This window comes from Cryptomeria japonica, chromosome 4, assembly GCF_030272615.1.
Source record: "Cryptomeria japonica chromosome 4, Sugi_1.0, whole genome shotgun sequence".
Lineage (NCBI taxonomy): Eukaryota > Viridiplantae > Streptophyta > Pinopsida > Cupressales > Cupressaceae > Cryptomeria > Cryptomeria japonica.
In genome coordinates, this window is record NC_081408.1 from 83,336,304 (window position 1) to 83,624,661 (window position 288,358).

The following is a 288,358-nucleotide window of genomic DNA, read 5'->3' on the forward strand; positions in this document are numbered from 1 at the left end:
CTTAGTTTATGTCAGTTGTAGATCATTTGAGATTTATAAGTTTTTTAATGACTGTCTTCATGGTCAAGCATTTGCTATATCAGTTTTAAAACAGCCTTTTTTTAAGTGCTAGTAGCATTTAACAACATAAAAAGCATCCCTGTAATGTAATGGCATTCTTCATTTTTCAGTATGTTGACTGGTGATATTCTTTATCATGCGCAGACATTAATATATTTTTTTTTGTTTTCCATTTCTTGGGATTAAAGATATTCCTTGAAAATGGTCTAGCAAAACTTGGTTAAAGCATTTCCTTGTTTGCATGGAAGTTGTACATTCCAGCCTCATGGCATCATTTCCAAATTGTAAGGTTACATAAATCTGATCATTGTTTAATGAGATATGGGAAAATAGATAGCGATGTAATAGTTGAATTGTGGTTGTTCTTGTTATCAAGGTGCAAATTCTATTGGTGTAATCTTGTTGAATGTTTAAATGGAGATAAGGCCTCCATTTGTAACCTCATTGATTCATAGCTCTGGATCAATAGCATTTACCGAAAAAAAAATCTATAAAAAGTACCAATCTCATGTTTATTTTTCTTTTATATAGGGGAAAGGACCCAGTAGTTGTGCACCCTAACTTCACGCTTCTCAAAATCCTACTTGAAAATTTCATATCATTCCGATTTTTTTACAGCAGCTTACTTGGCAAGTCCCCTACTTATAACTAAGGTTTCAGGGCCACATCATCAAAAATGATGCCACATCAGCATGCTTTTTGCCAAGGTGTCCAAAACAGCCCCAAAAAATAGTGAGACCAATAGGTGTGCAAAAGAGACCCCAATAGTTGTGCAGCTGATATGGCATCACCTGATTGGTTACTTTTTACAATATTAGTACATTTCTTAACAACTATTGGTACATTTCCAAACAACTGTTGGTACATTTCGTAACAAAAATTGATATTTTTTGTTTCAAACAATAGTCTTTATTTGTTCAATTTTTGGAACAAAAGGTATCAGCAACTCTCACAACAATTGGTACATGCTCAACTACTGGGTCCTTTCCCCTAATGCATCACTTTTGGCTTCAAGTCTTTAATGCTACATTGATGATGTACTTCATAATACACAACTGCCCCATAAAAAATATCATGATCGTTTTTCTTTTGTAGTCAATTGTCCCTAGCATTGAGTTGATTAGCGTTTACATCTAATTGTTTCCAAGTGGCGATCAAAGTTACAATTAATGATAGGCACGCCTTCATTTATGGGTCACATCAGTATTATGCTAACACCATCTAAATATGTACTTGGTTGCTTCCTATGCCATTGATTATAAACATAGCATTCAATTTGATTGAATTTAATGGTCTTATATGCATTAAATTTTAGCTTCAATGCGCACAATCAGCCACTGAGGGTACAATGCACATGCATTGCTTCGTAGGCATTTTGATCTTCATCCATAGAAGATAATTATCTGGAGGGGCCATTTGGCTTGGGAGTTAGCTTAGTTTGGTCACTTCATTTAATGTTGCCTTCTGCTCTTTCTATATTATTGCACGCACACTCCACTACCCCATCATGTTTTGGGGGTTACTTCACCTCATTCTCGTCACATCCAATGTGCCAATGAACAGCCCACTAAGCTTGATTTAGTCTTGAATATTCGAGTTCTCATTTTACTATAGGGCTGCTACACATAAAAAGGACCTAAGATGGCAGATGTTGTACAGTGGACTGGCTTGACTTTCTACCACCATATCATTATTTTTTTCTTTCTACCACCAGATTATTTGTTATTAATGTTAGTGTTGGTTTTTTGAAATACCCTTTTGCACGGGTTAAAACAAATAGATTAATGAAACTCTCTAGAGTAATTAAGATACAACAATGAAAACAAGCAGCACTAAGATAGCAAAGGGCCAGCAGAACTCACACAATGACACTACCACTAAATCAAAACTTCAAGTACCCAACTGAAAGATTAGTCAAGCAATTTAAACTCAAAGAATTCAATGGAGGTTTGAGTGCTTTCCAATTCATTTCACTGAATTATTGAATCAAAGATCTGATCTCCCTTTTTTAATTGTTGAACTGCTATCTTTAGACTTTGAAGTAACACTTGAAGTTTTCATGTCCAAGTGAGGCTCATTTTTTCTAATTATGGTTTCTCCTATTGGCAAGGCAAGTAGTGGTCAAGTAGCCTACCATATGGCAGAATTAAAAAACATTAGCATCCACCTCAAACTTGATCCTCTACTTCCAAACACCAAACTTTGAAGATAAGAGATAAAAGATAATAGCTCCTTGCCCACATTGGTGTTCACACAAAACATAGAAAACTGTACAATATCCTAGAACGAGTCATAGGGTTAATGGAAATGGGTTACCTTAAAGAGTTAGTAATATCTATCACAATCTCATCATCCCACTATTCCAAAGGAAGACCAAGCAACTTGACCCAAATAGGTACCCTACTAAAATCCCCCTTCGTAGGATTGAAGCCTAGTTTTCATATTTGGAGGAAGATCCCTGAATGCCCAATGGACCAAGTGCCATTCGTGAGAATTATGATACAATCCCCATGCAACAAAGAGGAAATGGGTAGGAAGTCATAAGGCAAGGCTAAGATCTCCATATTGCCTAATTGTCTCCATTTCCTCAAAGCCCAGTGTCTCACCACATCAATATTAGGCCTCACATTAGTAAACTTGCCAATGAGGGCATTCTAAAACCTAGAAGAAGATCTCACCACAACAAAGTCATAGATTTTGATCTAAATGCTATTGTTGAACACAACTAGTTCAAGAGGGTACAATTGAACAAGGATCAAACAAGACCTACCATTGGCCATATCTATTCAAGATCTCCCCCCCATGCCCACAAAATTGTCTCTTCAAATAAAAACAATAGTTTAAGGCATTGCTAAGCCCAAATCAATAAAAGCCTCTACCAGAAACAAGCCACTCACACAACCATTATAATTACTAAAAGAAGGAGCCCATCCTCTATCTCGCATGGTAGAAGCCTAGAAATAATACCTAAAGAAATAGCATTTCACCTTCACCTAATTTTCTATTGCATACACCTGCTTGTTAGTAAAACTCACAAAATTGGAAGGAAGAAGAAAGTATTTATGCATACCCTACCTCAAAACATCAACATTGGAGACCCTACCATTCCTCCCATTGGCAAGAACAAATAACATACCAAAACAATCAATATTCCCTTCAACAAACTTGGAGATCAAACAAGTATGCTCAAACTATTGAGCCTCCAACAATAGATTCAAGAGATGTTCTTCCACTCCCTTATCAAGACTACCAGACTATTCATCAACAATTCTCTACAATCACCAACACCAATCTTTGTCATCATCCTCCTTGCCATCCCCATCCTCTACTAACATGAAACTCACACTCCTAGATTCAAAACATCTCTTCTTGCTCATTTCCCTACACCTCACTTTCACATTCCTTGCCATTATTTGGACTCTCAACCCTATATGAATTTTTTGGGTGACTTAAAAATTATTTCTAATGTCTCCTACTAGATTTTGGCCTATTTTAACCGTAATTAATCTCTCAATATACTTGTGAGTTATGTATACACCCAAAAATGGTCTGAAGATAATTAATTAAATGAGCAATTATTTAATTAATCCCCCTTCCTAATTTAATAGAACATTAGCAATTTGATTAAATTCCCCCATTCACCTACTTATTAATAAACCTAAGGATTTATTTAATAAGTTCATCTCAATAGTCCCCTTTGATTAATTAATCTGAATTAATTAATCCTCCCCCCCATTTAATTCATTTCTTCTAATCCTCTAATTAATTAAAACATATCTTTTTATGAGTTGTTGAAAGTTAATTAGCCTTTTTCTATTATTTGAATTTTTAAATTCAAATTACCCACATGCCTCCTAACTTCTAACCACCTAACCTAACCCATTCCACCTAACCTTGGGTTTAACTAACCCTATTCTATCTTACACATCCTAACCTCCTATGGTTTGGATATCCTCTCCTTGAGACACATGGCACTTTGGCCACATGTCTCCTCCCTTGGACATTTGCCCTCTTATGAGCAAGGCTCCTTGACACTTGTCACCACAGAGATGACAAGTGTCCCTCCCTCCAACCTCTTTTCCAACCTCCTCCAATTTGACCCTTGATATCTTTAGACTCAATCTTGACCATTGATTCCTGCCACCTCATTTTTGGCCTTGGAAATCCTATAAATATCCCCCCATCTTGGAGCACAAAGGATCCCATCTCATATCATTTTAGGCATTGCTACTATAGGCATGTCCATTTTAGCATATCATTTAAGCCTTGTTATTATAGGCAATTGCATCTTAGATCTAGCTTAATTTGATCATTTTCTAGCATAATCGTTGAATCATTTAGCTTAATCAATCTCTATTCTAGCTTAATTGCATCATCATCATAGCTTAATCATGCATATCATTATCTTAATTAGACTCTTGGATCAATCTAGAATAATCAATCTCATCTAGCTTGCATATCATATCATTTTAAATCCTCCGTCTAGGTGCAGTCAAGTCACTGGGATTGATTATCTAGATCTAAGAGAAAATCCACACTTGCATCTCTTAGGAGGCAATAGGTCACTTTGTCATGGTTTATCTTTCATTTGATTTCAATTTGCTAACCATTCTTGTAATGATCTATTGAGTGTTTGTGTTGCAGCTGTAGGTACCCTACTTCACACACACAACATTTTGGCACCCACTGTGGGGCAGTAAATCTAATTTCTTGGCCTCTCTCATCATCAAATCTTCAATCTCACGGGTTTCTGGTCGAGCCTATTTCAGAATCTCGTACGAGTACCTTTATAGTACCATATGAGTTTCTTTGTGCACTCGTATGGGTATGCGAGAATACTCGTATGAGTTTTTTCTTTTGTGTTTTCAAAACAGATTGCATTTTAGGGTTTTTATGCTTCAATTTGGCTATTACTAATGCTAACCTTGGTCTATTTGTGATTTTTCTAGCAGCCTAACTAGTTTTTGCAAGATGACTATCGAAGATTATGCTTGCTAAAGCTTCATTTCATCAAAACAGCATGACTACTAACGCATCTATTTTGCAGGTTGCCTAAGGAACTCAACCAAACTTTGTGTATTCTTAAGTTTTCTAGGCACACTTATTTTGCTAATGGTAAATGAACATCTTGTTTTCTATGCTTGAGAAGTTGTCTAAAAGGTAGGAGAGTATGCTATTGTCCATTTGGACAATCATAAATCCCGACCCTTGAAGCGCTTCTATGTTTGAGATTTGAATACCTTTAGCAGGTCTGTCACAATGGGAAAAAGTAATCACCCTGTGAAAATGACCCAAGTTAGTACAGCTTGACCTAAGCTTTCCGACTCACTCTAAAAACTAGGCCTCTCAGGATTAAAGTCTCGGAGGATGGGATTGTTTGAGATCTCAGGATTAAAGTCTTGTTTCGATACCTTGTTGGGCTATAGGCCTCAATCGCACTTGCGCGACTACAAGGGGTAATTTTAAATGGAAACCCTTACTACAAACTTTAAGAGAGAAGCTACCTGATTCATTTTTGAAAGGGGGATAATCTTTATGCAAGAGAGATAGTAACTCTCCCAAGACACTTGCCATATCGTGCCCCCATTAGCGTTTGGAATCGGATAATACGGCATTGAGAATCCATTGTGTGAGACTCAGCAGCCAAATTTTGATTAGCTATTGTGTGTGTACCTAAGTTTGCAAGCAAAGGTTTTCTCTCTCAGCCAACTTCCTTAGGATTTAGCATGTTGTGCCTGAGGTCACTTATCATATCACGTCTTTATTGTGTTTTCATCCCTGAAACAGAAAATCAGACATCTAAAACTGGAAAACAGAATCAAAACATCAAACTTCATTGATAAAAAATCTGTCCAAATAAAAAATTTGTCTTTGTTTTGTCCTCAGTCGTACGAGCTTTCTAGTTTGTCATACAGTAAATCTAGTTTATCATTTGGTTTTGTGGGAATTCTCGTATGAGTGAATTTAGCATAAGCTTTTTTGTTATCTTTTGTTGTCTGGTTCTGTGGTAAGTGTTGTACGAGTTTAGGCCTTTGTCGTGTAAGATTTCTGGTTTATCGTATGGTTTTGTCTAAATTTTTGTCTGGGACTGTCTAAACTGTCTTACGAATTTCTATCTCTGTCAATCTAGAGATGTCTTCTTTCATGTCTTTTTCAGATCTGTCATGTTTGCTTGGTCAATTTATAGTGAGCTTAAGCACCTGATATATGTCATTTTGTGCTTAGTTTGTCTTCTTGGTTCGCTTAGTCAAGTTATCTTCTGTCAAATCGGATTCTAGAACTAGACACCTCAAGATTTTCAAGTATTCACCTTCAACAAGTTCAAGATCTAACATCTCGAAGTGCATTATCACCCTCTTTGATAAACTGGTCACTCAAAACATAGTTTCTCATTAGGATCTATCATCATCTATCACGAAACTATAACGTTTGGTCAGGATAACCTTGTCCCACATCGTAGGATATATCATTCCTATTGGACTTGGTTTTATCAAAATCATCATCATTGCAATCCAAAACCGAAGATCGAAAAAACTTGCAAACTTTCAAACACTTGAATTATCTTTGTGTGTCATATCACTCTATCATATCTACATTGGCAGTTGGTCACTTATTGAAACACCTTTTAGACAATTGAATACTTGCACAATATTCAACACACGTCTATGCCCGTTTTAACTAGAGCGCAGAGCCAAAAGATTACTGAAATGGAAACAGAAGCATTTGAAATGACTGAAGATTATAGGAACATGGAATACCAAAATGAAATACAAGAAGAAGAGGAAATAACAAAACATCTTAGAGAAATCAAACAATATACTAAATTCGATAAATTTATGGAGAAAATATTGGAGGGAGAAAAGAAAAATACTTCCTAATGTTAGCAAAATTTGGTGCTACACTCTCCCAAGATTTTGATGTGAGCAAATTAGGACAAAAGAGAGGTGACCCTTCCCATGATAACGAACGACATGAAGAGATTTCCAGTCACAAAAAGGATGACGCATCAATACCTGATAACACAAGAACTAACAAGGAAACTTTTGTTCCCAAAAGGGATGACGTAGAAATTCTCAAGAAAGTTAAATCTAATGAGGACCCAAGAAAGGTTCAAGATGATACAAGAAGATATCAAGATCATACTAGAACGCAAACTCATAGTTATACAAGAATAAATAATGTTGATAATCCTATCACAACTCTTACACAACAAATGCAAACACTACAAACATGGATTCAAGATATGCAGAGAGGAAATGTTAGAAGATACTCACTTCAAGTAAATTTGTCCTTACCCATTCGACAGAAATCTAAACATGATACAATTTCCTACAGGTTGTGAAACTCCTAGATACGATAAATATGATGGAAGCACTGATCCTCAAAATCATATACGAGAATTTTGCACAATGAGTATGGAGTTTGCACATGAGGATATATACCTAATGAGATTATTTCCTAAGAGCTTAAGTGGACTAGCTATGGAATGGATCTTCAAACTTCCACCTGGAATTAGATCATTCTCAGAATTGGTGGAAAATTTTATTTCACAATACTCTTAAAACATACAACATGAGGTTACAATGCTAGACCTATGTAATGTTAAACAAAAGAGTGGAGAACCTTTCATGACGTTTCTACAGAGATGGAAGCGGTTAGCTTCACGATATCCTCGTACGGTGCCAAAACACGAGAAAATGGACATATTCATCGACAACCTAAATGATCAAATGAGTTATCATCTAAAAATGCAAGGCCATCAAATTTTTGGAAAGATGATTGATAATGAAATCAGAATGGAGGAAGCTATGGTAAAGAAGGGTGAGTTGAAGATATACAAAGAAGGAGTTCATCCTCCTAACAACAATAACAGCAACAACAATGATAAGCCAAAATTTTGGAATAGAAATCAAAATATCGTCAATGATGGAATAGTGGATAACAACAGTGTAAAACCAGAACAACCAATTTTCAATTTATCCACTCACTCAACAGCAACTCAACAAAACAACAATCACCAAAAATCAACTTTCAATAATTCCTTTCGAATAAAATTTACAAACATTGATGAACCACTGGGGTCAGCATTAAAGACGCTTCTTGTAAACAAATTGATTACTTTGCCAAAAGGAAGAAACTTCGAACCTCAAGTGAAAGCCTCTTGGTGGAACGACGACCATTATTGCAATTTCCATCAAAACAAGGGATACCACATAGATAATTGTCAATGATTGAAACATGCCATCCAAGATTTGATTGATAATGGAGTGATAATTGTTGGCCATTTGGTGGAATTTATTATGTGTTGCAATGATGTTTTGTCATTGATGCCAACACTTGTTGCTTTAGATGCTTTGTGGGCACCCTTCTGGTCCCAGTAGGTTGAGTGGTTCCTGGTTAACTTAGATCCGGCATGATCCGGTAGGCTCCGGTATAGTTTGATGATGGAATTGGCTTGTTAATGATACTTATACTCATATTTGGTCAGTTGGTTTTGGTCTAGAGATCGGATTCTATCATGCTTGCTTAGAAGATTGGTTTCTAGTTCCAGCGAAGGTTTCACCGACAGAGCTTTTGATGGAGATCTTTATTGAATTGCATAAGTGGTGTTGGTGATCATGTTCAAGACTTAGCCATTGGAGATCATTGTTGAAGCGTGTGGACCTATACTGGGTCCCAATTTATCTAGGTTATGGACCGGCTTTAATGTAACATGTGGATAGAACCTATTGATGTATTTATAGGATGTTTTATGTGTTGATATTATTTGTTTGGTCTAATACCGACATGGTTTGTAATTATGTAATCAGTTTATTATCTAGTGGTCGACCTTATTGTTTATGGTCGAGGGTTTGTATAAATAGATGTAAGATCTCATTGTAGATCATCATGGTTAATGTAAGAGGTCATGGTCAAGGAATGTAATGTGTGAATAATGTAATATCATTCAGGCAAAGGAGTTGATCGATCATTGGAGATCGAATTGGGTTTATGTAAGAGGATTTAGTCCTCTGGTATTGAGCTTAACTGAAATTGTACTCAGGCATAGGAGATGATGTCTTTTGCAGTTCAACACTTCTCCGGATTGTAGTCTAGATTTATATGTAGTCAATGAGGCTCCTTTTGTGATGAGCAATGCGCTCTAGGTTGTTGGCCTTCCTGCAAGTGCAAGCCCCTTCATTTTAATTCACATATTTACTGCAGAAGTATTATCTGACTATGGGTAAGCTTCCCACCATGGTTGTTTTCTTTACCAGTTTTTCCACGTACAAATCTTGGTGTTCTGTGGATGGCTTTTATTCTGTGATTATTGTTTATGCTTAATTGGTTTATCTTCTATTCCAGTATTAATGTTTTGGTTTCTGGTATTAAAGTTTAAATTGCTAATGGTTCCAAAAATCTGAGAGAACTGATTCACCCGCTCCCCCCCCCCCCCCCCCCCGCCCTTTCTCAGTTGTCTTATGGTTATCTGAATTGTCTAACAATTGGTATCAGAGCTTTGGTCCTCTCTGCAGAAAGCTTAACACCTTGAGGAAGATCCTATGGCAACTAACAGTTCAAGTTCATCATGTTCTTCTGGAGCTATCTTTCGAAGGGATATTCCAAGACTTGATGGAACAAATTACACAGTATGGAAGATTCTAATGGAGACTCATATGAGATGTCTTGGCAAGGAGATTTGGGAGATCACACAGAATGGTGTCACACCCTATAATCTGGGATCTAGCAATCCTCCTCCAGCAAACCTAGACAAGGATCTTGAGAATGATTGTAGAGCAAGAGAAGCCCTCTTGTGTGCACTTTTTGATCAGCAAATAATGGGATTAACAGACAAATCATCTGGAAAGGCTATATGGGATAAGTTGGAGACTCTTAATGAAGGTGACCCTACAGTGAAGATTTTTAAACTTGATGGTTACTGAGTGAGATATGCAAACCTGAATATGGGAGAAGATGAAAGGATTATTGCATTCATGGAAAGGGTAAATGAGATTGTTATGGGAATTCAATGTTGTGGTGGAACTTTGAGCAAAGTGTTTCTAAAGTCCTAAGAGCCCTACCACCGGCTTACAAAATGAAGGCTACTTCTATTAATGAGTTAAGAAATATGGCTAATACATATGTCAACTGAGATACTTTGGTTGGGAAACTATCTTCTTTTGAGATTGAGGAATTTGTACCTTCTGGAGCTATGAAGATTGAACCTGTTTTTCATGCATCTACATCTACAACTGGTAAGAAAGATTGGAAATTTTTATATGCAAAAGATTTGGAAGATATGAAGAGAGAAGATGATGAGTTTGAGCAACTCGAAGCACTATTTGTTGGAAGAGTACCTAAAGGACCGATAGGAATTAAGTATGAAGGAAAAGCACCTTTTAAATGTTTTGCATGTAATAAGATTGGTCATTTTGCATCTAGATGTCCTGAAAGGAATTCGAGATTTGAAGAAAGAGTTAAAAGATCATTTAAGCCTAACCCTGGATATCAGAACAATTATAAATACAAGAAAAACAGAGACAAATCATGCTACATAGTGGATGAGGAAGGCATTACTGATTCAGATGATGAACCGACCAAAGACTTTGCTAGTGGATCCGGCAATGGGAAGGAATGGGTATTCCTGGCTATCAAGGAAGATGATCCGGCACTGGAAGAGAATGTACTTGAAGAGAAGGCACTTGCTACTAAAATTGAAGACAAGGATGAATGGGTAATTGACAGTGGTTGTTCACATCATATGACTAGAGATAAAGGGAAGTTTTTATTTTTGCAAAAATTTGATGGTGGTCTAGTAAGCTTTGGAGATGACAAAGCATGTATAAGAAAAGGAAAAGGAACTATATCATTGGATGGTAAGAACAATACTGACAATGTTTATTATGTTGAAGGTTTGAGGCATAATCTTTTGAGTGTAGGACAATTGGTAGACAAGGGATTTCAATTACAGTTCAAGGATGGGAAATGCAAAATCATTAACAGATCTGGCTCGGAGATTGCAACCGGTACACAAACAAAAGGTAATATATTTCATTTCAACTATGGTGAGAAAACATGTTTGATTACACAGATTGATGAGAGTTGGCTATGGCATAAAAGGCTGTGTCATGTGAATTTGGATTGCATTGTGAAGATCATCGCAACTAAGGCAGTTAGGGATATACCTGAGATTATGAAGCCCTATAATCTGGTATGTAAAGAATGTCAAATGTGTAAATAGGTTAGAATCTCTTTTAGAATTATAGAAGATAAATCAAATGATGTTCTCGATCTTATTCATATTGATTTGTGTGGCCCTACTAGAGTTAAAAGTTTTCAAGGTGATAGATATTTTATGCTAATCATTGATGATTATTCTAGAATGACGTGGGTTACTTTTTTGAGAGAAAAATCTGAAGCATTTGAAAATTTTAAAATCTTTAAGGCTAAAGTGGAAACTAAGACAGGATTGAAGATTAAATGTTTGAGATCATATCATGGTGGAGAATTCACATCCAGTGAGTTTAATAACTTTTGTGACAAGCATGGTATAAGAAGACAATTTTCTGCTCCCTAGACACCTCAGCAGAATGGAGTTGTGGAAAGGAAGAACAAAACTATCTTGGATGTTGCTAGAACAATGATGATGGAAGATAGTCTACCTCATATCTACTGGAGAGAAGCAGTGATTATAGTGGTTTATACATTCAACAAAGTACATATCAAAGGAGAAACTGGTAAGACACCTTATGAATTAAGGTTTGGCAATACACCTACAGTTAAGTATTTCAAAAAAATTGGTAGTAAATGTTATATCAAGAGAGATGATATTATTAGAAAATTTGAACCTAGATGTGATGAAGGCATATTTCTTGGTTATTCCAATGAAAGCAAAGCATATAGATGTTATAACACGATATTGCAGAGAATTGTGGAGAGTGCTAATGTCAAAGTAGATGAGTTGAACAGAAATCAAATTAGAGTTTATGAGAAAGAATCAGTAGTGGAAATGATCATATCTGAACCAGTAGCACCTTTACTAGAACAAAGAGTTCAACCACTTATTCTGGAAACATCAGAGAATTCTACTATAATTGAAGAACAGGGAAGAGGAACAGAGAGTCAGAAGACTCCTAGGTATGTGAGATTGAATCATTCAGAAGATCAAATCATTGGGGATAAGAGCAATGGAGTGACGACAAGAAGAAGACTGGAAACTAATGAGGTATGTTTAATTGCACAAGTTGAACCGGTATCAGTAATTAAGGCATGTAAAGATGAAAATTGGTTAAAAGCTATGGAAAAAGAATTAGATCAGATTGAGAAAAACAACACATGGACCTTGGTTCCCCTACCTAAAAATAAAATTGTTATTGGAACTAAATGGGTTTTTAGGAATAAATTGAATGAGGATGGCCAAGTTATAAGGAATAAGGCTAGATTGGTTTGTAAAGGATATTCTCAGAAGAAAGAAATTGATTATGGAGAGACTTTTGCACATGTAGCTATGATTGAAGTTGTAAGATTATTTCTTGCCTATGCTCCTTATAAAAACTACAAGGTTTATCAGATGGATGTAAAATATGCATTTTTGAATGGGGATCTTGATGAGGAAGTTTATATTGAGCAACCTAATGGATTTTCACTATTAGATGATACAAATATGGTTTGTAGGTTAAGGAAAGCTTTATATGGATTGAAACAAGCACCTAGAGCTTGGTATCCAAGGTTGGATAAATATCATTTGAAGCTTGGTTTTACTAAGGGAAGTGCTGACAGTAATTTTTATTATAAAATCATTGATGATGATATACTAATTGTTTAAGTATTTGTTGATGACATTATTTTTGGAGGTGAAGATAAGTTATGCATAGAATTTTCTAAAAATATGGAGAAACAATTTGAGATGTCTATGATTGGTGAAATTGAATTTTTTTTTAAGGTTTGCAGACTACTCAGACTGACAAAGGTATTTTTATCTGTCAAGCTAAATATGCTAAGGAATTATTGAAGAAATTTGTAATGGGAGATTCTAAACCAGTAAGTACTATGGTTACAAGTGAGAAATTGACAAGAAAAGATGTTTCTACATCGGTAAATCCTACAAGATACAAATCTATGATTGGAGGTCTGCTTTATTTAACTCAGACTAGTCCTGACATTATGAATGTTGTTTGTAATGTTTCAAGATTTCAGAGTGATCCTAGAGAAAATCATGAGATGGTGGTGAAGAGGATTTTTAGATACTTGCAAGGTACATCAGAATATGGCTTACGCTACCCTAAGGATGATAACTTTACTTTATGTGCATATACAGATGCTGATTGGGCTGGAGATGTTGATGACTGGAAAAGTACTTCCAGTGGAGCTTTATTTCTTGCAAAGAAGTTGGTTTCATGCATCAAAAAGAAACAGTCATGTACTTCTTTATCTACTGCTGAAGCTAAGTATGTTGTTGCTGCTACTAACTATACACAAGTTTTATGGATGAAGCAAATGTTGAAGGATATAAAGGTGGATTGTGATGCACCGGTAGTTATTCACTGTGATAACTCTATTGCTATTGATATATCAAAGAATCTAATATTTCATTCTAAAACAAAGCACATATGTATCAAGTATAACTTTTTGAAGGAGAAGGTGGAAGCAAATGAAGTTAGACTGGTTTATGTGAACACTAAAGAGCAAATTGCAGATATTTTCACTAAACCTTTATCCAAGGAATCATTTGAGTACCTAAGAGACAGATTGGGAGTTTTTGTCCCTCTGGTAGAGACTTGATTGATGTAGTTTGGCATCAATCTGGCATGCATTATTAGAGATACTATTCAGTCCAGCACTGATGTGGGATGCTACTGCTCAGGGGGAGTAGTTAGCTTTGTGATTTAGAGGCTTATGTTTTTGTTTTGATATTTTTGTCAAATTTCTGGCAATTATGTCAAAGGGGGAGTGATACTAATGTGAAAAAGAAAAAGAAAGGGGGAGTGATATTCAGAGCTATATGTGGGAGTTTGTTGGTTGTCTTCCACAAGGGGAGACTTTTTTGGCATTTCTTGGTAATTAGATGTTTTTCATATCTAGTGTTGCCAGCAATGCCAAAGGGGGAGATTGTTGACCATTTGGTGTAATTTATTGTGTTGCATTGATGTTTTGTCATTGATGCCAATACTAGCTATTTTGGATGCTTTACCGACACCATTTTGGTCCCGATAGGTTGATTGGTTTCTAGTTAACTTGGATCCGGCCTGATCTGGTAGGCTCTGATATAGTCTAATGATGGAATTGGCTTGTTCATGATACTTATACTCATATTTGGTCAGTTGGTTTTGGTCTCAAGATCAGATGCTATCCTGCTTGCTTAGAAGATTGGTTTCTGGTTTCAGCGAGGGTTTCACCGACAGAGATTTTGATGGAGATCTTTGATGAATTGCATAAGTGGTGTTGGTGCATCTTCTGATGGAGTTTCGGGATTTTTGTGGGGATTGTGTTTGAGACTTGGTGGTTGGAGATCATTGTTAGAGCATGTGGACCTATATTGGGTCTCAGTTGATCTACGTTATGGACCGGCTTTAATGTAACGTGTGGATAGGACCTATTGATGTATTTCTAGGATGTCTTATGTGTTGATATTATTTGTTTGGTCTAAGGCCGACACAGTTTGTAATTATGTAATCGGTTTATTATCTGGTGGCCAACCTGATTGTTTATGGTCGAGGGTTTGTATAAATAGATGTAAGATCTCATTGTAGATCATCATGGTTAATGTAAGAGGTCATGGTCAAGGAATGTAATGTGCGAATAATGTAATATCATTCAGGCAGAGGAGTTGATTGATCATTGGAGATCAAATTGGTTTTATGTAAGAGGATTTAGTCCTCTGGTATTGAGCTTAACTGGAATTGTACTCAGGCATAGGAGATGCTATCTTTTGCAGTTCAACACTTCTTTGGATTGTAGTCTAGATTTACATGTAATTAGTGAGGCTCCTTTTGCGATGAGAAGTGCACTATAGGCTATTGGCCTTTCTGCAAGTGCAGGCCCCTTCATTGTAATTCACATACTTACTGCAAAAGTATTATCTGACTTTGGGTAGGCTTCCCATCGTGGTTTTTCCCTTTACCGGGTTTTCCACGTACAAATCTTGGTGTTGTGTGAATGGCTTTTATTCTGTGATTATTGTTTATGCTTAATTGGTTTATCTTCTATTCCGGTATTAATGTTTTGGGTTCCGATATTAAAGTTTAAATTGCTAATGGTTCCTATAATCTCAAACAACTGATTCACCCCCCTCTCTCAGTTGTCTTCCAGTTATCTAAACTGTCTAACAATAACCGTAGATGGACATACGACAAACGAATCTCATACAGCTTTTAAAACTCCACTTCCTAACTATGAGAAGGGTGAATCATCAACAAAACATAATGGTAAGGGTAAATCAAAGGTGAACTATGCTCATACATATGATAATGTGGTAAATGTGATTGTAGTTAAAGAAAAACAACATCAAGAACCTACACATGCTATCACAAGAAGCAAAGATAAAGTTGTTATGTGGGATCTTACCACTAACATGTCATCCACTGCAAAACAATGCAGTCTAGTGGATCAATTACAGAAAAATCTTGTGCAGATATCCATCTTAGAACTTTTAAAGCTTTCACCTACACACAAAGAAATTCTTGAAAAAGCATTAGTAGATACAACAGTGTCTAAATATCTTGGTATAGGTCAATTCCAAGACATGGTGGGACATCTCACCACCCCTCACTGCTTATCATCTAGCGAAGAAGATGACATGTCCTTACAGTATCCCTATAATGCTCCCTTGCATATATAAGTCTTCACTCATAAAACATGAGTTAAATGTGTCATAATAGATGGGGGACTTGGCTTAAACATTTGTTCATTGAGTCTTATCTGTGCTCTAGGTTATTCTAAAGAGGTAGTGGATCCCCAGAAAAAGATAACAATTAAAGCATACAATGAAGAAGAACGTTCCTCTAAGGGAATTGTGATATTACCCATCGGAGTGGGACCTTTGCAGAAACACAGAGCATGCCAAGTTCTAGACTTGGACTTATCATACAACATACTCTTGGGAAGACCCTGGATACATGACATACAAGTTGTTCCATCAACATATCATCAGTGCCTAAAATTTCTCTACAATGGGCAGGAAATCACGATCTCGGCAGATTCAAATCCATTTCAGTACTGTAGTAATCTAAAACCATCTCAAGAGGTCATTGTTCCTCATAATAGGGAGGCATTGTCTTCAAACACACAATCCAAAGAAAAATCATTTGCCTCAATTTTGTCAAGTATTGAAAAACAAATGTAGTTAAGAGATCGAGGGAATGGATAATACTCACTATCACAATTATCACTTTCTCCTAAATCCTATGGAAAGCCATCAAACTCTAAACAACAACCAATTGTGAAAAATCTTCCAATATTTGATGAAGCATTTCTTAGTGCTGGGACCTTATTAGAGGAAACAAAAGACAAAGATGTGCTACAATGGCTATACAAGGATGAAGAAGTCCAACAAAAGATCAACAATGTCAGAATACCCACTGAAAAATATGGAATATGATTTAACATTCTTCAAAAAATGGGATACACTGGAACAGGTCATGTAGGAAAATGAAAAGAGGGCATCTCAAAACCTATTCAACCTCATACTCAACAGGCTACAAACAAATCAGGCTTAGGGTATGGACATGTTGCTCTACCAAAAGACACATCTTCTAGCCAACAACAAGAGGAATATGAAAACAAACAAGAACAACTTACAATTGAAAGGGAAGAAACATCTGCCAAACAACAAGCACAAGAAAACATGAAATGACAAAAGAAGCAAGCTTCTAATCAACAAGAAAAACAAACTAAAGGCACTTCCCAAGGAGCATTAACTCCCAATCAAAACAACCACAAAGCTGGTATAAATCACAGAGAGCTGATAACAAGATTGACAGAACTCAATCTCAGCCCAAAAGAAGCTGAACATGAGAGAAGAAAAGATATAGCAAGAAAAATAGAAGAAACAAATCAAACACTGTATGAACAAATCTATAGATTGCAAGTTGCAATTGAGACAGATTCTAATGAATGGGAATTGGATTCCTATCATTCTGAAGAATCAACTGAAGAAAATTGCTTTGAAGAAGATGTAGGAGTCGTTGTAGTTCACAAGTATGCAGGGCAAACATTAGGAACTAGTCCACTTGAATTAGAATCACTTTCGACTGACTTGGACTTAATCGAGGACAATCGGAGGCTACTTGCAAGAGGTCATTCTAACGAGAGTATCGTTCTAGAAATTGAATTACATATCAAAAACTTTGACATCTCTATCATGACCCTTGATACCCTCGAAACATCTCAACCTAAGGACCCCTTACCTCTAATGGAACCTGAACTTATTGATTGTGGAAATGAAAGACATACTACCATTGATACATTTCGTAATGACCATGTCATATCCTTATATCTTAATGCAATCGAACCCGCAACAACTTTCACCCGGAGTTTCAACAACGCATCTTCCATTCAAGTGGGTGTCGAATCTCCCAATCGCAAAAAGGAAAATAAAGAAAACAATATTAGGTCTAATGTTGAAAACCATTTATTGGCAACATTAGATTAGGAAAAAGTAAAAAGAAAGGATGCATCTAATGGTGAAAACCTCTAAAGATGGGAGATTGGACACCTTACCTGAATACTATCAAGAAAGGTCATCCATATTGATCGAACCCATAGAGGCAGATAACATTGGGACAACAGAGTAACCAAAGATTCTACATCCAACATCTTCTCTATCAGAACAAGAAAGGCAACAATATATGGAATTCTTCAAATGATGACAAATCAATTTTGCCTGGTCATATGCTGACATGTCAAGGTTGGATCTAGAGCTTATTATGCATCACTTAAATGTCAATCCAGGAGCCAAACCAGTTAAACAAAAATTAAGGAAGATGCATCCTCATATCACTCTTCTAGTCAAAGCAAAACTAAAGAAATTACTGGATGTAGGATTCATTAGACCTGTAGCATATCCTCAATGGGTATCAACCATCATTCCTATTTCCAAACCAGATAAAAGTATCAGAGTATACATAGACTTCAGAGATCTTAATAATGCATGTCCTAAGGATGAATTTCCTTTCCCTAGCATTGACATCATTGTGCATTTAACTGCTAGAAACTCCATGTTTTCTCTAATGGATGGTTTCTCCAAATACAATCAGATTAAAATAGCACCTAAAGATCAAGAAGACAGCGTTCACATGTCCATGGGGTAATTTTTGCTAGAATGCCATGCCATTTGGACTCAAGAATGCAGGTGCTGCATATCAGAGAGATATGACAACTATATTCCATGACATGATGCATACATTCATGGAAGATTATGTGGATGAAATATTGACCAAATCCTACAACAAAGAAGAACATATAGGGATACTGGAAAAGATCTTTGACCGGTTAGAACAGTACAAGCTACGACTAAATCCCAAGAAATGTACCTTTGGTGTCACTTCAGGAAAGCTATTGGGATACATTGTTTCAGCTAGAAGTATCGAAGTAGATCCAACTAAGGTCAAAGAAATCATGGAAATGGCATCTCCCAGGAATATCAGTCAACTCAGATCACTCCAAGGAAGATTGTAGTCAATCAGAAGATTTGCTGCTCAACTAGTAGATAAATGTCAACCATTTACTCATCTATTGCACAAAAATGTTAATTTTAAGTGGGACCACCCATCTGAAGAAGCATTCAACAAGATCAAGGCCTATCTCATGCAACTACTCTTCCTAATGTCACCAATTCTAGGAAAGTTGTTGTTACTATATGTATCAACCACCAAAGTATCATTAGGAGTTATGCTCACACAACAAGATAATGAAGGAAAAGAACGAGTCCTCTACTACATCAGCAAAACACTAGTGGGATACGAGCTCAACTATTCACCAACATAAAAAGCATGCTTGGTGGTGGTGTTTGCTTCTCAAAAATTGAGACACTGTCTACTATCTCACTCCATCAAGTTGATTGCTAAAATCGATCCATTAAAGTATTTGCTCAGTAAGGTGACATTAGCAAGAAGATTAGCAAAATGGATCATGATCCTGAGCAAATTTTATATTGAGTATGTGGACATAAAACCTATCGAGGGGCAAGTCATTGCAGACCAACTAGCAGAGGCACCACTTCAAGATGATCGTCCTTTACATATTGAACTTCTTGATGCTAATATCCTAATGCTCACCACAAAAACATGGCAATTATACTTAGATGGTTCATATACACAACATGGATTGGGAGCAGGCATTCTATTCATCACACCACAAGGTCATACAATTCCAAAAGCGTACAAATTAAGCTTTCCATGCACCAACAACACAGCAGAATATGAAGCTTTGGTTACAGGTATCAAAATGGCTATAGAATGGAACATTACACAACTTCAAGTCTTTGGAGACTCTCATCTCGTCATCAATCAAATTAATGATGATTACCAAACAAAGGATGTCAAATTAATGCCTTATAAAAATATGGTAGATGATTTCCAAAAGTATTTTGTAGAAATAATTTTTCAGCAGATTCCAAGGAATGACAACAAAGGAGTAGATGCCATGGCAACACTTACTTCTCTACTTCAGACACAGGAAAATCAAGAGCGTTATGAATTCCTGGTGGAAGAGTTGTTTTACCCTGCACATAATTGTCCTAATTCCCAAACTATATGTCACCTTGTTGGGCATGATTCCTCCCGCTATGGCCAAACTTACACATACCTAAAAGATAACACCCTCCCTCCCGATTTGTCAAAAAACCAAAAGAGAAACTTTATTCGCCAATCCTCCCATTATACTTTTGTCATGGATACCCTTTTTAAACGAGGTCTGGACAGTACTCTTTTAAGATGTCTTGAGCAAGAAGAATCTGAGAAGGCCTTAAATGAAGTCCATAATGGCATTTGTGGCACTCATTCAAGTGGTCTTACCCTTTCAAAAAAACTCATATGCTTGGGCTATTATTGGCCAACTATGGAACGAGATTCTTTTCAGATAGCTAAAACATGCAAACAATGTCAGATCCATGGAAATTTAATTCATGAACCAGCACAACAACTTCATGCTTTGGCAACATCTTGGCTTTTCTACCAATGGGGTCTTGATCTAGTAGGAAAGTTAAATCCTTCTTCATCCAATGGTCACAAATTCATCCTTGTAGCTATAGAATATTTCACCAAATGAATTGAGACAATACCTCTCAACAATATCACAGGAAAACAAATTGTTGCATTTTATCTTGAACTACATCATCTGTCGTTATGGACAACCCATGACCATTATCACTAATAATGGGTGATCATTCAAGAATCAGGATGTACAAGAGCTATGTGAGAAATTCAAGATCCAACATAGATTTTCCACGCCCTACTATCCACAAGGGAATAGGCAAGCAGAAGCATCAAACAAAATTATTTTGAAAATCCTCAAAAAGATAGTGAATGATGCTGGCAGAGATTGGCATATTCAATTGAACCCTTCTCTATGGGCCTACTGTACTAGTATCCACACACCAACAAGTGCCACACATTTCTCTCTTGTCTATGGATCAGAAGCAATATTGTCAATCGAAGTAGAGATACCTTCTCTATGAGTATCATTAAAAGCCCTTATCCCAGATGAAGAACAATGAGTATCTAGATTGCAAGAGTTAGAATTGATCCATGAACGAAGACAAACTCCCTTTGATCATTTAAAGGTATATCAGTAAAGAATGTGTCGAAGTTATAATCACAAGGTCAAACCACAAGCTTTTTAAGTTGGAGAACTAGTACTAAAGGAAAATCCACGAAACCAATCAGATCGAGAAAAGAAAGGGAAGTTTGAACCAAACTGGTTAGGTCCATTTGTGGTCACAATAGTATTTGGGTCAGGAGCATATCAGCTATCAACACAAGACGGGGATCAACTCGAGGAAACCATCAATAGCATGAATATGAAGAAGTTTTATGTTTGAAAAAGCAGACAATCCAAAAGGTGGAAATAGCAAAAAATCAAAAAAAAAGTGGAAAAAGCAGGAAAATCCAAAAAATAGTGAAAAACAGAAAATCCAAAAACAATGGAAAAGCTATAAAAATCAAAAAAAAAAGTGAAAAAGCAGAAAATACAAAAATAGCAAAAACAGTGAAAAAGCAAAAAAAAAAAAAAAAAATCAAATATGAGAAAAAGTGCAATAAAAACATATGGTGAAAATCTGGCAAATAGGCATTATCTATCAACTAGCTCTTCCATCTATTGGTTCATACATCCTTCCACTTGCATTCATTTCCATCAGCGATGTTCATATCCATAATAAGCCTTTGTACATACACATGCATCGCAGCTGGTTTCTCATCATGGTTTGGATCGTTGGGTATATCATAATGAGTTTGTTTCTAGGCTTTGGGTGAAATCCTGCACCTAGCTGGGGGCAAAAAAATTTATCATTTTGAGCTTAATCAAACAGGTAGAACAATAGTTAGGCAGCTCTTGTCAAGTGAAACTGAGACACATTCAACGTTGAACATGAGATCAAATTGTCAACCATTAAAACTATCACATGTCAGTCTAAGCACATCACACACTTTTCAATGAATGATATCTTTTGGATAATGCTTTTAACACTTTGGTTCAACTTTTATATCTTGATTTTCACTATCATGATTTCTAAGTGACTCCAGGATGTCTTTGACTAGACGAACAAGTACGGAACATGATATTATTCTTGTCTGTTATCTGTGAATTAATCATTCATATGTGCAAATTTGTCTCAGGACATGATCATCGGAGTATCATCGAAGACATTTCTGATTTGCTTATAAAAATGATTAATATTGCTTGTTTTACGCAAGCAACACTCAGGTCACCTTGGTTTAATAATACCTCGATGCTTGCACTAACTTGCAAAATCAAAATCCAAGAAATAAATGCTCAGGTCATCATGGTTTAATTATGCCATTGATGTTTGCACTCACTTCCCACATTTTAAAAATCTCAATGATGACAAAACGCAATAACCTAATGACTAGTCTGATCGTAGCTTTGCATTTGCATTTAGCTTGCATTTCATGCTTGCATAGGATCACCAAAGCTCATCTTATCCAAGGCCAAATCTATCGCAAGAATCATCAATGTATCATGATAGGTATATACACAATCAGAACAATGACTCATCTCTCTCTAAATATTGTCGACCCAACGCAAATCTTATGCTACCCCCTCAAATAGACCCACATCATCATATTTGAATCTTCCTGAAAAATGATATCAACAAACTATCATTTCTTTATCCAATCAATCTTATCAATTATATCAATCGATCTCATCTGATCTATTCTATCATGTTCTATACATGATATATCTTTCTTGGAACCAGATATTCTGATCAAGACTTATACAGGATATATCATTCCTAAAACCAGACGCTTTGATCATCTTTGTCTTATACAAGAGGTGTCATTCCTAAAACCAGACTAGATCTCCATCTTATCAATCTAATCAATGTTATCGAATTCAATCAAGCTCTATCAATCATCACATCGAGAATCACATCATCGTGCTCAAAGAACTCGCACTTTCATCAATCAATGTTGCAAATATCAAATCATTTCTAATCGGGAAATCAATTTCACAATGATCCAACCACTCCAAAGGTCAATTTTCTCAATTGATCTCTCGAGGGGGCATCATCGTACCACAATTTATCAATCAATGTCTGGGGCACCCTATCAAACCAATATCACATCACCATCATCAAAAATGAGATTATTCTTTGAATCAACGTGTCATCACACCTCGCTTCAAAGAGGGACAAAATGTATACACCTAAAAATGGTCTGAACATAATTAATTAAATGAGCAATTATTTAATTAATCCCCCTTCCTAATTTAATTGAATTTATTAGCAATTTGATTAAATTTATCCATTCACCTACTTATTAATAAATCTAAGGATTTATTTAATAAGTTCATCTCAATAGTCCCCTTTGATTAATTAATCTGAATTAATTAATCCTCCCCCCATTTATTTCATTTCTTCTAATCCCCTAATTAATTAAACAAACCAGTTTATGAGTTGTTGAAAGTTGATTAGCCCTTTTCTATTATTTGAATTTTTAAATTCAAATTACCCACATACCTCCTAACTTCTAACCACCTAGCCTAACCCATTCCACCTAACCTTGGGTTTAACTAACTCTATCCTATCTTGCACATCCTAACCTCCTATGGGTTGGATATCCTCTCCTTGAGGCACATGGCACTTTGGCCACATGTCTCCTCCCTTGGACACTTGTCCTCTTATGAGCAAGGCTCCTTGACACTTGTCACCACAGAGATGACAAGTGTCCCTCCCTCCAACCTCTTTTCCAACCTCCTCCAATTTGACCCTTGATATCTTCAAACTCAATCTTGACCATTGATTCCTACCACCTCATTTTTGGCCTTGGAAATCCTATAAATATCCCCCATTTTGGAGCACAAAGGATCCCATCTCATATCATTTTAGGCATTGTTACTATAGGCATATCCATTTTAGTATATCATTTAAGCATTGTTATGATAGGCAATTGCATCTTAGATCTAGCTTAATTTGATCATTTTCTAGCATAATTGTTGAATCATGTAGCTTAATCAATCTCTATTCTAGCTTAATCATGCATATAATTAGTTTAATTAGACCCTTGGATCAATCTAGCATAATCAATCTCATCTAGCTTGAATATCATATCATTTTAAATCCTCTGTCTAGGTGTACTCAAGTCACTGGGATTGCTTATCTAGATCTGAGAGAAAATCTACACTCGCATCTCTTAGGAGGCGATAGGTCATTTTTTCATGGTTTATCTTTCATTTGATTTCAATTTTCTAACCATTCTTGTAATGATCTATTGAGTGTTTGTCTTGTAGCTGCAAGTACCCTACTTCACACACATGACAACTTAAACTAAATTGATTAGGGGACAAATCTATCTGTGGCATTCCATAGTTCAATCAATTTATCAATTATTAATAAGTAAATTGTTCATCTATCCTATTAGATAATTAATTCTATCATACTAGGTAAGTGACCTTCAACATCCATAATTCTTAATGCAAGTGTCACCCTTTGTTACTACTTCAGTTCTCAAAAAATTGTTGCAAGTGATATTTATTTTTATATATATCAATTCTCAAGTAAGTGATCTTTATCATCCATAATTCTTAATGGAAGTGATATATATATATATATATATATATATATATATATATATATATATATATATATATATATATATATATATATATATATATATATATATATATTCTTTATTTATTTATTACTGCAGAGCAGTTCTCAAAAAATATTGTAATAATTATAATTATTATATATGACTAGATTCCTCTGTCGGGCTTCTTCTTAAGCATATATATTAAGTTCATCCTCAGCATACCACCAAGAACAATGGTATTATTGCATGTAATTGATACTGTTCTGATTTGGTTTGTCTGCTATATCCTTCAAGTCCCATTCACATTCTACCATATTACTGCCTTCCACTTCCACTCCCCCCCCCACTATTTCATTTTGTTCTCCCTCTTCCATGACTTATGCTAGGTGAGGTCAAAGGTATTTTAAATCTCTAACCAGCCATGTCCTTTCTAAGAGGACATGATTCTTTGGATGGTACCCTTGGTTCATGTCCTTTCCAAAACCAACGTATTGGTAGGTATCAATGCCAATAATTAAATTGGTAAATTGATAACAAATTTAATTGATATATGTCATAGTAATTTGTGAATAATTCTATGAATGATATGTAATGCACCTATTAATAATTATTTAATAATAATATTTTTATTAATATGTAATTGGTTTACTCTATTTGAATATCTCAAAATATTATTATTAATGAATACAATAATAATATTTAATAAATAAACAAGTATTTAATAATTTCAATTAATCCTTCATTAATAAATATTATATTAATTAATAATTATTATTTCATTTAAGTTTTATATATAACGATGCGGGAGGGGACATGACAGTCTGCCCTTCTCGAAATTTCTTGTCCTTAAGCAATTGACAATTTTCTCAAACTGGGTCATCTCTCAATAAAAGCACAAGGTATACATATGTATATATATAAAGACATGAAACATGTATGAAGTATATGCACAATACATGTATGAATCATACAGAAGAATACACAAGGCATGAATCATTCATAAGATATGTAGGCAAGTAATTTTATGTTAAACACGAAGTAAGTGTGAAGCAAGTAGTACACTTCAAATACTCAAAGCATGAAGCAATTCGCTCAAATACATATCAAAAAGTTCTAAAGTATATGCACGAAGTATGAAATAACACACATGTAAACATGAAGTAATATACATAAGGCATGGAGCTTTAACTTAAAACACAAAGTAATAAACACTAAGCCATGAAATATGCACTTTAAGATATGTAAATCCTGAAACAGTATACCAATATATATAAGGTGCAAAATATATATAAGGAAGGCAGTCATGGAGTGGATACACATAAAGACACAAGGCATACTTGCTGAAAAATATATCAGACATGAGACAATCATGCAAATACATGTAGTATATAAGCAAAGAGTACATGAAGCATACATTAGGAAGGTGCAAGATGTAATCATGTCGAAAACATGACAACATTAAGCAATCTCATTATCATTAAGACATACATGTATATGGTGGAGCAATTAGGTTGAAGATACATCAGGCATATAGTAAACACATAAATATCTGCAAGCCATGAGTATACACTTGAGAGAAATACACATAAGGCACATGAATACACTTAAAGCATGAAATATACACTTAAGGCAATGAGTACACACATAAAACATAAAGTATACACATAAGGCATAGAGAATATGCATAAATATACTTAAGGCAAGAAGCATTCACATGGAAACACATTAAGTATCCATGTAAGGCACATAAAAATGAGCAAATCATTAGGCATATATGTAGGCACTCATACACATGTAGAACATGAGACATACATTGCAAGGAATGAATATACATATGGCCTAAGCCATATAGATGAAAGCTCTTACGACATAATCATAGATATGCTACACATAAGGTGTGAAACATCCATATGAATATGCATAAACCATATAGTACATGAAGAATACATACAAATATATGAGCATTCATTCAAGGCATGCAAATATTTTTAAAGCATATGAAACAAATGCATTAAATGGGTGCAAGTCATGAATCATAAATGCCCATAAGGAATGAAGTACATATTTCAATCATAAGGCAATGAATACACATCAAACAAGTCCCTTAATAAAATGGCCTTAAAATATCCTCTTTATGATGTTTCAGACTTCAGTGTAGGAACTAAGAGAAACTACCTCAACTTCTATTGTAGTTGACGCCCTCCTAAATGGCACAAGGTTAGTCTATGATAAAAGAACACAAAACACACAAAACATTAGTGTTAGTCAATCAAAAACTAATCTATGAAGGCATACCAAAAGAGACACTAAAAAGCATGCTAATATATCTAATAAATAAAGAAAAGATTATGAGGCATCTCCAACTGCCTCTTAGCATGGCTTTAGCTTCTTCTCCCTTGTTCCTCTCCTCTCCAAGTTCCAAAATAGTGTAGCTCTCAGTAGCTTTTTGTACTATGGATGCTTATGGAGGATTGAAATTGTAGTATAGCTCTAAATGTGAAATGAAATGCTAATACTAATCTATTGATGCTAAAATGATATATTTTAACCAAAATGATAAGATGTTAGATTGCTTATGCTAAATGCTCTCTAAAAATGTCTATAGCCTAAATGCATACAAGTTTTCAGGATCTGGATTATGAAGGAATGGGCTCTATTTATAGGAAAAATGGAGCAATGGATGGTTAAGATTGAAAGGTTTAATCAAGGGTCAAGCTTGAAAGTTGGGGATCCATGTGCACAATTTGTACCAATGAAATGGTGACAAGTGTCAACATAGGGTTGGGTCGAAAGAAAGGGGTTGGAGGCATTGAATGTCTGAGAAGACTTCATGGTTATCTAGAAGGTAAGGGTCAAGCCTAAATTAAGATTATCCACTGGATTAAGAGTTAATCCAAGGATAAACCTTTGTGCAAATGATTAAGAGATAATCATGGTCAAAGCATTAAAGGCTTGATGAGACCCTTGGGTTGGGTAGAGGTTGAGTCAAAACAAATGTTTTAACCATGTGGGAGAGTTTGAATTAACCATTAATCGTTATTGGAGACTTTGGGGATTTGGTGGTTGAAAGTTGGAAGCCTTCAATGGTTATCAAAGACTTTGAGGAATTTAGTGGTTGAAGGTTGAAAGCCTTTAATGGTTATCAAAGACTTTTAGGCTTTGAGAAGTGACCTCTCATTTGCTTAGGAATGTGACAAAGTTTAGAAGATGGTTTAGGCTAATTTAGGAAGGGGTTAGAAGAATCTAGAAGGGGATTAGATTTTTGCAAGTGGATTTGGTGGGTGAGGGAAAATAGGATTTTATAAATAAAAAAATTCATTTATTTCAATAAATGTGTGCAAGTTGCATTTGTAGGAAAATGCAAGTGGGGTGGGGATAATGATTTAAATAAATGTTTTATTTAATTTATTTAAAAGAGAAATAGGGGGATATAATTAAATAAATTGATTTTATTTATTTTAATTGAATGTAATTGGATTTTAATGAATTAATTAAAATAAATTGAATAATTTATTTAATTAATAGGAGAATGTTTGGAGATGAATTAATTAAATATTAATTTAATTAATTGATGGCTAGTTGATTTTTAATCAAATAAATAGCATATATTCATTTAATAAAAATGGACAGATTTATGTGACTACATTTGTCCCTCTTTGAGATGGTGCGGTTTATCGCGTCGTTTCAAAGAAAGAAAAATAGGTATGAAGAAATGCCCCATAAAATGTAAATTTAATGGGTGGTATGCCCCCTCGAGAGATGGGCCAAAAAAATGCGAAAAATCGGGCGATCTCTCGAAAAAGAATGAAAATTGGCAGGGTGATAGAAGAGAAGAAGTTAGGAATACTGGTGAAAAATAGAAGAAATCGGGGGAACATGGAGAAATGGGGGGCTCGGGAAGTTCACGGGGACCATGGCGATGAGCGGGGCGAAGTTACGGTGACGGCGAGGGGTATAAATGGGGTGAAAAGGGGGAAAATAGGATCATTTGTGACCGTGACCAGTTGAAAACAAGAGCTCTGATAGTGACATTTGGAGGAGCAAGGAGGAGCTACTATGCCGATTCTGATCACTGAGCATAGATTCGAGTGAATCCGACAGTTCCAACGGCCAGACGACTACGGACCAGCGGTACGCAAATTCGAAAACTTACTTTTTAGGCATTTTTGATAGGTTTTTAGCTGAGTCCAAGTCAAGTCAGAGCAAGAACACTGGAACTCTAGTTTTGGCGCTTTTGCTCCATAAACTAGCGCTATTATGCCACAATGGCGCTATTGTGCTGTTGTTTGAGTGCTTTTATGTTTAATAAGTGCTACTGTATGCAAGTTTTAGCACTTTGGACCAAGTAGTGCTATTGTACGGTGAATTGAGCGCTATTGACGTTAAAGAGCACTATTGTATAGCTTGTTTAGCGCGTTTGTAATTGTAGCGCTTTTGTATAGCTGTTTGAGCGTTTTTGCCAAGGTAGTAGCGCTATTGTGTAAAACTAGCACTTTTGTAGGTAAAATAGCGCTTTTGTCTTAGGATAAAGAGATGCCCCAGTGTTGGACAAAACAAATCTCCTGATGCCAATGATTGATGGAAGGCGAGGTGAAGTGGGAGTTGTTTTGAACCATAGCAGCCCGATGAGACTTAGGTCATTTGTTAGGATAAATGCCCGTTGAAGTCTAGGCGGCCATGATTGCTTACCTGTTGAGACCCGAAGATACTTGATCAAAGTATCTGATGATAGTCTAGGTTTAAACTTAAGAAAGTTTGAAAACAAAACAACTGATAGTGATGTGATGAATGTTTATGTGCAGGAGGATCTGCGCGTGTTGCAATTACGCGAGCGTCATCCTGCGACACAGGGGTTGCGGGACCGGTTGACGTAGGCAGAGATAGACTGTATTGCAGCTACTGGCCTCTACGAGGTGATGCACATGCCCGTGATTCGGATGAATCACGGCCTGATTACAGCATTGGCAGAGCGGTGGCACAGTGAGACGTGTACGTTTCATTTAGCCCAGGGAGAGATGACTGTGACCTTGGAGGACGTGTGGCGTATCCTTCGGATTCTGATTCGGGGGGAGCTGGTTACATACGATAGATCCTGGGGGACCATGTCATGTCAGAGGATTTTTGACGATGATGTATATATTGACGATGGCTCGATCACATGGGAGGATATAGCGGCACTATATGAGCCCCTTCCAGCAGTGTTGTCAGGGATTGTGGGAGGACTGTTGTGTTCAAACAGGCGGTCACATGGATTGGCAGTGGGATGGGGACAGGTGATAAAGATGATGATGACCGAGGGGACCCGATTTGCATGGGGGTCGTGCGTGCTGGCGCACATGTATCAGGAGCTCCACGAGGTAGTGTACCGAGGGAGGGGTTCTCTGGCAGTGGGCATGACGCTGCTACATGTTTGGGCATGGGAGCACCTACCAATTACTCGACCAGTGAGTCTCAGATTCTAAGCCGTGGACCAGCCATACATGTTTATGTACAGTGGCATGATGAGTCAGCCCCACTTGGGGAAGTCAGAGTGGTGGCGGCGAGCATTGGATGACCTGGATGCAGTGATATGGCGGCCATACTTGGAGTGTGAGCCATGGGATGATGACGCAGAGGCACTGCCATATGTATTCATGACCCGATTCCTCATTGGGAGGACCTCATATCATGTGGAGAGACAGGTGCCTGGACGAGTGATGAGACAGTTTGGACGGCAGCAGGGACTGCCTAGCGGATCAGGGGAGTATGCACGGGTGATTCGGGAGCGGTATACCTGGGGTCCAGTGCTACCGTATGATGAGGCACTGGCAGAGTTTCGGACATTGCAAGCGAGGCTATGGGACCTACAACCGAGGGTCATTGATGTAGGGGTGACAGTGGAGTATACACAGTACCGAGCGGCACACCCGATCCGACGGATATCAGACCCGGCAGAGCCGATCCCAGCTTTTGAGGATGAGAGGGGACGGGGACGAGGATGGAGAGCAGGAGGTCGAGGAGATGGAGGTGGAGGAGGAGGAGGTGGAGGAGGAGATGGAGGTGGAGGAGGAGGAGGAGGAGGAGGTGGCAGAGGAGGTGGAGGAGGAGGAGGTGGGTTGGGGATGCCGAGGCAGCGGAGAGGGAGAGGTGGACTACCTCTGTAGATATCACAGGGACCTTTGATGCAGGGAGGACTGCAGCTGAGTGGGAGGGGGATGGAGAGAGATCCCGATGGATACAAGGTAGGGGAGGGTGGTGTAGGGGAGGGACCTACTGGAGGGGGTGATACAGGTGAGGCAGCGATGGAGACGAGAGAGGGAGGTACTGGAGATCTGCGGGATCATATGATAGTTCATTTGCAGACCCGGATAAAGAGGTTAGAGGAGGAGGTAGCAGCTAGGGATGTGCAGCTTTTTGCACGTGAGTCAGAGCTGACGGTGGTGCTGCGGGAGAGAGATACTGCGGTGGAGAGATTGGCGGAGCTGCAGGAGAGGGTTCGGATTGGAGTAGGAGCACAGGGTCCTACAGGGGAGGTGATGAGGGAGATGCGGTGAGCGCAGGCAGAGATAGAGTACTGGCGAGGCTTATATGAGTAGGTTGTACCAGTTAGCCAGCGAGCTCTTAGCTATTCACAGATGTGGCAGGCCAGATCCGAGCGATCACAAAGGATGCAGAGCAGTGGGGGTGTGATGGGTCCTCTACGACAGGAGAGATCAGGGGATGCAGGAGGGAGTGGGGGTTCGATGAGGCCTCCACGGAGAGATGGATCAGGTGGTGCAGGCACCAGTGGTGGAGTAGGTAGAGGTGGTGGTGGTGGTACAACATCTGGCCAGAGCGGCATTTGAGAGAGCATTTTTGCATATATGTATTGTATCATTGTCTATTTATGGACTGTATCTTGGATGGCTCTTTTGGTAGCCGATTTTGTAGACTTCATTGTACTCTGATATATGAGAGGAGATATATATGAGGAGATCCCATATTGTGATGATATGCATTTGTTTATGTATGGATGTTTATGCATGATTATGATTTATGGCTTAGATGGATATGTGTACATGTATGCATTTGATGAGATGTTTCTTTTATGCATGTTTTTATGATGAGTTATGATGTTGGATACTAACATATGAATGCAGGTTTATATATGTATGATTTTTTTATTTTTTTTGATGTAATGCTTTATGTATGGAATGCTATGATGATGATGTATGCTTATGATAATAGATGAATAGGATTATGGTGTTTCCTATTTTGATATAATGATGAGATGCTTTATGTGACGATGTTAATGCAATGTTTGAATGAATGATTTTATGTATGAGTATGCATCTAGATGTGTTTTTAGATGAATGTAATATGGATAAACAAAATGTGAAGTACAAATGTTTATTTGATAATGCCTAAATGAATGCAATAGGTAAAATGGATATATGAAATGGTATGAACCAATGTTTGGAAACAAATGAATTTGATGAGTTTAAATGCTTAAATATGAGAGTGCGATGATACTATAACTAATATTTTTAATAACTGCACCTAAATGCAATTTAAAAATGGATAATGAAACGTAATGTGAAATGACTCCTAAAATGTGCCTAATAAGATACTAAATGAATGCACTTTTTCACTAATGAAAGGATGCAATAATAAATGATAAAGGATAATGAAATGATGATGAATAATTGACACTATATGAATGCTTTAGTAAAGGACTAAATATAATCGAAAGACAATTTAATCCTATGAATAAATCAACCGATTTATAATTAATGCAATGATGCAAAATGATTAATGAAAACTTAATGTCCAAAATGAACGATATGCAAAGTTAAAAATGACATGAATGTTTAATGCAAGATATAACTAAACGTTTAATGCAAGAGGCAACTAAATATTTAATGCAAGATGCAACTAAATGTGAGGATGATATGATCATGAGGTATGTAAGGTTGGTAAGACTTTGCGTGATGTATTGATGATGTATCAGAGTACTCGATCATGATTGTATCCAAGACTAGCTTTATTAGTCATTTTTGCATGTAAATCCTACATATGAATGAATGAATGGATGGGTGATATGCAACGGAATGCAAGATATAAATAGATGAGGTGAGATGACGATCCATAGTGCTCTATTTTCATCATTGAGCTTTAACATGTTGGAAGAGAATACAAGCATCTTGGCACAATGATTCAAGATGACCTGAGTATTTCTTTCATGGATTTTAATATAGCAAGTTAATACAAAGGACTTGATATAAGGGTCAAGTCGACCAGAGTATTGCTTGCGGAACAGACAAGGATTATCTCCTTTCGTGCATGACTTGGATCGTCCTCCTTGATCTTAGGCTGATCAAATCCTGAGACAAGTGCATACCGTACTAAGAAAATAAAACCTTTATCCAAATTGGATGAGGAGGAAGCAAAGAATGAGCATTGTACTTGCAAACAAACAGTATATACATAAAGAATAAAGAATAAGGATCCTTGGTAATGGTTCATGTCCATATGGTCGAGATATACGCTGTAGTCAGCAAGCCGTAGTGATCTATGACTGCATTTTGGCATAAGATCACGTAACTTAGTGAACTTCCCACGTAGACACCATTAGTACATGCCCCAGTACTTCATTGGAAACAATGTGCAAATGATACAAAACAATGTTGAAAGATGTTGATACAGATACACAAACGATTGTACTCACAAATCCACCAAGTATTTGATAGCCTAACAGAATTTTCTTGTCAAAGAAAATGTCACTTTGTCTTTGTTGTGATAAGGAAGGATGCATCCTTGTTGAAGACAGTTTGGATTGTTGATGTTGATTGTGTTGGTCGAGTGATAAGTGGTCATTTGTGTGAGTATTTTGTCAATGTTTATTTTGGTATCTGCATGGATGAGTATGTACAAGGTGTTGCCATGTTTTTGTTGGATTTTTCAATGGTTTTTCCGATGTTTTTGGATTTTGTGAAACATTTTTGAATGTTTTTGGTATTTTGTATTGTTTTTGAATGTTTTTGGTATTTTCTGGGACATTTTTGAATGTTTTTGATATTTTTGATGATTCCCTGAATGAAGAGCGTAATGACACATAAGACAATGTAGAATCCACTTCCATCAATAGGTTAAGGGTATTGCCCCCAATTTTTAGACCTGATTATGAAAAAGTGGGATGCTAGACGCATGGAGTACTTTCTTAATGACAGATGAATAACAAGCCATGGCTTTGGATGGATGGATGTATGTATGAAGTAAATGTGATAGCAACAAGTCTGAAAAAGACAATGGAGCCATAGCCTTTACAAGTGGCGCCTGTTTGCCAGGTTTTCACCATCGCACTTACCCAAGGTGCCACCGGACTGGTTGTTCACCGTTTGGATGGATGATTTTTCTTTACTTTTTTGAATGTTTTTGTAGTTTCTTTAGGACATTTTTCTAAATGTTTTTGATATTTTATGATATGTAGGGGAGCCTGATGCTCTGTATACCTGAGGTATAAAATCGTTTGAGGTGCATGCTATTGATTGGATCTGCAAGCAGTTCTCCTTTTGATGTAGCCAACTGATATGCCCCGGACCCGAATACAGCAGTGACAACATATGGGCCCAGCCAGTTTGATTCAAACTTGCCTTGATGTTCTCTGTTTGGTTGGTTGTGAGGATTCTCTCATAGAACAAGATCACCTACCTCAAATGTATGAGATCTAACTTGGTGATTGTAGCTTCTGCTCATGCGCTGCTGATAGGCTTTGAGGTGATTGTATGCAACTTGTCGCTTCTCATCAAGTAACTCTAAGTCCTGAAGATGGGATACTCTATATGCTTCATCATCGATGAGATTGTGCAATGAAACTCGTAAGGATGGTATCTCGACCTCAATAGGTAAGATAGCTTCAGCACCATAGACCAATGAATAAGGAGTTGCACCTGTAGGGGTCCGAATGCTAGTTCGATGTGCCCATAGCACTGGATTCAATTGAACATGCCAATCACGGCCAGCATCATTGACTGTCTTCTTTAGGATCCTCAATATGTTTTTATTGGATGCTTCAGCCTGACCATTGCCTTGTGGGTAATAGGGAGTGGAAAAGCAGTGTTGGATATGAAATTTCTCACAAAGCTCACGGACATCCTGATTTTTGAAAGGAAGACCGTTATCTGTGACAATGGACATGGGCACACCATACCGGCAGATGATGTAATTGAGGATGAATGAGGCGATCTGCTTGCCGGTGACTTGGGTAAGTGGAACAGCTTCGATCCACTTGGTGAAATATTCGGTGGCGGTAATAATAAATTTATGGCCGTTGGATGAAGATGGATGAATCTTACCCACAAGGTCAAGGCCCCATTGATAGAAAGGCCATGGTGTCATGATTGGTTGCAGTTCCTGGGCTGGTGCATGTATTAGGTCGCCATGAACTTGACATTTCTTGCATTTTCTGACAAAGTAGTAGGAATCCTTTTCCATAGATGGCCAATAATATCCAGCTTGCATGAGTTTCTTGGCTAGTGACGGACCACTTGAGTGAGTCCCGCAAATTCCTTCATGTACCTCTTCCAAAGCCTTTGTTATCTCATCTTGTTCCAGACATCGAAGGAGAGTACCATCAAGACCGCGTCGGTATAGGGTTTCGGCAATAATGGTATATCGAGCAGTTTGACGAATGAAGGTTTTACGTTGGTTATTTGATTGGTTGGGAGGAAGGGTATGATCATGGAGATAGGTGTAGAACTCACCGTACCATGGGGATTCAGAACCAACAAGGTGACATATCATCTCGGATTCAGGGGTATCATAAGCAGGGATCCAAAGCTGTTCTACCAAGAACTCGTAGCATGTTGAATTTTGTGGAAGATCTAGGAGAGATGCGATGGTAGCCATAGCGTCAGCAGCTCAATTCTGATCTCTTGGTATCTGCTCAAAAGTGATAGTAGTAAATGATGTCTTTAGATTGTCCACCATTTGCTTGTATGGCATGAGTTTATCATCTTTGGTCTGATATTCATCTGTTGCTTGTCGAATGACCAGTTGTGAGTCACCATATACTTGCAGTTCTTGTAATTTCCATTGTACGGCTAGCCTGAGTCCTGTGATCAAGGCCTCATACTCTGCTATGTTGTTTGTGCATGGAAATATGAGCCTATAAGACTTCAAGATGCTGTCACCTTGAGGTGTGATAAACAGAATGCCTGCCCTCGAACCGTGCCTAGTGTACGAGCCATCAAAATATAGTTTCCATGGTTGTGCTGTCGTGATCATGAATAGCTCTTCATCTGGAAAATTGGAAATGAGGGGATGATCGCCTATGAGTGGTGCATCGGCCAACTGATCTACAATAACTTGACCTTTGATAGCCTTACGGTCCACATACTCAATGTCAAATTCACTTAGAATCATCACCCATTTGGCCAAGCGGCCTATCAATGCTGCTTTGCTGAGTAAGTACTTGAGTGGATCAATCTTTGCGATGAGTTGTACCTTGTGCGTCAACAGATAGTGCCGCAATTTAGTGGCTGCTAAGATTACTACTAGGCAAGCTCGCTCAATAGGTGTGTAATTGAGTTCATAGCCAACCAGTGTGCGAGAGATGTAGTATACAGCACACTCTTTGCCTTTCGCATTATGTTGTGCCAGTAATACACCTAATGTTGTACTTGTCGCCGAGATATAAAGTAACAACGGTCTACTTGGATCTAGTGGGATCAGCAATGGTGGATTCATGAGATAGTCTTTAAGCACCTGAAATGCTTGTTGGCATTTGTCATCCCACTGAAAGCGGATGTTCTTGTGTAGCAGGTGTGTGAATGGGTGACACTTATCAGCTAATTGTGCAATGAATCTACGGATGGATTGAAGCCGTCCTTGTAGTGTTCTTAGCTGACTAATATTCTTTGGAGGTGGCATGTCCATGATAGCTTTTACCTTTGCTAGGTCAACCTCAATGTCTTTGCTTGAGACAATGTATCCTAGAAGCTTCCCGGAAGTCACTCTGAAGACACATTTCTTTGGGTTGAGTCGAACATGGTATTGTTCCAGTCTATCAAAGATTTGATCTAAGATGTGGAGATGCCCATCTCTAGTGAGTGATTTTGCTAGTAAGTCATCCACATAATCTTCCATCATTGTATGCATCATGTCATGGAAGATGGTGGTCATTGCTCTTTGATAGGTCGCTCCTGCATTCTTTAGACCAAAAGGCATTACATTCCAGCAGTATGTGCCCCATGGACATGTGAAGGCTGTCTTATGTTGGTCCTCTGGTGCGATATTTATTTGATTGTATCCTGAAAAGCCATCCATGAGTGAAAGCATGGCATGTCCTATTGTCAAATCCACTATGATGTCGATATTTGGTAGGGGGAAGTCATCCTTAGGACATGCCTTATTCAGATCTCTGAAGTCAGTACAAATGCGGATGCCCCCTTTTGGTTCGCCAACTGGCACAATTTTGGAGATCCATTCTACATAATCAATTGGTCTAATGAAACCAACATCCAAGAGTTTCTTGAGTTCTATTTTGACTAGCACTGCTATCTGAGGATGCATCTTACGAAACTTCTGCTTGACAGGTTTGGCTCCTTCTGCTACTGTGAGATGATGCATAACTAAATCAGGATCAAGCCCAGGCATGTCTGCATATGACCATGCAAAGTTGATCTGACGCTGCTGGAAGAACTCTATAAATTTAAGGTGTTCCTCTGGAGTGAGAAGAGATGCCAGATGTATGAGATGAGGATTTTCAAGAGTCCCCACATTGTATTCTTTGGTTTCCTCGATAAGAATCGTTGATCGTTCCTATTGTGTAATAGCAGGGAGAATGTCAAACCCTTCATCCTCAGGCGCCTCAAAGAGGTTTTCACCGTTGGATAAGCTCTTTCTTTTTACTTTTGTGGGATCAAATAGTGCCACAGTGTGGTTTTCAGTGGAAGATCTATGTTTCATTGTTATATTTTTGTAGCTGAAAGGTTTGGCATCTGCCCAGAAGTATGCTGCGCTATTAAGTTCAATGGCGAATCCAGCTTTGTGATCCCCGCTTGGTAGGTTATCCCTTATTTCCAAAAAGTCAATGATAGCCTCATCGTTTTGGAAGAGGTCAAGACATGGGGGATTTGATTGGGTCCATTCGATGAGTTCAGGGTGGATAATGGGCATTACATCATCGATTAGGTTAAGTTTGTTAGATGTATCAGTGAGGGTTAAGACAGTGTGGCGAAGGTCGTTGATGGTACTTTCCCTGTCAGAATCAGGCGTAGGATGAGACGTAGGGTCTATGGAAGATATTTCCAGCTCAAGTACCCAAGTGGTCTTTATCTGTGCTTCTCCGTAAACAGGGATGTCTTTGCGTGGTGGAGGTGGTGATGTGTCTTCCTCATCTGAAGTGTTAAGCTGTACAGAATCAAATTCCCACTCATGTGAGTCGGTCTCTGAATCACTTTCCAGCATCCAATTGCTATACCATACTGGGATGTCGCTGGAGTTGAATACTGCAGGCGTGATTGGTTTATGTACCTTTGTAGTGATTGGTGCTGCATGAATTTTGATGGGGATTAAAGGATTTGTTACTGGAAGTATCGGCAGTGTTGACTTAGTTGCTTCTGTTGGTACTGCTGGTGCCATAGATGCTATTGCGGGTTCGGATATAGTTATTGCTGCGAATGGTTTTGCTGATGGGATTACTGGTTCGTTTGATGGAATGAATGACATTGGTGACGGTTGTGGTGGGGTTGTGAGCCTCGATGGGGCAGTGGGGATAGTGCTTGATGGTGCTTTGATTATGAAAGGTGTCCTCTTTGCAGTAGGTGGGCAAAATGGTTTGCTGGGTTTTCCTTTGAATCTGAGTTTAAGAAGGATCTCTTTTTCAAAGCCTAGGCCTGTATTACCTTTGGGCTTGAATTCTGGTAGTAGAGGTTCATGTCATCCTTGTTTGCAGTATCCCAAAGCACTCTGACCATCATATCCCATTCTTTGCATAATGAGGAGGCCTTTGCCATACTGTTTTGTAGGAAGTGTAACTTGCAGTTTATCAGTGGTGATGGGATCTTTATAGATCCATTCCGATAGGTCCTCATCTTGTGTCTCTTCCTCTTGACTCTTTCCAAGGACGAAAGGCGTCAAGGCACATGCTGGCGTGATCAGTGGTTGCTGAAGTAACTGTTGTGGTTTACCATGTGTTCTAGGAGAAGTGGGCATTTGTCCCACACAAAAGAGCTGACCCAAGTTGTATTCTCCAGGACCTTCCTCTGCTACTTTCATCTTAAGCTTTTCTTGCTTGGGTATAGGGGTGTTCGAACTGGCAAGAGAGGCGGGACTTACATATGATGTGGAGGAAATGGCTTCCCTATTATTAGGAACAGTAATTTCTGGTTGATGGTTGATATTATGGCAATACGCAAAGGGATTTGCATCGCCCAGGATTGTGATCTCTGTACCGTTATGTGGGAACTTGATACATTGATGGTAGGTAGATGGAACAGCTCGCATGGCATGTATCCAAGGTCTCCCTAATAATAGATTATATGGCAGAGGAAGGTCCAGAACTTGACAGATGATGTGCTTTACCACAGGGCCTACTCGGATTGGTAGTACCATAGCTCCTTTGGATGAACGCTCTACATCATCATAGGCTTTGATTGTGATCTTCTTGCGAGGATCCACTAATTCTATTGCATATCCCAATGTTGTGACCAACTGTAGTGTGCAAATATTCAGGCCTGCTCCATTATCGATCAAGACTCGCTTGATCCGATGCTGGTTGATAAAGCCTTCAATATGTAGCGAAGCATTATGAGGTTGCTGGAAGGAAGAGTTGTCACTTTCGGAAAAAGTGAGACAAGGTGATGACTTTAGATTTCCAACCATGGCTTGAAATTGGTCCGTATTCAGGTTTGCAGGGACTGATGCCTCTTGGAGTGCTTGATCCAAGATAGTTTTATGAGATGGCGATAGGCGCAATAGCTCTAAAATGGATATAAGCGCAGGGGTTTTGTCTAATTGTTCCACAAGATTGTACTGCTTTGGGATGGAGGTGGTGCCTTGTGGAGCTGCCTCTATGGTGACTTTGCCACGACGTGTAACAACATTGCAATTTGAGGTGGGATTTTTTAAGGTTATAGTTGCAATTTGTTCACTGGCATCATACAGGTGATTTACAGTATAGCTATACGTAGCCTGTGTATAATCAGTGGTATCAGTGTCTCGCCGGGAAGTGGAAGGACCCCTTTGATCTTGTGATGGAAGTGGATTCTTGAACATCAGATGATCATTATTGGTCGTTTTTGGGTCATGTCCTTCAATCTCAATTTCTCCTCGGTCAATAAGATCCTGAATAAGATCTTTCAATCGGTGACAATTACTTGTCTTGTGTCCTCTTCCTTGATGGAATTCACAGTATTCAGTATCTCTCCACCATGCTGGTTTGACCTGAGGCTCGTAGTTGGATAGTTTAGGTAGAGTGACCAAATTCTGAGAAATGAGTTGTCGCAACACTGTTTCAATGGGTTCCCCTAAGGGAGTGTATGTGCATTTTTGTTTTTGTGGACGAGGTCTAGGTTCATCGTGAGATGTGATGCGACCTTGATTAGGAGGAACATTTGTGTTATTCTGAGGTGGAGGATTTTGTCGTGCAAACCGAACCACAGGTTGTGCATTTTGGATAGTTCGAGCATCCACAACCCCATCATTGACGATATTCTTATTCTTGTTCCAGAAGTTTGGTTTATCACTATTGAAGCGCGGGCGAGGACCATCTTTTGGTTCATTAAAGATTTTGATGAGTCCTTTCTTGATGAGTGCCCTTTCACATTTTAAACCCTTGGTGATCATATCGTTAAAAGAGTCTATGTCTTTGACATCCAGGTGAAATTCCATTTCTTTGTTTAAGTTGGAAATGAAAATTTCCACTAGTTCTCGTTCAGGTAACTGAAGAGAACGTCTGCTAGACATTTGGCGCCGTCGTTGCAGGAATACTGAGAATAGTTCACCTGGTTTTTGTTTGGTATTGCACAGATCAGCCATGGTGATGTCGCGTTCAATGTTATAAGAGTAATGAGATAGGAACTTCTGGATGAGTTCCTCAAATGTTCTAATGCCTCCTGGTAGTCGGGAAAACCATGATGTGGTTGTTCCTCCCAAGCTTTGGGGAAAAAGGCGCATTAGGTATGTGTCTTCATATGCCACTTCAAGACAAGCGGAATGAAATTCTCTGACATGATCACGAGGATCTCCCTTTCCTCTATATTTTTTGAATTTTGGTGTTTCGAACCCTCGTGGAAAGGGTGGCATATAAAGATTCCTATCAAATGGATAGGGACAGATGTCGTTAAGTGAGAATTGATTGGTCTTAACACCACTATGAAGTTGTTGGGCGAGATTCTTGACTTGTTGCCGCAACATCTCCATTTCATTTGGAGGAGGAGGTGGTGGGTTACCTCGAGGAATGTTATATCTGATGTGATTTCTACCTCTTTCCTCCTCGTGGTGACTTTGTCTTTCTGATGCTTGTCTTAATTGGGCAAGATCAAAGTCAGAGGGGAGTTTGGCTCCTTCTTGAGCGAGTTTTAAGAAGTGAGCATCTGCATTACTCCTGAGTATTTCATCAAACAATCTGTTAAAGTGAGGGTTATGCTGAACCCTTTCGATTGTTGAAGGAGTGGGAGTACTTGGGTTTTCGTCATTTATATTTCCTCCAAGTGCTTCTTGAAATTCATTGAGATTTTCGTCTTCTTCTTCCTCAATTTCTATTTCTCGTTGCCTTGACCATGATCGGGTTTGAGCCATTTTGCTTGCAAGTGTTTTTGTTGAAGTTGATTGAAGATGATAATGAGTTGTTGATGAAATGAAAGATGGATGTTTGGTGTTTTTTGTGTTGTATGGGGATCTCTAGCACTTTAAGGTAGATGTAACCAAAATTCCTTCTTTGAATTGCTTGTTTGTTTTGAGGAGTTTGGATGTGATAAGGTGTAGAGAAATCTGAGATGTGTTACAGATTTTGACTACCTAGTAATGAGAGGATTCACTCATGAACTAGTTTTAACCTGCGTAGATGTGTCTCTTAGGATGAGCTTATCCTAGATGTAGAAACAATCTAAAAAGTGATGTGTTGTGTTTGATTTCAAGCAATATCTAAAAAGGAATCTTGGGACAAGAACCTCTTAATGTTTTGAGAGTTGGGACGGATTGATGATGAAGTGATGATGAATGAGTAAGATGATGGATGTTTTGTTTTCAACTTTCAATAAAAACTTTGTGTTACAAATGGAACAAACTCTACTTCTTCCCTTTCAGGCGTTGGTGGCACTTCTCGAGCTGTGTTGTAGGTGATACAGATGTTTGGGAAGAAGTTGGGATTAATCTTTCCTCCTTGATTTTTGTGATAACTCAGAGCTCTATATTGCATAAAAGCTCTGTGGTTCAATGATTCTGAATCAAACTCGTTTGTTTTACCTTGAAGGTATAGACGCATGCGATGTAGAAAGACTCTATGTGAGACAAAAATTTGTCTATTGAGATAGAAGAATTTCCTCCTTTTGATCAAAGCCTTTGAGCTTAATGGTCTCCTTTTCAAGTTGATATTCTGATGACACTTCTTCTTTCGCAAGATGTGAAGAATGGTCATAAAATTTGTCTCTTTGTTGTTTGCACTTTCTTTTTGGTATTTTTGGTTGTTTTTGAGAAATGTTGGATGAATACATTGTTTTTGAAAGTGATTTTCTGATTTCTTCTTTGACAAGAAAACAAAGCAAGCACACAAACACAAGAATGTTGCCTCAAAGGCACAAATGAGTATGGGTCTTAGATCAACCCAATCCTTGGACTTGTATATGACCCTTCTTTTAGATTTATTTTAAGGTGTATTTCCAAAGCCTGAAGTCAGCTCAATTTGCACTAGGTCTGTAAAATGAACACACTTAAAACACTTTTTAAAGCACAAGGTTAGTCTATGATAAAAGAACACAAAACACACAAAACATTAGTGCTAGTCAATCAAAAACTAATCTATGAAGGCATACCAAAAGAGACACTAAAAAGCATGCTAATATATCTAATAAATAAAGAAAAGATTATGAGGCATCTCCAACTGCCTCTTAGCATGGCTTTAGCTTCTTCTCCCTTGTTCCTCTCCTCTCCAAGTTCCAAAATAGTGTAGCTCTCAGTAGCTTTTTGCACTATGGATGCTTATGGAGGATTGAGATTGTAGTATAGCTCTAAATGTGAAATGAAAAGCTAATACTAATCTATTGATGCTAAAATGATATATTTTAACCAAAATGATAAGATGTTAGATTGCTTATGCTAAATGCTCTCTAAAAATGTCTATAGCCTAAATGCATACAAGTTTTCAGGATCTGGATTATGAAGGAATGGGCTCTATTTATAGGAAAAATGGAGCAATGGATGGTTGAGATTGAAAGGTTTAATCAAGGGTCAAGCTTGAAAGTTGGGGATCCATGTGCACAATTTGTACCAATGAAATGGTGACAAGTGTCAACATAGGGTTGGGTTGAAAGAAAGGGGTTGGAGGCATTGAATGCCTGAGAAGACTTCATGGTTATCTAGAAGGTAAGGGTCAAGCCTAAATTAAGATTATCCACTGGATTAAGAGTTAATCCAAGGATAAACCTTTGTGCAAATGATTAAGAGATAATCATGGTCAAAGCATTAAAGGCTTGATGAGACCCTTGGGTTGGGTAGAGGTTGAGTCAAAACAAATGTTTTAACCATGTGGGAGAGTTTGAATTAACCATTAATGGTTATTGGAGACTTTGGGGATTTGGTGGTTGAAAGTTGGAAGCCTTCAATGGTTATCAAAGACTTTGAGGAATTTAGTGGTTGAAGGTTGAAAGCCTTTAATGGTTATCAAAGACTTTTAGGCTTTGAGAAGTGACCTCTCATTTGCTTAGGAATGTGACAAAGTTTAGAAGATGGTTTAGGCTAATTTAGGAAGGGGTTAGAAGAATCTAGAAGGGGATTAGATTTTTGCAAGTGGATTTGGTGGGTGAGGGAAAATAGGATTTTATAAAAAAAAAAATTAATTTATTTCAATAAATGTGTGCAAGTTGCATTTGTAGGAAAATGCAAGTGGGGTGGGGATAATGATTTAAATAAATGTTTTATTTAATTTATTTAAAAGAGGAATAGGGGGATATAATTAAATAAATTGATTTTATTTATTTTAATTGATTGTAATTGGATTTTAATGAATTAATTAAAATAAATTGAATAATTTATTTAATTAATAGGAGAATGTCTGGAGATGAATTAATTAAATATTAATTTAATTAATTGATGGCTAGTTGATTTTTAATCAAATAAATAGCATATATTCATTTAATAAAAATGGACAGATTTATGTGACTACAGTAGTCAAACCTGCAAAATAGAGTCAGAAAATACTACAATTTACACTAGGGAATGATTATATAAGCAACTATAACATAAAGAGAGACTCAAATAGAAATATTAGAAACAGAAACATGAATTGTGATAGTGGAGAAAATAATCATGTAGGGTGTTGTGTTCAACAGTTCTCCCTACTCAATATTATCATGTAGGGTGCCTTGTAGCAATTCTCCCTAATTTATATTTATTTACAAGGTTCCCTATCAGCAGTTCTCCCTAATTTATATTTATAGGGTGCCCTATCAACAGTTCCCCTAATTTATATTTATTTACAGGGTGCCCTATCAAAAGTTCTCCCTAATTTATATTTATTTAGAGGGTGCCTTATCAACAGTTCTCCCTTATTTATATTTATAGGGTGCTCTATCAATAGTTCTCCCTGATTTATATTTATTTATAAGGTGCCTTATCAACAGATCTCCCTGATTTATATGGTCATATAGGGTGTCTTATATAACAGTTCCCCTATTTATTATGATCACATAGGGTGTCTTATGTAACAGTTCTTCTATCCATTGTGATCATGTAGGGTGTCGTATGTAACAGTTCCCCTACCTCTTAGGAAATCAACATAGCTGTTCAGGTTATTTATGAATAGAACCATGTTATGCCTAAGTACTCTGGTTATTCATCAGTTAGTTTGTCAATTTCCAATTTTATTTGTCACTATCCAATTATTTTTAAATATACCATATCATTACTCAATTTACAGATTAGTCGTATGTAATAATGATTTTCAGATTGAATCACTTATCTTCAAAATTAATACGACTATTGCAAACTACACCTTTGTACAAAGAATTTATACTATCATGTAGAGTGTACATTAACTTATGAAAACAAAGTATATATAAATTATTGTTGTTATATTTAATACTAACTCAGGAAATTACTCCCCATATATACCTGTCACTGCTTGCTTCTTCTTTAATCCCAACTGCTAGCCTTTTTCCCCCAGGTGAGTAGGAACATTCTCTGATACCACTTGTAGTGTCCCCTCCTAGGTTTTGGCCTATTTCAACCGTAATTAATCTATCTCAATATACTTATGACTTAAACTAAACTGATTAGGGGACAAATCTATCTTAAAATGAACCAAATCTATGATATTTCATAGATCAATCAATTTATCAATTATTAATAAGTAAATTGTTCATCTATCCTACTAGATAATTAATTATATCATACTAGGTCAGTGATCTTTAGCATTCATAATTCTTAATGCAAGTGTCTCCCTTTGTTACTACTTAAATTCTCGGGAAGAAGAGGTTGCCTATATTACCAAAGTGCTTAGATACATGTCTCAATAGGATTCCCTCAAAGTTTATAGATCCAAGCCCTTACCCTATCTTGGGAAACAACCTATTGACTAGATTTAGACTGCCTCTCTTGGAAACAAGTCCATCATCTCTCCTTAATTATCGAAAGTAATAGCAAGAATGTATATGTATTAAAGTTTTATCTAATCTCTTCAATCTTAGATTGTTATTCCATTATAATACTAATTTATAAAGTGAATTCTCTCACTGTTACATAATTTACGGTTTCATTATTAGTAAACTTCCATTTCTATTTGTTAGGGTTTCAAGCAAATCGGAAGCAAATATGAACTAACAATTATATGCAAATTTAAATACAAAAGATAAAGGAATAAAACAGGACATAGATAACATAGAGATTTAACATGGTTCACCCCGAATGGGTTACGTCCACCATACACAGTCGTCCAATCTTTCTTATTATCCAACAAAAATAGTACATCAACATTACAATGCCTTAAGCATCCCAGCCGCTTATAACATGTGTTTTTAGGGAAACAAACAAAGTCAGCCTTTTTTAGGGTTTTATTACAATGTCGTTTTTCATCAACAAAAAAAATGGCAAAAAAAAATTTCTCGGGGGCTACCACCCCTGAACCCCTGTAGTGGGCTTTGCCCGCTTTCGAGGGTTGCCACCCCTGAACCCTCGTAGCGATACATGCTAAGTGTATAGTACTTTGCTGATCAGTCACCACATATCAACAATCTCCCATTTGGAGACTGATCAGGCTCCACACCAAACAATCTCCCACTTGGAGACTAATACTAGATGACACCACTATACTTGCAACATCCGCTAGATAAAACACTGGGACTCGACTGGTATAAATTCCACAATTATCAATCAAGAAGACCAACAAAAACTGATGAAAAAATCAGCTTCTCCTATGGAACTGCCTTCATGAACATATCGGCAAGATTCTCACTTGTGTGAATCTTCTCAAGCCGTAACTGACCCTCCTCCAAAACAGTCCAGATGAAGTGGTACCTGAGCTGAATGTGCTTTGTCCTTGAATGAAAAGCAAAGTTATTTGCAAGATGAATGGCACTCTGGCTATCCATATACAATGGGCTATCCTCTTGTGTCTGACCCAATTCCTTCATAAAATATTGTAACCAAATCATCTCCTTGCTGGTTTATGTAGCAGCAACATACTCAGCTTCAGTGGTTGAAAGTGCAACAACCTTTTGCACCATAGAAATCCAACTCACTGCAATTCCTCCTATAGTAAAAACATACCCTGTAGTACTCCTCCGTGAATCAATATCGCCTGTCAAATCAGAGTCAACAAATCCACTCAGAGAAGCATTAGATCCTTTGAAACATAATGTCTTCGTAGTAGTTCCTTTCAGATACCGAAGAATCCATTTCATAGCATTCCAATGTTCCATACCCGAATTACTCATAAACCTGCTCACAACTCCCACTGCATGTGCAATATTTGGCCTTGTGCATACCATTGCATACATCAGACTGCCAACAACTGATGAATACAGGATGTTAGACATTTTATTTACCTCTTCCTGTGCCTTTGGACACATCTCCTTAGTCAATTTGAAATGACTAGCCAAAGGTGTACCAATTGCTTTTCCATCCTGCATGTTAAATCTTTTCAACACCTTCTTTATATACTCACTTTGGGACAAATTCAAGGTTCTAATTTTTCTGTCCCGTGTAATCCTCATATCGAGAATTTACTTAGCTGCACCCAAATCCTTCATAGCAAATGACCTGGCTAATTTATGTTTAAGATCATTTATGTGTTGCATGTTAGACCCAGCAACAAGCATGTCATCAACATAAAGCAATAGGATAATATAACTGCCATTATCAAATCTCTTAAAATATACACAATGATCAGAATGACATCTATGATAACCGTGTTGAGCCATGAAACTATCAAATTTTAAATACCATTGTCGGGGTACTTGCTTTAGGCCATACAGACTTTTCTTCAACCTACACATCAAGTTCTCGTTACCTTTGACCTCATATCCCTGTGGTTGCAACATGTAAATTTCCTCCTCCAAATCTCCATGGAGAAAAGTTGTTTTGACATCTAATTGTTCAAGATGTAAATCATCTACAACCACAAGACTAAGTACAGTTCTGATTGAAGTCATTTTTACTACTGGAAAAAATATTTCATCATAATCTATACCCTTTTTCTGTGCAAAACCTTTTACCACAAGTCTAGCCTTATATCTTTTCTGACCTCTTTCCTCCTCCTTCAACCGATAAACCCATTTGTTAAGCAAGGCTCTTTTTTCTGCAGGTAAAGGGACTAAGTCCCAAGTCTTATTTTTCATCAAGGAGTCCATCTCCTCTTTCATGCCTATCTCCCACTGTTGTTTGGTATCCACCTACATTGCTTCTTCATATTCTTCTGGTTCACTAGAATCAGTTAATAAAATAGAATACAAAGAATGAGAAAATCTTTCAGGGGGTCTACTTGACCTCGTAGAACGTCTAACACTTACAGTAGTTTGTGGGACAACCTGTTGTCGCTGAGCATCAGGTACTTGTGGCATTTCATTTTCAGGAATCTCATCCACCACATATTCTTGTTTGTCCTGTTCATGCTTCTTTTCCTGCATCTATTCTTTATACATAACCTTCTCATTGAATATAACATCTCTACTTCTAATTATTTTCTTATTTTCAAAATCCCATAACCGATAGCCATATTCATCTATCCCATATCTAATGAAGGTACATTTCTGAGATTTAGCATCAAGCTTGGTTCTCTTCTCTTTATCAACATGGACAAAAGCTTCACAACCAAAGGTTTTCAAAAAAGAATAATTTACCTTTTTACCAGTCCATGCCTCCTCTGGAATACCACCATCCAAAGGGGTTGAAGGTCCTCTATTTATCAAATAGACAGCAGTATGTACAACATCTGCCCAAAAATGTAAGGGCAATCCAGCATGCAATCTCATGCTCCTTGCACGTTCCATGATAGTCCTATTCATTCTCTCTGACACACCATTTTCCTGTGGAGTTCCTAGAACTGTCTTCTGCTTTCGAATCTCATTTAAGGAGCAGTAATCTTCAAATTTTTTGTTGCAATACTCACCTCCATTATCCGATATAAGACACTTCAACTTTTTTCCTGTCTCATTCTCAACCAAAGCTTTCCATTTCTTAAAAGTTTCAAAAACATCTTATTTTTGTTTTACGAAATATACCCATGTTTTTTTGGTTGAGTCATCAATAAAAATAACATAATAACAAGAGCCACCAAGAGATGATACCCGAGCCGGTCCCCATACATCTGAATGTACAAGCTCTGACTTCTCACTCTTCCTCTCTTTCCCAACCTTGAGAAATCTGACTCTTTTCTGTTTACCATAAACACAGTTTTCACAGAACTCTAAATCAATCTTCTTTAGTCCTGGCAATAGATTTTTGGAGTGAAGGATTTTCATCCCTTTCTCACTCATGTGCCCAAGCCTATGGTGCCACATTATCGAATATGTTCTTGCAACATCTATTGTTGTTGTCCCTGCAGTAACTTTATCTATAGCAGCTAAGGTAGAGTAAGTGTTACCAATACACATATATAATGTGCCTACCTTCACACCTTTAGCTACTACTAATGATCCTTTAGTGACCTTCCAGATACTGTCTGAGAAGGTAACTATTCAACCTTCACTACCTAGTTGCCTTGAAGAAATTAAATTTCTTCTTAAATTAGGAACATGTCTTACCTTCTGCAGAAACCAATCATTTCCATTCTGCAACTTGATCTTTATCTTTCCTTTTCCAACAATTTGATAGGGCTCATCATCACCCAAATATACCTGTCCAAAATCACCTTGAACATAATCTAGAAAATATTTTCTATGGGGTGTAGCATGAAATGAAGCCCCAGAATCTATTACCCAGGAATCATTAACATTATCCAAACATAAGATTAAAGCATCTTGTAAAGTATTACTTGCAATATTAGCTTCCTTACTGTCATTTTCATTTTTGTCTCCTTCTTTGTTTTCCCGAGACCAACAGTCTTTCTTTAGATGACCAGGCTTTCCACAGTACCAGCAATCTTTCTTTCCTCTAGATTGAGAGCGTTCTTTCTTTGACTTCCCTCGTGACTTCTCATTCCAAGGGCCTTTTCCTCTTTCCTTTGATCTTCCTTTGTTCTCCACATTCAAAACACTACTTGATGATGTTGGAGTCTCACCTGTGTTTTTCCTTCGCATTTCCTCGCTTAGGATAACACCAACAATATCATCAAATACCAAAGTATTTTTTCTAGAGACAGAGTTGCTTATAGCCATAACCAAGCTATTCCAGCTTTCTGGCAAAGAACATAAAATCAAGAGAGCCCTAACCTCTTCTGCTAAAGTAATTTTTACCGAAGACAATTGACTGGTAATTGTATTAAATTCATTTAAGTGCTCCGCTACAGATCCTCCCTCACTCATTTTCAAATTAAACAAACGCTTCATAAGAAATACCTTATTTGAAGCCGAGGGTTTCTCATACAACTTAGCCAATGTCGCCATCAAATCTACACCCGTTTTTGCTTCTGTTATATTGAAAGCTACAGACGGTGCAAGGCACAATCGAATGGATCCCAGTGCCTTTCTATCTAAAATGTCCCATTCTTCATCTGACATTGTGGTTGCTTTCTTTGCTTTTCCTTCTAATGGCCGCCACAAATCTTTTTGATACAGGTAATCCTCCATCTACATTTTCCATAACTGATAATTCTGGCCGTTAAACTTTTCAACCTTGAATTTGGAATCCTCCATTGCTCCCACTCAAATCTGAAAGTCCTGCCAATTTACATAAACCTCGCTCTGATACCAATTGTTAGGGTTTCATGCAGATCCGAAGAAAATATGAACTAACAATTATATGCAGATTTAAATACAAAAGATAAAGGAATAAAACAGGACACAAATAACACAGAGATTTAACATGGTTCACCCAGAATGAGTTACGTCCACCATACACAGCCGTCTAATCTTTCTTATTATCTAGCGAAAATAGTACATCAACATTACAATACCTTAAGCATCTCAGCCGCTTATAACATGCGTTTTTCATGCTGAGTGTACAGTACTTTGCTGATCAGTCGCCACATATCAACACTATATATATATATATATATATATAATGACTAGATTCCTATGGCGGGCTTCTTCTTAAGCATATATATTAAGTTCATCCTCAACATACCACCAAGAACAATGTTATACCTGCCTGTAATTGATGTGAATGAAAGAATGAAAGAATGAAAGATTTTAATAATGTCCACGAGGCCCAAGCAGCATAGTGTTGTTAAGCAACTATAGCTTCTTTTCGAGATCAGTTCTTCGGTGGTGGATCTTGATCAACAAATTTGTAGTTTTTTCCAACCTAGCATCTTTAAATAATGTGCTTAATTTGTTAATTTTCAAGATGTTTTCATAATTCATGCAGATGTCGTTATACACTGAGCATTCCATAATAAAATGCCATTCTGTCTCAACTACTTCTACATTACAAAAAAGACATAACCTTTTTTCCCACTCTTCTTTAAGTATCATACATCTGCTTATTGCACATCTCAAGTGATGAGAACTTGTCCTTAACTACGCTATCAACATTTTTTCTTTCCATTTAATATTGGCTCATATGTAGCTTTTTTCCTTGTGGCATCCCATTGGGTTGAATTCTTTGATATAATGATCTTTTTTTTGCCTGTTTTCTTTATTCCATATACCATGTCTGAATTTTTCTCTCACATATTTTTTTATTTACTTATTAGTGATTGGGCATCCTATCATGCTAATGTCCCATTTCTTCATCCATTTGTCATTTTGTTTCATCGATGTCTTTGTCCTTCTAGTTAGCTTTTCTTCTACTACAATCTTGGGCCAGCGGTGCGCTTCCATATTTTGATTTTTTCTTAAATAACTTACTAATCGAATCATTGTGGATGCTTCCAAAGGGAAGAAGCCAATTTTTGCTAATAAGATATTATATGGTACCGCATTTTTAATTTTGAGCCTACTTATGATAAGATATTTTTGAATTCTTTCTACTTGCCTCCATTTCTGATTTGGCATGCTTCCGCCCCATATTTCACACCCATATGTTGGTGCCCCAAAATGGGGTTTACACTGCAAGAGGAAGAAACCAAGTTGATTCTTCATATTATCTATGGAGAAGCCAACTCCAATTATCGATATCTCCAAGAACTTGGACCAACATATGACAAGGATTCTGCTAATCCTTCTACACTTTGAGCTCTGCAAAACCCGGGAGGGTGATCCCTTGGTAAATCTATGATCTTTGCACCCTACTCACAAAGTTCACCAAAACAAAGCAAATAGTCTCATATGAATGCTCAACAAAGAGGGAGAATGCTCAAGAATGGCGATTTCTTTAGTGATCCTCAACCTGTTGGAGCATGAGATGGACAAAACATGAGAAAACGTACAGAAAACAAGCAATATTCTGATATTCAGCAATTTATAGCAAGTTATCGGTGAGTTTGAACACAAAACTGACATTAAAGACAGTTACAAGCTGTGATCAGTGCCTTATCCATTGGGCGCCTGAATTTGTACAATGTAAAATGAAAGTATGACAAAATTTTATTTAATAGCACAAAATTTGTGATAATATTGCCTTACAATACATATCATTTGCAGTCTTAACCCAAAATACTTATCAGAATCCATGCATAAGCCCTATCAATCTACATTTCCAGTCAAGCATTTAATCAACCCCTTAGACCAAAGCATGAACAAAAAATACATACACCACAACAGTGCAACGAATGAGAAAACCCTTGATTCTACTCATTCAAAATATGATAGAATTATACACTAGAGAAATGGATTAGAACTATATCTCTATTGAAAAATTTTGCTACTTGTGTCACAAAATAATTAACATATAACTCCTTCAAGAACCTGCATGAAATATGACACAAGACTCATTCTATTTTGCTCTGTAAATGACTTTACAGTTTGCTCACTTCACCTAGACTTGCTATACATGACCAAGAATTTGGAACAATTTTTTTTGCACCAAAATTTATGGACCCTATCTCATGGCCTTGAATTCCCTTTTATAGAAACAAGGGAGCAAACAAGCTTCAGGCCAGAGGAGACACCTATCACAAGCCCATAAGACCGCTTGTGATTTTATTACAAAATATTCTTTATGATTTCCCAAAAACTGTCCACACTGGCATTCTAATGCGATAGAACCGAAATTTCTAACTGCATTTGGGTAGAAACAAAAACTCCTTAAGTCATGCCACTATCACCTTTAATACCTTTAGATGGATCGTGAGATGCATTGTTCTGTCCTACAGAGTGTTTCACTTCTCAAAAGGGAAATTAGAACCCGTCAAGAAGTAAAGTCGCCCTTAAACTAGAGGAAGAGCTCCACACTTCATGTCCGGGATCATTGAAAGTGGAAAAAGGGGCTCCCAAAGGAATATAATAAGAGGGGAATGCATTGCAGCTTCCATGTCATTGCAGAGCTGACTAGTAGGTGCCCCGTACCCAAGCCTGCCCTGCTCCTATCCCTTTGTGAGACCCTTCACTTAACCCCTTGCCAACTAATGACAAAGGGAAAGTAGAGGATGTGTCATGAGAGGCTTCTTCATATGAGAAATGAATTTCAAGCCTCCATTGACTATCCTCCCAACTTTCAAGGCTCCACTGGCTATAAGCATAATCACTCATAAAAGAGGACTCACATCCGGTATCACAGAGTTCACTCTGTGATTGATATTGCTCAAACATGTTCCTTATCTCTAATGAAACCTCTCCAAAAAATAATAAGGTCTATGTTCTCTTCTACCCACTAAACCACCACCTTGTTGTATTTATAATCAAAAAATCAATCTATTTGGTGATGCTCATTCATGTGAAAAAACATCATTCCAATGCTTTCTATTCATCCTAGCTATGGACTCAGGAAATCATGCCTATCAAATCCAAAATACCATCATATTCAAGCTCTCAATCTGCTGCTTTCTGATGGGGCTCACCCTACATGAACAATTTTGTTCTCATTTTGTTGTTCCTTGACTGCAAAATTTCAGTTTTAGAACCCCTTTTAGGACACTGGGTCATTATCTTTGAATTATTCTCGAAGATAGTTCCTTGATCTACCTTACTGAGAATCCCTGACAATATGCATCCTTTGATCATGTTGACAGGCCCATGATCATTCTATTGCCAACTTAGAGATCATCCTTATCCTTATCCTCTGAGACTTCAACTTCTCATTATCGTGGCAATGAGATTTTTTGAGATGGCTCCCTAGGAACTACCAGCTCTGCTAGCTAATTCATCTCGACCCAACAAACAGCCTTTAGAACAAGTCTTTTGAAAATTAGTCGGCTTCCATGTATCTCAACTCATCTTCATTTATCCCATGTCAACAAGCTTACTTCTTTCTACCTTTATTTCTCACACGAGTGATAAGCAAATAGTCTTAATCACCCTTTTGAAATACACTCTGAATTTCTATTGTAGATCTTATCCAACTTCGTGCATCACGCAATCATCATCGGTCAATCTAATATTGACCTTCCAATGTGGCAAGTGGACCCATCAAAAGCACGACACGACATCTCCAACTCAACATCCTCTTCATTGTTGTCAACGACCCCCACCATTCGCCTTATATCTGTCTGTCTAGGACACGTGGCATCATCCTGTAATGCCACAATCCTTAACCCCCCTACATCTTCCTTCGCGGGACTGCGGAAGCCATCAGATTTGTTTGCCCTTTACGTGTCGGCCACACTGACTACCCAACAATTGCCACTAACTTTCGAGCACCTCTCTACTTGGGTTAAAACGTCACCGTCCACTTGATGGTCATGCAGATTCATGGAACTTTTAGTAGCTCGATAATTAATCATAGGGACACCGGCTGAAATATTAAGGCTAGACTTAAAAAATTTGCCCACGCTCGCTAAAATATTAAAGGGGCCCAACCAAAGAAGTAACGCCTAGGAGAAGAAACATGGTCCCTTCGATGATGAAAATGACCCTCACTTTTAAGTGAAAAAGGTAACGAAGAATCATAACAGCTTTGGGTTTTTAATAAAGGACTCAACCATAATCACATAAACCCTTAGGGTAGGAACAAAGAGCATCATTAATTCAAAATAACCAAAATTTTGACAGGGACATTAAATCTTTTGCATAGTCATTTTCAGGACTATCACCATATAAGATCACCGGGGTGACCAACAAACCAAAAAGCATTTTCTTGGTTCTCCAATCCCATAGTTCAACATTCCTACATCTATTCTATAGTGAATACAATGCTTTCCATCCCCCTTGGATTCTTTTAGCTCTACATGTTTCCCAATTAAGCTTGTTGTGGGAATCAAGCCCAACGTCTTGACAAAGGTTCTGAATGAATGCAAGTATCTTGGGCTTGATTCCCACAACAAGCTTAATTGGTATATCATCACTTTGGTTTTGGAAGTGTTTACTTGCATCCCAATGTCTTGACAAAGGTTTCAAGTGCTCTCAAGTGTTCCCTTAAGCCATGGGCAATCTTAGCACTTAGGATGAGATCATCAACATAGAGCAATAACTTTATTACATAGCTAGCCAACTAAATTCCTTCCTCATTGGTCTTATTTAACCATTCTTCTAATTTATCAATGTATAACCCAAACAAGGTTGGAGAGAGCGGGCAACCTTGTTTGACATCTATATCACTACCAAAACATTCTGACATTCCCTCTGCAGTTCTAATTTTAGCCTTTACCTACTCATATAGCCTATGCACTGCAGCTCTAAGCACATTTGGTACTCCCAATTCTTCCATTTTATTCCATACACGAGGTACTATGTCAAAAGTTTTTCCAAAGTCTACAAAACAACAAAAGGCTTCACCACCCTGGGTGTTCCATATTTTTTCAACTAAGAATCTAAGAGTAACACCGTGGTCAATAGTGGAGTGTTTTGGTGTGAACCCCACTTGCCCTTTAGCTCTCTTTCCTTCTCTTTCTACCCAACTACCAATCTTGCATTCAACCATGCTTCCAAAGAGTTTCCCCATTAGAGGATTAACCATTATGGTGTGGTAGTTTGATGGATTATTGATATCACCGCTCTTATGAAGAGGAATCACCACACTGGGTGTCCAATTTTCTAGAAAGCCTTCTTGAGTGACCTTATTAAATATGTTTTTTATATGAGGTGCAAGACCAACTCTACCCCATTTTTAGGTACTCAGCTTGCAGCCCATCAATATCCTGAACTTTTCCACCTGTCATCCTTTTTATTCCTTGATATCCTCAATGGTAAAAAGTTCAATATCTTCTTTGACTACTGGGGGCCTATGTTTATCCTGGTTACGCTCATATAACAACTTTGCATACTCAAGACACTGACAATTTGTGATGTTGTTTTCTACTTATCCTCTCTTTCTCTGTAACTCTTTCCAAAATCTCTTTGGATTCTGCTTTCTAAGAGCTATCAACTCCACTCTTCTAGTTTTTGCATATTTTTCTTTTTTACCCTTTATCAGTTTTTCATATGCTTTCTTTTTTTTGGGGGGGGGTTGTCCCTCCTTGTAGTTTTCTCTTTGCCATTTTGCATTCTTCATCAAACCAAGGATTTGCTAGAAAAGCATTTTTAACCTCTCTTCTAGGTTTGGACCTCTTTTCTTTGATACTATTCTGATCTGGCTGGTCTACTATATCCTTCGAGTCCCATTCACATTCTCTCGTATTACTGCCTTCCATCCTTTTGTTCTCCGTCTTCTGTGACTAATGTTGGGGGAGGTCAAAGGTATTTGAAATCTTTGACCAGCCACGTCCTTTCTAAGAGGACATGATTCTTTGGATGGTTCCCTTGGTTCATGTCCTTTCCAAAAACAACGTATTAGTAGGTATAGGTATCGATGCCAATAATTAAATCGGTGCATTGATAACAAATTTAATTGATATATGTAATAGTAATTTGTGAATAATTCTATGAATAATATGTCAAGCACCTATTAATAATTTTTTAATAATAATATTTTTATTAATATGTAATTGATTTACTCTTTGAATATTTCAGAATATTATTATTAATGAATAAATAATAATAATATTTAATAAATAAACAAGTATTTAATAATTTCAATTAACCCATCATTAATAAATATTATATTAATTAATTATTATTTCATTTAGATTTTTTATATATAACGATCACAAAGGGGACATGACATTATTATTCACCCTATCCTTATTATCAACATTTGGACAAATTTGTGAATTAGGAATTCAACCTAGCTAAAAAGGAAAAAACATTGTTCCGTCATGTTTCCCACTATTTTCATTGAATTCATAATTACTTCCAAATAGAAGTTGATAATGGCACCATTCACAACAGCCAAATAGACTAATAATTTGTTAGCTTTGACAAAAGCCTAACTCATATTGGTGCTTCTATATGCAGATCACGCTATGGGTGAACAACCATATTTGGTATTCGACAAACGAACACAAGATTGAAGTGTCACTAACAATGATCAACTGTATGGAGCACAACCAATAATAATGTGCTAGCTATTAAGATAGGGGATGATGCTAATGACCTTCTCATTGTTTGTATCCAAAACAATCATGTATGTAGAAGCAACTGGATCCTAACTGATTTTGAGTCCTTGTATCATCTATGATCTTGGTCTTCCCCAATTCTTAGTTGGATGCATTGACTGAAGCATATCGCTCAGGGTTAGTGTTTAATAAATCTACCATCTCGAGCATTCGTATATAAATAACCAATTTTCCTTCGCATTTTTATTGTATATTAGACAGTTCATTTGATAAAAGAAAAGTGCTCTGTTAAAAGCCAAAAAAATTGTTCTCAAAAGGTTGTAACTTCCAAGTATGTTAATAACTGGTGTATACTCAACTTCAACCTTAATGAGCATTAGACTGCAATGATAATCAATTTAGCCTAATTTAGACTTCAAGGCAAGAACTCGTTGATCAGCTCACCATTCCTAATTTGTTTTTTAAATAGAGGTTTTGTAGTACTTATTAACCATGGCTCAAATAATCTTATATTATAGAGAGGAAATATGCATGCTTTGGCATGTGGAGTTTCTCATATTAGATAAATTGTTGCATTGATATTTAACGCATAAATCTTATGTATACTTAATTTACAAGGCAAATGAATTGAATCTTCAACTTATTTTAACCTGCTATGTTACAAAATTTTGTAAGATATTAGTTCGACTTACTATTTTTGCTACCAACTTTCCTTGTACTATTCACATACTATTCTAGTCTATTGGAGTAAGCAGATGCACCCAAGCACAAATCACAAAATTTATATAGAATGTAATCAAGTCCACAAGCACTGCATCCAAATCATTGGCAAGATCTGCTTTTTTGGTCAAAAGCTCTTCTACATTTGGAACAAAAGTACATGGATTTCCACGCATGCCATATCATCAAGAATTCCTTCGGATGCTTCTGGAATCCGATAGAGACAAACCTATAAAATCTTATCGAGAACTCTTGTTTGCTCAAATCTGTTCAGTATTATGTACCTATTGCTATCAATTTCAAAAATAATATACCAATATATTCTAATCCAGCTCCCTACTGAATGAACACTGCCCAAGTGATATTGCTCAAGGCACATTTTTTGGGTATCATTCAAGACAGGCGAACAATATATTTATGATGGGAACATGCAGACATTTATTTTAACCATTGATATATTTGAGATAATCCATTTTTGTTGTAGGAAGTGGCAATTCAGTGTATCACCAATGCCTCAACCACGTGTTAAGCACAGAGTCATTATGGAATATTTATGCAAGTAGCAATGTCTTTTTCATCTCTACTAGCTAAAGATAAAAGGTCCTTGAAGTTTTTAAAAAAAAAAATTGTTGACATCTTGAGAGCATAAAATTTACTAGTAGTTTATTTAGATCATGCAATGAACTACGTAAGTGTTGATCATTGTCCACAAAATAATTTTCCATTGCAAAATTTTGAAAAACTGAATCAATTGAAATGATAGCGTTCTAGGTTCACTCAAGCCCTTTCTAGATTTTAGGTTAAGCTTCTTTTCATCATAAATGTTGTTAAAGGTGTTATTATCCCTTTCCATTGTTTTCACTCCCCAAAATGTCAACCACATATCATTCATTTCAATGCATATCTTCAAACATAATTTAGGCATAATGAAGAAACAATTTTTTTTGTAAGTTTATAATTTAAGAATTTGTCAAGACTAGATATTCAAAAAAATTAAATATTCAAACCACATAAATGAAAATAATTCCTTTTGATTGAAATATTATCCATAAAAAAGTGATGGATTGAATAACAATGCGATGACCTTCTAGAGTCGCACACTAATGTAATATATATTTTTCTTCCTTCTGATTTTGTTCATCACACTCTTCAGAGATCCATACAAGTCTGAAAAAAGTCACAAGATCTGTCTTCCATTTAGCCAATATGTCTTCCATTCATAATAGATCTGTATTTCTCACAAGACCCGGTACAGCAGGTATATATGCTTAATTTTTTAACCATCGATGTTCTTTCAAAACAATTGATGAAACAAGATTAATGGTTCTCACGTGCAAACAATTCCTTCGATCAGCTACCTTTCTTTCTCTTCCCAGCTTTCTTCAAAGAATGCATTATTTTAGTTTTCAATCCTTTCTTCTCTATAATTTCAGCTCTGCCCAAAAACAAAACATTTTTTAACATCATCAAAATAAAATAAAATGTTACTCTACAGTAGCCTACAAGTATTGGCAATTGATTGTCTTTCAGTCAAACAATGCAACTAAGATGTGATCTCTTCACAATGGTGTAAAAGTCACACGGGGACTATTAAGTGCTCTTAATGGGAACTACAAAAAAGGAAGATACGTACTATGTATGTCCATTTTGGTAGAATAAGTAAACAAGAAATGAACGGAATATTCTGCAAGTGAGATGATGAAAATGAAAAGATTGATGGAACTCTTGGAAGGTATGAGCTGGGAGGTTGCCACCACTAAAAGCAACCTTCAGCATATCATGGGTAGTATCGAACAAATATCTCTGTAATGGGCATACAATGGAATATAACAGGCATTTTAGTCAAAAATAGTTTAATCTTGTACAACATAAATGTTTCTGAAAGCGATTTGTATAAATGTTTACTCTTATTATTTTCAGATACTTCCACTGTATAAACAAAATAACAGGCAATTCCAGTCAAAGTTTATTTATTCTCGTACAACATAAATATTTCTTGATGCTACCTCTATAAATGTTCTCTCTTATTATTTCCAGTTATTTCCACTATTTAGACAAAAGTGGGAAAAGAGAACGTAAGAAATTTGTCAAAGCTCAGCTTTACAAAACTTTACAATAAGTTTACAGTGGTTAGCAGTTATGAGCCATCAATTCTGAACATGACAATAAGGCAACAGTAATCTTCAATTGCAGAATTTATCTTATTTGGTTGAAGAATCTTGGTGAGAAACAATTTCAAACAGTCTCCCAACTAACTATTTTGGGGCCGTGTCTAATTACAATCTGATTGTCATCATGAAAGGGTTTTGTATGTAGTGTTAACCAGGCCATTTATTTGCAACCAGGTAAAGTCTTCTCTTTTTGTTCCAACGGGTTATATGCTGGTGTTTGTTCAGTTTTGATATAACTTCTAGGCTTTTTCCCCCGTTGGATGCTGCAGGTTGCTGGCCATGCTAAGATTCCTACTTGAGTCAAATTCCATGATACATAAATACATACCCAGACAGGCAGAGGATACATGTTAACAACACACACAGATACAAGATTTAGATGTAGGAATGTGTGGCTGAAGTACAGGATAAGAGATTGAGAATTTGAAAACCTAGCCATCTTTTGTTTGATAAAAAGACAAAATATGATAATAAAATGACCATCATACAAATATCCCATTACAGTGGTAGAAGACAGCCTCCTAAATGGAAAATACACCCTGCTACACAGTAATGACAGGAAAAATAACTGAGGTCAGAACAATGCAGGCAGCCCAAACCTTTCAACGGCATTACATGGTGTTTAGAAAACAAATACAACAAAAGCAGAAATATACAAGACCATCCAGACAAGGTCATCATTAGGGCTGTGAGTGCAGAAAATTTAGGCAAACAAAAATACCAAAAAGATAATTCAGGTGCAGTGCAGGGTGATACACAACCATAAGCATCTATGAGTTATATGTTTTCCTTGCTTTAAGTGGAGAGCCGGGTAGGGACCAACAAGGTGCTACAATGGTTTCTGCTACTTCTTTCACAAGCCAAGATGTTTCATTAAGGAATCAAAGTATACAGAAAGACAAATGTCATTCCTCTCCCTGGGTAGCAGCTTCAGCCAGGCTTTGTGAGTAGTGAACAGCACATATCTTTGCACTAACTTGCTGATAATTTTGTTGAATAACATTTGAAGCCTTCTTTTGGCTAGCTCATTGGTTAAAATTTGCTCAGTTGACTCTGTTCTGCTCTGGAGCTTAAGGTACTTTTCTAAGGCTATTTGCCCATTCTGTTTGGTTCCTCAGATACTCCTGCAAGACAACTTGATTTTTTGTTCACTGTCATAGTAACAATGGAAGAAATACCACCTTAATGAAGGTAATCTAATAACCCCCCAATGGGATAGTCGATAATGTATCTAAGCGCATTTTGCCTGTTGGAAGCCACCTATGGTTGATTCTCATATTAATGCATTCATAAACCCTTTGTAAACCCAAACTCAACAGTACATCTTCCCAAAAGGCTTCATAAACCCGTCATTAGCCTCATCATCATCATCACCTCACAAGGAAATCTTCCAGCACTAGGTGCATACCACTTGGGGTTAAGCAATAGGCAGCCGTATAAAGTGGAATGTTTATAGGCCTAATATGTTGCTCAAGATTTCTGATTCAGGCTCCCTACTATGAGCTGTTTGCTTCATTTGGTAAAGTATGTTGTCAAATGTCTCATAGATTTCCCCAAGGTGAGGAGAGTCTATGCCAGCATAATTGATTGCCCTCACAACAGCTGACATGATAGAGCAAATGTATTTTCAAGCAATACTAATAAATTAATTATATAAATAAAGAATTTTATAAGTGAATGCTAAAGATTTATAAATTACAAATTAAAGGTAAAATAAACATTCAAAATTCATTGTCTCACAATGGACAACCAGGTGACATAAAGTACACCTTTGTCCCTCCTAATAGTGTCCAACCCACTTTTTCCCTTCTCCATAAACCACCATGAATTTTAGAGCCTCTTGCACCTCCGACATCCTCTCCAACAAAATGAAATAGCTAGCATATCTAGTTTCCACTTGTTTGAATAATTCCTTCTTTTGAAGTTTTGAATAGTGCACGTGATGTGCAATGGTTGTTAGTGCATTACTTTATTATTCATTAATTTATTATCCTAGTGTTATCGTCCACGTTGAAATAAACTTACTTAGATAGGTCTTGACTTGGTTGGGTATCATCTCTCACATAGATAGGCATCTTCTTGGAAGCATCCACTTAGAGAGGTAACTCGCTATATTTAGCAAGTGGTTATTTGTTCAGACTCATCATTCAGTAGTAGTTGTTAGTTCAGACTCCTCCCTTGGTAAATGTTTTTTATACAGATCATCCTCTTTCTCACCCTTGTAATGCTTGTGATCTCTTGTATATGTTTTCATATCTTTTACAATCTTATGATCCTACATCTTTTTCTGCATCCTATATTTTGGAATGGCATATTATTTACATTCAGTAACCTCTATTGTCTTTTTGCTTCTTGTTAGTGTGGCATACTTCTCACACCAAGATCTATTAGATCTTCTATTATTCTCAGGTTTGCATTCTCAACAAAACTTATATGGTATCAGCCTATTTGATGATTTGGAGCTTGTTCCTTTCCATTATGGGTCAAGGATTTCATTTTGTAGCATGAGTTGGATAGCTTGATTTTGGTGCTTCCTAAGTTAGATCAGACCCTTCCCTTGCATTCAAAGTGCCTCAAAATTATACAAATGATCATTAATTCATTGAAATCTAACAATGGTACCCATAATCCTATGAAAAATTTGCCTAGCTCAATCATATAAACAATATACTCTACCAAATTCCCTACCTACACAAGCTGATTCTTACCAACAGTACTAGCATGGGTGGCATTAGTCATAGCACTAGATATAAAGGTGTTTATTAATATCTACAAGAAATTTAGTGTTTGCAAGTTTTGATAAAGGTTGAGAAGGAAAATTTAGATTTGTACCTTTGTACCATAGCCACGGCATGTGCATTGTATTACCTAGTGTTGACAAAAGGCTGAGACTCGAAATAGGGGGGTGGGGATGAAGGAACGAGTCTTGGGGATGCAAGGGAGACCATGGGCCTAGATTTGGGGATGGTGTAGGAACGGCAAAGCAAATATATATAGTACTTTAAAAAATTATTATAAAAACTGTATAAGAAATAACAAGTGAAACTTTGAAATACTAAACATATTGCATAAACAATGAAAATATCGAATATCAATATATTTATATTATATTCAAAACGATGATTACATTAAAAATTCAAATACAATTGGCTAATGGCCCAATGCCACTAATCAATCCCAAAGTCAACTAAAAACTCATCCCTCGAACTATTGGAGTCCTCAAGGTCAAGCTCCTCCAAACCAATACCAACCAACCCTATATGTGCCACATCATCATTAACCTAGGCTACCTCCTCTAGCTCTACATCCCATTGAATGGTTGAACTCTCTTTGTACATAATCATGTTGTGGTCAATGAGAAGCAAGTGATTGTACAATTACAAGCTTCTACACCCTCCTAAAGGTAAGTTTGTTCCTCTAAACATATCGGATGGAGCTATAAGTAAACTATTTGCTCTCGAAAACAAATGAACTAGAAACCAAAGACAACAAGCAAATGGCTATTGCAGTTGTCAAAGTGGGCCCATGCTTAGTCCACCATAGAATTGCATCCTCTTATGACATAGTCTCCCTATCCAACATGGCCTCTTCTAGATATCCCCTAAGAGTGGCAAATTTTGTCCATCCAGTATGAATGATGTTAGCATTTATAGTATCATACATCTCCTGAATAACCTTCATGTGCATAGTTTCACCTCAACATCTTGTATAGGGGTAACTCAGCCAAGCCTCTGCATGAACCACATCATTAAGTTCGATGCATAGGGAGTGTTGAGCTTCTTCCACCTTTAATGAATGATTAATTGAATATGTTCATTGTAGAACTACAATGTGAGTTCTCACTTTCATACAACAATCTTCATTTGGCCCTGTATACTATCATTGCACTCGTGCACCTCCCCAAGGCTAGGTGTATTAGTATCCCCATACCTACTGACTTTGAGGACTGCAATAGTGATGGAGATGGTGTATTTGGCATCAACCAAAAATGTCACTCTTCACCACCTCCTTCATCCTCTTCTTGTGCTCTGACTTAAAATTGGGCCACCAATTCCACTTTACTATCATTACCATATATTGCAATGGCCAAGAGAATTATGTATGCTATCTAATCTCAACAAGTTACAAAAACTCCTTGGAGAACGTCCTCAAGAGTGCATGTGAAGTTTTGTGGTTGCAAATAAACATTTGCGCATCTCTAGCATCATTAACTACTCTTTGATCTAACGAATCTAGAGCATGTCCTCGACTGCATTAATTGTAGCATGCACACAAGGAGTCCACTAAATATGCTTGTAGGTTGCCTCAAGCAACTTCCTTGCAGCTTAGCACAAACATATCACACTGTGACTACTTGCACCACATTCTCTAGACCACATTCTGGGCAACAAAGGAGGAATGTTTCCCAACCATCCCTATTTGTAATGTCCCCTACCAAATCTATTTCAATATATCAAAATTGATTGATATTCTTCAATTAGTTATTAACAAGTGCTTATCTATTTTCCTCATTAGATGATCAATATCATTATTAATATAGATATCAAACCCTACTACTACTTCAATTTTAAGGGAGAAAGGTTTATGTATGTTACCAAAGCGCTTAGAGACCAACTACAACAAGTTCCCTCAAAGTTTACAGATCCAAGCCCTTACCTATCTTGGGTCTTGTTGACGTGTATTTTGTACACAATCATACACAGAATAAAATACCGAAAGGCATCTTATCCTCTCTTGAGAAAATAGTCTCTAACTGCTGAAGATTCGCGTAAAGGATCAGTTAGGTAGACTCCAAGGTTCTTTTAGTGGGGTCTCCACGTGTGGACAAGCTCCAGTGGTATGATGTGATTTGCTGGAATCACAAGGGGACTTACATTGAACTTCCGATCTGCTTTGCTGGACACAGGCTCTTACTGACTTAGATTAAAAAATGGAAAAAGGATAAGGGCGAAGAGAGGATCTAATCCTAATACTAAGAATGTAGGAGCAATGACTTGACCTTTTGATGAAACTCTAACTAGATCTTGTTTTGACATCAATGGAACATCTACACAAGACTAGTGCAATCTTCTAAGGGGAGCTTTATGATGTTCAAATTATCACCGCAGGCATAGATACCATCCAAGTTGATGCATATCAATGAAGAGGCAACAAATTGAAATTGAGCTTAGGCTGAATGATTCCAGTTGACTACGCAAGGCAAGTCTGCAATCAACAAACTGCTAGTAGTATGGATGTACGAATTCCACCATTAATCAATCACATTTCCTCCATTCATCTAATTATCTACCATCTAAGATTGAAGACTTCAACAAGAAACCATGCAAATTGCAAGAAAACGACATATTTCACCATTACTTCAATGAAAATGGAGTTTGTTTACAATCAATGGCAACAATTTCTTGCCTTGTCCTCCTATTCTACTCTCTAACTACTTTCAACTATTTACAACTCTCTCTAATCATCTAAAAATTATTCCTTACAAAATGAAATGCCTGGGCTTATATAGTGCCCACAATACAATTTGATGGCTTAGATCAATTCAAGATCAATGACCAAGATTTTACAATGAAAACCCTAATTAGGGTTTGTTACAACCATTACATAACATTTAATGCTTGACCAATGATAAAATTGTATTGCTTGGACACATGTCCCTTTTAGAAAAATCGACCAATGGATAGCCGGGGTAGGTACATCGGAGTTTGTGCCACCTTCCATGAGTTAAGTACATTGAATCTGGACATGCTGAGATGGACTTCACTGATTGGAGAAATGATGACTAGGACGCCACCTCATTTGACACTTGGAACTTGGTAGATATTCAACTTGATGTTGTTGAGAAGCTTGCTTTAATTAATTCATCTGGATCTATTTTGCTTCTTCAACGAGCCCTTGTTCTAACTCCTTGCGTCCTTGATGTGCAGGAAGATGATGTACCTCGCCTTGGAACGCTGGATTGCCCTTGATGATGTTAGTCCAAAGAAGGTCGTCCATGTCCTGGCTTGATCGTCCTGGCGAAGACCGTCCTTGATTCGGCTTGATTTTCCTTGAAGAGACCTCCATTTGACGCCTACACAACATTTCAAAATTAGTAACATGATTTTGCAATACATAACATAAATTAGAGAGCAAATTTTAGGAAACTTAATGATAAGTCCTTTATTAATCATTTCCTAAAAAAGACTGAGCTAAGGAAAAACAAAATTACAAAATTAAGGCAATGACAATCAAAATTCGAAATTAAAACAAGAGATCTTGCCATACCTTACTTGAGAGCTTAACTCTAAAATGCAAAATGAATAAAATTGCCTAGGCAAAATTGACGTAAGATGGTCATCAACGTGATTCTTCTTCAAAAAGACAACTTCGCCACCTTTGATATGTCCTTGGCAAGTTCGTTCAAGTGAGATTAAGTTCGCACCACCTTTGGATAGATGTTTCGCCTTGGATAAAACTAGTGCCTTCTTTTGTTTTGAAATGAAATTCGCTCCTTCAAACACACTCGCACTCCCTTGATGATGTTTGCGCCTTCCTTGACAAGACCCGCACCTTGAAGATAATTTCGCACTTCTCCCTTTGAGATCGCATGAAAAATGATAATGTGAAAATAATGATTCTCACCTCCCTTTATAGCGCTCATCTCACAATTACCACCTTAGGCCGACTTGATAATTAATAAGGCAAATTAAACGATTTTTTAATAAATAACAAGGCCGACTTTTATAAACCAATAAAATACCAAGCGCTCCTTTTGATTTTCTATTAATTAATAAATAATTAATTAAATGCCTTTGTCATTTAAATTAACAAATTCGATTTTTTACAAGGCAAAATAATTTAATTAATATCAAGCGCAATATTTAAATGCCATTTAATTGAATTTTCAAAACTTATCGAATTTTAGCATTTAAATAAATTCAAAAATGTTTGTTTAGCGTCCAAAAATGAAAAAGTGGGAAGATACGTACCTCATCGCCTTGGTCCCTGACTGAGGGACAGGAGCGATTTTGCTCTTGTGGGCCTCATTTCACTTCATCACCTTCGAAAATTATATTCAACGGATTCGCAATGCCTCCTTTCATTCATTCATGCCTTGAGATCGGTTGAAATTTGGCGAGAAAATCATCTACAACAAAAATCGCTCTGGTCCCTTCCTGAGGGACAGGAGCGAACTTAAGCATTTTGGTCCTTTGTTGACGTTTGATAATCTTCACTTTGTCTTCAACAGGTTCGATTGACCTCCTTTCTTGCCTTCGAACATAAAATTTGCTTGGTCTTTGTTCAGGACGTACCTTATGAAGAATTTCGCTCTGGTCCTTCAGTGAGGGACAGGAGCGAATTTGACCCTCTAGGCAAAACTTCATCATTTCATTGTTTTTGATCAAGTCTGGATGTTCTATCATGCTCATTTCGTCCTTCACCATGCCTTTGATGTCTCGATTCGTCCAAACAAGGTCAGGAATGGCTCAACTAAGCATTTTCGCTCTGGACCCTTGGTAAGGGACACGAGCGCATTTCGCTCTGGACCCTTGGAGAAGGACACGAGCGAAATTTGACTTTTCGCACTCTCGATTAGGACAATTTTAATGGAATATAACATTTAAGTATAAGTGACATTTCCTTCTATGTTTCTTCTTTCTTATACTTTAAGTTATATTCCATATACACTTTCAGGATGTTTGAGAGTGGTTTCAGACCTCCAGGAGTTATATTGCAAAATCTAGTTTTTGGAGGTTTTTTCAGTTTCCAGACTTAGTCCAATTCAGGATCAGGGCATTCCAGACTTAGCCAAATTTCAGGATCAGGACCTCACTCAAGCCGGACTTGCTATCCTATGTGATCCCCTGGGCGACGCTTCAAGTTATATTCATTTGATAAAATGCACCTCTTTGGACCTTTTCACATCGTCAAGACGTTAAAATCTTGCAAGGACAAAGCAAAATTGGATTTGTAGCTCCGGTCCTTCACTGAGGGACAGGAGCGATTTTTCCCCCGGAGGCATTTCTGTGCTCATGAAAATCTTCAATTTATATTCAATGGAAAGATCTCGCCTTTCTCCATCACTTCCAATTCGTAATTCATCTTGACCCTGCAGGAATAGTAAAATATTTGAAAACGAGCTCCCGTCCTTCACTGAGGGACAGGAGCGATTTTGCTCCTACAGGCCAAAATAACATGATTTTAGACATTTTAACACTTCACAAGGCGAAAACAAATCATTTCCAATGCCCAGGATCAAAAATCAAAAAAGTCAAAATTTGGTCAAAAATATTCAATTGGACAAAAATTCACATTTCATCTTCAACACTTAGACAAATTTAAGCTCTGCATCAACATTCCAATTGAAAATAGACCATTCTGGTGAATTCATTTCATTCAAAATTTGCATTCTAGAAAAGGAAATTCAAAAAGCTCCCAAAACTGACTGGATCTGGCCTGAAAAGACGGTAATTAAAACCCTAAGGCTTGACCCTAAATCCAGACAACTAACAAACTAACAAAACCCTAAAAAAGCAAAGCAAAAACGAACAAAACGAGCAAAAAAACATGGGTCCCCATTTGCAATGGGGCGATGTGTGAAAACGTCACAACATCTAGCGCCACCTTGAATAAATGTTGAAAAAACATTTCAGAGATAAAGACTCAATCGACACCTAGAACCTTTGGAAAATTCAACCTAGCTCATCAAGAGATTAGAAAATGTACTCAAAGTGGAAGGAAAATCCTTAACCAAATCCAGACACTTAGTCTTTGATTACCCAAGTGTGTGCAAGTGTATTCATTCGTCTCGAAAAGACAACTATAACCTTCAGGTTCCCCTGTGATCGGCTACGTAGTTTATCTGAACTTCAAAGGCATCCTGGATAGAGCCTTGCTGCCAGTCAGACGTCCATAGTCCCGACGAGGTTATCGCCGCAAACTCGCGAATATTGCTCCATTGCCAGTCAGGCGTCTATAGCCCCGATGGAGTTACTCGCATATTCCCTTTAGCCAAATTTGATATTTCTTTTTAGCTCATCTCTTTCTTTTGATTTTTCTCTTTCATTTTCTCATTTTTCTCATTTTTTTTCTTTTGATATTGCTTTTTCTCTTCGTCAATTCCTTTTGGCTCGTAAGCAATGAAGCTTACTAGGGTTTGAGGATTGCGGTGGCGCTGAGGCCAGATTTTAGATTTTTCACCAATCACAGCTTTGCCTGGAAACCATAATGACTCGGAGTCTATTAATGTGTGAAGATATAGTAATCAACAGATGTCGGCATCAAGACATAGAAAATGATTTCCTTCCAAGTCAAATACAGGTCCTGATCAGATGATAAAGCTGAAGAGGAACAACCTCGGATTCCAAGCACTTCATGAATAGATATCTAAGAAATGAGTCTAACATAAGATCCAGGATATTGCCAGTGTGTGAGTAACAACACAAACGCCTTTCTCACAAAATGGAGGCTCCCACTCAAGACACCTAAACTAAAGCAAACCGACCGACAGACCAACCCAAAGCAAACTAAACTAAAACGCACACCAAAGCAAACTACTAAAGAAAGCAAACAACTAAACTACCTGAGCCACACTAGATCATGAGTCAAATGACTCAAGGCAAATCAAGAACAAGGCTCAAAAGACCTCTAACCTAAAAACATGAAAAGAAAACCTACTCTAAACCTATATACAAGAGTCCTAGACTCGACACGACTCAAAGAAGCAAAATATGTACATGACTTTACATGATTTCTCAGGTTGTGCAACAGGAGCATGGCAAACGTGATGGTTCTCAATCGGGCAAATTCATCCTTGAATACAGAAAGGCAAACTCTCACCATGCATTTCTCATACTCAGGCAAGTTGTCACTCAAAATGATCAACTGAGGTAATTCGTTAGGACCATGATCAATCCAGATGCAAGTTGTTTTCCCAAAATCCCCATAATCAAAATCATAACAACTTTCAAAGCTAGGATTAAGGAAAGAAACGACCTGGCATGTTTCAGGCTCAAACAGCACTGCATTGTTGCAAGCGAGGTCACCAGCTGCTTCAGGAGGTCGCCATTGGTGATGAATCATTCCACGAGCATTCACAATATGTTGATCTTGATTAGGAAAGTCCTCTCGAAACAAGCTCAACGCCCCTTCGAATAGCTCAAGATTATCAGTTTTCACTGAGACATCTTGCATAAACCAAGCATCCTCATGAAATTTTGTAAGCATATCCTCAAAAATGAGAGTCTCCTTGATAGATTGAGCTTCAAACATCTCCTCTAGTGGATCAAAGATAATCTCAGGTGGCCTTTCTTCTTCAAGAATATTATCAGGAGGTCGGAGCTGATGATGGATCATATCACTCACAGTAACTTGCTTATCTAGAAAAAAATTTGGCAGTGATTCCATTTGGGTTTCCTCTACAATATCCTTCAATGCTTCCTCAAATATCATAATGTTGATGAAATCTTCAAGCGCCCCTTTGAATTGTTCTTCATATCTGGGCTCACTTGTGATGATTTGTATTTCTTTGTTCAACATCTCAACTTGATTGTCTTTGTAATGTCCCCTACTAGTTTAGGACTGTTTTAACCATAATTAATCCTTCACAACACTCTTAAACTGCATTGATTAGGAGACAAAGCTTCATAACATGAATCCGATCATAATCTTATATCGAATTGATAACTTAATCTGATTGATAACCTCTATTTTATATATATATATAATTTATTCTCATATAGTATTATATTATATATTATAGTAATTATAATCATTATATTTTCCTTTATAATTATAAATATATTTTATTACTAAGTTCTACATAAGAACATTATCATGCCTCTTATATTAAGCATTCATACTGAGTTTTGTAATGTCCCCTACTAGTTTAGGTTATTTATAAATAGAATTATGTTATGTCTAAGTATTCTGGTTACTTCACCAGTTAGTTTGTTAATGCCCAATATCTAATTGTATTTACCGATATCCAATTATCCTTATATATCATTGCTCAGTTCACACGTATTATTTCAGTATATTAACGTTCCTTAGCAGTCATATTTCACTGTTTGCTGAATAAATAATGATTTGTTGAATGAAACGATTTGTTACAGAACTGAATACTGTTACTGCAGAATGTATTCGTACAGAAACCTTATAACGTTATTCAGACTGGATATTAGTTATAAATGTAAAGAGATTAATAGAATCGAGTTTTACAGGGATAAGTATGATTACTGCAGATTATATTTGTACTGAAATCTTATACCATTACACAGAATGTTTTAATTTATGGAATTCAAATAAGTGTGGAAGGAGATAAGAATCGCTGATAAAGAAAACCCCGATAAGCCAGTTTATAATTAGAGTTCCATACCAGAGGGTGGTTGTGGCCGAGTGTGATACCAACTTCAATGCCCTTTAGTAAATGGAATTGATCTACCATATATATCTTGTAATTCTGAAAGGTTACACCGATTGGAAGTGAGGAGTCGCTTCCTTTATTAGTCAGCACAAACAATGTTTAATCGCTTATTATCATTAATCGCACTCATATAATCGTGATTCCTTGTGAGTATGAATCACATCCCTTTTGTGGATGACTAATCGGTGATTAGACATCAGCATTAACAAATCAAACCTTTCATAATCACGGGTGTATACTAATCGCTTATACCTCAATTGCAATCAAATATAAATACGATTAGTAATTACTGTCTTGCTTCTTTAATCGTATCTCTCTATGAATTATAGATATTGGTCCATTATGCAAACAATATCACACATGGATATCGTCTCCTTAATCACACCGTAACTAATGCATTATGGTCTAATGTTATTACTTTATTTATAATAAATACGATCTCCTTTCTGTGAACCAAATAGGGATAAAAGTTATAAACAAACCATCTTCCATCTTTGCTACGTAGCTTCCTTGTCTCTTTTATACATGTATGTAGGCAGACAAATCTGTCATGCGTCAGATTTGGTCTGCCACTATGTGTTATTGAATGATTATCTAATAGTAATTAATAATGATTACAAATTAATATTTTATTTAATAATTTATTATTTTAGAGATAAATGGTTACTCGTTATTTTAATAATATATTGCTGATAGAAATAAATGGATGATTAATCAATCAGTACTAAATAAGTGTATTGATATTTAATTTAATTTAATTTTATGTCTATTCATTTGTATTTTAATTTTATTATAATTATTTATTATTAAATTATATTTCAAAGTGGGGCCATTACATATATATTTATTATATGGTATAAGTGAAAAAGAATCAATGTACGTATTATGAGAATAATTGATTATTGCTGAACCTATTTATCAAGTTGGTATTAACAGCGTTATTTATATCATTATATTATGTTAGCATTATATTATGTTACCTACATTTTATTACATTACATTATCAGTACTGTATTACATTGGTAGTATCATACCACACTAACAATATTATATCAGATTTTATTAACTGTATTAGCTTCAGGTTACATTAACATCATTATGTCATTTTGGCACCTTTAAGTTATACTAGATTAATAGTGTTTTTATGTTAATACATGCCTCTTATATCATATTAACAGTATAAGTTGTATTAACAGTATTAAATTATATTAATAGTATCAATATTAAATTGCATTAGTAATATTAATTGTATTAACAATATTAAATTCTATTAATAATAAAATGTGATTCACATATTACTAAATAATTTTTTGTATAATAATTTTCAATATTAATTTGTGAATAATAATAATAATATTTAATAATTAAATATTAATAAATATTAATAATAATATTTAATAATTATATATTAATAATTTCAAATAATCATTTGTTGATTATATTAGTTTATAATAATAATTGTTTCATTTAGATTATAAATAACGATCAAGGAGGGGACATGACAGTCTTCTTCGATGAGACCATTTGAAACCTCCTGCAATTCAATCTCAAGGATCTCCTTTTGTAGCATAAGTGAGAATTCTTCAAGGAATGAGTCGTCCTCCTCTTTAATTGCTTGTTTAACCCCTGGATCTTCCTTTGTTTGAGTATTTTCAATTGCTTCTTCAACTTTTGTTTCATGGTATTCTTTTTCAGGTGCAAGGCATGGCGAGCTATCCATTGTAATACATTGATCATCAGGTGCACTAGTATCGTCAACGTATACTTGATCCTTCTTACATTCAGATGCAGGAACGATGTCTTGTTCATAGATTCTCCTAAATTTGGCTGCGAGATGTGCACCCCAAGATATGTTCATGATGCATTCTTCCTTGGACAAAGTTGGCATTCCAAACTGGTTTCTGACTTGATTAATAGCCATTTCACATACTGAGCAAGTGAATTCAGAGTGAGGTGAGTTGTGATTTCTACACCACAATGGTAGCAATATGTTTTCTAAATGCATTTCACCATCCAAAATGAGTTGACTCTCGGTCATCCACATGAAGCTTAGAAGAGGATCCTTAGTCTCTGGGACACTGAAGTTGCCTTCTTCTGTTTCTGGCTTGGGGACATCCCAAAAGAAGATTTTTCCCTGCGCTGCCGATTCCATCCTTGATAAGTACTTCAAGCAATGCATTTCATCATGTTCCTCTGTCTCGTGCTTGATTAGGACGCCTTAAAATGTCCTTGCCACCTTGTTCTTTGTCTTGGAGTGTCTTGAATTTGGAGGAACGGCAGTATAATCATCATATCGCCCTGGTCCCTTGGAGAGGGACAGGAGCGATCTTGGCTTTGTATGCTTCACTTCACTTTGCTAGCTTCCAAATTTATATTCAACGGGTTCATAAAGCGTCCTTCCATTCATCCATGCCTTGGAATCGGTCGTAACTTGGCGAGAAAATCATCTATAACAAAAATCGCTCTGGTCCCTTCCTGAGGGACAGGAGCGAACTTAAGCATTTTATTGTTTTTGATCAAGTCTGGATGCTCTATCATGCTCATTTCGTCCTTCACCATGCCTTTGATGTCTCGATTCGTCCAAACAAGGTCAGGAATGGCTCAACTAAGCATTTTCGCTCTGTTCCCTTGGTGAGGGACACGAGCGATTCGCCTTGGTCCCTTGGAGAGGGACAGGAGCGCTTTTCGCTCTGGACCCTTGGAGAAGGACACGAGCGAAATTTGACTTTTCGCACTCTCTATCAGGACAATTTTTATGGAATATAACATTTAAGTATAAGTGACATTTTCTTATACTTTAAGTTATATTCCATATATACTTTCAGGATGTTTGAGAGTGGTTTCAGACCTCCAGGAGTTATATTGCAAAATCTAGTTTTTGGAGGTTTTTTCAGTTTCCAGACTTAGTCAAATTCAGGATCAGGGCATTCCAGACTTAGCCAAATTTCAGGATCAGGACCTCACTCAAGCCGGACTTGCTATCCTATGTGATCCCCTGGGCGACGCTTCAAGTTATATTCATTTGATAAAATGTACCTCTTTGGACCTTCTCACATCGTCAAGACATTAAAATCTTGCAAGGACAAAGCAAAATTGGATTTGCAGCTCCGGTCCTTCACTGAGGGACAGGAGCGATTTAGGCAATTAGCACTGTTATGGACGTCCCAAAAATCTTCAATTTATATTCAACGCATTTATTTCATGTTTTTCCTTGTTTTTGAACGTAAACTTGCCTTGACCTTTGTCTGGATTTTGCATAATGAAGGAAATCGCTCTGGTCCCTGGGAGAGGGACGAGAGCTACAAGGTACCTCGCCCTGGTCCCTTGGAGAGGGACAGGAGCAATTTGGTCAATATAGGTCATTCTCCTTCATTTTTGCATCTCAAATTATATTCATTTGGCAAAACATCTTCCTTTGGACGTCCTCAAATCATTAAGTCATCAAAATCTTGCAAGGACAAGGCGAAATTGAATTTGTAGCTCCGGTCCTTCACTGAGGGACAGGAGCGATCTTTCCCCTGGAGGCATTTCTGTGCTCATGAAAATCTTCAATTTATATTCAATGGAAAGATCTCGTCGTTCTCCATTATTTCAAACGTAAAATTTGTCTGGACTCTGCAGGGACGATGAGATATTTGAAATTGAGTTCCCGTCCTTCACTGAGGGACAGGAGCGATTTTGCTCCTACAGGCCAAAATAACAAGATTTTTCACATTTTAACACTTCACGAGGCGAAAACAAATCATTTGAGATGCCTAGGATCAAAAATCAAAAAAGTCAAAATTTGGTCAAAAATATTCAATTGGACAAAAATTCACATTTCATCTTCAACACTTAGACAAATTTAAGCTCTGCATCAACATTCCAATTGAAAATTAGACCATTCTGACGAATTCATTGCATTCAAAATTTGCATCCTAGAAAAGGAAAATCAAAAAGCTCCCAAAACCGACTGGATTTTGGTCCGAAAAGACGGTAATTAGAACCCTGAGGCTTGACCCTACATCCAAACAACTAACAAACTAACAAAACCCTAGAAAAAGCAAAGCGAAAACGAGCAAAACGAGCAAAAAAAAAACATGGGTCCCCATTTGCAATGGGGCGATGTGTGAAAACGTCACAACAGGTCTATACCCTCAAGGCTTATGGGTCGTTGATCCCCACCCTATCTTGGGACTTAACCTATTGCTTGGATTTAGACTGCCCCTCTTTGGAACATCTCATCCCCATCATCTTAAATACTGACAATAATAACATGAATTAGACTATAAGTACAATAACTTCTCATGTATTATGAATATATATGATATTAAGTATGATTGTCATACATATTGCAGTTTATAACAATATTATTACTAGATTCTGCATAACAGCTTTATCAAGCTTCAATACTAAGCATACATATTAAGCACATCCCCATGCATACCACCAAGAACAAGGATGTTACTGCCTGTAACTTGATAACAATTCTGATCTGATCTGATCAATGGTGATGTCACTAGATGCTTTTGATTCCTTACCTTTATCTCTCAATTTGAGGGAGAGGTCACACCTCTTCATCATGTATGCCCTTTGGCAAGAGACATACCCTTTCACCATTAGCACCCTTTGAAAGAGTGCAACTATTCATTATTTCTACCCTTTGAAAGGGCAACAGCCTTTTATAATCAGATCTGCACTTATTATTTAAATCAGATCTGCACTTTTCATTTCCAATTTATCCTCCCTCTCAAATGAGGTTCTCTTATCCTTTTGATATCTCATTGTTGCGGGAGTCACAACTTTTCCTTTCATGTCTTTTGACTTTTCATTAACTTAGTTAATTTTTAATTAATCATATTTAATTATATTATTTTATATTTTAATTTAATTTTTAATGTTTTAATTTTATTACTATCATTTATTATTAATTCTATTTTGAAGTGGGGACATTACAAAAATGTAACTTTTCAAGGGGCACAAGTCAACATGGAACACTACAAAAGGCATTTTGAATTCTACTAAGCCAATAGCCCCCAGTCCTTTGGAACTCCTCGGTTCCCTTGAATTTCACAACCTATTATTATGTACAAGGCTTCCTTAATATTCAAGCTAGTGATATGGAACTCCAAATTGGTGGGATTTTATTCCACCAACAATATATAAGGCATTGACAATACATTGCAACTTGTGACGGTCTAAAGCCACCCCCTCCCTTCACTATCTAGAAACCTCTCCTCAATTGTTTCACACTACCTACCAAGTGGTTTTCAAACTTGAAAGGCGAGTTCTAAATTTTATAGGGCGATTTTGCACAACCCAAAGGTGACTTTGGGTAACCAATACATTTTGAGAAAATTTCAAATAATCTTGCCTAAAAGTGGTTTGATAGCTAGGTCAGTGGTTTAGAACCATCCCTAACAGCTTTTTGACAATGAAATCAAAATAATCCCACCTTGGAGAGCAAGTTCTTACCATTGGGTGGTTTTGATTTGGATACTTAAACTTTGGAGACTTTTGTTCAGCAATAGTCATTTTTCTACAGCAGTTTTTTCCACCCTAACTAATTTTTGTTGTCTATGTGCAAATGCATCTAGTTTGTACTAATGACACTCATTTTTTAGAATTTAAGTTTTCTACACACATCCAACTAGCTTCTACTCTTTTAATAGCACAAGGTTTCCCAAACTAAGCATGTGATATGATCACTTTTTACTTGAGATTGGACCTAATTCTATTATCCCATGTTCCCATGCAAATTTTAATTATGTGAAAAAGGATAATTTGAAATCTTTCTCTATTTTAGTGGAAAAGGTTAACATTTGCCTCCTATTTTTCCTTCTAAATTTTAGCTGCACAAATTGTTATTAATACTATTTAATATGACTGTTTAAGAATAAGCAGAAAAATTAATATTTCATGAGGCCACCAGCTCCACAAATAACTGCTTAAAAAAGTGAACAATGACTATTAGCCAAAATTAGCTAAACAGTCGCAGAGGGTCCTACCCTTAGTCTTCATTAGCTTTTTTGGTTGTGCTAAATTCAATTCAGATATTGCATGTAGTTCCACTTTCTAGATGATGAACAAAATATTCTCTTCCTGGTGATAGTGGCCATCAATTCTCAAGAAAGGGTAAATGATCAAATTATAACCGCATATGCTTCAGGGAATATTGTGTATGCCTTGCTAGTCTCTAGCACTTCCATACTCTTCAAAGCACACATTCCTTGCTCACAACCCTTACTGTCATCATACACCCCCATACATTGCCTTACATAAGCCATGGTCCATGACTCAACATTGCTTTGTGCATCCCTAGTATCATCAATAATTCATTACATTGGAATGCTATGACAATTATTGTTAATATACAATTTAGTTTTTGCCTCATTCTCCCTGAACAACCTAGCCATTTCAGCCCTCTCTTCCAAAGTCATTATTCACAAACCCTAACCCCATGTTCAATCACATTTAATAAATGATGCCCAACCCTACCATAATTCCCATAAAAATCAATTTTGCATATATGACACCATAGTCTGCAAACTCAGACTCGAATAGTATTCAACAAGCCAAAAATTCACAACTTGCAAAGTACTCAGCAAAAACTTAAAAACACATTTTTTTGAGAAAACATAAATTTTATGCAAAATATACCTACGAAATGTATCAAATGAGTTTGTTGGGGGTCTAGGGGTCAACGGCCTAGTAGGGTCAAGAGGCAATGCCCCTCCCGCATCACAATACAATGCATATTCAACGGGTGGAGCCCCACCACCAAGCCCAAATGAAGACCTTCAAAACCACACAGAGCAAAAAAAAAGAAGGCTTTTGTAGTATTTAATCCTTGTTTTCCAGATTGCTAGCACAATGAGCCCAATTGTCAAATTTCCCAAAAAAAATCAAAAAAAAATTCAAAAACCCAAGTGTCAATTCTTTGATCATATTTCCAACTCTATGAGATACATCAGATGGAAAGGAACAACTGAATATAAATAGAATTGAACCAAAATTGCATTGCACCTGCCAAGACAAACTAGAATGTGGATATAAAGGTAAATTGAACTCAAAGCCAGTTAATAGCACGATATAGAATGCAGCAAACTAAATGGCCAACCTTTTGTCAACAACAACTAGCACAACTCAAATATTCACAAGCTAAGACACACAGTTTGAACTCGAATTTGAGTTTGGAAACAACTAAATTCAGATGAAGTTTGGCAAAGGTAAAAAATTCAAACAAAAATTTGGCATTAAATTTGCTCTGTATAAAATTAAATTCATCTAAATATATAAATAATAAATTGATGAAATTGTCAAAATAATTTAACATTGTTAAATAGATTTGAAATAAAATTATCAAATTTATAATTTATAAAACAAAATAATATTACATTACATTTGAAAATTACTATAAATATTTTTATTATTTTACATTTATTAACCTAAAATTATTAAAAATAACACAATAATATGTAAAATTTTGAATTCATAATAATAAATTTTAAAAAATTTAGTAGAACCTTACCTTATACTAAAAATCAAAATATTCTAAGAGCAATGTCATTAGTACAGACTACTCCTATGGCTGGGGCTCAAACTGGAGAAATTTGGTGGGTGTGAAGGAACTTCTCCCCTTGGCGATGGCAGATGGATATGCATGCTTCAGCCAACAGTGATTGATGTTGCCCAAATCTAATCGATCGTGGAGACCTATGCAAGGAGTGTTGCCTTCCAAGGTTAGCGATGGCGTGGTGGACACCTGCACAAGAAGTGGGTGCCCTAGTTTTGGGCAAAATGAAACGAATGAGTGCATAGATTGGGTGAGGAATGGGCTCCTCCCTACGAGGGAGTCCGAGTTCTATTTGGAGTTGTTGATGTTTGTAGCTAGGTCGGATTCCTTCTAGGGCCCACCTACCCTATGGGTGACTAATTGGCCTATCGGCCTTAGTCACATTAATGTGCAATTAAAATGTTAATTGTAATTGCCTTATAGGGCCGACCCTATATAGGATCATATTATTGTAAATTATTGTTTTTATTCTAAGAGGCCGACCCAAATTGAATGGGTGCCTCTCGTATATATAAAGGAGATGTGACTAGGATTCATTACACATATACATTCACTCAAGCATCCAGCATTCAATCACCTTCAGCAGAGCAGCGAATTCCTTCTCCTGATCAGCGAATACATTCCTAAGGCAGCGAACCTATTATCTAATCAGCGAATCCACTTCCAAGGGCAGTGCACCATCTTTAAGACAGCGAATCACTTTCATGATAAGCGACTTGTCTCCATGATCAGCGAATGGTTTTCATGTTCAGCGAATTGTCTTCCCTGATTAGCAAATCATCTCCATTCACGCATATTTCACATAAGTTGGTTACACTGCTATGTACATCAGTTTGATGCCCTAGCTTGGATTCATGAACTGCTGTTCATACTGCTCCAAGTGTTGAAGCAAATCTGTAAAGATATACACTGATTATTATCTAATATCATCTGAGATTACTTGCTGGGTTTTTCACCTTCAAGAGGAAGGTTTTCCCAGGGCATTCTTGTGATCTCTGTGTTCATTGTGTTAATTTTGTTAATTGCTATCAGTCTGATCTATAAAATCAACATGGCATCAGAGCGGGTTCGAAAAAATCGTGATCAGATTGCCCTATAGCAGCAAAGTTCTTCCTTTCTTCACCTTCAAGAAGCAATATCAAGCCTCGAAAATGGTGAACAGTCTCGGGGTCGAAGATAGACTTGAAGGTGCATCAAACTTCACTTCATGGAAGGTTAGAATTCTTCTTGCACTAGAAGAAAATGACCTCCTTGAGTTCGTAGGGAAGGATGATGTGTCTGAACCAGCCGATGAAGCTGAGAAACTTCAATGGAAGAAAATTGGCATAAAGGCTAAGAAGATTTTGATTGATTCCATGATGGAACATTTAGTGCCTATCATCTCCAAGATGTCATCAGCCAGAGATATGTTCAAAACCTTGGAAGGATTGTTTGACATCAACAACACCAGGAGAGCCCTCGCCTTGAGGCAACAACTTCTGTAATGTCCCCATTTTGCGAGCATCAGAGTTTGTAAGAATTAGCCTATCATTTGACCTTCGTAGGCTAATAATTATTGATAGAGGGCCTCGTGTGGCAGTTACTTGGTGATTAAACACATTACTCTTCAGCTGGATTCAGGTTTTGGCCTTTGCACAGGTTTTTTGACTCAGATTGGCACACTGACTATTTATAGTAAGTTAGTATTTTGGGAGAGTCAGGGTTCCTATTAATAGAAAGACACCTGAGTAGAGCTTATTGGCAGTGTCAACCTTGATTGGGCCTTTGCAGCTATTTCTAGACTCAGTTCCACATACTTACTATTTATAGTAAGTCACTATTCAGGGTTTCTATTTTTAGACAGGCATCCAATCACATGGACAACAGGGAGAGTCGACTCCTGGCTCAGACGGCTTAGCAATCAGACAAGTACATCAAGAGATATTAAAGTTTAAGTGACTTAAGTGATTTATTTAATATTTTAATATTATTATAAAGTTCTAAAGTAACTTTATAATAATAAAGTCACTTTAATATAATAAAAAGCGTTAAGTGAATAATTTAATGTGGGAATAAATCTTTTATCCCACATTGGCCAGGAAGGTGTTTGAGCTCTCTTAAGGAAAGAATAAAAGGAAAGGCAGGAGTTCATTCTCGGCATCCAGTTGATGAATAGTATTTTGATTGATTTTTATTGTGGAGCCTAGGGCTTTCGCAATTTTCTTCTTTGATCATAGGAAACGGAAACTTCCTATTGATAGCAATTTTGAAGGTGTGAAATAACACCTGAATTATTGCAGTTGTGGGAAAGAATACTTCAGTTCTTTCATTTGTGCAAATTGGTGAAGTTTTCTACAAGGGTTTGAAGTTTATTGTTGAAGAACATTTATAGTTGGTTGTGAATCATCCTTATTTGGCAACAAATTAGTCAAGGTTTTAAGAGCAGATTGCAAGTTTGTTCTTGCTGCTACAGTGCGCATGAACAGTGCGCGTGAACAGTGCGCATGAACAGTGCCGTGAACAGTGCACTACAGTGCGCGTGAACAGTGCTGTGAACAGTGCGCTACAGTAGTTGGAGTTCTATAGAAGGGGATTTAGAAAGGTTGAACAGCTATATATATTTGACAAGGGATTTGCATATGAAGAGAATCAAACCAATATACCAAGGCAGCCATTGAAATACCAGGTTTTCTATCTATGGTCATTGTATTAGAAAATCATTACTTCATTGCATCATTTTCTATTATGATTATATCATGAAATATTTGGAGGTTGCATATGTTTAATGGAGATATAATTTGCATATTCCACATTCATGGTAACATTCAACATTGATCAGCCATTTAGCTTTCATGCCAATTGTTTGCTTAAATGCCTAATGGCTGTAGGTGATGCATGACGAGTGTTTGTCTTAATGTCAACTAGCTGTACTAGTTAATTTCAGTCATTACATATGTGTGGAAAGGTCTAAAACAGCTAGTATATCATTTCTATAACAACTTTGCATTGTTAGAAGCTTTCCATAACTTCATTTGCAGCCTACAAACCCAAAGAAGACAAATAAAGAATTCACTACAGCGGCTTCAAACATTTTATGCCAAATGTTTGACAATATTCCTTGGTGTTCAAATAAGCAAAAACAGGGTCAGATTAGCCAAGGGATATTACAGTGGTATCAGAGCGGTTTCCTGCCAACCTGTTGGGTGATGGTTGCATTCAATTGGTGGGAAAATCATCCGTGTACAAATCAGTTTTGATTTGGTTTTCAGTTGGGTAGTGAAAATGGGCTACATGACAACATTGTTCAGCGATAAACAGGCACTAAAAGAACTTGAACAATCACAATACAAGCTCAGCCGAGAGTTGTTGCGTTTAGAGCAAACGTTTTCAAAGTTTGGGTTGCCTAAAAGATTCAATTCACTTCCTACCAGCAAAGGTCGAACACCACAAAACAAAGAAGAAGAAGTGATTAGCATGTTTAAGGAGTATAGCACTCTTCCTCAAAAAATTAAGAAGGAACTTCCTTTCATGAGTTACATGGATTTGCACCCAAGTCTTTGCCATAAGACAGAGTTTGCAAGGAATAAATATCACACTATAGCTAATGAATTGTTTACACATGAAATGGATAGAGAATCTACACATAAGGATGATACAACTCTTCATCAAAATGATTTGGTATCTTCAAATTCCTATGAAGTATGCAGAAATTTATATGATGAATTTGATAGACATGCTGATTTGATTCAAGAAGACACTAGCACAGCTTTGGGTAATGATTTATCTACATCATCCTTGCAAGAGGTGACTCAAGAAGTTTCTAATATAGAGGCTACTTCTGATTTTCATGACAGCGATGATGAAACTTTGCATGAGCATGAGACAACAGTTTTTTCACATGTGCAAAATGATCCTATTGAACTGTCACATGAAAGTACTCAGAAATTGGGTACTAATGATGCATTGTATGTGGAGGATTCATGTCATGGTGAGTCTGATTTTCCAGATCAGACCTTTGAAAACAAGCTAGAAGATTCATATGTTGATACGGAATCCCAAGATCGTGCTTTGGATGGGCATGCAGTTACTTTGAGAGTGGAGGTGTGTGAAGATACTGTCATACCAGCAACTTCTACCTTATCAGTTGAGCCATCCTTTGAGGTACAAAGCAGCAGTACCTTAGATGTTGAGGTGTGCATGGATGAAAGCACACATGATGCTGCTTATCATGTAGTGAGTGATGACGAATCAGCGTCATATCATAGTGCATATTGTGAACCGGAAAACTTGTATGGGGGTCATAAGCTACAGAATCCTCATCATTTGGTTGGGCAACTAAAAGTGAATGACAATATGATTGCCACAACCATTGAGCATTTTGATGTTGCTCGTCAGATGTTGGCTACCTATGGTTGGAGTACTCCTTTGACAGATGAGCATGGTGATAGTGGTTTTTCCCTTGCAGAGATACATGCACTTCGAGAAGCAATTGGAATGATGAAACAAAATTACCTAAAACTACTTGCGGATAGGGATTTTCTTCTCGAGTGGGATTGCATTTGTTATGATGCATTGAAGGGAAAGGAGGAGCAGGTCGATGAGCTCACTCATGAGCTTGAGGTGACTATGGACTCATGGCAGAGTGCCGAGTTGGCTCTTCAAGAGTCACAGTTACAGATTGAGAAGCTTACCGAGGAGTTGAGTTTGGCACAGTCTCCACCAACTGCAGATATAATACAGTTATATACAGAGGCAGTTGATGAGGATTTTATATCCACTGGTTGTAGTGAAGATGTGGTTACATCTATCATAGATATAGGTACGAAAGTTTCAGCTGGGATGAGTACCTTGGTTGAGAGCAGTAGAGAACCACTAGTTGCATCAAGTTCTCCTGAGGTCAGTACAGTGACAGTTGATGCAGGACAGTTTACTGGTAGCTCTTGTGTCACAATGGTGGATTCTCTTGAGAGTTGTGTGGTAGTACACAATGCTACTCCGTCCTCACAGGGCATTTGCAGAGTGTCATCTAGTTGGGATTATGGCTCCCATGTTGATTTGTTCCCATCTCTTGGAAGCAAATCTGTCACTTCATCCCATGCAGCTGATTTTGGATGTCGGCTTGTTGTTTTTCAGAATCAAAGGGATCAGTTGCTCGATTCAAGTGTTGTTCGTGAAGAGCCATTGACAGAGGTTGTAGCATTTTACCGTGACTACACAGTGAGGAGTGCTCATCATTTTTCTTTTGATCCACACACAGAGGACTTGATGATGCATCCGTGTGGATTGGCTCCGAGATGCCATCCTTTGTGGGATGGGTATTCATCATCTTCAAAAGATGGGATTAGCAGTTGCGATCACCCGACTCAGCAGTTTATGGGGGATTACTTGCAGGGACAGCTGTCAGTTATACATCATGCTGATATGTATCCAACAGGGTTTGCTACTTCTATGTCACAAAGTTTTCTTATGGGTACATGGTTACAGGATGACTATGGTGTCAGTGGGCATGATGGTTTGGTTAGTTATCACATCCATGGGAGTTTACCGAAAGCTGTAGAGAGATATTGTGTTATAGACGCTTCCAGATATTTTTATCTCTATATGGCGAATGGATGTGGGGTTCAGTTGTTTTGGGATCCAGGAGGCGACAGGTTTGGCACAGTGTATTGGATGGGTTCCATTGGTTTGCTTCACAACTTCTGGCATGGTGAAGTTGAGATCAGAGTAGCGCAGAGGAAGTCAGAGGGTATTAGGCTTGGCAGACTTCCGTTCCGGGTTTGGGATCCAGGGATATTGTGCGCAACTATGTTTATGTTGGTGCTACAGGAGTCGATTAAGGATGTGTGGGACACTTCACAATTCTTCTTTTGGGCCTCCCGAGGATTGGAGTTTCTTTGCAGTGGAGATTGCTTGGGGACAAGCAATTTCAGGGAGGGCGGACTGTAATGTCCCCATTTTGCGAGCATCAAAGTTTGTAAGAATTAGCCTATCATTTGACCTTCGTAGGCTAATAATTATTGATAGAGGGCCTCGTGTGGCAGTTACTTGGTGATTAAACACATTACTCTTCAGCTGGATTCAGGTTTTGGCCTTTGCACAGGTTTTTTGACTCAGATTGGCACACTGACTATTTATAGTAAGTTAGTATTTTGGGAGAGTCAGGGTTCCTATTAATAGAAAGACACCTGAGCAGAGCTTATTGGCAGTGTCAACCTTGATTGGGCCTTTGCAGCTATTTCTAGACTCAGTTCCACATACTTACTATTTATAGTAAGTCACTATTCAGGGTTTCTATTTTTAGACAGGCATCCAATCACATGGACAACAGGGAGAGTCGACTCCTGGCTCAGACGGCTTAGCAATCAGACAAGTACATCAAGAGATATTAAAGTTTAAGTGACTTAAGTGATTTATTTAATATTTTAATATTATTATAAAGTTCTAAAGTAACTTTATAATAATAAAGTCACTTTAATATAATAAAGTGCGTTAAGTGAATAATTTAATGTGGGAATAAATCTTTTATCCCACATTGGCCAGGAAGGTGTTTGAGCTCTCTTAAGGAAAGAATAAAAGGAAAGGCAGGAGTTCATTCTCGGCATCCAGTTGATGAATAGTATTTTGATTGATTTTTATTGTGGAGCCTAGGGCTTTCGCAATTTTCTTCTTTGATCATAGGAAACGGAAACTTCCTATTGATAGCAATTTTGAAGGTGTGAAATAACACCTGAATTATTGCAGTTGTGGGAAAGAATACTTCAGTTCTTTCATTTGTGCAAATTGGTGAAGTTTTCTACAAGGGTTTGAAGTTTATTGTTGAAGAACATTTATAGTTGGTTGTGAATCATCCTTATTTGGCAACAAAATATTCAAGGTTTTAAGAGCAGATTGCAAGTTTGTTCTTGCTGCTACAGTGCGCATGAACAGTGCGCGTGAACAGTGCGCATGAACAGTGCGCTACAGTGCCGTGAACAGTGCGCTACAGTAGTTGGAGTTCTATAGAAGGGGATTTAGAAAGGTTGAACAGCTATATATATTTGACAAGGGATTTGCATATGAAGAGAATCAAACCAATATACCCAGGCAGCCATTGAAATACCAGGTTTTCTATCTATGGTCATTGTATTAGAAAATCATTACTTCATTGCATCATTTTCTATTATGATTATATCATGAAATATTTGGAGGTTGCATATGTTTAATGGAGATATAATTTGCATATTCCACATTCATGGTAACATTCAACATTGATCAGCCATTTAGCTTTCATGCCAATTGTTTGCTTAAATGCCTAATGGCTGTAGGTGATGCATGACGAGTGTTTGTCTTAATGTCAACTAGCTGTACTAGTTAATTTCAGTCATTACATATGTGTGGAAAGGTCTAAAACAGCTAGTATATCATTTCTATAACAACTTTGCATTGTTAGAAGCTTTCCATAACTTCATTTGCAGCCTACAAACCCAAAGAAGACAAATAAAGAATTCACTACAGCGGCTTCAAACATTTTATGCCAAATGTTTGACAATATTCCTTGGTGTTCAAATAAGCAAAAACAGGGTCAGATTAGCCAAGGGATATTACAACTTCATCATGTAAAAATGGATAAAGATGATTCAATCATCTCATTCTTTATGAAGATTACTGATTTGAGAAATCAATTGAGCACTGTTGGGAACAATATTGCTGACAGAGATCTTGTTATGATGGCACTTAATGGTCTCCCTCAAACTTATTCAAAGCATCAATGGGAGATCTAAGTTACCCAAGTTCGATCACCTTCGAGTTGATTGTATTCAAGAAGAGTCAAGGTTGGCAAAAAGAGGAAATGGGCGTAACCATTGTGATGTGGAAAATCAAGTCATTGCTACACATACTTCTAAGTTCTATGGAAAGAGGCAAAAGAAGTAAGAGGGATAGAGACAGAGAACCTGATCCTGTTTCAGAATCAAAAAACAAGAAGGATTTCTCTCGCATTCAATGTTACAGGAGTAAGAGGGATAGAGACAGAGAACTTGATCCTGTTTCAGAACCAGAAAACAAGAAGGATTTCTCTCGCATTCAATGTTACAGGTGTGACAAGTATGGCCACATTGCTCGAGATTGCAAATTCAAGTCTGCTCATCTAGCTTCCTTTGCGGAAATTGACGTAGGGACGCCTCAAGAGGAGCCAAGTTCTAAAGTCAACTCAGAAGGTTTCTTCTTCTAAAAGAGGGTTGATATCAGATTCAGAGGGAGTCTGAAATTGCAACCTTGGACAAGGAGGTCAGAAGGTTGATATCAGTTTCAAAGGGAGCCACATCATCATGAAGATTTGATTAATGCATTCTTCTCTGCGAGAGAAGTTTGAGGTGCAAGCCCTTGTTAATTCATTCTTCTCTGCGAGAGAAGTTTGAGGTGCAAGCCCTTGTTAGTGCATTCTTCTCTACGAGAGAAGTTTGAGGTGCAAGCCCTTGTTAGTGCATTCTTCTCTGTGAGAGAAGCTTGAGGTGAAAGCCTTTGTTCCACCATCTGGGAGTAGCCATGGTGGATGTCATGTGAGAGACTCCATGACTTAGCACTTGTGTTTAATCACCCTCTGGGAGTAGCCATGGTGAACGTCATGATGAGATGACGACATCACGTTGAGGATTCCATGATGGGCACTTGTGTTCATTTGCATTTCCATTCATGGGAATAGCCATGATGGACCCACCCTCAGGGAGTAGCCATGGTGGTTGTGTTTATTTGCATTTCCATTCATGGGAGTAGCCATGATGGACCCACCCTCTGGGAGTAGCCATGGTGGATGTCACTATGTGACTCAGATATTGAGAAGGACTCCTCCCTAGCTAAGAGGGAGTGTTGATGTTTGTAGCTAGGTCGGATTCCTTCTAGGGGCCGACCTAGCCCATGGGTGACTAATTGGCCTATTGGCCTTAGTCACATTAATGTGCAATTAATTTTAATTGCCTTATAGGGGTGACCCTATATAGGATCACATTATTGTAAATTATTGTTTTTATTCTAAGAGGCCAACCCAACTTGAATGGGTGCCTCTCACATATATAAAGGAGATGTAACTGGGATTCGTTACACACATACATCCACTCAAGCATCCAGCATTCAATCACCTTCAGCAGAGCAGCGAATTCCTTCTCCTGATCAGCAAATACATTCCTAAGGCAGCAAACCTATTATCTGATCAGCGAATCCATTTCCAAGGGCAGTGAACCATCTCTAAGACAGCGAATCACTTTCATGATCAGAGACTTGTCTCCATAATCAGCGAATGGTCTTCATGTTCAGCAAATTGTCTTCCCTGATTAACGAATCATCTCCATTCAAGCATATTTCAGATAAGTTGGTTACACTGCTGTGTACATCAGTTTGATGCCCTAGTTTGGATTCACGAACTGCTGTTCATACTGCTTCAAGTGTTGAAGCAAATCTGTAAAGATATACACTGATTATTATCTAATATCATCTGAGATCAGTTGCTGGGTTTTTCACCTTCAAGAGGAAGGTTTTCCCAGGGTATTCTTGTGTTCATTGTGTTAATTGCTATCAGTCTGATCTATAAAATCAACATGGTATCAGAGCCCACAACCAACAAAGTCTCCTTTGAAGGTGGAGTTCAGGGAAGATATTATGTGTGAGGTAGTTGAGAATGAGGCATTCTTTGCAAAACATGGGCTGATCAGGAGAATTAGAGGATTATGGCCAGGCTTAGCAAAACTTCATCAATGGATCTCTGATACTTGGCGCCCCAGCCTCAAGGGCAATCTCTAGATTTATCCTTGTGCATGTGGGTTCTTTGTTGTTGTCTTTGATATTAATGAGGACTGCCGTACTATTCTCTGCGACTACAAATAAAATTGTGAGTAGCATCTTCTTATGCTCAAACCTTGGCACCCTTCTTTTAACCCGGCCAAGAATCTTTCCCTGCAATTCCAATTTGGTTTAGACTCCTGAAGCTTCCTCTTCAATTCTAGTTTGATTCCTAAATTGAAGCTATTGTTGATTCACTAGGAAATTCTTGGGAGTAGATGAGAGTTCTTCCAATTATTTGCATACTACTAATGCTCACATTTTGGTAGAGATTAACACTCACAAATATCTCTCTAGGATATCTTTCTCAACATTAAAAAGGGGTGTTGGATTTAGACTTTAGACTATGAGGGCATGCCTTTTAGATGTCATAGGTGTTTCAATACCAAGCATGTTGCTGCTCAATGTGGTCAACAACGAAAAGATGGCCAAGCTTCTTGGTGGAAAGATGCCTCCCCTCATCACTACTCAATAGAGAACCATGTCTTGGATCCAGAAGGAAATACCAATACGAAGAACCCCTAAAAAATCCAGTGGGGTCAACCAAAGGCATCACCAAATAAATCACAGCCCGCATCAAAGTCAATGGAAGCACCTCCTCCACCAGGGAGTGATAGCGTTAAAACTGCCTTGGAAACAAAGTTAAAGGATACACTTCCTCAAATGGGCACTGGCAGTACTTAAGCTGCATCGGAAGTAACTAAGCAGAAAGATTTTTCAGGTATTATGTCTTTGGGTGTTGAGACAAAACTCTCAGAGATTACAAATGAGGTTTAAAGTGCAAGGGTTTCAGAAAATAACTAGATTGTCATGCATAGGAAAAGGAAGAAAAATGAGGTAAATTTCAACATGCAACTATGCTCCCATACCAAGCGTTGAGTGAAATCATAGATTGGAAGCATTTGTATTTCCCCCATTTTACTCGGAGATGTTTTGTGTTTAGTATGCCCCTTGTTAATGGGCTGGCTTTTAGTCAAATAATGTTTCAGGGCGGGTTTGTAGTCTAGTTAGGCCTGGCTTTGACCCAAGATGGGGTGAGATGAAATCTTATTATCAGATGTAAAAAATACTTTATTATCAATAGGATGGGTGCAATCCCTATGCTGCCATTTAGTGATAAAAAAAATTAAAACCCATTATAATATAAATGTATTTAAATTTTTGATTGTTTAATTTATTAATATTTAAATAGTAAATATATTATAAGCTCGTGATGGAAATAAATTTTGCATCTATCACGAGCTTGTGTCATGTCCCCTTTTGCTAAAAATGGGTTTTTGGTCAATATTAACCCATTTTATTCTTCTATCGTTTAATCAGACAAGATTAAGGGGAATAACTAATTTAATATTTATGAATGTCCAAATATTTTCAATATCAAAAGAATATTCAAATATTAAATTAAATATTTGGAAACACTTAGTGGGGAGTTGGATTTTGTGTCCTAATGGGAAGTTTGAAATATTTCTAATTATGACTTTCCCACCAAGAGTGGAATGGAAAATTGAAATATTTCTAATTAACGATTTTCCCACCAAGAGCAAATTTGGAAAGCAAGAGTGGAGTGGGGAATTAAAATATATCTAATTAATGATTTTTCCACCAAGTGCAAATTTGGAAAGTAAGAGTGGAGTGGAAATTTTTAATATTTCTAATTAATGATTTTCCCACCAAATTGACCAAGTACAAAATAAATACAAAGCATATTTGGGAAAATTGATTTTGATGCCATTTCTACTTCTCAATTTCTCACTGTATGAACTTCATGGTTTGTAAAATTCTTCAGTGGACGGAAACCCATTGGATATTGGAGGCTTGTGGACAGAAGCCCATGAGTTTCAGGTGGATAGTGGACGAAATCCCATTGTTCACATAGAGCAACTTCATCTAGAGGTTACATTGGAGCTTCAAGATTTCAGCAGTTTTCAATTGTTTGTGTCCAGGGCTTTATTGATGTTGTTGCAATGATTTCAGATATCTTTTGAGGAATTTTTTGCTGTTATTAATCTTGTACGAGATCATATGCTATTTATTTTCAATTTGGAAATCAAACAATATCAGTTTGTGATGCTTACAGTGGCCTTGGTCATATTTAGTTGTAATAGTTTTTTATGCGTTTTGCTTACAAAAATGTCGTTTGAAGATATTAAAGTTGCTACTGTAATAGATCAGTTTCAGACCTGATTACAGGATGCACATATCAGAAAAATCATTTTCAGTAATATTCTATTAAGTTCCCCCTTTTTGTGCAAGAGTAGCTAACTAGTTTGGGTGTTCTCAGTGAAGTTTTGCATAATATTGGGAATCTATTTGCCAGATCTAAGAGTAATATTAATTTTTTGGATGAGGACATTACATTATGATATATTTATTATTTATTATATATTTGTGTATACATGGCGAGTTCCTTAAAATCTCCTCTGTGGGCTACAGAATTGCGTCGCTAGCATTTTTGTACAAAATTTCCATTTGCAATTTTTGTCCACTTGCCAATATGGGAGAGGAGGATGGAGGTTGAGGCTTCTTCATTTCCGCCCAAATTTCTAGCATCGATAGATTTCTTCATTTCTGCCCAAGATTCTTGCATTGATAGTTTTCTTCATTTCCACCTGAGAATGTGTATCAAAGGCCAAATGCATTTGCTTAAAAAAGCCCTAGTGTTGTTCTGTACGAATTCTGGGGTGCATTAGAACATATTTTATAGATTTTATTGGAATTCGCCATACAAGAAATGCAGCAAACCCTATGACAAAGTTCACAAGTATATCTTGCAGTTGCTTTTAAGGCATTTTGTTGGTTGCATAGTTTCCTCCATACTGATTTGTCAGTTATCCGCTCCATTATAGAAACAAGTTCACCAAGAACTAAATAGAAAAGGATTTATGTAGTTGGTTGCAAAACTTGACTCAACAGAGACCTCTGCTTTTCAAGCAGAGGCAACTGACCAGGTGGCAGCCTAAATACAGGGACCTTCTCTGCATATGTCAGCCCCAACTTAACAATCAACTATGTTGTGTCACACACTGCAGGGCAGTGCCACACCAACAGAAGAACCAACTGTACAAATTCGAAACAGTGCACCAACTACATGGTAACTGCTCTCAACTTCCCCCTATCACCTATCCATTTGCCATTCTGTCTAGTTTTCTCAGTTTGAAGGAACAACTTTGTGCAGTTCCACATCACTTCACAAGGGTTCACTTTGTAGTTTGTACATAGTTATCTTATGTATAAAATTATGTTTCAGTTTCCATTGCTAGCATTTATACTTTCTGAGTAAACAGTTTCATCTTCTCCTACCAACATCTGATTATATCATAATCTTGCACATGGTGGGATGATTTGGAGAATAAGAATAAATTACTGCAACTGCTTTAAACTACAATAGTTATATAGAATAAACAATTAATGAATTGCAATTCATCATATAAACCAGCTTCAAAGTTTATCTAAATTAATCCCTTTAAAAATTATTTGAAATCGTTGATCTCCTCTTTAGAAAATAAAGGATAAGCTTCGCTTTGTCTACTTTAAATAAAAAAATTGATGCATAAAGCTAAAAGTTCGCTTCTTTGCTATAGTGCAAACAGCTTACAATTTTTCTATCTTTTTTATCTTCTGATCTACTTGACTTGGTGGAACATCAGCAGCAGCATCAATTAAGGCCTGCCATCACAGGCATGTGCCTCATAAGAAGACTGATGTTAAATATGTCAAAGATTAAATGGGTAAATTGAGCTAAGGTAACTAAAATTCTTAGTAGCAGAAACAGCTCTTTATTTTGCTAAAAATGCAGAAGGCCAATATATAGCATATAACCAAGTTACAATATATGTGTAATTATGAAAACATAATACCTGAAGTTTTCCCAGAGCATCATCAATATTGCCCCTGTAATTTAACACTATGGTATTATCATTCGTCTATTTCCATAATATAGTCATTAAAATGTATAGCAGGAATAATATAAAGAACATCAAAAGCTAAGAACATATGATTACTTCTGGGACCGAGTTTTGGTGGATGAAACAACAATTTCCCCATCATTATTGATTCGATTTATTCCCTGTTTGACATCACTAACAAACTAATTATACAGTACAAGGGTAACATACACAGGAAAGATCAGACCTGAGAAAGAAGAAGCATATTTCTATAATCAAAATTTAAAACAAAACCTTTACCAAGGAAAATACAAGTAGCTTGGCCATACATCAGAAAGTTAAGTAACAGACCATTTGTGATATTCTTTCTCTAACTCCCATAGGCAGCCAACCAGCAGCCATTACATTGAACCGCATATCCACCTTCGTATTCACTGTAAAATCCCACATGGAATGTAGAAAAATGTATTATTAGCTTAATAGTACAGTGGACAAGAATAGTGATTCAAGTGCAGCAATCCAGACTAGTCTCAGATTTGATACAAAGCAAAAAAGAAAAACGTGAATACAAATACAAAAAGGCTGTTCAAACATGCATTTTAAGTTGTGAAATCATACCATAAAATCCAGTTGGCAAGGTCAAAGGACAATATTCCACACCTGGATTTCATTTTTGTTAATCGCTGGTTGGGGTTTGGGTACAAATTCGAAGTTTGAACACACAATATGGCAGATTTTTTTTCACAGGTTCACACACATATAGGTATATGTATATATACATATATACATATATATACTTACACACACACACACACATGCATATATGTATATTACGTATAAATGTAGATGTATATACATATACGCATGTGTATATATATATACATACAGATATACATACATTATACATATACATGTACATGTACACATATATATATATAGGTATATTATATTATATTTAATAATTTTTATAACACTAATATCATATATTATATTTAAAATGTTTATTATTGAAATATAATAAAAGTTGACATACATAATATAACCATCCTTATATTAATATATATAAACATAATATTATAAAAAAATTGTCCATCCATATAAACATAATATTTCATTGATACAAACTTCATCATATAAGTTGAATAAGGGGACCACCACTATAGAGGATTGAGATTTAAATAGCAATCAAAAGCTAAAAGAGAGTAGATATTTATAGAAGATCGACATTGGAAATTGCATTGTTCAATGCATAAATAAGCCTTCATGCTAGAGTCATTTCATAGCAGCGGAGCAGTGAAATTGTTTTTCATGCTTCCAGTCCACAGCAGTTGTATTTTCATCAGCAACCACCAACGGTATGTTTTTATGCAGCACTGAACTTCTTGGTAGCAAGTGTAATCTTTATCAACTCATCAGAGCAAGTCACATTAACATTCAATAGAGCAGTGGCTTCCAGCAACAACAAATTCTTTTAAAGGTGTTAAATTTCCAGAGTCCATAATAATGGATAATGAATGTTTCCAGATTTAACTGTGCAATAATTTTTCCATTAACATTTTGGATCGCATTCTGTCATCCATCATCAGAATGTAGAGAGCAAGAAAAGAGAATTTAAAATGGTAAATTGCAGACCACAGGTAACGAAATAGACGAAGGGAATGAGGTAAACCAGCTAATCCCTTGTGACCTCTTGGTTCCCATGTCACCTCACTCCCTTCCTCTAGTTAGTTAGCTGTCGTCTGCAATTTTCCATTTTAAATTCTCTTCTCTTGCTCTCTATATCCTAATGATTTATCATGGAGTATGATCCAAAACCTAAGTTACCGATTCAGGTACAGGTGTGGATACGGATACAGGTGCGGAATCACAGGTACCGCAAAAAAATTCCTTGGGTACGGATACGGGTACACACACACATGACACATTATTTATTGATAAATATATATATATAAATTTATTAATAAAATAATATAAATATACACATGTATGTATGTATATGTATATGAATATGTATATGTATATGTATGTGTGTGTGTGTGTGTGTGTGTGTGTGTGTGTGTGTGTCTATAAAATTATAGGTAATAAATTTAAAATGAGCAATAAAATAACATTAATATACTAATATGTTTGAATATTTAATAAAATTAAACACAAAACAAAATAAATAATAAATTTAATTTAAAATATTAATAATATAAATATAAACATATTATATTATATATTTAATTTAAATATTTTCAAATATTAAATTTTAACATTAAATAAAAAACAAAAGTAAATAGCAGATGACTGATTTAAAACATATAGTATAAATAAATTAAATTTTATTTAAAAAAGCAAAAAATTAAATTAAAGATGAGACTTCAAAATAAATTTTGTTTGAAAGCGAAGATTTTGCAGGCAGAGGCAAGACACTCAACGGAGGCAAAGGGAGGCAGATGATTAATTAAATTTTTTTGTAAAAAAAATTATGCACACAAATTCCCCAAATCTGGGCCGCACAAAGACTGGACCCGGACCCAAATCGAACCCAGCTCCGGACCCAGGCTCCCAGACCCGTACCCACTATCTTAGTCCAAAACATTGATGGAAAACATCTTACACAATTAAACCCAGAAACATCCAATATACAACAAATCCTTGTCAAATCTCTATCAAAAGCACCTATTATCAGCAACAATATTTCCCAAATCTCAACGAAGTTGCATTCTATTGAGCAGATTCAAAGAGACTCCTGACACCAAGAGGGTTGAGAGTTTCTATTTTCAGAAAATCCATATTTTCATACAAAAGCAGCACTTGAGTTCTTATTTTTCTTGTTTTGATGCAATTTCCCTAAGGATCAACCTTGAGACCCTGGGTACTATTGATGTGTTTTTTACGCACATGCAAACACAGAATAAAATACCCAAATGTATCTTACCCTCTCTTGAACAAAGTTACTCAAGTGCTGAAGATTGGCTTAGGATCACTTGAAACAACTCCAAGGTTCTGGTATGTCAGGTCACGACGTGTGGATAAGCACAGTTGGTCGTTGTGAATACTGTTTCATCAAGGGGCATTTTTGGTTACAAAAGATTTCATGAAGTACTTTACGAATGATATGCGATGAAGTTCTTTCCTAATACTACCAAATGTTTGACAAAAAAATGGCAAAAGATGAGGGTTTAGAGAGGTTCTAAGCTATCCTAAGAAAGAATGGATGAAGACGACATTGGTGAAACTCTACCAGTCTAGCATCGCCATACATGAACAACTCCACTAGAACTAGTGCAATCTTCTAAGGATCTTTAAGGGTTTTCAAATCATTGCTAAGCATAGACACCATTGCTTGAATGCATATCAATGATTGAGCAACAATTGAACTTAAGCACTATCAATGATTCCAGTTGACCACACAAGGCGCACTTACAATCAGCAAGAAGCTACTGGTATGGATTACGAGTTTCACAATACATCAAATGCAACATTCCATCATTCCATCTAAATACTTAAACTAATATCCAAGATTGACTTGAGAAGATAAAGAACCATGCAATAAGCTTCAAAGATTGAATAGAAACACCATAACTTCAATGTTTTATTAATCCAATAGCCAAACAACAACAACTCTTCAAGTCCTTCTCTTATCACTCTTGACTTCTAATCAAAATCTCTATTTCTCTATTCACTATTCTAGCACTATTAACCTTTACAAATGAAATGAGTGGAATTTATATAATACTCTCAAATACAATGAAGGGCAGAGATCGAATGGAGATCAAGGGCCAAGATTTTGCCACCTAAACCCTAATTAAGGTTTGATACAAATGAAACCCTATCTAGATAGACATCATCATGGAAACAACCAATGAGAAAATAGCATTTGTCGACACGAAAATCGAGGAAGCATCCTCCAATGAGAAAATGAACTGCCAAGTAGGATCATAACAAACTGTCTTCTAGAATCTTGTTTCCTTTCTCACGTTCCTTTCTGGCACATTCAATGAATCTGGTCACTATACCATCTATCTATGTCATTGGGATCTCAGGCAAAGACTTCAGTTGTTCCTCCATGTGCATGACTTCTTCGAAAGCTTTGACGATGGCATTATCCCATTCAGGTTCAAGTTCTTGAGTTTTGCTTGCTAAAACCACAAACTCAAGCATATCATTCAACTGTTCCCTAGTGATCATTCCATTAGTCCCATGGAAGATGACTATTATCCTTTCCTCCAACTCTCTAGCTTCTATGATCGTTCCTAGATCAATCTTTCTCTCTAAAACAATTTGTGCTACTTCCACTATCTTACCATGAATTCGATGCATATCATCTTGAACTTGACTGCATCCATTTCCAATCTCCTCAAAAATGACTCTCTTAGTTCGAAGTAGACTGCTCCATCGTAGAAAGCTAGGTGTAGATCCCTCTCTTGTTATCTTCTCTCTTGACAAAACTTCTCGGGATGTTTTCCTTATTACTTGAAGCACTGGAATGATGACATCTCTAGCACGAGCAAATGCTTCAAAGGCTTCTATGAGGACACAATTTCTCCCAAGAACCTTTATGACTGTATCTAGTGTCTTCATTGTGCCTTTCATGAACTTGCTAACTCTAGTGTATGCATCCTCTATCCATGTATCCATCAATTGTGCTGAATTCCTCATCTTCTCCATATGATCAACTAATTTTGGAGGAAGCAAGGGTGGTGGTGTGGTTGTTGGACTCTAATGTCTTAATGGCTGCTGAAATTACTGGACATAGTTCCTCCACGCACTTATCTCTTTTTCTAATCTTCTATTCTTTTCTATTTCAGCTCTCAACATGTCATTAACTGCTTTCAATGAATCAGTTGCATCACCTATAGCTTGCTCAGAGGTGAGTGGACCCAAATCAATAGTCTCCATATCATACTCATCTGTTGTGATTTCACCTTCATACTTCTCAACCCTTGGAGTAGCTATTTGCAACTTCCTTGATCCCGAATCATCTCTAATCACCTTGGACATTTTCGTAGCTTTCCTTTTCTCGATGACTTCTTGAGTTTGGCTTAGAAGACTCGCTATATCATATGTTTGCTCTTCCTCAACCACTATCACTTCTTGAGCTAGTCTTTCTTTTAGCCATTCCAAAATAGAAGATCTTCCTTCTTGAATTTGTGCTTCTTCATACATTTGCTGATCTCTAGGCAGTGAGGTAGTCTCATCATTATCCTCTTTTTCGCCTCCTTCGATCTCTTGAATGAGATGGGTGAGATCTTCTTGTCCTTGAGACGATTTCTCCTTGCCTTTATCGTTGTGAACTATAGATTCTGTTGATTCATTAGCTCCTTGACTTAACTCTTTTTCTATCCTTTGTTCATTGTATCTTTCATCCAGATTTGGTTCTTCTTCATGTCTGGAGGAAGGCTGACTTGTATTTGATTTGTGCTTCTTTCTTGAGGGCTCCTTTTCTCCACGATCCTCCTTTCTCTTGGATCCTATTGAGTTAGATGGTTGAGGAGCACTCACACTTGCGCTTGCCTCATTTTCATCATCTACTCTTTCTTCTGAGTGGAATGTTAGTGCTATATTCTGTTCTTCCAATTTCTGGTGTTGTATGTCTATCCATATGCGGGTGTATTCTAAAACTGGTTTCATCAATTCTTTCAAGTCGTCTGTTGATGAAATAGCATCGATCAGATGAAGAAATCTTTGCCAAGAAATATATATATATATATATATATATATATATATATATATATATATATATATATATATATATATATATATAATTAATTTATATTAAAAGTTGATAACTATATGTCATCGGGTTAACAATGAATAATATCCGATTGCATTTTTGTTTTGATCGGCGACTTGCTTAACATTAGTTAAGCGTCGATCATATGCAATCAGGTTACTACACCCGATAGCTAAGTTACCGGTTCGGGTTCGGATTCGGGTACGGATTCGTGGATTTGGCAAAAAAAAAAAAAAAAAACTTGGGTACGGGTACGGGCTCGTCCGTACACACACACACACACACACACATATATATATATATATATATATATATATTTTAATTATATATATATACCCATATACTATATATATGGTCAATATATACAATCCATACAAAATAAAATATACAATGTAACTTTCCATACATAAATCATAAATCCATAATTATTAATTGCCAATGCCAATAAATATTCATATATCGCAAATATAATCAGTAAACTAATAACTAAAGTCTAATATCATATTCGCAATTTACAAAAAAGATAATATTCAAGTTTCAAGTCTTTTTTTAAAAGTCATAAAGGGGCAAATTAGAGTTTTATTATAAAAAAACTATTTTAAAATGTCTTTTTTTATTGTTTTTTATTGTTTTTTTGACCCGTGGGTCCCGTTTTTGGGAAACCACGGGCCTGGGTTCACGCAGGTCCTCCTAGGTTCACCCGGGTCCTCCTGGATTCGACCTGGGTTCCACCCGGGTCCTTCCCGGGTGGCCGGGTTCCCTGTGGGTCCTGCGACGCAAAACCCACAGGGAACCCGACCACCTGGGAAGGACCCGGGCGGAACCCAAGGAGAACCCGGGGAGAACCAGGACCGGGCAAGAACCAAAACCGGAACCCAGGCCAAAAGGGGAAGAACCGGTAACTTAACCCGATAGCATATTGGTGTCGATTCATAATGAATCGGCACCAATATGCTATCGAGCTATTAACCCAATAGCATACATTGCAGATTCACATTGTTATCGGTTGGCAATACCGATCGTTTGGCATAAACAAAACATTGATCGTTGTGTTAAACCCGATAAGCATACACCGATTCATATCGGTTTATTTGTAGAGGCACAATTAAGAGATGCCATGGACAGGCATGTCTCCACGTTGTAGAGACATGTCTGCCCATGACATCTCTCTTGTAAGATATATATGTGCCTGTTATTGTTATCCAAAGGACATCGAAATTATTAATGTTCTTTCTCCACCATCTACAATACATAGAAGATAATTAGAAAACAGAATTGATATATACTGTGAGAAATATTTGCATTGCAATACAACATCATTATACATACCTTGATTTTGAATTGAAATTTGAAGAACTTTTACATGGTATCAGAGCCTCGATAGATCGAACCTGAGGCATTCAAATTTGTGAAAAATTCAAAGTCAAGAAGATATCTAACATCACATTTCTTCAAATGGCCAGCACTATCAGATTTGAAGATAGACTCGAAGGAGGCGACAATTTCTCAGCATGGAAATTCAGAATTAAGATGATCCTAAAGGAAAATAAAGTTGAATCATTTGTAAGAGTCAAATCTAAAGAACCTGAGAATGACCCTAACAAAACAACATGGATTGAGGGTAATGAAAAGGCCATCAAGATCATAATTGACGGAGTGAAAAACAATATTATGCCAATCATAAAGAAACATGAGACTGCCTATCATATGTTCAAGACACTCGAAAATGCATTTGAGATAACCAATGCAAGCAGAACCTTGGCTCTAAAAAGAGAGATAAATCATATAAGTATGATAAAAAGGGAGTCAATCAATGCCTACTTCATGCGGATATCTACCCTAAGGGATGAACTAGCAACACTTGAATAAGAAATCCAAAGCAAAGAGTTAACACTCATTGCTCTAGATGGGTTACCTAGTGTTTGGGAAATGTTTGTTCAAGGCATTAGTGCAAGGGCTAAATATCCAAATTTTGAGAGGCTAAGAGCGGATTGTCTTCAAGAAGAATCAAGGTTGAATAAGAAAGGGATCAAGCATAAGAATATAGATGAAGATCTTCAAGTTCTAAACACCAACTCCATTAAGAAAAGAAAGAAGAAACAATTCAAGAAGAGGAAAGGACATCAAAGCAAGAATACCTCCAAGAAGGATCTCTCTCATATTCAATGCTTCAGGAGTGACAAGTATGGGCACTATGTTGCTAAATGTCCTAAAAGATCTAAACAAGCTGCATTTGTCAAAGTTAGAAAGTCAAAGGACGAAGATGATTCTGAGAAATATGTGTTCTACTCAGCACTTTCAAACCAAGTATCAAACAAGGCTAACTCATGGGTGATTGACAGTGGCTCATCCAGACATATTACATGGTTCAAAGAAGTGTTAGACTCCATGATAGAGGAGACCGATGAGGAAGTAACAATCGGAGATGACTCTACATATCCAGTCAGAGGAATTGGAACCTGCATCATCAGACTAAAGTCAGGCTTATCATTACAGCTTACAGGAGTACTATATGTCCCAGGCATCAAAAGGAACCTAGACTCCATCTCAGCACTAGAGGATAATGGGTATAGGGTGACCTTCATAGACAACAGAGTGTTGGCTTGGCCAAAGAATTCATCCATCAAGAAAGCCAAAACCATTGGTCAAAGACAAGGTTACTTATATGAGCTATGCACAGAGCCCAACCTGACCCTAATCCATGAAGTTGCAAATGCTAATGAAGTTTGGCATAGAAGACTAGGTCACCTGAATTTCAGAGCTTTATCATCTATGGAAAACCTTGTCACAAGTTTACCCAAGTTAAAGCAATATCATTCAGGGGCATGCAAGGGATGTGCCCTAGGTAAAAATACTAAGGGCTCTTTTCAAAATAGTACTAGGAAAACAAGTAATGTTTTAGAATTAGTCCACTCTGATGTATGTGGACCTATGTCAGTACCCTCTTTAGGGGGATTTTTGTATTATGCAATATTTGTGGATGACTACTCTAGAAAAACTTGGATCTACTTTCTGAAATGTAAAGAATCAAAAGAGATCCGTAATAAGTTTAAAGAATTTAAAACCCTAATAGAAAACTTCTCAGGTAATAAAGTTAAAACCCTAAGAACTGACAATGGGGGGGAATACACCTCAGATCTATTTAAAGATTTTTGTAAAAATGTTGGGATTAAGAGGGAGTTTACTGTACCTTATAATCCTCAACAAAATGGGGTAGCTGAGAGGAAAAATAGGACAATTGTAGAAGCTGCCAAATTTATGCTTCTTGATTAGGAACCTAGATACCCATCTTTGGGCAGAAGCCTCCTGCACTGTTGTGTATATCCAAAATAGATGTCCTCACTCCCATATTGAAGATAAAACCCCAAAGGAAGTTTTTACTAAAACAAAGCCAGATATTAGCCATCTTAGAATATTTGGATGCCCTGTTTATATCCATGTACCTAAAGAGAAAAGGTTAAAACTAGAGCCTTTAGGAAAAAGGGGAATATTTGTTGGGTATAGTGAAACCTCCAAGGCCTACAGAATCTACATACCTGGTCAGAGGCATATTGAACTTAGTAGGGATGTAATTTTTGAAGAAGACTTAGCCTTCATAAAAGCCCAAAGTTCTATAGAACCTGAAGTCCATGTTCTTGCTCCTAGCCTAGATGAAAATCCTGCTCCTAAGTTTCAGAGGGAGAATCTCGAGGAAAATGAAGGTGAAATTCAAAACCCACCTAGAGAAAATCTCAAGAAAAGACCACTATGGGCCACCAAAACTGTAGAAGAAGCTCATAAGTATGCTGCCCCTTCAGGAACCTTCAGAGAAAGCAAAAGGCCTAACAGATTCACCAGCTATGTTGCCCTCATGAAAGACCTTTCAAAAGTTGAACCTACCAATGTATCAAATGCACTTAAACATCAAGTATGGAAGGATGCCATGTCTGATGAATACCAGTCCATTGTAAAAAATGATGTTTGGGAGATTGTTCCCAGGCCAACTGGAAAATTTGTTGTATCTTCCAAATGGCTCTTCAAGATCAAACATGATGCAGATGGCAGCATTGAGAAACACAAAGCCAGATTTGTAGCCAAAGGGTTCTCACAAAAGGAAGGAATTGATTACGAAGAAACCTTTGCACCTGTGGCCAAATACACCTCAGTAAGAGCAGTCTTAGCCATTGACGCAGCAAAAGGATGGAAAGTACATCAGATGGATGTAAAGACGACATTTCTTAATGGAAAGATTGCAGAAGAAGTATAGCTAGAGAAACCTGAAGGATTTGAGATTCATAATGTAGAGTCTCATGTGTGTAGACTCAAGAAAGCTCTTTATGGGCTTAAACAGGCTCCCAAGGCCTGGTATGAAAGAATTGATACTTATCTCACAGGGCTAGGTTTCTCAATGAATGATGCAGATCCAAATCTTTACTATAAACAAAACAAAGGTGATAAGTTGATAATGATTCTATATGTTGATGATTTGTTAATCACAGGTGAAGATCACCTCATAGATCAGTACAAGAAAGACCTTGCTAAAGAATTTGACATGAAGGACTTGGGACTCCTTCATTACTTCCTAGGATTAGAAGTATAGCAAAATTCTGATGGCATCATACTAAACCAGGGTAAGCATACCTTGGACATTTTGAAGAGATTTGAAATGTTAAACTGCAGACCTATGACTTCTCCGATGGAAACAAACCTTCATAGACTTAAGTAAGCAGCAGCAAAATCACAACCCACAGATTTTACTCTATACAGGCAAATGATTGGGTCCCTGATGTATCTGGTAAATACAAGACCAGATATCTGTTATGTAGTTAATGCTTTGAGTCAGTTTATGTGTGAACCAAAGGAGATACACCTGGTAGCAGTAAAACACATCATGAGATATCTACAAGGTACTTTAAATCTTGGTCTCATGTATAAGAGAGTTGATTTGGATTTACACGGATTCATAGATTCAGATTGGGCTGGAAGTGTAACTAACAGGAAAAGCACCTCAGGATGTTGCTTCAATTTAGGTTCATCCATGATATCCTGGATCAGCAGAAAACAGTCATCAGTAGCATAGAGTTCCACTGAGGCCGAGTATATTGCAGCGTCCATGGCTGCTCGAGAGGTAGTATGGCTTAGGAAGTTGCTTGTAGGGCTATTTGGTGAACCAATGAAACCTACAGTTATTCATTGTGACAACCAGAGTTGCATAAAACTCTCAGTGAATCCGATGTTTCATGACAGATCCAAACATATTGAGATTCCATACCATTATGTGCAAGATATGGTAGACAGGAATGTGATCCAGTTGGAATACATTTGTGCAAGGGACCAGACAGCAGATATTCTTACCAAACCACTTTCCAGGGTGAAAGTTGAGCACTTCAAAAAGGTCTCGATATGATTGAAAGGTAATTTGCTTCGTAATCCGTACTTATATATTAATAAAGATGTTTATTGTGTAAACTTCTTTGTCATGCTATGACTTTTATGGGCTCCACCCCCTATGTACATTTCTAAGAGGTGACGATCTCTCAGATAATGGACACTTGCATGTAGACATTATAAGGTGACGATCTTATAATGATCAAACCATATATCATGTGTGATTCCTGGTATGTTATGGATGTGCCATAATTATATTGTGGTAAAGACATTTTGAAATGTCAGTGCACATACCACAATTTGGATAAAATGAGGATTTAACTATTCTCGTGTTTTTATCCTTAGTATTGCTTGCTTTGCAATACTGATATCATGTGATATCTTGTCATCACAAGTTACTGTGGTGAACTTTTGTATCACGTGTTTAGGTGATACTTCATGTCACGTGCTTAGGTGATATGATTTTTGTATCACGTGTTTAGGTGATACTTCATATCACATGTTTGAGTGAGATGATCCTCTATAGAGTGAGATTATGAGACTCCATAAGGAATCCTGACCATCATGAGAAATGTGATGCTAGATATGTTGTCATTCATCTTCCCGAGCTAAGAGGGAGTGTCGATGAAATAGCATCGATCAGATGAAGAAATCCTTGCCAAGAAATATATATATATATATATACACGTATGTATATATATATAATATATATAATTAATTTATATTAAAAGTTGATAACTATATGTTATCGGGTTAACAATGAATAATATCCGATTGCATTTTTGTTTTGATCGGTGACTTGCTTAACATTAGTTAAGCGCCAATCATATGCTATCGGGTTACTAGACCCGATAGCATATTGGTGTCGATTCATAATGAATCGGCACCAATATGCTATCGGGTCTAGTAACCCGATAGCATACATTGCAGATTCACATTGCTATCGGTTGGCAATACTGATCGTTTGGCATAAACAAAACATTGATCGTTGTGTTAAACCCGATAAGCATACACCGATTCATATCAGTTTATTTGTAGAGGCACAATTAAGAGATGCCATGGATAGGCATGTCGTTGTGGAGACATGTCTGCCCATGACATCTCTCTTGTAAGATATATATGTGCCTGTTATTGTTATCCAAAGGACGTCGAAATTATTAATGTTCTTTCTCCACCATCTGCAATACATAAAAGATAATTAGAAAACAGAATTGATATATACTGTGAGAAATATTTGCATTGCAATACAACATCATTATACATACCTTGATTTTGAATTGAAATTTGAAGAACTTTTACATCATCAACCTCTATGTCAACCCACTTGATTTTAATCTCTGTCTTCTTTGGCGTAGGCTGCCTGGAGATATTTGCCACTATCTTGAACTTGATCGACAACATGACACAACTTGCATTTCCTAATGAAATCGAGAGATAGCCTAGAATCAGAGAAACGAGAATCGCCCAGACTCGCCCAAACTCGACGACTTCGGGTCCGAGCAATGCCTCCCGAGTCTGCAGAGCTCAGACTCGGACTTCGCTGAGTCCAGGAGGCAAAATCACCAAACTCACCGAGTTGGCGAGTTTGGCCTAAAATCGCCAAACTCGGCAAGTCCTGTGCCTGAAACTCGGTCGCCGGTTGGGTTAAATAAAATGGCAAAAAAAAACATTTTAAAAAGTTTTTTTAACTTCTTTTTTTGTTATTTATCCCTAGCCCCTAAAAGTGAACTTCATTTCATTCACTTCCAAAAATAGGAGTAAAGTGAGTTGTGAAGAAAAACAAGGGTGCATTGAAGAAAAACTAGCAAGGAGGAAGCTCAAGATTTCTTCCATTTATCACATTGGGGCTGCATTGTGTTTGGATTTGGTGCATCAAGAGTTTGATAGGAAGAGTTTGCAGCTCATTTCAAGCTTGTTGTAAGAGGTAAGATTGTTTTTTTTTGAGATTTTTTTGTTTCTTGTATGCAAAAATTCCAAATTCTATTCATTTATTTTGAAAGTTTTACATTTTCTTCCAAAATCTTTTGTATGTTACTATGTAGGGTTGTATGTAGGGTTTGTAAAAAAATAAAATTTATTGTTTGACTAACCCTACAATTTTTTATTTTTTTAAATTTACAAACCCTAAATTAGTTTTTTTTTTTTTAAATGTTCAATGAAAATGAATGCACAACAAAGAATGAATGTATTAATTTCTTTTTGTATTTGTAATGTTTTATTGCAGCAAACTTCACTTTCTTATTTGCCTCAAGTTTCACAAAACTATCATACAATGTCTTCTAGTTCTTCTCTACCCCCCATTCAAAAGGACCCTGCTTGGAAATTTCATGAGGATTTTTCAGGGCAAAAAAAGGGGCAGACAAAGTGCTTTTTTTTGCAAAACAATATTCCATGGAGGCATATATAGATTGAAATACCATATTGCTGGTGTGCGTGGGCATGATGCCGACCGATGCATTGAAGCAACGACTGAGGCCATACGCGAGTGCAATGTAATGGTTGAAGAAATTGAAAAGAAAAAGAAGCAAAAGGAGGATCTCACGGCCATTGGAAGAGGGGCAGCTTTAGGGACACATTTAGGTTGTGTTGGAGGGCCTTCTTCCTTACCTCCATATTGTCCCACTCACTTTGCTGCTGCTGGTGCTTCCACTTCTTCTTCTACAAGTGCCACTTCTCATGTTCCTAGCATTGCCAGTGGTAGTGGGAGTGTTAACATTGGACCTAGAATTCGTAAATCTAGGTTGGATACCTTCTTTGCGCCTCGCACTACTCCTGGGTCCTGTTGTGACCATTTCACACATAGCCCCATTAGAATGGGGACCCCCTCTTTTTAGCTTTTGTTTTGCTTGTTCTTCTCTCTGCTTTTAGGGTTTTGAGTGAGTGAGTGGTTTGTCTGGGCTAGGGCTAAACCTTAAGGGTCCCCTTTTACGTTATTCAAGCTAAGTCCAGTCAAATTTTGGAAAATTGTTAAAGTGTCTTCTTGAGGAATTGAGATTGTTGAAATAAGGTAAGCCTGTCAGGGGAGTCAAATTGGTCTCAGGTTAAGTCTAGATTGAAGGTCTTTACGGTAAGGTCCAGTTGTTTCCTGGTCTAAGTCAGTTAAACACAGTCAATGAAGAAAGTGAGTCTAGTGGGCTAAGTTGAATAAGTGAGGAAATAGATCAAGAGCCTGATAATGCCAATTTCACTCCTGACCTTCTCTGAGGGCCCAGGGCGAAAATCCTTGTAGACTGGATTTCCTTCACAATTTTGGCTAAGTGTTGAGATGTTTTAAGAGGATTTTGGTGTGTTCTTGCCTGAGGAAGTTTTGATGAATTTTTTTGAAAGCAAAATGATCCCTGAAATAGAGAAGTCGCTCCTGACCTTCTCTGAGGGCCCAGGGCGAACTTCATCCTAAAACACAAATTCTTGTTTTGAGAAGGCTTGCTAACTGGTTCCTCGCCTTGAGAATGACCTAACTCTGCTTTGTGAAGTGATTGGAGACTTAAATTTTGAATACTTTAGCAAGAAAGGGTAATTTCGCTCCTGACCATTGCTGAGGGTCCAGGGCAAAAATGTTATTTAAGGCATTTTTGTCACTGACTTTTCTAATTTGTTTTGTGCAGGGTCTCCAGGAGAGATGATTGGACGTGACTTGATGCTTTTGAAGATTTGAAGGCATGAAAAATGATGAATTTTGAAGGCTAAGGGAAAAGTCGCTCCTGACCCTCTCTGAGGGCCCAAGGCGAAATTTTGATTTCCCTCATCTGGTAGTGAAAAAGGACCAATTGTTGGGCATAAATGGAAAATGAATGACTTTCTCCATCCACCTGAAGGAGTTTTAACTTGAAATGATGAAGGATCTTGTTGGAATCATCAAAATCGCTCCTGACCCTCTCTGAAGGTCCAAGGCGAAAAAACTTATTAGAGTCATTCCTGACCTTGTTTGGTCAAATTGAGATATCAAAGGCATGATGGAGGATGAAATGAGCGTGATAAAGTGTCCAGACTTGATTGAAGATGATAAATTGAAGGAGTTCTGCCCAAGGGGAGTTAATTCGCTCCTGACCCTCTCTGAAGGTCCAAAGCGAAATTCTTTATATGCACATTTTTAGACCTTTCTTGGACATGAACTTTTATTCATAGCGTGAAACAAGATGAAATCTTCCCTAGCAAAGACATTTCATGATGAAAAGTGAAGCATTTTGGTCTAGAAGGCAAAATTCGCTCCTGACCCTCTCCGAAGGTCCAGAGCGAAATTTTCAAAAGGCACATTTCTTGCTAGGTCAAAGTGATTTTTATGATTGGAATAGATAAAGGCAAGTGTGTTTCATCTATTGAATATAATTTGGACGATGAACAAGGAGGCCATCAAGCCAAGTTTAAAAGTCGCTCCTGACCCTCTCTGAAGGTCCAGGGCGAATTTCTAAGTTTCTCTCCTTTCTTTGAAGAATTAAGACAAAATCTTGCTTGAACGAGTGAGAAAGGGTGTGTTTTGACCGATGAAGATAATTTGGAGGGCTAACAAAAGATGGATAAACTTGAATTTGCAAAATCGCTCCTGACCCTCTCTGAGGGCGCAGGGCGAAAAACCTAATATCCAACTTTTTTCTCCAAAATTGAGCAAAGCTAAGCCTAGGCACAAGTTAGAAACGGTGTTTGAAATGCCTTGAAGTGGAATGGAGATGCTAAGAGTGCAAATTTTGATGACAATAGGGAAAATCGCTCCTGACCCTCTCCAAGGGTCCAGGGCGAAATTTCCAAGAATTCTCACTTCCCTTGTATTTCGAGATGATATTTTTGTTTCCAAGACTCAAAAGGGAGTGAAGAATGATATTCTACGCCTTGAAGGTAATTTGAAGTTGAAGTCATCAAGAATTGGTGCAAAAAGACTCAAAATCGCTCCTGACCCTCACTGAAGGTCCAGGGTGAAATTTGCAAAACCAACAACTTCCCTTCAAGATTGCGTTAAGGCAAGGTTGTGCTAAGGTGGAAAGGTCCTCCAAAACGTGATGAACAAGGATTTACCTCCAAAACTTGATGATCCTAGCCTAAATTGCAAAAGTCGCTTCTGACCCTCACTGGAGGCCCAGAGCGAAAATCTTTGAAGCCCCTATTTTGCATCGCAAAAGCAAATCAAGCATGCATAGAATGAGTGAAGGAGATCATTGCTTACCCCACAAGGAGAATTGACAATTAAAAGATGAAGGATTAAGAGCAAAATTGAAAAATCGCTCCTGACCCTCTCTGAGGATCCAGGGCGAAAAAATCCTAATGAGCACTTTCCTCCTAGAGATCAAATGAAATCAAACTCACAACTACAGTTAAAAATGCCATTTAAATGCCTAGATGAAGTTTTGGACGAAAAAGGGAGGTATGCAAGGACTAGATTGAAAAATCGCTCCTGACCTTCACTGAAGGTCCAGGGCGAAGTTGGTGATATCTTTCATTTTTAAATTATTGAGAGTTAATATTCCTTAAAATGATCGCCAAAATTACTAATTTTGAGGCATTTGGAAAATTAAATTTAAATTCGCATTTAGTAAAAGACATTTTGGCATTTAATAAATTAATTTTAAGCCTTAAAAAATCGAACTTCTATCTTGGAGGCATTTAAAATTAATTTTTTATTAAATTAAAATTAAATATGGAGCGCTTGAGGTCTTATTTTTATTTATTTTACCAAGTCGGCCTAGAGGGAGCAAAGGGGTAAGTGCTCTATATAATAGGGATGCTTTGATCAAGTTTAATCATTCATTTAATCATCCTTTTAAGTGTGAAATTGGAGAGCTGATTGAAGGTGCAAAATCTGGTTTGCTTGGAGCGATTTTCTTTCAAGTGTTGAAGACTAGAAGGGAGTGGAATTGATTCTTTTGAAGGCTAAAGGAGGCGCATTTTATTCAAGGGAGAACTTTGATCTACATTTTGCCTAGCGAAATTCACCTATTTTTGCATCATTTCTTAGAGTTTAATACTCAAGAGGAGCTATGGCGAAATCATCTTGACACCATTGTTGAAGATTTGAATTTTGAACTTTTGTTTTGAAAATTCTAAGTTTGGCATAGTTAATTAGGAAATGATAACTCAAGATTTATCATGAAGTTTCCTAATTAAAATCTTAAATCTTCCTTTCTACTCTATATTTCTACACTTCAAGATATATTACTAATTGTGAAATGTTATGTAGGTGTCAAGATGGCGACTCCAAAGGCGGGAGCATCTACTAGTCGCCCGGCTCTCATGAAGGAAGATCAGAAGAATGAAGAATTAGAGACCAGGATCGTGTCCAAATGGAGCAATATCGGAGATACCAACTTGGGAAACTTCAATATGAAGGAGTTTCGAGAGGTCCCCTATATTGGCAAGCCATCACCTGTCGCGAAGAGAATAATTGAAAGTGGCATCATCAAGGCGGTCGGTTTCCCTCCAGCAGTCCAGTGTCATGAACTGATGATCGAGTGTGCCCACCATTATGACTCACAATCGAGATCGATCGTATCCAAGGAAGGAAACACTTTGGCTTACCTTTCAGAGGAGGCTATAAGTGAGGCTCTCCATCTTCCAAAGCATAAAGATATGATTTACAAAAGCCTAGAAGGAGCCAAGTCAATGTATGAAGATGATCCCAACACTTGCTTCAATCTCATCAATAAGAATTGGTTGCTCAAAAGTCGTCCTCGCTTGAGCAAGATTCCCAACACACCACATAGGATCGACTTCCAGGAGGAGTACAGAGATTTGATAACTTTGCTCAATCGAGTTACAGGGGCTCCTCAAGCCTTCTACTTCGAAAAGTGGATGTTCTTCTTCATCCAAGTGATAGTCCAAGGAAAGGGAATGATTCATTGGGCTAGAATTATTAGCCATTGTCTGGATGTGCAGTTGAGAAGACTAAGACCTACTAAATCATTCCACATGAGCTCATATGTCATATATGCCCTGATCAGGAGTTTCGAATATGCAGGGCTACCTCACAGAGGAGTGATCGGAAGAGGACCCGAAGAAGTGAGAGTTTGTGACTCTTATGTTCATTTGCATCATCCTCCTAGAGGTGACTACAAGTTAGTCAATGATACCTTCACGATGAACATCACTAGGATATTGCAAGGCGGGATCCACAATCGACTATCTCTGGATGCAAAAGAACTTGTGAAGAAGTATGGTGCATGGTTCATCCAGTTTCAAAAGTTTACATATATCAGAGTTCATGGGTGTCCTTCACCTCCCTACATGTTGCCGAGGTATCCGACAGACAGGATAGTGCTACTTGAGGTGACCAGATAGTTGGTAGCTTATGCAAAGGCATTCAAACACAAGCATGGAAATGGAGTTCCCGTGCCCATCGTATTGGGGAATTCAGTTGAGGTATGTCCTAATACTCAAGCCTCGGAAGATGCGGAGAAGGAATTGGCTTTATATTCATTCACATTCTTTGCCTCGAGGGAGAATTTTGATCCTCATGGTTATATGGAGGAGACATTTGGCAAGAAGTACAAACACGAGTTTCAGGTAGAGGACTTTTGGATGAATCTCTCAAGTGATTTAGAAGTGAAAAGAAAGATGCATTCCAGATTACCTTTAGAATTTCATCAGGAAATGCAAAGTTTACAGAGTAGCCGATCAAGCTCAGGACAGTGGTAGACATCTCCAGTCGTCCTCTGACAAAGAAGATAAGAGAGTGAAGATAGATTGGAGCGAGCCTGAGATTTCGGACTTGAGAGCTTTGATGGCTCCAGTTTTGTCATGTACTCGCAGATGGGTGGATGTACAACATCAGAAGTTAAGAGAACAGAACATACCAATGACTTTTACTTTGGAGGAAAGGCCAGAAGAAGGAGGAGCGAGCGCAAGTGAAGACAATTCTCATCCCAGAGGCACAAAGAGGAAAGAAAGACCTGAGAAAAGAGAACCCTCCAAGAAGAAGCAAGAGGCCAATCGAGATCGCCCATCAGGCACATCTTCTCGACATGGAAAGAAGGCGAGTCAAGCTGAAGGTCAAGAGAAGATGGTACCTGAGATTGATGAATCTATGGAATCCATGGTACAGAATGATAAACTAGAGAAGGGACAAACACCTCAGCATTCATCAAGTCAACCGCTACAAATTGATGAACTACAGGAGGATCAGGAAAATGATGATGAGGTGACATCTCCTCTCCAAGAAGATGAATCGTTACCTAAGGAAATACAAGTTAGAGAGACAAGATCCGCCATTCCGGATTGGTTAAAAGAGAAACTGACAAAGGTGATTGTGATTGAGGATGAAGAGGATGTGATCGACTTAGAGAGTCTTATAGGAAATTCTCAAGAGGTAACGGAGAAGAAGAAGGCCACCAAGATGTCCAAGGTGATCACAGATGAGACAGGATCCAGGAAATTGCAGATAGCTACGCCAATAGTGGACAAGTATGAAGGTGAAATCCTTGCAGATGAGTATGATGTAGAGACATTTGAGCTTGGTCCACTCACTACTGAACAGGCACTGGATGAGGCAACCGATTCATTTGAAGCACTTAAAGACAAACTTAAAGAAGAAATGGAAAAGAATAGAAAGCTTGAGAGAGAAGTCGGTGCTTGGAGAGGCTCCTTTAGTCATCTTAATCAGCCCTTGAGACGTCAAGATCCGGCAATATCTCCTGTGCAAGCACTTCCCCTTGAATCAGTTGGCGAGGCAGAAAGAGTCAAGAGCTTGGTTCATCTTATGAGCTCTTGGATTGACAAATCCCACACAGTAGCCATTGAATTTACAACAAGAATGATGAAGACAATCCACCGAGCTATCCAGGTCCTTGAGATCGTCCACAACCTAATGATAACGGTAGCCACTTTCGCTCACACTAGAGATGTTATCATTCCTGTTCTTCAAGTAATCAGGCAAACACCAAGGAAGATCCTAGCACAAGAAAAGATAATGGATGGAGGAGCTCATAACCTACTTCAGTGGTCAACTCTACTTCAGATGAAAGAGGTTCTTTTTGAAGACGTCAGCACCAAATGCAATCAAGTTGAAGGTGTCATCCATCCAATTCAAGATAAGGTGTTTGAAGTGTTGTGTACCATTCTTGGCAGGAGGATTGAAGTTGAGATGGATGTGGACCTCCAAGAGTTGGAGGAGAGAGTCAAGGTCATCTTTTGCAAAGATGAGAATGTCATCATAGATGAGCAACGGGATCTAATGTTCACTACTATGCTCCTGATTGAGAAGATCAAAGAACTCGAACCTGGATGAGAAACGGCTCTTCTCACTGCCTTTGATCAGGTTATCCACTTGGAGGAGCGAATGAGGAATCTCCCCGAGATTCCTATTGCTGAGATTGAAGGAATTGTGTCCAGATTTGTTGCATATGCTAAGAAAGAGCATTGGAAAGGGAACAAGGATCTAGAAGAACGGTTGTTATAGAATGATGTGGCATCTTAATTATCATTGGTCTATGTTTCCTCGATTTTTGTGCCAAATAAATATTTGGCTATGCATTTAATAATGTTCATCTAAAAAGGGAACTTTTTGTAACAAACCCTAATTAGGGTTTAGGTGTCAGAATCTCAGTCGTTGATCTTCTTTTGATCTGGGCCGTTCATTGTAATTGAGGATGCTATATATACCCTCACTCATTTTCATTTTGTCATTAGATATTAAGGAGATAGATAATAGTTAGAGCTTTGGAGAGAAGAAAGTCATTTTGTAGCAAGATTGAGTAGTGAAGAAAGAATTTCGAACAATTGTTGTCTATTTTGGCTTTGAGATCAATAAAATATTGAAGTTATGGTGTTTTATTGCAATTCTTGTGGCTATCTTCATGGTTGTTTACTTTCTTGAATCATTCTCAGTTGAAGTAATATTTAAGTTTGAAGGACTAAGTGTTGTGCTTGATCTTTGGTGAGATTCACGTTCCAAACCACTAGCTTCTTACTGATTGTAAGGACGCCTTGCGTGGTCAACTGGAGATATTTAGATTGCTTGAACCTTCAGTCATTATTGAACTATTAATATGTATCTTTATGGTAGTATCTATAATTCTTGATGATTTGAAAATCACTAATCACCTTAGAAGATCGCATCAATTCCAGTAGAGTTGTAATTCCTTGGCAATACTGAAATTGGTAGACTCTTACCAAGTCTAGCCTACATTGAGTCATTCTTAGGATTAGATTAGAATTCATCTTTTGAAAACCCTATCTTTTGATCTTTTTTGAGAATTTGTTAGTGTTAGGAAATTCCTGTTCCTGCAGTCAAGTAAGAGTAACACGGACCAACTTTTAAAGTGCGTAAGACCCCTTGAAGAAACAGCATTCACAACGACCACTGGTGCTTATCCACACGTAGAGATCCTACAGCGAAGAACCTTGAAGTCACCCTGATTGATCCTTTTTTTGCGATATCTTCAGCATTCAGAGACTTTACTCAAGAGAGGATAAGGTACCCTTGGGTATTTTATTTTGTGTTTGATAGCGTACAAAATACATGTCAACAGGTCCCAACAGTCGCTTGAGAGCATGGGTTGGAACAAGGAGATCCATGATGCCGCTAAAATGGCAATTGGCAAGTTTTGGGTCTACGGCAGTGTTCCATTCTTCACAGCCTGGAGAATGTTTTATGTTTGATTGTTTTAATTTTTATACTTTGATTGTTCGTTTTTTTTTTTTGTCATACATAGTACATACTACATAGCTCATTACTACATACTTATCTCATTTAGATTATTTGTGACAGATCTCCTTATTGGCAAGAAATGGTTGATGCCCTTACCATATGCGGGGCGGGGTTCAAAGCCCCTTCTGAGTCTGATTTGAGGGGACCCATTTTGACTGAATTGGTGAATGATGTGAAGAAGTAATTGGCTGATCAATGCCAAGTATGGAGCAATAAAGGTTGCACCATCATGATTGATGGTTGGACGGATAGGAAAAATAGAACTCTCCTTAATTTTCTTGTTTCTTCCGTAGGTGATTGATTAATTTTACTTTCATTTAGTCATTTATTTTTTATTTTTCATTTAATGATTTATTGAATGACCATTGATCTTGCTTTATTTTTTTATTTCAGGGGGCACCATTTTCATCAAGTCCATTGATGCCTCCGCCCATTACAAGAATGCCACCTACCTATGTGAGCAAATAGAGGAGGTGATTGATGAGGTGGGTGAGGAGAACATGGTACAGGTGGTGACCGACAATGCAGCAAATTATGTTGCTGCAGGTAAACTTTTGATTACAAACTAATTTTGTTTGCAAATTAATTACTATTTTGTAACTTCATTAATTACAATGCAACAAATTATGTTGCTGCAGGTAGACTATTGATGGAGAGGCACCCATCTATAGTTTGGACTCCATGTGCCGTCCATTACATTGACCTCATGTTGGAGGATATTGGAAAACTCCCATGGGTCAAGAGATGTGTAGAAAGGGCGAGAAATGTGTGCAAATTCGTATATAATCATTCATGGGTGTTGGCTCTTATGAGACAATACACAGAGCAGAAGGAGTTAGCTCGTCCAAGAATCACAAGATTTGCCACAAACTTCATCACATTGCAGTCAATGCTTCGCTGTAAGTCGACCTTGAGACGTATGATTGTTGGTGAGGAATGGTCTTCCTCATCCTATGCTGCCACCCCTGTAGGGAAAGATATGGTAGACTGCATTTTTGATGAGCGAGACTTTTGGATCCCTTGTGATGAGATAGTGAAGGTAAATATTTTAGAAATTCTACAATTTAACTTTTTTTTTTATAACTTATTCATCATATTCTCTTATTTGCTCATTTTTCTAAATTACACTATTTTCAATTTTGCAGTTTGTTAAGCCCTTGGTGGTTCTGTTGCAAGTTGCGGATGGAGAAAATCCCGCAATGGGCTACATATATGAGGGCATGGATAGGGCGACTGAGGGCATCAAATCCATCTATGGAGGAGATGAGAGCAAGTATGGTCCCATTTGGGAGATCATTGATAGGAGATGGCATCAACTTCATAGGCCCATCCATGCAGCACCCTATTATCTGAATCTGGCATTCCATTTTAGCCCTACTTTCAAGGCTGATGTGGAGGTCCTTAATGGGCTATACTCAATCATGGAGAAGATGGCACCAGCTAGTTCTACTCAGACAGAGCTTATTCGAGAGCTACAACAGTTCTCAAATGCACAAGGGGAGACCTTCTCTCGTCCTATCGCCAAAGAAAGTAGGACAACTATGATGCCAGGAAAAAAATAAATTGTAAGGCTTAATTTTAGTTTTATTGTATATTGTTAAATGAGTTTATGAGTGAGTCTGATTTTATTTATTTTTCTCATTTCAAACTCAGATAATTGGTGGAGCTTTTTTGGCCCAATGACACCAAATCTTCAGAAGTTGGCCATTCGGATCTTGAGCCAACCATGCAGCACATCTGGTTGTGAGCGCAATTGGAGTATGTTTGAGCACACACTCCAAGAGGCACAATAGATTATCCGTGGAGAAGATGAATGATCTCGTCTTTGTTCACTACAACCTCTGCCTGAGAATGAGAAAGAATGCATTAGCTGACATCTCTCATATCATTTTATATGAGGTTGATCCTGATGCAGAGTGGGCCACTGAGACAGATCCTATGGCTGTCTTTAGTGATGATGACACTGATTGGATCGACCAGGTAGACATAGAGGTTGAGGCTGTAGCCATGGCAGAGGAGTGGAGAGCACGAGCAGAGACGAGATTCAAAGGCAAACAGTGACATAAATGTTCCTGATGTTGGTGAGCATGGCATGGTGTCATAGGGAGCAGCTATGGCTGTCGAATCATCCAAGACCTACCTTAGACACCTTCGTAGGGGGTCAGGGCCAGAGGGTGCACGCTCCTCTAAGCCATAGGCTTGTAGTTGTATTTACCTTTGGTATTTGTATGGAACATTTGATGATGATCATATGATGACATGGATTTTTTATTCCATGAGTTTTGTAATATTGTACACATTTGACAATATTTATATATCTATGTTTGTTATTTCCTTCAGCTACAATTTGCATTTATTCTTATGTGATTGATGTATACTTGTGTATGTAATCAAATGAGCCGAGTTTGATGATGTTATTGTGTCTTTAAGGTGTATTCAATGAAGGGTGCATGAAACAAGTTTTAAATCTTTAAAAATCTCTAAATTTCTTGAGTTTTTCACTTTCCTGAGTCCAACCGAGTCTAATTCCGAGTCCCGAGTCCGAGTCCGAGTCCAAGTCGGCCTTGCCGAGACCGAGCCGAGTCTGAGTCCCGTTTCTTTGCCTCTAATACATCTTCTTCTTCAGTTCCACATCATTTTGAACGTTCACCCAATAGTCTTCTAACTGCCACTGGTGTCCATATTTCTTTCCTAGAACTGTTTTTACATTATCATATGGGTCGAAACAATCTCTAGACATGAATAACTTGAGTGAATGGAATGCCAACTCTCTCTCTCAGCATCTTCTGTTGCATGAATGGATGGGCATACTTCAATGGAATCTCCAAGCGTGATAGGAAAAGAAACACCGGTTACATGCTTATGCCTATATGCCTTGACATACGCTATCAATTGTCTCATCACCTCAAGTAACACCACTCTATTCGTTGGGTAGCGCGGCAACATGTAGGGAGGAGAAGGACATCCTTGAACTCTGATATATGTGAATTTCGGAAACTGGATGAACCATGCACCATGTTGTTCTACCAATGCTTGTGCTTCTAGAGAGAGTCTTCGCTGCAATCCACCTCGAAATGTCCTTGTAATATGCATAGTGAATGCATCATTTGCCCTCCTATAGTGTTATTTTGGTGGATGCTTAAGTTGTGGCTAACAATCATATACCTTAATCTCTCCAAGTCTCCTTCCAACTACGCTCGTGTACATAAGTCCTAGATACTCATAATTTCTTGCAATGGAGTATATGACGTAGGAGCTCATATAGAATGTTCTGGTGCACATCAACCTCCTTAATTGTAGATCAATGCGCTTGCTGATGAGCCTCACCCAATTGATTGCATTCTTGCCATGAGTAACAATCTCAATGAAGTAGAACATCCAGTCCTCAAAATATGAAGCCTCGGGTGCACCAACCAATCGATGGAGCAAGGTGATGAAGTCTCTGAATTCATCAATGAAGTCTATCCTATGTAGTCTATCGGCCATCTGCTTCTACCACCTCTACTCTTCTTCAACCAAAACTTGTCAATGATCTTCGCACAAGCATCTGGATCTTCATCATAGGCGGACTTAGCTCCTTCCATGCTTATGTAGACCATGTCCTTAGGCTCGGGTAGATGAAATGTTTCACTGATTGCTATCTCTGAGAGATATGCGAGCATTGTTCCATCCTTAGCCACAATCTTGAGGTAGAGTCATAATGTTGAGCACATTCCACAATTAGCTCGTAGAATTGCACCGCGGGAGGAAAGCCAACTGCATTTATGATCCCACTTTCAATCATCTTTTTGGCTGTAGCAGTAGTTTCACTTGTGTATGATGGGTGTCGAAACTTCTTGGTGTCGAACTTCCCAAGATTGGTATCTCCTATTTTGTTCCAATGCGAAGTGATCCTGCTTTTGAATGCACCACTCTTCGAGTCTTCCTTGATGAGTGCCTGACGGGAAATGGTTCCCAAGATTGGTATCTCCTATTTTGTTCCAATGCGAAGTGATCCTACTTTTGAATGCACCTCTCTTAGAGTCTTCCTTGATGAGTGCCTGACGGGAAATGGTTTTGGTTAGTTTAGGAGCCGCCATCTTTCACCTATGAGAGATGTAAGTTAGAGTAGTGGTGAAATATTGATGTAACAAAGCCTACTTACTCGACTATGAAATGAATCTTGCATCTAAATATGAAATCAATTGCTAAATAAGACTGATTTACTCTTCTTGATGAATTTGGACTGCTCAATAGTGAAATTCGCTTCCCTTTTGACAAATTCACTCCTCTTTTGCTTAATTCTGATGTTCTATGATGAATTCATTCCCGTAAAACATCAGACCTGCATCTTCAATGATTGAATTTTGTCTTTATGCTGACTGAAATTCGCTTATGTGCTGATGAAATTCGCTAGCCTGCTGGAGAAATTCGCTGATGGAGAGGAATAATGTTTTGAATTGATGTTGAAATGATTGTTTTGACCTTAGGGTAAAGGACATGTCTTTTAGGTGCAAGGCCGACTTGTTCTAATTAAATTAAACAATAAATTTCATCTTAAGCAGGCCGACTTATCCTTTTTGAATTCGAATTTTGAAACTTGCTGATGTTTGGATAGTGTATTAAGAAAATTCGCTCATCTCCCTTGAAACATGAAGTCCGCTCATTTTGAAGTTTAACATGGAATTCGCTCGTGTATGCCAAAACATGAAGTTCGCTCCACTTGCCCAACTCATGAAGTTCGCTCCACTCGTCTAACTCATGAAGTTCGCTCCACTTGTCCAAGTCATGAAGTTCGCTCCACTTGTCCAAGTCATGAAGTTCGCTCCAATGTCTCAAGTCATGAAGTTCGCTCCAGTGTCTCAAGTCATGAAGTTAAAACCTATTTAAGGCTTGAAGATGAAGTAGATTACAAATGAGCTTGTAAATCATTTCGTCATACATGAATTCAATCCTTGGACTACTTCACTCAAACGCTCAAACTCATATATAGACATCTACTCAAACAAGGCACTCAAGGGAAATTCGCTCATCTACCTCTCAACACGAAGTTCGCTCATGTAGGTTGAAACATGAAGTTAAAGTTTTGGGGGCTTGGAGAATGAGATGAATTGAAATCAAATATTGCCTATTTGCACATCACCTTGATTCATTTTCTCCCTTCAAACTTGCAAGATGAGGCCTCTTCGAAACAACTTCAGCCAAAGGCATTTAAAGTGAATTCTACTTCCTATGAGAAGCAATTAGAGTTTTATCTTTAACCTTGAACTCTTGGAGTGTCACTAACTATCAACTTCTTTAGACTCTTCAGCTGAGCTCCTGATTGACTTCAGTTTACTTCCAAAGCAAAGCGAGTTAAAAGAGAAGACACTCCCAAAGAATTCGAACTAAGATTGGAAGGATCTCCTGAGTCATCACAAGTTCTTCAAGAACAAGTCCAAGCGGCGATCCAATCTAGTATCCAGGCAATTTCACAAACAAAGGGGCAAGCTAGTTCATCAAGTTCAGCTTCAAAAGGTACGATGGCTCAACGTGCTCCACCTCCACCTCCTCCTCCTCATATACTCAATGGTGCGACTTGGCTAGTCAACAATCCATCACCGTTGGAATTTGCAGTTTATCATGATATGCCGAAGAATCCAGAACACTTTTGTTCCAAGTTCAATGTTAGTGATTTCCATCGCACGGCAGAAGATCACATCAAAATGTTCGAGGACCTTCTTCGTAACAAACAAATTGAATATGGAGATGTGGCATGTAGGCTTTTTCCCTACTCATTGGGAGAAGAGGCATACTTTTGGTTTATTCACTTGCCTGCAGGATCCATCAGGACTTGGGACACGATGAAAGACGCATTCATTGCTAAATTTGGCATCCCAACTACACCAGCAAAGTTATACAGACAATTTGTTGAAGTTAGAAGGAGAGAGCATGAACCTATTACTTCCTTCAACAACAGATTTCACCGAGCATACACGATGCTACGTCCTCCTTATCTTATTGCAGATCCAAGAGAGATTTACTATGGAGCCTTAGATCATCTCACAGCTATGTTCGTAAGGACGCATCCAACTCCGAATGATCTAAATGCGGCCTATGCAAAGGCCATCAAAGTGAGTAAGCACATGGGTCAAAATATCACCGGACCACTGCTACATATGGGATCTGTCGCAGCACCGAACCAAATGCAGGCAGTTGGTACGGCCTTGGCCAACCAAGCTCCAGTCATGAATCCAATTCCGCAAGCAACATACCCAAGCGTACAGCCGACAAATCAATTGGTCCTTCACCCAGGAGCTCCAATTTCTCAAGCCCCACCCGCTCAACCTGTGTACCCACCCGCTCAACCTGTGTACCTGCAAAATGCCACAAATTCATCAAGGACACAAGAAGAAAAAGATGAAATGAAAGAGTTGATCGAACAAGTCAAGAAGCTATCAACTGAGGTCACTCACCTAAGGAACCAGAATAATCAACTCCAGAGCATGCAAAGGATCAATCACAACCAAAGTTTCCAAGGAAACAATAATCAAGGATTTAGAAACAATTATCAAGGAAATAACAATCAAGGTTTCCAGAGAAGACCATGGAATACAGCTCCAAACAATGGAAATGTGGTGACGCCTTTGGACAATCCACCAAATGCGCAAAGTCAAGAGAATCCCTCTTCAGGCAAAGTGTTTTTAGCTGAAGCGGCCTTGTCCAATTGGTGCAGACTCCACAATACGAACCAACATTCTAAGTTGCAGTGTCCTGAGTTCAAGATTGCAGCCGACATTTTTCAACAGGAGATGCGTACCACTAATCCACCTGAAAATCCTCCCACCACAGGATATGAAATTGTTCCAACCACGCAGTATGGTCAAGCCATGATCGTTGAAACCTGCAGATATTCACAAGAAGAAATTAGTCAAGTGCAAAATGGAAGATTTCCTCCAGAGTCAGCCAATGGACCGATGGTACCACCAGGATCCCAGTTTCCGCCAGCATCTGCAAATGGACCTGTAGAGGATTCAGAATACTACTTCCCACCATTGAACGACAGTGTCCTAGTAGAAGGAATAAAGGAAGTATTTCATCAATCATCAGGAGGAGTGAACCAAAGAGTTTATCACAGGAATCAGAGGAATCCTGAACCTTTAACAACGTCGGTCCCTCCAAACAATTTCTCAACTCCGCCAGACCCCCAAGCCAGCAACGTTCCAGAGTACCCACAGAACGCGCAAGAATACAGACAAAGGAATATTACACCTCCCGCAGGGAATGAAATGAAAAGATTAGCCGCCTTAGTATTGGATGAACTCAAGAAAGTCAAAGTAAGTCTACCACTCTACGAGTTGCTAAAAGTGTCAGAAATCAAAGATGCAGTGATTAATAGTTTGAGTGAGCCTAGTACAACAAGGCCAAATGTTCAAGCCACTATCAATGTGACTCAAGAGGAAGCCGACTCCCAAGAACAATCCGAACAAAATGAATGCATGGTTCAAACCATAACCTTCCCAGCTAAAAAAGAAGATATGTTGGAAGGAAAAGTATTACTCAAAAGAGGCGAAACTAAGAAGGCCCAGCCTGCAGTTAAAGAGAACCTCACTACTAACTTGGTTCTTCTCGAAAAGGAAGTCGCAATCAAGAAAGATATAGTTAAGAAAGGAAAATTTACAAGCAAAGCCAGTCACTCGAAAGAGGAGAGCTCAGCGAAGGACGATCACTCAAAGATTAATCAAGTCAAACATCAAGAACCAAGTGAGGAAACTTCAGTGCCTTCTCAAGGAAAAGACGAACCGGCACCGTTCTTGCTATCAGTCAGGATATTTGGAAAGCTATTACACAATTGCCTTTATGATTCCGGAGCCTCAAGCAATGTGATGCCCCTGGTCGTTTGTCAAAGACTTGGAATAACTCCCGCTCCTACCAAGAGGAAGGTCACTCAGCTTGACAAGACAGAAGTTCCAGTCATGGGAGAATTGAACAACATTCACATGCAATTGGCCGCAGATCCAAGAGTCCAGAATTTCATAGATATATCAGTAGTGGATATTCCAGATTCATATGGAATGCTCCTGAGTCGAGATTGGTCCCGAAAATTGAATGGATATGTATCGACCGATTTCGCACACATGTGCCTACCATGGAGAGGAGTCCCGAACCAGATCAAGATTGATAGCACTCCAAGGTTGAGGTTGATGATAACTGAATATGGGGAAGACAATGAAGTCCTATTTTTAGAGTCCGATCTAGGAACGTACAAACCCAAAGTGGAGGAAGTCTTGATGATACAAAATGTACGAGGTGAAGATACCCAGCAAGAAGTCATGGAATCAACTGAGATCGTCATTGAAAGCGATCAAGGATCTGATCAAGAAGACGAAGGCATGTTTGAAAACTTCAGGAGGTTCGTACAAAGAAACATCCAACAAAGTGTGCAACTTGGTAACCTAACATCCGTCCGAGATCTGCTTCTTCCGAATTGGTGTAGAATTCACAATGCCGTCCACTCAAAATTATCTTGTGCTTTATGCCAGACCACATTGGAGCAAGTATACAAACGAGCCCCACAGACACTAACCCTGGAAGAAATTTAGGATTCGGAAGATGAGAGTTCTATGGAAGATGAAGTTTTATCCGACACATCAAATGAAAGTCATGAAAGTCCAGAGATAGAAAATCAAGAAAATCAAATATGGACATTAAGGTTTGACGGATCTAAAGTCCAAACAAGGATCCGGAGCTGGATATGAATTAATTAGTCCAAAAGGAGAAACATACCTTGCCGCTCACAGATTGCAGTTCCCTTGTACTAACAACGTAGCAGAATATGAATCTTTGGTTCATGGATTACTATTAGCCATCCAAAAGGGGGCGAAGATACTGCAAGTATATGGAGATTCAGAAATTGCAATAAGACAAATCAGGAAGCAATATGTTTGCCATGACAAAAGATTAACCAAGTACAGGAATCGAGTCTGGGATCTAATTGAAAGTTTCGATGCTTTCAATATCAATTCAATTTATAGACATCAGAATCAAGTGGCCAATTCACTTGCACAGGCCGCCAGTTCACTGATTCCATTAGCAATGGATGGATTGAAGAGGTTTACAATCGAGCTAATATCAGTTCCTTCAGTCCCAGATAACATTACCAATTTCCAAGTTGTCGAAGACGACAAGCACATACTAGACTTCCTAACCAACACGGACGTCTTCTTAACACAGATCATAGATGAAGATGAGGTGGGTGAAGCTGAGTTCGATGCTGAAGGAGTCCTGAACTTAAAGACAAACACTATTCCAAAAGGAATGGTAGAATTGGAAAGGATTTTTGATCCTGACAAGTTGAAAGAAAAGAAAAATCACGATGTAGAAGGCAATATGTGTGATGCAATCAATCTAGGTGATGAGACACAAGTTAAGAATGTCTTCATTGGAAAGTCCTGCACAACGACTGAAAGAGATGGAATTCTGAAAAACATGAAGGACTTCCCAGATGTCATCGCATGGAGCTATGAAGATCTCAAGACCTACGACACTGCAATTATCACTCACACAATCCCGTTGAAGCCAGGAAGCAAGCCATTCAGGCAAAGACAAAGACCCGTTAACCCTTTGTTAGAACCACTGATATACCAAGAAGTAAAGAAGTTACTCACAGCCAAGATCATCTTCCCAGTAAGACATTCGACGTGGGTCGCCAACCTGGTACCTGTTAGAAAGAAAAATGGAGAGATCAGATTGTGTGTTGATTTTAGAAATCTCAACAGAGCGTCAGAGAAAGATAATTATCCACTCCCATCATTAGATGAAGTATTGCAGATCGTCAATGGATCACAGATGATGTCCTTTCTGGATGGATATTCAGGATACAATCAAGTTCTAGTCGAACCTGAAGATCGACTGAAGACTGCTTTCACTACCAAATGGGGAACGTTTGCCTATAAAAGAATGCCTTTTGGACTCATAAATGCCGGGGCCACATTCCAGAGAGCTATGGATATCGCTTTCAGAGATTTAATTGGTAAATGCATTATTATATATATGGATGATATCACAGTTTTCTCCAGACAAAGAGAAGATCATATGGACGACTTGAGAACAGTCTTCCAAAGATGCAGAAGATACGGTGTCTCCCTCAATCCGAAGAAATGCATATTTGGAGTCACAGAAGGAAAGCTTTTAGGACATGTCATTTCAGAGAAAGGGATATCTATCGATCCTGAAAGAGTGAAGGCCATATCTAATATCAATTTGCCAGCAAGTAAGAAAGAGCTCAAGTCATTTTTCGGCAAGATCAACTTCGTCCGAAAGTTCATTACCGGATTTGCTGAGATTGTCAGACCACTGAATGAAATGTTAAAGAAAGATGCAAAGGTTGAATGGACTCCACAAGCCAAAAGGGCGTTTGAAGAAATAAAGACCGCAATTTCAGAAGCTCCAGTGTTGATCAGTCCTGATTATCTCAAGCCTTTTTATTTATATTCTTTCGCCTCCGATTACACTTGTGCCGCCATTCTCACCCAAAGAAGTGAAGAGAGGGACGAAAACCCAATTGCTTTCATGAGCACTCCGTTTAAAGATGCGGAACTGAGATATCCAAATGTTGAAAAGCAAGCATACGCATTAGTAAAGGCAGTGAAGAAATTCAGACATTACCTCTTAAGAGCTAAAATTTATGCAATAGTGCCCGATGCAGCCGTCAAGACTCTTCTCATGCAAAATGAATTAGGAGAGAGAAGAGGAAAGTGGGTCGCCATTATCCAAGAATTCGATATTGAGATACAACCCATGAAACTTGTCCGAGGACAAGCTTTGGCGCAGACATTGGCAATTGATGGGCCAGGATTAGTTCAACAAATTTATGAATTAGAGGATGTCACTCATGATGAATGGTACAAAGATATTGTGACATATTTGCTTAATCACAGATGTCCTGCTCATATGACACCTACACAGAAAAGAGCATTAAGATTAAAGTGTCAATATTATATGCTTCAAGGATCTGTTTTATACCGCAAAAACTATGAAGGAGTATACCTGAGATGTGTTGGCAAAGATGAAGCAAAGCAGATAATTGAACATTTCCATTCCAAGTTTGGGACCGGACATGGAGCCAACCTCGCTACAGCATACCAGATCCTAAGAGCAGGATATTACTGGCCTACGCTTTTTAAAGATACATTCAATCATATCAAGACTTGCCACACATGTCAAGTCGCAGCTTTTAGAGAACGAAATCCTGCCATGCCATTGAATCCAGTGATTGAAGCCAGACCATTCGCCAAATGGGGAATGGACTTTATCGGTGTTATTAACCCCGCATCCTCAGCACAACACAAGTACATCATTACAACTACAGATTATTGTACCAGATGGTCAGAGGCACAAGCACTTAAGGTTTGTTCTACTGAAGTTGTAATCAAGTTTCTAGAGGAGAACATAATCACAAGGTTTGGATGTCCTTATGCGTTAGTTTGCGACAATGGATCGGCATTCACATCATTGAGATTCTCAAATTGGGCTTTTGAGTACGGAATAACCCTTAAGTTTTCATCAAATTATTATCCTCAGGGTAATGGGTTAGCAGAATCCACGAACAAAAATTTGCTCAGCGTCATCAAGAAGTTATTAGAGAGAAGTCCAAGAGAATGGCATACCCAGTTGAGATTTGCTTTATGGGCAGATAGAATCAGAACAAAGAACGCATTAGGCATTTCGCCTTATTTTCTAGTCTATGGCCAAGACCCAGTCTTCCCCATGCAACTCAGGATTCCGACCTTAAGATTCATTCAGGAGTACATGGAAGACACAGATGCAGTGCAAGCCAGGTTGACACAGTTGATGAACTTAGAAGAGAAAAGAGATCAAGCACTAGAGAACTTTGCTAAACACCAAGGAGTGGTAAAGAGATGGTTTGATCGACAAGCAAGAGTTAAGGCGTTCCGAATTTCAGATCTCGTCCTGTATTGGGACAAAGCACATGAGAAAAGAGGAGAACATGATAAGTTTGATAAGCTTTGGAAAGGCCCTTATCAAATTTCAGAGATATTGGGAGAAAACGCATTTAGGTTGCAAACTTTAACTGGAGAAGACATCCCGTTGCCTGTCAATGGGAGATATCTCAAACATTATTTCCAATCCTAAAATGCCCAAGGCCATCCCTTGTACATAGTTAGTTTAGTTTGCTTTCGTTGTTTTTCGTTTTTGTTTGTTTTTGTTTTGTTTTGTTTTTTTTCGTTCTTAGTTTAGGTGTTTTTGTTTTAGGTTAGTTGTTTTGTCCTGAGGGGTATCCATTTGACGTTGGGTGATTTTGTTATGTAACGCTCTGACTTCCTGCTGGATTGTTGGATGCATTTGGAAAATCATGAGGTCTTTTGGAACAACAAAGGGAGTTTCTTTTAATGAAGCTTTGAGTCAGGATATATTTGCATTGAAGTAGATTAGCTTATTGAACTCACGTATTTTGTCCTTCAGTTATTATATTTTCACACACTTATAATCTCCGAGTCATTATGGTTTACAGGCGAAGCCGTGATCAGTGAAAAATCTAAAGTCTAGCTTCAGCGCCACCGCAAACCTCAAACCCTAGTGAGTTTCACTACTCACGAGCCAAAGAATTGACGGAACTGAAAGGCAATATCAAAAGAAAAGATGAAAAAATGAGAAAAATCAAAAGAAAAGAAATGAGCTAAAAAGAAATATCAAATTGGCTAAAGGGAATTTACGAGTAACTCCATCGGGGCTATAGACGCCTGGCTGGCCATGGAGCAATGTTCGTGAGCTTGCGGCGATAACCTCGTCGGGACTATGGACGTCTGGCTGGTAGCGAGGCTCTATCCAGGATGCTTTTGAAGTTTAGACAAACTACGTAGCTTATCGCAGGGGAACCTGGAGATCATGATGGTCTTGTTGAGGGGAATTAACGCATTTGCACACACATGGGTAACTGTGGACTTGATACTTTGTCTCAATATGATGGTCTCTTCTTGTAAGTCTTTCTTAACTCCTGATTTTGTTAAGGGAGGTTTTCTGAGTTTTCCTTTAGAAAGATTGATTCCCAAATGTTTTGCAAACATTTCTCAATGGTGTCGCCAGATGTTGTGACCATTTCACACATCGCCCCATCGCAAATGGGGACCCCCTCTTTTTGCTTGTTTTTCGCTCGTTTTTGCTTTCGTTTCTAGGATTTTGTTAGTCAGTTAGTCGTCTGAGTCAAGCCTTAGGGTTTTAAATTTTGTCCTTTCAGGCCAGAATCCAGTCGCTTTTGAGAGTTTTTGAGTTCCTTTTCTAGAATGCAAATTTTGAATGCAATGAATTCGCCAAAATGGTCTAATTTTCAATTGGAATGTTGAGGCAGAGCTTTAATTTGTCTAAGTGTTGAAAGTGAAATATGAATTTTTGTCCGATTGAATATTTTGACCAAATTTTTGACCTTTTTTGATTTTGATCCTGGGCATTGGAATTGATTTGTTTTCGCCTCGTGAAGTGTTAAAATGTGAAAAATCATGTTATTTTGGCCTGTAGGAGCAAAATTGTTCCTGTCCCTCAGTGAAGGACGGGAGCTCATTTTCAAATATCTCACTACTCCTGCAGAGTCCGGACCAATTTCGAGTTGGAAGTGATGGAGAACGGCGATATCTTTCCATTGAATATAAATTGAAGATTTTCATGAACACAGAAATGCCTCTAGGAGAAAAATCGCTCCTGTCCCTCAGTGAAGGACCGGAGCTACAAATCAAATTTTGCCTTGTCCTCACAAGATTTCGATGACTTAACAATTTGAAAGGGTCCGAAGGAAGATGCTTTGCCAAATGAATATAATTTGAGATGCAAAAATGAAGGAGAATGACCCAGAATGCTAAAATCGCTCCTGTCCCTCTCCAAGGGACCAGGGCGAGGTACCTTGTAGCTCCTGTCCCTCTCCCAGGGACCAGAGCGATGTCCTTCATTAGACAGAATCCAAGCAAAAGTCAAGGCAAGTTTACGTTCAACGATAAGGGAAAACATGAGATGGACGCGTTGAATACAAATTAAAGATTTTTTGGACGTCCACTAGGGTCCTAACTGCCTAGCTCGCTCCTGTCCCTCAGGAAGGGACCAGAGCGATTTTTGCCATAATTGCTTTTCTTGCAAAGTCACAGATGATGTCAAGGCATGGACGAATGGAGTGAAGAAGGACGAGTCCGTTGAATATAAACTTGGAACCTGGCAAAGTGAGGTAAAGGCTACAAAAGGAGGATCGCTCCTGTCCCTCTCCAAGGGACCAGGGCGATACAATGGTGATGTTACTTCCTATGCAATTTCAAGGACGATCCAAGTCAAGACAAGGTGGCGAGGGACATTTCAAGGCGTTTTTAGCAAGCACAAACATTCAAAGGTCGTTATAATGAAGAGATTTGCACCCTAGGACCTAGTTCGCTCCTGTCCCTCTCCAAGGGACCAGGGCGATGTTAGATGCATTGGCCATTTCATGCAAGTTTTTACGTAAGGACAAGATGTTGCAATGTTTTAGAGGGTCCATGGTATGATAAAAAGATGATATGCAAGGGTTTTGAACGTTAAATGATCATCATTTTGAGCATGGAGACTATATCCCTCCTGTCCCTCTCCAAGGGACCAGGGCGATTTGCTTTGGATTCTTCGTTTTGCTTCAAGTACGTGCTAAGTCAAGACTCCATAAGGATAAACAAGGTTCAAGCCATCATTTGAAGATAACATGCAAGAGTTTTGAACGTCCAAACATTGCTAATCAAGGTAAAAGCTCATATCGCTCCTGTCCTTTGGACAAGGACCAGGGCGATCCTATCAAAAGCGCTCATATTCCTCCAAAATCGAAACAAGGCGAGGTTAAGCGAGGCAAGGGACGACGTTTGGAGGACATCACAATGAAGATCGAAGATCAAAAATGCAAATTAAACGTGAAAAAATGAAGATCGCTCCTGTCCTTTGGACAAGGACCAGGGCGATGAACATCCAAAAGGGACCCATGAACGCACACAAGGCAATCAAATTCGAAGGACCATCAAAATGATCAATTTTCAACGTGGAGATGAAGGAGTTGGACGTAAAAAATGCAAAAATCAAGACAAAAATGGTGAATTGCTCCTGTCCCTCTCCAAGGGACCAGAGCGATGAGGTACGTCCCTTTGTTTTCATAGTTTTGGCGCCAAATAAGCAAATTCAAATTTCCTTAAATGCTAAGTTCGATAAAAAATTGAAAATCCTATTTAAACTAGCATTTAATATGGCGTTGATCTTTTATTAATTATTTTTGCCTTTAAAAATCGAAATTTGAAAATTAAAAAATGCAAGGCATTAATAATTAATCAATTAATTAATTAATATAAAATCGATTTCAAGCGCTCATGTATCCAAGTCGGCCTTCTTATTTTATTAAAAATCATTTAAAAATCATTTAAAAAGGTGTTTTTATCTTCAAGTCGGCCAAAGGGGATGAAAGGGTGAAAGCGCTATCTAAGGGGAGAGAAAGATTTCATTTTCACACAATCATTTTTTTTATCCTTCATGCGAATTGAGGAAAGCAAAGGTGGTGCGAAGCGTGCTTGAAGTGTGGAGTGCGAATTAAGTTGAAAACCAAAGGTGGCGCTAACATCAAAGGGTGGTGCGATATCTTGAAGACTTCATTGGAGCGAATTTGCCATGGATTAAAGACCACGTCGAAGGTGCGAGACTTGGAGATTTGTTTGTGCGAACTTGAAGATCCATTTGAGCAAATTGACAAAGGCGATAATTGAAGATCACGTTGAAATCCGAAAGGTGGCGAAGTTGATTTTTTGAGGAGACCACATTGAAAATCTATTTTTTACCTCAATTTTGCCTAGGCGATCTTTTCCTTTTTGCATTCTAGAGTTAGCTCTCTATTGAGGTATGGCGATTTAATTATTATTGCTTTATTCTTTCGTCGTCATATTTTAAATTTTGAAGTTTTGAATTTTGATTTTCTTAGCTCAATCGTTGTTTTTTTAGGGAATGATAACTCTAGAGACTTATTATGACGTTTCCTAAAAAACTTCTCTCTCTTATTTATGTTATTCATTGCAAAATCAAGTTCTTATAATGAAATGTTGTGTAGGTATGGCGACCCCAAAGGCGGGAGCATCCACCAGCCGCTCAGCTCTCATGAAAGAAGATCAGAAGACCGAAGAAGTGGAGACCAAGATCGTGTCAAAGTGGAGCAACATTGGAGATACAAACTTGGGGAACTTTAGCACGAAGAAGTTCCGAGAGGTCCCTTACATCGGCAAGCCATCACCTGTCGCCCGGAGAATAATAGAGAGTGGCATCATCAAGGCGGCCGGTTTTCCTCCAGCTATTCAGTGCCACGAGTTGATGATCGAGTGTGCCCGTCACTACAATCCACAGTCCAGGACAATTGTGTCCAATGAGGGAAACACTTTGGCGTACCTTTCAGAGGAAGCCATAAGTGAAGCCTTCCATCTTCCAGAACACAGGGACATGATATACAAGAGCATTGAAGGAGCCAGATCAGTGTACGATGATGATCCAGATGCTTGCCTAAGCATAATCAACAAGAACTGGCTACTCAAGAGTCGTCCCCGTCTAAGCAAGGTACCGAACACACCGCATCGGATTGATTTCCAGGAGGAGTACAGAGATTTGATTACCATGCTCAACAGAGTTACAGGAGCACCTCATGCCTTCTATTTTGAAAAGTGGATGTTTTACTTCATCCAGGTGATTGTTCAAGGAAAGGGTACAATACATTGGGCTAGGATAATTAGCCATTGCTTAGACGTACAGTTGAGGAGACTCAGGGCTACTAAGTCCTTCCACATGAGTTCATACGTCATCTATGCTTTGATCAGGAGTGTTGAGTACGCAGGACTACCTCACAGAGGAGTGATTGGAAGAGGACCCGGCGAGGTCAGAGCTTGTGAATCCTATACTTACTTGCATCATCCGCCAGGGAAGAACTACAAGTTAGTCAATGATACTTTCACGATGAACATCACAAGGACGTTGCAAGGTGGAATTCACAACAGATTATCTCAGGATGCCCAGGAGTTCATCAAGAGGTACGGTGCTTGGTTCATTCAGTTTCCCAAGTTCACTTACATTAGAGTACATGGATGTCCTTTACCTCCATACATGTTGCCGAGATATCCGACAGACAGAATTGTGTTACTTGAAGTAACAAGGCAGTTGGCAGCGTATGTGAAGGCATTCAGACACAGACATCAGAATGGAGTTCAGGTACCTATTATTTTGGGTAATTCAGTTGAGGTATGTCCTAATGTCTTAGCCATGGATGACGCAGAGAAGGAGTTAGCCTTGCATTCTTTTTCATCTTTTGCTTGGAGAGAGAGTTTTGATCCCCATGGACATTTAGAGGAGACGGTCGGTAGAAGATTTAAGCATGAGCACCAGATTGAAGATTTTATGATGAACCTCCTAGATGATCTTGAAGTGAAACGAAAGATACATTCTAGATTGCCTTTGGATTTCATCAGGAAATGCAGGATTTACAGAGTGGCTGACCAAGCTCAGGACAATGGCAGGCACATCCAGTCTTCCTATGATAGAGAAAGCAAAACAATAAGGTTGGATTGGAATGAGCCCGAGGCCGTGGATTTAGATGATTTGATGGCACCAGTTTTGTCTTGTACTCGCAGATGGGTAGACGTTCAGCATCAGAAGTTGAGAGAACAAGGCATAGCTATGTCTTTTACTTTGGAAGAAAAACCAGCCGAAGGTGGAGCTAGCGTAAGTGAAGGCAATCCTAATCCTAGGAATTCGGGTGAAGGTAACCTTCGATGTGCCAGTGAGGGCAATCTCCATCCGAGAGGTTCGAAGAGAAAGGAAAGATCAGAAAAGAAAGAACCTTCCAAGAAAAAGCAAGGTGCCAACAAAGATCAAACACCAGGTACTTCTTCCAGACTAGAGGATAGAACAATTCGAGTGGAAGAGTCCATGGAGTCGATGGTACAGAATGACAGGCAGGAAGAAGGACAGGCACTGCATGTTTCATCAGATGGATCTCTCCAAGACTATGATTTAGAAGAAAATAATGAAATGACATCTCCTCCCAGACAAGAAGAAATAGTACATAAAGAAATTCAAGTTCAAGAGACAAGATCGAATATCCCAGATTGGTTGAAGGAAAGATTGACTAAGGTGATCGTAGTTGAGGACGAAGACAGTGCAATTGATTTAGAGAGCCTTGTTGGACGTTCACATGTGATAACAGAGAAGAAGAAGGCTACAAAGATGTCCAAGATGATTCGAGATGAGACTGGATTCAGAAAACTGCAGATAGCTACACCGGCAGCAGATAAATATGAGGATGAGATCCTAGCAGAGGACTATCATATACAGACTATTGAGTTAGGACCGTCCACAGCAGAGCAGACAATGGATGATGCTACCGACACATTTGAAGCATTGAAAGACAAGCTTAGAGAAGAAGTGGAAAATAATAGAAAGCTTGAGAGAGAGGTTGGTGCATGGAGGACATATTTCAGTCACATCAATGAACCTTTGGGACGTCAGGATCCAGTTAGATCACCAGTGCAAGCATTGCCCCTTCAATCAATCAATGAAGCAGAGAGATTCAGGAACCTGGTCCAGCGTACATGTAGTTGGATGGATAGATCTCATACAGTGGCCATAGAGTTTGTTACAAGGATGTCGAAGATCACTCATCAGGCTATCCAAGTTCTTGAGATAATCCACAGATTGATGGTAACAGTAGCTGCATTTGCCCATACCAAGGACGTTACCATCCCTGTCTTGAAAGTTATAAGACACACATCCAGAAGAATTTTAGCGCAGGAGAGGATCTTAGAAGGTGATTCTCACAGTTTGTTTCAATGGTCAACCTTACTCCATATAAAGAGTGTTCTCTTCGAGGACATCAGTATTAGATGTGGCCAAGTTGAGGAGGTGATCAATCCGATCCAGGACAGAGTATTTGAGGTACTTCGTACCATTCTTGGCAGAAGGATCGAGGTCGAGACAGATGTGGATATGCAAGAATTTGAGGATAGAATCAAGATCATCTTTCGCAAGGATGCAGATGTTACAGATGAGCAGTATGATCAGATGTATGCCACCATGCTCCTGATTGATAGAACGAAGGAACTTGAATCTACTTGGGACGCAGCTCTTCTAGATGCATTCGATCAGGTCATCCACTTAGAAGAGAGTATCAAGAATCTTCCCGAGATTCCAATCACAGAAATCGAAGGAATCGTGACAAAATTCATTGCATATGCTAAGAAAGAGAATTGGAAAGGGAATAAGATTCTAGATGAAAGGTTGTTACAGATGACATGACATCTTATTTCTCATTGGTTGATACCTCCTAGGTTTTTGTGCCGAATTTAATATTTGGCTATGCATTTAATATTGTTCAGTAAAAAGGAGGTCATTTGTAACAAACCCTAATTAGGGTTTAGGTGTCATGATCTTGTCCGTTGATTTACTTTCAATCTGGACCTTTCATTGTAATTGGGGATGCTATATATACCCCCATTTTTCATTTCATTGGGTAATAGTAATAGTTAATGTAATAGAGAAGAGAGATTAAAGCTAGAAGCAATTTTATTTTGTAGCAAGATTGAGTCTTGAAGAGAGAAATTCAAGCAATTGTTGTACATGATGACTTAGAAATCAATAAAATATTGAAGTTATGGTGTTTTGTTGCAAATTTCTTGAGTTATCTTCATGGTTGTTTGATACACTTGAATCGTGCTCAATCGAGGTAGTCGTTAATTTGAAAGACTAGGTGTGAGATTTGATATTTGGTAGGATTCGCAATCCAAACCACTAGCTTCTTGCTGATTGTAGGAACGCCTTGCGTGGTCGACTGGAGAACACTTTGAGTCCTTAATCTTCAATTATCATTGTGTCTTGGATATGTACCTTCGTAGTAGTGTCCTTGGTCTTTGATGCATTGAACACCATTATATTACCTTAGAAGATCGCACTAATTTCAATTGAGTTGTTATCTTATGGCAAAATTGAAGTTGGTTGAATCTTGCCAAATCTCGTCCATGCTAAGTCATTCATAGGGTTAGGCTAGATTAGACCTCTTAAACCCTATCCTTTTGCTTTTTTTTTGAAAGTTCCTTTAGTTTAGTAAAATCTTCGAGCTTTAGAATGCGTAAGACCCCTTGGAGGAAACAGCAAATCACATCATACCACTGAAAAGCTTGTCCACACGTGGAGACCCCACTAAAAGAACCTTGGAGTCTACCTAACTGATCCTTTACGCGAATCTTCAGCAGTTAGAGACTATTTTCTCAAGAGAGGATAAGATGCCTTTAGGTATTTTATTCTGTGTATGATTGTGTATAAAATACACGTCAACAGGTCCCCATCTTGATGGGGCGATCTGTGAAGTGGTCACAACAGGTAACTTGTGCCAGGGCTGAGTTCCAGGCTGAACCAGTATCCAAACTGTATTTTTGCAACTCAGCACCTGATTTCAAAGAACCCAGTCACGTAGCATTTTTTTCAGCGCAAAGCTTAAATAACGCAGACATTCATAGCTTGATACATAAGCACTAGCTCTTAGAGAGCTGTGACTCTGTATACCGTAGTTAAATATAAAAGTGTATTCAATTTCTAACAGAGTTATTAATTCTCCATAATCTTATATACCAGAAATGCTGAAAGGAACTTAGAATAATTTATATGTTATAAACACAAAAAGACAGCTAAGCATGGTCAAAGATTTAAAATAAAGATGTAAGACTCAAGTTGACCTTAAAATGATATATGTATGGCTATTACAACATTCCACAGGATTACATGTTGCTGCCGAATCCATTGCCCAAAGTTGAGAAGCTGCTTATTACAACAGGAATCAATCTCACATATTAGTAACATGTTAGAGAGACAAAAAGACAAAAATCACAGTTCAACTTAAAATAGAGATGAAAGTCTCAGGTTAATTTTTAACTAATAAATTACAATCCACTGGGATCTCCACGATTATATATCGCTGCCAAGGTCATTGCTTAATGTTAATAATTAATAAATAGATTACTACTATGGAAATCAATTTTTTGTTTAAACTATCAGACCACAGTGTTACAAAGTCCCAAGATAGCCCAATTCAGTAATACTTGTTGAATATTGATATTTAATGAGGGTCATTAAGTACTATGTTTGGATAGCCATTTATATTTTCTATTAGTGAGAGATTCTATGTTTATGTCGGCCAGTTGTACTTCCAGTCTTCCTGATAGTTGATCAAGTTTTAGGTGAAATCCGAATCTCCCAAATGCATAAAATAAATGGACTTTTGTAGCTTAGAGTAAGGATGTCTTTGGGTAAATATTGTGTAACAATACTAAATGAGAGACTGCACATATGGCTAAATGCAGCAGCAATACAGCTCTGGGAGTCAGCCTAGGTTGGCATTCATACCTATTGAGAAAAGTTGATGTTCTTTCTACCATTTGTGTTAATCAATTCTATGAGGATTCCGACTTTTAGCATATCATGTTCAATTGGGACTGGGAAATTTGTTTTCTATTTTCTATTCCATTAAAACTCAAGATAAACATGTTATCCTCATCCTACTAAATTTGGTTTGCATTTGAGATATTTTTATTTCCGTGATAGTTGTATTGATGGATTTGACTTCCAACTATTCTGTATTAGGTTTAGTGATGTTCCATTGCTACACTGAACTATTAAAATTTATTGTACAACAACAAATCCCATGTTTTTCTACAAAAAAATCTGCTGCAGAGATTTATATTCCATTTCACTGCAGTAAAATTCAAAGAATATTGATATATTCTTTAAGTTCTTAAATCCATGACAGTTGTGTTCATAACACAATAACTTGAATCAAGACACCTATATAGAGTAAATGTAATAAGTTATTTTGTCTGCATATGTACAGCATCAGGTGCTACTATGAAAGTCTAAAGATAAATGACGAACCAATGAGGAACCCATTGTCCCAGATACTAAATTCATATGCATGTAACGGGCAATGAATCAGATTACACATGATTCCTTTTGCACATTATAATCATTATCATGCACTGGCCATGTATTTATAAGTACAAACAATTGTCAAAATTTTAATGAAAATTTCAAAATACCCTTATTTACATTTTGTCCACCAGGTCCACCGCTTCTTGAAAAGTGAATTTTCACATGTTCTGCAAAATTTATACAATGTAAACCTACTTAGCTTCCTGTGCATTGAGAATTATAAAAAAGGCATGCATCCAATGGTGTCTACAATAAAATATGACATAAATGTGTACAATTGTTTGATAAACAATGATCATGCCTTTCTTAAACTGGCTATCAAACTCCCTTATACTATATTTATTAGGGACACACAAGATTTCAAGGAAGATTAAATCAATCTTTTAAAATAAAAAGACATGCTAGCGCTTGAAAAAAGAAAAAAATGTGCAGAAAAATTCTGTTTTTATGGCAGCTCTGGTATAAAAGACTCTGTGACTGCAACCTATTGACGTAAGAGGCATTTAACAGTTGAAAAAAAGAGTACCTAAGAGCTCATGAATACAGCAGAAAGTTGGTATAATAGAAAACATTGTCAATACTCGATATACAATTATGCATTCATAATTCAGAATTTCAATTCATTCACATTGTCAATACGCATATCATAACAGATATTAAAGAAATAACATACAAAATGTCAAAATGCCCAAAGGCTACACTGCTGCCATATAGTTTTATTGTCAATTACGATATTATAATCAGAATAGTACTGATGAATTAATATTTTATTATTTTGATTTCCTATTTATAATTTATTATTTATTAATTTTTAATTTTTAAATGTTTCACAATTAATTTAACAATTTAATATTTTCTATTTATAATATGAATTAATTTTAAAAGTTTGATATGAATTAAATTTTAATAAATTTAAAATTTAATTAATGTTGCCTTTTAATTTTTTTAATAACAATTTGAATTAATAGGTGCCCATATTAGAAAATTAAAAAAAAAAATTCAAAATATGACTTTTTTTTTTTTTTTAATATTTTTTAATAGTCTTAAGATGTGGGAGACGTCTCGCCATCCCCAGGACGGATTGGGGACGTGTTGACGTGTATTTTGTACACAATCATACACAGAATAAAATACCCAAGGGTACCTTATCCTCTCTTGAATAAAGTCTCTAATTGCTGAAGATATCGCAAAAAAGGATCAATCAGGGTGACTCCAATGTTCTTTTATGTAGGGTCTCTACGTGTGGATAAGCACCAGTTGTCGTTGTGATTGCTGTTTCATCAAGGGGGCCTTACGTATCCGAATTGCAGGAACAAGATTTCCTAAATACTAACAAATTTTCAAAAAAGATCAAAAAAGGGTAGGGCTTGCAAGAGATAAATTCTAATCTAATCCTAAGAATGACTCAATGTGGACAAGACTTGGTAAGATTCTACCATCTTCAATATTGCCATAAAATAACAACTCAACTGAAATTCATGCAATCTTCTAAGGTAACAAATGATCTTTCAATTCATCAAGGATCATAGACACTACCACAAAGGCACATATCTAAAGTTCAATGACGATTGAAGGTTTAGGTGATTCAAGTTTCTCCAGTTGACCACGCAAGGCGTTCCTACAATCAGCAAGAAGCTAGTGGTTTGGAAAGTGAATCTCACCAAAGATCAAGCCCAACACTTAGTCCTTCAAACTTAAATACTACTTTGACTAAGAATGATTCAAGAAAGTAAACAACCATGAAGATAACCACAAGAATTGCAATAAAACACCATAACTTCAATATTTTATTGATCTCAAAGCCATCATAAACAACAATTGTTTGAAATTCCTTCTTCAAAGCTCAATCTTGCTACAAAGTAACTTGCTCTCTCTTTTAACTTCTAATCTCTAATCACTTAATCTCTAATCTCTCTAATGACAAAATGAAAAGGAATGAGGGTATATATAGCATCCTCAATTACAACGAACGGTCCAGATCAAAAGAAGATCAATGGCCAAGATTATGACACCTAAACCCTAATTAGGGTTTATTACAAATAGTCCCCTTTTTATTGAACAAAATTAAATGCATAGCCAAATATTAAATTTGGCACAAAAATCTAGGAGACATAGACTAATGACAATTAAAGTGCCATGTCATCTATAACAACCTTTCTTCTAGAATCTTATTCCCTTTCCAATGCTCCTTTTTAGCATATGCAATGAATCTGGACACGATTCCTTCGATCTCAACGATTGGAATCTCGAGAAGATTCCTCATTCGTTCCTCTAAGTGGATGACTTGATCAAAAGCCTTGAGAAGAGCAGCGTCCCATTCAGGTTCAAGTTCTTTGATCTTCTCAATCAGGAGCATGGTAGCAAACATCTGGTCCCGTTGCTCATCTGTGATAACATTCGCATCTTTGCAAAAGATGACCTTGACTCTTTCTTCCAATTCTTGTAAATCCACATCTGTCTCAACTTCGATCCTCCTGCCAAGAATAGTACATAATACCTCAAACACTCTGTCCTGGATCGGATGGATGACCTCCTCAACATGATTGCATTTGGTACTGATGTCCTCGAAGAGAACTTCCTTCATCTGGAGTAAGGTTGACCACTGAAGTAAACTATGAGGTCCTCCATCCATTATCTTTTCTTGTGCTAGGACCTTCCTTGATGTTTGTCTGATTACTTGCAGGACAGGAATGATAACTTCTTTAGTATGAGCAAAGGCGGCTACCGTTATCATTAGGTTGTGGATGATCTCAAGAACTTGGATAGCTCTGTGAATGGTCTACATCATCCTTGTTGCAAATTCAATAGCAACTGTATGGGATTTGTCAATCCAAGAGCTCATAAGCTGGACCAAACTCCTGACTCTCTCTGCCTCACCAACTGATTCAAGGGGAAGTGCCTGCACAGGAGATACTATTGGATCCTGACGTCCCAAAGGCTAATTGAGATGGCTAAAGTAGCTTCTCCATGCACCGACCTCTCTCTCAAGCTTTCTATTTTTCTCCATTTCTTCCCTAAGCTTGTCTTTTAGTGCTTCAAACGAATCGGTGGCCTCATCCAGTGTCTGCTCGACTGTGAGTGGACCAAGCTCAAATGTCTCTACATCATATTCCTCTGCGAGGATCTCACCTTCGTACTTGTCCACTGCTGGTGTAGCTATCTGCAATTTCCTAGATCCTGTCTCATCTCTGATCACCTTGGACATCTTAGTGGCCTTCCTCTTTTCTGTCACTTCCTGAGAATTTCCAACAAGGCTCTCTAAATCAATCACATTATCTTCGTCCTCGATCACAATCACCCTTGTTAGTCTCTCCTTCAACCAATCCGGAATGGCAAATCTTGTTTCTCTAACCTGTATCTCCTTAGGCAATGTTTCTTCTTCTCTGAGAGGAGATGTCACTTCGTCATCGTTCTTGTCTTCATGTAGCTCATTAACTTGGAGAGATCTACTTGATGAACGTTGAGGTGCCTGTCCTTCTTCCTGTTTATCGTTCTGTACCATTGATTCCATAGACTCCTCCATTTCAAGTGTCCTCTTCTCCAAAGTAAAAGTCATAGATATGCCCTGCTCTCTCAACTTTTGATGTTGCACATCAACCCATCTGCGAGTACAAGACAAAACTGGAGCCATCAAAGCATCTAGATCCAAAATCTCGGGTTCGTTCCAATCTAGCCTCACTGCCTTGTCCTCTCTATCATATGATGACTGAAGGTGCCTGCCACTATCCTGAGCTTGGTTGGCCACTCTATAAATTTTGCATTTCTTGATGAAGTCTAAAGGCAATCTGGAATGCATCTTTCTTTTTACTTCAAGATCATCTGAGAGATTCATCACAAAGTCCTCTATCTGAAACTCATGCTTGTATTTTCTCCCGACTGTCTCCTCTATATACCCATAAGGATCAAAACTCTCTCTTAAGGCAAAGAATGAAAATGAATATAAAGCTAACTCCTTCTCTGCATCATCCATGGCTAGAGCATTAGGACATACCTCAACTGAATTTCCTAATATGATAGGCACAGGAACTCCATTTCCATGCCTGTGTCTGAATGCCTTTGCATAAGCTGCCAACTGTCTAGTCACCTCGAGTAACACTATTCTGTCTGTCGGATATCTCGGCAACATGTATGGAGGTGAAGGACATCCATGAACTCTAATATATGTAAATTTCTGAAATTGGATGAACCAAGCACCGTACCTCTTTACAAGCTCTTGTGCATCCTGAGATAGTCGATTGTGAATCCCGCCTTGCAATGTCCTGGTGATATTCATCGTGAAGGTATCATTGACTAACTTGTAGTCACTTCCTAGCGGATGATGCAAGTGAACATAGGAATCACAAACTCTGACCTCCCCGGGCCATCTTCCAATCACTCCTCTGTGAGGTAGTCCTGCATATTCAAAGCTCCTGATCAAGGCATATATAATGTATGAACTCATGTGGAAGGACTTGGTAGCCTTCAGTCTCCTTAACTGTACGTCCAAGCAATGGCTAATCATTCTAGCCCAATGAATTGTTCCTTTTCCCTGAACTATCACTTGGATGAGGTAGAACATCCACTTCTCAAAATAGAAGGCTTGAGGGGCTCCTGTGACTCGGTTGAGTAGTGTTATTAAATCTCTGTACTCCTCCTGGAAGTCGATCCTATGTGGTGTGTTTGGAATCTTGCTCAAGCGAGGACGACTCTTGAGTAACCAATTCTTATTGATGATGCTTAGGCAAGTGTCTGGATCATCTTCGTACATGGACCCGGCTCCTTCTAGGCTTTTATAGATCATATCTCTGTGCTCCGGAAGATGGAAAGCCTCACTTATAGCCTCCTCTGAAAGGTAAGCCAAAGTGTTCCTTCTTTGGACACGAATCGATCTTGATTGTGGATCATAATGGCGAGCACACTCGATCATCAACTCATGGCACTGGATTGCTGGAGGGAAGCCGGCCGCCTTAATGATGCCACTTTCAATTATTCTCCTGGCGACAGGTGATGGCTTGCCAATGTAAGGGACCTCTCGAAACTTCTTCGTACTGAAGTTTCCCAAGTTGGTATCTTCAATGTTGCTCCACTTCGACACGATCATGGTCTCCAATTCTTCATTCTTTTGATCTTCCTTCATGAGAGCTGGACGACTGGTGGATGCTCCTGCCTTCGGGGTCGCCATCGTGACACCTACACAACATTTCATAATAAGTAATGGATTTTGCAATGTAGAAATATAGATTAGATTAAAGATTGAATTTAGGAAACTTCATGATAAGTCTTTGAGTTATCATTTCCTAAATACGATTGAGCTACTGAAAATTCAAAATTTCAAAATTCAAAATTTCAAGATTGAAACTAGGACGATTCAAAATTCAAAATTGGAAAAGGGGACTTCGCCATACCTCACTTTGAGAGCTAACTCTAAGAAAAGATGCAAAATTAAGGAAATTCGCCTAGGCAAAATGAAGATCGAAGTCTTCAACGTGAGCTTCCTCTAGCAAAATGCGTCTCCTTTGTCAATTCCACCACCTTTGGGGTCTTCAACACCTTGAGAAAAAATTCGCTCCACTTCTAACCACAAACAAAGTTCGCACTCTTCCTTGGATCAAAATTCGCTCCCTCTATTCTTCTCCAAAATCACATGTAACAATGATCAAATGATGATTAAAATGACATATCATACCCCTTCTTATATAAGCGCTCACCATTACATTCTCCCATAGGCCGACTTTTGAAAATAGGCAAATAATAAACAAAATTTAAATAAAAAGGAGGCCGACCTTTATAAAATATTTAAAATAAAATCCCAAGCACACTCCCTTCTTATTTAATTTAATAATTAATTAATTTAAACGCCTTTGGAATTAATAATTTCGATTTTTTAAAAGGCTAAATTAATTATTAAATGCCTTATGTGCTATTTTTTAAATGCAAATTTAATTAAATATTTCAAAGTTTATTGAAATTAGCACTTAATGTAATTCAAAAAATGTTGGCGCTTAAACATGGGAGGAATTTGGGTCATTAACAAATATCGCTCTAGTCCCTGGGAGAGGGACAGGAGCGCCTTAGCCAACTTGAATTGATTTTCACGTTCAAAACCACTTCCTTTACGTCCAAACTGGGATCCTCATTCGTAACTTGGAGTTTGATCTATTCAATTTTTTGGAATGAATGCCCTTTGAACCATTTTCGCCCTGGTCCTTGACTGAAGGACAGGAGCGATTTTTGCTTTTCTTCCTTGGCCCTTGTTTTTTTAAATCATCAAATCAACTTGCGAGGTAAGGAATGATCATCCTTGTTTGTTTTACGCATGCTAAACTCGTCCTTTGCAAAGTAAACTTGATATTCTAAGGATTTTCGCCCTGGTCCCTGGCTGAAGGACAGGAGCGATTTTGCATTTATGCTCAAGTTAGTCAATTTTTTAAGGTTGGTTCCTTGTCCATCACCCTTCAAAAGACTTTTTTGACTTCGTTCAACCTTGCTTTGGTGTGGCTTTAGAAGGGAATGATGGTTTTTATTGAAATCGCTTTGGTCCTTGACTGAAGGACAGGAGCGCCATCTTGCTCTTGGTGCGAACCCTTGATCGTATCATCCTTAAATTGCTTTGTAAACGTAGGATATCATTTTCCCTTCCACCTTGAGTCCTGGATACAAGAAATAGTACTTCGCAATGCAAACATTTTATGTCCTTTTGAAGATTTCGCTCTAGTCCCTTGGAGAGGGACAGGAGCGCTTTGGCCTTTTCTCATCACATTTCATGGTCTTTGTAACTTCACTTTTCCTCGAAGCATTCTAAACATCATCGCCACCTCGTGCCTTGACCTGGACTCATCTAAATTCGAAGGAAAAGACTTGACAATCTATATTTCGCCTTGGTCCCTTGGTGAGGGACAGGAGCGATTTTGTAATTATAAGCTCAACCATTTTTTGCTAACTTTCAAAACTATCTTCAATGGATTCATTATGCTTTCCCTCACTCATCTTCAACATGAAACTCGTTTTAACTTTGCGGGAATTTTGCCTTATGAGGAAATCGCTCTGGTCCCTTGGAGGGGGACAGGAGCGCCTAGGCAATTATGAGCTCACTTTGCGTCTTGCAACCTTCAAAATTATCTTCAATGGAATGACCATGCCCTCTTTCCTTCATATCAAGCTTGAAATTCGCTTTACCTTGGCCAAAAACTTGTCTTGAAGAAAAATCGCTCTGGTCCCTGGAGAGGGACAGGAGCGAACTTGACTTCCTGGGTCGATTTTCTCCTTCATGGTGCATTCAAATTATATTCAACGAGTAAAACATACCTTCCTTGTTGTTCTCAAATCGCGAAATCATTTGAATCTTGCAAGGATAAGGCGAACTTGGATTTCAAGCTCCGGTCCTTCAGTGAGGGACAGGAGCGATTTTGTCATTTTAGCATATTTCCTCGTTTGCAAATTACTTCAAATTATATTCAATGGACAAAACATGCCCTCCTTGATCTCTTCCAATCCAAAAATTGTCTTGGTCCTTCAAGGACAGTACAAATTTGAGAAACAAGCTCCGGTCCTTCAGTGAGGGACAGGAGTGATTTTTGTCCTTAAGGGAAAATGTTCAACTTTTCATTGCAAACGACTAAGTCTGGGTGCTCCATTATGTTGATTTCACCTTTCATTGTGTCCTTGATGCTTTAATTTGATCGACTAAGGCCAAAAATGCCCTAAGTAAGCCATTTCGCCCTGGTCCCTGGGTGAGGGACAGGAGCGATTTGACCTTAAATCTTAAAAAAACTTGCCATTTTTTAGTCTCAAAATCTTCAAAACTTCCAATTCATGTTCAACTGTGTCTCCTGGCGACCCTGCACAAGACAAATGAAACAAGTCAATAACCAAGATGCATAAAATACCAAATTTCGCCCTGGTCCCTGGGAGAGGAATAGGAGCGAACTTATCTCTATAGGCCAAAATATCAAGAATTTAGGCCTTCAGTCACTTCACAAGGCATAATTAGGTTATTTCCAAGGCCAGGGGTCAATTATCAAAACTTTCAAAATTTGGTCGAAATTCAATCGGACAAAATTTCATAATTCCATCATTAATACTTAGGCAAAATTTAGACTTGCCTTCAAAATTCCGACTGGACCTAGACAGAGTCACTTGACTTCCTGATAGGCTCATCCTATTTCAAAACTGCAACCTTCAGGAGGAAGCTAAATAAACTTTCAAAATTTGACTGGACTCCGGCTTGAAAACATCAAAAGGAAACCCTGAGGCTTAACCCTAGTCCAGACGACTCACTCACTTACCCAAAACCCTAAAGGCGGAGAGAAGAACAGGCAAAATCGAGAAAAAAGAGGGGGTCCCCATTTTAATGGGGCGATGTGTGAAATGGTCACAACAGGACGTCACAGCCGTCCCCAGCTGCCCCGGGACGTACAAGCATCCCCCACAGCTAGGGCAGACGTCCCCCCCGTTTCGGGGACTTCCCCTCTAAATTCTTGGCAATTTGGGGACGGGGGGAAACGTCCCTGGCCGTCCCCAAGTCCCCGAAACGTCCCCGGGTTACACATTAATATACTGTCCTAAGAACTATAGCTGGCATATCTATTCCAACTGAAAATTCAAAAGTCAAACAACTGAAAACTACAAATCTAGGCCAAAAATCTAAAAAATGAAATTTTTTAACCTGAAATTTATCTGTTGTCGTATTTGCTTTATTGTATTATTTGGAAAAACGAACACAACCAAAATATTTGACAAACTAATTATGCAGCAGATTTGTTAGCTAGCACTATATAGGTTGGATCAATAGCTTTTTTCAGCTCTTTATAGTGAGCAGGTTGCTTCCTAGTCATGTTTGGACAAATTGTCGTCTTTTAAACCTCCTTAGGCATATGTGTGCTCCTTGACTTGGGCTACGTAGTTGCCTTATTTTCCAAGGGCACTTGGATTTTCATTGTTTTTAAGCCTAAGCTATCATTGGTGTACAGCAGAAGCGGCTTAAATCAAATCAATGCCTGTGTCTATTTAATGATCATGGCAGACGTGATTGGCACATATTTGCTGCCTAAGTGTGAATGGAAGTATTTTATGATGTGGCATTCATTACTTTGGGCATTGATCCTGATTGGTGTTTTCTGGCTCTGCATTGGGTTGCAAGTGGTGTCCCCTTTCTGTTATGATACATTGGCATTGCTCCTCAGAAGCCAAGGATCCCTTTATTAGGAGAAAGGTTTCTTATGGTCGCCTGAGCTCTATCTTTCACTTTACAAACATGGTGGCACTTAGTCTCATTAAATGTTTCTTGAGTGAATTGGGTTTCAAATATTCAATGATGGTGGCCCTCCTTGGTCAAAAGCAACAAAAAGGGGTGAATTTTCATTGAAGCAAAAGACAATGGTATTGCAAGCTGAGCATCATATTTGATTGCTCTACATGCTTCTTCCATCATAATATGTAGACATAGAGGTGTCTACCAAGGAATTGGAGAAACCTAAGATCTATGTTGTGGGTCCATCAATTCCAGCTTCTATAGATGACATTTGTCTCATGAGGGAATCTTGACTGTTTATAGGAGGCATAAAGAGTTGATGGCTTATTGTTTAGACTTAGACCATGTCATGGTTAGTTTGATGTCTACCCAGAATTGCGGGCATCTATAAGTGTCAAGTGGGTTGTTGGTACTCAAAACCACACCCTATAGCTCTAGAGAATACACTTCAAGGTCTAAACTCAGGAAGCATAAGCCAATCGAGACTAATAAGGTGAGACTCATGATCAAACTATTGGTGGTCTTGTTCAACTACACGAGTGAGCAACTCTTCCATACTTCAGCTCTACTAGGTCAATGACGGTATTCCTAGAGATATTTTCAGGACAATCAAAGAAAAATGAAAATTAAATGGTCACACAACTTAGCTATACCTGTGTACAAGGGCGCCAGAAAGATTTGTCACTAAATACCCCTTATACTTACTGGTCTTGCAGACCATGGATCTCTAATCAATGAAATGCTATCAAATTACACATTCCACTAAAGATGCAAAACTAATTTATATCCCCAACTATAAAACCCTTTGCAATTCCATACTTCTTTTGTAACTTGGAAACATAGAACATTCATAACTCTTTGAAAATGGATAACTAATGCAAGACGTCATTAGACATGGCAAAGGAACCTAATATACATTAATCTACAAATAACAAGAAGAAATTTAATATAAAACATGATCAATTTACCGAAGATGGGCTAGTGCCTTGGTCCTGGGCAACAAAGCAATGACCTAAAGGAAATGTGTAAGCTCTTGTAAATATCAAACAGAGAACTAGAATTACATCTAAAATCCCATCAATCTAGCCGCAATATCATTTAGATACAATCCGAAGCCTCAAGAAACTTCACACAAATAAACATTCTTTTTTTTTTTCAAAGGCCAAAGGCCATAGGCCTATAATTATATAAAATTTAAATATGAAGTTATAGAGACATGATATACCAGAAACACCCTTCAAGCAAGCTACAAACTGACTGGGTAGCATTGTATCAAAACACCATTACTGACAAGAACCTAAGTAACCTAAGATTTAGATACTAGCCAAGGGAAATGAGCCATCCCTCATATACTATGAACATATTACAAAATTGAAACATTGTATGACATGATGTTTCCTTCGATCAAACCAACCAAGAACTATGTGCAACAAGTAACCAGAATGACAAAACCATCATTAACCATCTAGACAAGACTAATCATAATGTATATCTAGATATAATCCAGACTTTGATAACTCTAGAGCACTTGAAATTCAAAAATTACATAGTTTCTGAGAACAATAACCTTGTAGAACAAAAAGATATTGGGTTAAGTTCTTCATCATCACCCATATCAGCAAAACAGCCTGCCACTTCTTCTTTTTTTATAAAAAGACCAACTCCACCAAGAAGTAACCTCCATATACCTACTGGACCACTTTAATTGCAAAAAGGAGACAAGAGAAACAAAAATGGAGCAGCCATTACCCATCGGTCCACAATTTCCATGCCAACACCATAGATGAAACAGGTTCGCCCACAAGTTCTCCATTGGAAGCATGTTCTTCTGCAGCTTCTTCTACAGCTTCTCCATTTTCCTGCACCCTGTAAAGAAGCTTGTACAGGCGAACCAGTGCATGCTTTTGATGTGTGGATAGCAAGTAGAGGGCTTGGTATTTGTCAAATACTTTGTCACAAAAGCGAGTCCCTAGCTCCAGTTCGTGAGCAAATAGAGCAATATTTAATTTTGCCTCATCTTTGGCAAATAAAGATCTCTTCAATGCAGAGTAGTGTTGATGTGTTCTTTATGCACATGCGAACACAGAATAAAATACCAAGGTATATTATCCTCTCTTGAACAAAGTTTCCCCGAATATTGAAGATTTTGCCTAAGGATCAATCGAGGCAACTCCAAGGTTCTTATATGTAGGGTCTCTACTTGTGGATAAGCTTTGTTGGTGTGATGTGATTTTGCTGGATTCACAAGGGGACTTGTTGACGTGTTTTTTATGACCACGTCTAACATAGAAAAAAGTTGCCTAACGGTCAATTCACTCTCTCTTGATCAAAGTACGATTGCATGCTAAGATTGCAAGAAGTTCAAACAATCGACTCTAAGGTTCCTTCAATGCGTGGACGTGACTCAGTTGGCTGATGTGATTGCTGGTAATCCAAGGGGCCTTATGTGTGCATCCTTCTTTCACTTCTTTGCTGTGGCTGGAACTCCATCATCGGATATGCCAATTCTGCAATGCTATTGCTTCGAATGGACTAAAATGAACGGTAAGTAAAAGGGAAAGGGTTCAGAAGGATCTAAATCTATTCCTAAGGGCCATGATATCAACGATTAATGCTTTGGTGGACAAATTCCAAACAAACCAAGCTCTGCTTCGCCAAGATCAACTACAACTCCGCAAGAACCGGTGCAATCTTCTGGGGATGCTAGAGGATTTTCAAATCGAGAAAGTACATTTGAATACCCAAAACGGTGCAATCCAAACGACTATCCACAATCGAACTCAGCACAATTTTAGGGGACTCAAACTAACTTTACACTGCAACTTACAATCAGCAAGACGCAAAAAGTATGAACCATGGAAATTCATCAGACACCATTACATTCTCCATTGAAATCAAAGCACTTCACTATTAAGTGAGGAAGGTGAAAACTTGCAAGCTTTGAAAAAATAATTTAAGTGGACACCATCAAAGAACAATGTTTCACTATTATTTTCTCAAAAACTTATTGCAACAATTTCATACAAAACTCCCCCCTTTTTCAAATGAGGGGGGTCACCCCTTATATAGGCTTCAAGCCCTGGCTACATGCAAAACCCTAATTAGGGTTTGCCCAAAAGATTCTCCACACATGATGCAACAAGGTGGGAATCTCCAATTAATAACCCATCATGCCCATATACAATTAATTCGAAAGTACCCAAAATAGCATCCATTGTGCATTAAATGCACCACCTCTTCAAATTCATCCAACATGCGTTGAATATTCATCCATGCGAAAATCACCCCACTATGTCATAAATGATCCATCATTTCCACATGCGGCGACTGCATGCAAAAGGAATCTGCCATAAATTCAACATGCAATGACCGGGTCGCCATTTGGTCAAATATTCTGGTAATGAATGCGCCACTCTATTGCCACGTGTTCAATAGATCCTCGCCATGCAAGTGGACCCCGCCGTCGTATATCCGCTCCTGCACATCTGGAATTGTTGGAGAGGGAAAATTCAATTTAGGAAGAATTTTCTTGAAGTCTCTTCAACTTTCCTTGCTCAAAGAAGGTTTTTCATCAATTCTGCACATTTCCTATTTTTTAGGAAAATTTCCAAATTAGGGTTCCGCGGTCCAGGAGAGAGAAAATTCTCCTACGAATCCAAATCTATAAAACTTTTGAAATTTGGATGTGATTTGATGCCCGAGCATGGATTTTTCAAATTTTTCCCTGGAGGGGAAATTTCTTGTTCAGTTCATCCCTGATTCCTTCCTTGCCTTAGAAATTTTATGTTCAATTCATCCCTGGGTGTATTTCTTCCTTGCTTGGAATTTTGTCCCGAAGGAAGGAATTTCCAATACTTAGCCAAATTTTCATCTTTCCTGGAATTCTGTCCTGAAGGAAGGAATTTCCAACGCTTAACCAAATTTTCACATTTCCAAGAATTCCGTCATGAAGGAATTTCCAACACTTAGCCAAATTTTCACATTTTTCAGGAACTCTGTCATGAAGGAAGGAATTTCCAACACTAGTCAATTTTTCACCTTTCCTGGAATTATGTCCTGAAGGAAGGAATTTCCCTTACTTTGTGAATTGTCCATGTCTCTTTTTCAACATCCCTATTTTTTAGGGATCCTCCTAGAATTTAGGAGCCAGGTTCATTGGATGAAGAATTTCACCCCGATTCTGAATCTATAAAATTTTCCACATTTGGTCGGGATTTGGTGTCTAAAAATAGGATGGATTTGGTGTCTAAAAATAGGATAATCGAAAATTCGCCCGAGGGGAATTCTGCTTTTTATTCCTCCTTGACTCCTTGGATTTCGTGCCTTAGGCAAAATTTCAATTTTTTCCTTGGGTGAAATTTTCACCATGCCAAGGATTCATGGATTTCCCTCCTATGAATGCCTTCTTGAATTCAGCGCCCCAGCCCAGTCTTGGGCGCATTTTAGCCCTGTCCATGGATACATGGAATTTTCCTCCTGTGAATGCATTCTTGGTTTCAGCGCCCCAGCCCAGTCTTGGGCGCATTTTGGCCCCATGGATTTTTCCACTTGTGAATGCATTTTTGAAATTAGCGCCCCAGCCCAGTCTTGGGCACATTTTCACCATGTTCATGGATTCATGGATTTTTCCATCATTTCAGGCTCTTCGTCATGATATATATATGAAATATAAAATTTAAGTATAAGAAGATGTCTTTTTTCTTATACTTTAAGTTATATTTCATATATATTGTCAGGATGTTTGAGAGCGGTTTCAGGTCCATAGGAATCATAATGCAAATTCTGGATTTTGGAAGATCTTCCAAATTTCCAGACTTAGTCAAATTTCAAGCCATTTTCGGATCAGGATGACATTGGTGGATTGATGTGAATTTCTGGACTTGGATGATTTTGCATGCTTTCCTCTTCTGGAATAGGAGTTCCAAACTTAACCATTTTTTATCCAACTTGTCTGCCTTCTGACTTTTCCGGATTTAGAAATGGTCTTCAGGAACGTTCAGTCTTCAGCATCTTCAGAGATATTCAGCTTTCAATGTTTTCCTGTGAAGATCCTACCAAAAATAGATTTTCCCAAATAGTAAGTGTTTCAAAATGTCAAGGTTTGGGCAAAATAGGTCAGAAAAGCACTTACTAAAAATAGTAAGTTTGATTTTTGGCAAAATTAGACCAATCTGGGACTCTATAAAATCCCTAAAAAATAGGAACTTTCTAAAAATAGAAAGTTGCTCCGTTTTGGCTCAAATTTTACTAGGAGGTTCCTTGAAGGGTCCTAATTCCAGTCATATGTTCAATTTTTTCAAAACCCTAATAGAAACCCCCTAAAATCTAGGACAAAAGGCAGAAACCCTAAAAAGAGACAAAACATGCCCTAGACTTCACCAAACTCGCTCAAACGAAAAGCAAACTTGATCAATCTGACCCCCGAACACTTGCAAAGCAGAGAGACTACAAAGACTGTTGCGAAAAGACCCAAAAAACAAAGCCAAAAGACCAACAGGGCCTAAAATAAGGGGGTCCCCATTTGCAATGGGGCGATGTGTGAAAATGTCACAACAAGACTTACATCCGAATGCCTGAGCGTCTGATTTGCTAGAACTCAAGTCCTATCTACTAGCTGGAAGATAAAGAAATATCAAAAGATACAGGGCTCAGAAAGTCTACTCTAAGACCTAGAATGCGAGAAGATGGATGAACAACTAGGTGGAGTCCTACTGGGCTATGGTCTTACCATCAAACTGAACAATTCAACACCAGCTCAGTGCGATCTTCTAGGGTAGTTCTGAAGATGTTCAAATCATCACTGTCAAACACTGATCATCATTCAAGTTAATGCATGAACAATAGACGTGTAACAACTCGAGATTAAGCTCATTCGATGCCAATTGACCACGCAGGGCGCCCTTATAATCAGTAAGAGGCTAGTGGTTTGGACTAGGCGAATTCCACGCGAGTGCATTCAGTAACTTCATTCGATCTAATTATCTACCATCGAAAATTGAAGATTCAACAAGAAACCATGCATATTGCAAGAAAGAACACATTTCACCTTAACTTCAATGAAAATGGAGTTCATTTACAATTTAGGTAACAATTTCTTGCCTTCTCCTCCTAATCTACTCTAATTGCTATTCTATTTTCTATTAATCATTAGCTATTCTAACCTCTATGAACTAACTATTAACCTTTACAAATGAAGAGCCAGAGCTTTATATAGAGAGCTCCTTACATTTCAATGGCTCCGATTGATTTACAATCAATGGCTAGGATTACAAGATAGAAACCCTAATTAGGGTTTGTTAGAACAAACTCCTTTAGCCAATGATAAAATTACATTTCATGAGAATGGACCAATAGATGTCAGGGGTAGGTGCCTCGAAGTTTGTGTTATCACTAGTGAGTCAAGTACATTGAATCTAGACATGCTGAGGTGGAGCTATCTAACTGGAGGAACAGTGATTGGGATGCCACCTTGTCTTGCGTTTGTGTTTGGTCAAGGAACATTGTATTTTTTTGATATTCAATGTGATGATGATGAGAAGCAAACTTTGATTAACTCTTCTGAAACTATCTGCTTCTTCAATGTACCTTTGCACTGATTTTGGTTGATCCTCCTTCATCCTCAATGTACCTGATGAATAGCGTACCTCCTTGACTCCCATGTGTTTGATGAGGTCTCCTCACGATCAAGTCACTCCTTCTTTGGTAGCATACTTCGCCTTGAAGTGCTTGTAAGATCCTTCTTCTCTGTCATCCTGTGATTTTTCCATGTGGTAAAATGAAGATCTTGAGGATAGCTTGCAACTCCTTGAACACTTGAAGTCTTCCAACACTTTAGAAGCATGTTGAGTCCTCCACGCATTTGAGGTGTCTTTAATGATGATGGAACTTGAATAGGTCGTCATTGTCTGTTCTTCCTTCTAGCTCGGTCTTGTTGATCTGAAAAACAAACAAAAGATGATTAAGAATACATGATATATATTCATTCTAACATGGCATTTCTTACCTTAAATCATCAATAAGAAGATATTTGAATCAATTTCCCTTGAAGCTAGGAGGAAAAGACACACTTTTAGAAGAAATTCGCTTCTGTACCTGTTGTGACCATTTCACACATCGCCCCATTAGAATGGGGACCCCCTCTTTTGGCTTTGGGTTTTGTTTTCCTTTTACTTGTTTTTCTCTCTGCTTTTTAGGGTTTTGAGTGAGTGAGTGGTTTGCCTGGGTTGGCTAGATTAGGGCTAATCCTTGGAAGCTCGTTTTAAGGTTTCTTTCAAGCTGAGTCTAGCCTAGTTTTTGGAAGTTGTTGGTCGTCTGCCTGAAACCTTAAGTCTGCCATAATGAAGCATGCCTTCCAGGAGAGTCAAGTGGGTTAGACCAAGGAACAGGGAGAATAGGTCTCAGGTCAGGTCTAGATTGAAAGAAGGTTTTCTTGTCAGGGTCCTGTTTGTTTCCCTGTCTAAGTCAGTTGAGCAAAGCCAGTGAAGAAAAGGAGTTGGTTTGATCAAGTTTGATGGAGGATGAAGCGAATCAAGGTAACATCTAGCTTGAAAATGTCAATTTCGCTCCTGACCCTTCCAGAGGGTCTAGGGCGAAAATCCTTGTAAACCTTTTTTTCCTTCTCATTTTTGACTGAATGATGCTTTCTAGGGCATGTTTGAGGGTAGATTGATATGTTCTTGCCTGGAGAGGGACTTGATTGATTTTTGAAGAGCAAGATGATACCTGAAGGAGATTTTCGCTCCTGACCCTTCCAAAGGGTCCAGAGCGAATTTCATCCTAAACCCTATTTCTTGCCTTGGACAGACTTGCAACCTTGTTCCTAGCTTGGAAAAAGACCTAACTTTGCCTTGTGAGGTGGTTTGAAACTTGAAAACTGAGCAATTTGGCCTGGAATGGAGATTTCACTCCTGACCCTTCCAGAGGGTCCAGAGCGAAAATCTTATTAGAGCTTATTTCTTTCTAACTTTGGCCAACTTTTCATGTGCAGGGTATCTTGGAGGAAGGATTGGATATTATTGTTACCTTTGAAGATTTGGAAGCATGAAAAAATGAAGAACTTTGGACAAAATGGTGAATTTCACTCCTGACCCTTCCAAAGGGTCCAGAACGAAATTCCCAAAAGCTCTTATTGTGCAATGAAGAAGGTCAAGTTTTGGCATGAATGAAACAAGAACAACTTGCTTTTGCCTCTTGAAGATGTTTTAACTTGGAAAATTGAAGGATTTTGCCCAAAAGGAGAATTTTCGCTCCTGACCCTTCCAAAGGGTCCAAGGCGAAAATTCCTCAATCACCTATTTTTCTTGCAAAATCAAGTCAAGTTTTGGTTTTTATGGCTTGGATGAGAGAGTAGTGTTTTCTCCCTTTTGAGAGGTGAATTCAACTTGAAATGATGATGGAATAGGCCTAAAATGAGAAATTCACTCCTGACCCTTCCAAAGGGTCTAGAGCAAAAATCTCTATAGGAGACATTTCTTGTCTTGTTTGGTCAAATTGAGGTGTCAAAGGCATGATGAAAGGAAGAATGGGCATGTTGAAACCCTTGGGCATGTTTACAAGTCATGAAAATGAAGAATTCTAGCCAAGAAAGGCAATTTCGCTCTTGACCCTTCCAAAGGGTCCAGAGCGAAATTCCTTGTAACCCTATTTTTTAGCCTTTCTTGGACATGAAATCCTATTCCTAGCACAATAAAAGATGAAATCCCACCTAGCAAAGAAGTTTCAAGGTGAAAAAAATGAAGATTTTTGGTCAAGATTGAGAATTTCACTCTTGACCCTTCCAAAGGGTCCAGAGCGAATTTTCTCAAAACTCCTTTTGGCTATCAAGTTTTGCTAGGACAAGTGTGGGATAAGGAAAAAACCAAGAAGGAATTGCCCCTAGGAGTGACTTGAAGTGCTAAGAAATCATTAAAAAGTGAAGGAATTGAGCCAAATAGTGGATTTCGCTCCTGACCCTTCCAAAGGGTCCAAAGCGAAATTCCTAAAAACACCTATTTTCCTTGCAAGGTCAGGACAACTCTTTGGTTTTTATGGCTTGAATGGGTGTGAGGAGGTGTGTTTTTGCCTTTTGAAGATGGTTGAGGTTGAAAAGATGAAGGAATTGAGCCTAAGAGATTTTCGCTCCTAACCCTTCCAAAGGGTCCAGAGCGAAAATCCTAAAAACTATCCTTTCTTTCAAATTTTGGACAAAACTAAGCTTGGACAAGGGTGTGAGAAGAGAATTTGGATTGCCTTAGAGTGGAATTGGGTTGCTAAAATGCTAGTTTTGAAGCCAAGAGAGAAATTCGCTCCTAACCCTTCCAAAGGTTCCAGAGCGAAATTTCCAAATTCTCCTTTTTCCTTGCAAATTTAAGACAAAATTTTGCCTTTCATGACTTGGAAAGGAGTGAGGCAAGATGTTTTATGCCTTGGAAGTGATTTGAAGATGAAAGGATTGGAAAATTGCCCTAAAACCTAATTTTCGCTCCTGACCCTTACAAAGGGTCCAGAGCGAAAATCCTAAAATCAATGTGTTCACAAGACTAGACCAAGGTAAAAAAAGCCCTTGAGATCACCTTTGAGTAGATGTTTGTTTCAAAAAATGAGGATTCTAGGTCAGAGAAGGATTTTTGCTCCTGACCCTTCCAAAGGGTCCAGGGCGAAAATCTCAAAATCCCCTATTCTGCCTTGCAAGAACAAACCAAGCTTGGGAGGAGTGAATGAAGAAGACCATTGCCTAGCCTTGAGGGGTGGATTGAAGTCAGAACGATGGAGGAATAAGCCTAAGCATGGAAAATCGCTCCTGACCCTTCCAAAGGGTCCAGGGCGAAAAACATCAAAGACACCTTTTTTTCCAAAATTCATGTAAAACTAGGCCTGGACTACAATAAAAGAAGCCATTTGGAATGCCTTGAAGAAATTTAGACCTTCAAAAAATGAGAATTTTGAGCTCAGGAGAGAATTTCGCTCCTGACCCTTCCAAAGGGTCCAGAGCGAAATTCCCAAAAGAACAATATTTCCTTCAAAAAATTTATGTGTCAACTCAGTGATTGAGATGAATATACCCTGGAGATTGCCTTGAAGGAGGTTAATGATCAAGCTAAAGTAAATTGTGACCTAAAAAGAGAAAATCGCTCCTGACCCTTCCAAAGGGTCCAGGGCGAAAATCACATTTTCATCTAATTCGCTCATGAGAAATGCTAAAATTTGGAATGCAAGACTTTGATTAGGTCAAAACAAACATGAGCTTGCCTTCCGAAAGATTTTGGAGTCAAGAAAATGAGATATTCAGGTCCAAATTTGAAAAATCGCTCCTGACCCTTCCAAAGGGTCCAAGGCGAAATCATCAAAAAGCCTATCATTCAACCTTGTTGGATTGAGTCAAAGACAAATTGCAAGACTGTGAAGACAAAGACATGGAAATTTGCAAATATAGGTTGTAAAATTTCAATTTATGAAGTGAGCAAGTCTAGATGTAAAGTTCAAACAAGCCTTGAAGTGGTTTAGACCTTCATCATCTTGGATATTTCAATGCCTAAGGAGGAAAGAAGCTTCATCGAGCCTTGATCAAACCTCAATATTCCTCAATTTTCACTAAATTTGTCAAAATTAAGACATTTGGGAAGCTAGATCAAATTCGCATAAATTAAGGCCTTTACCATTTAATTAATTAATTTTTAAGCCTTAATATAAATATAAAATCCACCTTGGAGGCCTTGAAATTCATTTTAAAATTTAAAAAATAAAGGCGAGCGCTCAAATTCATTTATTTGCTTTTACAAGCAAGTCGGCCCCCTTTTAAAAGGGATTTTATCTTATTTTATTGTTAATTTGTTAGGTCGGCCTCATGGTTAATTAGGGTGAGCGCCCTATATAAGAGAGGAGTATTGTTTCAAAATGCAAATCATTCATTCATTGTTCTAAATGCGAATTTGAGGAGCAGATTGGAGGAGCGAATTCTAGCAGATTGGAGGCGAATTTCTAGCTAAGTTGGAGGATAATTTCCAGAATTTGCTAAGTATTTGGAGGCTAGTGGAAGGCAAGGTTCTTTTGAAGGTTAATTGAGGCATAATTCATCCAAAGGGAGACCAAAATTCAATCCTTATCCAGCAAAATCTGATCTTCTTTCTTCCATTTTCCAAGGTTCATAGTTAAGCTTTCAAAAAGGAGGTATGAAGAATCAATTTTTTTGAAGTTCTTATTCAAGACTTATTTTGATTTCATAGCAATCTTTTAAAATTCAAGTCTTGTAAAATCTGATTTCATAATTAATTTGAAAGTTTATAATTCTTGGATTTATCATGTCATTTTCAAATTAATATCTTAAATCATTCCCTTGAAAGGTCTTAAATTCTATGCTTTAAGGTATGATGTTCAAAGATTAATTTTAAATTTTTGTGTAGGCATCAAATAACAACCGCCAAAGCCGGAGGATCAACTACTCGCCAGGCTCTCATCAAGGAAGATCAGAGGAATGACGAATTGGAAATCAGGATCGTGTCCAAGTGGAGTAATGTCAGAGACACCAACCTAGGAAACTTCAATGTGAGGAAGTTTTGAGAGGCCCCTTACATCGGAAAGCCATCATCGGTTGCAAAGAAGATAATTCAGAGTGGCATCATCAAAGCTGCAGGTTTCCCTCCCGCAGTCAAGTGTCATGAGTTGATGATCGAGTGCGCCCGGCACTATGATTCGCACTCAAGAATGATCGTGGCCGATGATGGAACTATCTTGGCCTATCTTTCGGAGGAAGCTATAAGTGAGATTTTTCATCTCCCGGAACATAAAGACATGGTCTACAAAAGTCTAGAAGGAGCTAGGTCGATCTATGACGATGATCCCGATTCCTGCCTGAACTTCATCAACAAGAATTGGCTACTCAAGAGCAGACCTCACCTGAACAAGATTCCAAATACATCGCACAGAATCGACTTCCAAGAAGAGTTCAAGGATTTGATAACCTTGCTTAATCGGGTCATAGGTGCTTCCCAAGCTTTCTTCTTTGATAAATGGATGTTCTTCTTCATACAACTAATTGTCCAAGGAAAGGGAATGCTCAATTGGGCTAGAATCATTAGCAACAGTCTAGACGTGCAATTGAGAAGACTAAGGCCTACCAAATCATTCCACATGAGTTCATATGTTGTAGATGCCTTGATCAGAGGTTTTGAGTATGCAGGACTACCTCATAGAGGAGTTGTTGGAAGAGGACCCGGGAATAAGAGTTTGTGATTCTTATGTTCAACTGCATCATCCGCCTAGAAGTGACTACAAGTTAGTCAATGATACCTTCACGATGAATATTACCAGGATATTGCAAGGTGGGATTCACAATCGACTGTCTATGGACGCACAAGAGCTTGTGAAGAAGCATGGTGCATGGTTCATTCAATTTCCGAAATTCACATACATCAGAGTTCATGGGTGTCCTTCACCTCCCTACATGTTGCCAAGATATCCAACAGACAGGATAGTACTACTTGACGTGACTAGACAGTTGGCAGCTTATGCGAAGGCATCCAGACACAAGCATGGAAATGGAATTCCCGTGCCCATCATACTAGGGAACTCAATTGAAGTATGTCCTAATACTCAGGACACAGAAGATGCAGAGAAGGAATTATCTCTATACTCATTCACATCCTTTGCCTCGAGAGAGAATTTTGACCCTCATGGTCATATAGAAGAAACAGTTGGGAAGAAGTATAGGCATGAATCTCAGGTGGAGGACTTTTGGATGAATGTCCAAGATGATGTCGAGGTCAAAAGAAAGATGCATTCCAGGTTGCCTTTGGATCTCATCAGGAAATACAAAATCTATAGAGTAGCCGATCAAGCACAGGATAATGGTAGATACCTCCAGTCATCCTATGAGAAAGAAGACAAAGAAGTGAAGATAGATTGGAATGAGCCCGAGGTTTTAGACTTGAGAGCTTTGATGGCTCCCGTTTTATCCTACACTCGCAGATGGGTGGATGTACAGCATCAAAAGTTAAAGGAGCAAAATGTATCTATGACATTCACCTTGGAAGCAAGACCAGAAGAAAGAGAAGCAAGTGTGAGTGAGAATACTTCTCATTCCAAAGGCTCAAAGAGGAAAGAAGGACCTGAGAAGAGAGAACCTTCCAAGAAGAAGCAGAAAACGAACCCTGATCGCCCACCAAGCACATCTTCTAGGCATGAAAAGGAAGCAAGTCAAGGGGAAGATCAGAGGCAGATAGTATATGAAATTGACGAGTCTATGGAATCCATGGTATAGAATGATAAACAAGAGAAAGGATAGACACCTCAGCATTCATCAAGTCAATCTCCCCAAGTTGGTGCTAATGAGCAACATGAAGAAAAGAATGATGATGAAGCAACATCTCCTTTCCGGGAAGATAGACCTCTACCTAAAGAAATACAAGTGAGGGAAACAAAATCTGCCATTCCTGATTGGCTGAAAGACAGACTGACAAGGGTAGTTGTGGTTGAAGAAGAAGAAGATGTGTTTGACTTGGAAAGCCTTATAGGAAATTCTCATGAAGTAATAGAGAAGAAGAAGGCCACAAAGACGTCTAAGGTAATTAGAGATGAGACAGGATCCAGAAATGTGCAGATAGCTACACCAATGGTGGACAAATATGAGGATGAGATTCTAGCAGAAGAATATGACTTAGAAACATTTGAGCTTGGTCCACTTACCTCCGAGCAAGCAATGGAAGAAGCAACTGACTCATTTGAAGCACTTAAAGACAAACTTAAAGAAGAAATGGAAAAGAATAAGAAGCTTGAGAGAAAGGTCAGTGCTTGGAGGAACTATTTTAGTCATCTTAATCAGCCCTTGAGACGTCAAGATCCAGCAGTATCTCCTTTACATGCACTCCCTCTTGAATCAGTAGGTGACGCAGAAAGGGTGAAGAGCTTGGTTCAACTTATGAGTTCTTGGATTGATGAATCTCACAAGGTAGCCGTTGAATTTGCAACAAGAATGATGAAGACAGTTCATCGAGCTATCAAGGTCCTTGAGATTATCCATAATCTAATGATAGCTGTAGCTGCATTCACTCACACTAGAGATGTTATCATCCCAGTCTTACAAGTGATAAGAGAAACACCAAGACAGATTCTAAAGCAAGAAAAGATAATGGGTGGAGGAACCCATAGCCTCCTACAGTGGTCAGCTCTACTCCAGATGAAGGAAATCCTTTTTGAAGACGTCAACACCAGATGCAGCCGAGTGGAAGGCATCATTCATCCAATTCAAGATAAGGTGTTTGAGGTGTTGTGTACCATCCTTGACAGCCGGATCGAGATCGAGATAGATGTGGACATCCAAGAGTTGGAGGATAGAATCAAGGTCATCTTTTGCAAGAAGGAGAACATCATCACAGAAAAGCAACGAGATCAAATGTATACTACTATGCTCCTGATTGAGAAGACCAAAGAATTGGAACCTGGATGGGAGACGACTCTTCTCACTGCTTTTGATCAAGTACTCCACTTGGAAGAACGAATGAAGAATCTTCCTGAGATTCCCATTGCTGAGATTGAGGGAATTGTGTCCACATTCATTGAATATGCCAAGAAAGAGCATAGGAAAGGGAACAAAATTCTAGATGAAAAGTTGTTATAGGATGATGTGGCAACTTAATTCCTATTAGTCTATGTCTCCTCGATATTTGTGCCAATTTTTTATTGGCTATGGATTAGTAATGTTTATCTAAATGGGGACTTTTTTGTAACAAACCCTAATTAGAGTTTAGGTGTCAGAATCTCAGCCATTGATCTTCTTTCGATCTGGGTCGTTCATTGTATTTGAGGATGCTATATAAGCCCTCACTCATTTCATTTTAAAAGGTTAGAGAGAGAGTTTAGAGTAAAAAAGTCAGAAAGTTGGAGAGAAATTAGTCATTGTTTGTAGCAAGATTGAGTAGTGAAGAAAGAATTTTGAACAATTGTTGTCCATTTGGCTATGAGATCAATAAAATATTGAAGTTATGGTGTTTTATTGCAATACTTGTGGCTATCTTCATGATTGTTTATCTTCTTGAATCACTCTCACTTGAAATAGCATTTAAATTTTAAGTTTGAAGGACAAATTGTTGTGCTTGATCTTTGATAAGATTCACATTCCAAACCACTAGCTTCTTACTGATTGTGAGGACGCCTTGTGTGGTCAACTGGAAACATTAAGACTGATTAAGAATTCAATCATTATTGGAAGTATTAATACGTATCTCTATGATAGTATCTATATCCTTGATGATTTGAAAGTTATTGAGTCCCCTTAGAAGATCGCATCAATTCCAATAGAGTTGTAATTTCTTGGCGATACTGAAATTGGTAAAGTCTTATCAAGTCTAGCCTCCATTGAGTCATTCTTAGGAATAGTTTAAGTATCTCTTCCTTGAAACCCTTACCCTTTGATATTTTTTGAAAATCTGTTAGTGTTAGGAAAATCTTGTTCCCTCATTTGAAAGAAAGTAATACGGACAAGCTTTCTCTGAAAGTGCGTAAGGCCCCTTGAAGAAACAGCAAACACAACGACCACTAGTGCTTATCCACGCGTAGAGATCCTACAAAAAGGAACCTTGAAGTCATCCCGATTGATCCTTTCGCGACATCTTCAGCATTCGGAGACTTTAATCAAGAGAGGATAAGATACCTCCGGGTATTTTATTCTGTGTTTGGTCGTGTACAAAATACACATCAACAGTACCTTAGAGAGGGTCAGGAGTGAATTTGACATTTGTGTTCAAATTCATCAAGTTTACTCATTTCTACTAGCTCAAACCATGATTATAGGTCCTAAAGGCTTGGATGAGGTCATTCTTCCTTATGCAAGGTTCTTGAACCAAGGATTCCACCCAAACTGGAGGTGAGATGTAGATTTTGAAAGAATTCGCTCCTGTACCTTTGGAAGGGTCAGGAGCGAATTTGATCCTCTAAGCTCAATTCATACTCCTTTTCACTTAGCATTGTCTTAGACTTGACCTTTCAATCCCTCTCTCCTGAAGACATCATTGATTTGACCCCCAAAAAGGCCTAAAAGAAGGATTTCGCTTTGGACCTTGGCCAAGGACAGAACCTATAATGAAATTTGCTCTGGACCCTTTGGAAGGGTCAGGAGCGAAATTGGCATTTTTGGATAAATTCTTCACATTTTGTGACCACAACTCACTCAAATACATGCCTAAGGATGCTTCTAAGTTCAATCCACCTCAATCAACATTAGGCTTGACACAAAATTGGGAGCAAAAGAGGTTTCAAGAAAATTCGCTTTGGACCCTTTGGAAGGGTCAGGAGCGAAATTTGTGATTTAGCCTCACTTCTATCATTTCCTTGCTCCAAATCACTTCTCAAGGCAAGACTTAACAATTCTCTCCCAGCAATGCCTTAGGAATCAAGATCTTGATCTCAACAAGGAGCAAAATATAGTTTTTAGGAAATTTCGCTCTGGACCCTTTGGAAGGGTCAGGAGCGAAATTTGCATTTTGACACCATTCTTCTTCTTTTCAAATCTTCCTCTATCATCATCAAGTGAATTCGCCCTCAATTTGGCCTAAAACAAGATCTTTTTGGGTGCATCAGATGAAATAAGGAGTCCTCCTAAGGATTTCGCTTTGGACCCTTTGGAAGGGTCAGGAGCGAATTTTGCATTTTGCTCGATTTTCCTTCACAAAACTCCATTTCTCATCCTTTAATCATTAGAAACAAGTCTTTTGCCTTCAAAATTGCTTGGGAATGAGTAAGTTCGTAGGTTTGAGCAAGATATAGTGTTTTATGAAGAAATTCGCTATGGACCCTTTGGAAGGGTCAGGAGCGAATTTGCTCAATTAGGCTCAATTCTCATCCTTTTTCACTCATCTTTGCTTTAGACTTGATCCTTGATCCTTTCCTCTACCATGCATGATCACCATTCAATGTCCCTAGTGAAGAAATAAGCTATTAGGAGGATTTCGCTCTGGACCCTTTGGAAGGGTCAGGAGCTTAAAAAAATTTCACTCTGACCCTTTGGAAGGGTCGAGAACGAAATTTGCAATTATGCTCAAATCCTTCATTTTTTATCACTTCACTTTGTTTCACACCTCAATACTCTCTCAACCACGCCATAGGGATAAGGTTTATGAGGCAAATTAGGACGAAGAAGGGTCATATAAGGAAATTCGCTCTGGATCCTTTAGAAGGGTCAGGAGCAAAATTGAAATTCGCTTTGGACCCTTTGGAAGGGTCCAGAGCGAAAATTGACATGTTAGTCTCTCCATCAGGATTCATATATGGAATATAACTTACTTATACTCTAAGTTATATTCCATATGTGTTGTCAGGATGTTTGAGAGTGGTTTCGGACCTCCAGGAGTTATAATGCAAAATCTAGTTTTTGGAGGATTCTTAAATTTTCCAGACTTAGTCAAATTTCAGGATCAAGATGACATTCCAGACTCCTTAAGGCGAATTTGCTCTATCCTTGATGTAAGGGATGGGACCTAGGAGGACATTATGCATTCAACCAAGGTTTGATTTAGCAACTTGAAGTGCGATCGGATAGTACACAAAAAAACACCCTAGGAATGATCTAAATAACCCCTAATCACTCAATTGACCTGACCTCTTGAGAAGATCCACCTGACTCAATCCCTTCAATGCAAAGGCTAAGACATTAAAACGACTAACAACAAAACCAAAAGGGCTAACCCTAGAAAGCAAAAAGTGGGGGTCCCCATTTGCAATGGGGCGATGTGTGAATACGTCACAACAAGTAGACACATAGATAACCAGAATTTTTGAGCTAGTCTTTCCTCCTGAAAAGTCCCCTAATCAAGGCTTTCCCAGAATGAAGATCATATTCCCTAACAGTAGCATTAAGGGTGTTACAGGGAAATAGATTTTCATCCACATAATTTTCTGCAAGGTAAACCACAGGGGCATAAGATTGCAGGAGGTCCATGGAGTTGGACAAGAACATACTGGCCACTTGAGTGGGATACAGAAGGCAGGGGAAGGCATCCAAAATTTGGTTCCCTGTGTGACGCACTGGATAGTAAAGATTCTACTAAGCATTGCTAAGGAAAATTCTCTCGATTCTAGGTACTCACCCTCTGAAACGGGCAGAGAATGCATTTGTTAGTGGGGAGAATGTCATATGTCCATCTTACAACAAGCCGACACAGAGGGATTCAAAAAACAGACCGAAAGCCAACAAGATGAGAGAGAGCCACGGGAAAAAGCAGAGAATAGTTGCAAATTAAAGGTGGCTTCTCGCAATAAATAGACAATACCAAAACGAGAAGATAGGAAGAGTGTGAAATGATGACAAGTACTGCATTTTAATTCCACCAAGAAAGAAAGGCCCTCAAAAATGCCAACCATAAATTTCACATACGTGTGATGCAGACGGGTTTTAAAAAATCATATAGCTCAAGATAAGGAAGTGGTTGCTTGGAGGGTGGTGAAAGACTTATCATAAATGCAAAAACCTGAGGAGTAATGGTTCATATCAAATTGGCAATACTCCAAATGGTGTATGATCATTTCTATGACAAGAGGCATGCCAAGAAAATGGCAAGTGGAAGTGGCCATAGAGTGACTGCACATCATAAATAATGGGGAAGAATTTCCTGCAGGTTGATGGCAAGCCTTAGATATGGCCTTGCAAAAAAGAAATTGTTAATTGAAAACCATGCTTGGTGTATCTTCATGATGGGTACATTGGCAAAGCATATTTGTATCATCTTGAAAAACCCATTGACGAGGGATCCAAGTGTTCATTGACATCCGAAGCAGGATTGTCAAGAAAAGGTGTCCTTGTCAACATATTATGTGTGGAGTAAAATTTCACATGGAGGGAGCGACCAATCAGCATGAGTAAAATTTCACATGGGGGGAGCAACAATTAGACATTCTATAACCATCCATAAATAATCAAAGAAATTGCATATGCTACTCTAAAAAGGCCTTTCAAAGACTTTGAAAAGATTTTACAATTGCTGCAACAATTAACTAATCTAGAAGAACAACATGCTACCAAATGTAACCCCAGAGATATTTTTTATCCCCTAAAATTATCAACTAGTCATTGAGATATCCAAATCATGGAGAAGATTTCTGCTTGACAATACCTTCTCCAGATTAAGAAAACAATGAATGACACAAAAACGTCAGACCTAATCTGCAACTTTTGATGTTAATGATTGTATTCACTACAGGGCACCCTATGCAAACTTAATTAAAGACCCAAATGTTGTAGACAATCAAAATTTGAAAACAAAAATATATATCCTTCCTCCTAAAAGGAAACCTGCATTTCTAACCAGCCATTCTGCCCTTGATATTCCATGCAGGTCACACCTTTTAAAATCTGCTACATTGCATATCCTTCATGACAAAAAGAGGGAACAAAGCTTGTTTCAAGCATGCAATTCTATTTAGAGCCTCTAGTTGTAGTGGAAAGATTTGACTGCACTCCAGAACCTAAAAGATACAATCTTATCTTTTTGCTCACAGCTTCCTATTCTCAGTAAACCTATTGCAATAACCTCTTATCGTAGCATTTACTCTTGTGAATAATGCATCACATTCAATCAAATCTTGAAATGAGATAGCCCTTGGCAACATAATACCCACACTACTTTTGCCGTAAGGACATTCCCTGAGTTCAGATTTTCTTGCAAACAAGGAGAGATCTCCTTCAGATATGCACGCATGGCACTTGCAAAAACCTAACTCCCCTGGTTCTTGGCATTCAATTGTGGCTGGAATGTCAATCATGCATCAAAGATTCAGTTCGTTCTTGATTTCCACAATTTGAATGGGCATTGCCTGATCCTCAATAGCTTCCTGTGCTACTCCCTTCAATCAAAGATACAATGCCAAAATGTTGCAATATCCCATTTAAAAAAATTCTTATTTTGTACAAATTAACCAAACCCTAACCAGCAATGAATGGTAATTCAAAATACCTCCAATGGCTGTAATTTCTTACCATAGAAAACAAAGATTTCTCCCTGAAATATGGAGCTGTTTTAACAATAACTGTGTGTTGGAAATATTGTTGTTGTTGTCATTGATGTCAAAGCAGAAACAAGCATAATCTCATACCCAATATGCAGTATTAGGGATTCAAATGTGTGAGGGTCAAAGGCCACCAATCGTATTTTCAAGGCAATCATTAAGACCAAAATTGGGCTGACCCACCTGTTAATGGGTTCCAAAGGGTTAATCCTTCTCAACAGGTGGTTGATAAAACAATCTAGAATCTGCCAAATCAGGGTTGGATCAAAGTCAATTCTGATGGCGCAGCGCATGGCAATCCAAGCCCATCGAGTGCGAGTTGTATAGCTAGAGATTGCCATGGTCATACAATTGCTAATTGCAGACAGTGTCTTGGTACAGGATCAAGTAATGAGGCCGAAGTTAAGGCAGCTCTTCTGCAGTTCAATTGGCTAGAAGTTACAAGTGGACAATTTACATCTTGAAGGTGATTCTCAGATTATCATCCATGCTATCTTGAAGGGCAAGGCAGATAACTAGAAGCTAACTCAAGAAATCCAATGCATTAGAAATCATCTTGCATCTTTTCACAGATTTAGAGTGAGCCATGTCTTAAGAGAGGGAAATATAGAAGCAGACTTATGTGCAAACCAAGCTTTTGATTTACATGAAGGCGATATCAATTTGAACATTTCACTCCCAAACGGTAAAAATTTTTAACGATTCTAAAGTCTTGGTTGGTGAGCTCCCATTTACTTGTTGTTAGTTGCGGTAGGTGAATCCAAAGCAGTTTGATTGTCTTGTACAAATTTGAGAGCTCATAAAAGGGGCTTTAAATTCCTGTCAAAGGATATTATGGCCAAGTAATTCAAGATACGTGCCATATTTATGGAGATCCTAGCAAGATTATATTGAAGTATGGTTGGAATTTGAGTTTGCAACATTTGGCCATATTGAAGATATTAGTGTTTAGTGTTGTCTTGTCAGGACCCAGGTTCCAAGCCTTTTCCTTCATGACCCCGAAATCCCGAAACCCCCAAGTTCCAAGCCTTTTCCTTCATGACCCTGGAATCCAAGAACCCCTAAGTTCCAAGCCTTTTCCTTCATGACCCCAAAATCTCGAAACCCCCACGTTCCAAGCCTTTTTCCTCATGACCCCGGAATCCCGAAACCCTCAAGTTCCAAGCCTTTTCCTCATGACCCCAAAACCCCCAGGTTCCAAGCCTTTTCCTCGTGACCCCGGAATCCTAGAACCCCTAGGTTCCAAGCCTTTTCTTTCATGACCTCGGAACCCCTAGGTTCTAATCATTTTCCTTCATGACCCCGAAATCTCGGAACCCCCAAGTTCCAAGCCTTTTCCTCATGACCCCAGAATCTCGGAACCCCAGGTTCCAAGCCTTTTCCTCCATGACCTCAAAATCCCGAAACCCCCACGTTCCAAGCCTTTTTCCTCATTGACCCCGGAATCCCGGAACCCTCAAGTTCCAAGCCTTTTCCTCATGACCCCGGAACCCCCAGGTTCCAAGCCTTTTCCTCGTGACCCCGAAATCCTAGAACCCCCAGGTTCCAAGCCTTTTCTTTCATGACCTCGGAAGCCCTAAGTTCTAATCCTTTTCCTTCATGACCCCGAAATCTCAGAACCCCCAAGTTCCAAGCCTTTTCCTCATGACCCCAAAACCCCTAGGTTCCAAGCCTTTTCCTCATGACCCCGGAATCTCGGAACCCCAGGTTCCAAGCCTTTTCCTCCATTACCTCGGAACCCCCAGGTTCCAAGACTTTTCTTTCATGACCCCTAGAATCCCGGAACCCCAGGTTCCAAGCCCTTTCCTCATGACCCTGGACTCCCGGAACCCCCAGGTTCCTGAATCCTCTCCCCTTGTGGCAGGACCCCACATCCGACTTCCGACAACTTGCGACACTTCCGAATGATGTGATCAACACTCAAGGTTCTTAATGCCCCACCAACCCCTACGACTTGTCTACTTTCATTCATGGGGCTACATGAGCACAGTTAATGCTTTATGCAAGATTGTCATTAAGTGGAGTCTAGGGCCATGCTTATTTATGGTTACTTGATGGCCTTCATGTCAAAACTGCATGCTTTGACTTTGGAATGTCAGACAATCCACCTTCTAGAAGTACTTTTCTTCTTGGGATTGCCTTGTTAGGGTATGGCCAGGCTGCTTGCATACACACCATGTCAGGTCTATGCACCTCCCTGCCTTCCCTAACTAACATTCCTTTGTGCATGCCAAGGAAAATGCTTCCTCTCCTTGACCAATGGTCTCTCCTTTGCGACCAGTTTTCTATATGTAGGTTGTTAAGCCTCATTGTAAAGGGTTCTCTCCCTATTGGCTTGAACTACTCTCTACTCTTTCACTTCTTTTAAAGACTTGTATATTTTCTTGCTTTTCTACAACTGTAAGTTTGGCCATTGGCCTGAGAATGAATTGAAATTATCATTCTTGCCTCTCTTCAACTTATGCATGTTGTGATTGTTTCTTTACCTTATAAGTGTATGTTTTGTGGCTTTCTCTCATGTCTATGTTGTGTTAACTTGTTTTGAGTGTGACTTGTGGGAAACCTTCTCCCCTTTGACATTCAACAAATTCTAACCTCCATACATGTGTTTGGGGTCATTCGTGCAATTGAAGTTTGTGCATCTCCAGAAAATTTCAATTGATTCTTTGTGTCATTTTGGGTGGGGAGAGGAACATCTCTTATCTTGGTGCATCACCTCCTTTCATTTTAGCTTTTCCTTCTTCCCTTTTCCTCTGCAAGTTGTTAGGATAGATTTAGAAGTAGAATTTGGAGTGTGGAGTTGGTTCAACACGTGCACCAGCCTTCTCCGGAGATTCAACCCCTTTGCACAAGGTCTCACACTTTAGGGTTGTTTCCATGTTTCACGAGGTTGCTAAGTTGATAGCTCAGCAAGGGTGCAAACTTTTGCGACAACAGTGCCTCCAAACAAAAGAGATTGTTGTCTCTTGCTAAGTTGGTGCTTAATAGCAAGGATTGGTGTCCCCAACAGATTGGTGACTACAAAAGATTTGTAAGAGAATTTTATTTTTGTGGCTGGATTTGGGCAATAGATCCAAGCAATTCTTTTTGTGCTTTTCTCCTAAAAGGGTTTCCACATAAATCTTGTGTTTCTTAGTTGGTAGAAATTATGTGATTACTCTACTGTGATTGTTGACTTTTATATCACTTAAAGATTGTCTTATCCTGATTCCCCCCCGCCGCCCCTCATAATATAAATGTTTGCTCATCATTTTGTCCTTAGTTCTGCCTTGAAAGCTATCAATTCTCTTCAATTATTGGGCAGTGAATAGTCCTTAAATAGATGGCCCAATACCCCAATCTTGCATGCCTTGAACTCTAATATAATTTGCGACAATTTAACCCAAGTGTTGGTGCTATTTTCCAACCTACCTTTGCCCTCCAACCTGTCCTAAACAGATCTAAAACTGCCACAAACTTTACCAAGAATGAAGCAGCTGGAACCCTAAACTGACTGCATATTTCAAGTATAAATCTGCTTTTAAATCTGTTATAAACCAATTAAAAATTTCCACAATCCTTCACCAAACCACCAACTTGAAACCCTAGATGGTGGCAATAAAACATAGAAAGATATATCTTGATTACCAAGTGAAATCATTCCAAAGAATTGTGGGTTTTTAACATTCAATTCCAAAACTAGAGGATTTTTGTCCTCAAGTTGATTGCACCAAAGTCCCATGCTCCAACAAAAAGTAGAGATTGGAAAATAGAACACTTGATCAATATGCCTCCTCCTCCTTGCTTGGCCTCTCTTAAATAGAATTTTCCTCCAAAAGACACAACTCTTAATGACTTTTGATTTCTATTTGAGAGGAATTATTTTATATAAACTTTTTTTATAGGAGACCATGTTATTTTATATTCTAAATTTACTTGAGGCCCTCTTTATTATAATTGTAATCCCATTTCTACATTGTTGAATCAGCCAACTTACCTTCCAATTCTGCGTACGAAATATCGCGAAATCGGAAACAACCCTAAGAAGCTTGTGGAATCGTCCAGGGTTCAATATTTTTTGCCCTGAAATGATTCCGCTCAACATTATCCGGACCCACACGATTCTAATTTTTTTAGAACAATTCCAAGGCAATTCTAAAGCATCAATTGAGTTTTCAAAAAAACCTAAAATGAAACATTTAATGAAAGCATTTGATAGTTTTCTCTTTTTTAATGTTGCCAAGATGTGAACAAGGATGGACGCAAACAACACGAATGGCAATGGGTGCAAACAACACAAACAGCGATGGGCGCAAACAACATGAACAGCGATGGGCACTAACAGGAATGAACATAAGCAAATTCCTGCAAACCTAGCCAATTATTTGCAAATTGAAACCTAGCTGATGTTCGATTAGTTTTTTAATTTTCAATCTCAACTATGAATCTGCATTTCCTTCGTTCTTCTATCCAAATAGGGCAAATCTTTTATCATGTAATTTTAAATTATATAATTTTCTAAAACATTTTTTTTTTTTTGAAAAAAGGCCTAAGCCTGAAATATATTATATATTAAAAAGTAAATATTACATAGAGAGATGTAAATGACCAAAAGGAGGGGAAACTATACACCCTCAGAACATACACAGCAAAGTATCCTATACCCAAAATGAGACACCCAAAATGAGGGGCAGCTCTATCATGCCACCACAGTTCAAAAGATACAAGATTCAATCTGCCAGTGACAAAAAACCCCAACTGACTTAGACACTATAGAATAGATACATCTAACTATAGGATCTTGGAAGGTCGAACAAGAGTATTGTACAGAGACCTTGGAGCAAGATTACTGCCCATTAGATGATTCCTCAAATGATGTAGCATCAAAAGGGCGAGGAAATGAAGACGGATACCCATGAGGATCCATGAGTGCATGCACAAAAAGCTCCCAGATTCCATCAGACTTTAACAGAGTAGTAGAACACAGAGGCTCACCAATAATATTTTTGTATTGAAGAATCCATGAATGAAATGGCCAAGCTGAGTTAGCCCTCAAGCCATTGATCATGTAAATAAGGATGGACCTCGAAATAGACTCCTCCACAATCTAGTTCCTGTCCAGAAAACCACCAATAAGCTGAGGCCCCACGAAGATGTTGAAGTCAGCAAGAGCACTCGAAAGATCTTCCCAAGTGAACAAGGACGTGTGAACAAAAGACCCAACAAGAAGTTTCATTAGATCTACCAACCATGAGAGATCCATAACCACATAAGCAAATCTAGAAGTTGCCTCCGAAGACAGTAAGAATTGGTTAGCCTGCAACCATTCAGCACCCAAAACATTGATAATTGCCCTTTCAATATTGGAACAAGGAAAGGAAAATGCCGAAGACAGAGAGAATGGTTGAATGTTTCCCCTAGGAAAGACTAATATATATTTGCCCTACAAAAGAACTTTGAAAGCCATATTGAAAACAAAATAATGCCACCAAAAGATTGAACATGGTATTTATGTTTGGTAGCACGAGTCGATGATACAACAGTGATGCCAAAAACCATCCTACGTGAGAACATGCGATGACACGCGAATGAACAAGGCATGGATAGGGCCGGAAAGGGCCAAGTGGCAAGCAGCTTGAGAAGAATGTAGTCATCTACCACATGAGATTATTGGGAAAGAGCAAGGCGGCAAGGAAAACATCAGCCAAAAGTACTAATGTTGGGTGTGAAAACTGGTAAGAGCGTGCCAATCTTCCACCTCACCATCTGCACACAGATGAATGACCACTGTAATCAAAAGGCCAACTCAAACGAATACCACCACAAAATAAAAGTAAGATCAGCATTAGTACGGCATAGGAAAGACCGTATGAATGAAAAAACTCTGTGCACAAACACAAAAAAGTTAGAAGTAAATGAGGTGCCAAAACATGAGATCAAAGATGGATTGCCTCATGCAAGACATCACTCAACAACATTGGGATAATCCTTTGTGGCCTTTGACACCAAATCTAAATTAAGTTCAAATTCATTTTGATTAAAAAAAAATTCCCCCTAAGAAAAGAGGCAACCTTTGTTGGCCAACAATTCTGCCAAACCATTTGCTTATCTAGAATAGTGTACCATACTGAAATTTTCAAAACAACTCAATTGGCTTCTGACCTCTTGGAATTATATAATCTATTTTCCAATTTAAAGCCTCAAAATCTTTAAGAGCCACGATTGTATTCAAAGAATCACCTTCAATAATAAGATTCTTCACCTTTAGTATGAGTGACAAGTTGATTCCAAACAACAAAGCCTGAGCCTTAGCAACATTGTTAGTACTATTGGTAATTCTTGCTAGGCCAGCAATCATAACCTTACCTTCGAAATCTCTAACCACAACACCAATTCCAGAAACACCTGGATTTCCCTTGGAAGTGCCATCAAAGTTTAATTTTGAAAAAATTTGTTCGAGAGGCTTCCATCTAATTACCTTCCTATTGATTTTCTTACCAATGTTGTTGAGAAGACTCCCTTTGAAAGGTAAATTTAAATGCTTCCATTCCTTTAAGATGTCATTGTCCCAAGATGTAAAAGGAGAATCGAGCCTCTCATGTTTAGCATTATGGCCCTTAACCGTTTCTGAGATTGAAAGTTTAGTCTTATTTATAACTAAATCTGCATCTAAGGATTCCTTCCTAAAAATTCTCCAATTTCTCTCCCACCAACTATTCCAAATAAGAATAGCGGGGGCAACTTCCCAGATAGACACAAAGGAGTCCCCAAAATAACCTAAGCCAAGCTTGAAATACCAAAAGCAGATTTGAGTGAAGAGGAGAGGGCCAATGAAGCTTCTTACGCAGCCAATCCCAGCACTTTTTAGCAAAAGAACAATTAAGGAGCAAATGATCCCTTATTTCTAACATCTCGTTACATGAGATACACTTAAAAGGTTGAGCTACACCTAAATGTGACAATCTATTGCTTGTTAAGATACGCGACAAGTTGATTTTCCTGAACTTTGGTGGAGATTAGATACGCAACTTTATCCACGCAGATTGTCCGAGTTTGCAAGACCAGGGCAGTGTCGAGTTCACGAGACAGAGGAACATGATGAAATGCATTGCTTGAAGTACTTATCAAGGATGGAATCGGCAGCGCAGGGAAAAATCTTCTTTTGGGATGTCCCCAAGCCAGAAACAGAAGAAGGCAACTTCAGTGTCCCAGAGACTGAGGATCCTCTTCTAAGCTTCATGTGGATGACCGAGAGTCAACTCATTTTGGATGGTGAAATGCATTTAGAAAACATATTGCTACCATTGTGGTGTAGAAATCACAACTCACCTCACTCTGAATTCACTTGCTCAGTATGTGAAATGGCTATTAATCAAGTCAGAAACCAGTTTGGAATGCCAACTTTGTCCAAGGAAGAATGCATCATGAACATATCTTGGGGTGCACATCTCGCAGCCAAATTTAGGAGAATCTATGAACAAGACATCGTTCCTGCATCTGAATGTAAGAAGGATCAAGTATACGTTGACGATACTAGTGCACCTGATGATCAATGTATTACAATGGATAGCTCGCCATGCCTTGCACCTGAAAAAGAATACCATGAAACAAAAGTTGAAGAAGCAATTGAAAATACTCAAACAAAGGAAGATCCAGGGGTTAAACAAGCAATTAAAGAGGAGGACGACTCATTCCTTGAAGAATTCTCACTTATGCTACAAAAGGAGATCCTTGAGATTGAATTGCAGGAGGTTTCAAATGGTCTCATCGAAGAAGACTGTCATGTCCCCTCCTTGATCGTTATTTATAATCTAAATGAAACAATTATTATTATAAACTAATATAATCAACAAATGATTATTTGAAATTATTAATATATAATTATTAAATATTATTATTAATATTTATTAATATTTAATTATTAAATATTATTATTATTATTCACAAATTAATATTGAAAATTATTATACAAAAAATTATTTAGTAATATGTGAATCACATTTTATTATTAATAGAATTTAATATTGTTAATACAATTAATATTACTAATGCAATTTAATATTGATACTATTAATATAATTTAATACTGTTAATACAACTTATACTGTTAATATGATATAAGAGGCATGTATTAACATAAAAACACTATTAATCTAGTATAACTTAAAGGTGCCAAAATGACATAATGATGTTAATGTAACCTGAAGCTAATACAGTTAATAAAATCTGATATAATATTGTTAGTGTGGTATGATACTACCAATGTAATACAGTACTGATAATGTAATGTAATAAAATGTAGGTAACATAATATAATGCTAACATAATATAATGATATAAATAACGCTGTTAATACCAACTTGATAAATAGGTTCAGCAATAATCAATTATTCTCATAATACGTACATTGATTCTTTTTCACTTATACCATATAATAAATATATATGTAATGGCCCCACTTTGAAATATAATTTAATAATAAATAATTATAATAAAATTAAAATACAAATGAATAGACATAAAATTAAATTAAATTAAATATCAATACACTTATTTAGTACTGATTGATTAATCATCCATTTATTTCTATCAGCAATATATTATTAAAATAACGAGTAACCATTTATCTCTAAAATAATAAATTATTAAATAAAATATTAATTTGTAATCATTATTAATTACTATTAGATAATCATTCAATAACACATAGTGGCAGACCAAATCTGACGCATGACAGATTTGTCTGCCTACATACATGTATAAAAGAGACAAGGAAGCTACGTAGCAAAGATGGAAGATGGTTTGTTTATAACTTTTATCCCTATTTGGTTCACAGAAAGGAGATCGTATTTATTATAAATAAAGTAATAACATTAGACCATAATGCATTAGTTACGGTGTGATTAAGGAGACGATATCCATGTGTGATATTGTTTGCATAATGGACCAATATCTATAATTCATAGAGAGATACGATTAAAGAAGCAAGACAGTAATTACTAATCGTATTTATATTTGATTGCAATTGAGGTATAAGCGATTAGTATACACCCGTGATTATGAAAGGTTTGATTTGTTAATGCTGATGTCTAATCACCGATTAGTCATCCACAAAAGGGATGTGATTCATACTCACAAGGAATCACGATTATATGAGTGCGATTAATGATAATAAGCGATTAAACATTGTTTGTGCTGACTAATAAAGGAAGCGACTCCTCACTTCCAATCGGTGTAACCTTTCAGAATTACAAGATATATATGGTAGATCAATTCCATTTACTAAAGGGCATTGAAGTTGGTATCACACTCGGCCACAACCACCCTCTGGTATGGAACTCTAATTATAAACTGGCTTATCGGGGTTTTCTTTATCAGCGATTCTTATCTCCTTCCACACTTATTTGAATTCCATAAATTAAAACATTCTGTGTAATGGTATAAGATTTCAGTACAAATATAATCTGCAGTAATCATACTTATCCCTGTAAAACTCGATTCTATTAATCTCTTTACATTTATAACTAATATCCAGTCTGAATAACGTTATAAGGTTTCTGTACGAATACATTCTGCAGTAACAGTATTCAGTTCTGTAACAAATCGTTTCATTCAACAAATCATTATTTATTCAGCAAACAGTGAAATATGACTGCTAAGGAACGTTAATATACTGAAATAATACGTGTGAACTGAGCAATGATATATAAGGATAATTGGATATCGGTAAATACAATTAGATATTGGGCATTAACAAACTAACTGGTGAAGTAACCAGAATACTTAGACATAACATAATTCTATTTATAAATAACCTAAACTAGTAGGGGACATTACAAAACTCAGTATGAATGCTTAATATAAGAGGCATGATAATGTTCTTATGTAGAACTTAGTAATAAAATATATTTATAATTATAAAGGAAAATATAATGATTATAATTACTATAATATATAATATAATACTATATGAGAATAAATTATATATATATATAAAATAGAGGTTATCAATCAGATTAAGTTATCAATTCGATATAAGATTATGATCGGATTCATGTTATGAAGCTTTGTCTCCTAATCAATGCAGTTTAAGAGTGTTGTGAAGGATTAATTATGGTTAAAACAGTCCTAAACTAGTAGGGGACATTACAAAGACAATCAAGTTGAGATGTTGAACAAAGAAATACAAATCATCACAAGTGAGCCCAGATATGAAGAACAATTCAAAGGGGCGCTTGAAGATTTCATCAACATTATGATATTTGAGGAAGCATTGAAGGATATTGTAGAGGAAACCCAAATGGAATCACTGCCAAATTTTTTTCTAGATAAGCAAGTTACTGTGAGTGATATGATCCATCATCAGCTCCGACCTCCTGATAATATTCTTGAAGAAGAAAGGCCACCTGAGATTATCTTTGATCCACTAGAGGAGATGTTTGAAGCTCAATCTATCAAGGAGACTCTCATTTTTGAGGATATGCTTACAAAATTTCATGAGGATGCTTGGTTTATGCAAGATGTCTCAGTGAAAACTGATAATCTTGAGCTATTCGAAGGGGCGTTGAGCTTGTTTCGAGAGGACTTTCCTAATCAAGATCAACATATTGTGAATGCTCGTGGAATGATTCATCACCAATGGCGACCTCCTGAAGCAGCTGGTGACCTCGCTTGCAACAATGCAGTGCTGTTTGAGCCTGAAACATGCCAGGTCGTTTCTTTCCTTAATCCTAGCTTTGAAAGTTGTTATGATTTTGATTATGGGGATTTTGGGAAAACAACTTGCATCTGGATTGATCATGGTCCTAACGAATTACCTCAGTTGATCATTTTGAGTGACAACTTGCCTGAGTATGAGAAATGCATGGTGAGAGTTTGCCTTTCTGTATTCAAGGATGAATTTGCCCGATTGAGAACCATCACGTTTGCCATGCTCCTGTTGCACAACCTGAGAAATCATGTAAAGTCATGTACATATTTTGCTTCTTTGAGTCGTGTCGAGTCTAGGACTCTTGTATATAGGTTTAGAGTAGGTTTTCTTTTCATGTTTTTAGGTTAGAGGTCTTTTGAGCCTTGTTCTTGATTTGCCTTGAGTCATTTGACTCATGATCTAGTGTGGCTCAGGTAGTTTAGTTGTTTGCTTTCTTTAGTAGTTTGCTTTGGTGTGCGTTTTAGTTTAGTTTGCTTTGGGTTGGTCTGTCGGTCGGTTTGCTTTAGTTTAGGTGTCTTGAGTGGGAGCCTCCATTTTGTGAGAAAGGCGTTTGTGTTGTTACTCACACACTGGCAATATCCTGGATCTTATGTTAGACTCATTTCTTAGATATCTATTCATGAAGTGCTTGGAATCCGAGGTTGTTCCTCTTCAGCTTTATCATCTGATCAGGACCTGTATTTGACTTGGAAGGAAATCATTTTCTATGTCTTGATGCCGACATCTGTTGATTACTATATCTTCACACATTAATAGACTCCGAGTCATTATGGTTTCCAGGCAAAGCTGTGATTGGTGAAAAATCTAAAATCTGGCCTCAGCGCCACCGCAATCCTCAAACCCTAGTAAGCTTCATTGCTTACGAGCCAAAAGGAATTGACGAAGAGAAAAAGCAATATCAAAAGAAAAAAAATGAGAAAAATGAGAAAATGAAAGAGAAAAATCAAAAGAAAGAGATGAGCTAAAAAGAAATATCAAATTTGGCTAAAGGGAATATGCGAGTAACTCCATCGGGGCTATAGACGCCTGACTGGCAATGGAGCAATATTCGCGAGTTTGCGGCGATAACCTCGTCGGGACTATGGACGTCTGACTGGCAGCAAGGCTCTATCCAGGATGCCTTTGAAGTTCAGATAAACTACGTAGCCGATCACAGGGGAACCTGAAGGTTATAGTTGTCTTTTCGAGACGAATGAATACACTTGCACACACTTGGGTAATCAAAGACTAAGTGTCTGGATTTGGTTAAGGATTTTCCTTCCACTTTGAGTACATTTTCTAATCTCTTGATGAGCTAGGTTGAATTTTCCAAAGGTTCTAGGTGTCGATTGAGTCTTTATCTCTGAAATGTTTTTTCAACATTTATTCAAGGTGGCGCTAGATGTTGTGACGTTTTCACACATCGCCCCATTGCAAATGGGGACCCATGTTTTTTTGCTCGTTTTGTTCGTTTTTGCTTTGCTTTTTTAGGGTTTTGTTAGTTTGTTAGTTGTCTGGATTTAGGGTCAAGCCTTAGGGTTTTAATTACCGTCTTTTCAGGCCAGATCCAGTCAGTTTTGGGAGCTTTTTGAATTTCCTTTTCTAGAATGCAAATTTTGAATGAAATGAATTCACCAGAATGGTCTATTTTCAATTGGAATGTTGATGCAGAGCTTAAATTTGTCTAAGTGTTGAAGATGAAATGTGAATTTTTGTCCAATTGAATATTTTTGACCAAATTTTGACTTTTTTGATTTTTGATCCTGGGCATTGGAAATGATTTGTTTTCGCCTTGTGAAGTGTTAAAATGTCTAAAATCATGTTATTTTGGCCTGTAGGAGCAAAATCGCTCCTGTCCCTCAGTGAAGGACGGGAGCTCGTTTTCAAATATTTTACTATTCCTGCAGGGTCAAGATGAATTACGAATTGGAAGTGATGAAGAAAGGCGAGATCTTTCCATTGAATATAAATTGAAGATTTTCATGAGCACAGAAATGCCTCCGGGGGAAAAATCGCTCCTGTCCCTCAGTGAAGGACCGGAGCTACAAATCCAATTTTGCTTTGTCCTTGCAAGATTTTAACGTCTTGACGATGTGAAAAGGTCCAAAGAGGTGCATTTTATCAAATGAATATAACTTGAAGCGTCGCCCAGGGGATCACATAGGATAGCAAGTCCGGCTTGAGTGAGGTCCTGATCCTGAAATTTGGCTAAGTCTGGAATGCCCTGATCCTGAATTGGACTAAGTCTGGAAACTGAAAAAACCTCCAAAAACTAGATTTTGCAATATAACTCCTGGAGGTCTGAAACCACTCTCAAACATCCTGAAAGTGTATATGGAATATAACTTAAAGTATAAGAAAGAAGAAACATAGAAGGAAATGTCACTTATACTTAAATGTTATATTCCATAAAAATTGTCCTGATAGAGAGTGCGAAAAGTCAAATTTCGCTCGTGTCCTTCTCCAAGGGTCCAGAGCGAAAAGCGCTCCTGTCCCTCTCCAAGGGACCAAGGCGAATCGCTCGTGTCCCTCACCAAGGGAACAGAGCGAAAATGCTTAGTTGAGCCATTCCTGACCTTGTTTGGACGAATCGAGACATCAAAGGCATGGTGAAGGACGAAATGAGCATGATAGAGCATCCAGACTTGATCAAAAACAATAAAATGCTTAAGTTCGCTCCTGTCCCTCAGGAAGGGACCAGAGCGATTTTTGTTATAGATGATTTTCTCGCCAAGTTACGACCGATTCCAAGGCATGGATGAATGGAAGGACGCTTTATGAACCCGTTGAATATAAATTTGGAAGCTAGCAAAGTGAAGTGAAGCATACAAAGCCAAGATCGCTCCTGTCCCTCTCCAAGGGACCAGGGCGATATGATGATTATATTGCCGTTCCTCCAAATTCAAGACACTCCAAGACAAAGAACAAGGTGGCAAGGACATTTTAAGGCGTCCTAATCAAGCACAAAGCATCCAAAATTGCCAAAGATGAAGGATTTGCACCAAATATCCTAATTCGCTCCTGTCCCTCAGGAAGGGACCAGAGCGAAAATTGCATAAAGGCATAGATTTCGAAAGTTAAACAAGCATCAAGCCACCAAGAGGAATCAAGGGACGTCATTTCATGCATTGAAGGTAATGGCAAGATGAAGAACGCAAGGACAAGCTCAAAAACTTGAAGTTCGATCCTGTCCCTCAGGAAGGGACCAGAGCGATATTGAGTGTATTGATCAATTCATGCAAAATTACGTTGAGTCAAAGTTTTTTCAAGGTCACACGAGGTTCAAGACATCTTTTTAAAGTGATATTCAAGGTTTTTTTAACGTCCAAATGTTATTAATCAAGCTAAGGAGTCTATATCGCTCCTGTCCTTTGGACAAGGACCAAGGCGATTATTGCAAAAACACTCATACTCCTTCAAAGGCAAGTCAAGGCGAGGATGGACGAGGTAAAAGGACATTATTTCGAAGACGATAAACGATGAACCATGGTCAAATGTTACCAACTTGAGCTCAAAACGGAGAAAAGACATGGATCGCTCCTGTCCCTCTCCAAGGGACAAGGGCGATGATCCTTATAACATCCAAACACCTCATGAAAGCAAGTGGGACGTGCGTGGAATGGACAAGCAATGATATTATTCGCCTTACAATGGAAGTTCGAAGGTCAAAGATACAAGATGAACGTGAAGACATGGAGATCGCTCCTGTCCCTCTCCAAGGGACAAGGGCGATGTTGGGCAAAACACATGATATTCTTTGAAAATCACGTTAAGACAAAGACGCACAAGGTTTTAAATGGCATTTGGAAGATGATACAAGGAAAGGATCGTATCAAAATGGAGAATTTCAAGCGAAAACCTTAGGATCGCTCCTGTCCCTCTCCAAGGGACCAGGGCGATAATGGTCATGAGATGCACTTGTTCGCACAAGAAAGAAATTCAAGCTTGAAGGACCCAACAAACATCGCAAAATCAACGTGGAGATGAGGACCTTGGACGTAAAAATTGCAAGAGTCATGACAAAGTTGATGGATCGCTCCTGTCCCTCAGTCAGGGACCAGGGCGATGAGGTACGTATCTTCCCACTTTTTCATTTTTGGGCACTAAACAAACATTTTTGAATTTATTTAAATGCTAAAATTCGATAAGTTTTGAAAATTCAATTAAATGGCATTTAAATATTGCGCTTGATATTAATTAAATTATTTTTGCCTTTGTAAAAAATCGAAATTTATTAATTAAAAATAAAGGCATTTAATAATTAATTATTAATTTAATAAAAATCAAAAGGGAGCGCTTGGTAATTTAGAGGTCGGCCTTTGTTATTTGTTTTAAAAATCATTTAAATTGCCTTATTTTTACACAAGTCAGCCTATATGGTGGTAAGAGGTATGAGCGCTATAAAGGGAGGGTGAAAATCTTCATTTTCACATCATCATTTTCATCTCTTACATGCGATTTGAGGAAGGCAAAAGAGGAGCGAATTTCATACAAAGGAAGGGCGAAATTATCGTTCAAGAGAAGGTGCGAATTGTGTTCAAGGTGCGAGTCTTATCAATAGGAAGGCACAAGCATTATCAAAGGAGTTTGAGTTTCAAGTTAGGCGAACTTGCCAAGGACATTGAAGACCACGTCAGAGATATCCCCAAGGGTGGCAAATTGACATAAAGAGGACGTTTATTATCCTTCAAGATCAAGTTAAAGGCTTTAAATTTTGATTTTTGCCTAGGCAAATTCCTCATTTTGCATTCTAGAGTTAGCTCTCTAGTGAGGTATGGCGATATGGATTTATTGTTTTGATTTTGATTGTTGATCGTCATAGCTTAGATTTTGAAATTTTGAAATTTTGAATTCCTAGCTCAAGAGTCGTTTTTAGGAAATGATTAATAAAGGACTTATCATTAAGTTTCCTAAAAAAATTGCTCTCTAATTTATGTTATGTATTGAAAAATCATGTTACTAATTTTGAAATGTTGTGTAGGCATCAAATGGAGGTCTCTTCAAGGAAAATCAAGCCGGATCAAGGACGGTCTTCGCCGGGACGGTCTTAGCCAGGACATGGGCGACCTCTTTCAATCCAGTGTTCCAAGGCGAGGTACATCATCTTCCTGCACATCAAGGACACAAGGAGTTAGAACAAAGGGCTCGTTGAAGAAGTAAATAGTTCCAGATGGATTATTTAAAGCAAGCTTCTCAACAACATCAAGTTGAATATCTACCAAGTTACAAGTGTCAAATGAGGTGGCGTCCTAGTCATCACTTCTCCAATCAGTGAAGTCCATCTCAGCATGTCCAGATTCAATGTACTTAACTCATGGAAGGGGGCACAAACTCCGATGTACCTACCCTGGCTATCCATTGGTCGATTTTTCTAGAGAGGACATGTGTCCAAGCAATACAATTTTATCATTGGTCAAGCATTAAATGTTATGTAATGGTTGTAACAAACCCTAATTAGGGTTTTCATTGTAAAATCTTGGCCATTGATCTTGAATTGATCTAAGCCATCAAATTGTATTGTGGGCACTATATAAGCCCAAACATTTCATTTGTAAAGGATGATTAGAGAGAGTTGTAAATAGTTGGAAGAGTTAGAATATAGTTGATAGAATAGCAATTAGAGTAGAATAGGAGGACAAGGCAAGAAATTGTTGCCATTGATTGTAAACAAACTCCATTTTCATTGAAGTAATGGTGAAATATGTCGTTTTCTTGCAATTTGCATGGTTTCTTGTTGAAGTCTTCAATCTTAGATGGTAGATAATTAGATGAATGGAGGAAATGTGCTTGATTGATGGTGAAATTCGTATATCCATACTACTAGCAGTTTGTTGATTGCAAACTTGCCTTGCGTAGTCAACTGGAATCGTTCAGCCTAAGCTCAATTTCAATTTGTCGCCTCTTCATTGATATGCATCAACTTGGATGGTATCTATGCCTGCGGTGATGATTTGAACATCATAAAGCTTCCTTAGAAGATCGCACTAGCCTTGTGTAGATGTTCCATTGATGTCAAAACAAGACCTAGTTAGAGTTTCATCAAAAATCAAATCATTGCTCCTACATTCTTAGTATTAGGATTAGATCCTCTCTTCGCCCTTATCTTTTTTTCATTTTTCAAATCTAAGTTAGTAAGAGCCTGTGTCCAGCAAAGCAGATCAGAAGTTCAATGTAAGTCCCCTTGTGATTCCAGCAAATCACATCATACCACTGGAGCTTGTCCACACGTGGAGACCCCACTAAAAGAACCTTGGAGTCTACCTAACTGATCCTTTACGCGAATCTTCAGCAGTTAGAGACTATTTTCTCAAGAGAGGATAAGATGCCTTTAGGTATTTTATTCTGTGTATGATGGTGTACAAAATACACGTCAACAGGGCCCCACCTTGTCTGACCCCTTGTGAAGAAGAGAAAAAGACTGATGGGCAACCATTAACAATGACTGAAAATTTGGCTCTAGAAATACAAGATATAATCCATTTGCTCCATTTTTTGGAAAAGCCAAATTTTAGTAAAACCTAACATAGAAAGCCCCAACTTACTTTACCATACGCCTTTTGTAGACACCTAAAAATGGTCAACGCTTGCGGAGTCATACTTTAACATTTGCGCATTGCCTCATTTTAGGTTTTTGCGTCGCATTAACATTTCTCCTACGATTCGCACTTGATCTTTATCATTTGCGAGCATCGAGTCATTCTTCTACATTCTTCATTCATCTCGCCTTCGAATTTGGTCTTGTTGACAACAATCTTCAGTCATGATTTTGGTCAATCTTATCCTGTCGCATCAATGTGCGTGTTCATTTGTCATCATTTTGGACATCGTCAATCCTAATTAGGGTTTTGTCCTCTTATCAATCTTATCATCATGCGATCGATTTGTCATCGATCGTTGTCATTTTCAATTTTGTCATCGATCGTGGTCATTTTCAATCTTGTCGTTTTGCAATCTATTTTGTCATCGATCCTTGTCCTCTTGTCAATTTTGTCATCTTGCGATCAATTTATCATCGATCGTCGTCGTCTTCTTAATTATGTCAATTTGGATCAATTAGTCATTGTTCCTCCTCAATTGGCGCATTTGGCAATCAAATCATTTATCAATTCAAAATCATGATCAAATCGAATCGACATTAATTATCTTTTGTCAAGACCTAATTGTCATTCTCGCATTGCTAATTCATTTTCTAGGGTTTCATGATTTAATCATTTAACCTTGTGTGTCATTTCTTCCTCTAGGATTAATAAATTATTTATTTATTCTAAGTCTTCTCATCGCAATTAAATGTTCATTTAATTGGCTAATTATTCCTCTTTTTGTGAATTAATTAATAAATGAAAAATTATTAATTAATTTACCTAATTCTTAATTCCTAATTTTCCTCTTTTTCTAATTTTCTAATTTCTAATTCATCTAATTTCTATTCCCTCCTATTTTTCTCCTAATTTCATGGGAATGACATTTCAATTTGTCATAATTTGTCATAATTATCAATCAATCAATTTTGGCATAGAAATTTGTCATAAATTGTCATGAATTATCAATCAATCAATTTTGACATAGAAATTTGTCATAAATTGTCATGAATTATCAATCAATCAAATTTTGCATAGAAAGTGCATAATTGTCATAATTTGTCATAATTGACATTTTTGATTTGCAATTTCCATTTGAATTGAATCATGCTAATTTGATCTTTTTCTCCAATTTCTGTATAAATTGGATGAATTTCTTCAATCCCAACTAATCACATTGTCCATCTAATCAGATAATCAGAGAATGAGAATAATCACTTTTTCGAGTCAATCACGTTTCGAGTATTCTTGTGCCAATGTCAATCTTGCTTTCACATTAGGTGTATGCACTTGAAGGTGAGATCCACAAACAAAAGCTATTTGGAGAAGAAAGAAGGACAATGGAGCCGCATGAAGGAGCATTCAAATCTACATTTGGTTTGCATAATCTTTAGTATTGAATGTTTTGCTTTTCATGTCTCTATTGAGTGTGTTTTAGGATAGATCATTGCATTTTAGTTTTCGTGATTGAGCTAGATTAGTTTTGATATATATGCTTTGATGATTTCCGATTTCCTAACATACACCTTCAACATATCTAGTTTGATGATCATGTCCTCACTTTTCTAAGAGATGCAACAGAATGTATAATTTCATGAGCAATTAATGCTCCTTCTACAGTTTCCTTCCCTGGGATGAAACCACCTTGTTCATGAGAAATGAATTTAGGGATGAGTTTTGATAGCCTGACTGAAATTGCTTTTGTTATAATCTTGTATACAGTATTGCACAATGATATGGGTCTGAAATTAGCAAAGGAATTTGGACTATGAGACTTCGGAATGAGAGCAATGAAGGTTGAATTGAATTGTTTCATAATAGTAGCATTCCTTCTAGACGACTCTAGCAATCTCCAAATATCAAAACCCATCAATTCCCAACATTTTTGAAAAAACAAGGCAGTAAAGCTGTCTAGACCTGGTGCTTTATCAAGATGCATAGGAAAAGAACAGATCTAATTTCATCGATGATGAATGGCTTCAGAAGTTCAAAGTTGTCTTGGCATGAAACCAAATCAGGAATATGTTGAAGAACTTCTTGACTCTTGAGTTTTGCATCAGCATCACCTCCATTCGGGGCAGCGAAAAAGGTTGAGAAAAAAGAAACTACCTCTTCTTGAATCTTGACCTTGTCCGTCAACAATTCCCTAGTTGTATTTCAGATTTAAGAAATCATGTTGTTTGTCTTTCTCATATTAGCAGAGGAATGAAAAAACTTTACCATAACTCCCTAGATTTCTACTTCCAGTAAAGTTCTCTCTTAAGGACCTCTTCCAACTGAAGATTGAGGTGGACCTGCTGACTATAAGACTGATCATTGAACCCATGTTGAATGATATTTTCATTTAACTCTTTTATCTTTAACTCCAATTACCCTTTGGAAGCAAAAATATTTTTAAACACCTTGATCTGAATTTTGAGCCACTGCAATTTTTTACAGAATTGAAACATCCTAGAACCCTGAAAAAAAGGAGAGTGTAGCCACCAATCCCAAAGTTGAGGCAAGAAAGTAACATCCCGAAACCAAATCTATTCAAACTAAAAGAAACTCTTTGGAGCATGCTTAAGGGGAGCCAGTGAGACATTCAATTGTAAAGCAAAGTGATCTGATACGAAAAGAGGCAAAACCTGAGAGGATGGAAGATCAAATACCGAACACCAACTTGGATTGACAAAGAATCTGTCTAATCTTTCTGCAATATGCAGAAAGTCCTTCCTTCTATTGGTCCACATAAAATTAACATTTGATGGTATACAGTTCTTTAGACCATTATTGCCAACTGTGAGATTTTGCCAAGATATAGAGGCAATGGAAAGCACAAATAAGAGAGAACAAAATAGATGATAGAAATAAACTATATTCTATCAAGAAAATACAGATCAACTAAATCATCAAGCGTTGAATGAATGTCCGTACAAACAATGTAGATGAGCCTGCTTATATAGGCAAGGCTAATGGATATGTGAGCACACAAACATGACATGTAGCTCAATAAGAAACAAGGGTAGGTAGGAAATAGGTGTGGGTAGGTAGGAGAAACAATATAATATTCCACATGAGGTGGAATGTAAAAACAAGATAAGATCAACACCATAAAAGGTGGAAATTCTCCTATACACACTATCCCAATGTGGCACAAACACCCAAGTGTCTCATACCCAAACTACTATTAAATGCATGTACCTAAGTAAACTTAAGTAAGGTGTAATAATATCCATGATGAATAAATAATTACACCAACACCACCCCTTAAGTGCAACTTAGGGGAATGCACTTAAGTCTACAATGCGACTAAGCAATGCAAGATGGGTCCCAGCTACGAGGCCAAGTGAGGTACCCATGTACAAATGCAAATGCAATCTCCCATAAACGGAGAAAGAGAGAAAAACCCAATGGGAAAAAACTCCCTCCCCAAAAGAGATATGATGAAAGCACACAATGCTCTCAATGATGAAAAGAAGAGACCATGAAGCCCCACCTCAATGTCGAATCTTCTGCAAGGATGGTCCAATGATGTGGACCAAAACTACCTCCCCATAAGGAAGAAAGAGAGCCTATGCTGCACCAATAATGTCAAAGTGTGACAAAACCAAGTACCAAGTCGATGACGATGAATCACTCGCTGCAACAAAAAGAAGATCAAGCATGGAGACAACCTGTTTTGAGCATCATCTAGATACTCGTAAATGGCAGAAATACTGGTACAATCCAAGTCTCACGAGAGCCATGCACAAATGTGTATAATCTAAGTCTCAACTGAAGCCATGCACCAAGTCTCACAAGATATTCATAATCTATGTGTACAAGAGGATTGCATCAAATAGTCAACAATGACAAGATACAAAGAGGTGTGGCACTTTATGATAGTGTGAATACATGATAAAATATTCAAATGTGGAAACATGAAAATGATGCCACCAACAAAGAAGCCCTGTAGAATACTGCAGATGAAGATGCCTCCGAATGGAATTTCACCAAGAGATATAAATGAACAACTGACCCCCCATAAAAAGATCATGTTGGCACTTGCAAATAATGGCAAAGTGGACTTCTAATTTCAATGATTACAACTTCTCAAAATGAGATATAAGAGACTTCAACAAATACTACTAGTGATCTAAACTGAGATCCAAGCAAAATACAAGTACCAAATAGGCCAAAAAATGACCAAATACTAAAAGTACAATTTCTACTCACAATCACTACAAACTAATGGCAGATTATGAAAGTAGGCAAAAAATTATGCACTCTCAAAAAAAAAACGACACCTGAAAAGGAGTCCATATGAGCCCAAACGAAGCCTCCAAAGTTGTAAAAATCGGGATTTCATGATTTCCGAAAAACCTATATCCGAAAATCAGAAAACTCCTGCACCACTGTATAGATCACGAAATTCTACCCCAAAACAAAAAAAATTGCTGAGATATCACAATTTGAAAATTGACTGCAAAATTATAATTTCTGGAAAATTTCTACCGCAGCTTCAAACTTCAAATGCCTCTAGATTTAGCCTCTGAAGTTTGATTTGAATGAAACAAAAGGCAAAAACTGACTTTCTTGGACCTCCTCAATCCAATGGTGACCTCAGATTTGACCCATCAAGCTTCAATAAAAACTTGCAATAGAAAGCTCCAAAATATACAACCCTAAATAACATCAAATTTCTCTCAATTGGCAAACCAATGACACTCTAATGACTATGATACCATGTGAGGTTTTGCCAAGATCTAGAGGCAATGGAAAGCACAAATAAGAGAGAACAAAATAGATGATAGAAATAAACTGTATTCTATCAAGAAAATACTGATCAACTAGATCATCAAGCGTTGAATGAATGTTCGTACAAACAATGTAGATGAGCCTGCTTATATAGGCAAGGCTAATGGATATGTGAGCACACAAACATGACATGTGGCTCAATAAGAAACAAGGGTAGGTAGGAAATAGATGTGGGTAGGTAGGAGAAACAATATAATACTCCACATGAGGTGGAATATAACAACAAGATAAGATCAACATCATAAAAGGTGGAAATTCTCCTATACACACTATCCCAATGTGGCACAAACACCCAAGTTTCTCATATCCAAACTACTATTAAATGCATGTACCTAAGTAAACTTAAGTAAGGTGTAATAATATCCATGATGAATAAATAATTACACCAATACCAACAAATTCAAAAAACTCCTGCATAATTTTAATAGGGGGGATGATACCACCATACTTACCTCGGAGGGACAAGATTGCATTTAAGTCACCTCCAATTATAAAGGGAATGTCAAGGAAATTAGCCAAAACCTGAGAGATATTATCCCAAAGGTATTTTTTCCCCGTTGTTGAGTTAGGTCCATAAACTGAAATCAAGTGAAAAAGGCAATCAGAATAAGAAACCTAAATGTGAATGTAGTTTGCCTTGGTAGCTATACTTTCAACTTGGACATCTGCTTCCTTCCATAAGAGAGCCAGACACCCCGAAGCACCCAAAGATGGCAATGCAACATACTTCCTCTGATCAGGTGGGAGGGTGGAGTGAATTTGTTTAATATGTTATCAGGTTTAGCGTTTTTGGGCTGATTTTTATATGGGTTTATGTTTGCAGTCCTGTAATTTCTGTTTTAATTGCTATGGTCGTTCCTTCAGTTGTAACTGCCTCTTTTCATGAGCAGGGGCTCCAATAGATCTCTCACTAATTAATCAAAAAAACAATTTCATAATGATGAAGGTATAAATACCCAAACCAAAAAGGGCTCCAGAAATTGTATTGGCACTAAAAAAATTGTCCCAGAAATAATCATATCCTGACTTTCCCCACACAATCAGTGAACAAAACTTCCTTTATTTTGAAGACTTGAACACCCTATAATAGTTGATTTCACCATTTACACATTTTCCAACATTCATCTAAGATAATAACTTGAATTACTCAACCAACCCCCAATTTTAGCAAAGGGGAAATTTTAAAAGAACACGATATATAAATATTTTATTCAATGTTTAGGTCTCTAATTGTGGAGTATTTGTGATGATCATTTTGTATTTTATGGCTTTGATATAACATATTCATATCGTTTTCTTCCCAATAAGAGTGAAAGTCAACAAAGAAAGCCTTGCATATGCATGCAAAAGGAAAGATGTCCTAACTTGGGATCCATTTGTCTCTTCAGTAGTAGCTTTATCGGACATATAAGGATATTGACCAGAATTGTATTATTTATTTATTATTATTCAACAAACAGAGCTCTTACCATGCTCTTCCATGACTGACGTTAAGAGATTAAATTTTTATTGGTCGATGAATATATTTATGTTCTAATTTGATGATGGCAAGAACTGAAAATATATCAACCCGTTAATAATGGGCCTTCTAGGGTTGATCCTAATCCAATCACAAGACTCCTAGCACAATAGACACCACCTAAGATAGACTGGATAAAAATAAACTTCGATGGAGCTGCACGTGGCAATCCGAGACAGGCTGGGGCTGGATGTGTCGCTAGGAATCATGAGGGAGTCATATTGGCAACATGCTGCCAAGGCTTAAGAATGACCAACAAGATTGCAGAAGTTAATGCAGCTTTCCTTGCTATTCAAATGGCGAGGAGATTGGGGGTAAGGAATCTGCATTTGGAAGGAAACTTGAAAATTATAATTCAAGTGATTGCAAAAGGGAGCATGGTGCATTGGCAGATTGACAGAATGATACATGTCATCAATAGACATCTCAAGGGATTTCCGAAGTTTTTAGTCTCACATTAGAAGGGAAGGAAACCAAGAAGCAGACAACCTATCCAAAATTGTTGTTGATCTCTCACAAGGCGAATCCAAATGGCACCTTGTTCGAGAGCAGGAAATCGAACTGCATTGATTACTGTGATTCTTTATTCCTCACAAGTCGTTAATTGTGGATAGGGAAGCAAAGCCAGTGCATGAAATTGTCATAACGTGGCTCGTTATTTGAGTATGCAGGATGGTCTAAGGGGATTTGAGGGAGATTTGTCAATTGAGTTATGAAGGTACAATTGGTGCATGTGGTAGGAGTAATGTGCAGATGAAACCACTAGAGGAGAAAATTGGCAGCATGCTAGAACATGAACTTGCATTGGCACATTGAGTCCATGTAATTAATTCAGGCCAATTTACCAACGGAAGGTTTGAAGTTCAAGATCTCTGTATGGTCAAGATCGGTTTTGGCCAAGAAAGTTGACAAAATTAATTGGAAAGGATAGCAAGTTGGGAGCAACTTTAAAGGCCAGAGTGACAACGGATGACATAACTCCCATTCATTTCCAAAGTTGGTGTGTCTAAGAAGATTGGTGAACAAAGAAGAGCAAAAGCAAGGAGAAATGGAAGCCAATTTCTCGTTGAGGTCGACCAAGTAGTAGGTTGCATTCTGGGGTAGGATAACGGATGGGAGGCTCGCCAACATCTTTGTGTTTGACGACAAGACATTCATCACATGAGCAAAGATTGTGCTGGGAGATAAGTTTATCAACGCAGAATTCAAGTACCGAACGAATGCAGACATTGTTTCTCTGTTCCTAGTGTGGTGTTTTAGATTAGAGCCTAAGGAGAGTGTGCGGACAATAATGACGAGGTGTGTGAGGAAGGAATGGTTGTAGGGTCTGTAATATCCCTTGCCAAATCTAATTGAAAATTTCTGATTTAAATACTCAAGGAATATTGTCAAACACTTGTCATGAAACTTTTGTATTTGTTGATTGTGGTTTCTTTTTGACATTCTAATTTATGAGATGATAATATGCATTCATTGAACTCAAAAGGTCATATTTCAAAGTCTGAAACTAAATGAGAATGCAATGTAACACCTACCACTAACCTTCCAATGACAATGTGTGACTGAAATCATATGAAATATGCATCTACAGCTGTTAGACATTTCTACGAACATTTGGCATGCATTCTAAGAGACCAAAATGCACTTACAGCAGATTGTCATTAACACAAACACTTGTCATAAATACATGTAATTCCCACGTGCCAATGAGTGGTACTAACAGCAATAAATGTAGCCTCTAACAATCTGAAATCGCTCTTCAAACCCCTTTGAATTTATGTAGATTAACTCTTCTAAAATGCATTAGTATTGTAGCGTTTACTATTCACGGGTACTGTAGCGATTTACTATTCATGGGTACTGTAGCGCACTGTTCACGGGCATTGTAGCAGCAAAAAAATCTCTGAATATAATCCCTTTCAATCTGCAAACAAACTCTGAAATAAACCCTCCAATCAGCTCAATATTGACTACTGAATGAAGCCAACTCTCACAAGCATAATCAGATGATATCGCACACCCTCTATATGCTGTTACGATGAAGAAGCCACGCTCTCCAATGCCGACGAGCCTTGAATCCTGCAGAAACCCTTGGTATTCTACACTTCAATGCTCTAGAGAAACTTCAGTCAAAAACTCCAATCACATAATGAAGTTCGATTCCTTTTGCACACTTATATTTCCTCAAGAAGTTCGAACTTCTTCAAAAAGCTCTTAATTAACATTAAAATGTTATAATATTTCATTGGCATCAATAATGTAATTAAATCTTAGGTTATGTGCTCATAAATTATTAATAAACTTGGCCCCCTTCTCATGATAAATAGACCCTCATTTAAGTGTTTTATAATATAAAGTCATTTTATAACTTAATAATATAATCTCCAAATAATTAATGTTTAATTGAGCCAATTAAACATTAATATCTCCATGAATACTCTATATTTTTTAACGCCGTCTAAACTAGGAGCTAACATGAGGAGACTGCATATGACCATACCCCGTTTACTAAATATAGCAGGGGTCCATCTCTAACATCCCAAGACTTACTAAAAATAGTAAGTAGATCAAATGATGTCCGAATGATGCCAAACGAAGACCAAACTAAAGCACTTTGAACACTGGGGATGATACCAATCCTCAAAAGACCCTCTAACCAATCCCATTAGCCTACGAGGTCAGGGTAATAGGCTAATCCTCACTAAAGAACTGATGTCAACAAAAAGGGGACATCGCAGGGTCTAGATAGCTTGATGGCGGTGGCTCAGGATATGAAAGGTTTTGTGTGTCCAAGAAGTGTTTGGTTACACGTTGGTTAATATACCCCTCCCCTCAGACCATTCTTAATTTGGAGCGCAAATCGTAATAAGGAGGTTCGAAGAATGACAACCCAGATTGGGATGCAAGGGGTGAAAATTTTCCTTGACAGAGTGGAGGAGAGGGAGGTTAGACTGGAGCAAGTGAAATGGGGTCCTTACAATGAGTACAGGGCACTGAAGAAGCAGGAGGACGTTCCAAAGTGGAGGCGTGGGCGCCTGGCTAAGTTGAAGAGGTCGAGACGCATCCACACTCTGCTGCGAGAAGAGTCATCCAGGAGCCAATATGAACCAGAAATTGTGAGTCAGAATGCAGCTCCAACCGAAGTAGTTGACGGCAAAGGGAAGGCGGTAGTCGAGGCAAGTTAGATAAGCAGGCTAGGTCCCATTTTTGGGTTGTGTTTGAACAGCATACTGTGGATAGATGTAGATAGCCATTGATTAGGATTTGATGACAGATTTTTTGGAATAACTTGGTTTTTTTTCATTTTGATGGAAAACTGTTGAAACTATGGATGCAATCTTCCACTTTTTTAATACATTAGATACCAATTACCGATCAAAAAAAAAACTGAAAATATATCCTAACTCCTAAGTTGTCAGTCACAGTTCGGAATTGGATTTGGGTTCGCGGATTCGTTCAAAAAAATTTTGGGGTGGGTTCAAGTTTACTTTGGGTTCGTCTATACAAAAATATATAAAAATTAAAATATATATATATATATATATAAATGCAGCAACAAATAAGTTCATAATACACCACTATCAACTATGCTAATAATAGAGTAATAGAGCAAAATACACCACCATATATATTAACGTTTTAGTCCAAATAACATAACAAAATGCCAACACCACCATATCAATGTTTCAGTTCAAAAATAATAATGTCAACATTAACAATCAGCCATCACTGATCAAATATCATCAGAAGTCATCAAACATATCATCATCATCCTGCTGTGGCAAATGCACAAAAGCGCAAATGAGATGTTTCACCTTTCTGGCCTTTTTAGTGGTCTATTTTATAGGGGTGGAGGGTCGAGTTGACCATAATAGACCAAAAAAGAACTTAAAAAAATCAAAAAAGTGTTTTAAATCTGTCAAATTCTTCCTGGGTTCTACCCCTGAGGTCAAAATTCACTGCAAATTCTTCGAAATTCTCCTTGAGTTCTTCACAGTGAACCCACAAACAAACTACAAGACCCTGGCCGTATTTGGTGTTGATTTTACGGTAGTGCTCGTTAACCACAGGCAAACATCAAATCTGTTGTCTTCCCAACCATAGACGATAAGCTCTTATCGTCACCCCCGAGCACACTACATGTCCTTCATGTTATTGAATTCATATCTATTGATGCAATCATCAGCTTGCATATATATGAATCAATACCTCCTAATAGACCTCAAGTCGGCCATATACTTTTGGCGCCAAGGATAGGGTCAGACCTATATATTACAAGTTACATATGAGTCTCTCTTAGTTGCAAGTTACATTTAACTTAATCACAAGTTACACACAAGTGGTTCGCCCAAATAGGGCCTGCCCCAAATTAGACTCATACAACTGAGATATCCAAATGCCAAGGCCAACAGACCACTTGGCATTTTGTGCACTAGGTCGGCCCTAGAAGGGATCTGACCTAGCGACACAACAACATTTGGGCCGGACCGCATTCGGACCAGTATTTGGGCCGGACCGGACCAGGACCCTGGGCTGCCGGGGAAGAATCTGGCAACTCAGAATATATCCATTGACATCTAGAAGCATGCACATATGAACATTTGCTTAAGACTCATCAAGAAATACCGAGATCCGTGAAAAGTTGAAGCCTTTTAGAGATCAAGTTGTCAGATGAACAAAATCCAAATAAAGTATAAAAGTGAGAGAGAAAATGGAAATCCTAATTAATTAAGATTACAGTTAGTCACAAAAGGAAACACCCCAAGCTCACACTGGTAAAATACTGAAAGCCAAATAGTCTCACATGTCTGCGTCCACTAAGAGGGTTTGCCAAATGACAATCTAACTGGGTATTGGCTAGAAAGCCTTACTGAATGTTAGGGTTCCCATATGTGTCCAGAGAAGGCATTATCTCCATTACAAACGATCTACCTCTCTATGCATGTAAAATTTTCATGATCGAATACATGAGTATTTTATCAGATTGGTTCCCATTTGCATGATCACATTGATCCTTAGGAACATCTAGATAACCTTAACAATTCAATTCCAGAAACCTGATTTAAGGTTAAGCTTAGAAGGAAAGGTACATAAATGAGGCAAATTTTGACTTCTTTCAAAAGCAAATCAGTTCCGTTGTTAATCCTAATATAAGTCATGTAGCACATTTGATAGATTAAACCTTGACTATTTTCCTATTGAACGAGGAAGCACTAAAATACACGAGAAATTTTAGAAGGATAGAAAAGATATATTTATTTAGTACGGATTATATAGCTAAATAGATGAAACAAACAAAAAAAAATTTCAGCCTAACCTTTGATGATAACATAAAATGCACCATTAAAACTAGTATTTTAGTATTAGATATACAGACTTGGCCGATACATTTTAACACTTTGCTTAGGGGTGAATCTATTGGGAAAACGCAGTCAATTGGCAATTGAAAATACAGCCTGTACACCATCGCTAATGTTCGGAGGGGTTACGAAGTAATGGTAAAGAGGGCATCCCATCTTTATAAATTTTAAGAATGTAATTAACTGAAAAAACTTCTCTGAACAGCAAAGAAAGAAAGCACGGATCCTCCATATATCTAGGTTAGTCCATAAAGTGAATCAGAAAAATAAAATAAAATGACTGAAATATTTCTATCAAGTCTATCAGACAAATATGCAAATTAAACATTCGAACCTTATAAAATACCTAAAGCCACCTTTGGAGTTGTCTCGTTCGCTTTGACAGCCGGTGGATCTGCTCCTGCAAGTACTTGCTGCAAATGCATCAACCAGCCAGGCATTCGTCCATCAGCCCCTGAGTTCGAACTCATACACGCTACTCTGTAATCCATATTCATTATGGGTCGGTTGTGTAGCCTCAGAACACTTTGAAATGGGTAGAATTGAACATTGGAATACAGCAATAAGGACGACGTTTTTGAGAAATAGTTTAGCCTCTTAAAAGGATCAATGTATCTTCTGCCTGCCATTTTTCTTAGGAAGAGAAATTCATGCAGCTAGAATCAATTGGTTAATGAATAAAAATTCCTTAAAAAGAAAAAAGAAAAATCGGATATAAAGCTTTATTGTTAAAGTCGTTATAATGGTTGTGAATCAATTTAACAGCAGAATAAATGAACCCAATGGTCAAATTAAGAAATGCTAGTGTGACCTGAATTCCTTTTGTTAGATTTGCAGAGAAACTCACCATAAGACTCCGCCCTAACTCTCGTCTATAGCACCATTTTCACCATTTAGGAGAGTTTATCAGTTCCTGCAAATGTTAGATCATTTTTTTAAATTATTTTAATCAATTAGAATAAAGATTTAAAATACTTAGACAATAAAATTATAGTATAAATTTAGTTTTTATTTTAAATAATAATAAAAATCATATTTATTTATATTTTTATTGGTTGGAGTGGACAAAAAAAATTAATTTTCTCACCAAAAACATTTCTACTTTCAATTTATTAAATTAAATATCAATAATGACATTTAAAGCGAGAGGTACAGATTTTTTACTCCACATAATAATGACATTAAAAACAACTAAAAAAATTAATATTAAAAAAATGAATGTTGAGTACCGAGGAGTGGATGTACTTTTTATTAATTAACTTGCAATACCATGCTGTACTTTTAATTAATTAACTTGCAATACCATGCTACGGCTATATTCACTTGCTCAACTCTCTCTGATTACATGAGGTTTGTACGCATTTGTATTAAATTCATACCAATATTTTATATAGTTTTGTATTTTTTTATTATTTTTATTATTTTTATTTTAGTTTTAATGATCCACAATATTAATGAGAATATAGTTTTCTAAATTTAGAAATTTGTCATTATTTTTAGTTTACATGTGAATAAAAAAAAAATTAAATTATATTCAATTTTTCAAATTTTAATATTTTTTTTTGATGTGAAGAAAAAATATATTTTAGGTAAGATTTTAATTTATTTTTAAATATTTTCTTAATTTATTAGATATTTTTAAACAATTGAAACATAAATTTATAGATCTTGATCACAATTGTTAAAGATGAAAAAATAAAGATTAGTTATTAGGTATAATTTTGTTATATTAATATTGTATTTTTCAAGTACGGTAATTAATAAAATTTAATTAGTTATTATTCTTTTAAAATGGTAAATAGATTATTTTTAATTAATTTAATTTAAATATTATTATATATTAATGTAAATTTATTTTTAAAATTATATTGGAGTTGGAAGACATATCTTAATAATCCTACAAGACTATTTCAAATTTACTAGCATAACATATTTTTCATGTTTTTATATAGTTTTATAATAAATTCTAAATTGACTTTCTACCTCTTTAATACATTTATATTTAATTTTTATTTTGTTTTAAATTAAAATTTTAGGTTTTAACAATTCTAATATAGTTACTTTTTATTTTTAAAAAGTAGAATGGAGCTTTATTGATACTATGCTCAAGGCCTTTGGTTTCCCTAACCTATTCTATAAGTATATCAAACTTTTGCTTAAAGATGTTATGGCCCAAGTTGATATTAATGGATCTCTTTCGGAGCCCTTTCCTCTAACTCGATCTATTAGACAGGGATGTCCACTTGCCCCTGCTCTATTTGTAATTGCTTCTGAAGCTCTTACCTACATCCTTACTGACGACACTTTATCCCCGGCTGTCAAAGGTATTACTCTTCCCAACAATGAGGATCTGTCTATCTGTCAATTCGCTGATGATACTAGCTTATTCATTAAGATGGAAGATGATAACTTTAATTGTCTTACTAAGAAACTTGATCTCTTCTGCTCGATCTCGGGTGCTAAACTATCTCAGGCCAAATGTATTTGTCTTGGCTGGGATGAACATCCTCCGGGGTGGTTGTTGAAATTTGGCTTCCAGTGGGGTGGCCCAACCACCATAACCAAATACCTGGGCATCCCTTTTGCTGTAGATCCCTCTATTAAGGATATGTGGTTATGGGTTAAGACCAAAATCACAAAAAAGCTTAATAGCTGGTTCAACCGATTCCTGTCACTTGCTGGCAGACTTCAAGTCTGTCAAAAGATTTTATCTTCATACAACATATACTACGCTTCTGCTTGGATGTTCAACAACTATCAAATTTTAGAAATCCAGAAGGCTATAAGGAACTTCCTTTGGTCGAATGGTAAAGGAAATAAAAAGTGCCACATGGTTAAATGGGACTGGTGCTGCACTGATAAAAAATATGGAGGGCTTGGTCTAAAAGACCTTAGACTCCAAGGTATTGCACTTGCCACCAAGTGGATCTCTCACTGTGTAGATGGAGAAGAGCCATGGAAAGTACTTGTTAGGAACAATATCTTGAGAGGTTACCCAAAAAAAGCTAAAACTTGGAAAAATCTCCCATTTGCTGATATCATCTTTGGTAAATTTCCTACTGCTGTGCATGGCTCTGCAGTATTCAAAACATTATGGAGAGCTTGGGAGTTGTCTAGACACTGCATTTCTGATAATGCATTCCATTCGAACGACTCTCTACATGGTGAGAGGTCTATTTGGTGGAATCTGTATCTCCAAGGGAAGCCGCTTGCATTGACTCAAGGCTGTTCGGCCAAAGTATGGAATAACTTGGGAATCTCCACATTCATGGACCTTTTTGAAAATGATTGCTTGATTAATTGGGATGAGTTAAGATATAAATATAATCTTCCTATCGCTCATAAAAAAACATACTCCATGCTTACTAGAGCCTGCTCGAATATCCCTTCAAACTGCCTCGTTGACTCTCATAGATTCACTAACAGCAAATGGACTGATAGTTCTCTACTGACTAAACTTAAAGCCAAAAATGTTTACAACTCCCTGAATAATAATCTTAGTATTATTAAGCATGTTAATAATGTGTGGTATACTGACTTGGAGATGAAGGACTGGAATAAAAATTTTAAAAGAATTTGGAAATCCTCCATTGACCCCAAGATCAGATGTTTTAGATGGTTATTGTTAATTAATAGAATACCTATTAACAATTACCAGATGAATTATGATAGTTGTACCTTCTGCAATAAACCTGAAACTTGTAGACATATATTCTTTGAATGTAATTTTGCAAAGAAAGTATGGGAATTATGTGGAATTACGTACCCCAAGTACATTGATATCTTTGAAATTATTACAGGTTACATTCATGGACTTAAAAATGATTCTAATATTCTATGGTTCATTATTTCAGCTAACATTTTATGGCAGCTATGGAAATGCAGAAATGAGGAAAGGTTTCAAGGTGCACATAGATCTCTTACTGAGTTATACCTTAAACTCACCCTTATTAAAATCTCTTCGCAGGTTTGTATTACGATGATGATCGAGAGGGAGAAACTGATCAGATTCCTCAAGATGGGGCACTCTACTATGTTCGTGTTTGAAATGAAAGACGGTTACGACTATCGTAACCACATGAACAATATGGTTTTTTTCAATAAAACGGTGAAAAAGCTGCACAAGGAAATTACCAAAAACAAGAATGCGACTGATGATCAGATAAAAATGATTGCTCAAATCCAAGTTAATAAAAGCATCGCTTGGATGGAAGGACCTCTCGGATGGACAGCTTGGGTTGATCAGTTTGAAGACCTGCTGCATTAATACCTTTTATGTTATTATATAGTTGCTTCACTATGTAATTTACATTTTTGGCTGCTCTTGTGACTTACTCTCCGTGTGAGGCATGCCTCCGGAGCTGACTTAATTTTGGAACCTCCTCGTGCTGTAATTCTGTTGATAACACTATATTTAATATATAAAAAAATCAAAATTGCTCTTCTAATAAAATATTAAAAATAAAATAAAAAAGATTAAAATTGTAACTATTATATTGAAACATACAAATAAAATCAAATTGAAAAAAATTGGAAAAAATGAAATATATTGAAAAGTAAAAAGCCAATTTGTAATTCATTGACTTATTTGATTTCACCCCCTCTCTATAAATTAATAATAATTATATTTATAAAAATATTATTGTTTATAATTCAAATGAATTTTTATTGTATTTATTGTAATGGTGATAATTTTGTTTGTAAAGTGATTGGTTCATTTAAAACACATCAGCCTTAAGAAAAATGTTAATAAAAAAATCTCATAGTTTTAGGTATTCCACCTTCTAACTTTTTTTTATCCATTAAGGAATAATCTAATTAAGCCGAGAGGCTTCCTACAGTCACAGTATGGATGTCAACCATCCATGTACACAAAATCATCTCCTCGAATTTAGGTGACATTTTTGAATCCTGACCTATAAAATTCAATTCCCCTAAAAATTAAAACCTACATACCCAATGGAAAACAAATAAATAAAATTAAATGCATTAAACATTCGAATGCTTAAAAAACGAACTAATGCAAAATGCATTTTAACATTATAAATGCTGAATCAAATGCATTTTAACATTATAAATGCTGAAAACTCGGAGAACGTGACTCAGCCGTTTCTGTGAAAATCAGTAGCACAACACAGCGGATGCACTTCATTTTTTTTTACGGGTATTTGTTGATTTTTAATGCTATTCTTAATTTTTTTTTTCAATTAATAACACTTTATTGTTTTGTATTTTATGATTGTTTTTATTCACGAAATTTGTTCTTCACATTTCAGAAGACTTTGTGGATCCTGTGAGACGTAACACTACAATGGCAGTCATCCGTCATAAAGTTTTATTCATGGTCAGATTAAATTTCGTTGCTGAGTTTAATCACCATCGCTCACTTAGAATATTACGGTATCTGACTGAATTAGTTATTTGGAAACCGATGAATTTTGCAACAAAAAAACGGTTACCATCCAACTTCGCATTTGCATTACAAAATTTTTTAAGCTTCGATTCCAATTATGTCTTTTTTAAAACCTAGAATACTATTCGAGCAACAAAGGTATAGCTCTCAAGTCTTCCATTCTCAATCAATCACATTATACTATTATATTATTCTTCTGTAATATGCCAGTTGTTGTCCATATTTAAAAAAAATAAATCCGTGACATTTGTTTAGTAGAGGCAGTCATTTCTTCATGTGTTTAACAAATCCGTATTGAGTCTGTTTCAGAGAGGAGCAGGGATTTAGCCATAAATTAATTTAGCTTCACGCAGAGCTTTCGAAGCCCTTATTGACAAGAAAAAGGAGGGATGCATCTGGTTTGTGCTAGGTACCCTAGACATGCAGAAGACCTTTTTTATTACCACAAATCTTGGTTATTTGGAGTCTTGACAAAAGTGGCAAGGATGAAAGAAAATGTTTATGGAAGCGATAAAACAGAATCACAAGACTGTTAAACTTCAAGGAATTGGCGAGGATGGCCTCTATTTTCATTGCTTGCAGCTTTGTGGAAGATTTCTTTGTTTTCTACACAGGTTTGGTTTATTAATTTTTCGATACTTAAGTTGGTTTTGGTTTCTTACAAAAGATGCAAGCTTTGCTTACAAAAAATGCAAGCTTTGAAATTGCAGGCATCTGTGAGTCGCAGTACATTCGCATGGCAAAGGAACTAGACATCGCGAGCTTGGTTTACCCAGTTTCAAGAGGGCTATCCGCTTTTAGTAACTACAATAAGAATATTAAAATATCTGGTGTTTGCCATGGTAGATACTTTTGGCCTTGCATGCAGAGAACGTATATGGGCTTCAAATCATGCGCAGTCGGCAATTTTTGGGAACTACGAGTTTCTTTGTCAATTTTTTTATGTTTTTAATGAATTTATGTTAATTTGTTGAAGTGCTGTGAATAATTAAGTATTCTGAAATAGTCAAAAAATTAATTTGCATACAAAAAGTTGCTATCCCAATTACAGATATGTATCCCTATTTTAGTGTTTTATGGATTTACAGGATTTCCTTGACTCCATGTTTTGGCAGTTATTGCATGTTGTTGACTTGTTGCCCCTGTTGCGTGGCTTTAAGAGAGCCTACAATTGCTCGCTAATGAAGTCGGCAGAAATGCCCAAAGAAGATGCAAAAAAGTTGAAGTTTTATGTGAAATGCATGGGACCAATTATGTCTAACATGTTCATTTTATTGATATTTTGAATTAAAAAATAGTTCTTTTATTTTTATTATATTTTTTCATGTATATTTATGATTAATGATCATAAATTTAATTTTCATCAATAAAGGGATTGTATCAACATCTATTATTATAAAAAAAAATGGAATAATTTCAAAGTAAAGGTAATGGATTGGGAATTAAGTTATGAAGTTCTATTAAGGCTATTTACCTCATAATATAATGTGAAAGAAAAAAAATCATGCTTTATATGATTTCAAATAAATTATTGTAAAAATTTGTATGTTATAGTGATTAATATCAATTTAATATCAACCAATTTTTCTTTGCATAGAGTGATAAAACACATGATTTTGTTTTGTTAACATAATGTTGCCTACATATTATATTAGTATATAGAAGCAATTTTGATTAAAAAAGAAGGAAAGAATCTTAATCATCACTTTAGAAAGATAAAAAATAATTTGTATGTTTTGAAATTTTAAATATAAAAATATAATATTTTTAAATTGAAAAAATCAAAATCACATGCTTAAACAAATACTTCAAAATTTATATATAATTTTTAGAGGGATCAAAAATATTTTTTATGTTTCTTAATTTTAGTAATAAAAATATAATATTTCTAAAGCTAATTCTGACCTTAATTAAAAACATGAACTCTTATACGAACACTAACTATAATTAAAACCTGACCATAATCAAACCCTAACCTTGATAATTTCACTAGTCTAGAACTAATTGAACCTTGAACCATAACCTAATCCCAAACTTCAACCTTAATCTAACCATAACCTAATCCTAAATTTAAGTACAACCTTACAATTAAGCCCTAACTATAACTTGAACCCTAATATAACCATAACTAAATTCTAGCCTAAACTTAATCCTAACCCTAATTAAACTCTGATCATAATTCAACTCTAATTTTAATCTAACCCTTGCCATAATCAAACATTAATCATAATTGAACCCTAACTATAGAAATAGACCCTACCTACAACTTCAACCTTAATCTAACCCTAATCTGAACCCTAATCCTTATTGAATCCTAATCCTAATTTATAATATAATCCTAACCCTCACACCATGCTTTATCCGTAAACACTAACACTATTTGAATACTCATTCTAAATCTAGCCATAATTAGACCCTATTTATAAAGTGTAATGCTAACCCTAACCCTAATCAAGATGTAAATCCTAACCCTAATAATAACCATAATTATAAACTTAAACCTAACTATAACCCAAACCTAAAACTAACCCTAATCCTAACAATGATGTAGACCTTAACTATTATCCTAATCGTAATCCTAAACCCTATCCCAAACCATAACCATAACCCTAACCATGATTTCAACCCTAAACCTAACCATAATCCTAGGCCCTACCGTATCCATAAGCCTAACAATAACCCTAATCATGGTGTAAATCCTAATCATAATGCTAACCCTACAAACCTAATCCTTTCCATGATGTAAACACTAACATTAATCGTAACAGTAACCCTTAACCCTAACCCTAACCCTTGCTATAATACTAATGTTAACCCTAACCCTAACCCTAACCCTAACCATGATGTAAATCATAACCTTTACCATAGTCCTAACCACAACTCTAACCCATTACCCTAATAATAACACTAACTTTAAACCTAACCTAACCTAATCATAAGCCTAAACCCTAACCCTAAAAATATGGAATGACTCTATAACCCTTAGGATGCACCAATCATCTATTACAATGTATTAATAATATATGAAGGGTATTAATAGCTTGGTGCATCCTAAGGGCTAAATAGCTATTTCCCTAAAAATAACCCTAAATCTAAGCCTAATATATGAAGGGTATTAATAGCTTGGTGCATGATGTAAATCCTAACCATAAGCCTAAGCCTAAACCTAACCCTAATCATGAACCTAACCCTAACCCTAACCCTAACCTTAATCTTAACCCTAGCCTATTTGACTTTTTTGACTTTACTGTGTAAAATTTTAAAAAAATAGGCATCTCGACAAGTCTAGCTTTCTTTATATATCAAAACATATGCTTTTATATATCAAAACATATGCTTTGATATTAAAAAAACAAACCTTACGCTGGAAAACTATAAATCTTTATATGGTCATATTTTATAAGACTATACCTATTTTATAATTTAATTTCTTTACAATTGCGCCTGCGGATGCTACTAGCCTATATATATAGAAATATATATATAAAAAGTTAATTAATAAATTAATAAATGAAAGCCTAGATATCTCTCGGCTTTTTTTATATATATTTCTATATATATAGGCTAGTATATATATAGTGACATCATAACTCAATCCACATAACATATTTGTAATAATTTTTCAATTTTCATTGAATTGTATATTATTATATAAATTTTGTAATAAATTTTAAAGTTTCGTTGAATGTAATAAAATTTTCATTTTCATTGAATTGTGTATTATATAAATTTTGTAATGAATTTATAATTTTACTTGAATTATGGATAAAAATTTAAGACATTCAAAATTTATTGTAATTGCTAACCTTAAACTAATATTCATTAACAACAATATTTATATAATCTAGTAACACTCATTTTAAACAATTGAAATTAAATCTTTTCAACTACAAGAGTATTTTAATTAAAATTTTCTAATATTCATTTTCAAATATTAAAAAGGAATTTCAATATATTAAATTAAAATTTGATAACACTAACTTCTCTCCTCTCCCTTCTTCTCCCTCTCTACCTATCTCTCTCTAGATCTCCCCCTCTCTCTATGTCCTTTTATCCCTTTCTCTCTATCTTTTTATCATATTGCCACATATCCCTCTATTTCCCCTTCTCCCTCTCCCTCTATATCTATCTATCTCTTCCACTCCCTATATACTCATCTATCTATCTCTCTTTCTCTCATCTCTCTACCTTTATCTCTCCCTCTACCTCTTCCTCTCTATTTATCTATCTCCTTATCTCTCTCTCTTTCTATTTTTATTTTTTCCTCTACCTTTCTCTATCTCTCTATGTATTTGTCTCCCTCTTCATCTCCCTCTATCTTTATCTCTATTTTTATTTGTTGATTGAAAATTTTGTACACTTGGGGAAATATACAAAATTATGGCTTCAACCACAGTGTGTGAGTAAAACTCTCATAATTAAGGGAAGGCTCCCCCTATCTATATCTAATACTAAAACTAAAATTAGATAAAACAATAGCCTTTCTTCACTTTTCAAGAAAGCTAATATATTTTTCTCTTCACAGAAAAGTGATAGCAATTTATGGTAAACACAACAATAACAACTTTAAAATAAATGAGAGAAAGGAAATGAAGTTTCCTGAAAGCTCAAAAACTTATGTCACTTCCTTCGGGACGGGACAACAATATCAAGCTCAAAGTCTTGAATATGGGAAGTCCTGTCTACTCTTTTCTATTCTAATGATATTAAGAACAAATTATAACAGCAGAAAGTCTAAATCAACTTATTTCTTTCTACACAAGACAACAAGAACTAGTGTGAGGTCAAAGTTTCACAGCTATTTCTTATTATAAAATCTACATCTAATCTCTCTTAACAACGAGTGTAAGCACAAAGTCTTGCAGCTTTTCTCAATAGAACTTCTACTTTAACTAGATTAATCTCCAATACTTGCAGCACAAAGTCTGCAAACCAAATTTGATTAAGTCCTTTAAGAAACACTTGCAAGAAAGGAGTATTGAACATAAACTCAAGAAAATAGCACAAAGTCTCGATACTTGAGTAATTTTCTTCTATTCCTTTCAATTCTTCAATTTACACATAAAATCTCAAAGACTTCTTTGTTGCAAATTTGGCAGAGTTTTTGCTTGCTTTCCAAAAGATAGAAATTACAATAGACCCCCTTAAGTATTTATAGGAGAGGAGTCTTGAGAAAAAGGTGGGAGGATCCTAACTAACTTGAGAGATTCTCTCACCCACCAAGACTTATTCAATAACTAACGATGACTTATTCCAACTACAGTCCTAATTGAACACAACTTGTAGTTGTTTTACATGTAATTACAGAAGTACAAGTAATGATTTGACTTGCAATTTACAAAATGTTTTTACATGTAACTTGTCAAAATAAAAAATACAACTAAGAAATTACAATTCTGAAAAATGCAACTAAGTGTTGAAAAACACTTAAGTTGCAACATGTGAAGACATGATCCTTCGAACTTCTGGACGATCGTTCGTAGCTCAACATGATTTGATTCGTGGGTGTTCTTGGCAACAACCATGTTCTTCACAATGGTGTCATGGCATTGAAGAAGCATAGAGTTTCTCTTCTTCAAAGTGGACTAGATTTCATGCAAGAAGATTTGATGTTTCATCAAAACCTGAATTGAGGTAGCTGAAAATTGTTCACTCCACTCATTATGAATCTTCATATGTATATCTACGAGTACTTATTCTTCTAGTACCAACTCTTCATTCAAACTCATTATATTGCAAGAGGCCTTCTCGCAATGAGAAACAACACCTTGGAATACTTCAACTCGCTATCTCATCGCATCATCAATCTCTTTAATGAGGGATTTGAGAACAAGGGCTTTGTTCTCTAAAAGTTCTTCAAATTCCAGATACATGACCCTGGAAGGAATAATGGCATGCTCCTGAAGAATACTTAACTATTGTCGAGACATCATGAGCCAAATTGTCAAGCTACCTTCAACCCTTTCCAAATTTTGTTTTAAAGTCTCGGAGGTATGATTCAATTTTTCTTCAATGATCTCCAACTTAACCATCATTTGGAATATGTCTTTCAACATTTGTGCACATAGATCATGAAGTTGATCCACCCAAGATTCCAATGCCTATACCTTCCAAGAAGCTCTTTCAACCCCCCAAATTGATTCTTGTGAACCGGAAGAACTCGTAGGATTACTCCCTTCACCAGTAGGTTTTGTAATTTTATGAATAGCTACAACAAGTTGCCTATTCTCCTCTTCTAGCTTGTCTTTCTTCGCTATAATTTCATCATACCGTTGTACTAGTGAAGCTACGGATTGTTGGGCATCATGCTTGACCACTTCATGTGTTTGTTTATCCAATTCTATCATTGTAACCCTATAATCAATAGCTTGCATTTCCTCACATGGCTTATCTGCAAGAGGCTCAACAATTTTCGCCACTTTCATCTTGTTGTTGTCAACTATTACCCTTGAGATCGTCTTGGCTTTTTTTAGAAACCTTAGGCCTAGATTCCTTGAGTTGTTGATAATAAAAGACATTAGGAGAGATTTCATGCTTCTTCCTCTTTGGGGTAAAAGAACTAAGCCATGTAGGTAAAATGACTAGTTCTCCTCTAGTAGTTACCAAAGACAAAGGAGAAGTAGTTTTTGTTTCAATAGTCGTGGTCACCCTGGGAGAAGTATCTATCTGGATTGGAACCATGGTTTTCTTGGTAACCAAAGGGCATGAAGATTGCCTCATAAACTCTTCAAAGTCGGAAGTAGAGGTATCAATCTCTGACAAATGAATGCATGTGGGAGTATCCTTAGAGATTTCCAGCAACCTCTCTTGTTGATGATCAAGAGCTGGCTCAACTGCTAAAATAGGAATGATATTCTGAGGAGACTCCTCCAATGTTGTATCAGGAGGAGATATAGGTAGCTCCATGGAAACTGACAAGGTAATCTCATGAGGTGACTCCGAAGCCAGTGACTTAGGAGCATCATCGGATTGTTGTCCTTCTTCTGGATTATCGGGATCAATCACCTGAATGTGAATCTAGGACTTTTCTTTTTAATAAATTGTTGCCTCCTCAGGAGGAATTACTATTGCCCTACTAACCCACAATTTGATCCTAGTTCCTGAAGATGATGTACCTTCCTTTTTGTCAATCTAAATCTCAAACTTACGTCCAAGAGGCCTCGTAGATTCATCTTCTTTTCCAACCTTGATTTTGATGAGTCTAACACCAATACCTTTGAGCCAAGTGATACTGTTAGCTAGGATAGGTTGAAATCTTTTAAGAATGGAAGTGCATTCTTTATGTAACCATTGGATTAAAGGAAGTGGGGCTTCATCAACCCTTTGTGAGACATACTCTGGATCAAGCACATTCCCATCATCAATTATCCTTTCCAGAATGTCCACTAGGTTCAAATCAATAATCTGCTCAAGGGTGAGCCTTAAGAAGTCCATCTTGAGAACCTCCATTTATATATAGAGATCCACCCAGATATCCTCACTATGATGCACATGTATGAAGGACTTTTTGATCTTTTTCTTCATACCTCGGTAGTCAAAATTTGCCCTCAACTTAAACCTTCTGAGTTTAATCTCCTGCATCTCGGTCTCCATAGATTTGGCTTTGGTGGATGTGATAAGGGAGTACCAATTAATCTTTAATCGGTCGGTTGTATAAATCCCCATCCCACCCTTATGTTTGACAGATTGATGTGCATGTACAACCATGATTTGTCTTCCCAACTCCATAAGAATAATCTTATCAATCGAGTATCTAGGAAGCATGTATGTCTGCCCACTATAGCATCCAACTCTTAAATAAGTGAAAATCAGGAATTGAAGGAACAAACAACCATACTTGTTCACTCTTTTCCATGCTTCATCTGACACCCTTCTATTCTTTAGAGTCTTGTCAAACTGGCACATGAAGTAACCAAAAAATGCATCTTGAACCCTCCTGAAATGTAATCTGTTGGGTCTCAAAGGCAGCTGATCATAATATTCTCACACAAGTATAAGCAAACGATCACCCGTGGTAGAAAGACCAGGGAAATGTCTAAGTGATGTTGCTAAATACACTAAGTATGAATTCATGTAGAAAGTCATGGTAGTAGGGACTATTGCAAGTTGTTCCCACAAAGCATCACTGATAATCTCTCCCCATGATATATGATGGAACTGCCTTATGAACATGGTAAATTGATACATCCAGGGCTCAAAAACATTAGAGTGCTCAAGACCCATCATCCTACTGAGGAGAGTAATGATGTCTCCAATTTCCCACTTGAACTCACAATGATACAACTTAGCCCACCATGTGAAAGTGGCTCGTGGTTCATGAATCCACATGCTAATGTGGCATTTGCAGTCGTTTTCGCTCTTGACATAGTACTCAGTTGCACTATCCTTTGAAATTTCCATATACACAAGTGTTCATGGTATTCTGAAGACTTTCTCAATAGTATTTGTAGTCACATAAATATGTCCACTTAATTAAATGAATATTTAGTATTTGTTTGATTATTTAACCATCAATCAATAATTAATTAAATTAATATTTGATTAATTCATCTTAACCCTCTTCTCCTATTAATTAAATAAATTATTTAATTTATTTGATTTAAATCACTTAACCAAATTCAGACCATTAATTAAAAAATAAATCATATTTGTTTAATTAAATCTTCTCTCGCATTTAAATAAATTAACATTTATTTAAATCCCCCAAAATCCCATCTCTCACATTTAAATAAATTAACATTTACATTTATTTAAATCACCTTTATCCTCCACCCACTTGCATTTTCCTACAAATGCAAGTTGCACAACTATTTTAAATAAATAAATTATTTATTTAAAATCTTATTTATCCTCACCCACTTGAAACCTTTAATGGTTTCCCTTAAAGTCTTCAAACTTAATGGCTTCCTTCTAGAATCTTCTCAAGCCTTTAATGGTTTCCGTTAAAGTCTTCAAACTCAATGGCTTCCTTCTAGAGTCTTCTCAAGCCTTTAATGATTTCCCTCAAAGTCTTCAAGCATTTAATGCTTTATCTTCCTTTTTTTCATGTAAATAAATTAAGATTTATTTAAATAAAATCCAAAATTCACATTCACATTTAAATACATTAATATTTATTTAAATATCTATCGAAATGCAATTTATATCATTTAATTGAAATAAATGATTTTATTTCAATTGAAAATCCCAAAAATTCCTCCCACTTCCATTCTCCTACAAAATCCACTTGCATGCCTAAATCCCTTCTAGATTCTTCTAACTCCTTCTAATTAGCCTAATCCTATCCTAATCATTGTCACATTCCTAAATAAAAAGGATGTCACTTCTCAAAAACCTCCAAAGTCTTCAATAACCATTAAAGGCTTTATGTCTTCAAATGGTTAACCTCTAAAGTCTTCCAAACCATTAAAGGTTCTTACATAACCATTTATGGTTAACTCACCTTTTACCTTTGGTTAGAGACTTTCCTCTAACTTAACCATCCTTTTGACTCATGGGTCTCTTCAAAGCATTTATTTCTTTGACTAAGGTAACCATTTAACCCTTGCACATTCATTTATCCCTTGGATAAAAGGAATATCCATTAACCTAACCCTAACCCAACCCCCTAGGGTAACCATCATGTCCCCTCAAGCATTTAATGCTCCTTATCTCTCCTCTCAAGCCTCCTCGTGGTGACACTTGTCAACATGGGATTGGGTTGAAAGTCGCACATGGATTGAATATCTTTCAATCCTAACCCTTGTTAAGATTGCTCAATCTTAACCCTTCATTTCCCTATTTCTTCTATAAATAGAACCCTTCTCCTAAAAAAAAGAAGGAAGCATTAGAGTATTGTTGTTATACTGGTATTAGTATAGAGTTTTTTCATAGCATCACTATCTACACTTGCATAGAATTTGCTTATCATATTCAACCATCTCGAATCTCCATATGGCATCCATGGCTAGTGCTAAAAGTTGAGAGCTACACTCATTTGGGACTTGGAGAGGGGAGAAACAAGGGAGAAGCATCAAAAGGCATCATGGAAGCATCTTAAGGAGGCTCTTCTCCTTTCTTTTCTTTTGTTAAACTTCTTTCATGCTTTTTTGAAATCTCTTTTGATATGTTTGGAATAGTTTTTAGTTCTTTATTAGCATCTCATTTTAATCTTTGCAGAATAGACCAGTAAACACATCAAAAGGTACGATCGTGAAACTAACTTATTAACATTGAACTTTGTTGTTGCCTTCTCCCCATTTCTATGACATCATTTGGTGAACCCGACGTGAATCAAAGAGCAATAATTTTGAAGACTACTAATTTTTGAATGTTTTAATTGACACACAGGTCATTCTCTTGTGCTTTTGTTCTTAGTTTAGCGCCTTCGCAAATTGATACTTTAGCGGTATTGTCTACACTGTTGCTCTTTTGTGTTAAATAGCGCTTTTGTTTTCACACAAAGTAGAGCTATTGTAACAGAGAGTTGTAAGAAAATTCCTTGTAACCGAAAACCAAAATTTTTAGGCTTGTAGAAGCCCACCAAAACATGCGGATTTTTCTAACTAATTATCTTTTGTGCAGGTTTTAACTAACCCCTACAATAGGATTTTTTTAGCAATTTTAGCTCAGGAAATAAATTTGTTCATATTGCTAAGTTTGTCTTTCAAGTTAGGATAAAATAAATTCATTTTCCTTTTGGGTTAAAATCAACTACACTTTCATTTGGAGTGTTAAAAAGAACCACATCTTTCATTTGGAGCTCTAAAAAAGAATCACATTTGTTCAAAGTTAAAAAGAATCACAAAAACAAACACACAAAATTCTTTTTTTGCAAAGTTAGGAACAAATTCTTTTGGTGCTTAAAATCAACAAGGCAAATTTTATTTCTTGCATCAAACAAAAATTCATAATCAACACTTCATTTTGTGCAAGTTAAAAGAATCTCCAATTTGTCAAAGTTGTTCTCAAATCAATTTACTTCAAGCAAAACGTGCTCTTAATTCAGTTGACCAGGATTTCCAATTCCTAGATTACAACACATTTTGCCATTGAAGGATAAAAAGAACACCATGACTATTGGAGCAACATCTCCAATTAGATAGAACATCATTGAAATGACAAGTTAAAAAGAACAAGTGCATTTCGTGTTTGGCACACTTGTGCAAAAAAAGTTTGTCGAGTGGTCCTACTTCTAACACACACTATCCTCTCCCTTGACTTTCGTGGTCCTAGGTGCAAGAGAAAAGTGTTAGTAACACTCAAAGTTTATATTTTTAAGAGAGCCCTGCGAAGAGACACATCACTCTTGGGAACGACCTTGCGTGGTAAATCTTTCGAGCCGCTATCGAAATCAGGTGAGAGCGAAAATTGTAGCCTTGGGTATAGTTGTTCCTACAGTGTAACTTGTCGAAAGGACAAATGTGCCCCGCCACAAGTTACAAAGCTCTTAAGTGAGTCACTGCAGAATGAACTTATGTCCAAAAACATCGAACATTACTAAACACCTTTAAGTAGTAGCCCACCTGTTCTATTGATTGAGGATATTTGTGATAAATTCAGTGCAAGAGCATAGAAGGTTTTGCTCCCAAGATACTCACCATACATATTTCCTTGAGTAGAAATATAGCTTTTTGAAAGGTTACTTGTAGCCCGATAAAAGTGGTGACTCCCCCATCATAGGGATCATCTATTTGTTATGCTCGTGCAAGACTTAGTATATCACATCCTTAGTTGCCACGATGGGATTCATAAGGTATGTAGTACCAAAGTCAAAGAAATATCAAGATGTGGGCTGAACTTATCGCAACTAGCCATTTGACCTTAGGGATAAAGAGTGTTTGAAGTGTTTTCGTTTTGAGTCAAGACCAGTACAAATTGAGCCAACTTCAGGCTTTGGAAAACACCTAAAATACATTTAAAGAAAAGGGTCATAAAAAGTCCAAGGATTGGGTTGATCTAGAACCATACTTATTTGTGCCTTTTTGAGGCAAAATTCTTGTGTTTGTGTGCTTTCTTTGTTTTCTTGTCAAAGAAAAATCAAAAATCAATTCCAAAACAAGTATTCATCCAACACAAATATTTTCAAAAACAAAAGATCGAAAAACCAAGAGCAACAACAAAAGTGTTGAATTATATGACCATTCTTCACATCTTGAGAAAGCAGAATCTTCATCAACACATCAACTTGAAAAAAAGACCATTGAGCTCAAAGACTCTTATCAAAAGGAGGAAATTCTTCTATCTTAATAGACAAATATTTGTCTCTAATAGAGATTTTCTACGTCACATGTGTCTCTATCTTCAAGGGAAATCAAACGAGTTTGATCAAGAGTCATTAAACCACCGAGCTTTTATGCAATATCGGGCTTTGATTTATCACAAAAAAAAAGGAGGCAAAGATCAATCCTGACTTCTTTCCAGATATTTGCATCACATATAATGTAGCTCGGGAAGAACCACCAACTCCCGAAAGAGAAGAAGAAGAATTTGTCCCATTTGTGACACAAAGCTTTTATTGAAGTTACCATTTCATCCATTACCCCATTCACATCATTACTCTGTTCCATCTCTCAAAACATTAAGAGGTTCTTGTCCTAAGTTCTATTTCGACATTGTTTGAATCAAACACAAAAAAATCACTTTTTAGAGTGTCTCTACATCTGGGATAAACTCATCCTAAGAGACATTTCTACACAAGTTAAAACTAGTCTATGAGTGCAATCCTCTCATTACTAGGTAGTTGAGTCTGTAATACATCTCAGATTTCTCTAAACCTTATCACATCAAACTTTGTCAATCAAACACAACAAGCAATTCAAGAAAGAACTTTGGTACCATCTACCTTTAGTGCTAAAGATTCATATGCAAAAAACTTCACCAAACATCAATCTTTCATTTCATCACCAACTCATCATCATTTTCATCAAACTTCAACAAAAACTTATAAACAAAATGGCTCATACCAGATCAAAATCTAGACAACAAGAAATTGAAGAGGAAGAGGAAGAAAATATTAATGAGTTCCAAGAAGCCCTAGGAGGAAATATAAATGATGAAAATCCAGGCACTCCTACTCCGGCGGCAATAGAAAGGGCACAACACAACCCTCTCTTTAATAGACTTTTTGATGAAATACTCAGGAGCAATGCCAATGCTCACTTTTTAAGACTTGAGCTAAACTACCCTCTGACTTTGATATTGCACAACTAAGACAAGCATCAAAATGTCAAAGTCGTAATGAGGATGAAAGAGGTCGAGAACACATTAGATACAACTTTCATCAAGGTAATCCCCCACCTCCTCCTCCTCCGAATGACATAGAAATGTTGCGACAACAAGTTGAGAATCTCGCCCAACAACTTCATAGTGGTGTAAAAACCAATCAATTTTCACTTAATAACATTTGTCCTTATCCCTTTGATAGGAACCTTCATATGCCACCTTTTCCATGAGGGTTCGAAACACCCAAGTTTGAAAAATATAGAGGAAAAGGAGATCCTCGTGATCATGTTTGATAATTCCATTCAGCTTGCCTCGAAGTGGCATACGAGGATACTTACCTAATGCAAAATTTTTCCCTAAAGCTTGGGAGGAACAACCACATCATGGTTTTCCTGATTATCGGGTGGCATTAGGACATTTGAAGAACTCATCCAGAAATTCTTGGCACATTACTCACACAACATTGAATGAGATATCACAATGGCTGATCTATGTAACACTAAACAAAAACCAGGTGAGTTATTTTCAGTCTTTCTACAACGATGGCGTCAAATGTCTAGTAGACATTCTCTTCAGTTACCTGAACAAGAACTAGTGGAGATATTTATTTCCAACTTAAATGACGAAATAGAATTTCACTTAGATGTAAAAGACACAGACTCTTTCAATGACATGATCACCAAAGGCTTAAAATGTGAGTGGGCTCTCATTAAAAAAGGGCTTATCAAAATATATAATGAACCAAAGGATGGCCCTCACCCACGCTTCAATAGTGACAAGCCTAACTTCTGGAACAAAAACAAAAATGTCATCAACGACGGGTTGTGGATGCAAGAACTATCAAAAGTGCACAACCTATGGTTCGATTTATAGGATAGAACCCCCCACCCAAGAATAACACAGTTGCTCCTCCAAATCAAGGATGCAATACATCTCAAGAGGAACACAGACAACGTCAACAAAATTTTAAACTAAAATGAACATACACTCCCTTAGGGGAACCCATCAAAACAGTGTTACATTAGTTGGTTTCTCAAAATCAGGTGACCTTACCCAAAACATCAAATTATGAACCTCAAGTCAAACCTTCATGGTGGAGGGATACTGAACATTGAGATTTCCATCAAAGGAAAGGGCATAAGACAAGCAATTGTCATAGATTGAAAGATCTTATTTAGGATCTTATTGACCGAGGTAAAATCAAAATTGAAGGACACGACCCAAAAACAACAAACAATGATCATCTCATGTTCAAAAATCCACTTCTATCACAAGATTAAAGGGGTCCTTCCACTTCATGGCGAGCCACAGATACCAATGATTATACGCGAGCAGTGTATAATTACACTGTGAATCACCTATACGATGCCAGTGAACAAATTGCAACTATTACCATCAAAAATCCCAGCTCCACTTGCAATGTTATTACACGTCGCGGCAAGATTACCATAAAAAGCAGCTCCATAAGGCACCACATCTATCCCAAAGCAGTATAACCTTGTGGACCAATTAAATAAAACGCATGCACTGATATCTATCTTAGAGCTATTGCGCCTATCTCCATCTCATAAAATAATCTTGGATCAAGCTCTCCAAGAGGCGCCAGTTCCTACAAACCTAAATACAGATCAGTTCCAAACCATGGTCAGAAATCTAAGGTCATCACCTTGTCTCACTTTTTATGAAAGTGACAACACATCCTTCCAACAACCTCATAATGCCTCACTCCACATTGAAGGGTTTATCAACCAACATAGGATCAAGTGAGTCTTGATCGACAATGGAGCATGCCTAAATATTTGTACACTACAATTAGTCACTGCATTGGGATATGCAATTGAATCAGTGGATCCCCGCGAGAAGATCACAATCAAAGCTTATGATGATGTAGAGCGTTCATCCAAAGGAGTTGTTGTATTACCGATCCGAGTGGGCCCAATGGTGAAGCACATCATCTGTCAAGTCCTAGACCTTCCTCTTCCATACAATTTGTTGTTGGGAAGACCTTGGATACATGCCATGCAAGTCATTCCATCCACTTACCATCAGTGTATCAAGTTCCCACATAATGGTGTAGAAATCACAATCTTAGGCGATGCAAACCCCTTTGCATATTGTCATAACATAAGTCATCAACCAGAGATTACCGTTCCCAACAATAGAGAAGCCATCTCATCCACATCATATGTAAGTCCAGCCTCTCTTTCCAGTTCAAACACCACTATACCCAAGCAAGAGAAGCTCAAGATGAGAATAGCAGAGGAAGGTCCTAGTGAATACAATCTCAGCCAACTCTTTTGTGTTGGAAAAATGCCCACTTTTCCTAGAACATATGGTGAACCTCAATGGTTACTTCAAATGCCACTGGACAAGCCAACATGTACTTTGACGCCATTCATCCTTGGAAAGAGTCAAGAAGAAGAAACAGAGATGAGGACTTAGCAGAATTGATCTATAAAGATCCCATCACCACCGATATTCCACAAGCTAAGCTTCCCACATATCAGTATGGCAAAGGCCTTCTCATTATGCAAAGAATGGGTTATGATGGTCAAAGTGCTTTGGGACCTTGCAAGCAAGGACGACATGAACCGCTGCAGCCGGAATTAAAGCCCAAAGATAACACAAGACTAGGCTTTCAAAAGGAGATATTTCCTAAACTCAGATTCAAAGGGAAACCCAACAAACCACAATATCAGCCTATTACAAAGAGGTCACCTTTGGTTATATCAGCAACACCATGCACCACACCAACTACTCCATTAAGGCTAAAAATCCCAGCAAAATCATCTACAACACCCTTCATCCCACCAATCAAACCAGCGATCCCATCAGCAGCAGCAATAACATCAATAGCACCATTAGCAGCAACAACTGTATCAGAACCCATAGCAGTATCTATGACACCAGCAGTTCTAGCAGAAGCAACAGAGTCAACACTACCAATACTCCCCATATTGGATTCATTGATCCCCATAATCCTTCCTGCAGCACCGATCATTTCATCTACAAAACCGATCACACCTGTAGTGTTTAACTCAAAGGACATCCCAGTATGGTATAGTTATCAGATACTGGAAAGAGACTCAGAGACTGACTCACATGAATGGGAATTTGATTCCATCCAGCTTAATACTTCAGATGAGGAAGACACATCACTACCTCCACCCCGCAAAGACATCCCTGTTTACAGAGAAGCATAGATAAAGACCTTTTGGGTTCCTGAGCTGGAAACATCTTCCACAGACCCTACGTCACATCCTACACCTAATTTTGACAGGGAGAGTACCATCAACGACCTTCACCATAACATCTTAACCCTCACTGATACATCTAATGAACTTAACCTAATCGATGAGGTAATCCCCATTATCCATCCTGAACTCATTGAATGGAACCAACCTAATCCCCCATGTCTTGACCATTTCCAAAACGACGAGGTGATCATTGACTTTTTGGAACTACGAGATAACATACCAAGCGGGGATCACAAAGCTAGATTCGCCATTGAACTTAATAACGCAACATACTTTAGGGCAGATGCCAAATCTTTTAGCTGCAAAAATATAACAATAAAACATGGATCTTCCAGTGAAAACCACACTGTCGCATTGTTTGATCCCACAAAAGTAAAAAGAAAGAGTGTATCCAATGGTGAAAGCCTCTTTGAGGCGTTGGAGGATGAAAGGTTTGACATTCTCCCTTCTAGTACACAACAAGAATGATCAACAATTCTCATCGAGGAAACCAAAGAATACAACGTGGGGACTCTTGAAACTCCTCACCACATACATCTGGCATCTCTTTTAACTCCAGAGGAACAACCTTAGTTTGTAGAATTCTTCCAGAAGCACCAGTTTAACTTTGCATGGTCATATGTAGACATGCCTGGGCTTGATCCTAATTTAGTCATGCATCATCTCACCATCACAGAAAGAGCCAAACCTGTCAAGCAGAAGCTTCGCAAGATGCGTCCTCAAATTGCAGTACTAGTCAATGCAGAACTTAAGAAACTCCTAGATGTTGGTTTTTATCAGACCAATTGATTATGTAGATTAGATATCCAATATTGTGCCTGTCGGCAAACCAAATGGGGGCATCCGTATCTATACTAACTTCAGAGATCTGAACAAAGCATGTCCTAAAGATGACTTCCCCCTACCAAACATCGACATAATCGTAGACCTAACAACAGGATATGCCATGCTTTCACTCATGGATGGCTTCTCAGGGTACAATCAGATAAAGATCGCACCAAAGGATCAACATAAGATAGCCTTCACATGTCCATGGGGCACATACTGCTGGAATGTAATGCCTTTTGGTCTCAAGAATGTAGGAGAGACCTATCAAAGGGCAATTACCATTATCTTCCATGATATGATGCATACCATAATGGAAGATTATGTTGATAACTTACTAGCAAAATCACTCACAAGAGAATGTCATCTAGACATATTAGAGAAAATCTTTGATAGACTGGAACAATATCATGTTTGACTCAACCCAAAGAAATGTGTCTTTGGAGTAACCTCAGGGAAACTTCTAGGATACATTGTCTCAAGCAAAGGCATTGAGGTTGATCCAGCAAAGGTCAAGGCAATCATGGACATGCCACCACCAAAGAACATCAGTCAACTAAGGACATTACAAGGGCGGCTACAATCCATCCGAAGATTCATTGCACAGCTGGCAAATAAGTGTCACACTTTTACACACCTGCTACACAAAAATATCCACTTTTAGTGGGATGTTAGATATCAGCAAGCATTCCAGATGCTTAAAGATTATCTCATGAATACACCATTGTTGATCCCACTAGATCCAAGTAGGCCTTTACTACTCTATATATCAGCAACAAATACAACATTGGGTGTACTATTGGCACAACACAATGCAGAAGGGAAAGAGTGCGTTGTTTACTACATCTCTCGCACACTGGTTGGCTATGAACTCAATTACACACCTATTGAGCGAGCTTGCCTAGCAGTAATCTTGGCAACCACGAAACTGAGGCACTATCTATTGACACATAAACTACAGATAATTGCAAAAATTGATCCACTCAAATACTTACTCAGCAAAGTAGCATTGATAGGTCGCTTGGCCAAGTGGGTGATGATTCTAAGTGAATTTGACATCGAGTATGTGGACCGTAAGGCTATCAAAGGCCAAGTTATTGTAGATCAGTTGGCCAATGCTCCCCTCATGGCTGATCATCCTCTCATTTCCAATTTTCCAGATGAAGAGATATTCATGATCACAACAACACAACCATGGAAACTATACTTTGATGGTTCATGCACTAGGCATGGCTCGGGGGCAGGCATTCTGTTTATCACACCTCAAGGTGACAGTATCTCGAAGTCTTACAAGCTTACATTTCCATGCACAAACAACATAGCTGAATATGAGGCCTTGATCACAGGACTCGGGCTAGCCCTACAATGGAAGTTACAAGAACTACAAGTATATGGCGACTCCCAACTGGTCATTCAACAAGCAACAGGTGAATATCAGACAAAGGATGACAAACTCATGCCGTACAAAAAAATGGACACATTAAAGGCATCATTCACTACTATCACCTTTGAGCAGATACCTAGAGATCAGAATCGAGTTGAAGACGCTATGGCTACCATTGCATCTCTCCTAGATCTTCCATAGAATTCAACACGCTATGAGTTCTTGGTAGAACAACTTTGGATTCCAGCTTATGATATCCCCGAATCCGAGATGATATGTTGCCTTATTGGTTCTGAATCCCCATGGTATGGTGAGTTCTATACCTATCTCTATGATCACACACTTCCTCTTAACCAATCAAATAACCAACATAAAACCTTCATTCGCCAAACCGCTCAATATACCATTATTGTTGAAACCCTATACCGACGCAGTCTTGATGGTACTCTCCTTCAATGTCTGGAACAGGATGAGATAACAAAGGCATTGGAAGAGGTACATGAAGGAATTTGTGGAACTCATGCAAGCAGTCCTTCACTAGCCAAGAAACTCATGCGCACTGGATACTATTGGCCATCCATGGACAAAGACTCCTACTTTGTCAGAAAGTGCAAGAAATACCAAGTTCATGGAGACCTGATACATGCACCAGCACAGAAATTGCAACCAATCACAACACCATGGCCTTTTTGTCAATGGGGCCTTGACCTTGTGGGTAAAATCCATCCATCTTCATCCAACGGCCACAAATTCATTATTACCGCCACCGAGTACTTCACAAAGTGGATCAAAGCTGTTCCACTTACCCAAGTCACCGGCAAGCAGATCGCCTCATTCATCCTTAATTACATCATTTTCCGGTATGGTGTACCCATGTCCATCATCACAAATAACAGTCTTCCTTTCAAAAATTAGGATGTGCGTGAACTCTGTGAGAAATTTCACATCCAACACCACTTTTCCACTCCCTATTACCCACAAGGCAATGGTCAAGCCGAAGCATCAAACAAGAACATATTAAGAATCCTCAAGAAGACAGTCAATGATGTCGGTCGTTATTGGCACGTTCAATTGAATCCAGCACTATGGGCGTATCGAACTAGCATTCAAACCCCTACATGCGCAACTCCCTACTCACTAGTCTATGGTGCAGAAGTTATCTTACCTATCGAGGTCGAGATACCATCTCTACTAGTTTCCTTACACAATATCATAGATGATGAGCATACAGAGTATCTCATCTGCAAGATTTAGAACTACTTGATGAGAAGCGACAAGCTGCATACAATCACCTCAAGGCCTATCAACAGTGTACGAGCACAAGCTATAATCATCGGGTTAGACCTCATACATTCGAAGTAGGTGATCTTGTTCTTTGAGAAAATCCTCATAACCAACCAAACCAAGAACATCAGGGGAAGTTTGAATCAATCCGGTTGGGTCCATATGTTATCATAGCTATATTTGGGTTCGGGGCATATCAGTTGGCTACTTTAGAAGGAGAACCGCTAGCAGATCCGATCAACAACATGCACCTTAAAAAAATTTATACATAAGTTGTATAGAGCATCAAGCTCCCATACATACCGTAAAAATACCAAAAACATTCAAAAAAATGTCCTAAAAAAAATACAAAAACATCAAAATAGTAAAGAAAAATCATACATCCAAACGGTGAACAACCACTCCGATGGCACCTTGGGTAAGTGTGATGGTGAAGACCTGGCAAACAGGCACCACTTGTAAATGCTATGTCTCCATTGTCTTTCAGGCTTGTTGCAATCACATTCATTACATACACACATCCATCCGCCCAAACCATGGCTTGTTATTGATCTGCAATCAAGAAAAGTACTTCATGCATCTTGCATCCCGCTTTTTTTCATAGTCATGCCTAAAACTGGGGGTAATGCCCTTAACCTATTGATGGAAGTGGATTCTACATTACCTATGATTCATTGGGTTCTTCATTCAAAACTGTTTCACAAAATACCAAAAACATTCAAAACAATCACATAATACCAAAAACATTCAAAAAATCACAAAATCCAAAAAATATCATAAAACATCAAAAATCAATCAAAAACATGGCAACACATCGTACATACACATCCAAGCAGATAACCAAGAAAACATTGTGAAATACTCACACGATGACCTCTTATCACATCAAAATCAACAAATTAACCATCGACCCACAAACCTTCTTAACAAGGATGCATCCTTCCTTACCAAAACAAAGACAAGATGACATTTTCCTTGACAAAAAAATTCTATTTAAGCTATCAAATACTTGGTTGATTTATAGGTTATTCATTCATTTATATATATCAGGTTCCTACGCTACTCTGGGATATCCACAAGTGATTAGAGTGGTTGGGATGGTTCCTAAGCATTGTTTGTAAGTCTTCTGCGAATTATTCCGATGAAGTTCTGGGGCATGTACTAATGGTGTCTATGTGGGAAGTTCACTAAGTTACGTGATCATATGCCAAATACAGTCATAGATCACTACGACTTGCTGACTACTGCGTATACCTCGACTATATGAGCATGAACCATTATCGCGGGTCCATATTCTTTATTCTTTATATATGTTGTTTGCTTACAGGTATAATGCTCCATCTTTGGTTCCTACTACCTCATCCATGCTCGATAATGATTTGTCTCTTACTACGGTATGAACTTGTCTCAGGATATGATCGACAAAAGATCAAGGAGGATGTTGCAAGTCATGCATGAAAGGAGATAATCCTTGTCTGTCCCGCAAGCAATACTCAAGTCAACTTCATCCATTATATCAAGTTGCTTGTATTAACTTGCTATATCAAAATCCATGAAAGGAATACTCAGGTCATCTTGAATCATTATGCCAAGTTGCTTGTATTTCCTTACAACATTTTAAAGCTCAATGATGAAAATAAAGCACTATGGATCGTCATTCCATCTCATCTGTATATATTGTATTTCGTTGCATTCCATCCATCCATACATTCATAATAGATGCATATCATGCATACATTGTAATAACAATGGATACTCTATTTTCCTTTTCTTCCATAGGAATGCGTCATAGGTCCTCCATTTCTTCTATCTAACATCAAACTCCCCTCACCCTCCCCAAATTGTCAATCAGCATCACATACCCTACATCATCTCCCATCAACCCAATCAAGCCAATTACTCTGTCTACATAGGCACATCGACTCACACACACCTAGACTATCAACAGATACTTTGATCAAGTATCTTTGGGTCTCAATAGGTAATCGATTATGACAAACCTAGACTACAACAGACATTTATCATAATGACCTAGTCTCAATAGGGCTGCTATGATTCACCACAACCATCCATCACACGCGCACACTATCAATTGATCAACCAATCAAACACAATCATAACGGACAATTACATCAATTGTCTAAGTCTCAACGAGTATTTTGTTTCAAATATGTTGACTTCATCGGGCAATTACATCAATTGTCTAAGTCACCATCAAGTCACTTTGATTCACTTACTCAGACTTTATCCTGTCCAAGCGAGCAACTGACATCAACTGTCATGCTTTGACTCGACCGGGGCAATTAAACTGATTGCACTAGATTGTCCAACCAATTTTGATCAATTGTATAGCATCAATCAAAATCACAACACCACATTTGCACCATATCTCCTGCATAACCTACGAGTACTCACTAGCTTGCCATTTCTCCGTATTCACTTCGTTTTCTTCCATTCTTTCATAGTTATTGCTAATTTCTTTTACTCTACCTCCCCTCCACTTCTCGTTCTTTTTTGAGAGATCGCCCGATTCTTCAAAAAAAAATTGGCCCATCTCTTGAGGGGGCATACCACCCACTAAATTAACATTAATGGGGCATATTTCTTCACACCTGTTTTTCTTTCTTTGAAACGACACGATAAGACCGCACCGTCTCAAAGAGGGCCAAATGTAGTCACATAAATCTGTCCACTTAATTAAATGAATATTTAGTATTTATTTAATTATTTAACCATCAATCAATAATTAATTCATCTTAACCCTCTTCTCCTATTAATTAAATAAACTATTTAATTTATTTGAATTAATTCACTTAACCAAATTCAGACCATTAATTAAATAAATAAATCATATTTGTTTAATTAAATTTTCTCTCACATTTAAATAAATTAAACATTTACATTTATTTAAATCACCTTAATCCTCCACCCACTTGCATTTTCCTACAAATGCAAGTTGCACAACTATTTTGATTATTTATTTAAAATCCTATTTATCCTCATCCACTTGAAACCTTTAATGGTTTCCCTTAAAGTCTTCAAACTTAATGGCTTCCTTCTAGAGTCTTCTTGTTGGTGTAAATAAATATTCATTTTGGATATTATTATACTTTACTTAAGTTAACTTAGGATAATGCATCTCTTCGTAGTTTGGATTTGAGACACTTAGGGAAGTGTGCACATAGGGATAGAGCTTGTAGGAGAAATTTCACCTTTTGTGGTCTTGTTTTGTTGTTACACTCAACATTCGGTGGGTCATCCACCTCTTGTGGAATATTATATTATTTCTCCTACCTACCCCTAGTATTTCTTACCTACCCTTGTTTCTCATTGAGCCACATGTGATGATTGTGTGCTCGTACATCCATATGGCCTTGCCTATATAAGCAAGCCTATATTCATTGTATTGGTATGAATCCAGTTGATCGTTTTCATATTGATGAGAATATAGTTTGTTCTTGTCATTCTTTTGTCTCTATTTTTATACTTTTCATTGTGCCCTTGATCTTGGCAAAATCTCACATGGTATCAGAGCCATTGGGGCTTCATTGATTGGTTTTTGGAGACATCGTGGAAGACTTCTATTTTCGGATCTGAGGAACTGCACTTTTTGGAGGCATCTTGGAGCATTTTCAACCTCACCATTGCATCCGGGAGGCCGTTTCCATAAAAATCGAGTATAAATTCGACCTATTTTAGCAAAAATCGATTTTTGGGTGTGGAGGAAATTTTCTGCCCAATTCGGGCGGTACGATACGGAATTTTCGAATTTTTTTTTAAAAAAATTGAAAATTATTTTTGGGATCCGTACCTTCTACCCAGTCAGCAACACCCAGTTAGCATTTTCTTTGGAAATTTTTAGACCCCTTTCCGTTGAACAGTTTGGATTTTTGGGTCAACTTTGGAGGCCCATAACTTACTCAATTTTGCTCCTTTTTGGGTGCAATTTTTTTTTATTTGGGCTAATTTTTCATGCTCTTCGTAGTGGTGTGGTTATTTTCTAGTTTTGGTGCACAGATTTTTCAAAATTTTCAGATTCTCTCAGCTGTACCTGTCCAATCCTCAATTCTGCAACTTCAAAAGCCTCGTTTGAGCTCATACGACCTCTTTTTCAAGTGTCGTTTATTTTCAAAGTGCATGTTTTTTCATCTACTTTCATAATATATGATCAACTTTCAGAGATTTTAAGTAGAAATTGTACTTTCAGATATTGGTTTTATATGGCCTATTTGGTACTTGTAAATTGCTTGGATCTTAGTTTAGATCTCTTGCATTATTAGTTTGAGTCTGTTTTGGCCTTATTGAGGTTGTTGTAAAATTGAAATCAGAAGTCCACTTTGCCATTTTTTGCAAGTGGCCCATTGTACATGCACTAAGTATAAAGTGTCAAATCATCACTTTTGGGGGGGTTCTTTGATTGAGTGAATTGGGGGGGGGGGACTTTTTCCTCTTTGAGGTTTTGTCCATCTTCTTTGAGAGTCTTTTGTACATTCATCTCTTTTTGGGGGGGGGAGTTTTTTCCCACTAGGTTTTCTCCCTTTCTCCGTTTGTGAGAGATTACTTTGCATAGTTATGCTTGCATTTGCATTTTGTACATGGGTACCTATCATGGCCTAGTAGTCGAGACCCATTTTGCATTGTTGACTTGAGTCTTCATTCCCCTAAGTAGCACTTAAGGGGGGGTGTTGGTGTAAATAAATATTCTTTTTGGATATTATTACACTTTACTTAAGTTAACTCAGGATAATGCATCTCTTCGTAGTTTGGATTTAAGACACTTAGGGAAGTGTGCACATAGGGATAGAGCTTGTAGGAGAAATTCCACCTTTTGTGGTCTTGTTTTGTTGTTACACTCCACATTCGGTGGGTCATCCACCTCTTGTGGAATATTATATTATTTCTCCTACCTACCCCTAGTATTTCTTACCTACCCTTGTTTCTCATTGAGCCACATGTCATGATTGTGTGCTCGTACATCCATATGGCCTTTCCTATATAAGCAGGCCTATATTCATTGTATTGGTATGAATCTAGTTGATCATTTTCATATTGATGAGAATACAATTTGTTCTTGTCACTCTTTTGTCTCTATTTTTATACTTTTCATTGTGCCCTTGATCTTGGCAAAATCTCACACTTTTCAAGCCTTTAATGGTTTCCCTTAAAGTCTTCAAACTTAATGGCTTACTTCTAGAGTCTTCTCAAGCCTTTAATGGTTTCCCTTAAAGTCTTCAAACTCAATGACTTCCTTCTAGAGTCTTCTCAAGCCTTTAATGGTTTCCCTCAAAGTCTTCAAGCATTTAATGCTTTATCTTCCTTTTTCTCATGTAAATAAATTAAGATTTATTTAAATAAAATCCAAAATTCACATTCACATTTAAATAAATTAATATTTATTTAAATATCTATCCAAATGCAAATTACACCATTTAATTGAAATAAATGACTTTATTTCAATTGAAAATCCCAAAAATTCCTCTCGCTTGCATTCTCTTACAAAATCCACTTGCATGCCTAAATCCCTTCTAGATTCTTCTAACTCCTTCTAATTAGCCTAATCTTATCCTAATCATTGTCACATTCCTAAATAAAAAGGATGTCACTTCTCAAAAACCTCCAAAGTCTTCAATAACCATTAAAGGCTTTATGTCTTCAAATGGTTAACCTCTAAAGTCTTCCAAATCATTAAAGGCTCTTACATAACCATTTATAGTTAACTCACCTTTTACCTTTGGTTAGAGACTTTCCTCTAACTTAATCATCCTTTTGACTCATGGGTCTCTTCAAAGCATTTATTTCTTTGACTAAGGTAACCATTTAACCCTTGCACATTCATTTATCCCTTGGATAAAAGGAATATCCATTAACCTAACCCTAACCTAACCCCCTAGGGTAACCATCATGTCCCCTCAAGCATTTAATGCTCCTTATCTCTCCTCTCAAGCCTCCTCATGGTGACACTTTTCAACATGGGATTGGGTTGAAAGTCTCACATGGATTGAATATCTTTCAATCCTAACCCTTGTTAAGATTGCTCAATCTTAACCCTTCATTTCCCTTTTCTTCTATAAATATAACCCTTCTCCTCAAACAAAGAAGGAAGCATTAGAGTATTGTTGTTATATTGGTATTAGTATAGAGCTTTTTCATAGAATCACTATCTACACTTTCATAGCATTTGTTTATCATATTCAACCATCTTGAATCTCCATATGGCATCCATGGCTAGTGCTAAAAGCTGAGAGCTACACTCATTTGGGACTTGGAGAGGGGAAAAAAAAGGGAGAAGCATCAAAAGGCATCATGGAAGCATCTTAGGGAGGCTCTTCTCCTTTCTTTTGTTTTGTTAAACTTCTTTCATTCTTTTTTAAAATCTCTTTTGATATGTTTGGAATGGTTTTAGTTCTTTGTTTTGGTTTTATGGTCGAAACTAACTTATTAACATTGAACTTTGTTGTTGCCTTGTCCCCATTTCCATGACATCAATATCTACATCAAGGCGGATTATCGCCTCACCATCATCATTTCTAATGGTTCTCATCTCCTAGTCGAATTGGTGAGCGCAAGCGAGAACAAATTCATGTTCTAGGGCAACCACTGGAAAAGAAGATGCATGATGATTGTGGTTGTCCAACAACCACTGCATATTACTATCCTGCATGTCCTCCACCCTTTTAATGAATTCTGACATGTCAACATGCCCTATCTTCGTATCCTTGATATGATCCAAAGGAGAGGAAACTTGTGAAGGGGAAACTTAATTCTAGTACTTGTCATATTTATACTTTGTCTTCTTTGGAATGGGAGATGACGGTAAATATGGCATTGAAGAACAACCTGATATGCTGCAACGAAGACTTAAAAGTGTTAAAGCAACATCATAATCAGCTGCAAATAACATTTTTCCTTCTTCAAATGGGAAGAACTCCAATCCTTGCACTTCACAACTTTGTGAGAGAAAGATGGGAAATAAATGGGAATGTTGGAAACTTCACTTTGACCAATTTCATATCTTAGGGAAAGTTTTACAAGTATACAAGTGGGGAAGAACAAACATGCAATTAGATTCTTGAAACCCCAATGCAAGTATACTTGTAAAACAGAAAATGGAGAAATGAGTGAAAAATGAGATTTTGACATGTGGGAAATGGTGTGAATGGAATGTATGGATAAAGGCAATGAGTATGAATAAAAATGGAAAGATCTTGGGAAGATCATTTTTAAGAAAATGGGAAGAACTTTCAACATGTAATTCGGTTCTAAAAACCCGATTTTGAAAGAATGGGTATTTTTCCACTTAGAGAATTGGAGTTTCACCAAAATATTATTACAATATTTTAATCACATGGGAAGATCAATTATTTTCATCCTACTTGTAATCAGGATTTAAAATCTCAAATACAAGTAAAGAGGGGAAATGGGGAAGATCAATGCAATGTAAAAATTGCTTTGCCAAGGGGAAATCTCTCTCACAAAACTGATTTTAGGGCAAAACCAACATATACACAAATTTACAACTAGAAAGAAAAAAACAAGAAGACAAGAAATAAAAACAAGAAGAAAAGAAAGCATACCTTGCTTCAATCCAAAATGCCTCTTCAAGAGATGAAACAATCTTTGGATGGAGAAAGCAATCCTTTAAATAGAAATAAACTCCAAAACTCTTGCCATGTTTTTTCAAACCTGAATTTGAAGAATAACAACAAAAACGTGTTTCAAGATGCAAGAAAAATGGATCGAATCTCTATCCAAACCCCACGCCTATGTGAAGGAAGCAAAAACAATTTAGGAGATTGCTAAAATTGTGACAAATTTCAAAGAAAATCATGGCATTAATAAACACATTTTTTGTTGTTTATAAATCATAAAAACCTAGCGATTTGAACCTCCAAATGGCGTGGGACGTGTTCACAAATGCATGAAAAATAGGAGACAATCCAAAACGCCTCTTACCTCCTAAAATTCCTCCAAAAAAATTGCTTGAAAACTTCAACAAATTTGCCTTTCTTAGCTGATCAGGTTCTCAGAGAGATGCAACAAGTTTCTTTTTACATGTAACAATGAAAATCGGGTTTCTTTTTTCATATTACAAGTTTAAAATGCCACTTTTCATTGCACAAGGCAAAATCGGGTTTCTAAAACCCTTTAACAAGTTTAAAATATCTGTATTTTCATTCATAAGGCAAATCGAGTTTTGGTGAGAGAAATACAAGTTATAATAACTTGTAAGAGGAAAATAAAATCCCCTCAACAAGTTTTAATAACTTAACTTTTTAAAAAAAGAACTTGTAATGGGGATTTAAAATTCCCTTTACAAGTGACTTAGAAAATAAAACATGTAATAGGGAAATAAAATCCCTATTACAAGTTAAAACACTAAAATAGGAACTTTATAAAAGAATTACAAATGATTTTTAAATTTATAATTTAAAATTAACTTGTAACTGTATGCGGGAAAAGTGGGCTGATAAAACTAAATATGTGAAAATATGTGATAACACTAGTCCACACACACACACAGGACTTCTTGATGCAAGCTATGGAGTAACGTAGTGTTACTCAGCTTCCCGAGGAGGGTCCCATGGTTCTCTATCTCACAATGTCCCTCAAACCAATGTTTTGCTCTCAGATCATTGAGCAAAATGGTTTAGGGATGGCAAATATGAGAACGAGAGATGCTTTTGCTAAATTTAGTATGAGATGTGTTGTAAGCTATGTATGATGCTAAAATGCAATAAACTAAATGATAAGATGACAAGATTAGTACGAATACTATCCTAGCATACTATATTTAGTCTATGATTGAACTAAAATGATAAAAAAAGTAATCTAAGCATGCATATTAGTCTAATTTCTGATCTAAAAAGAGGCTAAATGATGAGCATATATGAAATGAAAGCTTGAAAGAATTTAAGCATAAGTGTGATGCTTCAAATTTGAAAGATGATTGTTTTGAATGGAGGAATGAGAGCTCTATTTACAGCATAAACAGGGCAATGGATGGTCAAGATTGAATGGTTTAATCAAGGGCCAGGTTTGAAAGTTGGGGATCCATGAGCACAATTGGCACCAATAAAATAGTGACAAGTGTCAACATACGGTTGGGTTGAGAGAAGAGGTTGGAGGCATTAAAGGGTTGAGAAGACCTCATGGTTATCTAAAGGCTAAGGGTCAAGTCTAAGTTAGGCTTACCCACTGGATTAAGAGTTAATCCAAGGATAAACCTTTGTGCAAATGATTAAGAGATAATCATGGTCAAAGCATTAATGGCCTGATGAGACCCTTGGGTTGGATAGAGGTTGAGTCAAAACAAATGTTTTAACCATGTGGGAGGGTTTGAATTAACCATTAATGGTTATTGGAGACTTTGGGGATTAAGTGGTTGAAGATTGGAAGCCTTCAATGGTTTTCAAAGACTTTGAGGATTTTGGTGGTTGAAGGTTGAAAACCTTTAATGGTTATCAAAGACTTTGAGCCATTTGAGAAGTGACTTCCCTTTGCTTAGGGATGTGACAAAGTTTAGAGGAGGGGTTAGGTTAATTAGAAGCGATTAGAAGATTCTAGAAGGGATTAGAAAGGGGTTTGGGATTTTGCAAGTGGATGGAGAGATAATAGGATTTAATTGAAATAAAGTAATTTAATTCAATTTGGTTGTAATTTGGAGAAATTAAATAAATTAGTTTTATTCAATTTTAGGATAACTATTTAATTAAATTTGAATTTAATTAAAAGTGGATAGGGGGATTTAATTGAATAAAATGATTTATTCATTAAATGGTATATTGAATTTAATTTAAATAAATTGAATAATTTATTTAATTAAATAGAAGAATGTGGATAATTTAATTTAATTGGATTTAATCAAATAGAGAAATGAACATAAAATATTCATTTAGGAATATGGTCATTTTTATACGTCTACAGTAACTTATCCAAAAAGTTCCTATTATGACTTAAAAAGCCAAAAAGCATAAAGGGTGAAATAAAAAGTAAGTTACAAGTTCTAATTTCATAAAGTGCACTTGTAACTAACTAAAAATTTCCCTAAAAAGACTAAAACAAAGGAAAACTTTAAAACTTGCAACTTAAGGAAAAATTCCCACTTGCAGTCAGAGAAAAAAAAAATGAAATTGAAGGAAAAACGTAGCAAACAAACCCAGAATGTGATGAAATTTGAAACATGGTTCGAAGATGGACTGAGGATTAAGCCAGTCCTAGGGCGAAGCAAAAATCTACCTCGAGAAGCATGCCATAGAGTAAAATTTTCATTTTTTGACAAAAGTTTTATGTAATGGTCCATCATTTTTGAAAACAAAAATGAGGACAACATTATTTACTATAAACTAATCGTACTAATGGCATGAACTTGACACTTTGCGTCCTTGTTTCAATTGTTTTGAGTTGTAAGTTCTAATGGACAAAACCAATCCATTTAAAATTCAAAGCTTTGAAATTTTATCTTACTTTTAATCTATCCAAAATCTCTAATTTAAATCTTTAAGGCTGGGTGCATGGAGGGAGGCCTCCTAAAAAAAGAGTTGGTGAGATTTTTTTAAAATATTTTATTTTATTTTTTAATTAATTTATTTATTTATTTTTAGTAAATAAGGACTTCAAATTTCAATATTTTTTTTAAATGGTTTTCAAACATCTTATAATCTCTCATCCATCTATTTTTTTTGTATTAAGTATCATAGAATCACAAAGCTCTTTTTTTGCTCATTCAAGAATCCATGTTACAAACTTATTACAAATACCAGCTCCTTTCGAGCAAACTTATTACAAATACTAGCTCCTTTCGAGCACCAAACTAGAAGCAACAATTGGAAGACCATGGGTCCCAACTTAGAATCCACTTTAAACAACCAATGGAAGACCAAGAGTCACAACTTAGAATTCTACACAAAGGTGTCCCTCATGGGAATTGAACTCAGGTCTCCACATCGAGAACTCAATGCTTTAACCAACTAAGCTCAACCCCTTGGACTCTCATCCATCTATTCAATAGCATATATGTATTATATGATATTGTTGAATAGGTTGAGATGATTTTCAAGAGCTACAAAATAGAGACAATTATGTAAATTACTTTATATATAAACACTCTAAATAAAAAGCAAAAGTTCAATTAAAAGTCAAATGAGATGCAAACATAACTATAATAAAATTGTAACATTATATTGATTATCAAGCATGAATGTTGAATAAGACATGCTTAAGTAGATAGACAAACAATTTATGTGATGTTTATTGCATATCACACATGTATCCAAAAATATATGATAGAAGACATATATTAATATGGTTTACTACCATACATATAATCTATTATTCAAATTTAGTATGACTATACATATAAGGTAATGGAACCTAATATGTAATTAGGAACTAATTTTTGAAAGTTATGCAAAAATGACAATGCATATAGTAACTTGATTTCATAAGTATTATAGAATTATTTGAAGATAATGAATTAACAACAATATCTGTTATGTGACTATTTCTCCAAAAGAAGATAAAGTAATGAAATAACTCCTTTAGAATGAAAAAGGGAGATAAAAATAAAGGATATTATAATCCTTGGTTCAAAGAAGGATTAATAAAGAATGTTTTTGAAAAAAATTCTTAAAAGAGAGGAATAATTTTATTATTAAAAGATAATTAAAGGTGACCTTTTTGAAAGGGTGTGATGGTTTGGAAACCACTCCTTAAAAGGTTATATAAGTCATTTATGTGAGACTTGGAAGGGGGCATGGAGATCACTCAAGGAAGAAGAAGAAGAAGGTGGCTTGGTGGGCTATGGGCATGTGACGAAATATAGGAATTCAGAAGGAACAAAGGAATGAAGGTTAAGGTCATTGGTTGGCATGGGAATTGGAGAAGGAGCACACAACGTGTGTCCAACTCGGGGTACGTTGTACACTAGGGAGTGTCCTGGCCAGGGCTATGTTTATTTCATGTCGTGAAGGCATGCAAGGTTCTGTGTAAGAACCTGTCCTCCTGGAGTGCTTACTTGTCGTAAAAGAGCCTAGACCTGTGACCATTCCTTTGAATTATAGATAATATGGTTGGTTTTGTGTAAGAACCGGTTTCCTCCGTGGGGTGCCATAGCCATAAGGACCCAAGGCCACTAGAATCTTCTTGGAGTGAGAATGACTATTCCAAGTACTCAATATTAAGATAAGTATTGGAAAACCTTGATGCTATAAGATATTGAGAATGCTTTATATATGATTTGCCAATATTATGGTTGAATTGAGTGGTTATGTTATTCTATTTATTGTGTTGTTAATTTACTTTGTAATTATTATCATTTACATATAATTTAATGATATTTACCTTTAATTAATGAACTTCACATTAAAATTTAATCCATTAATTCCGCTGCAAATAATTAATTAAGTCTTGGAAAAAAGTGTCATTACATTTTGGTATCAGAGCCAAAGATTGGACTTTTAAGTTGTTAATTGTTAAATGCTTTTTTTAATGTGTCTTAGTTAGGAGTGGTAAGGCTATAAGGATAAATACATAAGATCACTTTAAACATCATTCCATTAAATTTAAATTTAACTTGGATTAGGTTGTACTAATAATCATTTACATGGAAAATTATAGTATTATATTTCACACGTGCACTTCAAAAATAAAATTAACAATATAAATTTTTTTGCTAATACTAAAAAAAAAGATAGTCTTAATAGAACAATTTATATGATTAAGTTAGATATCCGTGGTTACTAGGACTCCAATATTTATAATTATTATATTGCTAATTATATTAAGAGAAAAATATATATATCCAATTAAAATATATATATACATCTAATAAGAGTTCAACAACCATTATAGTCCCCGGCTTAAACATTAATGAATTTTGTTTTACAACATATCTAATTCAATGATGCATTCAACTTCGATTGGTAGGAAGTTTAAGGTCATTACTTTTACACACAAAGATTGATTGTTCTACTATCACCCACAAGCAAATATGAGAGTCTCGCATCGATTGAGATCTCGAGATGAGACAAGTCTGTAGTTCATCTCTTGCACAACTGCATATGATGCCAAACCAAGAGTCGAGGCTCAATATTTAGCCTAACCCTGAGACATTCGTTGCGGAGGCATCCATGGCAATCTTTTGGCAGTATTTTCCAACTCATCACATAATCTTTTTCAATTCCAATTTGATTACTACTCTTGGTAACTAACTATGCTTACTTTGTTATTACCAGATACTTTAAACATATATAAATCATTCTGAATTCACTTGCTATTCGTGTTCTTTATATATCATGTGATAATTAGTGTTTAGTTGTGAACTATTCAAAGATTGTATAAAAGTATATATATTATGGGACCTTCATTGAAAGAACATATTACTAACTCTATGAATTTTTGGACTTATAGACCGCACAATGCAAGAACTTTCACGTACACACAAAATGATGCATCTTTTGGTTTAAAGGATGTGACCTATTTCTTGTTTCCCTTCACTCTAGAGGAATTCATCGAAGATATTTATAAATTAACACCGAACTCAAAATTAAATCATAGATCATGCTTAACAATTACTAACTTGCAATCCACACCTCAACTCATCTTTCAAGATCGGTAGAATGAAGGATTAAGAAGAGAAGGATTCACGAATTGAGGGTTTCACGCTTCAACTTCCTGACATATGCTCATGTAAAAGTTATTTTAGGTTCATTGAGGCCAATTTACCTCTGAAACCCAACTAGTCACAAATAGCCTATCAATCAAACTCTAATACAAATTTAAAAAATGAGTTTGATACTCTATAGGATAGTTTAAATACGTAGTATGTATTTTACAACAAAGGATCATAAATAATTATAGCTTAATGTGTTTTAATATGTGAAATGAAGGGAGAAAATCATAGAAAATGTTATAGTTAAGAATTGTGAGACTCTTCATCACCCTACAAAATTAATAGTTGGAGCGTATAGATCATGACAAGATTAACTTGCAAACTAATCGGCTACACCACAATCGACTTAGATTGACAGCTTGTGTTGTTGTACCACAGAGTGAAGTTTTTTTGAAAAGGTTTTAAAAACAATTAGATAAATGCAATTGGCAGGCATAAAGTCAAACTCAATGACCTTTGTCAGATTCCTCCCTAACCGTGCCAAAATGCAAGCTTTGGGAACATGAAATATTCGTAAAATCGTGAAGGGAAGTTACGTTTGCATTTATTTTCATTGTTTGAGCAAGGTGCACCTTGAGGGACCTATCTAGTGTTTATACCAAGATGGGAGGTTGTGTCTTGATTAACATTTGAGGTGTTTGCAACTTGGACATGTTTAGTGTCAGTGACACCATCGTTGACAATGTTTCTATTTTTATTCTAAAATTAAGGTTTGTTGATTCTCCTTGTAAATTTTAACCAAACCTTTAACTATAAGTATCTTTCTCAATAGTGACACCATTCTCTATAATCTCGTCAAATAAGGATTTACAGTTGATTTATAAATAGAAAAACATATGCTGAAACAACAGTTTTCCTCCAAGAGCATAGAATTTTTTTTACTTGAACAAAGTTCTTAAATTTAGGAAGTTGCAATTGTATCGCAACAATGGTCATTTCTCATATCAATCAATGGATCACTAATAACATCGTTAAGCAGTGGACATGTCACTTTATGAGTGTTCTTGGTCTCCAAAATAATTGGATCTCGTCTATGAAGTTGTGCTTCGATTCTCAATTTACATAACAAACTTTTAAGTCGTCTTATAAAGAGATTCAATTAGATAAATACATTCAATTCCTAGACTTAGATATGAGATCACAACGAGTCTTTATGTACAATTAGTAGATGGTTAATATTTTGATCTTCATTTCTTGGAGTTTGTGAATTTAAACAAATTGAACATAATGAAACAGTAAATATAAAATCTTACTATTAAAGATTAAATTTTTTATAATTTGATAAGAAATATGTAAAGTACCTATGAAATCCAACTTTAGTGATTTTCTTCTTCTTTACAAAATCTCTTCATAAGAAATATCTAAGTTTCTCTTAAGAATTAATTATATAAATGGAGTATTGGGTGGTTAATAAAAAGTATTTTCTTTAATAGGTTTATTGGGGTCTATCCCCTTTGTTCATCATGTAAACAGATGTATCACATTGTTATCATAGGAATGTAAGATATTCTTACATAATGAACGACGATAAGCAAGTATTCATATGAATAGAATCCAAATCCATGTACTTACAATCTAGTTATCAAGATATAGCATATCCCATTTAGTCATTAAGTCTCTTTCCTAATTTAGATCTCACCAAATAAAATTCATAACTGGTAAGCCTCTCTAGCTATTGTCCTTCACTATTATCATTTCCCCCAAAAAATGCAAGGTTGACCATGGTTGAAGGATATATATAAATATTGTCTTAAAAACTTGAAGGATAAAATTGATATATCATTTATATGATAATATTAAAATTAGAATATTCTTTGGAATCTCGAGAAGTGTAGTAATCTTCTCATGAGAGAAATATTGAAATTTGATGTTCTTTGCTTGCATAAGATTCAAAAGATTTACATCTTTTATTGTGACTTCCTCCATAAGTCTAAGTGAATATATAATGAAGCTCAATATTATAACCTTTACCGTAATGACACTTCATATGCTTATGTTTGATTGAGGCAATTAGAATCCAAAAGTTGGAGGCCAAAAAGAGTTTTGTTCAGATAACTAAATTATTAGGGTCTCATTCTGAAAACCCAAGTTTGAGGTCCCAAAGAAAAATTTTCAACATTGATATGCATGGTGTACCATATTACTATGGTGGACATGTTGGTCTTTGGAATATGACAACTTTAGGGATATTAAGTTTAAGGCTTGTCTACATTTGTCTTGTACTCTCTTATACAAGAAAGATGTCTTAGAATATTGAGTTAGTAAGTTGGTCTTTGTAATGATCATTTTCTTTACTTTATACACAAAAACATTATTATAATTTGTTTATAGTTAAAAGCATAAACTGGACATCTAAATGTGTTTTCATGCAAGTGATTTTGTGGGCCCAGAATCCACGAGTCCCAAGATCAATTTAATAACTAGAAAATAAGATATATAAACGAGTTAAAATATTTTAGAAGGAAAACATGTGGACATGTTGAACTATACAAGGGAAGAGATGACCTTTAAAAAAATATACATATTTTTATTATGTTTAGGTTAGTATGATTGAATTAAAATTCAAAACTCAACTACCATACTTACTTAAACAAAAGAAAGCTCAGAACTAGTTTCTATGAAGTACTTTGTGGGTGGACATAATGTATTATTGTTTTCTTTTAAGATGTTAGTAACCTTTTTTTAGGTACTATTTTATCTAATGTACCTTTTTATTGGACTTGATCAACCCAATAACTTTGTACATGTGATTTATTTTATAATAAAAGTGGATACTCATGTAGTCCGGAATACATGATTATCATCTTGGAATATTTGTTAAATATATAATGATGAGTGACTACATAGTATGGGATATGCATGTCATTCACTAGGTAAATATTATGTCAACATATAATGATACCTTTAAATTTAATGTTAAGTTACATGTTAAACTACCTTTGCCAGATAAAATAGATTGAATAGAAAGACAAAATGATGAAATTGAAATATATGAGAATAAGCATCATTAATTTTTGTAATTGTAAATTTTTTATATACTTATAATAAATTAGTGTATATATAGTTTTCATGATAATTTTGTTTGGAAAATTGATTCTCTTGAAATTATTTATTAATATAAATAAATAAAGGTGAAAGAAATCTACGAATCAAGAAAAAAAAAATGTATTTGAGGAAGTATAAATATTCAATCCTAGCATAATCAACTATTGATTACATGTTTTTTGAGTTGTGGTGTAGATATATCTCTTGCTACTGAGGACAACAGCTAAATTAGAGGGGGATAATTGTTATGTGACTATTTCTCCAAAATAAGATAAAGTAATGAAATAACCCCTTTAGAATGAAAAAGGGAGCTAAAAATAAAGGATATTATAATCCTTGGTTCAAAGAAGGATTAATAAAGAATGTTTTTGAAAAACTCTCTTAAAAGAGAGGAATAATTATTATTATTAAAGAATAATTAAAGGTGACCTTTTCAAAAGGGTGTGATGGTTTGGAAACGACTCCTTAAAAAGTTATATAAGTCATTTATGTGAGACTTGGAAGGGGGCATGGAGATCACTCAAGGAAGAAGAAGAAGGTGGCTTGGTGGGCTATGGGCATGGGAGGAAATATAGGAATTCAGAAGGAACAAAGGAATGAAGGTTAAGGTCATTGGTTGGCATGGGCATTGGAGAAGGGGCACACAACGTGTGTCCAACTTTGGGTACGGTGTACACTAGGGAGTGTCCTGGCCAGGGCTATGTTTATTTCATGTTGTGAAGGCATGCAAGGTTCTGTGTAAGAACCTGTCCTCCCAGAGTGCTTACTTGTCGTAAAAGAGCCTAGACCTGTGACCATTCCTTTGAATTATAGATAATATGGTTGGTTTTGTGTAAGAACATGTTTCCTCCATGGGGTGCCATAGCCATAAAGGACCCAAGGCCACTAGAATCTTCTTGGAGTGAGAATGACTATTCCAAGTACTCAAGATTAAGATAAGTATTGGAAAACCTTGATGCTATAAGATATTGAGAATGCTTTATATATGATTTGCTAATATTATGGTTGAATTAAGTGGTTATGTTATTCTATTTATTGTGTTGTTAATTTACTTTGTAATTATTATCATTTACATATAATTTAATGATATTTACCTTTAATTAATGAACTTCACATTAAAATTTAATCCATTAATTCCGCTGCAAATAATTAATTAAGTCTTGGAAAAAAGTGTCATTACAATATCGATGAGAATAAGTAATTTAACACACATGAAACTTTTTTTTTTGTAAAATGTTGTATAAGAATATTTACAATGATATTTAATTAGTAATGCATGAATTAAAAATTCATTTTCAACTATTGACCATCTAAGGTATTACAAAATTCAAATCAAGCCTTTTTTATGCTTAATAATAAATGACTATGTAATCAAATTGAAATATCTCCTGCAATGGATTGACTAAAACTACAAGGGATATTTGCTAACAACCTAACTTTCCAATCTGTGTGTTATGCTATTTTGATTTTTGCATGTTACGTTGAGATGTTGTCTCAAAATTTTCAGATTGGTGTGGAGTTTAACAAACACATATTTATCATGAAAGATCAACTATAAAAGACTTCTAATTGATAAGACAATTACCAAAGATGCATATGACACTAAGTTTTAGTGTTCTATACCAATCTAGACACACAAACATACACCTACAGTTTGTTGTCAATTCGTCAAACAGTTTGCATGAAACCTCAGATTATCATGAACTCAAAATGCAACTATATTCCTCCTTTATTTCAATAGATAATGATCAAATAACTCATACAAAACATCTTCACCAATGAATAGACACTTATCATCTAATACTTAAAAAAAATTGAGGACAATGGAAAATAATGGAATCTTACAACTATTGAAAATAGTGTACAAAATGTTGTCAAAGGAACCTGAAAGAGATCGCCCAATTTGATACTTGAAGAAGCAAGCAATATCTTGCAATTTGAATCCTTCAAGCTGCCAAATCAACCTTATCTAAAAATCGCCCTTGTTGCCATATAGGTGGTCTGATAAAAATGGATGAACAACAACTAACTTACTTTTCACCAAAAATAATCGCCATTTCCCCTTGAGTGAAGCACTATCCTCTTTGGTGCAGTTTGGTGTCAAAACAATAGATAATAAGCAATTTTGTTAGTGTTGGCATTATTGGCATTAAGTTGTCATTGATGTCAATTGGTTTGGCAAGGTCACCGGTAAGGAAGAAGAGGTAACAGGTATAAGAAATGCAAGACATATGATGGCAATTCACATGTGAGTGAGCAGACAGAAGGAGGGCTACCGGTACACATGAATTATGTCATCTATCGATAAAGCAAGCTTACCGATAAGGCACAAACCGGGATGAAGGTTGGTTGTTTGTTTGTGATGAAGAGGCGGAATGTTAAAATAATCACAACAACACCTGGTGAGAAGAACAAAGAGGATGGCATGAAGCCATACCAGAAGGCAAGATGAATTATCAAGAGGATGTGCTATCGGTACAAGTAATGTTTGTTGGTCATACCAGTAAGGTAAACTGAGCCGATAGTCAACCTTGGTCAACAAAGAATGTCAAACCGACATAAGAATCCAAGAAGAGGTGGATGTCAACAAGCGTGACAGCTGGATGCAAGGTGGTAATATTGCACAGGTCGGTGGAGTGTGCATCGACATAGCAAATCAGTGAGCAGGTCAACTTTTATGAAGGACCCACGAGTCACAAAGGATGCTAGAGGATTACGGCTCGAGGAAGACAAGATGGAAAGCGATTGAACTGATCCTGCAAGAAGATTTGATCGTTGTACCCGTTTGGTGAAGGAAACAACAAAGTCATTAATGGTGAATGATAGAGAAAAGAAGAAAACCATGGTGCAAACCTCCAGATTTATAAAAAGGCACATTGGAATGCGAAGCTTTGCTGGTGAATGTTCTATGTCATGAAAATATTATCCCTAGAAAATAAAATCAAATCAAATCGGATTAAGATTGAGTTGGAGAAGGTAAAACCTAACACAACAGTGTTTGAATGTGTTCTTGGCAAGAATCCATGATTATAAATAGATGAGCTTGAAACATAAATGATTGATGCTTGAGGAGAAGAAGAAGAGTGAAGAGAGATTGAGTGCACAGGAGGTTCATCTCCCTTAGAAATTATTCTAAGAAATTTGCAGAGTGAGCGAGCAAGAAAACTGGTGAGAGGGTTTAACCGATAGTGATAGAGTACTGGTAAACTGTAGCAGGTCCAACAGTTGAGCTAACCGATGAGGTGTGAATGATCAAGAAGGCATCCTAGTGTGACACAGTGTGTTGTGACATTGTCTGAGAGAGAGAAGAAAGGCCAAGAATTAGAGAGAGATTATTGTTAACTAGTAATGTGAGATCCAATAAAGAAGAGAAGACTATTAACCGATAGAGACCTATTTGATCAAGAGTTGCAGAATTCATTTGCAACAAGAAGCTATAACTGTATCTAAATTGTATTTCAATATAAATCACCAATTTGAAGCTTGGTTTAGGGGTTGGTTCTCCTTGGGTTGGTGCCCTAAATATTTGTAATTCAATGTTTCACTAGTGAGGCTGGATTGGAGCGGTAGTGGTGCAGGAGGACCTAGTTTTGCTTATACTCTCCATTTTTGGTATTTTTCATGCTTAAGTGTCTTGTTAGTTTTGAAATTTTTTCATAGGTTTTTTTGAGTATTTTCATAGGTTTTTGATCTCATTTTGTGCTTGAGAGATCAAGTTTTGTTTTCCTAAGGTTTGAGTTGTCAGTTTTGTGCTGCTAGGCCAAATAAGGCTAAAAAGTGGAAAATTGCCTTATAGACTTATCCATGCTTTGGAAAGAATTGAAACATGTTTAGAAAGTTTTTTTAATCATTCCTATGTGATTTTGGAATGTTGGTTGAGTTAGGTTGCTCAAATTGCCACTTGGAAAAACAAAAGTTGTCATTCTTGCTTGTAAAAGTTGTCATTTTGGACACTTTTTGTAAAAAGAAGACAAAAATGCCTTATTTCCATACATGAATTGATAACTACCTCCAAATTCTATTTATATGCCTCCCTCTTCTTGGTATAGGGTTGGATTTTGTACTTTCTATCATAATCAATTAAAAGAGCAAGCATTTTATGACTTTTCTCATGTTTTGCACTCCATTTGTATAGAAGTCTGTACTGGGACTTCTCCTTTCCATACTGTACCTTTTGGAAAGTGGATTTATTGTATATTCAATTATCTACATATAATTAGTTTGCAGGTTATGCATTTGGAAGTTGGTTTTGTAAAATTGTTTTCATTTTGCTCCTTGACTACCCTATCAAGGGTTTTGGACTCCAAAATGCATCAACTTGTCTAAATCTAGGTTTGGGCTCCCATGGGTGGACTTAGAAAAGTTGTATTGCACATGTATAGTGTAAATATTTCATATTTTGGCCAGGGTTGTGAAAAAGAAGTTTTTTTGAGCATATGTTAGGCAAGTTGGTGATGGATTTGGCTAGCAATGTGAACAAAGACCAAACTTGTTTGTGCTCAAAGATCAATTTGAGTGAGAAAAATTAAGATAAAGGTCTGCACTAGTCTACTTAGAGTTTGAGATGTATTTAGAGCTCCAAACAATGTTTATTTCACCTTGAAAAAGTGTTAAGTTGTGGCTGGCAGCAAGTACCCTGTTTTGGGGAATTTAATGTCTTTTGAATCCAACATTGACTAATGAAAATGTTCATACTTTGGATTCTTGTGACAAGTGTTGAAAAGGTGTTTGGAGATTGTTACAAACCTTGGTGAAGTTTTCCTTGAAGTTCTAACCTTTCAAAGTGCAAAAAAAAATAGTGAATTAGCAGTGACAGTGCTTAAATAGTCATTTTACTGCCTTTTTCAGTTTGTATAACAAGTGTTTGATGTAATGTCATGCAGGGAAAAGTTGGAGAATTGTTCCAAATGATATGGTAGAGGTTCTACAAGAGTTTGGAAGCTTGGTTTGTGGTGTAAGAGTGAGTTCCTATGTTGCTTGAGCAAAACCCTTTCAAAACCCTCCTTTCTTGCCTAAAAATGTGGATAGTCATTAAACCACCTTCTCAAGAGCCAAAACCATAAAAATCCTTGACCTTGGACCTTGTTGACACCTTCCAAGTCAAGTTATAGGGTGGTTGTGGCCATCGTTACACTAGACAAGCAAATTCACCCCAATTAGGCCTCCACGGGCTAGTAGCCTTTTTAGCCCTGTTTTACCAAAAAAGTGAACCCGATTGCCTCAATGATGTTAGAACCTTTGCAAAATCTTGAAGGACAGTTAAAATACACAAAATGGCCTAATTCAATCAAAATTGATAGTTGAGACATCAACTTGGGGTGTAGACCGATGGTGGAGGATTTGAGTAACATTGAGGAGATAAGCTTGAGCAAGGAAGTGTAGCAACATAATAGGGTGGTTGGCTGAGAAGTGGGGTGGGTGTTGAGATTGATATTGCAAACTCAAATTGAACACAAAATAAAAAGCATTCCCTTTGGGTCTATTTGATTGATTAAACCAATTTAGACTTATTGAGCAACTTCTCACTCAATCTCCCTATCATAGTGGTATCAGAGCCTGAGAAAGATTCAGGTGAACAGAGAAAACAAATTGACTTAGGATTAATATAATCCTTAGAAGAAAACATGGCAACTAATGCTGAGTTAGCCAAGAAGGTTGAAGACCAAGAAGAAGAAAATAGAGCACTCAGGGAGAGGTTGGAGCAACTAGCAATAAAACTAGTTGAAGTAGAAATTAAGATTGAAGAAGTCCATGATAAGGTTGGAGATAAGGGCAAAATGGTGGCAATAGAAGATGAGCTTCCCATACTTGACCCTGTTCTTGAGAAAGAACCATTCTTGAAGGCCTTGAGAGCCATGAGTGGTATAACCTTAGAAGGAGTGGCTCTCTTCAGTGGAAAGATGGATCTTGATGCTCTTATAGAATGGATTGAAGGTCTGGAAAACCATTTTGAATGTGATGGAATTACTGAAGCACAAAAGGTTAAAGTAGCAAAATCAAGGTTGAGAGGGGTAGCCTTAACTTGGTGGAAGTTCATCGAAGAGGAAAGGGTGAAAGAAGGTAAGCAACCAATAGCCACCTGGAAAGCAATGGTAGCCAAAATTAGAGAAACATATCTTCTTGAAGACTATGAAATCCAACTACATAGGAAAAGACAAAACTTGAGACAAAAAGACTTAGATGTCAGTAGCTACAGTGAGGAATTTCAAAAACTATGCATGAGATCCAAGGTAGTAGAGGATGAGAGTATAAGAGTAGCAAGGTACTTGAATGGACTGAGATGGTACATATAAGAAGAGATGAGTTTGTTATGTCCACAAATAGTTCACAAGTGTTATCAACTAGCTCTCAAAGTGGAAGAGAAGAATAAGAGAAAGTAAGAACAAAGCAACAGAGGAAGAGGTAGGGGAAGATATGGTAGAGGCCATAGAGGAAGTTTTGGTGGAAGAGGAGATCAAAGGTCCCAAGGAGAATCCAAACTTATTGAGCAAAGTGGGGATTCATATAGCAAGAGCAGCTATAGTGGAAGGGGATCTAGCAACCCAGGTAGAGGTAGCTCTAGTGGACTAGGAAGAGGGTCCTACTTCTCCACCATGAAATGCTACAACAGTTAGAAGTTGGGGCACCCTACCTACAGATGTCCAGAGAAACCCACTTCATCACAAGGAGGTGAAAGAAAAGTGCATTATGTGCAAGAAAATGAAGGAAGAAGCAAAGCTCATGAAGTGAGCTTAACATCAGAAGATGGTGAGAGTTTGATGATGAGAATAGTCTTGATAAAGGATCCAATCAAGGAGGAACCTACTCAAAGAAGGTCATTGTTTAGAATTAAGTGCAAGATCATGGGAAAGGTATGCAAGGTGGTCATTGATTCGGGATCCATGGATAACATAGTTTCAGAAGAAGCAGTGAGTAAACTCAAGCTAGAAAGAATCCCTCACACACATCCTTATAGAGTCACATGGTTGAATAGGGATCAACATGTTCTTTTCAATGAACAAACATGGGTAGAATTCACTATAGGAGGGTATCAAGATAAGTTCTTATGTGATATTCTTCCAATGGATGATTGCCATCTACTTCTTGGTAGACCTTGGAAATTTGATTGGAAAGCTATACACAATGGTGAAAAGAACTCCTACTCATTTCAGAAGGATGGTGTTATATAAAAAATTTAGTCTATAAATGAAGAGAAAGAGGGCAGTAGGTCAAAGAATCAGAATTTTTTAATAGTAAATGAGAAAGAGTTTATTAACACACTTGAAGAGGGTAAAGGAGTGGGAATTGTACTCGTAGTGACACCCAAGGAAGAAAATAAGGAGAAGAAGGTTGAAATACCACAAGAAGTGCAGTAAATACTTGATAACTTTAAAGAAATCATAAGGGATGGAACACCTGCAACCTTACCACCTCCTAGAGCCATTAGCCATTAGATAGACTTCATACCAAGAGCCTCTTTACCAAACAAAGCATCCTATAAGATGACACCTGAGCAGAAAAAAGAAGTGGCAAGACAAGTGCAAGAACTCCTAGATCATAATTTGATAAGAAAATGTATAAGTCCTTATGCAGTACCTGTTGTTTTAGCACCTAAGAAAGGAGGTACATGGAGATTATGCACAAATTCAAGAGCCATTAATAGAATCACTATCAGGTATAGATTTCCTATTTCATGGATTGAGGATTTGATGGATTGTTTTGGAGGTGCAAAGTATTTCACAAAAATTGACCTCAAGAGTGGTTATCACCAGATCAGGATAAAAGAAGGTGGTGAATGGAAAACAACCTTCAAAACAAATGAGGGTCTTTATGAGTGGCTAGTTATGCCATTTGGTCTTTCTAATGCCCCAAGTGCATTCATGAGACTCATGAATGAAGTGTTGCATGATTTCATTGGTAAATTTGTAGTGGTGTACTTAGATGACATTCTAATTTTCAGTAAAACTCAAGAAGAGAATTTGAAGCATCTTGAAATTATTTTGAACAAATTATATGATGAACAACTGACAATCAATTTGGAAAAATGTGATTTTATGAAACAGGAATTGGTTTATCTTGGCTTTGTGATCTCAGGTGGAGATTTGAAAATGGATAAAACCAAGGTGGAAGCCATCACCAATTGTCCTACACCCAAATCAGCAAGTGATGTCTGAAGTTTTCATGGCTTAGCATAGTTCTACAGGAAGTTCATCAGCGGGTTTAGTGAAATTTGTGCACCAATGCTTGATACTATAAAAGGTGGAGCTAAGGTAAAGTTTCAGTGGACAGATGCAGCAAATAAGGGGTTTGAACTTTTGAAAACCAATGTTGCTTCTCAACCAGTGCTTATACTTCCTAGTTTTGACAAGTTATTTACTATTGAATATGATGCTAGTAATATTGCAGTAGGTGCAGTGTTGAGTCGGGATAATAGACATATATCTTTCTTTAGTGAAAAATTAAATGATGCTAAAAAGAAGTACTCTTCCTATGATTTGGAACTCTATGCTTTAGTTCGAGCACTTAGAAAGTGGAGACATTATTTGCTTCCAAAAGATTTTGTTGTTTATGCATATAATCAGGCTTTGGGTTTCTTGAATTCACAAGATAAGTTAAATCATAAGCATGTCAAATGGGTTGAGTACTGACAATCATACACTTTTACTCTTAATCACAAGAAAGGAAAATGCAATAAAGTAGCAGATGCTTTGAGTAGAAGGCTTCTAACGGTGCAGGAAGTACAGGTTCAGAGTATTGGCATAGAATACTTAAAAGTTATGTATCCTGGTGATGAAGATTTTGGAGTCATCTATAAGGTTTGCCAAGCATTTGATAATTCTTTTCATAGTGAATATGTTGATTATACTTTGCAAAATGGTTTGTTGTTTAAAGGTGGGCAGCTATGTGTTCCTAAAATCTCAATGAGGGAGAATCTGATTCAAGAAAAGCACAATGGACGTTTGAGTGGACATTTTGGTCTCAACAAAACATTGGAGTTGGTGCAACGTTTATATTATTGGCCTAAAATGCAACGAGATGTTAGAAGGTATGTGGAACAATGTATGGTTTGTCAGAAGGCAAAAGGTACTACTTCTAATTTTGGTCTTTATCAACCTCTTCCAATTCCTACAAGGCCTTGGGAATGTGTTAGCATGGATTTTGTGGTAGGCTTACCTAAGACTCAAGCTGGTTTTGATAGCATTTTTGTGATTGTGGATAGATTTAGTAAAATGGCACACTTTATTCCTTGCAAAACTACACATGATGCTAGTCATATAGCCTATTTGTTTTTCAAGGAAGTGATTAGAATCCATGGCTTACCTTCTAGCATTGTTTCTGATAGAGATGTTAAGTTTCTTGGCCATTTTTGGAAGACATTGTGGAAAAGATTGGCTATTAATCTTTCTTTTGGTTCAGCTTATCACCCACAGACTGATGGCCAAACTGAGGTGGTCAATAGGACTCTTGGAAACCTCTTAAGGTTCTTGACAAAGGAATATGGCCAAAGTTGGGATCAACTCATCCATCAGGCAGAATTTGCATATAATGATAGTGTTAATAGGTCAACTGGTAAGAGTCCCTTTGAGATTGTTTATGGTATGCACCCAAGGGGTGTCATGGAGTTAAGGGATCTTTTTAACATGCAGCAAAAGAGTGGTACAACAAATGACATGGCTCAATCAATGAAGGAAGTTCATGAGCAAGTGAGAAAGACTCTTCAGGATACCTCACAGAAAGTAAAAACTAGAGTGGATGCATCAAAGAGGGATGTTCAATTTTCAATTGGGGACTTTGTGATGATGTATTTGAAAAAGTATATATTGCAAAAGGGAGTTCCCTGCAAGCTCCAAATGAGGTGGATAGGTCCTTGTAAGATATTTACTAAGTATGGTTCTAATGCATATAAAATTGATTTGCCTACTGATCTTTCTTTGTCCCCTATTTTCAATGTTTCAGATTTGGTGGCATTCAAAGGTTAGCTTCCTAAGGAGGATGATAGAGTTTCAAATGTTCACAAGTCACTTTCAGACCTGTCTTTGCCTCCTCCATCCATTCCTTAAGCTGAACAGGTGTTGGACTCAAGAGTTTACAAGAGGACTCGTCGTCAAGTGTACATGGAGCATCTCATCAAGTGGAAAGATAAACCACTTTCAGAAGACACTTGGGTACATGATTCTGAGTTCTCTAAGTCTATAATTCCTTCTTCTTTTCTTCCTCACAGAGTCACATGACTTCTTTGTCTTTGGGGGAGTATGGTGCAGGAGCACCTAGTTTTGCTTATACTCTCCATTTTTGGTATTTTTCATGCTTAAGTGTCTTGTTAGTTTTGAAATGTTTTCATAGGTTGTTTTTATTCTTTTCATAGGTGTTTGATCTTATTTTGTGCTTGAGAGATCAAGTTTTGTTTTCCTAAGGTTCGAGTTGTTAGTTTTGTGCTCCTAGGCCAAATAAAGCTAAAAAGTGGAAAATTGCCTTATAGGCTTAGCCATGCTTTGGAAAACATTGAAACATGTTTAGAAAGTGTTTTTAATCATTCCTAGGTTATTTTGGAAGGTTTGTTGAGTTAGGTTGCTCAAATTGCCACTTGGAGCAACAAAAGTTGTCATTCTTGCTTGTAAAAGATGTCATTTTGGACACTTTTTGTAAAAAGAAGACAAAAATGCCTTATGTCCATACAAGACTTGATAACTACCTCCAAATTATATTTATATTCCTCCCTCTTCTTGGTATAGGGTTTTCTTGTGTACTTTCTATCATAATCAATTAAAAGAACAAGCATTTTTATGACTTTTCTCATGTTTTGCACTCCATTTGTATAGAAGTCTGTACTGGGACTTCTCCTTTCCATATTGTACCTTTTGGAAAGTGGATTTATTGTATATTCAATTCTCTACATGTAATTAGTTTTTATTTTGTGCATTTGGAAGTTGGTTTTGTAAAATTGTTTTCATTTTGCTCCTTGACTGCCCTATCAAGGGTTTTGGACTCCAAAATGCATCAACTTGTCTAAATCCAGGTTTGGGATCCCATGGGTGGACTTAGAAAAGTTTTATTGCACATGTACAGTGTAAATATTTCATATTTTGGCCAGGGTTGTGAAAAAGAAGTGCTTTTGAGCATATGCTAGGCAAGTTGGTGATGGATTTGGCTAGCAATGTGAACACAGACCAAACTTGTTTGTGCTCAAAGATCAATTTGAGAGAAAATTAAGGCAGAGGTATGCACAAGTCTCCTTGGAGTTTTAGATGTATTTGGATCTCCAAGCAGTTTTTATTTCACCTTGAAAAAGTGTTAAGTTGTGGCTGGCAACGAGTACCCTGTTTTGGGAAATTTAATATCTTTTGAATCCAACGTTGACTAATGAACATGTTCATGCTTTGGAATATTGTGACAAGTTTTGACAAAGTGTTTGGATATTGTTACAAACCTTGGTGAAGTTTTCCTTGAAGTTCTAACCTTTCAAAGTGCAAAAAAAAATAGTGAATTAGCAGTGACAGTGCTGAAACAGTCATTTTACTGCCTTTTAAAGTTTGTATAGCAAGTGTTTGATGCAATTTCATGTAGGGAAGAGTTGGAGAACTGTTCCAAATGATATGGCAGAGGTTATAAAATATTTTGGAAGCTTGGTTTGTGGTGTAAGAGTGAGTTCCTATGTTGCTTGAGCAAAACCCTCTCAAAACCCTCATTTCTTGCCTAAACATATGGACAGTCATTAAACCACCTTCTTAGGAGCCAAAACCATTAAAATCCTCAAGCTTGGACCTTTTTGACACCTTCCAAGTCAAGTTACATGGTGATTGTGACCATCATTACACTAGACAAGCAAATTCACCCCAATTAGGCCTCCATGGGCTAGTAGCCTTTTTAGCTTTGTTTTACCAAAAAGTGAACCCGATTGCCTCAATGATATTAGAACCTTTGAAAACTCTTGAAGGATAGTTGAAATACACAAAATGGCCTAATTCAATCAAACTTGATAGTTAAGACATCAACTTAGGGTGTGGACCTATGATGGAGGATTTGAATAACATTAAGGAGATAAGCTTGAGCAAGGAAGTGTAGCAACCTAATAGGGTGGTTGGTTGAGAAGTGGGGTGGGTGTTGGGATTGATATTGCAAACTCAAATTAAACACAAAAGAAAAATCATTCCCTTTGGGTCCATTTGATTGATTAAAATAATTTAGACTTATTGAGCAACTTCTCACTCAATCTTCCTATCAAGTAGTCTCTAGCAGCGTTTCTCACTGAGGTTTTTCCCATATTGGGTTTTCCTCATACATCTGGTGTTGTGGGTTGCATTTGTGTGATTTTCTTCTTTGGTTTCCTCATTTTCTTTACTAGTTTGTTTGTTTAGTGCTTAAGATAACAACTGGTATTATGTAGTTGCTTTAAAAGTCAAAAGAGTTTAGAAACCACTGATTCACCCCCTCTCAATGGTACTCTATGTTCAACAATTGGTATCAAAGCCTAGGTTCATGGTTGATTAAATCTTGGGTAGATTCTGGACTTAGAACACAGTGGCAAGAAATGAGTCTTCTTCCTCAAAAGCCCCCATTTTTTATGGATCCAACTATGCCTTCTAGAGCAAAAGAATGGAAACCTATATTTCCTCCCTTGGTTTTGATGTGTGGATGTCTGTCAAGAATAGGTATGTTGTCCCTAGTGTTCCTCCCACTAATATGGATGCCAAGAGAAGTCCCTAGTGTTCCTCCCACTAATTCAGATGCATTGGAGGAGAAGGGTGATACCTTTGGAGGTGTTTTGAAGGAGCTTTGAAGGTGAATTCAATGACAAGATAAGTTTGAAGCAAAATTGTATCAAATTGCCATTCCTAACTATTGAACATAGGAACCATTGATTCACCCCCCTCTCAATGGTACTCTATGTTCAAATATTTGGTAACAGAGCCTAGGTTCCCGATTGATTAAAGCTTGGGTAGATTTTGGACTTAGAACACAATGGAAAGAAATGAGTCTGCTTCCTCAAAAGCCCCCATGTTTGATGGATTCAACTATGCCTTCTGGAGCATAAGAATGGAGACCTATATTTCCTCCCTTGGTTTTGATGTGTGGATATCTGTCAAGAATGGGTGTGTTGTCCCTAATTTTCCTCCTTATTGTTGAACACAAAGTACCACTGAGAGTGGGGTGAATAAGTGGTTCCTAAACTCTTTTGACTTTTAAAGCAACTACAGAATATCGGTTGTTATCTTAAGCACTAAACAATCAAACCAGTAAAGCAAATGAGGAAACCAAAGAAGACAATCACACAAATGCAACCCACAACACTAGATGTACGAGGAAAACCCAATATGGGAAAAACCTCGATGATAAATATTGGTGGAGACTACTGCTCCAATCCAGCCTCACTAGTGAAACACTGAATTACAAAGATTTAGGGCACCAACCCAAGGAGCACCAACCCCTTCTGATTTAGGGCACCAACCCGAGGAGAACCAACCCCTGCACCAAGCTCCAACTTGGTGATGTATATTGAAATACAATTTAGATACAGTTATAGCTTCTTGTTGCAAATGAATTCTGCAACTCTTGATCAAATAGGTCTCTGTCGGTTAATAGTCTTCTCTTCTTTACTAGATCTCACACTACCAGTTAACAAATAGCTCTCTCTGATTCTTGGCCTTTCTTCTCTCTCACACACAACCTCACAACACACTGTGTCACACTTGGATGCCTTCTTGATCATTCACACCTCACTGGTTAGCTCAACTATTGGACCTGCTATAGTTTACCAGTACTCTATCATTGTCAGTTAAACCCTCTCGCCGATTTGCTTGCTCACTCACTCTGCAACTTTCTTAGAATAAATTCTAAGGGAGATGGTCCTCCTATGCACTTGATCTCTCTTCGCTCTTCTTCTTCTCCTCAAACATCAATCATTTCTGTTACAAGCTCATCTATTTATAATCATGGATTCCCGCTAAGAACACATTCAAACACTGTCGTGTTAGGTTTTACCTTCTCCAACTCGATTTGAATCCAATTTAATTTGATTTTCTTTTCTAGGGATAATATTTTCATGACATAGAACATTCACCAGCAAAGCTTTGCATTCCAATGTGCCTTTTCTAAATCTGGAGGTCTGCACCATGCTTTTCTGCTTTTCTCTGTCATTCACCATTAATGGTTTGGTGTTTCCTTCACCAAACGGATACGAAGATCAAATCTTCTTGCAAGATCAGTTCAGTCGCTTGCTAGCTTGCCTTCCTCAAGCTACAATCCTCTGGCATTCTCTGTGACTCACGGGTCCTTCATAAAAGTTGACCTGCTCACTGACTTGTTACGTTGATACACACTCCACTGACCTATGCAATATCACCACCTGGCATCCAGCTATCACACTTGTCGACATCCACCTCTGCTTGGATTTCTATGTTGGTTTGACATTCTTTGTTGACCAAGGTTGACTACTGACTCAATTCACCTTAGCGGTATGACCAACAAACATTACCTGTACCGATAGCACATCCTCTTGATAATTCATCTTGCCTTCCAATGTGGATTCATACCATCCTCTCTATTCTGCTCACTGGGTGTTGTTGTGATTCTTTTAACATTCTGCCTCTTCATCACAAACAAACAACCAACCTTCATCCTAGTTTGTGCCTTACCAGTAAGCCTACTTTATCAATAGATGACACAATTCATGTGTACCGGTAGCCTTCCTTTTTTCTGCTCACTCACATGTGGATTGCCATCATATGTCTTGTACTTCTTATACTGGTCACCACTTCTTCCTTACTGGTGACCTTGCCAAACTAGTTGACATCAATGACAACTTAATACCAATAATGCCAACACTCTCCCCCTTTGGCATTGATGTCAACTTACTACGATACTTCATACCAGTAGATTTCTCCCCCTTTGACACAACGACAAAGGGTGTTGTACACTCCCCCTTTGATCCATACCTAGCTCCCCCTTAGGCTGCTTCTAGTGATTGCAGCCGGTACTGAGATGTGGTTCAAGAGTTATAGATGCTGCTATGAACTCTCCCTGAACCATATAAATCTTTTCTTTCTAAAGTGCATAAGGCAGGTGACACGACTCCCAACTTGTGTCTTAGTTACTCAAAAGTTCTTACCGTCAATGGTTTGGTGAAAATTTATGCTACTTGTTCTATGGTAGAGACATAGTCCATCTTTACTTCCTATCCTTCAACCTTCTCTCTGAGGAAATGATACTTAATAGCTTTATACTTTGACCTATAATGCATCACCGGATTCTTTGATATGTTGATGACACTTGAATTATCACACCGGATGAGAATAAGATTAGTAATGTCCACCTGTATGTCCTTGAGGGTCTACTTCATCCAAAGAACCTGAGAGCAACATGTAGCAACAACAATGTATTATTCTTCAGTAGTTGATAGGGAGACATAATCCTGCTTCTTGCTATGCCATGAGACTAGTCGGTCACCTAGGAAGAATGCACCACCGCTTGTGCTCGTTTGGTCATCAATGCAACTTGCCCAATCAACATCAATGTATGCTTCCAAGATGAATTCTCCTTGTTTAGGGTACCACAATCCATAACTGAGTGTTCCTTGTAGGTACCTAAAAATTCTGCTAACTACATTCATATGTGACTGCTTTGGTGCAACTTGAAATCTAGCCACCATACATACTGCCTGCACTATATCTGGTCTAGAGGCAGTTAGATACAATAGGATACCTATCATGGATCTATACAATGCCTGATCCACCACTAGTGATTCATCATTCTTTCTTAATTTGCTTCCGGTCACCATGGGGGTACTTACTGGTTTATAATCCTCCAATTGAAATTTCTTCAACATATCCTTTGCATACTTGGTTTGTGAGATAAAGATTCCCTTATCTTGTTGTAATATCTACAAACCAAGGAAGTATGTCAATTCACCAAGCATTGACATCTCAAATTTTGACTGCATCTTATCAATAAATTCCTTGCAAAGGGTGTCTTTGTTGCCTCCAAAAATAATGTCATCTACATACACAACCATAATGATCATGTGGTTTCCATCTTTCTTTATATATAAATTATTGTCAGCACTTCCCTTTTTGAATCCTTGCTCCTCCAGGTATTGATTTAACCTTGAATACTATGCTCTAGGAGCTTGCTTTAAGCCATACAAGGCCTTCTTCAACGAGTACACAAAGGTCTCATCATCATGAAGTAGAAACCCTTCCAATTGTTCTATTTACACTTCTTCTTCCAAAATCCCATTTAGGAAGGCATATTTTACATCCATATGATATACTTTATAACCCTTGTAGGCAGAAAAGGCTAGAAACATCCTAATTGCTTATAATCTAGCTACTGGTGCAAATGTTTCTTCAAAATCAATTCCCTCTACCTGAGAGTATCCTTTGCACACCAGTCTAGCGTTATGCCTAACAATTTTACCTTCTTCATTCATCTTGTTCAGGTAGACCCATTTGGTGCCAATGATGTTCTTATGTTCTGGTCTAGGGACTAATTCCCAAGTCTTGTTCTTCTCAATCTATTGCAGTTCTTCTTCCATGGCATCCATCCATTCTTGTCTTTTGTTGGCCTCATTGAATGTTTTAAGTTCTACTTCATTCATGAGGCAGAAGTTGACTTGTTCATCATTTTGGACAAGTCTTCTTCTAGTCTACACACCATCACTCTTATTTCCTAGAAATTGCTCTTTCGGATGATTCAACTGCACATACCAGTTGGGAGCCTTCTTGGATGCTTCTTCTGATTCATTGTCTAACTAAGCTTCCTCACCTTCATCACTAGAATCATCATATTGGTTCACCTATGATTGACTTCCTTTTTGCATATCCTCATCAACTCTTACATGTACACTCTCTGGTGCAGGAGCACTTGAGGGTGAGGAAATACCCTTTGCAATTTTGGCATAAGGACTAGTTTTAGTCCATTAGGTTTGTCTGTTTGGAGCTTGGAGTACATTTTTATCTTCTTTGTGAAAGTTTTGTTTTTCTGCAAGACCTACCCCGATGAAGTCGCCAGCGGTTGGAGTGAGTCAAAATGGAACCATCGGATATTAGCGGGAGTGTTCTCCACCTACCCCGATAACCCGATGACCGCCAACTAACAGGTGAGCAAGTACCAGGCTGATCAACGTCGGTCGCTATACCGCTATGGAAAGCTACACGAGGTTTATCACCCACGACTTGGTGACCATGGTGGGACCCAATGAGAAGTCAGTGAGTGGAGCGAGTCTACGTGGAGCCATTAGGTATCGGCAAGACTAATTTTCGTGTCGCCCGATAACTCGATGGGAAAGCATATTGTGTGGAGTGCATCATCGGCTATCGGCCTAACAGGTTGGCAGCCATGCCAATAATCCGATGAGGATATGGAACACATCATCGGCCATCAGAATAAACATGTTTGGGCTACACTGATAACCCGATAAGGAAGCATTTTGTTGGGAGCGCACCATCGACCATCGGTAAGAATGCTTTGATGCTACTCTGATAAACCGATGGAAACTAATGAGGAAGTGCGCAATTGGTAAAATATCATCGGACATCGGAGTAAGTGTTTCGATGCTACTCTGATGACTTGATAGGAAAGAAAGCGAGTTGTAAACTGTCATCGGTCATCAGAGAAAATATTTTGATGCTATCTCGATGACCCGATGGAAATAGAAAGTCAGTTACAGTCAGAAACCAAATTGTGTCGAGTTGAATCTCATATGTTAGGGATGATTCATGACACATCGTAGAGGCTATAAAATACCCAATGGGCATTCTGTAACAAGGTTGGATTGGGATTGTCAGATGTGTTGATTCCAAAGGAACAAACTTCTTTTGAATAGCAATGTGAAGATCATTTTTTGGTTTCTTTTCTTAGAGTTCAATTTGTGTTTGTAAACTATAAATAATATCTTAAATCTGAAAATGCCAGTGTGATAGAGTAGATGTTTCTTTTCTATGTTTTGTGAGTTCCAATTTTGAGTTCGTGCCAAGCTCGACTTTTTATATAAAGTTGTTTTTTTGGTTCTTGTTTTCTGTTGGTGACAAGCAGTCATAAACATGGCTATGTCTTGATTCTCCATCATGGGATCCACATGACCATTGAAGGTTGTTAAGAAGAGATAGTAATGTACAATAGAGTTCTATTTGTAGCAGACCAAGGAATGGTGTCAGCTGTTTCAACAGACTGGCCCTGGACGAGCTTGATGATAGTCCAGCTAGGTGTTAGTGACCAAGAGGAATCACTTGTAGGGTAGATTGGAGTCTAGGCTATCAACCTCATACCAGAGGAAGATGGGATCAAATGGAGAGAAGATCCTAGCATGAGGAGAAAACAACTTAGGAGAAGTTGTAAGCATATCTTATGGTAGAACAAACCCTGCAAAGTGTCTGGTGAGATACAGTAGGAAGGTGAGTTGGTGGATTTACGAAAGTGAATTCACAAAGAGTGGAGTAACAAACCTCGGTAGTGAGGACCTAGAGTGGATTAGGGGAATAGAGAGAAGCATTCCCAGGTTAGGCTAGGAAAAAGGCCTTGGAGTGAGTCAAGCTGATTCAAACAACTAGGATCCTCCCTATCAGATTGGTATTAGAGAAAGTTAAATATTTGGGGTGAAGAGTGTAAGACTGAACTAGTATCAGAAGAAGGAGTAAAGATGGTGACCAATGCAGAATTGGCTAAGCAGGTCGCTGACCAAGAAGATGAAAACCAATTGCTCAAGGAAAGGTTGGAGCAGTTGGAGCAGTTGGAGCAGAAACTATTTGTGATGGAAGTCAAGACAACAGAAGTGAGTGGGAAGATAGAAGAGAAGGGTAAAATGGTGGCAATAGAGGATGAAGTCCCTATACCAAACCCTGTTATTGATCAAGAACAATTCTTGAAGGCTTTGAAGGCAATGAATGGAAAATCTTTGGAATGAGTACCATTGTTTAGTGGCAAGATGAAGGAGAGTCGGTAATGGAATGGATAGAGGGAATGGAAAACCATTTTGAGTGTGAAGGTGTGACTGAGACCCAAAAGGTTAAGGTGGCTAAGTCAAGAATGAGAGGTGTTATCGTTACTTGGTGGAAGTTTATACAAAATGAGAGAGAGAGAAGGTAAGATCCCCATATCTACTTGGAAAGGGATGGTAAACAAAATCAGAGAGACTTATCTTCCTGGGGATTATGAAGTGCAGTTGCATAGGAAAAGACAAAACCTAAGGCAAAAGGAGTTAGATGTAAGTACCTACACTAAAGAGTTCCAGAAGTTGTGTCTAAGGTCAAAAGTGTTGGAGGATGAGAGCGTCAGAGTAGCAAGATACCTTAATGGTCTAAGATGGAACATACAAGAAGAAATAATTTTTTTGAGTCTTAATACCATTCACAAATGTTATCAGTTGGCCCTGAAGGTAGAAGAAAAGAATAAGAAGAAATATGAAAGCACTAGTAGAGGCAGAGGTAGAGGCCGAGATTCAAGAGGTTTCAGGGAAAACTATGGAGGCAGAGGAAGTGAAACAAGATCGCAAGGAGAGTCAAAATCGACTGAGCAGTCTAATGAATGTAGTGGAAGAGGAAATTATGGTAGAGGAAGAGGTCATAACAACAATAACAAAGGTAGATTTGGAAGTTCTGGCAGAGGTTCATACTTTGCAAACATGAAGTGTTACCATTGCAATAATTTTGGTCATCCTGCCTATAGGTGTCCAGTGAAGGCTACTTCATCACATTCAGAGAAAAGAATAAATTATGTACAAAAGGATTCCAGTAGTGTGAAGTCTCCTGAAGTAAACCTTGACCCAGAGAGTAGTGATAATCTGATGATTAGAAGGGTGCTAATGAGGGAGCCAGTTAAAGAAGAACCAAAACAGAGGAGGTCTCTTTTTAGAATAAAGTGCAAGATACTTGGTAAGGTCTGCAAAGTAATCATTGACTCGGGATCAACTAACAATATCATCTCCGAAGAAGCAGTAAGTAAACTTGGGTTGAGTAGCATGCCACATAGTCATCCTTACAAGGTCACATGGTTGAATAAAGGACAACATGTGTTAGTAAATGAACAAGTATGGGTTGAGTTTGGAATTGGGAAGTATTCTAATATAATTTTATGTGATGTTCTACCCATGGATGCCTATCATTTGTTGCTAGGCAGACAATGGCAATTTGACAGAAAAGCTATCCATGATGGAGAGAAGAACTCTTATGCATTCACAAAGGAAGGGGTGGCATACATGATTCAATCTTTGGTAGAGGACAAAGGAACTAAGACTAGTGGTCCTAATGTGTTGTTGGTTGGAGGAAAATATTTTTTGAGAGATCTCAAGAAAGGAGATGGAGAACATTATTCTCTCTTAGTGAAACCTAGTCAAGAAGAAAAGACTAAACAAAAATTTTTACCTAAAGAAGTTCAACAGTTGTTAGAACAGTTTAAGGATATTGTGAGTGATGGAACACCTGCAATGCTACCTCCTCCTAGAACAGTAAGTCACCAGATAGACTTTATACCCAGAGCATCACTACCTAATAAGGTTGCATATAAGATGAGTCTTGAACAAAACAAGGAAGTGGCAAGACAAGTACAAGAGTTGCTTGACCAAGGTCTAATCAAAAAAAGTATAAGTCCATGTGTTGTACCAGTGGTGTTAGCAACCAAGAAAGGATGTAAATGGAGATTATGTACTAACTCTCAAGCAATAAATAGAATCACCATAAGATACAAATTTCCTATCCTTAGAATTGAGGATTTAATGGATTGTCTTGGAGAAGCAAAGCATTTTACTAAGTTGGATTTAAAGAGTGGATATCACCACTAGATCCGGATTAAAGAAGGGGATGAATGGAAAATAACTTTTAAGACTACAGAGGGGTTATATGAGTGGTTAGTTATGCCATTTGGGCTTAATAACACCCCTAGTACCTTCATGAGGTTGATGAATGAGGTGTTGAAGGACTACATAAGTATATTTGTAGTGGTATACCTTGATGATATCCTCATATTCAACAAAACAGAGGAAGAGCATCTAGAACACTTATGGATTGTGTTAAGGAAACTGCATGAGGAACAGTTGGCAATCAATCTTGAAAAATGTGAACTCATGAAGCATGAAATCATTTATCTGGGTTTTGTAGTGTCACAAGGCACTTTGAAAATGGATCCTAGCAAGGTGGAAGCAATATAGAGTTGGCCTACACCGAGAACTACTACTGAGGTAAGAAGTTTCCATGGACTTGCCCAATTTTATAGAAAGTTCATTCGAGGTTTTAGTAAAATTTGTGCTCCTATTCTTGATACAATTAAGGGTGGGTTGAAAACTAAGTTTAGGTGGACTAAAGAAGCTGACCAGGGGTTTGAGTTGCTCAAAAAGAGGATAGCTCCCCAACCCATCCTAGTTTTACCAAGTTTTTATAAGTTGTTTACCCTAGAATGTGATGCTATTCATATAACAATAGGAGTTGTTTTGAACCAAGAGGGAAGACCAGTAGCATTCTATAGTGAGAAATTGAATGAAGCCAAGCAGAAATACTCATCCTATGACTTAGAATTTTATGCCTTAGTGCAAGCTTTTAGGAAGTGGAGGCATTATCTTTTGCCCAAAGAATTTGTAGTGTTTACAAATAACCAAGCCTTGAGCTTTATCAATTCACAAGAAAATTTGAGCAATAGACACATCAAATGGATAGAATACCTACAAGCATACATTTTCACTATCAAGCACAAAAAGGGACAACTGAACAAGGTAGTAGATGCCTTAAGTAGAAGACTTCTCACTGTCCATGAAGTGACTTTGCAGAGCATAGGTGTGGAGAGTTTCAAGGAGCTTTACAAGGAAGATGAAGACTTTTCTAAGGTATACAAGGTATGCAGTGAGTTTAATAATCATTTCAACAACCAGCATGCAAATTACACATTGCAAAGTAGTCTTTTGTTTAAGGGTTGTCAGTTATGTGTGCCAAGGGGATCTATGAGGAAAAATCTCATACATGAAAAACATAATGGAAGTCTTAGTGGACATTTTGGTTTGAATAAAACACTTGAGTTGGTGCAAAGATTTTATTATTGGCCAAAAATGCATAAAGATATCAAGAAGTATGTTGAGCAGTGTATTGTGTGTCAGAGAGCAAAGGGTACTAGTTCAAATACTAAACTATACCAACCTTTACCAATTCCCAAAAGACCATGGGAGTGCATCAGCATGGATTTCATTGTGGGATTACCAAAGACCAAGACTGGCCTGGATAGTATTTTTGTCATTGTTGACCGTTTTAGTAAAATGAGTCATTTTGTTTCATGCAAGACTACGCATGATGCTAGTTACATTGCACATTTATTTTTCAAAGAAGTGGTCAGAATTCATGGGTTTCCTCTCAGTATAGTTTTAGACAGGGATGTGAAGTTCATGGGACACATTTGGAAAACTCAGTGGACAAGACTGGGAGCTAACCTTTCTTTTGGTTCTGTGTATCATCTGCAGACAGATGGTAAAACTGAGGTCATTAACCAAGTATTGGGTAATCTTCTAAGGTGCCTGACAAAAGAATATGGACAAATGTGGGATCAAGTGCTACCACAGGCAGAATTTGCCTATAATGACAGTGTCAATAGAACTATAGGTAAGAGTCCTTTTGAGATTGTGTATGGACTCCACCCACGCGGTGTTTGTGAACTTAGAGATTTAGGAAGCCTGGAAGGACGAAGTGGACATGCAGAGGATTTCACTCAATCTATGAAAAAGGTGCATGAACAAGTGCAAAAAACATTGATTGACGCTACGCAAAGGATTAAGGCTAAAGCAAATGAGAGGAGAAAAGACATACAATTTGCAGTTGGAGACATGGTTATGGTACATTTAAACAAGGCAATATTGCATAAGGGAGTCCCTAGTAAGCTTGAAATGGGGAGAATAGGACCTTGCAAAATTTTGGCTAAGCAAATGCTTATAAGGTAGATTTACCCGTAGATTTGGCATTGTCCCCTGTGTTTAATGCCCAAGACTTGGTTCAGTTTAAGCGTCCCGTAGCAGTGTCAGATGGACCGAACCTAGAAGGGTAAACTACTCTCAATGATATTCCAGTACCACCCATTTCTAAACCACAGGCGAAACACATTTTAGATTTCAGGGTGAAGAAGAAAATGCAACATGGTGTGTACATGGAACACTTAGTCAAGTGGCGACACTTACCTGAAGTGGATGCCACTTGAGTTGCAGAATCCGATTTCAAACGACTAGGCATTGATGTCGCCTTGTCGTCCCAAGGGGGGACTTGATTTTTCATGTGGGAAGTATGGCGCAGGAGCGCCTAAGGGTGAGGAAATACCCTTTGCAATTTTGGTATTTTGGCATAAGGACTGGTTTTAGTCCATTAGGTTTGTTTGTTTGGAGCTTGGAGTGCATTTTTATCTTCTTTGTGAAAGTTTTGTTTTTCGGCAAGACCTACCGATGAAGTTGCCAATAGTTGGAGCGAATCAAAATGGAACCATCGGATATTAGTGGGAGTGTTCTCCACCTACCCTGATGACCACCAGCTAACGGGTGAGCAAGTCCCAGGTTGATCAACGTCGGTCACTATACAGCTATGGCAAACTGCATGAGGTTTATAGCCCGCAACTTGGTGACCATGGTGGGACCCAGCGAGAAGTCAGTGAGCAGAGTGAGTCGACGTGGAGCCATTGGGTATCGACTGTTGGTATTTTGGATATGTTGATATAGTTTTGTCATTGATGTCAACACCTATTAACACTTATCAACTCTGACACTTAGAGAATTGGCAATGTTCACCGGCAAGCAAGTTACTTATGCATAGTCACCGGTATCTGGTACACCGACAGGATATATTGTTCACCGGCACTTGGAATGACATGGAAAACACCTGGTTATATTAAAGACATTGTTTGGAGACATTGTCTTGGAGATTTGTTCATTGGTATATTTGTGATTGCATATTTGTTGTTACCAGCAAATAGGTCCAGGATAACCACCGACAGGCTTATCTATTCCAGATCAGCACAACACACTATGAAGATAATTTATTATTGTTGTAAATGCATTAAGCTGGCATCTTGAATCAAATATTGCATCGGTTATTGTTTTACTTGTAAATTGTTTTTATTGTAATATCTTTTTTGAGTCAACCTACTCAATTGTTCTTAGGCTTTGGTATAAATGTAAGATCTTATTTGTAAGATTAGTATGTGATGGGAAAAGGATTGTAATTTGGGATATGCGAATATCTACAAAGCTATACACAGAAACATCATTTGAAGGTTGAAGGAAGGTTTCTGTGTAGACATATTAGAACTGAACCGGTATTGAATCCAGCATATGAAGATGCTATTTTGAGCAGTGCATCATTATTGGATTTAACCATCCAATTGTAGTCAGTGTGACTCCCATTTGTGTTTAAGCAGTGAGCTCTAGGCGCTTGGCCTTTCTGGCATGTGCAGACCCCCTATTGTATACACATACTATCTGCAATAGTATCATCTAATTGTGGGTAAGGTTTTCCACTGTGGTTTTTCCCCTTATAGGGTTTCCACATACAAATATTGTCTTTATGTTTCATGCATTAATCTTTACCGGTACTGCAATTAACTGATAAACTGTCTATCGACATTAAGTTTGGTTTCCCGGTACTAAGCATTAAATTTGGATAAGTCATTTTTGGTTTGAATTTATTAGACAATTGATTAACCCCCCCTCCCCCCCCCCCCTCTCAATTGCCTCCAGGACCTAACAATTGGTATCAGAGCCTAGTCCTCTTTTGCAGAAGTTTAACAGCTTGAGGAGATCCAATGTCTTCTAACTATTTCAGGAAGGACAGTCCTAAACTTGATGGAACCAACTATGGCATATGGAAGATCAGGATGGAGACACATCTGAATTGCATTGGAAAGGACATCCGGGAAGTTACAAAGAATGGCTATACTGCTCCTACTCAAGGTCAACCCGATCCACCTAACTTGACTAAAGATGAGGAAAATGATTGCAAAGCAAGGGAAGCACTTTTGAACACATTATCAGATCAACAAATCACGAGATTATCTTATAGATCTACTGCTAAAGCTATTTGGGACCATTTGGAAACATTGAATGAAGGATATTCCACAGTCAAAGTTGCAAAACTTGAAAGCTTTCAGGTCAGGTATGAAAATCTGAAAATGGAAGAAGATTAAAGGATTTATGCTTTTATGGAAAAAATTAATGAAATTGTTTTGGGTATTAAATGTTGTGGAGGAACCTTAAGTGAAGATGAAATTGTTTCAAAAGTTTTAAGAGGATTTCCACTGTCATACAAAATGAAATTTACTGCTATAAATGAGTTAAGAACAATGCCTAATACATCAGTAACTAGAGACATTAATTGGAAAACTTTCAGCTTTTGAAATTGAGGAATTTGGTCCTGTTGCTCCTATTAAGACAAATTTAGCTTTTAAGGCATGAACATCATTTGTATTTGACAAATCTGATTGGAAAGCCTTTTATGCAAGAGAACTTGAAGAAAGCGGGAGAGAAAATGAAGAACTTGAAGCATTGTTTGCAAGGAAAATGCCTAAAGGTCCAGTTGGAAGTAAGTATGAAGGTAAAGCACCCTTTAAATATTTTAACTGTACATGCAAGATTGAAAGAAGAAGCTAGAAGAACATACAAGCCTAAGCCTGAATATCAGAGATACAAATTTAAGAAGAATAAAGACAAGTCTTGTTATCTTGTTGATGAAGGAGTCACTAATGATTCTAATGAGGATCTGATAGACAATGGATGGGTCTTTGTTGCTATAATAGAAGATCAATCGACACCTACTGTTCAACCGGTAGAGCAAGCCCTGACAGCTAAAATTGAAGTTAAGGATGAATGGATCATTGATTCAGGATGTTCACATCATATGACTGGTGATAAGAGTAAATTATTGACTTTTTAGGAATATAATGGAGGCCTAGTCAGATTTGGAGATGATAAAGCTTGTTTGATCAAACGAAAAGGTACTATATCTCTTGATGGTAAGCATAATACCTTACTATGTTGAAGGTTTAAAGAACAATCTTTTGAGTGTTGGTCAATTAGTTGAAAAAGGGTTTCAGTTACAATTCAAGAATGAGAAATGCAAAATTATGAACAAAACTGGTTTGAAAATTGCAACCGGTAATCAAACTAGAGGTAATGTCTTTCAATTGAAAAGACATGCTTGATTGCACATATTGATGAAAGTTCGTTGTGACATAAGAGACTCTGTCATGTAAACTTTGATTGCATTGTGAAAATTAGTAAAACTAAAGCAGTTAGAGATTTACCTAAGATTGTTAAACCTCACAATCCGATATGTAAGGAATGTCAATTTGGAAAACAAGTTAGAGCTTCTTTTAAAAGTATTCCAGAAATATCCAATAATGCTCTTGACTTAATTCATACTGATTTATGTGGTCCAACTAGAACTAAAAGCTTACAAGGTGATAGATATTTCATGCTAATCATTGATGACTATTCTAGAATGTGTTGGGTTACTTTTCTCAGAGAAAAATCAGAAGCACTTGGGAAATTCAAACTATTCAAAGCGATGGTAGATAATGAAACCGGTAAGAAAATCAAATGTCTGATATCAAATCAAGGAGGTGAATTTACATCTAAGGAATTTAATACATTCTGTGAAGTAAATGGGATCAGAAGACAGTTATCAACACCCCGGACACCACAGTAGAATGGAGTTGTAGAAAGGAAAAATAGAACTATCTTGGATGCAGCAAGAAGTATGTTATCAAAGGAAAATCTACCACATGTATATTGGAGAGAGGCAGTAAGCACAATAGTCTACACATTCAACAAAGTTCACATCAAAGGTGAAACTGGTAAGACCCCTCATGAACTATGGTTTGGTATTACTCCTACTCTTAAATATTTCAAAATATTTGGAAGCAAATGTTATATTAGAAGAGATGAGTATATTGGAAAATTTGATCCTAGAAGTGATGAAGGAATATTTCTTGGTTATTCATTTAAGAGTAAGGCATATAGATGTTTTAACAAGAGATTGCAGAAAATTGTTGAGAGTACAAATGTGAAGATTGATGAACAGTTTAGAGGAACTTCAAGGTATATAGACTCTAAACCGTCAACAGAGATACTGACAAGTGAACCTACATTGAACACACCAGTACAGAATGAAGATCCAGTTATACCGATATCATCTGAAAATTCCACTATAACTGAAGAACAACAACAAACAAAGACACCCCGGTATGTAAGATTGAACCACTCTGAAAATCAGATAATTAGGAACAAATATCAAGGAGTTATGACAAGAGGAAGACTGGAAAATGAAGAGGTATGTCTTATTTCTCAAATTGAACCAACATCAATTAATGAGGCATGTGAAGATAAACACTGGATTAAAGCGATTGAAGAAGAATTAGAACAAATTGAAAAGAATAACACATGGACATTAGTTCCCCGACCTAAAGACAAAAATGTAATTGGAACAAAATGGGTATTCAGAAACAAAATTAATGAAGATGGTAAGGTAATCAGAAATAAAGCAAGAATAGTGTGTAAGGGATATTCACAGAAAGAAGGAATTGATTACAATGAAACCTTTGCACCGGTAGCTAGAATTGAGGTAGTAAGATTATTCTTGGCTTTTGCAGCACACAAGAACTACAAAGTACATGAAATGGATGTTAAATGCGCATTTCTGAATGGAGATCTTGAAGAAGAAGTGTACATTGAGAAACTTGATGGATTTTCTTTGACAGATAACAAAGATATGGTTTGCAGGTTAAGGAAAGCTGTGTATGGGTTGAAGCAAGCTCCAAGAGCTTGGTATGCTAGATTGGATAAATATCTTTTGAAGATTGGTTTTTCTAAAGGTAATGTTGACAACAACTTATACTATAAAGTGACTAATGATGACATCTTGGTTATAGAAGTTTTTGTTGATGATATAATCTTTGGATGAGAAGATGGATTATGTAAAGACTTTTCTATTGAAATGCAACAAGAATTTGAAATGTCTATGATTGGAGAGATCAAATTATTTTTAGGATTGCAGATTTCATAGACTAATAAAGGTATATTCTTGAGTCAATCCAAGTACTTGAAGGAGTTACTAAAGAAATTTGGTATGGAAAACTCTAAACCGGTAAGCACACCTATGACTACAAATGATAAATTATCACTAAGGGATGAATCTACATCTATTAATCCGACTAGGTACAAATCTATGATAGTAGGTTTACTATATTTGACACAAACAAGACCTTATATTATGAATGCAGTATGTATTGTTTCAAGATTTCAGAGTAATCCTAAAGAAAATCATGAATCAACAGTAAAAAGGATTTTTCGGTACGTACAAGGCGCTACAAATCTTGGCCTATGGTATCCTAGAGATGAAAACTTTGAATTTTGTGCATACACATATGCAAATTAGGCAGGAGATGTAGATGACAGAAAAAACACCACCACTGGAGCATTTTTTCTTGGAAGCAGATTAATTTCTTGGTTGAGTAAGAAACAAAGTTGCACATCTTTATCAATAGCAGAATCAGAATATGTTGCAGAAGCAACTAAATGTACACGGGTATTATGACTTAAACAAATGTTGAAGGACATAAAGGTAAAATGCAAGGAACCTATAACTATCTATTGTGATAACACTGCAAAAATTGATATATCAAAGAATCGGGTACTACATTCTAATGTTAGGTCCAACAATGAAAGCTAATGTACTAAGAGGGGAGGGGTGAATCAGTACTTCAAAACTTTTCTTCAAAAACAATCTTACTAATAAACATAAACTGTAAACTGCTGATCTCATAATATAAAGCTAACACATAATTATAGAAATAACATTCATACACTTTTCACTCCATAACACAAATATTTTGGTTATGCAGAAACTCTTTGTTAGAGAGAAAAACTGCGGTGGGGATGGCACCCATAACTTCAATACTGCAATAATAAAGGTTGCTCGGTTAGAGCTACATGTTTAGCTATTTCTGATAGCCTACCATGTTAGGAGTATCAAGATCTTTAGATCTACCTTGCTAAAGGATTTCACAACACTTATACAAAATGTTGCACCTGGTTAAAGGCTTTACAATTTATAGACTTTGTTAGAGTCTTTTACCCTGTTAAAGGTTTCTATTACAACTCAAATGATTCAATAAAATCTTTACAAATATCTGCAACTTTACATCTGGAATGTCATAGCAGATTCTATGTGCTCAATCTGAAATTACCTTGCTCATAGCATACCTCGGTAATTGATAAATCAACTCGGTAAACCCTTCTGTTTACTCTGTCCCTTAAACTGTTCTCTGAAGACTTTCTTGGTGACCTCTGAATATCTCTGTCAGTCGTAACAGTCACAACTCAATGTGTCCTCTTATGATTTTCCTTTTAACTCTTCTATCACACATGTCTCTCTCCTTTTTATTCTCAAATCACTCTGTATAAATAGATCTCTGGGATGGTGATCTATTCATGCTTCAATCTTACAAACAAGATTCATTGAATGAATAAACATAGAAATTATTTCATTGGATAAACTTCCTCAAAATCATACAAAATCTTGAAGTGCAATTTCCTATGTGATAACGGTTCCCTATTCCTTGATTCTTGTAACACGTTTCCACATGTGTCCAGGTTCATTGAATCTGGTAACACGTTTCTACTCAGTTCAGATTACTCGGTATACCTTCTTTGCTGCTCGGTAGACATAGAACGTTACTCGGTAGACAGCTCAGTGTATACTTAACTCTATGACTCCTTTCTTCTATAACCGACTGCTTTAGTGCTTACCGACTGAATATTTCAGTAGTATTAACCGAATAGAGTATATAGGATGACTTTGGACATAAAACTAATGACAACTTAGTAACTAATAACAATCTCCCCTTTTGACATTAGTTTGGTATGTTTGACAAAACTCCTTTCAAAGTCATAACTCAAAATCTATATACTTACAAAATTTGACTAAAATGACAGTATATACAATTGTCAATGAATAGTAACATACTCAAATATATACTCCCCTTATCAATATACTGTACATAACTTAATTTGCATGCTCCTGTGATCAATGCTCGGTGTTCTATGCTCCCCCTGTCAAATTCAACTATACATTCGGATACTCTATTCTGCTTCGGTACACTCCCTCTTATACTCAGTATACTCCCCCTTTTTGACAAACATCAAAACTAGTTACCATTAGGTGGAGGCAACTGGTCAAAAATAGATTTATACTTTGTACTGGCGTCGGTGAGAGCAGTGGAGAGTGCATCCTTGACACTGTCCATTAGGGAATTTTGAGCTGTAATATCAGCTAACAGTGAAATCAAACCATCTAAAGTGCTTCCCTCTTGTTGAGTGGATAAGTGGGTAGCTCGGTTGATCTGCTCTTGGACTAATGATAAGTGGGGAATAAATAAGGTTTGAAGAGTCATGATGTCCATCCTTATTTTGTGCTCTTCATTTCGAAGTTCTAACTATTGAGCCATAAGAGTTTGCAGCTTGGTATAGAAATTCTGAACAGAATTTGGCTCGGTGGTTAATTTATCGGAGAGATTGGTAATCTCTTGTTCAATAACTTCGGTCTTATGCTTGATATCCTTAATAAATAAGGAAAATATACAGAGCTTCTGAAATAAATAAAGAATGTGTTTGAGTTGAGGGGACAACTCAACAATGAGTCTAACAAGCTTGACTTTACCTATGGCAAGTGCTTTCTGCACTTCTTCAATCATTTTGGTAGTTAGCTCTTTGTCCTTCAACTTGCTAAGGTATTCTGATGCGTCTACTCTTGATGCTTCTAATTTAGTGAGTAGATCATCCAATTGCATATGGATGGCAACATCTTTATCCACGGTAGCTTCAGGTAGCATGTCTGTCAATAATGCTTTAACCTTCTGAAGTACTTGGTTCTTCTTTTGAATAGCCATTTGTCTTTCTTGTTCTGCTTTGGCTTTACATAGTTCTCTGAATTCAATAAGTGCTTGCCCTTTCAGTTTTGAAATGTCAACATTTGGCAACATAGTAGGCTCTGACAGATCTACCTTGAAACTATGCTTCTTCACTTTCTTTTCTTTGGATGATGAGGCTTTCACCGGTTGAACGAGTACAATGGTTGTGGAGGCTTGTTCACCCTCGGTAGGTTTCTCAGTAGAGGCAACACTTTTGTCAGTTCCCTTAGCCTCTGATGTGTCCTTCGCTGATTCCTTGCTTGGGGTCTCAGTGGCAACAGTTTCAGTGCATGCAGGTGCTTGAGAAGTCTGTTCCCCGATGGCCTCAGAAGTAGATTCTCCTTTTGTAGACTGTTGACCCTCTTTGCCTTGATCAGTGACTTGAGGTTTCTCAGTTGAAACTTGTTGAGTTACAAGAGGATAGGACTTGACTTGTTCCAAAACTGATTCACTTGATACCAATTTGGCATAGGGTTTTCCTTCTATCGTCTCTTGTTCCTGTCCCTCAGTGTCCATGACATCCTCATCTTATTGAATAGTTGAAGCAGGATCTTGCTCAGTAATGTCAACTATTTCGACTTCACCTTGAGTTTCTTCAGTCTGAATTCTGAAGATTTCTTGCCATTTTTCTTTTGTTTCCTTTTCGACTTCAAGATAGAGTCCATTCATTATTTTCAAGGCTCTATGCTTCACTTGAAAATTTGTCTGGTAGTTTTTCAAATGGTTTCTAATATCATCTACCGACATGTTTGGAAAGAGATGTACTAAACTCTATCTCTCATCTGCTTCTCCGAGTCCATAGCATATTTCCATCTGTTGTCAATGTGAGAGTATAATGCATTTGGAAGAAAATTACTTACTTCCAATGGAACTACTCGGAATTTGAGAAGTGTGCATACAACTGATTCTTCTATTTGCCTCTTCTCATCTTCTATTCTGGAGTTATATTTTATATACCTGAATGACCCAAAACCTCCATATTGTTTCAATTTGGCACAAAAGTTGTCAACATTGTGTACATCTTCCTTATTTCTTTTAACAATCTGAAATTTGTTTTTGTCTTCAGATTTTGTGTCACTTGACTCTTTATTCAAAATGAGTCTCCTGGTCAACTTTCTATAAGTCTTTGTAACTTTAGGCAATTCAACCTTTTTTTGCCTCTTACCGGGTGACACTGCAGATGATCTAGTGTTAGGTCGTTTCACTGGTGGAGTCGCTGATACCTTAGGTGTATCTTGTTTCTTCCTTTTCAATATTTTTCCCTTTGGCAACTCGGTGCTCAGAGTAATTGCTACTTCTTGAGCCTCAAATTCTTCCTCAATTGTAAGTTGATCACTCTTGATAGGAGTGGAGGTAGAACCTTCTCCAAATTTCTCAGTTAGCACTTTGATCATTTTAGTGGCTTTTCTTGTAGCCTTTGGTACTACTATGCTCATTTTTACTTTTTCTTTGACGTCTTCATAGGTACCATACCTGATCTCGGTAGCATGCCTGGGAAGTGTCAAAAAGGCATCTATCTGTTGTTGAGAAATATCAAGATCCATCTCATAACCCATGGATGGTAGAGATTGAGTTCTAGCATCTACTGCATTGACATAACAGTAGTCGGTGTCCACTTCAAAATATATATCATCCTTATATTTTTCCACTAACTGAGGTGGGATTCTGTACCTGTTATGCATCTTTTCTTAAAATTTGTTGAAGGAGTCATCCATTATTTCATTGAAATTATCACATAACTGATTGATAAAGTCATTTATTTGATGGGTGATTGGTCGGTGTAACTCCCAAACTATGTTACCAACTGATGGGAAGAATTTCTGAAAATAGAAAAACATGCACACTAAAAGTGACCCAAACTTTAGTGTGTTTTCCGAGTTATTCTTCTTAGGTTTTCTTATAGTGTTGAGATTTTCAAATAGGTTTTTCAACAACGCTTCACATAGATCAATCTTCATACCCTTTTTCACAATCTTGTAGGCCAAATCTATAGCTGCACAAGGTACAATGTTTTCTCTTGCTAATTGAAAGAAACAATAACCGATGACTCTAATTGCAAACTTTAGCTTTGCATCTGTAACATTATTCAATTTAAGACCTCTACAATCAGACTCAACTCCAGTTAAAGTTATCAATTCCTTCAGTGAAATCATTTTTTGTGCTCGGGCATGGTTGTATATAGGATATCCGGTTATTATGTGAATGATCTCCTTGGTGATTTTGAATGGTCGCTCCTCTAACCACATAAAGTCATCATAAACTCTGCTCAAAACAAATTTAACCCATTGGGGTTTGAAAACTCGAGGATAGGTTAGGGCTTGGGTCAATCTCTTGACTTTGATATGCTCATATTTGCTATCTAGGATTCCATCGGTGCATAACTCATCATACATGTCCTTGATCTCGGTATGACCTAGCTCTTCAACACGACATTTAGTGTAGAATCTGACATCTTCAACCAATAGAACCCTATCCGGAATAAGAGAAAATGCAGTTTTCTCATCAGGTTCAGATGCAAATTTGGGAGGTAAGGAATACTTCAGTGAGGGCTTCTCAATAGTCTCAACTACAACAGGTTTCTGCAACTTAGGAGCCATTTTAAACTTGGATTTCTACTAACAAAAGAGCTTAGTGTTTTAACTAACCAAAAAATGCTTTTGACTTAGTAAATATAATGCAGATGCTCACAACTGATATTGACCAGTTAACTGGCTTGAAAAATGCATTTGAGATTGCTGTATAAATAAATTGAAATTCGCTCGAGAGTTGTTTGATCGCCTTTGAATTGCTTAGCTCTGCTCTTGATAACTGGTAATTGTAAAATGACCTCACGAAGAACTTTAAGTACACATTTTACCTTATTGGGATTTGTGCAGTTAGGTAAGAAAACATTAAATGCACTCGGTTCCACTAAACTGATTAACTTCCTTTTACGCTTTTACTGACTAGACAGGTTTCCTGCACTTACCGACTTCTTTGGTACTCCAAAAGACTAGACAAAATTTCAAACTTGCTAATGCATCTTAGCTATGCAGATTTTGAAATTAAATACATGATAAAATAGGAATTGTTAAGATCTAACCTTGAGAGAATGCAGTCCCTTCATACCTTTACTGATTAATTTGAAGTAGATGCACCTAACTCGGTAGGTAAGATGATTTTTTCATTTTTTGACTCGATTTCCTTCTTTTTCCAGATTTTCTGTAGTTTGATTTTTATCTCTTCAGTATCTCCTCTAGGTTGATCTCTGCAATCTTTAGCCAAGTGTCCAACTTTATGACAATGAAAGCATGCCACACCAGGATTTCTCCATGATCTTCGGTGGTTCATTCCAAACCTTATCATGCAGTTGGCACTTTTATGTCCACATCTTCCACAACATTCACACCTTATCCTTGTATTGTAATCCCATGGTACTGCAGTATACTGTCGGTTAATATCTGTGTGAGTTCAGTAGCTTCTAGTATTTGCTCGGTGTGAAGACCTCATATAGTTTTTCTGCTTAAACGAACAATTCTCGGTACTGTGTCCATATCTATTGTAGTTTTTGCAAAACGCCTTGAATTTTTCCTTCTAAAAATTGCTAGCAAACTTTGTCCTACATTGTTTAGATGTGTGACCATACTTATTGCAATTTTAACAATAACCATCAGACCTAGTGACATTCGGTTGCTTACCTTTTCTGATTTGGCACATGTTGGCAGTATGTCCTTGTTTTCCACAGTAGTTGCAAATAGGCTTCTTTCCTTTGATGTTCTCCTTGTTTCCAGCTTGCTTTGATGATTCCCCTCTCTTGGTGGTGTTGATGCCTTTCTCGGGAGAGGTTTTTTTTTGGTAACCGAGTCCTGCATCTTTGTTGGGTTTTCTTATATTTAGTTGCTCATCCAACATCCTTGATGCTTCATAACTTTTCTTCAGTGTTTCTTTTGATTTCTTCTCTGCTTCAAGTTCATTGGTCAATCTCGATAAGTCAAGTTTCAATGCTTGATTCTCATTTTCTTTTAGATTTGCTTCATGATGTACATAACCCAATTGATAAGAAATATTATGTTGAATTCCAGTCATTCTTGTGATTTCATCATTCTTTTCAGACACCAATGCTTCTAGCCATTATTTTTCCCTTTCCATGTCTCTTATGTTATCCTCGGCTATTCTTAATGCATCAAGATTTTCAGTCATTTGTGTGCTGCAATGTTCATGTTCTCTTTTCATTGCCTTCAGTTGTCCAGTCAGTGCTTTGTTCTTTTCTTTCAGTTCTCCAATCATTTCTTCAGTCTCTTCTGATATACTGTTCTCAGATGATGTTTCAATTTGTTCTACCAACTCTTGTGAGTCCTGTAAATCATCAGACAACCTTCTTCTGACTTTCAGTGATATTTGCATTTGTCTCTGCATATCTGCAACCACTTGATTAGCATGATCCAATTCTTCTTGAAGATTCACAATTCTCCGAGATTATTTGTAACCTTCCATTGATAAGATCTTTCTCTTTAGGTTGTTAAACCCTTTTCCAAGATTGAAGCTCTGATACCAATTGTTAGGTCCAACAATGAAAGCTAATGTACTGAGAGGGGAGGGGTGAATCAGTACTTCAAAAAATTTCTTCAAAAACAATCTTACTAATAAACATAAATTGTAAACTATTGATCTCATAATATAAAGCTAACACATAATTATAGAAATAACATTCATACACATTTCACTCCATAACACAAATATTTTGGTTATGCAGAAACTCTTTGTTAGAGAGAAAAACTACTGTGGGGATGGCACCCACAACTTCACTACTACAATAATAAAGGTTGCTCGGTTAGAGCTACATGTTTAGCTATTTATGATAGCTTACCCTATTAGGAGTATCAAGATCTTTAGATCTACCTTGCTAAAGGATTTTACAACACTTATACAAAATGTTGCACATGGTTAAAGGCTTTACAATTTATAGACTTTGTTAGAGTCTTTTACCCTGTTAAAGGTTTCTATTACAACTCAAATGATTCAATAAAATCTTTACAAATATCTGCAACTTTACATCTGAAATGTCATAGCAGATTCTATGTGCTCAATATGAAAATACCTTGCTCATAGCATACCTCGGTAATTGATAAATCAACTCGGTAAACCCTTATTTTTACTCTGTCCCTTAAACTGTTCTCTGAAGACTTTCTCGGTGACCTCTGAATATCTCTATCAGTCGTAACAGTCACAACTCAATGTGTCCTCTTATGATTTTCCTTTTAACTCTTCTATCACACATGTCTCTCTCTCTTTTATTCTCAAATCACTATGTATAAATAGATCTCTGGGACGGTGATCTATTCATGCTTCGATCTTACAAACAAGATTCATTGAATGAATAAACATAGAAATTATTTCATTGGATAAACTTCCTCAAAATCATACAAAATCTTGAAGTGCAATTTCCTATGTGATAATGGTTCCCTATTCCTCGATTCTTGTAACACGTTTCCACATATGTGTCTAGGTTCATTGAATCTGGTAACACGTTTCTACTCGGTTCAGATTACTCGGTATACCTTCTTTGTTGCTCAGTAGACATAGAACATTACTCGGTAGACAACTCGGTTTATACTTAACTCTGTGACTCCTTTCTTCTGTAATCGACTGCTTTAGTGCTTACCGACTGAATATTTTAGTAGTATTAACCGACTAGAGTATATAGGATGACTTTGAACATAAAACTAATGACAACTTAGTAAATAATAACATCTAAGACTAAACATGTTTCTATCAAACTGAATTTTCTAAAGGAGAATGTTGAAGCAAAAGAAGTAAAACTGGTTTATGTGAATACTAAAGAGCAGATTGCAGATATTCTCACTAAGCCTTTGCCTAAGGAGACTTTTTAATATCTCAGAGATCAGCTTGGGGTCATACCCCCATCGGTAGAGACTTAGACAGTTGATGTTTGTCATCAACCGACAAAACTAACAGAGAAATCTTTTACTCCGGCTTTGATGAGGAGAGCTACTTCTCAGGGGGAGTAGTTGGTATACTGAATAATTTGGTATTTTGTATTTGACCCTGGTTTTTATATTGCTTTGGCATTTGATGTCAAAGGGGGAGAGATTGATATGGAAAAACACATGTTACTCCTAAAGTGAGAGATTGTTATTTTGGGAGAGATTAATTACTCTATGTATCTGAATTTCGATTTCTGGTTATGATCTCTTTTGGAGATTGTTGGTTTTTGGTATTTGGCATTTCTGTTTTGGCACTTTGATGGTTTTTCCATCGTGTTGCCATCAATGCCAAAGGGGGAGATTGTTGGTATTTTGGATATGTTGATATTGTTTTGTCATTGATGTCAACACCTATTAACACTTATCAACTCTAGCACTTAGAGAATTGGCAATGTTCACCGACAAGCAAGTGACTTATGCACAGTCACCGGTATCTGGTTCACCGACATGATATATTATTCACCGGCACTTGGAATGACATGGAAAACACCTGGTTATATCGAAGACATTGTTTGGACAGATTGTCTTGGAGATTTGTTCATTGGTATATTCGTGATTGCATATTTGTTGTTACTGGCAAATAGGTGCAAGATAAGCACCGACAGGCTTATCTATTCCAGATCAACACAACACGCTATGAAGATGATTTATTATTGTTGTAAATGCATTAAGCCGACATGTTGAATCGGATATTGCATCGGTTATTATTTTACTTGTAAATTGTTTTTATTGTAATATCTTTTTTGAGCCGACCTACTCAATTGGTCTTAGGCTTTGGTATAAATGTAAGATCTTATTTGTAAGATCGGTATGCGATGGGAAAAGGATTGTAATTTGGGATATGCGAATATCAACAGAGCTATACACACATACATCATTTGAAGGTTGAAGGAAGGTTTCTGTGAAGACATCAGAACTGAACCGGTACTGAATCCAACATATGAAGATGCTATTTTGAGCAATACATCATTATTGGATTTAACCATCCAATTGTAGTCAGTGTGACTCCCATTTGTGTTTGAGCAATGAGCTCTAGGCGCTTGGCTTTTCTGCATGTGCAGACCCCCTATTGTATACACATACTATCTGCAGTAGTATCATCTGATTGTGGGTAAGGTTTCCCGTCATGGTTTTTTCCCTTATAGGGTTTCCATGTACAAATATTGGTGTTATGTGTTGTGGATGCTATTGTCTTTCTGTTTCATGCATTAATCTTTACCGGTACTGCAATTAACTGATAAACTGTCTACCGGAATTAAGTTTGGTTTACTAGTACTAAGCATTAAGTTTGGATAAGTTGTTTTTGGTTTGAATTTATTAGACAACTTATTCACCCCCCTCTCAGTTGTCTTCGAGACCTAACATTGACAAGACTAATTTTTGTGCCGCCCGATAACCTGACAGGAAATCATACTGTGTGGAGCGCATCATCGGCTATCGGCCTAATAGGTTGGGAGCTACACTGATAATCTGATGAGGATGTGGAATGCATCATTGGCCATCAAAATAAACATGTTTGGGCTACACCAATAACTCGATAAGGAAGCATTTTGTTGGGAGCGCACCATCGGCCATCGATAAGAGTGTTTTGATGCTACTCCGATGAACCGATGGAAACCGATGAGGAAATGCACAGTTGGTAAAATGTCATCAGACATCAAAGTAAGTGTTTTGATGCTACTCTGATGACTCGATAGGAAAGTAAGCGAGTTGTAAACGGTCATCGGTCATCAGAGCAAATGTTTCGATGCTATCCCGATGACCCGATGGAAATAGAAAGTCAGTTACAGTCAGAAACTTAATTGTGTCGACTTGAATCTCGTCTATTAGGGATGATTCATGACATGTCGTAGAGGATATAAAAGACCCAATGGGCATTCTGTAATGAGGTTGGATTGGGATTGTCGGATGTGTTGATTTCGCAGGAACAAACTTCTTTTGAATAGCAATGTGAAGATCATTTTCTGGTTTCTTTTCTTAGAGTTCAATTTATGTTTGTAAACTATAAATAATGGCTTCAATCTAAAAATGTCAGTGTGATAGAGTAGATGTTACTTTTCTGTGTTTTGTGAGTTCCAATTTTGAGTTCGTGCCAAGCTTGGCTCTGTATATAAAGTTGTTTTTTCTATTTCTTATTTTCTATTAGTGACAAGTAGTCATAAATATGGCTCTGTCTTGATTCTCCATCGTGGGATCCACATGACCATTGGAGGTTGTCAAGAAGAGATAATCATGTACAATAGAGTTCTATTTGTAGCAGACCAGAGAATGGCGTCAGTCTTTTCAGCAGACTGTCCCTAGGCGAGCTTGATGATAGTCCGACTAGGTGTCAGTGACCAAGAGGAATCACTTTTAGGGTAGATTGGAGTCGAGGCTATTAGCCTCAGACCAGAGGAAGATGGGATCAAATGGAGAGAAGATCCTAGCATGAGGAGAAAACAACTTAGGAGAAGTTGTAGGCATATATGATGGTAGAACAAACCCTGCAAAGTGTCTGGTGAGATATAGTAGGAAGGTGAGTTGGTGGATTTACGAAAGTGAATTCACAAAGAGTAGAGTAACAAACCTCGGTAGTGAGGACCTAGAGTGGATTAGGGGAATAGAGAGAAGCATTCTTGGGTTAGGCTAGGAAAAAGGCCTTGGAGTGAGCCAAGCTGACTCAAACAACTAGGATCCTCCCTATCACTCTCAATGACTTTTCTTAGTCTTTTGTTGTAGAATTTGTAGGCCTTGTTGTTAGATGAGTATCCAAGGAAGATTCCTTCATCACTCCTGGAGTCATAACTACCTAGACCATCCATATCTCTTTTGATAAAACACTTACTTCCAAATACTTTGAAGTATTTGACTAATGGCTTCCGGTCATACCACAACTCATAAGGTGTCATTCTACTATTTGTTCTTAATTGAACCTGGTTCAAAGTATATGCAGCAGTATGAATAGCTTCCTTCCAATATGTGTCTAGCAGACTAGCCTTAGTTAACATGGTTTTGGCCATCTCCTCAACTGTCCTATTCTTCCTTTCTACCACACCATTTTGTTGTGGTGTCCTAGGGGCTGAGTATTGCCTTCTAATTCCATGTTTTTCACAATAATCTTCAAATTCATTTGATGTAAACTCTCCACCCTAGTCTGATCTTAGATATTTTAGCTTTCACCCACTTTCTTTCTCCATCATCTTCCTAAAGATCTTGAATCTATTAAATGCTCGTGACTTATCTTGTAGGAAGGTGACCCATGTCATTCTTGAGTAATCATCAATAAAGAACACAAAATATCTTTCACAGGCAAGAGCTATTGTCCTAGTTGGACCACATAGATCTATATGCACAATTTCAAGTGAACTTGAGGTGTTGTGCTCTTTTCTCCTAAAGCTCACCTTAGTCTGCTTCCCTTACACACATTCATCACAAAATGTGCTTACCGGTTTGATGATGGGTGGAATATTCCTCACACACCCCTTTCTGCTCAATGCAACTAAGTTTTCAAAGTTTATGTGGCCTAATCTTTGGTGCCACAACCAACTTTCATCAACCTGTCCCATCATGCATTGGGACTCATAACATTTATTTAGATTGTAAACATTTCCATCTGTTCTCTTTCCTTCTGCCACAACCTGACCGATACTTTCTTTCTTTATTTGGCAACCGGTAGAGTCAAAGGTGAATTCATAACCTTTGTCACACATCTAACTCACACTCAGTAGATTGTGTTTTAGGCCTTCCACATAATATACATCATGTGCCTTCAAATTTCCATCAATATTAAGAGCACCTTTTCCCTTTATTATGATGGATGAGTTGTCTCTGAATCTTACTGAACCACCTTTCCAATCTTCAAGTTTGATAAATTTCTTTTTATCACCGGTCATGTGGTTGGAACAACCACTGTCTACAACCCATAGATTTTTCCTTTTAGCATGTAAGGCAGTCTACACTATCAGCCTTGATTATGTCTTAGCCTTTTCTTTCTCAACCCATATTGGTTTGGTTTCCTTCTTCTTATTAGCTGTTATTTTGTGCTCTGATTCAACTACCGGTTCTTGATCAAGGTTTGTCTTCTTCTGCTTGATCTTCCTATTTTTACAAAACTTTGCTATATGTCCAAACCCTTGAAAGTTATAGCATTTCACATTTTTATTTAAAGATGGATCTTTGAAATTATTGTAGGGTAACGATTTATTATTCCTACATTCAAAACTCCTATGACCATATCCATTGCACTGATAATAGACAACATTCATATCATAGAGTGCATTAAAAGGATTTCTACTTTCATAACTCATAGAGGGCTTATTGGTTAATCTACAGTCAGCTATTCTATGCCCAAATTTGTTACACTGGTAACAATAACCATGAAAGTTTGAAACATACCGATTAGGTTGCCTTGGTCCTGCAAAGGACTACCTCATCGGGGGTCTTCCGTTTATGCTTTTGACTCTGATGAATCCTTCATGGTCAACTCTTGCATTTCTCCTGGGATCTACATGTCAGTACAATGAGTGTGGCCTTCGATTCATTTCTTGTGTATACCGGTTTGTGTGGCGATTTCCAACAACATCTGCATATGTCTTTTTACCGGTATCCTTGCTTACAGTGAATGTCTTCTTCTCTTCACCTCCATTTGAAAAGGTGAACTGTATCTCCTTACCAGATGTGTCTTTGCTATTTGAAATTTGACCTTCTTCAAATCCTAAGCCACCAGTAGCTTTGGATTGCTTCTGTTTGCTCAACATCTTATCTAAGGCTTCGGTGTTGCCTTCATATTTGCTTCTTACTTTTATTTCTTCCTTACTTTCTTCAATCTCCTTTCTGAGATTCATTATTTTTGCTTTCAGATCTTGATGCTCCTTTTCCTTCTTCATTATATCATAGGATGTAACTTTGCATATCCTCTTAATTTCTTCCAGCTGCAATTTCAATTCAAATATAACTTGACTGGACTCATCCAGGGATTGCTTCAAGAGACCTTGTCCATCTATTGCAGCAAGCTTGACCTTCTTGAGTTCTCTTCTTGTTTTGCTCAGCTCCTCAAGAGCACTTATGAGCTCTCCTCCTAAATCCACTTCAACCTCAATATCCTCTTCTTCCTCATCTTCACCAACCGATTCATCAAGTGCCATAAAGAGATTTACTTCTCTGTCATTCTCATGGTAGTCATCTTCTGATGCACTTTCTTCGTCTATGGCATCATCCTCAATAGTATATAGATTGTTCTACTTCCGGTAGCCTCTTCTTCCTTGCTGGTAGACATTTCTTTCTTTGTCTTTACCAGCAAATCTGCTAAAGCTTCTTGACTCATCTCCACCGGTTTCATTGTGATATTTTGCAGCAAAGTGTCCAACTTTACCACAGTTGAAACATTTAAGTGGTAACTTTCCTTTATACTTGTCGGATCCTCTTTTGATATTTCTAGCAAAGTTTGCTACCTCTGCATCAGAGTCTTCATTGGATCCTTTGTGAGCAACCACTTATTTTCCCTTCTTGGTGGAATTGAATGTTGCCTCTTTCCTTGAGGATGTATCACCAGTTGTTATCATTTCATATGTTGTAAGTGAGACAAATAACTCATCCATTGCGAAGGTCTTTAGATCCTTAGCTTCTTCTATGGCAAACACCTTAGTATCATACTTAAGTGCAAGAGATATAAGTACCTTCTTGACAAGAATCTCATCTGCAATTTCTTCTCCAAGTCCTCTAATGGTGTTCATAGTTTTATCAAATTTGTGAAGGTAGTCTGCAATATTTTCTTCATCCTTCATCTTGATGCCTTTTAGCTAACCCCTTAGTGCTTGCAACTTGGCCTCTTTGACTTTTGTATCTCCTTCAAATAACCTTTGTATTTTATCTTAAGTCTTCTCGGTGGATGCACAGTGCATGACCTAGACAAACTCATTATTAGACAACCCACTCAAGATAGCATGTTTAGCCTTTGCATTATTCTCATACTCCTTCTTGGCATCCGAATCAGTGGGAGGAACACTAGGGACAATATACCCATTCTTGACAGTCATCTACACATCAAAACCTAGGGAGGAAATATAGGTCTCCATTCTTCTTCTTTAGAAGGCATAGTTGGATCCATCAAACATGGGGGGTTTTGAGGAAGCAGACTCATTTCTTGCCATTGTGTTCTAAGTCCAGACTCTACCCAAGCTTTAATCAATTGATAACCTAGGCTTTGATACCAATTGTTGAACACAGAGTACCACTAAGAGGGGGGTGAATCAGTGGTTCCTATTTTCAACAGTTAGGAATGGCAATTTGATACGATTTTGCTTCAGACTTATCTTGCCACTGAATTCACCTTCAAAGCTCCTTCAAAACACCTCCAAAGGTTTCACCCTTCTCCTCCAATGCTATCATTGTCTTCCTTTGTATAATTTTATGCTCAAATGATGAAGAGGAAACAAAATTGTGGGTATAAAGGTGAAACCCGATTTTGGTTCAGACCTGTATTTCTTATCAACTTTCACCAAATTAGCTCCTCCAATGATCTTAGATGAAGATCACCTTCCCTCCTAAAATAAATCGATGGTATTAGGACTTCCAATATGCTATTTTGAAAATACCATGAACTCCTACCACCATGACAATGAAGCAACACTTCAGTAAGCTCAATATGGAAGATTGAATTGTCTCCCACTCTTAGCTGCAACCCCTCGAAAGATCTTTCACTTCCTCAGTTATGCGAATCATAGGGATTTTTCATTCCCAAATGATTGTCTGCAAAAACCCTTGGGTCCACAAGTCATCACAAGATAAAATATCCAAAACAATTGATGATCAACTTTGATCCAACCTCTATTTATTATTTTTACATCCAATCAATTGATTCCTTCTAGAAGATTCTCTTCTTATCCTTTTGTCACACTTTATTATTTTATTACACATATTAATTTAATTGCACTTTTAAAATATTATTATATTATAATTAAAGTGCACATGTCTCACAATATGTGTAATCTCCTTATTTCGCCATAAAATCAAGTAGACACAAAATGTGAAGTCGTAAATCACTGCAAGTCGACTCCCTAATCAATCTCCTTGGCCTACGAGAGTCAAGTGATAGGTAAATCCCGTAAATGTCTGCAAACTAATGAGAAGGGGACATTACACATATTAATTAGATTAACAAGATACACAGCCAAATAGAATGAGAAAAAAACGCAATAATTTTGTGTAAATAACCAAGATTAGAGTTTAGTCTATTATGTTGACATTTCATGCCACTTGGTAGAACTCTTATAAAATTGGGGTTTATCATGCATATTTGATAAGATTTTCTTTCATCTTAGTCCAAAAAACCCTTAGAGGTCTTTTGCACTTTGGTTGCTTTGTTCTCTAATTTGATGTTGACTTGCTAGTCTCAGTTGACAATAACTTAAGCAATAACTTGATCCCTTTGTTTTGTGTATCTATCAGTATCTACCTCCTAGAGAGTTAATACTCCCATTCAATGCACATACACCATTTAAATTACCTAAGTTTGTAGAAAGGAAGTGTTGATAATGGTGTTAGCATAGCTAACGAGAGGAGATCTGCAATGAAACACCTCTCTTGTCTGGAAGGCTAGGTCTTAGTTGTGCAAGATAGTTCAATAAAAACCAATGCATTGTAAATGAGGGGCCTGCTATGAAGGTCATTCAGGTGTTTAAAGATAAAATGTATAATAATTGTTCTTCATGAATAATTGAAGAAATTATGGCAACAAAGAAGCATCTAGAGGCAATGCAAGCGAAACTGGCTTAGTTAGTTGACACCAGTAAGAAGTCTCAGTCTTTTGTCAAGAATCTAATAATAAATTTGAAGTACACAAAGACTCTAGATGTACAATAATTGCAAGAAGTTTTGCAGAGTTTTGAACAACATTTTCCCTCTGAAATTTAAATTCAGCTTGTACGATATAATTTCCAAAAATAGCTAAATTTTAGACTTCAGTTTCCAACTCAAAGCTCCTAGTGTAGTGGGGTCAGATTTGAAAAGAAAATAAATTTATATTTATTGTTTTCTAGGCCAAGAACCTCCAGTTAACTCCCAGAAGATAGATCAGTAGTAGAACCGTTTTGTGCATCCCGCAGGTAGATTATAGATGGCATCTAGCAATTCACAACGATGGATTTAACACTTCTTTTGCATGGATTCAACCACCCAAATCATTTGTTTAGGTGCTAGATAGAGTTTAGGAAGCTTAAGCTTCAGTTTATACGTGTTTTTCTTTTAGTTTTTAGGCAGTTTTATGTGAATTCAAGGGTTAATTTCGCCCAAAAATACTATTTTCAAGCTTGGATATTTTTAGTTCTAAACTCTATATAAACCCATCCATTGTTTGTAATAGGGGTTGGATTTTTGGAATAGACATTTATTGAGATATTAATGCAATTTTGGTGTAACTTCTTCTGCTAAAATTTTGTTCAATGTGGATGAAGTTTATTCATGTTCTAGTATCTTAGTTTTGTGCTTAAAAATTCAAATAACTTACATAGTTGGAATTGTTGATCATTTGGTGATTTAAAGTGATGGATAGAGTAGCTACCACATTTGTTTGGAAGCATATTAGGAATGTTGTCTTTCATGTGCACATTCAATTTGGTTGTGCAATTTGATGGGTTCTAAAAATGATTATGGCATTGTGTGTTCCTATGATGATTGCACCATGTTTGTATAAATTGTGTTAACCTGATTTATATGTGTGTGGTTTACTGTTGTGGTTTTACCTTCCATGCTCAGATCATTCATTGTTTCACATTGTCCGTTAAGGCTTCACTATTTTATTAAAGCAATCATTTCTAAACCCTACATATTTTTGCATTTTTTTTTATAATTTCAGTTAGTATAGAGTAATTAGCATAAATCATTATTCTAGATTCACATTTCATTCATACATATTTTCAAAAATACAAAAAAAATTGCATGTTAGGGAAGGATAATTATATTTTCTAGGTTTAAAAACTAGTAGCCCCCTTGTTTACAACACATTTGTTCCCACTGAACTATCTTGGGTACCTAAGACCTAGCCTTTTGAAACCTTGGAGCATAATTTGAGTTCTTTTCAAGAGAGAGGTTTCATTGCAGATATCTTGTCCTTGGTTGTGCTAACTCTACCGTCAACAAACCTGGCGCTAGAAGGAGGGTCATGGAACATGAAACCTAGAACATATATTGTCTTTCTCTCCAGAAAGGTATCAACAGGTGCTTAGATCAACTCCCAAGAAGGGAGACTTCTTTGAACTTTCCTGGCATAGAAAGGTTCATTTCGATAAAGGGAATTCCAAAGACGCGAGATCTTCCTCCCCAAATCCTTCTCAAGATGTTAATAATCCAGTGGTGGTAACCCCTCCAACTTTACAACCCATGATAGCCAACATTGCTCCAACACCTCCTCCTATAGCGTTCTTCACTAAATATGAGAGTTCATTGTTACAAATATGCCTTTGTCCTGTCATTAATGCCATCCCCTTTGATCCAAAAGTAGTTTGAAATCTGAGAGTAGATTGAAAATAGTGTTTTAAGTCTGGAAGTTGTGTTTTGATCCAGAGTGTTCATGTTTTTATTTGGAAGAGTTTTGTGTATAGATTGTGTTGTTGGAGTTCACCGAAAGACTCTTTCAGGTATTTGTTAATGATGTAGTTGTTCTTTTTGGTCCAAAGTATTTCAGTTGGTTTCAGTTTTGATCTAGATTAAGATCATACATTTCACATTTTGGGTATGATTGTATATTTTGGGTCAGAAGCCTGCATACACGTTACAATCTCTTTTGTGGTCGACTTGGTGAATCTATGATTATTTGGATTAGTATATATGTGCAAATGTAGGGTAGATGCAATATATTTATTTATGTGTGAATGTGAAATTCAACAATGATTGATTGTGCAACCTAATATAAGGATGGCAATGTGAGTGATGTAGAGATATCAATTGGTATAAGGTCAGTAATCCAAAGACTCGATGTTCCAGATATTTTGTCTGACCTGATTTGTGCTATATTTGGAACTGTGATCAACATACAAAGATGCTTTTGTGCATACAACTCTTTTTTTTTAACATTGTAAATTTGTATCTTGCCCTATTGTAGTTAGCTTCGGTGTACAAGTCCATATTTGTATCTTGCCCCAAGAGAAGTTAGCCTTGGACAACAAGTCCAAAGCAATGATCTCCCTTTTTATAAACATTTTTATATAGTGAATTAATTTTGTGAGTTAACACTTGTCGTGGTTTTTCCCAGTTCGGGTTTTCCAGGTATAAAACATTGGTGTTCATGTATGGATGATTTATGATGTTTTTGTTTAAAGCTACTTGATGTGCTCATCTAAGATAAACTAGTTAATGTAAGATTGCAATTTGAAATTTTAATTAATGTTGATTCGCCCCCGCTCTCAGCATTCGGTGTGTGTTCAACAATTGGTATTAGAGCTTGGTTCCTATTGAGCAAGCGTAAGCACTTGAGGTAGATCGGGAGCTTTGAACACTATGTTTGAAAAATAATTGAATGATATGGATGTCATGGATGTCATGGAAAAGAGTGACTATGAATGTGAAGGTGTAGTTGACATGGAAGGAGAACTAAGATTTTCTCTTGCAAATCTAGATGAGAGCATATTTAAATTGAAGAAATTTGAAGATAAGATTGCTCACTTGAGAAATTTGTTGGATGAAGAAAGAAAGAAAATGAATGATCTTGATACAAAGCTATACAAAAAAATAGAGAATTGCACTGAACTTGAGAAAAAGGTGCATAAGTTGAGAAAGGAATTGAAGGAGGCAAAGGAGCAGTTTGATAAAGGCCTAAAGCTAAAAGGTATAATGGAAGTTCTTGATGTTGTACTTAGTGTTTTGAAACAAAGAAAGGGCAAAGAAGGCTTGGGATGTGAAGAAGGAGAATGTTCAAAAGGGAAATAGAAGAACATTGATCCTCCAGTTCAGAATGTGCGGAAGTCTCCTCTGGTTTCTAATAGGTACACCTTTAAGGCTAATTGTATTACTTGCAATAGATATGGACACAATGCTAGTGAGTGTAGAAGTCAGATAAGAAATTATCCTAAATTGATAAGATGTTATTCGTGCAACAAGTTTGGGCATAAAGCAAATGAGTGTAGGACTAGGATGATTTGGAATGGTTACAAGAATACAAATGTTAGACAATCATTACATGGAATATGCTACTATTGTAATAGATATGGACATAAATCATTTGAATTCAAAGCATATAGAGGTCTAAAAGTAACAAAAGGTATGGGAATCATCATCAGAGGGGTCCAGTGTTCTATAGTTGCAACAAAGTAGGGCATTTGGCAGGAGATTGCATAAACATATTAGGTATGTATTTTAAATTGACAAAGAAAGTGGACATTAACCTTGAGAAGGAAAATATGAAAAAGATGTGAGTAAATAAATCTGACGAAAAGATCGAGCAGAATATAGAAGTTGTCTTGGCACTGGCTAATGGTGTTGCTTCCTCCAAAAGTTGAATTTTCTTGCTGGACTAAGGGGGGGAATTGAATGAAAAAGCTTATACCTCCGTTGAAATTTGGAGCATAAGGTTTTTCGATTCTTTAGAAGGTTTTTGGGTGTTATTGGAAAAGCAAGTCAAAAAGGGAAAGTTGTTCTGGGAAGTACGCTTGTCATTAATGCCTATCCACCCAAAAGTAAATATATCGAGAAGAAACTTAAGTATTTCAATCAATTCCAAGAACAAAGCCTAAAGAATTATAGTGTGAAGAGGATCTCAATGTGTCGTGCAAAGAAAACCTTAAGTCTGCAATATGCCAATTCAAGTTGTTGTTGAATGGGAAGTCCAATTGGTTGGTGCAGACAACAAACTAGAATTTCACCATGGTTGGAATCAATTTGTCACTGACCACAACTTGGATACTAGAGATTTCCTTCTCTTCAAATACATACAACTGTCCTACTTTAAGGTCATCATCTTCACAAGAAGTGACTATGATAAATTCCCTCCTGCTGATAACATTCAAAACTATTCTAACATAAGACATAGTTTGATTCAAACAGTCAAAACTGAACTTAACAATGGTTTGGTTTTTGACAAAGATAATAATAATGAGTTTGAGGTGTCGAACAAAAATCCAAAACTCCAATGGCCATCTTCAAATTATGGTTGGTACAATTTCTCTCTAGCATTTTCAAAAATACACATTTTGCTTGTAATTTCACAGCGCAACTTACTCCTTATTGTTGTAAATTATGCATGCATGGACTTAGCACACAAAAACTGCATTACTAAAAACATTATACCTAAACGTGCAACTCTCTTCAAATCAAATAGAGCTTTTTGTACAATGGTTATGAAACGATGAAATGTCGATGGCCCATTACTCATGGTAAAACCAAATCCTTTCCTTTCTTTCAATATACATATACTTTTACATTTATACTTATAATTCAACTTTGTGAAATGTCATTTATAGATCCATTTTTAGTAATTCAATTCATTCATTGTTTACATTCAATAACACTAATAATGGCTCCATTTTGTCAAATCTTGTCATAAAAATCTTGCTTTGATAATATGTTGGTGTAATGTATGGGTCATAGGACTTTCCTTGTTGATGTCTTTTTCTACTATTTCTGGACTTGATTTATCCTATACCTAAGGTTGTTGACTAATGATCTTTGTATAATTAATCTATGAAAATTATCTAAATTAATCTATGCAAATTATCTAAATTAATATGGTTTAATTTATGCTATGTTAACATCAATAGATACACATGTTTTTGTACACATTAATGCCATGTTGTAGGGTCAGCTAAGATGAAAAGATGACTAAGCTCGTGGTTTAAAGACACGTCAATATGTTGTTGGATGCAGACCTAGTCAAAGTGGAGCACATTAAAGAAGGTCTTAACCAATTGACTGCTTCCTCAACAGAGCGATCTGTGGAGCATTCATGATTGTTCTTGATGGAACATAAATCCAGGAAGGAAGTTATGCTATATTTTCTCAACAGTAGAACAATTGTTGTTGTTTTGCATTTATGTGTTGACTTCTTCTTCTAGAGTAATTAATCTTGCTCGCCTATTCCTCTGGGATGTGGGTCGATCAGTTAGGAGTTTGTTATAAGTTTTCTTGTAAATAAAGGTCTCTATCTTCTTGCAGGAGTAAGAAGAGAGAACGACCATAGAGTTAGTACTATTCAGTTTTTCAGACTTATGTGTATGCAGTCAATTTGAAGTAAATAAAAATAATGGTATTCTGAGTTTATCAGTTGTTATCCGAGTTCTGGATATACTCATTCAAGGGGCCCCACTTCATGAGTAGTTCTTGCATGTTCTTTAGTTAATTTTCGTTCTGTTATAGTTATTGTTTTCATATTCAATTGTTCCTATAGCCACTAGAAACAGTTCTTGTGTCTGTTCCTGCAGCCAAAGCAGGTAGAGTAGCTCCTGTCCGTTGTCCATAACGTTGTCATTAGCAGTATTTGCTTAAGTTATTTTCAATTGTGAGTTTTAATATAGTATTAATTCATAATGTTTTTGCATATTTGTTTCAGAGTATTTCCTTTTTCAGCAGTAGAGTAAAATGGCTGCAATTTGAGCTTTAGTGCATAGACAGTGCTAGCCTATTTCAAGTTTACATCCCTGGTCGATAAAGTAAATGAATCTTTGCTAAAGGAAAGGTAGTTGTTCAGTAAGGATGTTTAATCTTTGAGCCAAGTCTTTAGAACCTAGTCATTATTCCAACTGCGAGGACCAACATTTTTGGTGTCGTTGTCGGGGATGGTGCCAAATTAAGAACCTGTTGTAGCTGTTAGTTTTAAAATCTTTCAGTTTGTTTCAGATTTAGTTCTTAGCATTCATTTATAAAATTTGTATGCATATAAGAAGAAGAGATGCATTAGGAAGATTTCTTCCATTGCATATTTCTCTTGAAATAAACTCAAATCAAGACCCAGGTATAAATCCTTTTGCTGAAGCCTTTGAGCGAGCTAGAAATCAAGGTGTTTTTTATTTATCAAAAGGAGACCTTGATTTCTTGAACGAACCCCCTGAACCGAATATTTTACCTTTGGTTCTTTATCAAGGACCAATGGCAGGAAATCCTCTAGGAGGTGGAGGAGGGCCTCCACCTCCGCCTATGAACCCAACATTTGAATTCCCTATTCCAGACCTGCATGATAATGTAAATTTGAAGAATATACCAGCCTCCTCCCTTCCAAAGTTCTATGTCTTGGTCACAAAAGACCCATATACCTTTCTATTCGAATTTGATATTCTCTGCAAAAGTTATGATTATACCACAGATGCCCATAAACTCAAGCTATTTCCTGGTACTCTAAAAGAAGTTGCTCTTAGGTGGTTTATGAGTTTAGGTAGAGATGTAATAACTACCTAGGATGAAATGAAGGAAAAGTTCTTGGAAAAGTATAAAGATTACTACAGAGGAATTGATCGACATGGTGAAGATATCTTTCAGATGACACAAAAAGAAGATGAAAGTTTGGAAGATTATCTTGAGAGGTTTATGTTCAGTGTCAAGAAATCTAAACACAATACCTTGAGTGAAGAATCCTTGAAATTAATTTTTCTAAGGGGAATCAATGAGGACTATGTTGAATCTTTAGACCTCATGGGAGGAGGAGATATTACTCAAACTCAATGGGATGACATCAAGAAGATTTGTCAAAAATACTCTCGGGCTTCTGCCAAGAAAGGTAGATATTATAGGCCTGGATCTTAAGTAGAAAAGCATCTACAACTGTTTCAAGGATGGAGATAACTCATCTGCTAAAGGATTTTAGGGAGGATATTATTAATAACATGGCTACTCAATTGGATACACTTCAAGCAAAGAAGAAGCATGAGGAAGCAGAGGCAGTGCTTTATGAATTTTGTCCTCATTGTAGGCAAAAGAAGGACTGCAAATGTAAGCTACTTGCTAAATTTGACAGTCAGTCGACTCCTCCATATTTCAAGCTAGTTTATGGAGATGATGATCAACTCTTCTATATTTCACAATGAAGGCCATGGCTCCCAAGACAAGGTATGCCACAAGATCCATTGTCTTTTTTTGGTTTTTATGGAAATGCACAAAACAATCAGTAGCAACCTCCATATTCTCAGAATTTTGGGAATTATACTCCTCAGTCTTGGAATAACTCCCAAAATCCTTGGCCCAATTATCAAAACCCTTCCTTATAGTGGCAACAACCACAAGGGAATTAGTCACAACCTCAGGGTAACTGGCAATAGTCACCTCAATGGAGGGGAGGTCAACAATGGTCAAACCAATCCTTTGGTTTCCTGCAGCCACCACAAAAGTCCCAACAACCAACTTTAATGCCACCAACTGCTAATGCTACTCCACCCAAGTCAACTCAACTGCCAATACAGCCTATGCCAAATCCTAATCATAAACTTCAACAACAACAACAAGTTTATTCAGCTGATCCTAATCAATATCCTGCATACTCTCTCAGTATAAGTGATATTCACTTACAGTCAGGAACAACCTTACCTGCCCCATCTCCTCCATTTATAACTGAATTACCATCTGAGGAGATTGCACAAGATACTGCAC

General features: G+C 37.2%; 2 protein-coding genes across 17 annotated transcripts; one reads left to right on the plus strand and one right to left on the minus strand.

Moving 5' to 3' along the window:
- Positions 1-58,281: 58,281 nt before the first annotated feature.
- On the minus strand, positions 58,282-194,792 carry LOC131037062 (uncharacterized). 16 transcript variants are annotated; one of them, XR_009372213.1, is made up of 7 exons: positions 194,714-194,792; positions 194,213-194,346; positions 135,872-135,931; positions 92,194-92,510; positions 92,050-92,083; positions 91,788-91,858; positions 58,282-58,705 (listed from the first exon to the last, which is right to left on the minus strand). XR_009372213.1 is itself a non-coding variant. In XM_059219580.1 (4 exons), the coding sequence occupies exons 1-4, from the start codon at positions 92,237-92,239 to the stop codon at positions 58,621-58,623; spliced, it is 249 nt and encodes an 82-aa protein (XP_059075563.1). In that variant the 5' UTR covers positions 92,240-92,402; the 3' UTR covers positions 58,282-58,620. The 16 variants fall into 16 exon arrangements, 1 of the variants encoding a protein (XP_059075563.1); XR_009372212.1 differs by having other exon boundaries at positions 194,213-194,499; XR_009372220.1 differs by lacking the exon at positions 194,714-194,792 and adding an exon at positions 134,516-134,597 and having other exon boundaries at positions 194,201-194,553.
- A 1,241-nt stretch (positions 194,793-196,033) lies between these two features.
- LOC131874899 (uncharacterized) lies at positions 196,034-198,133 on the plus strand. Its single transcript, XM_059218845.1, has one exon. The coding sequence runs from the start codon at positions 196,034-196,036 to the stop codon at positions 198,131-198,133; it is 2,100 nt and encodes a 699-aa protein (XP_059074828.1).
- Positions 198,134-288,358: the final 90,225 nt, after the last annotated feature.

Coding starts and splice junctions, on each gene's coding strand:
- LOC131037062 (XM_059219580.1), bottom strand. CDS start 92,239: ATGATGGGGAAATTGTTGTTTCATCCACCAAAACTCGGTCCCAGAA. Junction 91,859..92,049: donor ATGCTCTGGGAAAACTTCAG/GTATTATGTTTT, acceptor CTGTGATGGCAG/GCCTTAATTGATGCTGCTGC. Junction 58,706..91,787: donor ATAAAAAAGATAGAAAAATT/GTAAGCTGTTTG, acceptor GTTTTTGGGCAG/AGCTGAAATTATAGAGAAGA.
- LOC131874899 (XM_059218845.1), top strand. CDS start 196,034: ATGGCCCAAGTTGATATTAATGGATCTCTTTCGGAGCCCTTTCCTCTA.